Genomic DNA, 286653 nt, shown 5'->3' with positions numbered 1-286653 from the left:
CAGGCCAGGCCACCACTCTGACCCCACCTGGGCAGACTGTGCCCCCTCCCAGTGTGTGTGTGTGTGTGTGTGTGTGTGTGTGAGGGGGGCGTCCACGTGGGGGAGGGCCTGCCCCCAGCAGCAGCAGGCTGAGGAGAGGTCAAGGTCATGCCCAGACGAGCGAAGCACAGGCTCTGTTTCACACACAGTTCTTTGGAGCAACGATTACCTCTTGACTCACAGGCCTCACTGCAAACAGACACAGAAACAACTATATTAAATCTGTGGCCGAGGCACGAAGGCACCCTGACATGAAAGGGCGCTTATTATGTCCAATTTTTATGGAGAAAATGGTGGTTTTCATCATCTTACTTATTAAAGAGAGAAATCATTTTTTAACTCCTGGAACATCTCTACAGCCTCTTGGGGACCCTGGGGCGAGGACTGCCAGGTGCTTGCCAAGGAAGCTTGTGTTTCACAACACACGCCTGAGGGCTAGGAACAGGCAAAACTATTAGGGCCTTCGTGTGGTTTTCGCCCTGGCATCTGTCCTTGGCTCTTCTCACTGAGTTTAGGTGTTGTGCCCCACTGTAAGCTCTGCGGAGAGGGACCAATTCATTAGAATTGTGAAACGGTTTCCACTACAAGCTTTAATCTGAGGACACTTGAATTTTATGAATAATTCCCCTTTGGTTGAAATTTTCCATCTTCAGTTTTTATCCAAAGGTGATTTTTGTTTGTTTTGGAAAATTTGAGGATATTTAACTATTTGAGGGTCAGGGCATGAAAATATTCATTTCTTGATTGATATTGTTGAATACTTTTATAGGACTATTTCAAATGCTTTTAAACTGCCTGAATTAAAAAAAAAGAGCAAACAGAACAAAACAAAAACAGACTCATAGAAACAGAGACCAAGGGGATGGTTGTGGGTGGGGGGTGGGTGAAAAAGGTGAAGGGGAATAGAGTCAATGACACTGTGACAAGTTTGCAGGGTGACAGCCGGTTACTAGAATTAGTGGGGTGATCACACTATAAGGCATAAAAATGTCAGATCACGATGTCATACGCCTGAAATTAGTATAACATTGTATACCAACTACACTAAAATACAATAATAATTATTATTATTCTGGAAAAAAGCACGTATTCCCTACAAAAAACTAAGGGTAAACAGTTACTGGAGCCACGTCTCCCTGGGCTCTTAGAGCCAGCCTCCTGAGAAGGATGGAAGTACTTCTCCAGCACGCCCGTGTGTGTGCCCCGGGGATAGTGTAAGAATTGGACAGAAACGGGTGCTAATGAAATCCAACCCGCAGAACTAACAGTTCTGAGTGGCATTGATCAATATGTGATCTCCAGTCAGCACGATCCTTCGCATGTGTTCTCTTAGGCACAAGGTAAGTGAAGTGTTTACAACACTCACCCATTGTTGACGTTGGATAGCGGCTGACCCCTTCAGCCTCGCTCTCCTTCTTCCCACGCCCCACTTCTACACCAGCTGATAAGAATGGCGGGTGCTCTCTCCTTTGGCACCAGGGGAGAGTCAAACCCTGCCAGCCCCACCCAGGAACGTAACCCTCGCCTTGACGCCGCCCCTAATCATTACCAAACCCAAGCCAGTGTCTGTCCCTCTCTCTCAGGCCACTGTGGACCTGCCCTGCTCCCCCCACAGACCTGTGCGTCATAAACCTTTTCCCACCCAGTCGGTGTGTGTGGCAGCAACACTCTTGACACTGGAAGCAAACTTTGTGTGGGGTCTGCCTGCTTCAGAAAGTGGTGTCACACTGCTCTATCAGGAAATCTATCACTTCACCTCACGGTTATAATCTGAAACGTTTAACAGAAGCTGACATTACGGAACCGCACTCTAATGAAGATTGTGACTGATACCAATTGCTTATAAACAGTGACGAAAGCTTTATTCCTGTATGATTTGTTATCGTTGTGAGCTCAGGGATACCGGGTAGGTAGGTACCCTGCCACCTAGGAGCTTTTCTTTGTTAGATTAATAAGGGCCCCGGTTCAGGACGTGAAGGTAGACAATCAAAGCATTAAGTTCCTAGTTTCAGTTTGGAAAGTTGGAGCGTGTAAATACACTTGGGAATGAAGTTAAATTTTAGGGGAATTCAATTTGTAATTGAGTATTGAACAAAGAATAAGCAAACATGAGCACTTTGAACTCAACACAAAGTCTACTGGATTCATATGTAAAATAGGACTTGCTCATAACGTTTAGAAAAGCTGTATTTCTGAATTTACAAGCGAAGAGATTAGATATTATTTTAAGTCCAAGTGATTATGAAAAGTCTCATCTACAAACAACTCCCCACACTAAACCAAACCCAACTGACCACAAGGGAGAACCTTGAGAGGGAGGAGACAATTGCTGAGACAGTGGGAAGTCACAGGCCTGTGGGTTATGGGGAAGGTGGGGGACCCAGAGGAGCAAGAAACTCCCAAATCTAGGCGATGGCAAACATGGTGGAGAAGACTCTGCGGCAAGCTGGTGGGCAGAAGAAAGCACCGTCCTGGTAGCAATATGTGTCTGCGTAGAAGGAGACAAACCACCCCCGGGTTTCCAGGAGCCCCAGAACAGTGTATAGAAGTGTCCAAAAGCTACTCTTGTCCTTGAGAGAGACACAGATGTCACTGATAGACAATCAGACCTGAGCGGGTCTGACCTGGGGGGACAGCACCAGCCCTGTGACGTCCCCATGATAGGAGGGTGCACAAAGGCAGCGACAGCAAGAGCCGCCAACCCAAGGCCAGAGTGAAGGGGTTACATCTTAGCCGATGGCAGCAGCAGACAGAGGTCACAGGCCACTTACACAGGTGTCCCCGATGTCTTAACACCCACACGTGGCCCTGACGCCACCTTTCAGAGAAGACAAGCGGGTGAAATTCTGAGTTTCTGGAGACGTCCCTGGTGCGCCTGAGATTAGCCCAACTGGGTGAGGTCACGCAGCTGAGCACGTCAGTGCTTAGGACTCAGATGACAATTAGGTTAGTCAGACGAACATAAAGAAAGATTTTTTGACCTAGATTTTGCCCATCTGGAAAATCTATGTCAACATATAATTCTTGACTATTAGTTCCTATTGAGTAACAGTCACTTGAGGTGTAGTGATCGTAGGAGCCCACCCGCAACGTTCAGCGCTGAGACCAGTGTCCACAGAACCAGCCTCCGGAGTGTCCAGGCCCCAGAGAAGCTGTGGGCATCACCGTGACACAGCCAGCAGCTGGACGCTTTCCCAGGAGTTCGCTGAGTTGGACTTAACTCCAGTAATGACCCTCCCTGCATTGAGGACCATCCACGATGCTTTTCATCAGCTAACAAAGCGAAACACAGAATTAAACAGACCCTACCAGGCAAATATGAGAAAGGCTGTGAGAGGAAAACATCGTGTTTCCTAAGATAAAGCAAATACAGAAAACCCCTGGTGAGGACTGGCCATCAGTTAATAGAGGAACACAGAAACATCCGTCCTGGAGGCCGTGGCAGCAGACAGGAAGTGCCCCCAACCAGCACGTGGCCCCATAGCAGCCAGTCTTGTCCCTTAAGCATTCAGGAGTACTCTTCCGACGATCTTAGCATGTACCATTTTTAAGCTTCCCAAAAAAGGAATTTGGGAGCTGGCATTTCAGAACAAACCATGGGATCTGAAATACAGTTCAGAAAGCATGGTTGTGCCCTGTCTCTGTCACTGATAAAGTGTGGATTTATGCAGTTCTCTGAGTTCATGCAAACCTCAGTTTCCCCATCTGAATAACCAGAAAAAATTATAACGATACCTTCTTGGTACACATTGTTTATTGGCCCAATCTTCAGTGAACCATTCCCTCCCACCTTCCTTTGTCACTGCTCACTCCAGAGAAGAGCAAAGCAGATATTTGCTTTCCCAGACTACTCTGTCAAGAATAGCCAAAGGGTCATGGGGGAAGGGTGCCTGGGAGTCCACCAGGTGTTAGCATGGGTCCTCTTCTCCTACCTGCCTTGCCCCAAAGTGACGCCTCCATCTGAGGCAGTCACAGTGTAGGTGGGAGACACCAGCATGACCACAATGGTCACAGTGGTTTAGAAAGTGCTGGGTCCATGATGGCCTGTTGTGCAGCTGCAGCCACACTGGTAACAGCCGTTCTCTAGACTTCCTGTCTCAAATGAAAATAATCCTTATTTGTCTAAATCAGTAGGAAGCATATTTTTAATTACTTGCAGCTGAAAGCATTCCTAAACATCAAAACATTTACCAACTGTTTAAATGAATAAGTAGTACAAAGATACGGTTTCTTGTTATTATATGTGAAGATACATAACATACCATAGTATATAAATGTTGTTTGCAGTGAATAACATTAAACAACATTTATTCATGTATCATGATGCTCTCATGATGAGCACAGCGTGCTGGCTGGAGGCACCAGCGCAGTGTGTTCTTTTCAGGCCATCGCACAGCTCTTCCCTCGGTTGCACGTGAGGCGGAGCCCATTCCCTTGGCATCCCAGAATTCAGGGTGCGTCATGACGCTCCGGTGGCTGGGCTGCTCAGGTTTACTCAAGCACTAGAGAATGAAGGCCGCAATGAAGCCACGGAGGGAGCATTTGTAAGCTTTGGGCGCAGGTGTTCAAACACTTCTTCTTTTTAATTATTTTAACATGTTTCTATATAGTGTTTTTGTTTACTAGTTCTGTATACTCACTTCGCTGAATAGCGTCAATGTTTCTGTAGTCTGTGGAAGAGGAGAGAATGCTCCCGCTGACTAATCCCCAGTATTTGCACATAACGTCTCTGGATGATTCAGGAACTCTCTTTATATTTAGAAACAGCTCAGAGAGCCAGTCAGTCTTTGATGGCCAGTGGCCTTCAGGATAAACGAAAACTTGTGATTCCCTAAGGATGGTGGTTTCCATTTTTATCCCTTAGTGTTTGACTCAATACCACATGAAAATGAAGAACCTATACCAACTTTCCTAATTGACACTGTGTCTGATTAAGGAAGAGCTTAAATCACGAAGCTGGATCGCACATGGCCGCCCCTGGCACTAAGTTCAGGCACCACTTCCTGCCGTCAGCCCTGGAGCACGCGGAACCAATCCAGTGCACGGCTGCGGAGCGACCATGAAACGCCGAGTGGCAAGAACATGTTTTCAGCAGACGGCATTTCACCATACTCAGTGTCAAAGCATTTCCTGGCCATTCCACTTCAGCGTGGTCAGCATAAGCAACGTACCAGAAATCCCACAGTGTCTCTAAGGATGTGAGTGTAGGTGCACTCTCCACAGACCTGTTCACAGCAAGCTGTTGCCTCCAGCCTGAAGCGCTCCTCGTAAGGAGAAGTACATGAGTAACCAATTTCTAATTCCTAGTCTTCTAATACAGAAAGCTCGCGAGGCCAGTACAGGCTGTATTCGACTTCTCACACTTGGTTTCCCACCCACACCATTCTTGGAGAATGGGTGACTGGGCTGTTGTCAGCATGCTGACGTTCAAGAGAAATTTAAATTTTATAAAAATTACGGTTCAAGGTTTTGATTCTGATGAGGCTAATGAAGACGATTGGGAGATAATGGACTTTAGAACTCAAATGGCTTAATTTTAAATTACCCTGAGGAGGTGATTACGAGGAAAGGGCAGGGATTTCAGCCATAGTGGGGTCTATGAAACCATGTTTTCTACATGTGCCCAGTCGGAGCTCAGGCTAGGGAAGTCCTCATGGCACCTGGAAAAAGCACGCTGCCGCCGCCCCAAAAGATGCAGGCCAGCGCACCTGCGTCTCAGCCTGCGAAGGAGGAGGCAGGCTCAGTGCCCCCGAGTGACAATGACCCCTCTTCGGAGTCACCCGGATGGGTTTTAGGTGTCAGCTTTGCCGCTCACTAGCCGGAGTTTCGTGCCTCTTTTACTAACACGTGAGAAGACATTTTACTATTATCTTACTATATACCATCTTAGCGACTACACCATGTTGCAGTTTCTAAAATGGCCAATGAAACCGGGGACCGCATTTGTCTTTGGCTCAGGAGAACTTCAGCAATGTCGCCGTTTTGGAGGCCGCGGCCTCTCACCGGCTGCGAGTGGGTGGCCCGAGCTGGCGCTCAGCAGTGAGGAAACCGAGCTGCCTGTCGTGGTTCTTGCACCAGGCGGCACCTTTGTCTTCTCACCTGCTTTTTCAGCAGCAGGTCACCGGTTTCTCCACCACGATGCACAGGGGCCAGTCGAGGGACAAGTTTCATGTGCTCACATGGAAAGTCCATAGAAAGGTGATGGCCAGCTCCCGTCCTGCCACCTGATGTCACAGCAAGCTCTGCTTTGTAATTACAGTCATCCGGAAGCGAAGAGTGATGCCGATTTATGAAAAACACAGTATAAAGCCCCGTCGCAGTTTATCCATCCTCCTCCTGACTGACTTTTAGGTTTTTCCCCTTTTCCATTATTACAAACATGCTTGGGATTGGAAATGCATGTTTCAAGATACCCTCTGAAGTCACCCACTGTGCTCCTGCTACTGTGATGCACAGCACGTAGCCTGGGAAAACGGTATTTGGAAGAGAAATTGGTTTTAAATCCGCTTCCAGGCGCAGCTGCTCTCTCTGGACAGCGCCTCGCCACAGCCGCCATTTTGTCTCTGGAACCGTGTCTCTTCGCTTCAGTTCACAATATGTAAAAATGGAGAATTCAATGTGAAAACCTGGGTAGAAACAGATGGCTCCTTGTGGAAGAACCACAGAAAATCCACTTCCGTTTCCTTTCCTTCTGAAGACAAAGGCAGTGCCAGGAAAAAAAGATGTGTGATCCCTTCCAGATATAAAAGCGCTTGTTTTATTTTCCAGCCAGTGATGCGTTTGAACTTGGCGAGTCATCCAGACAGGACTGGGGGCCGAGAATGGAGCCTGGGTTCGTTTGAGTAGAAGAACACCTGGTATTAGAAGAAATCCTGTTTCCCGTAGGGCACTCAAACTTTACATTTATAAAACAATTCCCAAACTGAGTGACACCATTCTACAGTACAGTATTTTCTGGGGGTTATTATGGAACCGAACTTGAAGTGGGAAGAGTCCATCATCTGCCCTTCATCATAAGGAGGCCTTGGTGCATCGGATTAGGGCCCAAATGTCCTTGAGTCCCCTCCCTGCCATCGCTAACTACGTGGCCGCACACAGTCACGTCACACAGCTGGGCCCCGCATTCTCATCAGCAAGTGACAGAATGTCCTATGTGAGGGGCCTGGACAAGAGCTCACACACAGCGAGTGTGAGGTATCCATGTCCCTAGTGGTGTCATTATTGCTGCAATAGAGAGAAAGCTCGGGCTGCTCGCACCACGACAGTAAGTCGAGTGACAGGAAAGCGACTTTACTCACAAAGCCAGCAAGCTGAGATGGCGACTGGCGTCCTAAAGAAACTCTTGAGAAAGTACAGAGTTTAGGCTTCTTGCATGTCATGGAGGGGAACCGGGAGGGGTTGAGGTCAGGAGGTGATTCATGACTGCAGACATCTGGACGTCAGCAAGGGTCCAAGGGGGACAGTGAAACTTCTTTGCTTTTGGTCACCCAACTCTGGTTGCTGTGGCCTCAGTTACGAGGCTCCTAGAAATCTGATAAACTATCATTTTTGTATGTTCCTTTCTTATCTCCTTGGGGAGGTACTTTCAGGAGGGAGGTTGTTTCAGTAGCTCCTAGGCTACAGGTGAGATTCCTTTCATGACGAACACACCTACATGCTGGACTAGCAGAGGTCGCTGCCCGACCTGCGGTGGGGACGGGGGTCAGATGGACTGTTTACTCTCTTCCACTATTACTGTGATTACTAGTCTTCTGACTGTTATCATCAATATTACAGTTGGCATTTAAAAATTTATGTGTTGCAAAGTTGTAAACCTGGAAGTAAATGAAATCCAAGTCGGGCTAGGCAGCGGCTTCCGGTTTGTGCAGCCCCTGCCTGGAGCCGGAGACTCTGCAGATGTGGCCTGAGGGCGTCTGATGGGCAGCTGCCTGTCCCCAGGCCCGTGCATGAGGAGGCCACCTGGATAGCTGCACTCGGCAAGGGCTGCGTGCTCCTTTGTCCCTCTCTCTACTTTCGAGAGCCTTAGTTTCCAACATGCATGACACCAAGGGGCCCTGGAGGATTTGCGGACACACAGGACCTTTCGTGTCTCCATCGGTCACTTGGATGACCAAGCCCAGGACCCCTGATTCCTCTGCTGCTGTCTGCACATCCCCCATCAGCTCCTTGAGGACCTGATGGCCGATCCAGCTTCTCCTGGCTGAGCCCGTGGAAAACACATTTATATTTGGCAAATGCTGATATAATCGGGGTTTTTAAAATTCCAGGAGACTTTAATCGCAGAAAATCACTTAAGTTTAATCCCTTATTGCCTTTTTTTTGCTCTTGAAGCCGAGCAATGAAATGAGACTAAACTAGAGTTTAATAAAAACAAATTCCCACTAGAGTCTGAGCACATCCCCGAACCGCCTTCAATCTCCTGTTGGTGAAACGGTGCCCAGCAAACTGCAAGAGGTCAGCAGCCTGTTTCCAATTTGCACATCTGACTCCCTTCAGGATACAGAAGAGAGAAGACACAGAAAACAGTGTCTGCAAAGTGGCCCCAGTCCCACAGGCCCGCATGGCTGCCAGACTCTGTCCGACTTGCCGGGGAGAAGCAGGGACCCCGGTGTGACAGGAAGAGGATGTGGGTCCCTGAGGACCTCTGCAATGAAGGGAGAGCTGCCCGTGGGGCACCCTGGATGCCAGGGGCACGAGAACCGGCGGCCGCCCAGTCTGCGGCGGCTGTGACACATGTCTGTGTCGCTGTGTGACTGAGTGGAGCGGGCACGGCCCACGTGTACTAATGAGCAGTTAACATCATGTGTGACTGAGGCCAGGCTCACCCACTTTCCATATCAGAACACAGGAACTTGGTTAAATCTGAGCTTCAGATTACCGGGATGTCTCTAGGAGCCCCCAAACCTGGGGGGTGTTCAGTGCAACCGTGTCCCAAAGCGCACAGGGGATGCAGGCTAAGAGATCATCCGCCTTTGCCTGGAGTTGCACGAGAACGGGCGTCCTATGCTGTTTGCTGAATCTGGCAGGTTGACGCTGGGAGATTCCTCCTGATAAGAACCAAATGGCATTGAGCCTGTTCTGAGAACTGGGGTAGATCCAATTCAACTTTTAAAATCATAATGTGTATCTGGCAGGGTGTGAGGGGTAACGCTGCCTAACACTTTCTTTCAGGGGAATGAGACGCAAATGCAAAAGGATGGAGGGAGCAAATCAGAGCAGCAGTGGAGGGTGGAAGTGGAGGGAAAGGGAAGAGGAACAAAGAAACGAGTAAAGAGAGGACTTCCCAGCACATTTCCTGTTCAAAAGCCACAGCACTCAACTACATCAGCATTACAGACTGTTAACAAGTAATTTAACTTACAACAATAGTGAGTAACAGTGATTCTGTATAGGGGGCATCCATGTAAAATGACAACGTGCAGAGTATTCTGTTGGAAGGTTTCTATGTAAAGATACAGGTACTGCATTAAGGGAATTACAACTATTAATGCCATGTTTCTCAAATATTATCACAACCAAGCAGATCCACAATAAATTACAGTAAGCCACTAAATTATATGCAGATAAATTCAGTTTGCTTCCACTCAAAACATATCCTACGAGTCCCAACACCTCTGAAGGTTTGTGAGCACCTAAAACTTTGGCATTTTTATAGGCAAAATAATTCACTGATTAATTAAAAGGCATTTATCCAGAGGTGGTAGCCCTGCACACAGAGTTGCATTTCTCATTAATTTAAGAAGTCATGTGACCTCTCCAGGCTGCTGTGGCTGTTGTCCCCATATAATGAAGCGTGGGCCTCAGGACCCCACAGACTTCTCGCTCAAATACTTAAGGATTCTGGGAGTCAGGCTTCAAGTGGGAAACAGCAAGTAGAAGATTTAAATATTGCTTTTCTCTGCCACAAGGTGGTCAGAGAATACAAGTATACACTTATTTCATTCCTTTTTAAGCTTCCAGAAATAGAAACCATGGTATTTATACCCTGTATGCATGACTGTTGATCCCAAGTAAACACGGTGAGAGTGGTTATCTGATGTGGGGACGGGGGTCATTAAAATCTCCCCACAATATTCCCTGTTCCCTTAAGGCTCATTGAAAATACCAGGATACATTCCGATGGGAACAGAGACCTAGGAAAATAAAGCCTCCCCCAGGCGGACTTCACGACGCCTTACCTACAAATGTCCTGCTCTGTCACCATTTGAGTCCCGTCTGATGCCTCTAAGGTGCACAGGAGTGGCTGTGTGATGCCCCCACGTGCTCCTGCCCCACGGGGACATTTGTGGCTCTGGGGCCACACACATGACAAGACACGGTTCTGCCTTCAATAACATGGAAAACACGGACAGAGCCAAGTTCAACATGCTATACCTGCTTCGTAACAGCCACAATGACAGGGCTTTGGGGACAACAGAAGAGAGACCCCGCACTCCTTGGAGGGACCAGGCCAACCCTCAGAGAGACAGAAGGGTTAGAAGGACCCCACAGGCTCAGGGGCATCGCAGGTGACACTGCTGTGTACCTGGGACCTGCGGCCGTGGGCCATGCTGCTCAGTCTGGGGGCAGAGTGTTTTCAACCCACTGTGTAAATGGAAACCTGAGGTGCGTGAGGCCGACACAGCAGGGGACGAGTGCCACGGAGGGGACAGTTTGTCACTAAGGTCCCTGAGGAGAGGGCACGCTACACCACGGGGTCCACACGTGGAAGCACCTGCTCAGGGGCAGAGGGCGGGAGGACGGTGCAGACCCAGTCTCCCTCCACACTGGTCCTTTTCACCTCACACCAGCTCTGTTAACTAGATGGGCATGTTTCCCATTTGCCGGGAAGGAATTTGCGCTTCAGAGAAACAAAGGACACGCCCAGGGTCACAGACCCACTCAGCTGGAGGACTGGGGTTTGCATCTAGATCATTCTAATTTCAAAAGTCACTCGGCCACATCCGAGGCAGCTACGGGGACGTGCTGGCAGGCTGGGCTTTCCTCCTGCACAGCTCTGGAGACTCGAATGTTCTTTTCTCATTTGCACACTCCTCTTCCCAAGCCCCACAAGTTCCCAGTGAATAAGAAGGGTCCACAGACGGACGTGTGTGACCTTGGTGACCTCTGGGCAGACACCAATGTCTGGGCAGTGAGTGGCCAGTGTCTGGCCGCGTGCTTGCTGTGGCGGCCCAGTGATCTGTTGTGTGCGTTCCGGTAACCAAAGGAAAGGCACGAACTCCTAAGTCTTGTTTTGCTGCAAAGCCATGCTTGCAGCAACACCCCCCTATAGCACGAGGCATTGAAATGTGGGCTCTGGAGAGACATGTTTTCAATTGTTTTTACGGCCAAGTCATTACAAAACGTCCCTTCTCTGGATAAGATGAAGCTGGCGACTTCCTGTTGGAAATCCCTCCCCGTCCTTGACCCTGTCCCGAGGCAGAGGCTGCAGTTGGCCGGAGCCCTGGAGACATCGCGTTCCCCTTCCTATTCCACAGGCCGCCATCTATTTCTGTCCTCCAGCCCCCTCGCTTCGACCACTGTGCGTGGTACGTCCACATCTGCTCATGTCCCGGGAACGTCTCCCCTTCCCACGGCCGGGAGCATCTTCCTGGTCAACAAACCAGGTCAAGCTGCTTCCAAGCCTGAAACAAACGAAACCGAATCAAAACACTCCTGCCGGGCTTGAGGCAGCCTGTCTTCCAGCCCGGCACATGGGCCCGTGCCCTACGACCCCATCCTGTGTCCCTGTGCTCCTGCGTCCTCAGATCTGACCTCTGGTCCCTCAGCAAGCACCGCTCCCTGCTCAGCACGTCGGCCCTTCTCGGCCTGGCCTGGCCTGGCCCTCACACGGCGCCCAGGAGAACCACGTGCACGGCTCTCAGGGACCTCCCCGCTCAGATGGACGACGGGCTTTCCCACGTGTCTAGGTGCTGACCGCAGCTTCCCACAGACCACACGTGTGTGTGCCCCCCGCTGGGCCCTGAAGGGACGAAGTGCCAGGGCGCGAGGGTCAAACACGTCGATTAAAATCTGCCCCTTTTCTGATAGGCCGGCTTTGATTCTGACGGTGGGCTCTGCCTCCTACCAGCGGGACGAGATGGGGAAAGTCTCTGCAATACCAAGCCTGCCTCGTCCTCCACAGACTGGGAACAGTGACACGCTTCTCAGCGGGTTGTGGTGTGATGACGTCCGTCACCGCTGCTCACCGTGAGAGGTCAGGATGGGCTCTGGGCACAGAGCACAGCTTGTGCCAATGGGGGACTAGCCACTTAATGGCTGTGTGAACTTGGCAAGTTAAGCCCTTTGAGCCTCAGTTTCCCTGTCTGTTAAATGAGTGGGTGGCTGCACCTGCCATGGGATTGTGCCTCTTGGGTACACGGCACCTAGAAGGTGTTTGATTAGAGACTGCAGGTGAGCAGTGCCTGTCGGTACAGGGCCCCCGCCACGCGCTGTCACCCCGTCTTCACACGATCAGTGCTCAGGAGCAGTAACTCCTCACAGCACCGATCACCGCTGTCACCATCCACTGTCATCCTCATCCTCACGTTCGTCAGTGTCACTGACATCGCCGTCACCACCGTCGCCACCATCCTATCAGTGTCATCGTCGTCATTGTCACCGACATCGTCACCATCGTCATCGTCGCCTCAGGCTGTCGCCGTCTTCATCATCCTCACACACGCACACGGCCCGTCCTTCGCACACTCCGGCCTGTCATTCCCTCCTCACCTCCTTACAACCCTTTGGTCAGATGTTCACAGGCCCCTGGTGTCCAGCCGCTGTCCCTCGGGCATGAGGACAGCCTGCGAGCCTGCAGCCCACGTCCTGGCAACATTCCTTTGACTCAGGGTGGCTGGGGGTGGGGGGCTTGTCACGTGCAGCCAACTTCTCAAACCCTCCCACAACGTACTGGCCTTGCGATCCCTGAAAATTAAGGAAGAAGAATCTATCCTTTGGAAGATCGAGGAACGGCATCTTACGTCTTTCTCTTGAGACACAGCGATCCCGTTTAGCCTATTGAAGGGCTGGACACGTGCTCTGGTAAGTAAACATGTTAACTAATCACTGCATTCAAGTGAGGCAGGTCTGTTCATCTGTACAGCAACTCTTCCTGGACCTATGACCATGGCCCCTGCCCTGTGTGTGCGCACGTGTGCACGTGTGTGCAGTGCAGCAGGAAGGGCTGCGTTACATGCCGTCTGCCTCCCCGTCCTCACACGTGTGGTGTGCTCCCTGCTGTCTCCTCCAGGTGCGTGCGTGTGCGTGTGTATGCACACCCAGCGATGGGGAAGAGGGACCCTTTTCCTGAGAGTTTCTTCCACCCCAACCTTCCTCCTTTCTGAGTTTGAGGCTTTTGTCTTTTCCTAATTATTGACTCCTCTGTCGACACTTCTGGTTTTTCTGTCTCTTTCCATGTTACTCTTTTACCTTGTAAGGAAGAGGAGAGGACCAGTGGTGGGGGAGGGGAGCAGACACAGGCAGCCCCCGCTCACTGTCTGTCATTCCCTCCATTTCTACCCCGAGGGGCTGGCGGCTGCCAGTTGGGTTGCTCCTCTCACAGCAGGTCCGCCTTGCAAACCTCTGGTCCCTGAAAGTGTCCTGAAATCTTTCCCTCCACACACACTCACTCTCACACACACACTCACACTCACACACACTCACTAATGTGTCCTTAGACACTCACTTATCAGTTCCTGGGACCCCCAGTTAAGACAGAGACTTCACAAGGACAGCGGCAGTCACATGAAACCCTGAGCCCCAAGTGCTAGCTCGGGCCTGGCACAGAGTGGGTGCCCAGTAAATGCTGGAGGAATAAATGAGTCATCAGGGGTCCACTTGTCCTCAAGGCCACATGGTATGTCTCTTGGTCAGACATAGGTTCAGCTGGAAAGGTCGAACTTGTCCCAAGTGCCCCCACAGCCACGCACACTTGCTCTTAGTCCCTTTCAAACGTTGTTCTTCTCATGAATCCCTCCTGCTTTCCCTGTAAGGTAAGCCCCCATCTGGGGCGCGCGAGCACGGACGTCCAGCCATGCAGGCCGTGGGCAGGGCAGGGGCGCCTTCACCAGGAAGCACCATTTGCTTGCAGTTATGTGCTTGCCCGAGGGGAAGCTTTGAATAATTCACACAGAGAAGTGGGTGGGGGTGCTGGGAGCTTCCCAAAGGCTACATGAATCCGTGGGGTGCTTTTCTCCAAAATCTAGGTCAGAGCTGACGAGATGGATACATGTCGCCCTTTCAGTATGAGTCACTGTGTGGAGCACAGTGGGAAAACATTCTGGAAAGAAGAAGCAACAGGCACTACATTTGATTAGACTGAGTCTCCTAAGTGCTTCCCTACGTGGACCAGAGAGGTTGAGACGTGGATGAGTGAACACAGAGCCTGAGAGGATGGAAGAAGAAACCGGGAGCAGAGGTGGGGCGCCGCCATGGTGTCCGTGGCCCTGACTTCCTTCCTGACCAGGAGCCCGTGCTCTCCGCTAGTTCTTTATCTCCTAGTGACGAGTCCTGCCCTGCTGGGAAGCCCTTCCTCCCCGGAGTGGAAGTCCCCCCAAGACAGTCTCTCTGGACCTTCGCCTAAAGTGACCCCCATGGCCATAGGTGTCACCTCGTCCTGTTCACTGGCCTTTAGTCTCAAAGGAGCAGTGTCCCCTGTGACTTGCTGACCTGGAGCCTTGCTGACTGCCGTCTCACCCTCTGCCCTGGGAAGGCTCCTCTCAGACAGCACCCACCAGGAGTGCCACCATTGTTACCAGACACTGAAGTGGGCACTGCACCTGTGTGACTTCTCCACTTGTCACCACAGCCCTCTGGGAAGTTCCTCAACATCTCTCTCCCTCAGTTTCCTCTTCTATGGAGGCAAAGAAAAAGCACTGTGCTGTAGGAGTGTCCCCGTGGGCAATGTGACATGGGGCGCCTGGCCCCGCCAGCACTTGGTCCGTGAGCTGCGGCTCCTGGGCCGTGAGAGCCAGTCTCGGAGACGTAAACACACCACGCACACATCTGGGCCGCATTCAAACAACGGTGACATGTTGCTCAACGTCGGGAGATTCAGTTGAAGTGGTTTTTAGTATTCTTTCCTTGCGGCCAAGTCCTACGCGCCGGGTTAGCTTTTGAAACTTAGAACAAATTGTCATCTAGTAAGTTAAAATAATCTCGGCTCAAGTGCGTTTCCTGCTGTTAGTTCCCTTGGAATGTTCTGGGCTGTGTGTCAAATGCATTCTCACCATGCTCCTGCCCGAGGGGAAAACGGCCATTGTTTGGCTGGTGCTATTTTTATTTAAATCATGGTCCAACTTTTAGAAAGCCTTGACTGTCATAAAAGTGAAATAGTGGGTAAAGCACATTTGGAAAAACTATAGTGCTTTATTTAAATAAGGAATACATGTTCCTAGGAGCAAATTTTGGAGACAAAACCTACAAAAGAGAAAAACAATCCCACACAACCGTTTTTCAAACACAACCATTTTGGACTTTTTGCAATCCAGCCGTATAGACAGGGACGTAGATAAACAGATTAGCTAGACAGGTGTACACACCCAGAGAACATGTATTCCGTGTGTGTATGTCTGTGTGACTTGCTTTTTCATGTAATTGAAGGTATGCATAGATGTGTGTGGTCAATATGATCTGTAAGTCTGTGCTCACACTCAAATATAAACAACACAAAGACCTGACATCTGGAGATAAGTAGATACAGACATACTGATTCCATTATTGGTGAATCTGCTTTGTTAAGCCTAACATTCTAGTAAAAGCATTATTTTGTATGTTCCAGTGTTTTCCTGCTTATCATTTTAAGTATAATAATAAATGCAATGGCTGAAATGCTGTTTCATAGGTCAGGAAATCCCGGTTCTAAGGCGCTTCCCAGGAAGGGGATTGAGGTGGCTTCGCAGTCGTGTTCGTGGAGGAAGGACTGGAATGACGCCTTCTGCGCAGAGTGCATGGGTTGTGTTCTCTTTTGGACACATTTCTGGAACGTATGTTGCTGGATCAAAGAGTGTGAGCATTTGGGGGGTTCGAAGTTCATCCTAATAAACACCGTTGTATTGTTGACTCCACGGCTTCTAATGTTGTTTCATTCACATCCCCACCAGTTTATTTTCACTTTATTTCCCTGCATTCTCCCAAATGCAGCCATCACAGCCTTCCAAGGAGCATGTTTTACACTTAAAATATTAGTAATAGACGTTCAGTGGGGCTTGAAGGGCATAAACGGTAGACTCAGCAACCCAGGAGGCGAGTGGCCAGGCTGCTGTGCGCCAGCACCTTTGTGTGTGAGGAAAGACCGCCGAGGTATGTTGTGGTCACGGCCCCCTCAAGGAGACCACAGTCCTGCGAGGGTTCTGCATGGCTGCACCCCACAAAGAAAGGGGTTCCCAGGACTCATAAATATTGGAGCCTCTTCAAGTGAGGAGCATCGAGAACATGCTGAAAAAGGTTGGGCCAGGAATGGTGGGTTTTCAGAGACTGAACAATGCAACAAGAAAAGAAGTCCCCCACAGCACAGTCCATGGAGGGCAGAGCCCAGCAAATGAGGGCAGGAGGGAGGTGTGGGCAGCGTGGATGAGGGTGTCTGGCCAAGGGGCCAGCACACTCTGGAGGAAACGTGGGACTCGTGTGTGGGCCACAGGGACCTCGGAAGGGGCATGAGACGGGCATGGAAGACGCCCTGTGAGTTGTGGGGGCCTCCCAACGTGGTGCGGTGAGTGCAAGAGGGGGGACCCTTGAGGGGGAGACGTTAGGTGACTGGGAAACTAGTGTTTGTGGGACCAGCTTTAACTGAGTGTTGTGGCCACAGGAAACAGTACCCAGTGCAGAAGGTGATGGGAAAACCACTAGAAGTTGGTAGGTGATTGCCACCGTGGTGGGGGAGAGGGAGGAGAGGCAGGTTAGAGCCCGGGGGTCCCAGCCCCGCCGGGTCCCAGCATGGGGAGTGGTCAGCGTTGGAGTGGAGTCCTCAGGCAGGTGGCCTAAAGGTGTCTGCACGCCATGCAGATGTCGGTCTCCCTAACGCTATGTTTCCACACAGCCTCAGCTGCAGGGTACCCCCAGAATGTGCAGAAACCCTGGCCTCCTGCTTCCCTAATCTGACCAGTGCACTCTCTGATGTGGGGTCGATTCTATAGTTCTCCAGTTCTCCTTCAATTCTTTTCAGTAAATTCTTTTTGTTGTCTCAACAAAACACACACACACACACACACACACACACACACACACACAAAAAAAAAAAAAAAACATCTAAGGTTAAAGACATGAAATAAAAAGTAACACTGAGAGGCGTTACTGAGGAGAGGGAGCCGAGTCGGGGCCTCCACGGGGCCTGGAGGGAAAGTCAGACATTTCGAGGAGGAGCCCAGGTGAGCCTGTTCACTTCTGTTCCCTTCAGGATGCACGTCACTGATACTCCTGACAAATAAGCTGGGGGCGATGACACGAACACGCCTACACGTCCAAGTCCCTCAGCGCGTCCCGTTTAAGCCCAGGGCAGACTAGCGGTGGCTGTGACTCGTGGTGGGGTGGGGTCCCGCAGGCCAGCGTCTCAGTTCTGCTACTCTGGGTTGTGTGACGTTGGAACACCCGCCGAGCAATGCTCTGTGTAGCAAACGTTCACCTGTAAATGGGGTGGTGTCGCTTATGTCACCTGACTGTTTTGAAAACCAAACAAGACAATTAGTAGAGCTGCCCTATAAAATGTAATGATTTGGGGCAGTCGCTCAATTATGCCTATCTGATGTGTCAACATGTTTTGGCATTTATGTGTCCAGCACCATGGCAGTTATTTTTATAAGTAATCACAGCATGAAAGCCTCTGAAACACAATATCAACGTAGACAAGAAATACCGGAACAAATCATAGCGTAAGATGAAGTCTGCGTTCTCATCAAATCCCACTTCCTTGAGAAAGTCCGACGCAGCACGCTGTGGCCGGGCAGGTGTCACACAGACAGTTAGTGACAAGGCGCTTGTGTCCACGCCTGGACCTTGGACACGGGGCCAGCGTTCCCTTGAGCAGAGCCCCAGCTTTCCCTCCCGGCCCCACCCGCTGGAGGCAGATACTGAAGGTCAAGGAGGAGCCCTGAGAAAATAAACACGGCGTGGTTCCCGGGCTGTGTGCTCTGGCCAGGCGCTGGCCGTGGCCGTGGCCGTGCTGCCTCCTGGTTCTGGAAGTTCCTGGTGAGGGGGCAACAGGAAGGAGGAACAGGGTGCATGAAAGCATTTTAGCCCTGGCTCTTTCCCTCCAGTTCCTAGGAGAAATGACCCCAAATCGTGCGCTTCCAGTGGGCATGACGTCATCTAAGCGGTTGCGAGCACAGAGCCTTCCGCAGGCTGCTATCATCTCCGCTACCCCCAGAGACTGGGCCTGAGACAGAGCCCCGAGTGCCCACCCGCCTGGCAGCGCTGGTGTCAGGACCAGGCAGATGCCATTTGCTGCTGGAGCCCGGCCCTGCCCTGCCCCAGCTTGGGTTTGGTTCCTGGACTCCACCGATCGCAGCAGCCGTAAGCAACCGGTGAGGTGGCCCAGGAAAAGCGCCTGGCCCTCTGTGGTCCCTGGTGTGAGCTGTCATCCTCATGCTTGCACTGCCTGCCTCGGGAAGTGCAGCGTTGGCTGGGGAACGACGTCAGGGAAAGCGATGCCGTCCCTAACTAAGGGGTCAGTGGAGACTGAGCTCAGGACCCAGAGGCGGCATTCACACCACGGAGACACAGAAACAGGGATTGTTTTTAAAGATCATTAGCAAGGCAGTGGGGCTGGGGACACGGAAAGCCAAGAGACGGCAATTTTCGCTGTGACGCAAGACGCAGTTGAGGACCTGAGAAGACAGAGCAGCTCGATGAAAGAGAGAGTTTGGAACGCACAGGTGTCTCACGCGGGCTGGGATTATGATGGACCTTAAGGTTTCTGAGGCGTGGGGACCTCCTGACCCATGTCCCATCGGCAGTGGTCTGAGTTTCACGACAGAAGAGGGCTGTTGAGACTCTCAATTAGAGAGAAAACTACACCGACGCCTGTGGCAGGACACAGCCTGCAGTCTGGCCAGCTTCCAGCTGACTTGGGCTGTGGAAGCAGAGTGAGGCAGCTCGGCCAGCACACCCCAAATACCGTGCTGCTAAAAGAGGCCGCCCACTGCGTGCGGCTTTCACAGCAGGCAGGTGAGCTCCCCAAACTCTCGTCCAGGATCACCGCTCACCTGCTGATTTCTGGCAAGGCCTGTGTCTGACGATTGTCACATGCTTGGATGACAAAGGGGAAGGCCGGTCAGTGCAAGGACCAGATGTTTGGACAAGAACAGGCGTGATGATGAGACAGACACCTCAAGTCCCTCTTGTAATTGGGACATGGATCGAACCCACTTTATAATGTATATTCAGACAGGTAAGATATTAGGTGCACATGTGGCAGCAAAAGCGTGGGAAAGAAAAACAAACAAGCACAATCTCCAATTGAAGGTTGGACAGACCAGGGAGTCAAGTCCGGGGAGTGGGCAGCGTGGTCAGGCACGCACAGACCCCCCCACGCATGCTGCAGTTTGCGGGGACGGACACACAGCGCTCTGACCATTACGTGTACAAGTGTTAGCAATGTTTAAGTGTTCATAAATTCACTGTTCACTCCTCAATCACTACAATGACTCTGCAAGGGAGACAGTTCTCATGCCGTGAAATAACGGAGGACCTGGGGCCCAGAAGGCCGTGTGGCTTTCTCGTCTCCACGAGCACCCGGCCCTGTCAGGGCAAGAGGCTGAGTATCAGGACGTGTGAGAAGCACATGGTTTGTGTTTTACTTAGGTCAGAACTTGTGGGCAGAAGACGGGGTGGTGATGCTAAAGGGGCTGGACTTCGAGGGGGGGCACACGCCCGGTTCCAAGGGCCAGGCAGGAGGCCCTGCTGTGGCTTCCTTAACTGTGTGTGCCTGTGAGCAGAACTCATCCTGGAGAGCCTCAGTGCCCCTTCAAAAATCATCTGAGGCGGGCTAATCTCCCGCAAAGGCAGTTTGCAAAGGAAATCAGGGTCCCACAGATGCTGTGAGACCAAGCGAGGTTGCCTGGTGCTCGTTCCAGAGTGACAGTTCTGGTCACTCAGCCCGTGTGCATCCAGGGAGCTGCAGAGTCTTGGCTGAGCTAAGGCTGCACTGACGGGAGGCTCGTTGCCAAAAGATTAATGAGATACTTACACTCGTGCCACGGGGGACTTTGACGGTGACAGTTAGGCAAATGATTGATTTGCCTTTCTGGACTGCACCGTAGGACAGCACATAAAAATGCTAATTAGAGGCTAAGGGAACATGAAGAGCTCTCGAGTATCGTTAGGCTGGTTACCCCGTGGTGGCAAGACGGCTGTCACGGGGGCAGAAGATTATGCTGCCTCTTACAGAAGCCCAGGAACCGAGTCTGCAGGGCCCCTTGGTGCCGTTACCATGGCAAGTTTTCTGTGAAAGGAAATCCTTCCCGATGGACCCACCAAACTCTCCCGGGGCCTCTGTCACTATGCTGCGTTGGGGTGTGGGACATGAACGGTGCTTTCATTCTGTGTGTAAGAAACTGCCATGTACCGGATTTAACCAACAGCTGACTTTTTCTAGGCTAAACCAGCCAGGGTTTGAAGGGTACATTTCTCTTGTACGGGACCCTCACGACAGCATCTTTCCGTCACATTTGCCGACTGGAAACCCCAGCAGGATGACGCGTGGAAGAGCCAGTGAAGTTGTGTTAGGGAACGAGACACAGTCAAGACGGCGCAGTGACGACAGCTCACAGCTGTCAGCCGCGGAACTCGAGGGCACCTCGTGCTCTCAGGAGCCCACATGGCCGTAAGGCCACCACATGCATGTGACAAGAGGAAAGACGGTGTGTCTTCCTCGCAGGGAACATGCGCTCTCAGAGGCCGACAGGCCTCCCGGTGCCAGGCTCACACCCTTGGTGGTGCAGTCGGAGCCTGGAGGCCCGACGACTGGGCACCTGTGGAGATCGACCCAAGCTTCCGTTTGCTTCGCGTCACCGTCCCTGCCCTGCTGCTGTCCCTGACACTCAGCGCCCACCTGTCCCCTTGTTGGTCCCTTCCCTGACTCAGCTTCAGTGCCACCTTCCCGCCATAAGCGTCCCGTTCTCCCCGACACCTCAGAGCACCGACTGCACACAGGGGCCACGATGCAGAACAGGGGGGTTGGTTACCCACGCTGGGGAATGCCAAGACCAAGTCAAGCATGGGTCCACGTGGTCTCCACCTGACGCATAGGATATTTTTATAATTCGACCCCTGAAATTATTTCCTTGAGACGGGCGTGGCCTGTATGGGGTTGCTCTATCTGGTTTCCCATTCTGCTCAGACGAGGCTCGGTCTCCCCTTTCCTCCCTTGCCCATATGAGCACCCAGGTGAAGCCAGGATTAAGAGTTTTCATTACAGTAAACTCCCAAGACCACTCACCTCTCACCTCCATGGATTCTATTTTTCTCAGTGGTTTGGCCTCTGAGGGCTTACTGTATTTCCCCTCCTCTGCAGGCATTTAAAAACCAAGTTGGTGTGTTTTACCAGGATTTTAGAGATTCTGTGTCTCCCTGTCCCTCTCCCTCTCTCTCCCCTAGAGCGATGTTCTTTCTTATGACTTTAAATACCATCTCTGCAAAAATTTCTAAATTCAGATGGCCTACCGAAACTGCTCTAGCATTGTATATCTGTAATGTGCTAAATTGTGCCCCTCCCAATTCATACATTGAAGACCTTATAAATCTAATACTTCAAAATTTAACCATATTAACACCTGAAACTAATTTAAAAAACAAGGGATACACACATAAAAAATTTGCCCATATTAGAGACAGGGCCTGTAAAGGTGTGTGCAAGGTAAAAAGAGGCCTTAGGATGAGCCGTGATCCAATCTGACTGGGGGCCTTATAAGAGGGGCCTGGGACACACAGAGACTAGCATGCAGAGGAAAGACACAGCAAGAGCTGCCCTCTGCAAGCCAAGATCTCACAAGAAACCAAACCTGCCAGTGCCCTGATGTCAGATTTCAGCCTCAGAGCTGTGAGAAAATAAATTCCCATTGTGTAAGCCACCCAGTCCGTGGCACTTGTCGTGGCGGCCCGAGCAAACTGATACACTCTTAAGATGTCCAGCTGTCTGTAGACATCTGCCTCGGACACCCCACCGCCATGTCAACTCATACTCGTCCTAAACCTGCTCACCTTAGCCTTCTCTTCCCCCAAGTGTCCCTGTCAGCCAACTACGTGTTTCCCCGAAAACAAGACCTAACCAGACAATCAGCTCTAATGCATCTTTTGGAGCAAAAATTAATATAAGATCGGGTCTTATATAAAACCTGGGTTTATAGTATAGTATAGTATAGACCCGGTCTTACACTAAAATGAGATCGGGTCTTACATTATATTAATGAGGAACTAGGAGGAATTCTCGATTACTCACTATTCAGTACCAGCAAATCCCCACATGCTTACCTCCATTGCTAGCGCTAGGGTTCAGGCCACTATTATTTCTTGCTTTATTATTTCTAGCAAAGTAAATCCACAAGTTATCTCCCGGCCTCCATTCTTATTCCTTATAGGGACTCTCCCCCGACAGCTAAGGACTCTTGTTAAATGTTTTGTGTATCTTTCACTAGTCCTCAGAGGGGAGGTTGGTCCAAATTCCCTCTCCTGACCTCACACCCAGACGCAGCGCCCAGAAGAACGACTTCGTAACGTTCCTCTCCTCTGCGGCCTCGTCTCCACCGTCACCTTTTTTTCTTTTCAGTGATAGACTCTTCCTTGAGATCCAGTTTCCTTATTACACCAAACCCCAACCTGGTGTCTTCACCCATCCACAAGTGAACATGAGCTTTTGTACTTTCAGAAGCAATGGGTGACTCTCACCCTTGGGACAGTCTCTTCTCGAAATCTGAGTCCCACATGACTTTGAAATGTGACAAGTATGTCATTTGGTACCTCGTTAGGTGCACGAGTCTCATAAGTAAAAGGGGGGAACCTTGCTTTTCCACACCTGTTTTTCCTTTTCCGCCTTCACCTCCCTATGTTTTACCCCAGGTCACTCTCTGACGACTGCTCCTCTCTAGAACCTTCCTCCATGTTTGCCATGCCTGTCTTTCCATTACATAGGAGGCAATGGGGTGTAGATGTGTCGGTGATTATCCAGTTATCCTCAGGGCTTAGCATGGGGCACAGAACTTGGTGACCACAACAGGAACTTAATAATTCTTTGTTAATTTGAAAATAGTATTTTGGCAACATTTTGGGTTTTCTGCAAAAACTAAGATCACCTTCCTGCAGAATTGCAAGGAGCTGAGCCAGCTCACAGAGCAGCCTTCCAAGAGTGGACACACGCTCTGCTGCACACTGTGCCCACGGGAGTGTGGCTCCTCCCGTCTGTGCCTCGGGCAGATGTGAGGGGTTGGTGGTGGCACCCACCGCTCCTAGAGTGCGTGGCACACGGGGACCCCTCCCGGACATCACACAGCAGTCTCATAAGGCCTCTTGCACAGACGGAGAAGTAGAGAGAGGATGAGGAACGACGTTTCCAAACCACAGGACAAGTACAGGGCTGATGCAAGAGTCCAGCCTCGGCCCTCAGGCTCCGGCGGCTCTAGGGTTAACCGCGGTTCCAGGAGGATCTCCGAGCCCAAGAGGAGACTCGCCTGGCACTGCCGAGTGGGAAAACAGAGGTCCCAAGCGCCTCAGTCACCTAACCCAGTCCTCTGCCCCGGCATCTCGGGCTCAGAGACGGGGTGATTGTGTTATTCCCAGCTGCCAAATCCCACAAGGTCCCTGGGGCCATTTTCCCTCTATATGCCCCTTGCTGTGCTGCTCCTCATCCGGAAACGGTCGTGGGGCGGGGTCAGTAGGCAGCAAACAGGCAAGTAGACGGAATATTGTTGAAGTATTAGGGTGCTCACCTACAAGCAAAATCTAGAATATGTGGATCTAGAAAATGATTGACATGGAAAAAAAGCTGTACTAATAGCAACTCTAAAAATTACATAAAATGTTTTACTTTTCCCCAGATTGTCTGTGAAACAAGAAAGCTCAATGAGACCTAACTCTTCTTTCCAGACACCCTTGAAATCGGTTACACCCCCCCATAAAGGAGCCAGATGGCAGCAACGAGCCCGGGGCCCCCTCACAACACTCCCCGCGCTGGGTCTCCATGTCTAAATAAATCCCCAACAAGCCGTCCCATCAGCAGTAGCATCTGTTTACACAGCAATAAACCGAGTGTGCAGTTGCATTTCCACTCACATATGAACGGTACCCAGGACACAACCAACAAAATAACAAGAAGTGAACCATAAAGTTGTTGGATGTTTAAGAATCACAGGAACTTCCTAAGAAAGAACAACAATATTCTGCTTTGGAAAGCATCGCTGAGAGCTGCACTGCCCTGGTTCTGTCTGATGAATAAACGTGGTCACGTTTTACCTCCTGAAACCAGTGGCTCACACCCCAGGGAGACTCAGCTGCAAATGTTTAGGGGGCTGAGAGAGCAGTGAGATGGGACGAGTCGGGTGGGAGGGCCGCAGGCTCCTACGTGCAGGGCTCTGGCTGGAGGAGTCATCCTGACGTGGCCTCCGGTGAGTGTGGAGACCTGCCAGTCACACCTGGAGTGAACATGAGTGTGAACAGGAGGCAGAGGGAGTGCAGAGGGCTGGCACGCCCACAGCGCCCTGTCCTCCTCGTCCCCTGCTGCGGGCAAGCCCTGGAGCAGCAGGGGCTGAGTGAGGCCAAAGGCTGCCACCGGCTTGCTGCACGTGACTTTCTCAAGCTCCAAGGGACGGGCCTTTTGCACCATCTGCTAATACCTAGCGAAGGCCTGCTGGTGTTACACACCGCGCCCTGTGGAACGGCAGTCCCAGGACCTCCTAGGACCCGCCCACTGTCCCGGGCAGGTGTGGCCAATGAGGACCCAGGCCCCAGGGCAGTGGTGTCTATGGCAAGTAAAACCTAGAATCATGCAAAAAAGGCCAGTGAGAAGAAGTGCAGGAAAAGGTGCAGACAGAACTTCCAACTTTGGGGAAGAACATTAGAAACGGGCGGCAGCGGGTCTGGGAAATGGGCCACCTGGTTTTGGAGCCCGAGACTCAACACATGCACGGATAGGACACAGAGCAGCCAACCTGAGGCCGAGCCGGCCGCTCACACGGGAACTGGCAGCCGCTGGGAGCCGCAGGGCCTGTGGAACACGCTGCGCTCTGTGCCCGCGCGCTCGGAGGAGACGCCCGGCGTCAGGAATGCACCGAGCTCCGAGCTGTTTCCTTCCGCAGCTTGGAAGACGTGATGATGAATGTAAACAGTCATCACCAGATGGGGCCCACACAGGACAAACGAGAGCACAGGGTGTGCAGACAGACACTCAGGCGGGAGCTCCGCGTCTGCACTGGGCTCCTGGGGACGGGGCCACGCCAGCAGCCCCCGCCCAGCCTCGGTGAGCTCTCCGTCCCGTTAGCAGGCACTGCCTGGCGGGGCTGTCAACAGGCTTGGTGCCGAGGCATGGAGATGCCTGTGCTTCCGTAGCACCCTAGAAGCTTCTATATCTGCAGCTAGGCCACCCCCAAACTATTGGGAGAAGTCACAACCAGAGCGGAGGGATTCCCAAACGTGTTAACAGCCACAAGACACTGAACTCACTCATATTAAAAGAAAAAAACACACACATTAAAACCTTCCCAAACTATGTAAAAAGATGGGGGAAAATACAGCGTTTATTTTACCAAGGAAATGTCACTCTGAGATTGAAGTATAATAAAAATAGACCAGAAAAGAGAGTGGAACCACTCTCACAAAATAATGATTGTGATCCTAAATTAGGAGCTAATTAATAGGCTTCAAAATTCAAGAATGGGAACGAAATGGTGTCTGACTACCAGGAAGAGGAGAACTCATTTTAAAGTGGTTTACCTAATTTGGAAACATTACATAGTCTTCAGTGATACAGACAGAGAGAGAGAGAGAGAGAGAGAGAGAGAGAACCACATCGACGCATAGATTCTTTCCATGAGCACTTTAAAAGACATAAGGTTGTATAAGTAATTATTAGGTCGTGGTGCTGTGGGGCTTATAAGCACGTAGGTGTTTCCTACGTTTCTGTAGCAACAATGGGACATGGGAGGGGAGGAGAGGGAAGGCATGGAGCATCAAGGCTGCGGAGCTTTGAGAAGACAGTGACGCTGGTCATGGCCAGGGTGCCAGCACATCCTCAGGACAAGTGGCAAGAACACAGCCCCAAGCAGGAACACCACCGGGCAGGGCTCTCCCCAGGTGGGGCCAGCTCGCCCTCGTGGCAGAAATGCACGGCAGGCACTGAGTCAAGTATGGCTGAGAGGGGGGCCCTTCCTCGTGTCGGATGGGTAAGCCATTGGATGTTAGACTTACTGAGCAGCCACGGGCCTTTCGTAAGGAGAAAGCAGAGCCCTAATGTGGGAAAGTGGCATCTAGGCATAGGGTCGCCCATGGCAGCTGTCACTGTGGGGCACGGACCTGATCTGCTGCCCTTGTGGGCTGCCATGGTCTCGAGGGAGGAGGGCACGGGACTGAGCCCAGGCTGCGTGGACTGTACACACTCAAGACGTATACTCAAGACCATGGGGTCCAACTGACTTCAGTCATTTCTCTCTCTTTCCCTCTCTCTCTTGGCTTCTTAACGTCTGAAGCTAAAACTTCTGCCAGGTGATGGGTAGGCATGTGTGCCCAGAGGCTGCTGTGTGACCCCTGAAATGCAGGGCCCTGGGTAGCCTGGCCTGTGCTTGAGCCTGGCTGGGCCTCACTGGGGAGGGTCCACAGGAGCACGTCAAGGGAGACCCCAAGGCACCGCCCAGACCTGGGAGCACCAGCCTTCCCCTCTCAGCCACCCAGGTCTTGGGCTGCTCACTGGCTACTTTTCTAAACGATCAACAAAGCTGGGTTTCTCACCCAGTGAAATAGGCTTAACCGCCTCTTACCAGCAAGACATGTCATAGAGTGTATTTTCAGTTTCTGTAGGAAACCAGACACAGACATCATAAAACACATGATGTATACATGTGCCTTTGCTGAAAGACTGGTAAAAATTTAGTAATTAAAAAACTATTTGTATTCTGTTCCACTTAAAATCCACTAAAAATGATGAAACTCAAACTGCAATTGTTTCCTAATTTTATACTCGCCCAGCTCTTTTTACTTTTTAGTCCCATGGGAAACATACAAACAGATTTTCTGGTTCGGCAGGCCAGCCACCGTTGGCAGCCAGCGTGGGAAGGGGCTGTCCAGTCAGGTGTGGGAGCCGTGAGATTCCCGCGGATCTTCCGTCTCACACTGGACGTGAGCATTTGCTATGAGCGCTCACAAGCGCAAACTTAGCATAAGACAGGGGCAGAGGCTCTTATTTTTCTTTAATTGGCAAACTGAAACTTCAGATTTTTCTTTTCAGTTCCATGAGCACCGTGGCCCAAAGGTGCACCAGGTCCTGACATAGTTAGCGCCCTCGCTGCTGGGGGGACCGCTGCCTTGAGCGGGCAGCAGACAAGGGTCATGTCCATTCCCAGAGCGCAGCTGTTCATGGAAGTGTTGGGTGTTGGCAACACTCGGGTTGGAGAAATGGCCTCTGGCACGGGCAGGACCTTGACCCCGGTTGTACCAGGGCCCCACCTTCCTAACTCTGTGGTCCAGGGTCCAGAGGGCCAGCCTGGGTAGTTTTGGGACCCTGCCAGACGACCCCCAGCTCCCAAGTATGGGAACTGTTGTTACACGCGCTCTCCTGCTTGAAGAAGACAGACCATGCGACGGACCCACCGAAGGCAGCTTCCCAACCAGCCTTCTAGAAAAGAGAGACAAGGGGACTTTAGAGTGAGCAAACTCTTTATTTAGAATTTTTTAAAAAAGAAATGAGCAGCTGAATTAATGCATTTTAATGGCCACTGGTAGGTTCCCTTATATGGGGAGAGAGATAATTGGCACCATATTGTAGGAAAGTTAAAAGGCAGGATTCATGTTAATTTTCAAATATGAAAATCGCAGTTAATTTGTCAATGACATAATCCTTAGCCACTTATGAAGGGACGCAGACTGAAGCTCATACGTTTTCTGGTCATTTCATGTTAATTCAAAACCGAACCTGAGAAAATGGGACCATTTTTCTCTGATGTGCTCTGCCTCTGGGTGTGGGCTTCCAACCATTGCCCACGTAAACCTGCTGACGTGGACCCACGCACCTCACGGTCACACCGGCTTGCCCTGGGGACCTGCTTCACAAGGTCCTTCTAGAACTCAGCTAGAAAATCATGTGACGCGGTTTGCTCCATGCTTGGCATGCGTCCTGCAGGTGTCACTGAATTGCTGTGGAAAGGGGAGTAGTCACACCCCTCATGCTCCCAGAGCTCGCTGGCTGTCCTGTGGGAACCGGCCCCCATGGGTTCAGGGCCTTGCCAAGGCCACATTCGCCCCACACTCGCCTCTCTTCTCTGTGATCAGGCCTCTTGCAATGACACCACAGCTGCGCCTTCAAAAAAGTTGTTTGACAAAAGACCGAGGTGGCTGTGACCCCAATCTTTGTGCAGCTTGGAATCCCAACTAGCTTTAGTGCTAAGATAAACTCTCTTGGAAGGCAGGCGTCTGAAGGAAAAGCAAATATTTTGACCATTAAAAGAACCTCTAAACAACCAAGGTCAGAGGCCTGGTTTGTGTTCGGCTTCACTCGCCTCTGGCCCACAGGCCACTTTCCCTCAGTGCTCAAGCTTCTCACCAGTGATGGTCTCATAGGGACTTGGGATAAGATAATGGCCTGCAAAGGGTACTCTCGCAAGAGTTGCCCTCGGGTGGAGGCAACTTCCAGCCTAACGCTCACCGCAGGCTCCCAGCGCGTCCCCTCTGGCATCCTGGGTCTGGAGGGCGTGGGCAAGGCGCTGGGCGGCTCAGTGAGCACGTTGGCAGATCGTGTGCGGTGACCCTTCCTTCTGTAGCCTTCTTGATCACAGTTTCAGAGGGTTGGGCCGGTTTGTCGACACAGATTTGGGAATTTTAAAAGCATGTATATAAGTACTCAGCTTAAATGATAGAGTTTGGTCATTTGGCAAAGATATGGAGGGTTTAACACACAGCGGGAGTTGCCCGTGTTCACTCACCCCATCCGTGCTCTGCGCCCTTCTCACAGCCTGCTGTGTGGGCAGGAGTCCCTCTGTGAGCTGGGAGGTGAGGGCACCGGCCAGCGTCACCCGGCTCAGGCCTGGATCTGCCTTTAAGCTGCCTGATGACCCATCACCGTAGCTGGAAGGGGACGCTGCCACCATACTTCTCATGCTGGTGTAGAAAACACCAGTCAGGGTCATGTGTCTGTCCTCCGAGATTTGCATTAAATTGCTATGAATCCCTGCACTCTCCAAGGTTTTTGTCACTTCCTGGGAGCGTCCACTGTTTTTCCCTAACGTCCTTTTTAAACTAGACTTTGATCTCATCTCAGAGGTGGCTCTTCTCTGCTCCTACCCACTCTTGATCCCACTCCACTTCCCCTCCATAGAGAGCATTTGTGTTCCAGAGCGTAATGGCAGCCTTCAACGATGGTGGCAGACAACAGCAGCAGCAGCTCTGAGGGTGATGGGGGAGGGAAGGAGAGAGAGGGAAGGAGAGGGAGAGAGAGAACTTAACCCTGACCATTAGCCGTCTCTGTTCTGTGGGGCCTTCCCCACCCCTAAATCTTATCTTCTCACAGGCTCCTGGTTTCTGCCGGCCTTGCACCTGCTGCTCAGCCCTGTTCTGCCCATCACGCCATCGCTCCCCACCTCCGAAGCTGTATTTATTTCATATGTAGGTCAGGACATAGGTCTCTGTGTTGTCCTTTCTCCTGCTCAACCAGGTTCCATGGGCCATGCCCATCATCTTCAGGGCACAGCAAGCATTTTGTGCCTCTGTGGGCATCTACTCAAAAGTGCAAAGCATACCAGCCTGCTGAGGACAGGGCACCAGTAGTTGGTTGCACGTCAACAGCATTTGAGTTGTCCTGACCCCTGTGAGGTGCGTGTTGATCACCACCTAAGGCTCATTCTGTGTTCTTACCCACATCACAGAATGAGAAGAGGGTCCAGGCACACACCTCCCTGGACCACCCTCCTTACAGCCCCTCCCCACCAGGACGCATGAATAATGGCACCCATCCACCCAACATGTGGCAACCGAAATCAAAATGCAGTTATACTTGCTAAGAAAAATGAAACACTTAGGGATACACCTGACAAACAGGACTCATGTGCGGAAACCTACAAGAATGCAGAGAGAACCTACAGGAATGTGGACACATCCTGTGTTCATGGACTGGAGGTCAACAGAGTACAGAGGACACGTAACAAACATCTCCATAAACTGACGCACAGTTTCAACGCAGCTCCTACCAAAACCTCAGCAAGGTTGTCACAGACACAAACAGGCTCATTCCCAATGTGTGTGAAAAGGCACAGGCCCGATGGCTAAAGCGGTCTTGATGAAGAATAAAACAAGGGGGGACTCTTTCTTCCTGGCATTAAGGCTCAGTACATGGTTACTGCAGCCCAGAGCATGTGGGGTTGGCGGAGCCCTGACACACACAACACAAAGCTCATCACTCGTCTCCCTGGTTTTTCTGCTGCTTCCCAGGCCCTCAGTTTTCTGTTCGCTCCTTAAGTCTGTAACACCTGTCCCCTTCTTGCTTGGTTTGAGTCCCCTTTTTCATGCTTTCGTCCCCAAGTTAGCCTCTGAACACCAATTCATACTGACAGTTGCCCATTCTAGATTTCCACAGCAGAGATCAATACATCCTACCGCCAGTTGGACCCTCCACCCTCACACGCCCAAACGTTGTTTCCTTCCCCCACACACTTGACCTTCAGACACCCCGACTCTGAGATAGCCTTGATCCTTGCAACAAGTCCTGAGCCCCAATTGTGAGCTGAGCACGGTGATGGCACAAGATCCCTGAGAGTGGAGATAACTGTCCTTGCTCTCCAGAGTTCCCGTGCAGCAGAGCCCCAACCAGCACCCGAGCCAGGGTCCCTCCTGCCCCCATCAGCCTTTCGCTGAGTAGACTCAACTTGATGCTGCCAGTCTCTCAAATTTTCCACCCCCCAATTTCTTTCTACCCCCACACTAGCTCAAGCACACCTAAATTCTTGACCTCCATGGTGTCTGGAACGGTCATCCGTCATAGGACACACACCCTAAATGCGGTGGCCAACCTGAAATTCTAGTTTCCACAGTTAATTCCCCATTACCCTCAGGACAAATGTGAAGGCCTTTGGTACCGTGTTCGGTACTTTAGGTTGTGTCCCAGCATTGAAACCATCCCTACACGGACCCTGGGCTCCATGCACAGAGGTGCTGGAGTTTCCGTGCATACGCTTTGCTCCTGTCTCAAACCACTGCGCCTCTGTACCTCACTGTCCTCTTCCTGTGCCCCCTGCCTCCCCCCGCACTTCTGTAATCCCTACTGTTCTTTGAAACTCAGGCCGTGGTCTCTCTGGGAGCCTGTCCAACTGGGATGGTTAGAAGTCTTCTTTTCTGAAATCCCAGTCTCTCTAAAACGGACGGTCACTGGCCATATCTGTCTCTCCCACCGTGATAAGAAGCAGGGCACTGAGTCTCCAGCTTGTCGCCCAGGGCCTGGCACGTGGGCCCACAGGAAATGTGTGCTACCTGAGCAAACCAATAACTCCCATGAAAGGACTTTTAAAACCAAAGTCTTGAGTGTATGTGGAAGTGACACTGTCCTATGAGTTCCGGCTGCTGATCTAACTGGGAGATCTTTAGAATGTATTCCATCTTAGTTGCGATTGGTTTTTCCTTCTGTTTAAGGAGGTGATTCTATTTTACTGTGGTACCAAAGGTTCTTTCTGGTCAGAAAACGTTGTTCCCCTGACAGTGAGTTAGAAGAGTGGGGTGTCGTGCTAAGAATAGAGGAAAGAACGGAACGGTTCCCATCCTGGCGGCCTCGCTTGGTCCCCGACTACAGCTGCTGATGTTGTAAAACTAAATAAACACTGGAGGAGTCGAACGTTTGCTGAGGAGGTGACCTTTCCTGGACTTCAGCGACACATCCCACAGCTTTGCTTACATTTTCTAATCTGTTTGGTCTGGAGCTGGGACTGGATGGCTCCCGACTCTTGAGGACCCTTCAGGCACAGACAGGATGGGCCTCTCGTGGCTTGGCCTGGAGCCACCGTCCCCTGCAGCCATCTTTACTGGGGCGCAGGAGACGTGGCTTTCCTGCTTATGTCCTGAGGCCAAAGCTCAGTGCTCAGAGGGATAATGGCAGAGAAGATGGCTCACATGACCCAGCACCACGGGTTGGCCTCACGTCTCACCCCACGACTGGATGCGGGGTGAACCGGGTCAGAGAGGTGAGGCCAGTGTCCCAGGGACAGCATGCGGCCACAGTCAGCAGCTGGGGCCTCTGAAGGCTGTGGGCTGCAGCAGTGGGACCCTGCGAATTGCGCATAAATGCTGTTATACCAGACTCCAATCCAGGTACCGCCACCTGCCTAACTCAGTTGGACTTTCATGATGGCCCACCTTTCGTACAGGTGACACTGGGGAAGGCTCACGATGGGGGAGGGGCTTGCTGGAAGTCACTGACCCTGTGGGAGGGGCGGACAACTGGGTCTAGGGCTCACTCCCTGTGTATCCTGTCAGGACTCCACCAAATCCTAGCTGTGCAAACATTGAAACCTCTGCTTAGATTTCAGAAACATACAACCAGTCCTCACCCTAAGCCCTGTCCACACGCACACCCCGTTTTGGCTGAGACTGGAGAGATGCACAGGGTGGAAACAGAGGTGATGCAGGGTAATCCAGAATGAGGCTGGAGGGGTCAAGGGCCAGGCACCAGGCAGTGCGGGAAACAGCCAGAACACTCTGTGGGCCTCGAACAGCCCGTTTCTCATGTTTGTGTCCCCTGTGCACATGGCAGAAACAGTAAAGAATGAAAATGCTATCAAATGTTAGTGCCTCAAATTTTATGAATAAAGTTGAAACTCAGTTTGCCCTGTTCGGCTTTAAGGAGCTTAAACTGACCTCGCTGGTTCCCAGCTGCTATCAGCCCCTCTGTGCCTCAGGCTCCCAACATGGCTTACGAGGTGGCTTACTGACATGGCCTATAGAATTGTTGTGAAGACTAATGGCCGCAGTGAAGCACTCAGGACCACAGGAGATGTGTCACAGGTCTTTGTCTGTTTCCTGTCACCACCCAACTCTGTGTCAATTCCTGTCAATTAGCGTCAGGCCTTGGGGCTGGCGGTCCTGGGCGCTGCAGCCCAGAGGAAATCGTGTCTTAGATAATCAAAGTCCTCATTTAAAAAAAAAAAAAATAAATAAATAAATAAATATATATATATATATATATATATACACACACACATACATACATACATACATACATACATATATGTATATATGTGTGTGTGTGTGTGTATATATATATATATGTACATCTTGCATTAAAGAGAAAATGAAAAAACCCCAGTTTATTTATAAAACTCATTGACTCATGAAAGGAGCAGGGCAGCTGGGGGCGTAAAGGATGGAGGCCGGGGCCCTGGGAGCAGGCTGAAGCTTCAGGAGGCAGGACTGGGGTGGGGTGGGGTGGGGAGGAGGCTTCCTGGGTCCCTCAGCCAAGGCTCCGTCCTCCCACTGTGAGTTGCCCTCCTCTTCTGTGACCAGCTGCGCGGAGCTGAGGGGCCAACCTGCAGAACCTGTCCTTCTAGGGTGTCCGTCACTTCACTGCAATGGCATCCCAGGGGCCTGGCTGAAGCGGGAGCCCACCGCCCAGGCTGGGCTGAGCGCTCACACGTCACCATCTAGTGGCACGAGGTGCAAACAGCACCCACTCCCCCAACACACAGCATGAGAATTCTTTAAAGAAACGTTTTTCTCGTAATGCAAGTAAAAAAGACTTTCTCCCCTTTTAAACAAAACATAATGAAGATTGCGTTGTGTTTTGGTCCTTTGGGCTCCTAAATAAATGAAACTATGAGTGGAAATCACATCCAGGCTCTAGCCAACCAGAAGTCAGGGAGTTACCCTGATACCTCGTTTAGGGGGGCTAGCTCCACGGGTTCAAGGTGCCTCACAATGCAGGTGAACACGCCTGTCTCTCCAGGAGGCAGAGCAGGGTCACCGAAGTGGAATCGGGGCCCCTGTGTGTCCCTTAAATGCACGTCACTTTACCTCTTACTCTTCAACCTCAGAACCAATGAAATGCAGACGACAGCAGGCTGTGGATGGAGTGAGAGGGCTTTGCGCACACCTCTTGTGAGGGGGCTGCTCCCCCCACCCGGGCTCTGAGCTAACAGGTCTGAGAGGGCGGCAGTGGCGTGTGCTGTAGGAGACCCTGCTCCCTGGGAGGGCATGTCTGTCTCTGTGGCCTGACGAGCCCCCGAGTCCGTGACGGCCACTCATTTGTTTGCCTCCCCCAGAGCTCTCATCTTTTACTAAATAGTGCACCAGTGCCCACTGTCTGATGCCTTTACAAAGCAGAACCTCAGCAAACGAACAAATTAAAGTGAGCTAATTTTACAAGTTTCTATGCAAATCTTCCAAAAAAGAAATTTGTAAAGAAATACCAAAGAGTTCAGTAACAGAAACAGTGACGTAATTACGGAAAGACAGAGTTGCAAGGGGCATTAAAGGTCCTCTTTAGACTTTATACACGCAGACACTGAGGGTCTGAAAGGGGCAGTGACTCACTCAATGTCACTTAAAATCAAGGACAGCAGAACTGGGAGCGAGATCTTCTGAGCCCCTTCCAACTGTTCCCAGGAAGAGTGCAGCACTTGCAAGCTGAGACATTAGCTCATGAGCTTGTTTTGTTACACTGGAGACACCAATGAAAGGGCACCGCCCCCTGCCATCCCCATTGTGGGCAGGTGACAAAGGAGCCCCGGTGTGGGGAGAGGTGGGGTCGAGCCCCCCACGTCCTTATGCTCCTCCAGGAAGGGCAGTTATGCTCAGGAAGGCACAAGATACGAAGGGAAATACTCGGACGGGGAATCGCCCCACTTTCAGAGTTCTGCGAATCCCGGGAGGAGGCACGGTGGCCACGTCTGTGAAGGCAGCCGCAGTCCAGGCAGCACACAGCCGTCCGTTGCAATGAGTCTGAGTACCCCAGATCTCTCTCAAAAGGAGTTCTTGGAGCAAAAATCAACTTTGAAGCAAATGTGGTGATGTTCAAATTGGAGGGCTTCCCAACAACACTATAATTGCACCTTGATCCTTTGTCCCGGCTGTGACCTTTGTGACGTGGGTATTCACGTACGCGCTAAACGTAAGGACTGGTTGTTTCAAAGACCGGATACAATCCCCCCAGTATCCCCCTGCAGTGGTGTTTAAAATGAGATCAAGTTTTCGATGTTGTTTCAAGCTGTCTTGGGGAAATTCATTGTTGGTCACACTTACATGTTCCATGCTTCCATTTGTATTTTAGACTAAAGATATTTTTTCCTAACATCTCTCAAGCAAATCACAGACTTTCAAAATGTGTTTTGTGTAAAATACGTGGACAACCACTGCATAATTTGTTGTAATAATTAAAGGGCGTGACATAAAAATAACATCTCAAGATTATTTACAGAAAATGTAGATACCACCGGCTTCCTGTGATAGGGGGCCAACGACTGCATTTTAAAATTTTACTTTCATGCAGCTATTTTTAAAAGTTTAATAATCTGCCGTTTATACTTAGTTCACTGACTAAATTAACAAGACATCCTGAAAATGGAATACCCACTGCTGGCAAAGTTGGTAGACACGACACTTACGGTACTGCAGTGCAGGTGGCAGGGTACATCGGCACGAGCCATTGTGACAGTGACATGTCACCATTTAAGCAGCCCCCATAAGCCCCGGGAGTCCATCCTGAGATGGAAACGTGGGGAACACACAGGCAGAAAGATTTTGGGCCCCACGGTAGGGCTGGTGGAGACAGTGCACGCAGCCCAAAGGGACAAGTGTCTATGGTGAAAGCAACTTTAGGACCAAATGTGAAGTCATGCTCAGGCTGCTGTGAAGACTGTCTAACTGCAGGGAGTGCTCAGCCCGGCTTTGCACTCACGCAGAACCAACATGCTACAGAGGTTGCTTTGCACTTTTTCAAGGACAAGACTGCCTGTCATTTAGCCAACTTGATGTCCCTTGAGGGCTCATCTCCGATGGTCCTGGGTGCTGTGCTGTCCCTGTGGTGACAGAGAATGCTTTGTAAAACGCTCTCATTAAGAAATCTTTCTTTGCCAACGAACATGAAAATGCTTGGCTATGTTGTCTTCTAGAACCCTGTTTTTCTCATTTATATCTAGATCTTCAGTCCACCCGAAACTTATTTTTGTGTAAGATAAAAATACAGTTTCATTTTTTTCCATGGGGATATCCAATAGTATCTACGTTTTAAGGGCCCCCTCTCCCTGCTGCTTGGTGGGGTCCCATTTAAGACCACAGAGTCCTTCTGTGTGCATACACCCCCGGGTTCTCCACCTGGCCCCCAACCTTCTCTTCCATGCTTTCAGGATGCAGCCCTGTCGTGACCACTGCAACCCTGTCTTATAATCTCGACGTTCATGGAGCGAGTTCAGCGAACGGGCAGGTCCTTTTAAAGATCTGCACGGCAATTCTCAGCCCTTTGCATTTCTGTTCAGATTTTACAATCACCTTGTCAATTTCCACCCCAAACAGCTGGCTCAGTCCTAGTGCAAGTCAATTTGTGGATAACGTCACAATATTCTAACAGTTCAATCTTCAAAATACTCCAGTTCATGAAGATAGTATAGCTCTGTTATTCAGTGTGTACTAATTCATTGCAAACGTGTTTTAATGTTTTTTGTGTGTCAGTGCAGAGATGTTTATATCATTTATTAGATTTGATCCTGGGGAAGTTATGTTTTTGTTATTATGTAGGTTATCTATTCTAAATTTTAAATTTTAATTTTCTGCTGCTAGCCTATGGAAATACATTTTTTTTTCTTTGAGATTGTCAGACAGGTCATGTATAGGAGATGACGAGGCAAATCCACTGGCAAGGTTGGAGAGAACGTTCTGTACCTCAACAACTCTTTGAGACCTGCCGCCACCACCTGGGCAATAGGCAATTTTGAAGGTTGGGAAGATTTCAGTTGTGATTACCAGTTAATTAACAATTACAGATTCAGAAAACATACTTTAATTTTATGAAATCAGCATTTTCTGCCAAGTCTTTGGACATTAAAAAAGAGCAGGGATTTTGGCAGATGTCTTTAGAATCCTGCTCTACTTTTTAAGTCTCTGGTTCCTTAACTATAAAATGGGTACAAGAATACTATTTAGTCAAGTCTAGATTATTGCAATAGAATGTTATTCAGGTTTCACTCATTCACAATTTTGACATGAGTCAGGGTGAAATGAAACTTTGTACCATCCATAGGAAAAATACTTTTGAACAAACACATGACAAAGACCAGGAATTACCTCTCTAAGAGAAAAAAGCTTAGAATTTTGTTAGACTCCATTTTCAAAATATAATTGCAATAGAGTAACTACTGTGGACGGGGCTGGTGGCGTGCTGTGCTACACAGAAATTATTCTTATACCAAGGCAACCCCTCCTTAATTAATTGTGCAAAGGAAAGTTCATTTGGTTAGTTACATGAATGATCAGATTTTATTTCTTAAAAATAAATACAAGCAGACCTTATTTCTTTGTTATTCTAAGCTGGTATTCTGACAGACATTTGAGAATAAAAACCCAATTGAGGATCTTTTCAAATAAAGACAGGACCTTAAGAAAACTGGCAATGATGTGTCCACTAAATTCCTTATTCTGCTTCTGCTTATGAAGCATCAGTTAGAAAAATGGCCAAATCCAGTCCAACTGACAGGCTTTCAAAGCTGAAAGAACACCAGAGATGACCTAGTACGCTTTCCACAAACAGAAGAGGAAACAGGCTGAGAGTGACTTATCAGAGGATACAGATTAGCAGAGACAAGTCAACCTCAACTCACAAGGTAAGACTGTCACTACAGGGAGAACCAATCTTGACGCCGCGTCTCATTAAGGCAACACAGGTTGCATTAAGAAGCTCAGCTCTGGCACCCTACGCCATTCCTGGGCTTGCAGCCTGCTCTGGAACAGGAAGGTAGCTCAGGAATACTAGCCTGCGAAGGGCATGGTCTACACTAGAGCCAAAGAGCTATGGAGGCTTACTTCTTACTGTCTTTTCTTCTGGCTCAAGACTCATGCCTTTCAAGGGATGCAACAGAGCAAACTACTGGGGAGGCAGAATTGGGAACACCGTCTCTCCACAATTAAAGTAAAAGCCACACACCTGGGCCTCTGGAATGAAGGATGTTAAATTCTGATTTCCCTACCTCTTGGAATGCCTAGTTGGGCAAGTTTTTAAAAAATCACATAAAGTTACCTTCAGCAAGTAAAGCTTTCAGTACACACAAGCTAGTGGCTGAGTCTGCTTTTTCTGGCTACTAGAGGTACAGGCTGGGTCCAAGCAGCACAAGCTCTGAAACCATCATCCAAGTGTTCAGACAAGAATGAACTGCAGAAGAAAACAACTGCTGCTAATATAACATACAAACATTAACATATGCCCAACGAACAGTGTTTTAGATCATTAGATTATTTGCCAAAAGCCTGTTCCCTGGTAAATAATAGTTACTGTTGTTATACCTAAACTAGTTATACATGTCACAGCTTGCTCCTCAGAGAACATTCTATAGTCTTCCAAGAATAAAAACCTGCTTTATTTGGCATACAACAGTGATGAGGTCTTGCAACATTTGCAGAAGTAGTCAAACAGCAGTTCCTTACAAGCAATCAGAAATTTGGTCACCAACCAAACCAGAGCTAAGCTCTCAGCTCCTGTAGATTCAGAAGACTATTAACGCACTCCTTCTGCTTGTTGACTTTTGCGTCCCTTTATTTGTGTATTGAAAGAACAAGTGCCTCTGTGGGAACTCTATGCCCAGACAGTTTAATTATTTATCGTTTACTTAGGGCAAATATCGATCATTCTTTTGTGAAATGAGTTAGGTTCTTAAATTAAAAACGAACAACAAAGAGCCCTCTTCACACAGCATGGCTGCATTTTTCCCTTAATAACAAGATTCAGTGGCTCCACCGTGGTCCAACTGCTTCTTTGTCTTCTCTACGTGAAGCCTTAACCACTGTCCAACTAGAAGATGAGAGGGGCAAAGGGTGGGGTGTGCACCGGAAGGAACTCGCAAGCATCCTTCAAGAGTCATTGTGTGACCCTCACCTTGACTTTGGGCGGTTTGTGGGGACCAACTCTTCTTTTGCTGCTGCTCTTTGGTCTCGGTTTCCAGGGGCCAACAGACCTCACCCAGCCGGGCCCTCCACCAGCTGGCGCCAGCAGTTTCCCGGCTGGCCCCGGGGGCAAAGCGAGTGGGCCCTCAGTGGTTCCAGACCCGCTCCTGGAGGCCTTAGCCCACCCGCGCCTCCAGGCCGACGCTGGCAGGAGGTGCTGCACCAGGGTCCCGAGCCAGAAGCCAGCCTGGGCCGGGACCCATGCAGCCCCACCTGCCGCTCCCCGGAAACCCCCGGGAAACACAGCTGATTTTTCTATTTGACCTTGGATCCAGTGATACAAAGTTAATACTACTAAACTCACTTACTCATTCTAACTATTTACCTGAAGATTCTTTTGGGTTTTCTCTTTCCACAATGTGTCGTCTCAGAATACAGATCGCTGCCTCTCCTCCTTTCAATCCAGGCACCTACCACTTCGTTGACTTACTTGCCTGACTACAGCTGCGAGGGCCCCCGTTAAAATGCCATGTGGACAAAGCCAAAAGGCCTTGTCTCCTTCCCAGCATCTATTTCACAGGGACCTATGAAGTTTTACAGATTTCTTACATCAAAAAAAGGAAGCTGCTCTTGGTTCCTAGTTTCTCAGTCTCACCACAAACAGCTACGGAATTTACCGCGCTAACCACGTCAGCAGGCATCGGTGTTCTCTACCAACGTCTCTTCCAGAGACATCTACGTCTACAGCCTCCCCAGCCTTCTGCCCTGACTCCTCACATTTTTCCATTTCTCGTGCTGTTGGTTCACACGGTGAGCTCATGGGAACGAGGCTGTGGGCCCCAGGTGGCACAGTTTCATGAACGGGCGCTAGAAGGACGCCGTTAGCTGCCCCTGTGCTCAAGTAGAAACACACTGGCTATGACCCTCTGGGCTCGACTTGTGGGCTGGTGGGGACTGGAGGGAGGGGCGCACAGCGGGTGACACCCAGTCGTGCTAATGGGGTTGCCCCACACTATTTATGGGACAAAGTCTGAGTAATTCCCATTCGTGACTGAACTATTTTCCATGAATATTACAAGCGACCTCTTGGTCCGCCAAATTTTGTAACAGGAAGTGTAGTATCACAGCCACTCTTTCCCTGGAAATATCTGCTTGAGGTTTAGAAAATATATATTCAACTTAAAGTAGCCCAGTTTTTTTATATTCCCAAGTCTGTCCTTAAATTTTTATTAAATGACTTTTAAGAGTCATAAAGAGAGAGCAGATGGCCGTACAATTGGCTCTTACATGGTTTTGGCCTTGGAAAACCCCTAAAAGTCCCTAAAAGAAACAAATGGCATTTTTAACACAAAATCCAAAGGAGCAAAACAATGATGTTTATACACAGTGACCCCCACAAGCCAATTAAACTATTAATTGCCAGTAAATCTGTTTATTTTTCTCCTTGCATTTGAGGAGAGTATACACTGTAAGAGGTCTTTGCTCTTCTATCTGCATGAGGAGTCCTCTGAGGCTCATGGCATGAGGCGTTCCCTCTCTACCCACCCCCACCCTCGCTTTGTCTGCACGTCAGTCACCCTCCTGGCCAGGTGAAGGCTGCCCCCCAACTCCCACCCACAACCCAGGGGCTTCAGTGTCCGTGAGGGTGACACTGCCAGCACCAGGCCACACACGGATTTTCCCACCATCATGACCTTGCCCTCCTTCCCCTCCTTCCCCTCAGGCACTAGCATGGGGCAGGAATCGGTTTGAAACGTCCTGGGCCCAGAGGGGTGGGTAAGCCCCTCTGCGAGCGGCTGGTGTGGAGGGAGCAAGACCCAAGGGGCCACTGGGCCCCCAGGATGGCCACACACTCCGGCCACCTGCTGCCTACGGGAATGGAGGTCTGACTTACAAAGAAAAGAATAGGCCAGGTGTTTTTTCCACTTTGTGAGGTCAGAAGGTTGACTAGCCGTAACCTTGTTTGCAATTATAAATTAAATGACATTCTTTAAACCTTTAATCATTAAACTTGAACAATAGTTAACCTGAATAATTATTCTGAAGTCTTTGAAACTCAAATTTTCAGTAAACAAGTCCAAGAAAAGGCTCAGTGTGGATGGCCAATGCCGGAACTCCACCCAGACTGGTCAAAGCCCCAGTGACCGATGAACCTGAATTAGAACAGAACTGAAACTGCCCTGGTTCGACTCATGAACAATGAACGCAGCCCCTGACTATGGAGCTGGAGCTGCCGCCTCGAGGAAGGAGGACCGGCCGGCCGGCGCCGCCTCCACCCTGGGAAGTCAGACCCTTGGCAGGGGCCGTAGCAGCCCTGCCGCCCAGACTCTCTGCAGAGATAACAAGCAAGCAGCTATGGTGACGACCGGACTGAATAGTGAAAACATTGTTTAGAATCGCATCACATGTCACGTTCTCTGCATCACCAGCAGTGTCTTCCTTCTGTGGATGTCACTGTCCCCTTCCCCTTCTCATAAACACCCATCGCATTTGTCTCCTCATCCGAACACCATTCGGGCTTCTGCCTCAGTCAGTGCTGCCCAAATAGCTGTTCCTTTCTTTCCTTTTTTAATCACAAATAAATGCTTGTTGTCTCTCACTTTAAAAGGCCTTTTATTTTTAAGTTAACACGGTCAAAGGCGCATGTCCTTTGGAGACGCCGTAGTGTGATCGGCTCTCCATTTAAAACAATGAAAAGTTGAATCTGACTTTAAAGTCAATTTTTATTTATTATTTCAGAAACCTGATCTCTCTCTCTCTCTCTCTCCCCCCCCACTTTATTGTTTGAACAATCAGTGCAGAGAAATGGCCCTTGGATTGTTCATTTGCTGTTATCATCGTTGGTCCGTAGTTAGTTGGTTAGAAGTAAGGCAGTACTAATTGTGCAGTAAGTGCCTATATACCCAACACCTCCAATAAACCCTAGGGCCTTCTCGGGAAGAACATCTGACCCTGACCTCCGTCCTCCTTCCGTTGCAATAAGCATCACCCTACTCTCATGTGCACCATTTTCTATCCTTTTTATATAGATTCCATATTCATATAGTATTATTCCTCAGGTATATTTTAAATTTTAAGCTTTATAAAAAGAGTATTATTCCATGTTGAACATTTTAACTCTTTAAACTTGCTATGCTTCACTCAGATGGTGTATAGCTTAGCAATCCATCTTCCTCCTGCATAACATTCTGCCGTGTGAACGTGTGGGTTGATCCAGCCATCCCTAAATTGATGGGCACTTGAGTTATTTCCAGCATTACCCTGTCATTATCAGTGCTGCTGTGAATACCCCCCACACTGGACTGTGCACAGACTTTCCCTTAGGTAGGATACTTGCATGTCCTGGCCTAGAACGTAATGCCAAACAGTTTTCCAGAATGTTCCCACAATCTGTAAACCTAACAGCAACGCATAATAGGTCTTCGCAGTCCTAGGGAAGGTACACTTTCCAACTTTTGCCAATCAAATGGGTATGAAATGGGGATCATATTATGGTTTTGATTCACATTTTCTTTATCACCAATTATGTTTTTTTCTTCAGACATTTTTTTGAAAATTGGCACATACACTGCTCTGTGCTGACTACTCATTTCTTCTCCCACTTTTCTGTCATGTAGTTTGTACTTCCCTTAGTCATGTTCAGAATTTTAAAAATATGTTCTCAATACTAATTCTTCATTGATTGTGTTTATTGAGAATATGTTCTCTCAGTTTGTGATTTGTCTTTTTGTGTTTTGTTTGGTGGTACATAAAAGTTGTTACTCTTAATAGAGTCAAATGTGTTTTCTACTTACTTTTTTAATGGCATTTGTTCTTCCTTTTCTGGTTTCCTACGGTGGGAATTGAGGTCATTTGTTTGAGCCCTTCCTTCCTTTCTTGCTAATATAGGCATTTAGGGTTATAAATTTTCCATTAAGTGCTGCTTTAGCTACATCCCGCAAACTTTGATATGTTGATTTTTCACTTTTATTTGGTTAAAAATATGTTCTGTTTCCCTTTGCCTTTTTTTCACTCCTGAATTATTTAGAAATATGCTTTTAGTTCCAAATACATGGGACATTTTCCAGAAACATCTTCTTTTTAAGTTCTTTAATTAATTATATTTTAGTCAGAAATATACTTTGAATGACTTGAATCCTTCCAAACTTATCAAGACTTATGTTATAGTACAGAATAGGGTCTATCTTTGAAAACATATGCACTTGAAAATGTGCATTGTGTTGTTTTACGTGGGCTGTTCTATAAACGTCAAGAAGGTCACATTGGTTGGTAGTATTGATGGGTTCTCTTTAGCCGTACTTATTTTCTATTTGCTCTGTCAATTACTGAAAGGGGAATATTGAAATATTCTACTGTAATTGTGGACATGTCTATTTCTCCTTAAATAAGTTTTTCCCTGAAGTGTTTTGCAATTTGTATTAGGTGCATACATTTAAGATCATTATGGCCTCTTGATGAGTTAGCTGGCTCCTTCATCATTAAAAAGTGACTTTTTTATTCCTAGAAATATTCTTCTTTGCTCTGAAATTGACTTAGCCATGCCAGTTTTCTCTTTGTTAGTGTTACTTCAGCTTTTTTCTATATCTTTATATTTCAACTGTGTTTCTTCTATGCAACATATGATTGATTCTTGCTTTTTAAAGTCTAATCCAAAAATCTCTATGTATTAATTGATGTTTAGACCGTTTACATTTAGTTTGGTATTACTGTGGCCAGGCTGGAATCTACTGTGCTGCTATTATTCCTCATCCACTTCCCCCCTTTTCTGCCTTCATTTAGATTAATTGAATACTTTTATGATCCCGTTTTATCTTTTTTATTGTATCGTTAGCTACAGGTCTTTCTTTTGTTATTTTAGTGGTTCCTCTAAGGTTTATAGTATATATCTTTAAGTTACTGCTGTCTGCTTTCAAGTGTTATTATACCACTGCATGTGTAGGATATTAACTTTCCCACGATATCCTTTTGGTGTGCCCATCTAGCCTTTGTGCTTTTATTGTCATCTAGTTTACTTTTACATATGTTATAAATGCTACACTGAAGTATTATTATTTTTGCTTAGTCAGTTATATTTTAAAGAGATTTAAGTAATAAGTGAAAAACCTTACGTATTTATCCATCTAGTTCATCATTCATTTGTGTAAATCCACATTTCCTTGCAGTAGCATTTTCCTTTTTCCTGAAGGATTGCCTCTTAAGGCCTTCATGAAAATCCCAGTGTTCAAAAAACACCCAATAGTAAAAGTTAGTGTTCAAAAGCGCCTAAAGATTACACGTCAGAGGAGAATGCTTTCTTGTGGAAACAATACAAAGACAAATGAAATAAACACATGCAAGTTTTCACAATTTCTGGGTTTTTTCTTTTTAAATCCTCCTTTTTTCCCTCTGAAATCAAATCTTGTTTGTTTCGTTAAGAACCAGTCAAACACACAACGCTGTGACAAGTAAAAAGAATTCAATGTTGTTTTCCCACTGGTATGTGTTGAGTCATTACTGTTGGTAAATAGTATCTTTGCATGAAATGTCCATAAAAGATCTAGGAAATTAGGTTCTTATAAGGTTTTAATTAACAATTAAAGTAAGAATTTTTTTCCTATTATTCCATTTCTTCTTTATTAACTTCATCATATCTGACCCAGTCATTCTCAATTTTATGCCTCCAAGATAACAGATAAGGGTGCTCTGTGCTTCCCTACGGGGAAGTCAAGTGTTACAGTCTAGTATTTTATTCCTGGTGCCGTCTCAGAAATTGGATTTAAACTCCATAACGGTCTGGTGTCAGAGTCTCGCTCACACTTTATAGAGGAATAAACTGGAGGCCTCCAAACGTGGCAGCGTCACATGCCACATAGCTCAGGGGCGGAAGCCTTGGGTCTGTGTCCTGGGGGACTAATTATTCCATCTCATACTCACAACGCAGTGACTCCCTTTATTATAGTCTATTTCCTGCTATACCAGGTGTCACGGGTTGTCCCCAATATTTGTATGTTGGGGACAAATGAATGCCTACGAATGGGACCTAATTGGGAAATAGGATCTGTAAAGAGGTAATTGACTTACAATGAGGTCCTCATACGGCTGGTGTCCCTCTAAGAAGAGGAGGTGAGGACACACACATGCACAGAGGGATGGCCATGTGAGGACACAGGGGGAAGACCACCGTCTACACACCCAGGAGAGGCCTTGGGAGGAACAATTCTGCCAACACCTTCATTTTGGACGTCCAGCCTCCAGGACTGTGAGAGATCAATTTCTGTTGTTTAAGTCCCGGTTTGCGGTACTTTGCTCCTGCAGCCTTAGCAGACTAACACACTGGCTAATATCTTTCATTATATTTACTGTCACATCAGCATCCAGCCATTATGCCTTCATTAAAGTCGCTGATTGAAAATACAGAGAGTGTCAAAAAAATGTATACACATTTTAAGAAAGCAAAAAACTGTATTAAAATTGTAATACTCAATACTGATAACAAAAGATGAATACAAGTCACATTTGACTTCTGCAATTACAAGAGGTGCTCAAAGTGGTTCCCATCAGCGTAATTTTAATACAGTTTTTTCCTTTCTTAAAATGTGTATACATTTTTTTTTGCACCCTCTGTATGTACGTGCTGCATGCAACAGGGCCCTGGTGAGAGAGCCCAAGCGCCCCCAGAGACGCAGCCACCAGCTGTAGGTCTGCGCTCACATGCTCTGGGAATGACCCCTTACCGCCCATGTCTGCACGTCTGAGCCAGCTCCTTTCCTGGTTCGTGTGTCTGGAGCACAGCTAGCCACAATCTTCTCTCTAGTAGAGAAGGAAAAGTGCGTGCACCATTCCCCTCACTGGGGAGACTTGCCTGAAGGTAAGCGACCAAGACTTACTTACACCTAAAGCTCAGACAGGTACGAGCATAGCCATTAGTGGGACACAGTGCACTGATGTTCGTGAATAGTCATGGTATATTAGGGCTGGGACAATGCCTAACATTTAGTTTTTAGATAGCAAAATTGGGCCCAGTGGGAAGAAATGACATACTTGTTTAGCTATTGGCAGAGGTAAATCAGACTTCCTGTCTCCCCACTCTCTCCATCCTAGCGTCCGTCTTCCTATTCTCTCCATCTCTCCATCTCTGTCCTCCCGGCTCTCCCCCACCCCCGAGTCTCTCCATCTCTACAAGCTTAGCTGATTTGCATTAGGTCCAGTTGACTGTTATGATTCACTGGGTTTTACATTTGTTTACGGATTATAAGCTTCTCTTTTATTCCCCTTCGCCTGATTCTGTGACTTATTTTTTAAACCTGGATTGCAGCCATGGAAACTCCTAGGAAAACTGGCTCTAATTATTTCTATTTAGAATTCCATTGGCAACAGTCACCCCCACGACTGTGCTTAAAACGGCATCACGTAACAAAAGCTGTTCCATCTTCCGTGGCTGCTGAGGGAGGCTGGCAGCTTTCGGAGGCCTGCCCTTCTCTGTAACCCCCTGTAGTTTTCCCACTACTCAGTGTGCTCCCTGCTCCCCCACAAGAACAGCTGAGAAGTGCCATGAGACAGTTTTACTTACAAAAGTCATTTTTGCAATTCGAAGAATTTCCAGTTGTCGTGGATCAACATATGACACAGATGTGACCACAGCCCGGGTCCCAGGACACCTGTGGTCCTTGGGTGACGACGTTTGGTCAAGAAGGGTGAATGGGGCTAGAATGAGCAGGATTAGGAAGGCAGGGGGGAACATGGGCAGTGGGACGGAGGTGCAAAACTGCCCCCGCGCTGGGTAACACCACCGGGGGGAGGTCGGGTATCTCAGAAGCAGCCTGAGGAAGCCCCTGGCTGGAGTCTACACTGCACGGACAGGCCGCGGGAGTCAGCAGTGTCAGAGGAGAGATGTGATCAGGGCTTGTTTGTGAGCTATGGGGGGGGGTGCAGCTGAGTCACCCAAAAGAGTGAGCGCCGGGTTGGTAGAAAGACGACATAAAGGCTTTAGGGGTGATGCACATGGAAACAGGTGAGGGTTAGAAACGGGGTGGGAATGACCAAAGGAAGATAAAACAGGAGACGTGTCACGTAGAACGAGCCAGAGTTGACGGAAAGATGGGGAGGTCAGCGGGGAGGGTGTGCTGATGTCTTCAGCAGGACGGGCCCGTCAGGATGGGGAGGCCACTGCCTGCGATGTGATGGCCGGAGGACCGTGAGTCCATTGGAGGTATCGTGGGCTATCCCGCTGCAAGTGTCTTGCAGGCAGATGAACGTTCCAACCTGGTGCTCACGAGTGTTTGGGGGACAGATGTGTATCTGTTAGTGAGCAATGAAGGTGGACGTTGAAGTTAAGTGAAAGGCTGAGAGAACTTAGTCCGTTCAGGCTGTGGTAACAGCCAAGCATAGCCTGGGCGGCTTACGAACAACATTTACTGCTACAGTTCTGGAGGCTGGAAGGCCAAGACCAGGGTGCTGGCACATTCGGCGTCTGGTCAGCGCCCACTCTTGCTTCATAGGTGGCTCCTCACTGTGTCCTCACATGGCGGAGGGGTGAGGGAGGTCTCTGGGTCCCTTTTATTAGGGCACTAGTCCCTTCACGGGGGCGCACCCTCACGACACAGTCACCTCCCACAGCCCCGCCTCCTGATGTCAACACCTTGGGGGTTAGGATTCCAACACAGGGTTTTGGGGAGACACAGACATTCAGTCTATAATAACTCAGAGAAAATATACAACGTGGGAAGCGAAGTCCAAAGCTAGATAGATATCTGAGGACAGTGCTATTTAAGGGGTAAATGGAGGAAATGAAGGATGGAAGGAGGAAAACAGGTGGAAACCAAAGCCAGAGGTCCATATGCCACGGAAACCAGACTTTCACAGAGGAATGTGCAATGACGCAGGGAGCTGCATGTGAAGGGACGAGCAGCGAGTCCGCAGGCACCTAGCAGGGGCCTGCCCAGTGCACGGCTGCGGGACGGGCTGCGGAGAGCGCGCTCCGTGTGCTGAGGGCTCAGGAGGAGGCCAGCGAGGAGAGGCAGCCCCGCCAACTGCCCTTGTGGGGAGAGTGGTGGCAGCTGGGATGGAAGTGGCTGGAAACAAGTACCATCAAGGTCGGAAGCTGCAGCACCTACAGGGTCCAGCACCCGCGGGGGCCCCAGGGCCACGGGACCCGTCCACGTCAACCGTGGGACAGCGGTCCTGTTCCTTGTCTGTACGCGTTCTTCAGAAGGAAGATTCTCCTGAGTTTATTCAACTCTTCAGGTTGCATTGCAGCCTTTGGGAGTCCCTCAACTAATCAATGGCATTTTCAATGTTCGTAACACATATTTTAGGAAATTCATGATTCATACACACAAGTAATATAATAGTCTTCATTTGGGGATACACCCCTCTAGTTTCCCTTTGTTGTCCCCAAAAGTAGCATAGGAAGAGTCCCATGTTGCTTGGCTGGAACTCCTGATACAGGCCCGAGATTCCTCTCCCCAAGCGACTGGGCGTATGTGAGACCCTCCCGCCGGATCGGACTTTTCCTCCCCTGTGCCCAAACCCCTCAGGTGTGCAGGAGGCCGCGTCTGGTGAGCGCTGACACTAACCAGCCAACCAGCAGTGCTGCTCGGTTCCTAGGATACGTTCCCCACCCAAGTCATGAGGTATTTTACAACCACAGTCACACTCCTTATATAAACGAGAGCCGAGACCACAAACTATTACGTGCAACATGTCCGATAATAACTATTCAATGTCCAGTGCCAATATTTCTCACAAAGACTGTCCTTGAAATGAGCACCATGATATTTACCATGTCAGAAGCTGAAGGACGTTTCTGACTGAGCTGTGTGCTCAGGGAGCATGTGTGGACGGCACAGGCTCGGCTTAGGATGGAAGCCTGGTCTCACTCCAGTTCTACGACACAGAACAACTATATGCTTTTATTTAGCAAGTACAGGAGGTGCAGAACAGCTTAGTGCCTTTTGAGACTTTTCTTAATTAATAGTCAGTAGGAATAATTATTTCCATATTTAGCAGTATTTGTATTTCTCTTTACGTTTTTAAAAATTTGAAATTATAGAATACATTATCTCTAATGTAATAAATACATTAAAATTACTCAAAATCCCAATACCAGAGAAACACTCTTTAAACGTCGTGTATGTGATTGTCCAGATTGAGAAGAAAAGCAAAAGTAAGGATATAACGCGAAGGGATTTCTATAAAAAGTATTTAATAGCTGCATAGTGCTTTATTGCTCCGATGTGCCATCCATTATTGTAACAATACTCTATCATGGATACTTAGGTTGAGCCTATTTGTCACTATTCCCAGCAATACTGAGAACAATTTTACACATACGTGCTCACACATTCAGACATTTCCTTGGCGTACGTACCTCTTACGAATGAGATCGCGCAACGAGATTGGCGGATCAGATAATACATGGTGCCTGTGAGCACTCTACTGATAAGACACAATCCTAAATTGTATTTTCAATGTCTAAATAGAGACATTTTTCAGCCACCCACCATCTACAAGACAAAACGGAAAATAGAGTGGAAAGTCATGACCATCAGCAGTCAGGTGTCTGTCAGGGAGACAGATTTTCCTTAATGGACCCCTGTTTTCCTCCCTAAATTTTAAGACCTGTTGGCAAACCATGATGATGCAGCAAAGACTTTCTGTGGAAGAAAACATCCACATGCCCACAGCGGCTGGTTGTGGTTCCATTTTCTACCATGAGGGGCAGCTGGCAAGGACTCTTACCCAACAGCAAAATCCTCATTTCTGTGTTAGTCCACTCACACCGGGGGCTGGTGACCATAGGCAAACTCAGGACAAACCCTGAAGCATGTCCATCTTCCTTCCTCCTCTAGGCAGACGTGAGCTAAGCCAGGGCGGTGCCCTCTCACACTGGCGCTCAGGGGTAACTCTGGAGACCCGATCGCTTCATTTAGTCTTTGCAGTAACTGTGAAGCATGGGGAAGTCAAACACCATTTCCCCACTTCACCCATGAGCAGGAAAGACAGGCAGGTAAGAGTGTGGTGGGGCCGGCTAGTCAGAGCCAAAAGGGACACGCTTCCTGGAGGAGGGAACGGGATTCTGTTGGCTGGAAAAGAAGAGACACTGGGGTGAGAACCAGCAAACAGTCGCTGATCAGATGCCAGGAAGCCCGGGGATTAAGTCCAGACCGAGGTGAAGACTGAAGTTCAGACCACAGGGAAAAGTGACCAGAGGAAGAGACACTGAGGTCCCTGCCTGCCTGGCTGTTTGTGGAACGTCCACGCAGAGAATGAGCATGTGTGCTGTTCCACGGCTGTCAGCGGACGACACAACTGCCTGTCCCACCAGGGCTGCTGGGAGGGCTGCCACCCACGGTGGGAGTTTCAAGTCCAGCTGTAATGAGCTTGGGGGGATCCCTGCTGTCTGCTGAGACCTGGTGTGGGAGCAGTTGGTGGTGAGGGTGGTGACGGGAGAGGCCCACAATGCTTGTTTCAGACTAGACAGCCTCGGAGCAGCCTCCTCCTCTTCTTGTCAAGGACTCTTTGTCACTGTCACTCAAGGGAAGGTACGGGGCAAAGAGCACACAGACGGGGGGGCCCATCAGCAGATGTGGTGTTACTAGAGCTGCACACACATCTACCACTCCCCCACCACCTCCCCCCAAAACTCAGGCAGGGAAGACAGATGTCAGGCGCCTTGCAGTCTGATACCTCTCATGTAAACACACTCTTCCAGGAACACGCACGTGCACACACAGGGGCCTTTGGGGACACAGCACTGTGGTGCCTTCCCCTGGGCCTCTGCCCATCGCCATCTGCAGTTAACGGCAGGCGGGACCAGGGAGAGGATGACTCGCCTGAAGTCACCCAGGGTGATGGCTCCTCACAGCACAAACAACCAAATGACTCAGGGACAATAAGCACTGAATTTCCCTCCCACCTATGGGTCAGCCCCACAGTTGTGCCGGCCTGAGCCGGGAGGGGGCCTCACTCAGGTGTCAGCGTGGGTTGCCTGGAGCTGGGCGGGGTAGCTTTGCTGACCTGGGCTGGGCTCTCACACATCTGGGGACACGACAACTGGTAAGAGCCAGAAGCCAGAGCGGACACAGAGCTGAGGACAGCCTCTGGATGCCCGGACCCAGCGGCGACATGACATCCCCTCCTCGCAGTGTATTGTCCACAGTTATAAGGGCAGAGTCACCAGTTGCTGTGCAAACAGTTTGCACACAGGAGCCAACCTGTCCAGAATGCAGACCCCCTGCATAGGAGCCGGCACACCTGGAACCCAGGTGGCCAGGGCTAAGCCAGTGTCCCCACTTTCCCACTTTCTCTCTCTCTGCTTCAATTTCATTAAATTCTGAGTATAATTTTGCTTCACAGGCTATGATATGTTTTCATTTTAAAAAACCCAGCTAGATGACGTCCTGCAACTGTAAGGGAGGGAAATACCGTTAACTGTTGCAGCCAACTTGTGAGAACACAAATGAGAAACAACAGTGTGACCTCAGGTGGCCGCCCCATGTCCCCTCCTTTCTGTGTACACACCTGTTACCCGTACACGTGACATCTGGGTGTGGGCACCACAAAGAGCCTGAAACCCCCACTCCCAGGAGCAGCAGCAGAGGTCTTGGTACCGCCATGTTGCTGTGTCACATAACACGTCATTGTCAGCAGGGGAAGGAACACAGTTAAAGGGTTAACGGCCACTGAAACTTACATCAGGGGTGGAAAGAATTCTGCCTTCAGGAATTTAGACGTTCTTGCTCAAGTTTTATAAAATGGATAATTAAAAAAAAAACCCACAAGGTCAAAGTGTACAAATGGCAGCCAGAGTCGCTCTAGAGAACACATTTTTACAGAGTTTTACCCTATTTATGGAGTTTCCTCTATTGTCTAAAAATATGCATTGTTCTACAGACTCTGTTTCTTGAATCCCAGACATGCTCTTTGCAAAGATGTGAAGACCCCCATGTACCAGTGCGCACCCCACACGGGAGGTGGGCAGCTCCAGAGCAGGGCTTCCACACACACGGGAGAGCCGTCACCTCCCCCGTGACAACCAGGACTGCTGTCACAGAGGGGCAATGCAGGCCTGGGGATCAGGCGACTCTACGCTGCTCAGTGACATCTGCCCATCTGTGTCACCTCTTGGGTTGGGAAGAATAAAAAAATAAGCCACATGTGGCATTCAGCCAAGCGGCTGGCACCCAGTGAAAGTTCGACGCGTGTTAGCTTTGCCGTCATTGGATGAAGAGCTTGGCAGAACACGTGGGCCACCGTCGGCCCACGGAAATGAAACCCACTGTCAGCGTTACCATCTGTCTGCCCATCGCAAGTCCACGTCACTTCACCGCCCGGTGAGGAATGTCGCCCCATCCACACTTTGTGGATATTCAAACACTGCTCCCACTTACAAGGCCTTTCCACACATGTCCCAGCAATAGGAATAATGAATCATAAAAGGAAACTCAGAAACATCGTTTCTGTCTAAATCACTTTCTTCATGGCTGAATGCCTTGGACCCTCTGCTCCCTGTTCCAGGAACGGTGTGGCACGTGGGGCATTTTCATGTCCTAATCATCCAGATAACACAGCAGCCACTTTTTAAAAGTAATCAGGGAAGCACATTTCATTCCTGACGTTTCCTTCTTACCCCTTTGACATTCAAGTTAGAAGGTGGCACATTTTTGCTAAGGGGCGTGGAGTTTCTTTTTGGGGTGACAAAAATGGGATGATGGATGCACAACTCTGGAGTAAACAGAACCACTGAAAGGTTCACTTGACGTTGGGGAGGATGTGTGGATTGTCATTTAATGAACTGTGACACACAACAGACCAGCATGTGACTAGTAAAAGGGAACGTTTTTCCTTCTAATCTTGTGAGTGTCACATGGCTAAAAGTTTTCCTCACTTTAATTTTTATGACATGTAAGAAAAGAAAAGTATTTTCTAGAGGAAACAATATATTCATTCTATGCCAAGTACTCAGGGAAAAATCTGAAACGCTGATTTTGTGCTTTTTCTCTTTGACGTCAGAAGCTGCAAAATACCTGCCATGAGGACACTGACCAGAGCGTCTGTGTGCAGAAGGTGGTGGTCCTGGCGGGGTCTGCATGTGTCGCCATGGCGTGGGGCGCCCAGAGCTGAGACGGCCACCTGTGGCTTCCAGCAGCACCATGGCGGCCTGACCTGGCAGCCGGGAGCGCTCTGGGGGCTTCCAGGAAGTGACCCCCTTCTTTGGGGCCACTGAAGCAGAGCCAGAGTCAAGCACACAGCTCTCTGTGGCCGCTTTGTCCACGCAATGGCCTCCCCTCCAGCGGGTGGGCGGGTTTCCCGCCTGTTTCTGGTGTCTGAGACTGAAGACCTCGTGCCAGTGACCCGCCTTCCAAGCCCATTTCCTTCTGAGCAGCTGGGCCTTCGTCAGAATTCAGGGCAGAGGGCAATGTCCTTTGCTGTTCCCTCACTGAAAACTTTCCATCTTTCACAGTTGAAACAACTTAGCCATTCTGACAGTGTGCAGTGCCAACAGTGGACGGTGTCCTTTGCCTCTTCCTGGGGGCACGTGGAGGGCGTGGACTTGCCCCAGACACACCCCCTGGTCGTTCCGATGACTGGACCCGGTTTTGGTTCCGCTCCTGAACGTGCTCGTCTCGCCCTTCTTAAGAGTGGTGACCTCAAAGGCACAAAGTGATCTGAATGTATCCTGACATTTACTATTACACTGGAAGTAATTTACCCTAAAACACAGAAATTTTCCCTACATAGCATGGAAATGTAGCCATAATGAAGCCATGCCTAAGTTCTTTATACTAGAAAACATTAGGAATACTTGGCCTTCAAGAAAAAAGACAGCTTAAAATAGAATTGTGATATAATAAAAACGGACGTGTGTAGCCATTCAAAGTTATCCTGAATTGAGTGACCTAAATTAATTTAATTAATTAAATTGGCCATTTCTAGACTTCACTCAAGGTTTGAAGCCTTCTTCTTCCTTCCCAGCACATTTGGGCCCCTCTCCCCTAAACCCCCAAAGTCTCCTTCACAAGGGCCATCTTTCCAGCCTCACCACCTTGAGCTGTATTGTGTTTCATGTACCTGACCCCTCAGACGACTGTAAGCTCCCTGCAGTTAGGGCTATTCCGCAACTGCAGAGTGTATTCGTTTGCTAGAGTAGCCATAACAAAGGACCACAGACCAGGCGTCTTCAACAACAGACATGTCGCATCTCCGTTCCTGAGGCCAGAGGTCTGAGATCAGGCAGGGCCATGCTCCCTCGTACACAACGCACAACATTTCCAGTTTCCTTGCACACCCCAAAGGGAAGTCCTCTTTTTATAGGGGAGCATTTCTGTGGTGGCTGGTCCCCCAGATTCCTGGTCAGAGACAGCCATCTGCTGGACGGAGGAAGGCCAGAGACTAATGGTTCCTGTTTTCTTCTGCTTTGTTCTGAATTCTAAGAAACCACCCACGGAAAACATCCACAAACCAGTTTGTTTTGCAGAGGGTTCAGGTAGATAAATGTGCTCAGTCATCATCTGGTGCCCGTGGAGAGTTCCAGAAGCACCTGAGCTGTCCCATGGGCGGTGTTGTGGAGATGAGGCCGCCAGCACATGCCCAACCAAGAGCAAAGCATTAAAATGAAGATCCCAGGGCATCCCTGGGTGGTCCCTTTCAGGAGGGCTGGGGGCCTGAGACAGCATTTTGAGGGCACTCGCCAGGAAGAGGGGTCATGAAGGGGCAGGGGCTGTGGGGTCCGTCCTCGCAGGGATTCCAGCCCCTGCTCTGAGACTTGGAAGCTGAACCCCCAAGACAAGGACCACAATCCAATCCCGTAGCCCCACTGCTCTCCCGTCCGTGGTACAACGACCTCTGAACTCCTCGTGGGACATGGGGCCCCCCAGCCAATCCCCCCTCTGGCCACGGCATGTCTGCATCTCCACCAGGAAGTGCAGATGGCGGCTGATGCCCGTCCTGCCTGCGGCCCACTCACAAGGTCCACAAAGCTGTGGAAAGGGTAACGAATTGGAAGGACAGGGAAGGTCCCCGCGGCCGCATCGGCCATACCCTCCAGGGAATCGTTCCCGGGTGAGGGCGCAGATGGCCGGGCACAGGAGCACCGACGCCTGTGTCACGAGCGACAGCCTTTCGTACGTGGGAGGGCACTGCACGTGTGTCCCAGTAATTTTGTGTGGGACTCATCAAGTAAACCAACAATGGACACAGACCAGCACGGCCTGAGTGGCATCGTGAAAGTGCCCGCGTGGGGGACTGGCGGCTCTGCCTCCTAGCGGCGGCAGGTTCTGCTGGCTGCGCAGGGCGTGGCCTTGCAGTGACAGACAACGTGCTGGCACTAGGACACAGGCCCTGCGGGTCGGCGGGGTCACGGCTTCACCTGCGGCAGCTCTCCCTTCCGTCAGTTTCCCTATTGGACCGATTCGGAAACAGGCGCAGCGAGGAGGCGCAAGCACCTGCACGCTGAGCGCTCGGAGCCCCTCCTCCCACGCTCCTCGGCCTGTAGGGAAGGGCCACCTGCCCAGGGCAGGTCGCTGCGTCCACTCTCCTTCCCACACCAGCTCCCCGAGCGTCCCTACTGTGATTCACGCGAGCCTGTCCACACAAACCTTACTTATGGCTTTCAAATGTTGGCACAGGAGCTGTCTGCAGCTTGCCAGGTACTTTCTGAGAGAAAAACAGCTCAGTGGGCTCACTCCCTCCCTCCCCGCCCCCCAAAGCTGCTTCTGAGTCCGCATGGAGGCGGAGCTGGAAACCCAGAGACCAGGCCAGCAGTGCCTCCAACCACAGCCTTCCAACTCTGTGGCGAGAGAGGGACAGTTTGGGGAGGGCTGGCTCGAGGACTGGCCCTTGTTCACTCCACGCGGGCAAAGCACTGATGGCTGCCGTGCAGGTGCTGGGGCACCACTGGAGGGTGAACAGGCTTAGCCGAGTCCCTCCTTTCTTTCTCCTGGGGCACGTGCGCCCCTGTGTACGCCCGGTGTGCAGGACTGGGCAGGGCCCGGCCAGGTATGGGAGCTGTGCACTCAGCCAGTGGGAGAGGACCACCCCCCATCTCGCTGCCCAGCGCAGTCAGGGAACAGTGAGCGCCAGGGCCCCGGAGCTGTTTCGGGCTCACTGACAGGATGCCCGCAGAACTTGGATGGGAGCTGGAGGAAGTGAGGCAGGGCTGCCCCGTGGCGTCCTGCCCAGGCTGGGACTGGGGTGGGGTGGTTCCTCTGTCTCTCCAGCTTCCACCGCATTAGCAGATCACCAAAGGCCCACACAAGACCAAAGCAGAGCAGCCGCTGTTACAGCCGACAGCTGGGAACAGACCTCACTTCCCCCTTATCCAGCCACCCAGGCTCCGTCAGTGCCTGGAGACCCGGAGCCGGCTCCCAGAAGCGTCTGTGGGGTCTTCGCTCAGCCTCACTGACCTCCCCTCACACCTGCTCACACTGGTTCCTGGCCCGTTGCTCCTTTACACTCCACCCTCACTGGGCTGCTCCCTGCTGTGCTCTGTCCTCTCTGGCCTGGACTCTCCTTGCTGGGCCGGCCATGACCCGAAATGATCCTATTTGTGTGTTTCCTGGTGCACTGTCTGTTCCCGTCAGCAGGTAAACCCCGGACGCAGGACACGTTTCATCCACCACTGCAGCTCTGGCACTTAGAACGTGAACTAGTCGCAAGTGTCTGTTGAATTAAACCTGATCTTGATTTAGACCAGCTGCTATACACTGATTCCTGCTGTGTCATCAGGGAGGTGACACACCTAGCCTGGAGTTCTCAGAATGAGTCATGACGTGGGAAGAGGGCCCCCAAGCTCCTGCGATGTCACAGTTCAGGCAAAGTCATTCAAAGTGACTATGAGAGCAGAGCGCACTGCAGTCTGGGTCACCCGATGGCACGTCTATGAAGGAGCAGTGACAGTTCAGAGAACTGGTGGAGTCCCCAGGTGTCAGGTCACGAGGTGGAGTCAGGCCACAGCTCATGGCCCTTCCCAGCAAACGTCTGCTGTACCAGGCCCTGCTGCCTACACAGCTGCCTGCCCCCCCGCTGCCTCATGCCAGGTGCTGGGGGAGGACACTCGGTGACGAGGCCTGCCTCTCACCCTGAGACTCAGGGGCATCGTAGAAAGTGTCTGGAAAACTGACATCACCAGAACACAAGTCTGAACTGATGACGGTTCACACTTTGATGTTGAACTGGGAACAAATACCAACCCGGAGGAAAAGCAGAGCGAGGGAGCTGAGACGGTCACCTGAGGCCCACTGGCCCCACCCACCTCCCCACCTGCACGCTGCAGGTCCCGACAGCAACAACGGCAGTCACTGCTCTGCCCCCAGCGGCGCATGGTAACGTGGGACATGGAGACGGGGATCATGAAATGCCACCTCCAGCCATCAGGCTGGCACGATGGTAAGGGTCTGGTAGCAGGAAGTGTCGGTGCGGCTGTGGGGCCGTGGGGGTGCCATTCGCCTGGATGGGAGGGCAGCACTCAGCCACCTGGGAAATCTCTTTGACAAAATCTAGTAAACTGAGCACATACAGACTCCACGGACACTCATCGCCTCTGGGACCCACTGTGTCCACTGTTAAACGAGCACATTATTCCTGTTCTCGTGTGTCCTGACACACATGAAACTCTTCACTTTTTTCATGCACAAAACTCTGAGCTCATGCCTGCTGGGACGGGCTGTCCCTCGATGCCCTGTCACATGAACGCTTCCCTCTGGGGCGAATCCTCTGCCTCACGCCCTCCCAGGTGCCGGGTTCAGAGGCCAAGGACGACTTGTGTTGTGAGGGTCTGCACTGCGCTGGGCCTGGGCTCTCAGCCCACCGAGAATCTGTACTTCCTGGGCGTCTGCTGTCAGCCTGGTCGGCGGGCACAGCTTGTGACCAACTAGGTTTTCTGAGAGCTTGACCTTGGGGGGGTAGGTCGCCTCTCTGGCCCCATCAGACAGGGTGTCGGGCACGACCCAGGGCCCTTCCAGCTCAGTCTACTGTGACTCCATCACGTCTTTCTGCCATTTCCATCACGTTCTCTTTCTTCCTCATTACGCCCCTAGGAAGGATGCTCCGAGTGACCCAGTATCAGCAGGTACCGCACGGGAGGCTGAGCTCATCGCTCAGGAAAGCATCTGCCATTGATTTGTTTCTCAGCAGATGCCAGAGAAGAAAACTCATAAAAAGCTCATAAAGGAACTGGCAGAACAAGTAGAAAATTTAACCCAAAACATCTGTGGGTGTGCTGTACAGCCCAGCGCTCCCAACCCGAGCCCTTCCTTCCAGAAGCAGGACGGGGGCCTTGTCTAAGACTGGGGGGCCGTCCATGGGAGATATGGAGGAGAATAGCCGTAGGTACAGAGAACGAGAGACAGAGGGGGAGGTAAAGACAGGTATGGACATAGGGGACCTGGGGACACTGCAAACAGCTGCCTGCCGCCAGCTCAGGGACAATCTTCGCCCTGCAGGGAGAGCGCCACCTGACTCCCAGCAAGCTGCACACCGCCCGCATGGCCAAAATGGGGACTCGGGGTCTTGCCACAGCTAAAAGATTAGCCACCAGCACTGTGCCCGCTTTCTCAGCACACGTGAGTGAAAAGACACCAGACAGTAACCTCTACAGGGGCAGACTGCAGACCCTCTGGTTTAGCGGAATCTGCCAAGACTTCTGGGCCGTTCACACGTTCTTCAGCTCTCCTGCCGTCACTGATTTTCAAAGAGATGATGACGTCACGAGCAATGACAACAGACATGGGTGCCCCAGGTGTGGGTGTGGAGGTCTACACAGCACGGCCAACACACAAGTGTATCTCAGCACTGATTACGGTGCCTGCACTGGCTCCTGGGCCGAGCCTACATCACGTCACCAAAAGGGGACCAGTAAGCAGAGAAGTGGGGGACAGCAGCGCTAGTCATCACTGCCCCGACCTGTCAAAGTACAGGACACCTGTCAGAGCACAGGGTGGGGAGACTCGCAGCTCCCTGTGTCCACACACTCGGGCATCCCACAGGAGAGCAAGTCCCCGCTGTCTTTTCTGGCACTTCCCACAGGAACAAGGTAATTTGTCTAGTTTTTTTCATTTGGGACTTTTAATGTAGAAAGAGTAGAACATAATAGACAATGACAATGTGAAGAAATAGTTCATTCTCTCCAGTCCCATCCTCTCCCTTCCTCCCTATTTCTCTCTCTCATTCTATTTTTATAAGAATTGAACATAAAACACATGAAGTGAACTTACCTTAGTGTTGATTCGTGACATTTTACACATGTACACAAGTGTGGACACATCCACCTAGATCAGAGTTAGCACAGCACCCACCAGTTTGCCAAGCGCCTCACTCCAGGCACTGACCAACGTCCCCCACCCCACCCCCACCCCCACGCCCACAGCCAGCCATTTCTCTGGTATTTCATCATTAATTCATCCTGCCCTTTGTGGACTTCACATCACTGGAATCGTGGTGTGTACTTTCTTCTGCCTGGTTCCTTTCTCGCCGCATGAAGACTGCAGGTGCCTCCACGTGTGCGACCCGCCTACAGTATGTCCCACACCTGCACCGCGCCTACTCACCCTCTCTCCTCAAGTGGCCATCTGTGTGGTTTTTGATTTGGGGCATTATAAATATGAGTAAAGCAGCTATGAGCTTACGCACATGACTTTTGGAAGAAATATTTACTCATTTTTCTTGGGTACGTGCCAAGGCATGGGTTTCCATGCCCTTCTACGAATGAACCAGAAGTAACAGCACCCAAAGCAGCGCTGCACGCCAGGGGCCTGCCAAGACGGAGGCCGACACAGCACCTGGCAGAGCCGGTGGCCGTACCTGTCACGCCCCATTGGACTCAGCAGAGCCATGCAGGCCCTTTCTGGGAGAAGGAACATCGTGACCACTCCAGCCGCAGCAGCCCACGCACAGTGCAGATGCTGCCATGACAGCATCCACAGAGATCTCCATCACCTAATCACTTTGACTTTCCAGGAAACAACACACAGGTCCATCTCCAAGATGAAATCCACGTCTCTGCACCTCACACGCCCACCACGAAAGCAGAGGCGTAATGCAGCACGCAAACCTGGGTGAGTACTGCTAAGATGTGCATGGTGACAGCCATCCCATGAGGCTGTGGTGTGCCAGACGCCATGTGAGGTGCAGGATGGCTCTGGATTTTTACAATGGCACCTCTATTTGCCCCACTTTGTAGTTAAAACACAGATGTTCGTGGATGCTACCTTGGTTAAGGTCTCACAACTACACATTATTTCGATGGATCAGCCTGACCTCCCAGCTCTGACCTGCAACCTCTGGAAGGAGGAGGGGTGTCTAACGGTAGCTATAACAACCACCTCAATCATTTTTCTCCAAAAAAGAAAACAAGCCTTTAAACCTAACAATCATTAACTGCCTCGTGGTATTTATGCCACACTTTTCTGCACTGGATTACACTGCAGAACGCACTGCAGACCTGGACCGTCAGCCACCGTCACAGCCTGCAGTCAGTCCCGGGAGGGAGGGCACTCAACACCTCGCAGAGTATGGGGAGCAAGGCACCCGGACCCCCGAGTCGTGAAGCTTCTTGGAAGAGCAGATGCTTGCACATAGCTGTGGGGGTGCAATATTCTCTCAGTGCACACAGTAGGAGTACAGTGCGCCCACGGGGTCTGAGCACACGGCACATGTGAGCAAGGCTGTGAGGTGCAGGGGATGGTGAGCAGAAAGTGCAACTTAAAGAGAACATGGCACGTGGGGCTGGGAAGTGTTCGTGCTGGGAGTGACAAAAGGAGCAAGTACCAAGTGTCCTGGGTATCTTGCCAAGGAGTTTGTCCAATAAACAGAATGGGTCTCCATTATTCAATGAGTGCTCATGACTACACCCCCCCCTGGCATTTCCACCAACACTCGGTTAGTCAGGACAGGCTGCTGGGTGCTTGATGATAAACAAGCCCCGATACCTCTGTGGTTTTAATACAACAAAAATTCACTGACTAGTTATAGAAAAGTGTGCTGCATAGTGTGGAAGGGAGGTCCAAGATGGCGGATAAACACTGTGGCTGTGTCCTTCCGTGAACACATCAAAATTACAACTAAATTATACAACAATCAACCTGGAGAACCATCTGAAGCCTAGCTGAACAGAAGTCCTATAACTGAAAAATGTGAAGAAGTAGCCATGTTGAGACAGGTAGGAGGGACGGAGTAGTGGAACAGGCCCCACACCTGAGTGTGGTGAATGAGAATCAGGTGGGATATCTCAGCTGCAGAGGTTCCTCCCAGAGGAGCGACAGACCCCAGCCCCCCACTGGACTCCCCAGCCCAGAGCACTGGTGCCAGGAAGAGGAGCCCCCACAACAACTGGCTGTGAAAAACAGTGGGGATCCCGACCGTCCAGGTGGGACGGAGGCTGCAGGAAACCCAGACGTCCTCTTAAACGGCCGGCGCACAGACTCGCTTGCTCGCAGGCACTCACCTTGGGCTCCAGCACAGGGGCAGTGACTCGGGGGTGTCAGAGCGAGGGCTGGAGGACAGTCAGCATTTTCGCTGTGAGAGGTGCTTCTCCTGTGCAGCCGGCAGCCAGGCGCCAGCTTGCTTGTGTTGAGCCCACCCACTACACTTCCGGCCAAATCTGAATCTGATTGGTCTGTGAGCGCCCCTACTCCACTGTGCTGACGCACTGGGAGGCAGTTTATTCCGAGCAGCCAGCCCCGGCCCGGCCTGTATTGCCCTCTTTCTTGGAAAACTATCATGGCCCATAGGCTGCAGGCAGGCAGCTGCTGGCCTTGGTGCGCTCTGAGACTTTTGCTGAGTAGCTCCAGGCTCAGCACTGGCACCACACCAGAATCTACATTAACCTGGTGACACATCTCTTCCTACTCTAGTGACTCCCTGAGACCCTGCCTCACCCAACTTGCGTACCACGTGAGGCATTAAAAATGGCTGAACCTTAAGGGAGCTGGCAGGTGGCAGCTAGCCTCAGGGTGTCCTGGATTTTTGTTTTTCTTCCCCAAGCCAAGGACTGGTGGCAGATGTCCTTGGTTTGCAGCATGGCCTCTCCTACATATCTCCAAGTTTAGCACAGGTAGTGAACAATTGTGAATCACTTTGAAGCTCCTATCAGGTAGTCCCTGGACAGTCACAGGCAGTGGGTGACCTGGGCCTGCACTGGAGCCCCCCCACCCCCAAGAGGCCCCAGAACCAACATATTACGAGATTGGCTTCAGACCACAGCAGAGCACTGCCCAATTAACCCCACAAGAGGCACACAAAAAGGGTGGTCTCAACAGGCACCAGAGTCCACTGGGGCAAATCCCACTCACTGAGGTAAGCCCCCTGCACAGAAGCCCAAAAGCTGTGGATGTGGCCAAACCCCACAGCCGCAACCCTGAGGGTCAATTTCATCCACGGACCTGCCAATAGCAACCAAGGCTCAACTATAATAGGAGGGTACACACAACCCACACAAGGGACATTCCTGGAGCACCCGGAGCAATTGACCAGGGAAACTGTGCCCGTGGGCCCCACAGGGCACCTACTACATAAGGCCACCTGGCCAAGGCTGAGGGATGTAGTATATCTACGTAATACATAGAAACAAACAGAGAGGCAGCAAAATGAGGAAACAAAGAAATACATCATAAATCAGAGAACAGGAGAAAACTCCAGAAAAAGAACTAAACAAAACGGAGGCGAGCAACTCATCATATACAGAGTTCAAAACGATGGCTATAAGGATACTCAAGAAACTTAGAGAGAACTTCAACAAAGAGATAGCAAACATAAAAAAGTACATAGAAACCATAAAAAACAACCAGTCAGAAGTGAAGAATAAAATAACTGAAATGAAGAATGCACTAGAAGGAATCACCAGCAGGCTAGATGAAGGAGAGGAGGGAGTCTGCAATTTGGAAGACAAGGTAGAAGAAAACATCCAACTGGAACAGCAAAAAGAAAAAGGAATCCAAAAAAATGAGAATATAATAGTTTAAGAGACCTCTGGGAAAACATCAAGCATAACAACATTCGCATCATAGGGGTACCAGAAGGGGAAGAGAAAGCAAGGCATTGAGAAACTATTTGAAGAAATAATGACTGAAAACATTCTTAATCTGGTGAAGGAAATAGACATACAAGCCCAGGAATCACAGTCTCAAACAAGATGAACCCAAACTGGCCCACACCTAGACACTTTATAATTAAAATGGCAAAGGTTAAAGACAAAGAGAGAATCTTAAAAACAGAAAGAAAGGCAACTATTAACTTATAAGGGAGCTCCCATAAGATTGTCAGATGATTTCTCAACAAGACACTTCACAGGCCAGAAGGATTGGCACAAAATATTCAATGTGATGAAAAGCAAGGACCTACAACCAAGACTATTCTACCCAGCAAGGCTATCATTTAAAATTGAAGGACAACTAAAGAGCTTCTCAGGTAAGAAAAATCTAAAGGAGGTCATCACCAACAAACCAGTGTTACAAGGAATGTTAGAGGAACTTCTTTAAGACGGAAAAAAAAACACACATCAAAATTATGAATAAAATGGCAATAGCTACACATACATCAACAATTACTTTCAATGTAAATGGATTAAATGTTCCAATCAAAAGACATAGGAAGGTGAATAGATAAAAAAAACAAGACCCTCACATATGCTGCCTACAAGAGACTCAGATTGAAAGATATAGAGATGGATAGTAAAGGGATGGAAAAATATATTTCATGAAAATGGAAACAAACAAACAAACAAATCTGGGGTAGCAATACTTATACGAGACAAAATAGACTTTAAAACAAAGATTATAACAAGAGACAAAGAAGGACCCAGCAATCCCACTTTTGGGTATTTATCTGAAGAAAACCAAAATGTTCCTTCGAGGGGACGTGTGCATCCACATGTTCACTGCAGCATTGTTTACAATGGCCAAGATGTGGAGGCAGCCTGGGTGTCCGTTGATTGATGAATGGATAAAGAGGAGGTGGTACATATATACAATGGAATATTGCTCGGCCAGGGAAGGGAATGGGTCCTTGCCATGTGTAGCAGCATGGATGGATCTGGAGGGTACTGCGCTGAGTGGAGCATGTCAGACAGAGAAAGACAGATGCAATGTGATTTCACTTATATGTGGAATCGAAAAAACAAAATTAACAAAGAAAACAGAAACAAACTCATAGATACAGAGAACATTTTGATGGTTGCCAGATGAGAGGAGGGTTGGGGGGTGAGTGAAAGAGGGGAAGGGATTAAGAAGTACAAATTGGTTGTTACACAGCAGTCATGGGGATGTAGGGTATAGCATGAGGAATATAGTCAATAATATTGTGACAGCTGGTACGGTGTCAGGTGGTTGCTGGACTTATCATGGTGATCACTTCTTAGATATATAAATGTTGAATAACTGTGATGTATCCTCGAAACTGATATAATATTGTATGTTAGCTATATTTTAATAAAAATATTAAAAAAAATTTTTTTTAAAAGAAAAGTGTGCTGCAGGCCTGGCAGCCCCCAGAAGCTCTGTCACCCGACACAGGACTCCCTCAGTTGCCACAGCAGGTAAGAGCTCTTGGGGGCCACAGGGTGGAAGTGACACCTGGAAATTCAGGTCACACAGCCTGCCGGTTAGAAGGTGGCAGGGCACGGCCAGTGTGCAGGGCCCTGCAGGGACAGTGTCCCACGAGCCCAGCAAGGAGTGGAGAGCAGCAGATAGGGGAGGTTGGGAGTCTCCACCATGACCGCCGAGGAGTTAAAATTGTGTTCTGCTCAGTCATCGCCGACACGACTGCCTCAATGTCAAACATTTCTCTAACACTCTTTTCCTTATAATCGTGATTTGTGGTTTTGGCTTCAGAACAAATCCTGCCTTTCACATATTTTGCAATTTAATCACTGGGGCTGGAGAGGGGCCTTCATTTAATAGTCACTTGGAAGAAGAGAACTATTTCTATTCTATTTTTTCCTACTTACTTATTTCTATGTTTTGTCCTCCTGTTAAACCTCGTCTTTTCTTTCTTTTCTTTCTCTCTCTCTCTCTCTTCCCTCTCTCTTCCCTCCCTCCCTCCCTCCCTCCCTCCCTCCCTCCCTCCCTCCCTCCCTCCCTCCCTCCCTCTTTCTTCCTTCCTTCCTTCCTTTCTTTCTTTCTTTCTTTCTTTCTTTCTTTCTTTCTTTCTTTCTTTCTTTCTTTCTTTCTTTTTCTTTCCTTCTTTCCTTCTTTCCCTTTCATTGCTCCGTAATGCACCATATTTATTTTCCTCTTACTTTTTGACCCCTTATGTTGGTTTGGTAGCCACACTGTAAAGCAAAGCATTAAAATGTTCCATAAAAGGTCTTGCCATGTGGTGTGGGTCGCAGGTGGCAGCCTCCTGAGCCCAGCTGGCTGTGTACACACCCCACCTCACTGACCCAACTCACACACGCGCCTCCACCTGTCATTCAGCCCATGGCCCCGTCACAGGGCTGTTCATCTGTGCACAGACCTGAGCCCCACACCCCGCCGCTCCCTTGCTTGGCCTGGGGTTCCTGTGTCCAGAAGCCCCCCATGGGAGCCCCAATATGCACTGAGCCCCCGAGCAGTCAGTCCCGTGCCCATGGCTGCCTCTCTAGGCCTTTGGCTTGGGTTTGCTCCACCCACACTCCCCAACTTTGGAAGAATCTACCAGGCCCCAGGGTTCAACACCCCCCCCCCCGGTCTGGTCCTCTGACCCCCAGAATGAGTGCATGTGGAAGCCAGTGTGACCTGTTTCCATCAACAGACTCTGGTCAGAGTGGGAGGCTCATACTGACAGTCAGCACCGCTGGGACCTGCGGGGGAGGGGCTCGGGTGCCCATGCACGACTTGTCTCTGTTCCTCTGCAGGAGCCCAGCTCTGTGCTCCTCCTACCAAGGCTGCCAAGAATGCCCACCCCACTCCTTAGATCTCCCCGCAATCCCACGGGAGGCCCCAGATCCCCAGGGCTCACATGCTCCTGGGTGGGCGTGGGTCTCCCCGCATGACCATGGTCTTGTACAGCCCACGTGTCCTCATTCAAAGTCAGCCCCTTATCCTTGGCCAAGTGCCACTGCCTGGACAGGCGGAGAGAACAGCCAACTGGAAGCGTCGCACCACTGCCAGAGCCCCTCTGCTTAGTGCCAGATGCCATAGGAGGTCCCTGGGCGCTGCCCGTGGCAGGAGGTGGACCTCCCGGTCGGTGGAGCCGCCCTCCCCAGCCCCTTGGCTCCCACCCCCTGCCCATCAGGGGAGCCCCACACCTGCCAAGTGTCCGCCTACACCCCTCTTATCCGGAAACCGCCAAATCCTATTCTGACTGGCTCCTTACTCCCCAAAGGATCCTATAGAAAACGGGCAGTGGGGTAGCAGTTCTCACATCCCACCACTGGTGGTCACTGGGTTGCTCCTAAAGGGACAGACCATGAAAAGGTAACTGGAGTTCGCTTTCCTACCACTTTAACTTGGTGTCATCTCATCTCCTTGCCGGGGGTCAGGAAAGGAGCTCAAAACGACCAGATTCGGTGCCTGTCACTGAGCACCTTCTATGCATCAAACACATTTATCAGGCACAGCTTCTGGAATCTTCACAAATGCCCCAAAGCCAGGAATGCTGCCATTCCCATTTCACAGACAGGAAAATAGCAGCTGACCTGGTGGGAGAGTCCCCACACAGGCCCCCGAAGCAGGACCTCCATGCAGGCCTCCCCACAGCACAGGGTCTCAGTGCCCAGACACGGGGCCCACAGCCTGACGCACCGACAGAGGAAGGGCCCTCGCATGTCCGCAGTTTGCTGAGCCGCACTTTCTTTGTACACAGAATGCAGACACCTTTGTGCCAGGCGGGCTCTGCAGAAAAACAGAACCAACAGGGCGCATGTGGTAGAGAAAGGTGCATTTTAAGGGACTGGCCCATGGTTTATGGGGGCTGGCAGGTCTGGGACGTGCGGGAGGCAGTGGGCAAGAAACAGGAGGCAGGGTGTTTATCCTGCAGCCTTCAGCACAGCCGTCCTTGGGGCACATCCGTCTTTGCTCGGGAGGGTGAGGCCCACCCACATGACGGAGGGTCATTTGTGACAATCACGTGAAAGACTTTCGTGGCCACATCTTGGCTGGAGTCTGAGCACACAACGGGTGCTGTGGTCTGGCCAAGCTGACACGGGAACGTCATGGCACAGTCCCTGGGTTGGAAGTGTTTTCCTGTCCAAGATGGCCCCCAGAACACACAGGGGCGCCAGGTGCCAGGTGAAGCCTGGAGGTGGCCTGAGGTCGCCTGCTCCCACACAGGCTCCGGTCAGCTCTCCCCACTCAAGGGCGCAGCTGAGGACACGCCCCACTCGCTGGCTTTGGACTCTGGGGTTTTTTGCTTTCAATTTATTTGTTTTTGTTTCATAATCTCAAGGATATATTTATTGTTTTAAAAACACTTAAACCCTGTAACTCTGCCATGTGTTATACTGTCCATGTTTTTGATTTATGCTGTTCCCTTTTGCAGTGGTATCTTTTATCACCCATCTTCCAAATCTTCAAGCTTGTTTTTACTTCTTTCCATTTTTTAAACTATTTATTTAGGACAAGTGATCTTTCCATATTTACTAGCCTTTGTTTATAATTATTTTATATTCACTTAGCTCTTTTATGGCTCCACAGGTATTTTTCTCTTTCCTCTGTTTCCATTTTTTTTTTTTTTCTTTCATGATTGGTTTTTAGGCCAATTTTCTATTTCAGTAGCTCGAATCATCTTTCTTTGCTTTTGTGGAGATGTTTATTTAGCTGATTCTTATTTTAATTTTGTTATTTTAACTATTCTTCCTTTTCATCATTTATTTCCATGTTTCCATTTTCTCTACTCAATTTTTAAAGCTTTTAGGCTTTAATGAGTTTTTTCTCCATCTTTCATTATTTTACTGACATTTCCTTTTGCTGTTTATTTTCACGTCTGTCTTTTTCACGTGAACGTGAGCACGGGAACTGGTCGTGCCCGTGGGTAAGAATCGGGGCACACGAGCCAACATACACTGTATTCATATTTTTCTCAACTTAAATTCTCTGCATTTTGTACATTACACTCTTCTTAAATCACGGTACATGTCCTCATGGAAATCCGAAAGTGTGGCTCTGAAGACCTGCCTTCCAAAGAGACACTAACAAAAGTGGACCAGCTGAGGCCGCGTTTCTCAAAAGGGGTGCGGAACACCTGCCTCGGGGTGCCTGGGGAGGATGACAAACACGGCTGTTCCCACACCACAACCTTCTTCAAAATGTCCCCAGATGATTTGCAGGCACATAAATTTGAGCCTCGCTGATTTAGGCCCCTGGTTTGAAGTACTCTCGTTCCCTCCAGCTGGTCTGTCTTCCCATCTGTCTCCACCAAGAGGCCCCTGCCCCCTCGGTCCCCCTTGGCTCCCCTCGCCTCCCTCAGCACCTCTGCAGCCCCCCAAAAGCCCCAGTCCCCCAGCACCCCTCAGCCTCCCTGGTGCGGCTGTCCCCGAGCTTCTGAGTGCAGACACCCTCTTCCTAGGACATTGCAGGTCTTTGCCATGCTACTACCAAGTCCAGAACCAGCAAGGTGGGGAGTGAGGATGTACAGCCAACATGACCCCAGAACTTGCTGCAAACACCTGGGACGTCAGCCCTGAAGTTTCCAGAACCTGTGAGCGACCCCATGACAACTGAAGAGGTGCCTGGGCCATGCCATGGCTCCCAAGCACGTCCTGGGGCTGAGGCTGTGCTGGGTTCTGCGTGAGGAGCTGAGTCACATAAATGTGCTCAACAGACAGAAACAGGAGGCAAGACGAGCCCCAGAGAGCCTGTCCCCCTCAGCGTCTCACCTTCATAAACCCCGAAGAAGGAACGCCGTGATGCCCCCTGATCTGGCTGCCACTCCTCAGCCTCTGTCAAAGTTGACTTGCAATTGTTATTGATCTGATATTGCTGTGTTAGCTTGCTGGGGCCGCCATAGCAAACCCCACAGACTGGGCGGCTTGGACCGCAGACGTGTTCTCTCACATCCTATAGGCTGGAGTCTGAGATCCAGGTGTGGGCAGGCCTGGCTCCTCCTGAGCCCTCTCTCCTGGGCATGTGGACGGCCGTCCTCTCCCTGTGTCCTCATGTGGTCGTCCTTTTGTGTGTCTCTGTGCCCGAGTCTCCTCTTTTCATGAGGACACTAGTCACGCTGGACTGGGATCACCGCATGACCTCATTTCACCTCCCTCATCTCCGTAGGGACCCATCTCCAAATACAGCCACATTCTGAGGACCTGGGGGTTACAACTTCAACATATAAATGGGGGGGGGTAAGTCAGATGTAACAACTGCCAAACACCAAGTCACGGCATCAGTCTCTGCCAATTGACGGCAGCTCCGCGAGCCATCGAGCACGTTCCCTAAGGGGAGCCACACTCAGCCCCGAATCTCTGCCCTGAGCCCCACCCCGACCCCACCCCACCCGTGTGTCCTGGTCTCTTTGGCTCCGTTGCTTCCTTTCCTGTTGTCATTCCTGACGGCCGCCCTTTCTGCAGCGGCTCCCTCTTCTGCCCACCGTGACTATCTTAGAAGTGTTTGCGTCCTGTGTTCACATCTTTTTTAGTCTTTATATAAAATTCCAAGCTAAGAACTTAAAGGAAAAGATTGTCCCTGATCAGAAACCCTGGCATGAAAGCATCCGGCATCCAGCCGTTCTGTGATAAAGTGATCATTACATGAAAAGCAGCTTTTTTTTCAAGTAAAACATCTCACTTTGAGTTTCCCACCAATTGAACACGAATGAAAAGCTTTAAAAAATGACCAGATTCCATTTCCCAAATGAACAAAACAGTGTTGCTTTTGAGAAATTATGAACACATGTGAAGTGACACCCACAGCTCTCCTGAAGTCCATCGCAGGTACCACAGGTGGCGGCCAGAAGCGTCACGTTGACATGTCATCCTGGGACACTCTTGCCTGTGGCATTCAGAAATTCACTCCCCAGCCTCTTCCTAAGGAGACCAAGGAATGCTGCCATTTTAGAAATTCAGGGTTAGAGCTTTTTCCTAGCAGCTGCTTATTTCTGGACAGGTAGGCAATGTCTGCCATTCCTGTCCCTCCGTTATCTCCTCCCCTGTGATCTCACGGGTCCATGCTTGTCCTGACCCATGGCGGGTGTGGCCACGGGGTGCTCTGGCGGGCCCAACAGCCAGTTGGGTGGGGGGCAATGGAAGCAGGTTCTTGTGTTCCGGACTCAGGGCATCAATGCACGCGGACATTCAGGCTTGTTTCTACTTTTCCAAAACAGCAAGACTGACAGGCTGTCTGCCATCTAGGGACAACCTCTCAGGGGTCAGTCGTGACCCGAAGCCCTTGGGTCAACCGTCTTTTCTGTACAGGACACCCACACGCACCAAGGTATCTGTGGCAAAGAAGAGCTGCCACTTGCTGAGATCAAACATCTTGGAAACACTGGTAGGGATGTGAGCAGAGTGGCCGCTGTGACCAGGAAAACGCAGAAACCCTGAGGACCCAACTGGTGGAGGCAGCATTGTCCAGGTGAGGTGACCCTGTGCTCTGGTGGCAGACTCCTGGGAGGGACGTCCTTCCCGCCCTCCCTGATGTGTCACCGAGTTATGTCCTGTCTCTGGGCCTCAGTTTCCCCAAGCACGTGCTGCACGTATTCTAGGGGCGGGACCAGTATCCAGCGCAGCATCTTCACATGGCAGCTGCTCATCACCCCTCCTCTCACCGCTGATTTCCAAAGGAGCCGGTCTGGGGTAAGGAAGACGTGGTCTGTACATACCGCGGGGCCATTCAGCCTTCAGAAGCAGCCGTCCTGCCACACGCCACCACACGGATGGACGTGGAGGACGTCACACTGAGATAACGCTGACACAGAAGGACAAACACTGCTTCATACACTTGTCTGACGGACTGCAAATGGTCGATTCACAGGTTCAAAGAGCAGAGTGGTGATACCAGGGGCTGAGGAGGGGAAACGGGATCATCACTCCTCAGGCACACAGTGCCCGTCAGCGAGATGGCTGCCCCGGGAATCTGCTGCAGCAGCGTGCCTGCCTGCAGCCACCCACACTGAGCTATGCATCAAATGGGATGGGGACAGGGCTCGTGGGGAGTGTTCTTGCCACAATAAAGTAAAATTGGAGAGAGAGACAGGTGGCTGTGTGTCTCCCTCTCTGGCTTGCCTCTCCCAGGGGCTTTCTTTCTAACTAGGTCAGTCTCCTTCCTTCTTCCCACTTCTCATCTCTGTTCCTCCAGAGTTGCCACTGTCCCAGCAAGCCGAGCGCCACGCCTGGCCCAGTTACAGCACGCAGCCCTTCACTCACCTTCCTGGTTTGCAGCGCCAGCCTTGGCCCCCAGGGGCACACATCGCATAAGCATCCACTGTTGGTACGTGCCACCTCAGCTCCCCACGTGACAGTGTGCAGCCACAGTGAAGCTATTACCCCCACCCTGACATGGACATCTATGGGGCAACCTGACCACAGGCAGCTGCAACGCATCACGGTTATTTACAGCATGAAGGAAGCCTGCCCCAAAGCCATGGATTTCTAGGAACCTCGATCTTGATTCCAGGAATGCTATTTGTGGCAGACGCCATGACAGCGCCACGGTCGCTGGAAATGGCTCTGCTGTGCGGCTCCAGGCAGGGCTGAGGTTTCTGCATGCTGTCCCTGATTGGGTTCAGCCCCTTCCACCATCAGTCAATTATTTTTATGGCGAGTGTCAGAGCTTGCTGTCCTGGGGGAAAGGGCCGCTCTAGCTCTGGCTTTCCCTCCAGCACAGAAGGCGCCGAGCGGACATCTGCTGGCCTCCACACGAAGCAACACACGTTGTCCAGGGGCTGCTCCATCAGTGAGTTTCCCAACGGCCAGAAGGGAACAGAAATCGCTTGTGCTACAAGATGAAACCAAGGAAGCAGGCCATTAATTATACATTCAGTGTGATCTCAACTACGTGATAAAAAGGAGAAAAATCCTGGAGGGAACTGTGCCGTCACCTTAATAATGGGTACCTCTAGGTAGTGGGATGAGTGACCTATGCCCTACCTCATTTTCCATTTTGTGTTTTTTTAACTTTCCACAATTAGCATAACTTTCATTAATAAGCATAGGAGGACAAAACACACAAAAGCTTGATTTCCAGTGCAGAACCAATGACAAGGAAACATTGCTGCCTTTGTGTGTTTCAGTCCTGAAGGTCAGAGACATGCCTTCTCTCTGACGATAGTTGTGGAAGAGACGGCCGTGGTCTTCCTTTTGCTTCCCAATGGACAGCACTGTGCTGGTAAGAACTTGGATTTTCTTCAAGTTCTATCTAACATACTCCTCTTGTTCCACACCTATCAGATTAGTTTCTCCCCAGATCAGGAAACAACGGGCTGAAGTTTAACTTCTGAGTCTTCTCTCAAAATATTTCCACCTTCTCTGCCTTGAAAGTCTTTTTTATCTAACTGAGATATAATGCACATCCCACAAAATTCACCTTTGAAAGTGCACAGTCTGGTAACTTGGGTATATTCCCAGAGTTGGACAGCCAGACCGCTGTCTAATTCCAGAATGTCTCCATCACCCCAGAGTGAAACGCCGTGCCCACTAGCTGTTACCCCTCCCCTCCCCTCCCCAGCCCCTGGAAACCACTCACCTAATTTCTCTCTCCATGGACTTGTGTGTTCTGAATGCTTTGTATAAATGGAATCACACAAGAGTCGGCCTTGTATGCCTGCCTCCTGTTACTCAGCATAGTACTTTCAAGGTTCATGTATGTGGGAGTATATATAAGTATTTCATTCCTGTTAAGCTAAATAATACTCCACTTTATGTGTAGACCAAATTTTAACCCACTTATTAATTACAAGACAGTCCTGGTGTTTCCACTCTGGGCTGCTATGAACATCCATGATTTGTTGGATATGTGTGTTATGCCTATGTTTTCTCCTAAGAGTTTTATGATTTTACCTCTTATATTTAGGTCTTTGATCCATTTTGAGTTAATTTTTCTGTGAGGTAGAGGCCCAACTTAATTCACACAGAGAGAATTAAATGGGGCCTCTCCCTCACCCCAAAATGAACTCTCTATATATCTGTCCCTATGCCAGCACCAGTCACTCTTGGTCACTGTACTTTTGCAGTAAAATTTGAAATTGGGATGTGTGAACCCTCTAGCTTTGCTCTTCCTTTTCAGGATTGTTTTGGCAATTCTGAGTTGCTTGCATTCCCTCTGAATTTGGGATCAGCTTGTCAATTTCTGCTAAAAAAAAAAGAGGCAGCTGTGATATCACCTGACTTCAGGACCTGGTTATTACCCATTGTCCCTCTGGGAGTGACTTGCCCAAGGTAAGAAATTGTATAAACACACTCAAAACGTTTAGTCCCAGGTGGTGCGACACAGATAGCTCAGGTAGTTGTTTTGTGTGAGGTACTTGGAGGGTCAGATGGAGATATTCAGTGAGCTGTTCCTCTCGAGGGCCTGCTGGTGACCCCTGAGAGCACAGACCGGCCCCTGAGAGGACAGCTCAGGCTCAGAGTCCTCAGCTGTGCACAGCTCCTTGCTCTGCCTCTTCTCTCGCCTGGCCATCTGGGCGTCACTGCCTCCCCTGTACTCCACGTGCCCTCAGACAGCAGATGTCAGGAGACCAACTTACTGGTTTGCTGGGGGCATGGCTCAAGGGTCCCTCCAGCACCAGGGGCAGGATGAGCCATGTCACGGACTCTACTCCTGGGGTGTCAGAGAACCTCTACTTCCTCTATGCACAGTGTCCCTGGGGGCGCCCACCATTCTTCCTTACACATTAGAATCAGAGTCCTCCCAACTGGTCTGGGGCTACAGCTGAACCGTCTCCTGGCCTCGCTGCATGTCCTGCTGGGCAGTGTCACCTCCTTGGGCATCTCCAGGGGACACAGGGGTCAGCGGAAGCCTGGCACGATGCAGAACCCCAGACCATGGCTGCCCCCTGCGGGAAGGGAGGTGGGGGAAGAATGCCTACTTCCCACCAGAGGTGACACCTTGGTGCACGATCCCCACACCTACAGAGTTTTCAGGAGCTCGCTCTCATTTTCATCTCAGGGTTTGCCCACCCCCAGGGTGCTGGTAGCAGTGCCGAGGACCTGAAGCACCAGTTGTAGGGACAAATGCCATGGGCTGACCCTCAGGCCAGTCCAGTCTGTCTGGCTTCCTCTTTCCCCAGCATGATGTCCCTTCCCCACTCTGCTGCTCATCCAGAGATGGAGTCAGTCCTGAAAAGTCACAGCGGCTCTGAGCCCAGAAGAAAACAAGAGTGGGAAGCCAGCCATGGCCACTGAGCCCCTGGCCGTGTATGCTGCAGTTGCTCAACTGTCACCGGCATAAATAACCCGTACGACCCGCCCTGGCAGAGATGCTGGGCGCCACAGAGGCTCAGGCTCCAGGGAAATGGATGAGCAGGGAGTTCCCAGGTCTGGGTGCAAGCGTGACTCATCCATCCCCCAAGGACCAGCTGGGGACTGAATGCGCACCCTCCGGTGGCTGTTAGCCGCCTGAGAGCAATGGCGGGTGGCTCCCTAGGTGGCAGGGCCAGCTTGCCTGTGACAGGGAGCACAGTGTGTCTCTCGTTTCTCTGTCCCTTTTCCTCTTAGTTTTTCATCAGGTCTTCCCTTGCTGTGAGGGAGAGGTTGGAAGTCAGACAAATCAACTTAAAAGTTAAAAGTAAACAAGTTACAAGAAGGTACAACACATGGAGAATGATCCCGTGTTTGTTGAAAATACATAAGGTATATGGAAATACGACCCTTACAAAGCAAGGGAATCCTGACTTTGTCCCACACTAGGGTGAAGCCTGGGCGTTATGCTGAGTGAAACACGCCAGGCACAAAAACATGCAGAAGAGCCAGCACAAACACTGAAATAGTCCTAGTGGATATATTAGTCTGAACTCATGAGGTACTTTATCTTTAAAGAAGAAATGTATATAATTTCATAGTTCTATTCAATAAAATTTCCTAGAATAATGACCAATCCAGTAGCAACGGGCACACGTAAACCACAGCTGCAGCACTGAAATACCATTTATACTAAAATAATGAGGCTTCTTAAGATCTTGCTGATCCCATGCCTGTGGCAGGAGGGATGAGCCCTGAGCACGCCACAAAATCAGACAGCAGGGAATCCATCAAAGGGACTAGGGTGACCTTAGAGAAGCCAGCAGCCACCTGGAAGAGTCTCCCACTGGCAAAACATAGAGGTTGTGAGGTCAATAAATTAAATAATTGCCACTGGATTGAAGCCTATCATATATGTTAAATCCAAGAGTTTATTCTAATATTTTTTAAAGTAACCGATCACCTTCAGAGAATGAAAGACCTTTCTTTATCTTGAAAATCAAACACTTTTCTCCCCTTCCCTTTATGAACTAGATAACCACGGGATAAGCAAACAGTCAATGAAAGGAAAGACCTGTTTATGAAAGTCTTCCAACCAAGAAATGAAAAAAGAAGTGCTCGACTTAGAATACCCCCAGTGCATAATTCCAATGACCCGATGGATCTAGGCGTTCAGCCTCAATGTCTCGTAGCATCACAGAAGGAGATAAGCTGATACTATGAGTTTTGTGATTAAACAACAGAACACTACTTATCACCTCGCCAAAGGCCACAGACGGGAATCTGGTCATGGAGCCCCTGAGCCATTTGTAAAACAGGAACTACAAGGAGTGTTGGTCGGCACCACGAATGTGCACACATTGAAAGAGAGACCACGGGAAACGCTACAGGTCATACAACCCAGATCCTTTTACAAATACATTGAGGAATAAGAAAGGATTGGAGGGGGACCTGCATATTAGAAGGCACTTCAAATACATATTTAAAAAATTTTAAATACGTAAGACTAAACAACAGTGTCTGGGGATGCACGTTTGGGTGATAAAGCCATAACAACAGACAGTGGCCATTTTTGGGAGGAGAGGTGTGTTAAACAAAATGTAACTGAGTAAATTTGAATTGGCTTTATTAAACGGTTCATGAATTGGGCAGCCTCTCACCCAGTGAGCAGAGATACTCCCAGGCATTGCACAAGATGGAAGGCTTCACAGAAAGGAGGGTGGGACCAGGACGTCACCAGCAAGAGGAAAACGAGACTTCACTGGAGTAAAGCACAGCACATGTTAAGGTCTGCATAACACTTGTAACAACAACAACAACAACAACAAAAGCCTGCTGACTAGCAGGTGATTGTCTAAAGTCAGCTCCAAATACAGCGGTACCTCGGTTTTTTAACGTAATCCGTTCTAGAAGACCATTCCAGTTCTGAAACATTCAAAAAAACGAGGCACAGTTTCCCCATAGGAAGTAATGCAAAATGGATTAATCCGTTCCAGACCTTTAAAATCAACCCCTAAAACTGCAAATTTAGCCTGAATTTTACTCTCTCATGAAACCATAGATCCATAAAATTTACAGTGCTCGTAAACTGAAATGTTCGTCAACGGAGACGTTCGAAAACTGAGATACCACTGTACCTGTTTGGGTTCTTTCGCTGTCTCTGTAATTCTTTTGGATGTCTCCCATATTTATTTTTTTCTCTTAGAGATTGCCCAATTCTTCAGGAATGGAACAAACTGGACTCCACAGAAACCGAACGTTCTGGGACAGTGACGTCCTCCGGTGGCCCCACTCTTGTTCCAGCCCGGAGTGCACAGGAAAGATGACACCAGACTCCGCGGAAGGCAGCAGCTCGTTCAGGACGCTGCCGGATGAGGTGACGGTGCTGGTGCAGTTTGCACGGGGCCCCTCGCCTTCCCTTCACACTGACCTGGCTCTCCGCGCTAGCACAGCATGAGGGGAAGGCTTATCTTCAGAACCACTGAGGAAACCTGCACAAGTGTCATCGCGTGTGTCAGCCAGGAAGTGCCTGGTACCATGAAGAGGTCACGGGGCTGCAGGTCCAAAAGTGTGATTCATGATGGACTATGTCATAGACAAGCTACAAATGGGGAGATGCTGACTGAGCCTCTCAAACTCCAGTTTTCTCCTCTAGAAAACTGGAGCCAATCATATCCGGAAGGCAGGCAGCGGTGAGGGAGAACCAAGCCAGGACATGGGCAAAGACCGGGAAATAGCTTTGACGCTGAAGGTTATGGAAGGCAGGACTCACAGATGCCCCTTGTAACGCCCCTGTTTTGTTATGGGCCGTGGGTTGCTGTGAGGTTGATGAGAAGAAGCTGAATTAAAAAGGCAGCATCGAGTCTTGCGATGGGAGGCGGGGGTCGCTCTCTCAGAAGCTTTAGTCAAATACATCCTTCTGAGCCGTGCGTGGGGAGCCTGTACTCCGCTCCAATGCCGGCACTGTGATGTGAACAAAATTTCCCAGACTCCCTGAGGCAGACAGTCGCCTACAATTACTGCCCAATAACGACTTACTCGGGGCAGTAGGTGGGGGACAGGAGACAGAGGATCGTTCTGAGGGCAGTAACTGTAAGGCACAAAATATGTCAAACTTGGAACCTAACTGAGACCCAGAAAACTGTTCTGGTCCTGACTTATCCACGAAGGAGCTTTGCAACTCTGGGCAAAACACTTCACCTTTCAATCCAGCTCCAGTATCTTATAAACGTATGATTTCGTTTCTCTGTACCATTTATATTGATGAGTCAAAACACACATTTGTCCTCCAGAGAAAGCTCTAAATTCTCAAGAGCTGACTGTCAAGGGAACGAGAAACCCCTAAAACTCCTAAAACTTGAAGATGAGTACTGCGCTGATGAAACTGCCTGTTCACTCTCCAATCCGCATGACACTCAGCCTCGGCTGTACCAGCGGGAACCCTGAGCTGCAAGAAAAGAGCACAGTGGCCTTGACCTTCTGCTGCTTCTTCGCTCATCTCTGTCCAAAGAACAAAGCAAGAGGTGTCAAGGGAATCGGACAACACTATTTTTCCACAAACCAAGGGATTACTGTGACCTGAGGTATCAACATTTCACAAGAAGCTATATTTGCAGTATTTCCCTCCAGAATAATAAGTGCCAACTCTTGAGAAAGAGAGAAACCTGAACAGCTTCCCAGTCTTTTCCGATATATTTGAAGTTTGGATGCTCTTGGGTATATTAGGACCATTCTAGGCACAAGGTCCTTTCGGGGGTTCTCAGATGTGCATGCGATTTCTGTCACCATGTGCTGGACAGAAATTTCCTGGAAGGTTTTTCATCAACCCGTCACATATATTTATAACCAGGAGGCAACTGCCTGGAAACAAGAGCTGGGAGTCCTGGTTACAACAGACGTAAATCTGCTCACTAGAAACAAACAAACTATCAGGTGCTTGAAGAAATGAAACCAACTATGCTTTTCAGCCCGTGCCGTGTGCCACGCAAACGGTGCTGGTGCTCCACACACATTATCTAATGTAACCGTCAGGGGGGCCTGATGCTGTCAGGACATTAGTTTCACCGGATGTAGGAAGAAGCAGGGACTCAGAACAGCCCCATTGGCTCAGACGGCACATCTGATGTTAGCCTCAAACGGCTGAGATCTTGAAAAGGAAGGAATGACTGACACACTGTCTGTCACGGGCCAGATCAGACGAGGGAAAATGGTGACTGAGTACAATGTGGTCTCTTGGACTGGATTCTGGAACAACAAAAAGGGGTATTAGCAGTAAGGATACTGCACTCCAAATAATCAACTCTTCTGTGGATCTAAAATTATTCCAAAATGAACTGTTAGTAAGAAAAACTCAAAGCCAGACAGACTATATTAATATTAGGAAAGTAGACTTCGGAACAAACAAAATGACCAAGGATGAATATGGACATAACATAATGATAAAGGGTTGACTTACCAATAAGGTATAATAATCCCAACAAATCAACTGAAAACAGATGGAACTAAAACAAGACGTAGAGAAATTCACAATTAAACTTGGAGACTTTAACACTCTACTCTCAGATATCAATAAAAAAAGAGAGAGCGCAAATCAGCAAGGACATAAAAGATTTGGAAAACACTATCAACAAATGATTTAATGGACATTTATAGGACAATTTACTTCACAACAGCGACTACACATTCTAAGGACTCGTGGGACATTCATCAAGAGAGAACATATCCAGCCCTATACAAGCAACACCAACAACTGTAAAAGACTTGACTCATACAAATTATGTTCTCTAGCAAAGATGGAATTAACCTAGAAATGAAATACAAAAGTAAATCTGGAAAAATCTCCAAATATTTAGAAATTAAATAAGACACTTCTAAACAACACATGGGTCAAAACAGAAGTCTCCACGGAGATTAGAAATGATTTTGAATCAAATGAAAATAAAAATACAACCTATAAATATGTGTTGTATGTCACTAAAGCACTGTTCACAGGGAAACTTACAGCATTAAATGCTTATATTAGAAAAGAAGAAAGGTCTCAAATCAGTAATCTAAACTTCTACCTTAAAAATCTAGAACAGGAAAAGCAAAATCAATTCAAATCAAGCAGGAGGAAGGAAATAATAAGAAAAGAAGTCAAGGAAACTAAAAACAGAATAATAGAAAAAACCAGTGGAACAAAAGCTGGTTCTTTGAAAAGATCAATAAAATTCTAGCCAGACCAACTAAGACATAAAGAAGACACAAAATCCCAGTATCAGAAAAGAAAGAAGGGAATAGTCACTCCGAACACACAAATAATACAAGGAGAACAGTGGCGTCCCAGGGTCCTCTCTGCCTAGAAATTGAACAACTTAGATGAACTGAACCAATTCCTTGAAAAACAAACTACCAAAATTTACTCAAGAAGAATTAACCTGAATAGATCTACAATTCTTAAATAAATTAAAATCTTTTGTTTAAAACCTTCTAATCTATGTAGAAAATTCTAAGATGCAAGGAAAACAAAACAAAACTCTGTTAGAACCAAACTAGCTTAAGACGTGGCAGGTTGCATGGTCAATATACAAAAGTCAGTTGTTTTCAGTACATTAACAATGAACGATCTGAAAATGAATTAAGAAACTAATTCTATTTAGCACCCAAAAGAATAATATACTTAGGGATACATGCAACACTATACACTAAGAAATACAAAACACAGAACACAGTTTAATACTTAAATAACCAGAAAGACATCTCATGGCCATGGAAGACACAACATTACAGATGAAAAGTTACCCTCAGTTGGTCTGTAGCTTTGATCTGATTCTTGCCAAAATCCCAGCAGGCTCCTTTGTAGCAGCTGACAAGCTGGTCCAAACATATACGGAAATGCAGAGAATCCAGACGGTAAAGCCACCTGGACAGCTGAGATGTCACTGTCATCGTCCTGGGATTGCGTACAGACGCGATCCACCTGAATACCAGCTCCTTCTGAAAGCACTTACTCTAAACTAACAGAACTGCTCTAAACACATCCGGCTCATGTATGTTGGCAGACCGATGACAGCAAGGAATTCCAGCCCAGAAAGAACATACACGAACCCCTGCTATGTGCCACTCTGGGATTTGAAATGCAGTGCCTCTGCTGCTAGTGACGGTCTCACCCACAAGACGAGTGTGCGCCTGTAATGCAGACCCGGGGTCTGGATCCAACGCAGGTGAGAAACAGGAAAAGCTGAGGGCCAAAGCGTCAGAGCCCGGGCAAGAACGGCTGGGCTGAACCTCAATGGCCAAGATGACATGGGAACGAAAGCTTCAAGTCACGAGCAGAACAGGAATGTGGGGGATGGCTGGGGTGGGGCTAAGGGACCAAGGCTGTGTGGGTCACCCCAGCGGACACTGTGGCCCAGCGCCCTGCTGCTGTTACAGGAACAGAGACTGGAAGGGACAGTCCTGGACTGGACACTCCATGCTGACCAATCACGTCATATAAGGTCCTGAGCCCAACACTTTTAAATGCACCGAACTGTTCTTTCAATCCAGGAAAGGAGCATGCACACACACACACACACACACACTCTCTCTCTCTCTCGCACGCGTGTGGAGGAGGGCCTAGAGTCAGCCAGGTCTCAGGGTGACCCAGGGGTGGAGCCCCTAGGTAGGCGCCCCCCAAGTTGCTGTGTCGAGTGGCCTCGGGAACGACGATGTGGTAAGAAGCATAACCAGCAGCAGTGGGAGGCAGAGCGTGTGACAGGCAGGCCGCTGGGGCCTGGGGTGATGCTGGTGGCTTCCTCCCACGATGCTGCCGCTCTAACACCACCGGACTTTGTTCCCAGGGCTGCTTCCCCCACAAAGTGCCCCCGGGAGCACCGAGGCCAGTGCCTCCCAGTGCGGGTCACGTGTGAGCCCTCAGATTTCGGCTTCTCGCCCTCGTCTAACACCCGGGCCCCAGCTGCTGTACTTCTGCACCCCAGCTCTGAGGGTCCCGCTCCAAGGTCAGAACGGCTCACGGGAAACCCGATCCATTCCTTGCTTGTCCGCGCACCACGCTGGGGGGTCCTCAGCTCGGCCCTGGCAACTCAACCCGAGGTCCCACAACAGCCACCAGCAGGAGGCCATTTCCTGGACACAGGTTCCCTGAAGGAGTGGCCTGTCCCCTCAGGACGCCCCGCACGGCTCCCAGCTGAACGTCGACAGGTGCTGCCCTGTGCCTCTCCCGGCTATCGTTCCTGCAGGGCCTCCATCTGTCTCCATCCCCGCTTTCTCTTTCCCGGGGCTCACGGTGTCCCCCACTGATGCAGACGAGTCACTCTGCAGCCACTTGGGTGTCATTTATGTGACTTACACGCACTCAGCTGTGTTATCAGAACAGCAGGTGTCAGCTCATCTAAAGATTCACAACACAGGAAAGGTGTCACCTGGGGTAGGCATGTGGCCAAAGCACACAGAGTCCTACAGAGCACATGAGGCTGGCCACACGCAGTTGGTAATGCGACAACAGCACATGAGAAGGCGTGGGCAGTGACAACACAGGACCCTCAGGGCACTGCTAGGAATTCTGCACGAGTCGAGGGGGCCGGCTGGGGAGGTCAGGATGGTGTGCGTGGGCCGAGCACAGACACATGCGTCCAGGCTGAAGAGTGGGGCTGCCTCCAGGTGGTGGGAGGTCCCGCCAGAGGTCGGCAGGAAGCCACTGCGAGCTGGCCGAGGGTCTGGTCCACCCCCACCACCCTGACCTCTGCTGCCATCTCCCCATTAGCTCAGGCTGTTTCAGGTGCAGTTTCCTGCCAGACGCTGCCCACTGTTGGGGCCAGGCTTGTCTGTCCTCACAGCAGTGCCAGGAGCCCGCCCCTCCCGCCTGGGTTATATGCGGTCCGGGGCGTCCCACAGCAAGACTGGTGGGCACTGAATGTCCCCTAGTCCCTGGGGACAGGCTTGCAGTGCAAACGCATGCGTGTTCTGCTGTGTGCCGGCGGATGGGAGACAGGGTCCCAGGCTGCAGATGCTGGCAGCCCTCAGCGCTTTGGCTGTCCCGCACCCCTTTCTCTTTACGACGAATGTGCTCTCAGGGCCCCTTTTGGTCTTTTTCTGATTTATCATCTTGTCATGCAGGATTTTTATCATCATGCTCATGACAGAAAACCTCCACTTAAGCTTAAACAAGTGAGGAGTTTGCGAAACTCCAGAGGTCGATGGCTTGTGAAGGCCAAGGCCCTCTGTCCCAGCCACAGCGTCTCAGTGGGCAGCAGATGGCCACGTGTGCAATACGGCCTGGCACCTCCAGGCATCATGCCTGCTCACAGGCAGGAGGGGCAGGTGGGCAGAAGACCACAGGCGCAGGGGACAGGCAGCCCCACCAGGCACAGGCGCAGGGGACAGGCAGCCCCACCAGGCACAGGCGCAGGGGACAGGCAGCCCCACCGGGAGCCTGGACCCCACTGGCCCAGAACTGAGTGGCTCGGCACCTGCTTTCACAAGGGAGCCGAGGGGCAGCTACTCCGACCCCTCCGACCTCTGAGATGAGAGGCAAGAAGGGTGCGGGGCTGGGAAAGGTAGTGTGGGCCTGGGGACGCTCGGCTTTTGTCCCTGTGAGAACCAACCTGGGAGCACGGCCTGGGGGAGGGAAGTTCTGGTCACTGCGGCTCCCCTCCCGCAGGCCCAGGCTGACTCCTGTCCTGTTAAAACATGACTGTCTGTGCAGTGTTTCCTGTCAAGAGAACGTGTTATGGCTTCTTGCTGGGACTGTGAAGGCGGACTTGCCATTGTCCACTGCCTGGAGGAGCTAAGACCCTAAAGGAGACCTCGGTGGAGAAACGCCTGGAGGAGGGTAACGTCCTGCATGCCGTCCGCTCAGGCAGGCGTCCCCATCACAGCAGCCGGCCTCCAGGGCCCCGGGCATGGCAGGTGCCAGATCCACTGTGCTGGACTGAACTGTGTGCTGGGGTGTCCCCACAGGCATCCCTTCCTGGAGGCCAGACGCCACGGCCTCAGCATGTCACCTTCTGCCTCCCCGGTGGGGCTGCGCTCCGGGCAGGACGGGCCAGAGGCACCTGCTCTGCAGCACTTGGGTCCAAAGCTCCAGACCCGGCAGCCCTGAGCTCTGCGAAGAATTGCTTGGCTTCTTACCAGCGCCACCAGAATATAGAAACTTTCTTCCTGTGGCAGTTTCAGGAGATGCTGCTGGAAGGGGACAAACACTCTTCCTCGACTAAAAGCTGAGGCTGAAAGCTGTCATTTGGCACAAGTGAGGGCACAGGGTACCTGTGCATCTGTGTCTTTACTCATCGGTCACTTTTATGAAATGGGCTCACACAGACTATCAATCCTCTTTGTCATCTCCATGTTTTCCTTTGGTTTCTAATAGTTATTCTGAAATTGTTATTGCAATTGACCTCTTTCTGTTGATTTTCAAAGAATTCTCGTTAAAAAACAAACAAACAGACCAAAAAAAAAAAAAGTCTATGAAAGTTGCATGTGTCCCAAACTAAGATGATCTGTTATTTCCAAATTTGTTATTTGTAAATGTGGTTTTCTTCTTCTTCCTAAGCTTTTCTCTTGGGGTTACATTGTTCCAGATCTTCCCAGCATTTGGAATAGAGTTGACTTGTACACTTAACATTCTTCTTTAATTATGAGGTTGAAATAAACATCAACCTCATAATGGTGCCAGATCCAATTGTTGATGGGGACAAAAGTGCACTGGCCGGTGGGGAAGAGAGTGCCGACCCTGCTGGGATGGCTCACACATGGAAATAAAAATGATGGATAGTCCACGTTATCACCCTCTGAAGGAAGCACGGAGAGAGAGGCTCCATTTTGGCAGTTCCTTTGTTTACAAAAAAAGGAAGGTGGGAGAGGCCTGGGTTCCCACAGCACTCCGTGTTTTGTAACTTCTTTGAAAAGCTGCTAGAGAGCAAGGACTCCGCTCCAGCTGACCCTTTGCAGAGCTGGCATCCTGGCCACTGGAAGACCCAGCTCCGGGGGGCTGCCCGGCGGGAACCGCGAGTGGTCAGGTGCTGGGGAAACCACAGAGGCTTCATGCAGCCATTGGGCTGGTTGTCTTCAGAGAGCAAGCTTACCTTGTTCTGTCTCCAGTTACAACACGGGGTGTCCCCATGCTGGGATTCGGGGCCCTCCCACCTGCCAGCTTCATTCAGCCACTGTCCTGCAGCCCTGGCCTGTCCCTTCTGCTAACACCCATGGCTCCTCTACTGAAAAGATCTCTCTTCCTTCCTGCTGAGAGGTCACTGGTCTTCTCTTAGGCCACCTCCCGTAGGTCAGCTCACCTTTATGGCAGGTACCCTGTCGCTTGATAACTGTTATGCACAGATAGTGTCCCCCTAAAATGCATAGGGCAGAGTCCTAACCCCCAAAGTTGCTGTTTGGAGATGGGGTCTTTAAAGAGGTAATTAAGGTGAAATGAGGTCACTAGGGTGAGGCCCTAACCCAATGTGACTAACGTCCTCAAAAGGATATCAGGACTCAGACGCGTACAGAGGAAAGACCACATGAGGACATGGGACGATGGCTGTCTACACGCCAAGGAGAGAGGTCACCAACCCTGCGGACAGTTTGCTCTTGGACTTCCAGCCTCCATAACTGTGAGAAGAGGTTTGGCCAAGGTCACAGAGCGAGAAAGTATCCGAGTTATCATCAAATTGTCCCACATCTAAAATCTGTGGTCTTTCCACCATATTGCACTACCTTTCAAAAGACGGTCAAATCCACTCACGGAGGCTCAATGGATTTGTTTCACTGTAGTCAAGTACACGGCGTAGAGACCCAGGAGTGGGATAAGACAAGGTGAACAATTTTAACCATTTTAAGTGTACAGTTCTGTGGTATTTAGTACCTTCCCAATGTTGTGTAACTAGTTTCAGAACTTTTTCATCACTGAAAAGGGAAATCTCATGCCCACTCAGCGGTCACTCCCCACCTGCCCTCCCCTAGTCCTGGACCCATGAGTCCACTTCCTGTGTGTGGATGGGCCCCTTCTGCACGTGTCATGTAGACAGAATCTTGCAGTGATCTTCCGGGTCTGGCTTCTTTCCTAACAGTGTTTCTCAAGCTCACCCACATCAGAGCACATATCAGCAATTCCTTTTCAGGGCTGGATCGCATTCCATGACGTGAACACGCAACGTTTTCATCCGTTCATCAGTTGATGGAAATTTGAGTGGTTTCCGCCTTTTGGCAATTGTGACATCCGTGCGCAAGTTTCTGTTTGAACACCTGTTTTCGATTCCATGGAGTAGAGACCCAGGGGTGGGATTTCTGGGTCACGAGGAAAATCACAGGTGACGTCAGATGTGGTTGTGTCAATGGGTGCACACTGTGTAAACTTATGAAAAGTCACTGAACGACATTTAAATTGGCTGAATATCGTAGTTATGTATGTTAAACATCAATAAAGATACTAAAAAACTGTTAACATTGTTTTTAAAATGATCAATATTTTCAAATGATGTGCCATATTTTACTAAACAACTGTTGAACGGCTATGGAATAATGAGAGCATTTGCAAACTTTCATTATTTGAAATGCTTTGACCAATATGTGCATTCATAAAGCTTTTACTCAGATCTGTTTTTTTTTTAATGATTTAAAAATGATTGGGATGGAATCCCAGAAATGGAACATGGGATGCAGGAACTGTCCATCATCCTGGCTCTTGTGGCAGAGTTATGTGCCTTTAACATGAAAGGTTCAAGGTTACATGTAACATGCAAAGTTAAAATAGCCAGTCTAGCCATGGATGGAAACACGTGTTGACAGCTGAGGAGTTCAGAAAGGTACTGAAACAAATCAACCCGAACTTGGTCGCCCGTAGGGGAGTCTAAGGAATAAACTCATTTTGAAAACTACACAAATAAAAGAAGAGGATGAAGCATTTTTCCTGGTTTCCTGGAAAAGCTGTATTCCTGGGTCACAGAACCAGGTGGTCCCAGTGAGCAAGCAGTAATTCCAGCAGTACTACCTGCAGGGAACCAGAACCTCTCCACGCCGTGACCCCCACTCACTGCACCCCGGGTCTCCGCTTGTCCCAAGAGGAAAGCTCTCAGGTGTTTCAGGCCAGTTAACAGGACAAATCCTAGAGGGGCTGACAGCCCAGGACACTGGGTGGGGGTCTTTGGGGACAGAGCAACTCAGGGGCAGCTGGGGGAGTTCAGCAAAAGTCCCCGTGGGGAGCGCCACACCGCCAGTGGCTGCCAAAGTGGTGGGTCCTATCGGGCACCTCGCCCACGGAGCCACAGGCGGTCTGGGGAAGGACGGGACCAGAGGCAGCGCTCCTGCCTCAGGGACGCCAGGCTCACGCAGCCTGGCCCTTTCCTTACCCTGCAATGCGGGGTGTGTGTGTGTGTGTGTGTGTGTGTGTGTGTGTGTGTGTGTGTGTGTGTGTGTGTGTGTGTGTGTGGTGTTAAGCTCGCTCCTGCGCAGCGTCACATGCGGTGTCGCCTGCATGGGGACACAGCAGCCCGGCCTCACTGCACAGCCGCAGCGTCCGCACCCCCCGTGTCGCGCTCAGAGCACAGGACGCGGCGCGGCAGGAGGACCCCCGAGGTGTGCGAATTGCAGGACCGCGGCCCCTGTCCTGGGGCGGGTCTTCTCCGTGTGCCATCCCGCTCGCCCCAGGCAGCTCCGCGGGTCTGCGATGGCGCGCGCCCCCTGCCGGCCACCCGGGCCCGCGCACCCGCCTAGACGGCCGACTTCGGCGAGGTCCTTAAGACAAGGGACTTTAGCATCAAAGTGTCTTCTAGAAACCAAAAAAGGAAGAACCCAACCACTCTGCCACAACTACCGTTTTGTCACCACTTTGTGTTTTTCTCTCATCTCTCTCCACATAATGACACCCTGAGGGCTTGGTGGGGCAGGAAGGACCCCCAGCAACAGCTGGGCAGGTGCGGCCAACAGGGGGCAGTGTCTCCCCAGGAGCGGGTGGGATTTTGCACCCACCCACCTGCAAAAGCGTTGCCCACTTTATTTTCTCTAAAGCGGGTTCATGTGACTTCAGGCCCACAACCCCCGGTCTTAGTGAGGTGCAGGCTCTGCCAGCCGTTCCTGTCACCACTGCTGGGGCTGCAGGAAGGTACTGGGCCCCAGGAGCCCCTCCGGGCCTGGTCCCTGCTAGCCACCGAGGAGCTCTGTGTCCCCTGCCACTCCTGGCCCACCTGCCACTCCTGGCCCACCGCTGTCACTGACCTGCTGGGGTCAGAGGTGATAAGAAGGACCCCAGACACACAGTCGCACACGCACATGCAGAGACTCCTGCCAAGCCTCGCTACTAAACATCCTGTTTGTACCAAGAATTCATGTCCCTTGTCTCCTGCCTTGGCTTTGGGATGGGCAACCCTTCTTGCCACCTGGGCACCCTGGGAATTCTAGCCTGCTGGGTGCATCTCTCAGCCTAAGGTGATGTTGGAAAGCTAAACCTGGGACTTTAGGAGAACAGCCCCCCATTATGTGTGGGGAGGTCGGCCTGTCTCTCCCTCAGTGTCTCAGTTTCCCCTCCCATCACCTGGGTGTGTTCTGCTCCCTTCACTACAGGAGGCCTCCCGGCACGGCCATGTCACAGAGAAGGAGCCCGACACCGCAGTGACACAGGCCCATCCTCTGCAGGCACTTGATAGTCCTTGAAACCAACACCGCTAGGACAGACAGAAAGCGCACTTTCACTTGCTTCACAAGGCCTCCGAGGTGGCAGCCTTGGGTGACGTGGCAGCCACGTCTCGTCTGTGCTGTCAGGCCACACTCCCCATGCAAGGCATGTCACTGAGGACACCCGTGTTTGTCTTTGATCTTCTCCTAGATTCTTTCTGCTTACTGTTTACTGTTACAGCAGCTTTATTGAGATATAATGCTCTTCACCCACGAGGAGGCTAAGGGTCAGCAGCTTTCAGTGTATTTCCCACAAGGCACCAGCAGCAGCACCAATTTTAGAAGGTTTTCATCACCTCACAAAGGAAGTGTCTCTCGTTTGATCTGTTGGTGTTTCTGCATACCTGGCATCGCAAGGATGGCTAGCAGGTGGGTGGGGACAGAAAGGCGGCCGGTGGAGTGGGAGGTGCACAGAAAAGGGAGGAAGGGGTGTGTCTCCTTCCTGTGGGAGCTGAGACCAGCTCGGCCCTGCCAGCAACTATTCGTGCTACGACACAGAGACGACTGGACCAACGCGTGGGTCACTCTGGCCAGGGACCTTGTCCACCCAGCAGTGGGAGGGGTCCGCCAGCTGTCTCTGTTCAAACCAGTGCAACTCATCCAGCCTTCTTTGGAGAGTTTGCTGACCCCTTGGGCGGGGGGATGGGGTCGCCGCTGCAAAGGACAACTTCTCACTTGTACAACGGGTCTCAAATTTTCAGGGCTTGAAATGCTGAACACCCACCAACAAATACTGTCAATTGACCTAACAGGGACTCTGGACTCTACTAATAGTTCTTAAAGCTAACTATAGCTAGAAATTAGTCAGTGCCAATTCCTTATCAGGTGCAGTTCTGACCCCTCATTTAATTCTCACAACGACCTTGTCACGTAGCACTGTCATTGGTCCCATTTGACAAAGGAGAAAACTGGACTGGTCAAGTAACGTGTCAAAGTCACACATGAATTCACCGCAGAGCCCAGATGTGAAGCCAGACAACCCACGCCGCTAACGGCAATACAAGGTTCTCTGCGGACGGCCGCTGGCACTGCCACCGCGGTCTCCGTTTTGCACCCTGCGGCAGTAAGACGCGCCGACCACCAGGGGGCGGTGCTGCCCACGACGCTCTCAACCCCGGACCTGTGCACCAGTCCTGGCAGCCTGGACAACAGTTTAGAAGGCATCTTCCCGGGCAAATAGAGGGCAGAGGGCATAAAGCAGGCGCTCACTGTGGGGAGGTAGGGCCGGCGCAAGCGCAGGGAGGAATGTGCAACTGACTTCTCGCAGCCTCCCATGGCGCCTGGAGCAAAATCAAACCCCACACCACTGTAAAGAACTAATTCTCCGTTTTCATCCAGGCCTGTGTCCCGAATGCCCAGATTTTCTGACCCTGAGCGTCATTGGAAATGGGCAGGGGCCACCTGCCATCGCCACCTCAGCTGTTCATTTGTCAGCAGCTAAGGTCACCGAATTCGTCTGTGCCCTACATTATAGGAGCTGCCACTGCAGCTGGACAAGGTGACCAGAAGCCAGTGCCCACGACACTGGGGTGACCCATGGTGCCGGCCGAATCCTGGCTCAGACGACAGGAAGCACGCCTCCAGCCAGGCCCCTGGGTGTGCTGGGGGAGACTTCCTGGGCTCAGAGGGGGCTCGGACCCTCCTCCAGAGCCCACCGGCAAGTGCTTGTGCTTGGTCAACAGTAGGCAACCAATGTCGGCTTCATTGTCCCCACCGACTGCTGTCCTGCAGCGCCCAGGTGACCTGGCAGCCTATGACACCGTGCATCTCCCCAGAGGGGACGCACCTTTGCGGGGACCCACCTCCAGTCTACAGCTCAGAATCCAAGCCGTGTATCCTGGTGCGAGCGCCGTGGGCACTGCAGAAAGCGTGCGTTTGGCTGCGAGCGGGCTCAGCACTGGTCAGCTGGCTCCCGCCGGGTGCTGCGAGGCTCAGGTTTCCGTTCCTTCTGCCTTTGCGTCTAGTGGCTCCATCTGCTGCTGAGAAGGTCGTGTCTAGTCCCAAATGTCCACCTTTCCTCTCGCTCTGCGGCATTTCCTTCGTGCACTGAGGCTGTTTGGTGAGCACATTCGGGACGGTTACGTCTCTCCGCGGACTGATCCTCGTGTGACTGCGCCGTGTTCTCCTGCGACCAGCAATTCTCTTCGCTCTCAAGTGCACTTCACCGGCAGCAATACGGTGGTTGTTTCTCTGCGTTAACGTTGGCATGATGTATCTTTTTATATCCTAATTTCAACTTACCGATGCCACTGAATTTGAAATGTCTTATAAAAAGTATGTAATTGGGTCACGTTTTATTTTTTATTCAGTCTGCCAATCTCTGTCTTTTGATTGGCATAGCTCAAACATTTACATTTAAGGTAATTACTGATAAATTAGGGCTACAGTCAGCTGTGTTATTATTTGTTTTGCCTTGTTTTCATTTTTGTTTTCTTGCCGACCTGTTGGTTAGTCTTTAAGATTCCATTTTGATGTATTTGGGCCCATCGATAATAAACCGCTGAATGTGAACTGAGACGTGCCACCCCCACACAGCAAGGCCTGTCCAGCGACACCTGGTGGTCAGCGGATCTCCCACAGTCTTCTGGGCCATTGCGACACACCCAGACTGTGTTCCTGGAAAGCACACCCATGAAGGATGTGGAAGCAGTGCCCTGGCCACCATCACTCCCTGCCAGGACATTAGCCAGGGGTTCTGATGGCCCAGCGGGGACCTGTTGATGGAGAGGAGCCACCCAGCTCCGCCTGCCCACTCCACACTTGGCCCTACACTGGCACGTTACAAGCCCACCTTCCCAACATGTGGGCACGTCTCATTGGAGCGTCCCAGAGTGGAGGGAGGAGTGGCACAGGCTCACAGGGTGGCAGGGAAGCAAGCTAAGGGTGGAGGGGCCGCCCGCTGAGATCTGCGTGCCTGGCCACCCCAAGACGGGGCCAGGCACTGCTTGTCTTCTGGCCTGGAGCGGATACAGTCATGAGGCTTAAGCTAAATGAATGTCACACATCTGCCCTGAGCCTGGTGACAATAATGACCATGTCTATGCTGGAGCCTGCTTCGGGAGAGGAAGGCAGGCCTGTGTAGTGCAGTGACCACCCACCCATTGGGGCCTGGGTATGACAGATACATGCTGAGGCGTGTCCGGCAGCCACCCTGTGTCACAGAGGGAACAAGGGCAGTGAGGTCCTGTGCTCCCATCACCTGTCTGAGGAGGGAGGTCTCCAGGACAGGGGGTCTAGACCCAAGGGGGCAGAAAGCCCACATGATGCGCCCTCACCTAGTTGGGGGGACAAACCCCGCCAGCCCCGAGAGCCAGGAGGGCGTGCTGCACCTGCCACCTGCGCCTGCTGAAGAAATGGGGGACCACTCCATTTTCCATTCAGTCCAATGCCCAACTAGGTGACACCTGGCAAGTCCCATCAGGGGCTCAATAGCAAAACCTGCCAGCACCCAGGATCACACCACACATTACACAAGGAATTACATTCTTAAAATCTTGAATACAATGTTTCCAAAGTGTCAGGGCAGAACTCTTAAACTATGTTCTTGAAGGGAAAATACACACAAATTTATAACTGAATCCATGAGCAATCGCCTTCAAACTCCCCAGAAACACACAGACGCATGCACATGTATACACACCTGCACACACATACACTCCTGCACACAACCTTCGGGGCACATCTACCCAGCACAAAAACAGACGCCCACCACAACCACCATGGTTAATATTTTATTATACTCTGATAGAGATGATATTTAATGGACAGACAAAACGCCTATACAAAGGGCTTATAGAACATTCATATACATACTGGATATAGTCTTTACAATATAAGAAAAGTAAGAACTCCACTACTGGTTAAGGCAGAGGAGACGCGGCAGTCTCCGGTGCAGAGGGTACACGGGGAGACCGTAACGGCTGTGACTTAACATGGTTACAGGTTAACACTGGAGGACTCAGTGTGCGGTTAGTGAGGGCCAGTGGGACCCTGGCTGTGGCACTGTGGGCACAGTTCTCGGGAGCACCAAGGTCATGTGGTCTTGTTCCAGTCAACGCACATGTAACACGTAACATGGAGCGGGGCTGACATACCAGCTCCTCAGACACCAGGGGCTGGCTTCCCCGGTTCCCCCGAGAGAGCCATCTGCTTAGAGCAAGTCTGATGCCCTGGAGCCCGAGAGGACAGGTCACAGTGGGCCAGTCAGTGTGGCTCCTCAAGCGCTCTGCAGCGGGCGCGGAAGCCCCTCCTGTCCCCGTAGCCCGAGCTCCCCGTTCCACCCTTCGCTCCGATTTCTACACAAGCCCCCTTCCTTCGTCAGAAAGTAGGGGCCTGGCCTGCGGCCTTTGGGTCACACGCGGTGTCAGCCATCTCAGGGTGTCTGCACCTCAGCCATCTCAGGCGCCACGTGGGGATACCTCCAACTCCTGCGGGGACCAGGACCCCAGGCCTGGGAGGCGCCAGCAGGCTCTCCCGTCACCCATCATGTGGCAGGAAAGGTCGGCGGAGACCAGGCACTCGCTTAGAACAGAAATCAGGTGCCTGCATTTGGCGCATGGCTACGAGCTGAATGCGGGCAGCCATCTGCTTCCACATGCACTGCGCTCACTGCCACCTGCGGTGCCAGCTCTGCTCCCGCCATGTCTCTGACACACAACAGAGTGTGCACATAGCGCACGTCCAAACCCTGGCCTGGTGACGTCATGGTGATGCCCAGAGACCATGGGAGGAGAGGGTAACTTAGGATGATGGGACATGCAGGGCCATCGGCTCTTGCAAGCCTGTGACCACGGATGGACGGGCGACGGGCCCCCGCACTGCTGATCACATCAGCAGCTCCTGAGGCCTGAGGCCAGGCAGACAAGTGCCCTGAGAGGCTCGCACGTTCTCATCTCCCCTCGCTCAGGAGCCCACACACTTGGACCAACAGGATGGCGCTTTCAAACCTAAGCATACCCCATCCTTCCAGAACCTTTCTCCCCAGAAAGGACGCCACCTGTAGCCTGGAAACAACAGACCGAGGGCCAAGCGTTGGGGTGGGATGCTGGAGGCAAAGGGACCTTCTGGGGACACCTCACATGGGAGCCGGTCCACTGTGCCACCCTCGGTCCTGGTGCCCCCAACACAGGCAGGACGTGGCACTGGGGCAGAGCACAGGGCAGCAGTGACAAATCGCGACCATAAATAATTTGGCAAAAGTACAATAGGAATTCCACGGAAACGGCATGTAACTTGCGTCTTCTCCAGTTCTCCTCCCGAGGCCCAGCAGCCCCTTCAGACCCCATGCGGGGGTGGGGGCTAGGGCAGTCACCAGGCCGAGGTGGGGCTCTCCAGCCCACGGGACACCCCATCCTGACAGCCCCTCACGCTGTCCCCTCACTCATGCCGTGTTCCAGAAGGGCCTGACCTGCACGAGCCTTCATCACACAGGCATCTCCCCAGGTTAATGGCATCTGCTGGGCCGAGGACAAAAGCCACAGCAAGCAGAGAGGGCTGGGCGCCCCTTCTTCCCAGACACCAGCGTGCAAAGAGCACGGGACCCCATGTCTGCTCGCACGGTCCTTTCCAGCGGGCAACCCGAGTGGGTGATGCAGAGCCCAGAAAGCGCTGGGCTGCAGACGTGTGGGCGTGGCTCCTCTTGGAACCATGCCCAGCACACACTGCTTGCTCTTGGGGGAGGGGGTGGGAGGAGCCCCTTGGCCTGGGCCAGCAATGTCAGGGCCACAGTTGGTGACACAGCGGGGCCACCCCAGCCCTTCTGCCAACTCCAGCTGTGAGGGGCTCAGATCTTCTTAGGGGAGCCGATCATGACCTTGGACACGAAGTTGACAATGGCGCTGGCGGGCTGCTCGGGGTCATGCTCTGCAAACAGGTGGCACACGTTGTCTGTGGCACTGCCCTGCTTCCGGGCCACAAACCCAAAGACTCTGCAAAGGACAGTAGGGTCAGTGCATCAGTGTCCCAACCTGCAAGGCACGAGTGGGGACGCAAAGCCCAGCTTCCTCCTGCCACCTCCACCTGCCAGGGCCCTCGTGCCCTTCAGGACACCTGCCAGCATCCTCTGCACCTTCACCCTTCTGTGGCAGGATGCTAATGCTCCACCTTTGCACAGGTGAGGGCCGCCCATCCTGGTCTGGGACCAGAGGAGTCATAGCGGCATCTCCACGCCCAGCCCGAGGCCTATGGACACTTGTCAGGGTGAGTTGTCAAGCCCACTCCCCAGTGTCCTTGGGGAGGACCTGGCTGCCCCTGGGGGTCAGATTACTCCCCCCCCACCCCCACAGGGCAGAGTCTCCCCTAAGGCCTTGTGCGCCTGCATCACCACGACACACAGCTGAGGGCCCGTGGAAACCACAGCATGTCCAGTTATTCCTCTTAGAAGAATTGAAGCCATTATCTGAACAGGCTCCCAGGAGCCCGGACCTGACACAGTAACTGCTGTTGTCGGGGTCCCAGTCCCTGCAAAGCCTTTCTCCTCCCTCTTAGAGAGATGAAGGACTGTCTTGTTTCAGTTTAGCCGTTTCCACACCACAGGAGGGATCAGCCAAGGGCACTCAAATGGGGTGACACATCACCCTAATGGGGTCACACATTCCACTTGGCTGGGAGCATTGCTAGCCCGGCAGCCAGAGCCCAGGGCTCGGCCCCACCAGGGACCTAAGCAAGGCCTCTGGAAACTTGGTCAACGCTGAGAGAAAGGGGCGACGTGAACAGGACGCCTGTGACTCAGCCTTCCTGGTTGGCATTCGGCGTTAGGTGGTGTGGCCCACGTTCCCCTGGGGGCCTGCAGACAGCCCCACGCTGCCCAGGACGTGTGGCCACAGAGTGTGGCGCCGGAAGGCACATCCCTCTGCATCTGGGGATGCCGTGTGCCCGTGCCACCTGTGCCCACACACACAGCTCTTCCTCCGCATGCCCGACCTCACGACTGCAGCCCCACCTGCTTCTCACTACCGTGTCTCACTCCACGGACCAAGCAAATACCGCACACTGGGAGGGCAGGCACACCCACTGGCCCGGGCACCATGGGACGCTCCCGCTTTGGGAAAGCAAAGCCCAAGCCCACTGGCATCACTCAGCCCGGTCCTCACGAGGCCCTCGCGGAAGGCTGGGCCAGAATCCCGGGGGCGCTCGGCGCGCAGGCAGCTCACCTGGAGCAGAGGCCGTCCGCCATCCACCTTGCCAAACAGAGGAAACAGACAAGAGTTACGTTACCGTCTGCACAGACTCAAAGGGCGCAGGACGCGCACCGCCGCGCACGGGCCTTACTTCCGGTCGAGGGGATCCAGGGCACAGAAGATGACGCTGCTCACGGGGTAGTGTCTCCGGAAGAAGAGCCTGTGGGGACACGGGAGGGGGCGACGGTGAGGCCCGCGCGGCTCCCGCCAGGACACCGCGGGGCGGGGCCGCGTACGCTTTCCGCGGTTTGGAGGGAAGAGCAGAGCGTACACTCATCGCAAGTCCGCAGACACGCGACGCCGGGCAAGGACGTTCTGGGGAGGCTGGCACGCGGGAAGAAAACTGCCACCGGGGGAAGAGAAGCGGGGTGCGGAGGGAAATCACAGCACAGTTTGCGGGACAGGAGCAACCGCGGGGCCTGACACGCAGGCGCTGGCGGGAGAGGGGGTGAGAGGCTGCCCTGCCCACCGTCGCCAGCCTGACTTGCCTCGCTGTAGAAAGGGCAGCCATCTGCTGAGCCAGCACGGCCACTGGTGCAACCACCAGAGGACCCCTCTGTCCCCGGCCCAGGCTCACATCATGGCATCGTTAGTTTCCAGTGCCAGTGTCCCCCACCCCTGCTCCTCTGAGCACCACCTGCCCCAGGTCCACATGATTCTGAGGCCCCACACCCCTCCTGGGAGAGGTCGTGTCCGCAGACACTGTTGGCTTTGCCCCTGACACAGGAAGAAAGGTCATCAGGAGGAGAGAGAGGCCAGCGCGTGACAGAGGCACAGGCCTGGACATCTTCCGGTCGGGGGCCCTGAGCACCCCTTTAATGGGGGCTGTTGGGGAGGGTACAGCCCCCCATCCAGCACCAGCCAGTCTCAATTTGAATTCTGTGTCTCACGAGAGGACAGATTCTGAATGCTAGGGACAGGGTCCCCCCACACACACCTGCCGGGTTTCTAAGGACGTGGGAAATCAGAGCTCAGAAAAAGCACAGGTGGCTGGAGCCAGGGGACATGCTGGGAAGAAACAGCTGCACTGCCCATCGTGTCCACTCTTCAGCTATTCTGGGCTCCTGCCACCTGCTCACTTAAGTCACTAAAATCCCAAGACCATGACTTTGACGCAGAAAGATGAGGAAACGGAGGGTCACAGGGTGAAGGACCTGCCGTGGTCACCTCACTGGGGAGTGGCCGGGACAAGGCACCCAGATCTGAGGATCAAGGCCCACGGCCCCCGTCACACCCCTGTCCTGAGCTGGAGAAGGGTTATGGGTGAACCGCCCAACCCGCTTCGCCATGACAGCAGTGGATGGAAGGTTCTGGTTCAGAAACCATCCCCTTCACGGAGGAGACCTGGAGCCTCGTGAGGGGCGGGTGGGGGAGGCAGGGAAGAGCCTGGGCAGCTGGTCTGAGTGGTGCCCGGGACGCTCCCGCCATCTGTCTGTACGGTTGATGACTGGTGCCCTTATCGGTCACATCAGGCCGTTTCCTAACAAATCAGTAATAACTGTGCCTGAAATGCCTTTGATCTGGAGCTCAAAGCCTCTGCTGGTGGGAGGGACACGCCTGCCATTGTTCTGTCTGGCACCTGGCAGGGCTGCTCAGGTGAGGCCACAAAGGTGCCCTGGGCCACCTGCTCAGCAGAGCTATACATGGGCAGCTCTGATGAAAGTGGCTTGAAACTGAACTATCACCTACTATCTAGATAGTCAGATACTGTAATATACTGTCACTTGGAACGAGGTAATAATCAATACTTATTAATATTGATTAGTTTATGTGATTATGTAACAATTATATTATGTAGACACTGAAATCATATTTAGCAAGGCCACAATGTCACCAGTTAGAAGTGATGTGGATTCTATTACTCCTAGAGTATTTTTACAGAAATAACTTAAAAGATTTTGCATTTATAAATTACACAGGAGTGTGCATAATTTTTAATTTTACTGATTCCTTAGAAAAAGCATTTGGGCCCCACATTAACAGCCTACGCAAGAGGAAGCGGGACCCATCTGATGATAGGAAGGCAGATGGATCACTTCAGCCCAGGAGCCCCGCCCCCTGCAGCCCCGCCCCCTGCAGCCACGCCCCCGCAGCCCCGCCCCCCGCAGCCACGCCCCCCGCAGCCATGCCCACACTCACTTCCTCTGATTGTCTGTCAGGGTGACGCCCTGGGCTGACACCTTGAAGTGAACCACCGTGCACAGAGGTGGAGGCTGCTGGACCAGGGTGATGCTCAGTGCCTTCTGGATGGCTTGGTGGCCTGTGAGGGACTCCATGTCTACGGAGTTGAGGTACCACACATTGCAGGCTGCAGACGAGGGGAAGCAGAGGGTTAGTCACTCACGGTGGCCCTGAAGTGCACCAATGGCTTACACCTGTGGCCTGTGCCAGGTGCAGCGGAGGCAAATGCCCTTTGCCCCTAACTCTGAAGGCGTGGAGACTGAGTGACCCAGAGATACTTGCCCCAAGGCCAACGCAGAGAATAAACGTAGCACTGGAGTCCTGGGGACCCTCCTGGTGACCCCAGGACAAGTTTTCACCCTGCTGTGCCATTTGCATCTGGCGTCCTCATGTGAGGCTGTAGTCTGGGTGGGACAAGAGCCGAACCACGACTGGAGTTTAGGAAGCGTCCCAGAGGGGAGCGTGTGGTCTGCACCCATCACCGCCCTGCTTGGAGCTGAGAGTGGAGACCAGGGACTGGCCGGCCCAGAGCTCGGTGCCTGCAAAGCTGCGACAGACCAGGTGCTTCTGTGAAACCTGGTGTCAGCCAGGACAGCCGTCCTGGTTTGGGATTTGGGATGGTCAGAAGAGCCGCCTGCACCCGCTAAGCTAGAGGTCTCACTTCTGAGAGGACGGACACAGGACACACACCATGACCATGTAAGGCCACCAAGTTGGAGAAGAGGCCGAGCCACATCACATTATAGCGAGAAAAGCTGGGACAAGGTATGTCCCCAAACAGGGGAGGGGCTGAGTCAGTCCCTCAATGGAGCATCAAACAACCAGCACATGGTGACCATGGAAACTGTACAGCAACGTGGAGAACTTTCATGGCGATGGGGAAGCAGAATAAAACTGTGTCTGTGCTATGGTTCGAAGAGTAAACTGAACAGCATGCAGGACTTGGAAGGGCACTTTGATTTCAGAGAGTGAAGATTCGGTCTCTGATTTACTAGTCCCACTGTCATGCCAACGAAGCAGTTACAAAAGAGGAAGAGAGAAACTTCTGATCTAACGTCAGTGGCATCCCACCAATGGCAGTCTGCATGGGGCGCACACTTGCAGTCACCGGCGGCCTTCTGATGGGAAGCAGCAGCAGTCTGGGCAGCCATGCTGTCACTCCACACAGCATGGAAGGGGCACTGCTCTCTCCAGCAGCTGTGCTGAGCACGCAGTAGTCCCCCGAGTCCTTACTGTCCAGCAGCGGACAGGTGGGCCTGAGGGTCCCTGCTGTGTCTGTCCCGCTGGGCCAGGCCCAAGACATCCAGGTCCACAGGGCAAGTACTCTTGTGCAGGGATGTGGAGCCGTGGCGCCTGGCGTGACTCTGGATGGGACAGCACCCACAAATCCCCAGCGTGGAGCGCTGCATGGCGCTGGCTGGGCTACTCCGGGAAAGTGATTTGCCAGCTCGGAACAGAAGTCCAGGATCTAGAGGTCGTCACTCAGGCCTACCCTCTGGGAAGGTAGCATCCTAAGGCAACACTCCAGAATCTTGAAAAGAAGTAAGGAAGAGAGGAGGCCTCCTAAGCAGCATCTGGGGTTCGGGGACGCTAGTAACAAGCTAGACGAACAACCACAGGAGCTGGGGCGCACAACGGACCGTCACTTAGCCTCTGACAATGACAGATCTACAGCTGCTGACAATGACAGAGCTACAGTGTGTTTGCAAAACCACGGCTGAGCCTCTCACGCTGCGTGAGAGAAGCTATCACTCAGTGTCTGCAAATGGGTGATGGGTCTCTGAGTAATTCAGTCTCCCTCGCTTTTCTGCATCTTCTTTGTTTAACTTAAAGAACACACATCACTTTTATTAAAAAAATACACTGCAACACAGTAAGGTAAAACCACAGCCCCAAGACTTGTGGGAAGTCTGCCAGAAGTCTGGTTAAAGTGCCTTTCTTTCCAGGATTATACTGCATTCTTCTGCTTCAACAAGAACCAATTAAGAACTGGGACTAAAAACATAAACAGAATTGTTTTAGAGACTGGACACACTCACAGTCAGTTTCAAATGAAAGGCATTAACTGAAGAGCTCTGAAGTCTACGCCTCGTGCTACACGCCGTCCAGCCCTGCCCATTGTCCTGCCTGGGCCTCCCCACTTACGAGGAAGCTGGACGAGAGAGTCCCGGAGCACGGTCAAGTCCAGGGGTCCAGGGATCTCAGTGAATTAGGACAGCAGATGGAATGTACTTTAAGAAAAAAACCTCACTCAGTTTCCTTGCAGTAAGCAGAGCTCGGACCATCTGCACACCTCCCAGCCAGGGTTGCTCTGAACTTGTGTAAATGACCTTGAACCTCCCGGAAGGTGGCTGGGGCTGCCCTCCACAGCGGCCTCGCTCTTCTGGCCACCTTTCTGTGTCGTGATCTGATTCTTTATCTTGTGAGCCATGAAGGTAGCTGTACAGAAATCCCTACCTTCCGATGTGTTTTAGAACCAAGAGATTTTCAAAGGACGTAATTTAACTCATGATTTAACCCTCTATGAAAATGCCCAACTCAGATGGTTAAAAAAGACCCCAGGTTCTGACTAAAGTCCTGACACTCAGAAGGCCCACCCTTTAGAGAAACAAAACGCTTGTAGTTATTGATATGTGCTATGTATGACTTAGTAAGATCATAACGTGACTTAAAAATGAAAAGCCAGAACAGAAGACTTTAGTGTCACCTTTCTGTGGTCAACTCATCCACTGACCCATTAATTCCACATCTATTGGAAAATGTTAAATAGCAATAAAGTTGAAGGAGAAACATGAAATGCTGGTTGTGGTGATGATACTAAACCAACAAATCTGAGTGAACAGGGTTTGCAGCCCTGTCTCCTGCGTGAAGGGCATAGGTGGGTCTGCAGCAAATTCTGGTGTGCCCTGGGAACCTTGCCAGGACCCAGAGACATGCTGTTGCTTTGAAATAAGGAGGCAACAGCCTCTGGGGGCTGCAGGGACCGTCTGAAACGATTGTGGGGGCACTGAGGTCATCTCTGGCACAGGAACCACCACCTTGCAGCTGCCGGGCTGTCACCCAGGATCTGCCCTTCCAACTGGGCCCACGTGGTGAGAGGACGAGGTCACAGGGAAGGCCATTGCTCTTGGGCCAGAAAAAGTGTTTTTACATGTAAGCAGAGTGGCGGGAATATGAGAACAGTTTCTGGGACCGTGTTATACGTAGGCCCCAGCGCCTTTCTCAGTGTCCTATTCATCTGGTCTTTACACTCACGGTGTGGGGGAGAGATGATATCCCAGGCCCCCGCACGAACGTAGGTCTTTGTAAAAGGGAAGTAGCATAACACAGCCTTTGGAAAGTGGAGGTACGCTTCACTGTACACCATTTTGGCTAATGCAAGGTTTCAGAGGAACGCTCTACTCTGAGGTAGCGGGGGAACTGTATTATGCGGAGGTCTGCAGGGCTCAGCGATCTGAGTGGCAGACCTCGAACCCAGGACTGAGCACTCTTCACTTTGGAGATTCAGGTTGTAGCACACGTGGGCACACACCTGTCATCTCTGTCCTGGCCATATGTCACTTCTCCTTTAAGGAAAGTCTGAAGAGATCAACACTCCAACATTCCTCTTGCAACCAGAGAGACTGCATGTTAGCTGGTGACAAAACAGACAGACAGACAGTGGGACAGAATAGAGACCCAGGAACAGACTCCACAAATACAGTCAACTGACCTTTGACAAAGGAGCAGAGGCAAGTCAATGAGCAAAGACGGTCTTTTCAACAAATGGTCCTGGAACAACCAGTCGCCCACAAGCAAAAAATGAATCTAGACACAGACGCCACACCCTTCACAAAAATTCACTCAAAATGGACCACAGACCTAAATGTAAAATGCAAACTATAAACCTCGAGGAAACACAGGAGGAAATCCAGATGGCCATGGGTTTGGTGATAGCTTTTTAGATACAATACAAAAGGCACAATCCATGAAGGAACTAACTGATACACTGGATTTAATTAAAATGAAAAACGTCTGCTTTGCGAGAGACACAGTCAAGAGAATGAGAAGATAAGCCACAGAGTGGGAGGAAATGTCGCGAAAACACCACTGATGGGCTGTTTTCCAAAATATACAAAGCACTCTTAAAACTTAATAGTAAGAAAACAACCTGATAAAAAAAAAATGCACCAAGGCCTCACCAGACGACTCACCCAAGAAGGCACGCGGAAGGAAAATCAGCTCTGAGAAGACGCTCCCCATCACATGTCATCAGGGAAACGCAAACCAAATCAGCAATGAGGAGCCACTGCTCTCCTATCAGAAAACTGCCCACCCCACGCGGCGGCGAGGGCGTGGAGCCCCGGGTCACTCGTTTCCGGTGGGGTGCACACCAGTGCAGCCACTTGGAAGGCGGTTTGCAGCTTCTTACAAAGTTAAACACACTCTCATCATACGATCCAGCAATCTGTTCCCTGGTATTTACTGAAGGAGATGAGAACTTATGTCCACACATAAGCCTGCCCATGGATGGTCATGGCGGCTCTATTCATAATGGCCAAAGCTTGGAAGCCACCAAGATGCCCTTCTGTAGGTGACGGATACATAAACTGTCCATCCAGACAGTGGGACATGATGCAACGCTAAGAAGAAATGAGCGGTGAAGCCACGGAAACACATGGAGGAACCTTAAAAGCATGTTACTAAGTGACAGGAGCCAGTCGGAAAAGGCTGCACACTGCATGGCTCAACTCTGTGACGTTCTGGAAAAGGCAGGACTACGGAGTCAGTAAAAGGTCAGTGCTGCCAGGGGTTGGGGGAGCATGGAGGGCTTCTAGGGCAGTGACGCTGCCCTGCCCTGTGAGACACGAATGGTGGACATGTTGTTACACATCTGTCCAGCCCACAGAAGGAACAACACCAACAGTGACCCTAACGGCGCCTGCGCACTCTGGATGATAAAGACGTCAATTTGTTTCATCTTGGTGACAACGTCCCACTAGTGGGGATTGTGGACAACGGGGGAGGCTGTGCAGTGGGGGGGAGGGGCAGGGCGCACATGGGAAGTCTGTGTATGTTCACTTCAATTTTGCTGTGAAGCTCAAAGCTCTTTAAAAAGTCAAGTCTATTAATAAGAAAGAAAGAAGCACTGCGGGGCTGTGGGGGGTTGTGTCACCCTGGAGTGCTGGCAGCACGGGTCACACCATTGGCTCATTTCGATGATCGAGTCACATCTCCTGGACGTTTACACTGACGGCTGGAAGGGCAGGTCACCACATCCTGTCTGACTGTGCTTCCCCAAACCAAACACGGGACTTGATGTTCATTCCACTGACTTGGCTCTTGTTTGAGCCAGAGGGACGTTTCCAGCGTGTGGAGCCCTCCCTTACAGCTCTCACGGGAAGAAAACCTTCCGACACGCAGAAGGAAAGGGAGCCAGACACTGGTGAGGGAGGAGGCTGCCATTGGGTGCCGTGGGGACAAGGGAGCGTGACTGACCTGCCCCCTGCTTCAGCAGCTCAGCTGCGGAGTTGGCCGCTGTCTGGGGCGAGCTTTCTGCTATTTCCTCCAGCGGGTCTGCAGGAAGGAGCAAAAAAACAGAGTTGAGTGCGGCTTGTGGAAAAGCAGGTTCCTAGGAGTGTGATACACTCGTCACTGAAATCCCGGAGGGTGACAGCAGAATAGCCCGCAAAAGTGTCATCACATCCTTTGCAAAAGCTGGTATGACAGCACCCAGCAAATATTTTCCTGACCTCTGAATTAATTTATATGAACAACTAAATTCTAAGAGGGAAATCACACTGACTGCAGTGTAAATTACTCCTCTGTCTGGAGTAAAACGGTGTGAAGCCGACACTGCTGGGAGAGCTGGCCCTAAGGCCCAATCGCACTGTTACGCTGCAGGCGTTACTTGTTTTTAACGTCTTATTGCGGCTCCCTTCAATCAACCCCAGCACCCAGCCCAGCACATCAGCATTCTGTTGTCACAGAAAGTAGTGAGCGACCCGAAGGCCTCTTGCTCAGGCGTTCTACATTTTGAACTGCAGAGTCTCTGCTCCACAGAACCCTGTCAGAAAGGCCGGGCTGTGACAATGTGACATGGGCTGTGGTATGACAGGCAGCCTCCTGTGTCCTGGCCTCGATGAACCCGTCAGCACTCGGGGGTTTACCCACGGAGCACAAGGCAGGGAAAGCTGTCCTGTCTGTAACTCGCTGGACCACGAGGGACCCTGCGGCCGACCCCACTCACAGCCTGTGGCCTGAGCATGGCCGCACACGTACCTCTGTCTGGAATAAGCAGTTTGCAGGGCAGGGCCAAGGCCGTGATGGAATGCTGGCACACCAGAGCCGTCAGGCTCCCTGCAAAAGGGAACGGCAGACGAGCATTAGGACGGTGTCACACTCCGCTGGTGTCCCCTAAAGGCAGCTGCTGCAGGGTGAGCCCTGACGTCGGCAGCTAGCAAGCTCCGTTGCTGGGCCTTCATGCAAGACTTCCGTGAAGCCACAGCTCAGCGAGACAGTGAGGGGTTGGGCCAGGGAGCTGAGATGGCTCTGAGACACGCATTCTCATACTTTATAAGAAAAGTCCATCTGCTGACTTGGCGTAGTCTGTACCACCAATGCCATCTGTCAGGGGCCTCAGGGGCTGTGAGACAGTGATGCGCTCGTGTACGTGTACACAAGACTCCCCGCCCGGGAGCTCAGGGAGCGTCCCCACAAGCCTGCGAGGGCAGGATGGCCTCATTGGGTAGGAAGGACGCTGCTGGGGAGTCCTGCACCTGGGGAGGGGCCACGCCGGCTCCAGCCTCGGCCCCTCTCATCTGCCCACCCCCACCCAGGCCCAGCTCCCTGCCTGTCGTTTGTTCAGTGTGGGGAAGCTTTAAAGAACGATTTCATGTCCACTTTGTTTTAGGGACGGTGATTCAGGTGCGAGGGATCTCAGAACTGGGGATGAAAAGCACATGAGGGTGGAGGGCTCCCGAGTGATGGCCCAGGGCCACGAGCAGAGGGGACGCCGGCCCATGTCCACTGCACACCCCCAGCCACTCACCAAAGTACGGCTCATTCGAGCAGCCTTTCAACCGCACCCCCTTCGGGGTGCACTCGATCAGAAAGTGCCGGACCAGTTCGTTGGCCAAATCTCCAGCTGAGGCAAGAAATTTAAAAGAAAGAATTTTTAGAAATGAAAGCATGGAAGTTATAGGGTGGTTAGGAGCTGCCGTGGAGAAGGCCCCTGTGTGACCTGTAGGTCCCTGTTGCCACTGAGTGCATTGGTCACCAGGGGTCCTCCCAGGACAGCAGGCTGAGCACCCAGATGGATGGGCCCTGGGGACAGCCTCGCACGTCCTGCAAAAAGTTTGGCGGGGGTGGGGTGGGGGGTGGTGGGGGTGGAGGAATGAGTTAGCAGCTGGGAAAGAAAACAAGACTCCAGGGCCTTCCCCACTAAGAGCAGAGGCTGGCGGCGTCTGGATACACTGCAATGCCCAGCAGGGCGCACTGAGGAGGCTGGGAGGGTGCCCCCTGCTGGACTCAGACGGCAGCCTGCCTCCACGTCCCTGTGCTGAGCGGCACCAGCCATGAAGGGGACAGCGGTGTCACAGAAGCCACGGAGAGCAGAGTGTCTGGGGGCAGGACAGCACCGATGACAGCAACACACGAACAGCAGGTGACGGCTCCCTGCCGAGGTGGCCAGCAGACAGTCACATGGTGCTGTCGGCCCCGCTCCTGTGCGCTCCATGGGCACGTCTGCCGTGGCCTGTAGCACCCGCCATACTGGAACTCTGACGGCAGGACCCACTGCACTTGGGCTTGGTCCCCACCCCTCGCCCACAGTAGCTCGCAAATAAGGTTTATATACAACGCCATTACTGTCAGGCTTCCGCCGGGGCAGAATGGAAACGGTCAGCTCCCAGCAAAGGGCGAGGTGGATAAAAATGCCCTTTGGCTGTGGGAGGAAAGGACCCATGTCCCAGCTGAAGGGAGACAGTGGTGGTGCCAGCAGGCACAGGGCTGGACGTGGGGTTCCACCCCAAGGACGCGGCCTCACTGTTTCCTGCCACGGCTGTTCTAACGGCCTCTACTGTGTGACCTTCATCTTGACGTCCAGTCAGTTGGCCTGAGAGGCGGGACGTTTGCCCAGAAGTAGGAAGGGCCACACATCGCCCCCTGTATTTCCAAAAGTAATGCATGCAAAACACCAGTTTTTTGGCCTCGTTTTAAACTTTCAGCTGGAACCGAGGAGGTGACAGCTGCCAAGAGGTCGGTCACTGCGCTCCCACACGCTCCGTCGTCCCCACAGACCCACAGACATCCCATCCTGAGACTTGTCCTGCTGCGACCGAGCGTCACTCAGCAGGTTCCCAATTAGGACAGTCGTCTGAGGCCCTCCTCCATCAGATCCCACACAGCCCTATTTCCACTCAAAAGTGAGGCACTTGCCTGCTGGAGCTTTTCAGACTGGAATTCTGGCAGCTCTTAGACCCCACCTGCCAAGGCTCACCTGTCCTACCTGTGTGCACAAGCCTCTCCCCCTTCACTCCCAGACAAGGACAGTCCCCACAGATTTGGGCTCTGTGCTCACTCAGAGTCCCCTCCTGCCCTGCCCCGCCCCTTCCATTCACAGACACATGCGCCTCCTGAAAACCCTCAGCTCAGCCTAAGGCCCCGCCCCTGACAGGCAAACCTCACATTCCTCAAGGCTTAAGTCCCCCAATTTTCTCCAGGGAGCTTAAGCCGAGCTTTCATGAAGGATCTGGAAAAAGCCACAGGTCCAGGCACAGAATGTGAGTGAAGCCGCTGTGCACCATTTTGTTCTGTAGAAACCAGCCCTGTCTTACTCTGACGTCCCCCATCCCCGGGGACCTGATGATGGCCATCCACACTCACCACTTAGAGGAAAGAGGGTAAAAGAGTCCTGTCCCTTTCCTTAGTTTGAGGCACAGTGGCAGGAAAGGCAGGAAGGGCAGGGTGAGCCAAAAAGAAGAAGAAACTGAAAACCGAGCGTCCACCAACAGTGGACTGCATAGCCTGCAGCCCATTCATTCAGAGGATGGAAAGCTGCCAGCAACGAGGGGGACGGCAGCTACAGCCGTCAGAAGCAGAAAGAGCGCCTCTTCTGAGCCAGAGTCACCGAAGAATACACATTGCATTGGTTTTCTCACACAAGGTTGAAAATAGGCAAAACCATAGTGTTCAGGGATTCGTATTTTGGTGATTAGTATGAAAACCCTGCAGTCTACATTTCACTTGGGCTTCTTGCTGTGGGTGGCATGGTCTGCTGTGGTTGGGAACAAGCTGGTCACTGAGTGAGAGGGTGAGAAAGGACCTTGTGAGCCCACATTGGAACGGGCAGTGTCAGCAGGAGTGCATGAATTTTTAGAAATGATACCTTCCCTAGGTCTGGTCACTGCAGAGAAGCGGTGACACTCAATAGCACAGAGCACGTGGAGGGACAGGTCAGGCTTTCCTGACGCCCTTCCTGGTGAGCAGACCAGGGGTCTGGACGGACGCTGGGCAGGGAAGTGCAGAGCGAGTTTGCAACACATTCACAGTTGCAGAGGCCTGGCCGTGCTCATGGACTAACGGGGACAGCAAAAGTCATGGGCCAGCTCAAAGGCCTCACGTGGCCAAATGTGGGGTTGCTGGACCCCAGGAGTAACAGTGGGATGGCTCACGGCACACAGGAAGGGGTGTACACAGGGCTGCCTGCCAGGCACCTCCTGGGCGGTGTACATGCCGCTTCACGGTGAGGTCACCTGTGCACTAGGCGTCACCATGGCTGTACATGGTCACGGCTCATGGCGAAGGCGTTGAGAAGGGCAGGGGAAGGTCTGAATGGATCTACATGCGATTGGCTAACCTTTCCCCTGTGCAGTGTGAGGAGCAAGGGGGAGGACGGCACGGCCATTGCTGGAGAGGGGACAATGTGATGACTGCAGGCCTCACTTTATCCATCACGAGATGGGGTATGCAGCCTGCTCACCTCACGTGAGGACGGGGGGAAGGCGCATTGCTGGCACTGGGCGGACAGTCCGTGAGCAGAGCAGGAAGCGATCACGCGTGGTCTGACGGGGAGGGAAGGGGACGGAGGGGGACACGACGCATTTGTGGAGCCCTGTACTGCTGTTCTAATACCTGCACAGTGAAACGGGTCACCCATCCAAAGCAATAAAGGAATAAGGTTTACAGATAATTAACGGGCTTTCTTGAATAAAGACAGTGCTTAGTAAAATACAGCTGAAAACACCACTACCGCAGGGAAAGCCTATGAGCACTGTTTTCAGCCTCCGTCAGAGGCGGATGCATGACCGACACACAGGTGAGCACAGCACATCAGCCCCGGGACCCTACCTTTCTTGTTCAGCTGCAGGACGGAAGGCGGTGGGGTGGCCACCTTCATGGCCAGGCCGTAGGCGCCTCGGAAGGAGTGGCTGTCCCTGACGATGAACGAGCCCGGCTCTTTGTCCTTCAGCATGGCGATGGCTAGGGAGGGAACAGAGGGACATGAGTGTGTGCCGGGGACACACAGTCTGTTTCTGCTGGGACTGTCCCCTGAGCAGGGTCTCTTCTCATGCCTTCTGCAAACTGGGTCAGTGGGAGCTGGCCAGGGGACAAAGCGCGGTTCAGTGCCCTTGGGAGGTCTGTGATGACGTGCAGTTCTTGTGGGGACCTGACTGAAGCACGTGGAGGTGCAGGGCCGCCCCTCCCTGTCTCACAGATGTGGCCAGCACGCGAGGGCTCTGCTGCCCCAAGCACACGGCTCCGTCCATCCCACAGCACCCAGGAAGCCCAAACGACGACCCCCACCTACTGGCCTGGCCGGGCAGGAAGCGAGGCAGAGCTGCCCCACCGTCCCCACTGGGCCATATGGCATTTTTTTCCTTTGGGATCTTAGAGTGTGTGCGCATTCAACTTCCAATGAAAGGAAAGAACTTTCCAGTCACACTTTCTGAAGATAAACAGGATATGCCCCAAAGCTCCTCAGTACTTAATACAAATTCCAGGATTTGCCCCGGGGAATGGCAAAAACGTGGCTGTAGGTGGTCCTCCTTCGTGCAGCCAGGACAGGGCTGTACCTCCCTGTGGCCGTCACCATGACTCAGGGCCAGCTGCTGAGCCCAGAACGGACTCTTTCCATCTTTCCTAGGTGAGGTCAGAAAGTTTAGCTCATAATTACTGCTTTAAAAAACACGCCCCCCCCTTCCTGCTTGAAATCTGGCAGCCGGGGTCCTGTCAGCACAGCAGAGGAAGACAGAAGGACCACTTAGGGTGACAGTAACCTCAAGGTTGATGCCGCCCAGACACCGGCCAGAATTCTCTCTAGTAACAGGAATTCATCTCAGGATTTCTTTTATAGACTTTCAGCCTTTATTTAAAAAAAAAGACAGAAAACTAGGAATTTCGAGTACAAAGTAATACAAAATTACAGCCATAGAAACGCCCCCTTTCTGTAAAACCAAAGGCTGTCTGGAGCGAATGAGGACATAAACCAGTGAGTGGCAGGACGCCTGTGACGCCTCAGTAAATAAGTGTCCAGCCCCAACCTCCTGCTGTGGGGAAGGCGGGCTTTCCAGGCCGGCCCCGCCCCTGGCCCCGCCCATCCTGCCCCCACCCCCACCCCCGTGTAGGGCGGCAGGTCAGCTCCAACTCTTTCTCCCCCCAGGCTCATCCCCAGAAGCCTGGGCTCCTCTCCCAGTGGAGGGCAGCTTGGGGACAATGCTAGACTCTGGTTCTTTGCAAAAGAAATGAGCCAGAGAGTCCAGCCTGCTGAGGTTGTAAAAACCAGCTTGTGCAGGTCCCACAGGACACACCAACCCCACCCACGTTTCCGAAGACGGTGGACGGCAGGGCCACCCTCATCCTCCCCTCCCTGCAACGGGCTCTTTCAGGGCCAGTGGAAAGGCGGGGACAGCGGTACGGAACTTGATTTTCCTGTAGCTCTTTTCCTCCTGAGTACTTTTAAGTTTGCCCAGAAGCACCCCAAGGAATGAGCCTTCCCATAGTAACATGGACCCATCATGCTCCAGAAGAGGCCACCCAGGTGTCTCCCTCCTGCGTCTTCCTGAAACTTCACTGCAGCTTTTATAGCAAAAGGCACATCTTGACAGTTAACACAGCACGAAGACAAAGCCCAAGGGCAGCTTTCTGTCCCTTGGAGGAGCTGTCACACCCACAGGACATTCGTCCGTATAGGTGTCCTCCACGCAAAATGCTGAGAAAGTGGAGGAAGTGACGCTTTCAGAGTCCAGCTGGGAAGAGCAGCACCCAGGGCACATGGCAGCTATTCTGAGACGAGCTCCACCCAAAGGGACTTTTTAAATGTGGGGCTAAATTAGGCAGATGACAACAGTGACTGCTACCGCCTACTGTGTGCCTACCAGGTGCCAGCAACAGTGCCTCCCCCACCAGCACCGCCCAGCCACACTCAGGCTGGCTCTGTCGCCTACACTCCCTGGAGTCACCTGGCACATTCAAGCCAAGGCTGCCGGCTTCCAAAGCTGGAGCCCTGGTTGTCCCATGGAGAAGGGGGCAGCCTGGCCCCACCCAGCACCCCGGTGTAAAAGGCTGCGCCAAGGGAGGGTCCACATGGAGTGTTCTAGAATACAGTGTTCGACCAGCACTTCTCAGAGTCTGTCTGGCTGGACAAGGCGCCTGGCGCTGGAGCTAAGGACCAGTCCTGGGAATTCTTGCAACAAGAGCAGGGAGGGGACAACAGTGGAGCCTGGATCGTGGTGCCAGGCTCAGCCACAAAGGCCAATTGAGGGAATGGGACGCCTCTCCCACTGTGGCCCCCTGTGTGAAGTGACAATAGTCTCATTGAGCTCTTGGGGAGAAATGCACATTCTTACCATTTTTATTATCTGCTTAATTGAACAGAAGAATTTCAGTGAGGAAATGGGACTGTGCTGTTTGCAGCCACTTAACTCTTGGTGTCCAGGCAAGTCATCTTTGGGACAGGCTTAAGGATTTTCTTCCCCAGGTTGAGGTCACACACAGAACAGCCCGCGGGCTGTGTGGGGACCGTGGCGGGCAGTTTACTGCCACCCCTTTCCCAGCCCCGAGCCACCGTTCACAGGGGAACTTCATTTCCTGTGTCTTGGCCGTGCACCCCAGGCTCCTCGGGCAGTCACACACCGTCCTCTCTGAGGGACTTCTGGGAATTATGAGCCCCCAGGAGGCTGTGTCTCTCACAGCTGTGAGGGGGACAGCAGCTCCCTGCGAGTGGAGGGCAGCACGTCTCGGGGACAAACGAGATCTGCTGAAGGAATGGCCACTGTTTGCCCAGGAGCTGCCCCAGAGGGGCCACCGCTCTAATGGCCGGCCAGGCTCCCTCTCGGAGACCTCGTGAATCTGAGTTCCAGTGAAGAATGTCACATGACTTAGCTGCTCAAAACTGTGGGTGATTTCAAATTTTCCCAGCTGCCATGAGGCTGCAGCAGACGCAGGTGGCACACGTGCGTGCAAGGCGCCTGTTATCAGCGCTTGTCTTTCCCACAAGCAGATGCAACGGTGCTGGAGGGACGTCTGTCCTTCCTCCCGACCCTCGGTCACAATCTGCAGTTGTCACCAGCCATGACGCCATCAGGCGGCTGGCGGAAATGACTCCCTGCCCTCCGGAAAGCGCGAGGCCACCCCTGTTCCTCGGCAGCTCCCTCACGAGGACCCACTTGTCCTACAGAGACTTAGAGGTGGTGGCACTTCCGGGGTGTGTGACACAGGGCAGCCCTGCTGTAACTCGGCGTCCCGGGGAGCGGTGCCCTCATGTCCCCCTCAGGCCCCGCCGCACACAGGACTCGGAGCCCTGTCTGCCACGCACCTTGTTCTCTGGAGATGTCCGCCTTGTACCAGAACCTGGAGGTGTCCTGCACGAAGCTCACGGACACGTGCTTATCGCCTGGATTATCTGCAAAACAGAATTTAAAGCCCAGCATTGTGAAGGGCGTTTTATTGCTAGCTCTCACCTCCCAGGGAACTAGAAGGTCAAAGTGCCCACCCCGGGGTGTAGGGTCTCCGGGGAAGATGAGTGCCGGGAGCACGACAGACAGCAGGACTGTGACCAGGACCACGCAGCACGCAGCAGCGGCGCATGGTTAGAAGGCGGGAGCAAACAGAGCTGGCCGGGGCTGCTGGAGGGTGCCAGGGCCATCTTCTCATAATCTGAAATGGCTCATCATTAAATTGCGAATGAAAGCATTGCATTAAAGAACAGAAGTTATTCTGAACAAGCAGGACGCCCAGTGGAAAGAGCACCACGGCGGGAACGGTGGGGCCTGCTGTCGGAACGAGTCTCAGCTGTGGGGACAGGGACACAGAGGACGGACACGCCCCTGCTGCTCCCTCGGCGTCCCCCTCCAGGCGCCCAGCCCAGCCCCAGAGGTGGCGCTGGCTCTCAGGCCCAGGTGTGAAGCCTGGGGGTCCTTCCTTAGTGAATACGGTGGGTCCCGTGGGTCCCGCAGAGGAGGGGACACATACCTGGGGAAGGAGCTGCTGCCTCGGGCGGCTTGGGGAAGTCCGGCAGGACATTGGGGAAAGGGATGCTCATTGTGCTCCCGCTGTGGGGGCTGGAGAAGCCGCTGGATGACGGGGACACGGAGCCGAGGGAGCGGTCCCCCTCCGAGGCCCGCTTCTTCTCAGGAAGGGGCGGCTGCCCGGGCAGGGACAGGCCCTGGCCCTGCAGGACGGGGCTGTGGTGGCCGCCGTGTCCAGGCGCCACCGTGAGAAAGCTGTGGGGCAGGAAACCATTGTCGGCAGCTGCTGCTGTCCGCGGGGTGCTGGGGGGCTGGGACACTCTGTGGGAATTGGCTAGCAGGGCCCCAGGGTCCTCCCTGGGGGGCAGGCCCAGGAAGGCCTGGCCGCTTGGGGGGCCCAAGGCTTCCGGTAGCTCCACCAGGGAGGGCTCATGGCTGTGGAAAGAGGCTGTGAGCTCGGCAGGCAGGAGGTGCGGCCGGCCGGGGCCGGGGCCGTCCTTGCTGGGACCTGGGAACTCGCTGGCGCAGAGAAGGCTTCCTGGGGGCCGGCTGCTCCCCAGCAGGGCCCGTGTGGCTTTGGGGCTAGTCTCCACCCACTGGTGCTCGGCAGAGGGGGGGCTGTTCAGGAGACAAACCAAGCGTCAGAGAAGATCCCAATCCATGGAGAGGCCACAAAATGAGCCACGGGCAGCCTGTGAGCAAGCACAGCCACGCTGGCCCCAGGGCAGCCCCTCCACAGTCCCTCGTGGGTATAGTGTTCGTGTCATGAACCCCCAGCAGCCCCCCAGCCACCTTTGCTCTTCAACTAGACAAGGCCCTCCCGTTCTTTAACACGAAGCTCTGTGTGTCACCAACTTGGAGCTGCCCAGGCCATGCCCAGTACCCGGCCAGTGTCTGTGCACCTGGGGACCGGCGCTGAACCCCTGGTCCCACCACCCCGGGCACAGGGGTCAACCAAGCTGTCATCAGCTGCCACTTAGTGTCTGCTTCTTGAAGAGCCCGCGCCCCCCCCAGGTACAATTGTGTCACCCATTTTCTCCTTCTTTCCCTGACGCCTAATATGGGCACCAGGCCGTCAGTGTTCAACTAGGGCTTGCTGGACAAACCCGCTGACTGGGGGGCACGGGGGGAGAATATCGGAAACTACTCCACATTCAGGGATACAGAGAGTTGGCTGACAAACCACCCGATCGCACACGCGCGTTTAGTTCACTAGCAAACACGCGTGTGTTGTGTGTGGCGTCACACCCACACAGAAGGGAGGAGAGCCCAGGGGTTCTCCGGGGAGCACTGAACCCGCACGAGCAGCCCTGGGACCCGCCTGCTCTGAGCCACGGACTTGCTCCTTGTGAAATAGAAACAGGGTATTTCTCTCCGTCACCGCCCCTCTTTTCTGCCCTTCTCATCCCACCGAGTGTCCCTCTGCTCTCCCAACAGCGTCACAAATTCCATGAGCCCAGAGGCAGGCCTGTCCTGGCCGTCAGGCCCCCGCGCCCCTGCCCAGCCTCAGCTCAGACAGCCCTCCCCTGGCACTCCTGCTTCAGGGCACTGTCACCAGACGCCAGGTGGAGGTGGGCTCCTGTGCATCCTGCCTGTTAATAGTGATGCGCTCAGGACCTTCCTTCACAATGTACATCTGAGAGTGACAGCTGTCATTCCACAAAGGGGCCCGGGGTCATTTGCAGGACGAGCCCTGGCCGGCCTCTCCCGGGCTGGTGTGCGGGCCTGTGCCGCAGCCTGGGTCAGTACCTGTCCCGCCGCTGGCTGGGGCTGCTGTTGGACACCGTGCAGGAGGGCGTGAATGCCCGCTGGAAGGAGGGCGCTGTGGGCACATCCGCCCGGAGCACTGCGGGTTTGGCTCCCACGGGGCTCTCTGACATCCCCACGGCGTGACTGAGGACCTCAGCGCAGCCTCGTGGTTCTGTGGCAATGACACAAGAGCAGAGGGACCTGGTTACAGGACTCGGGGAGACTCAGCCTGGGCCCTTCTTCCTGTATGGTATGGTGTCACTTCTGAAGCTTCCTGCTGCCAAAGGAGCTACAATCCCACCGAGCAGGGGAGCATTTCCCAAACGTGAGTCACCCAACGTCAGTCCCTGACCACAGCTTCCAATACGGGACCGTGAGCTGTCGTCCTCACTGCGTTGCCCCTGAGGCCCTGTGACCCGGGAGGGAAGCACGATGTCACCACCTGCAGACCAGTCTACCCGGACCGACTACTGAGCGTGTAGACGACCCAGGCCGTTTGTCACTTTAGAAAGGGCCAAGCCTTCCCTCTGCAAACTGGGAACTCAGCTCGCACCTGGGTCCTTGCCTTCCGGGCACACTTCCCCCCTCCAGCACGGCCTGGCCCTGGTGTCCTCGCCCTGTGAGGTACAGTGACCACCTGCCGGGCCCGTCACGCAGGAGATGAGAAGCCCAGAGCCTTGAACACCTGCCTGTGTGACAGGATTCCACTCACGAAATGCCCACCGCGCCCACAGCCCAGCATCTCCATTATTTCTCAGGATTTTTAAAACCTTGTCTATTTTTCTAAGTAAGCTTTAAGAACTGGACAAATGTATAAACATCATACAATAATACTGTGAGAAACACAGGGCATTTTGCTTTCTGCTTGAAAGCAACGGAGGACAGGTAGGAGAAGAGAAAAGCTAAGCAACTCCGCATCACGCCTATGACTCAGTCCTGGGAAGCGATGGCGTTGAGGGGCATCACGGTCATGGCCGTTTTGCCCGACACAGACCCATTCGGGAGCATGTGGTGCAGAGGCCAAACGGAAGCCCACGGTCAAGGCCGTGGGAATCCCACAGGTCTGGGGAGACAAAAATTGGGGAGCAGAGCTCCAAGGCAGCCAGGACATGACAGGCAAAGAGCACAGAGGAAAGGGACCACAGAGGAAGGACTGGCACGCTCAGAGCCGTCTCCCCTCCAGGTATTACTGACTCCGACGCTCAGAGGCACAGGGCCAAAGCAGGGTGACCACGACAGCAGTGCTACCGAGAAACGTCAGATACGAGGGGTCTGGGCACTCTCGTGGTGGGGCTGAGAACGAGGCTCAGAGCTCAGCACCTCAGCTAGGAAGAGGGGCCACTGCAAGGACCCAGGGAGAGGCCTCAAGGCTGAAGCCTGGGAGTACAAGTTCCAGGAACAGACCAGCCCTGACCGGATCTAAACAGCCTGCCTCAAACCAAGTCCTGTCCTTTCTGAGGGATTCAACAGCCTCAGAGCCTGCCTCCATCCTTCCATCCACCCATCCATCCATCCATCCATCCATCCATCCATCCATCCATCCATCCATCCATCCAATCATCCCTCCCTCCCTCCCTCCCTCCCTCCCTCCCTCCCTCCCTCCCTCCCTCCAATCATCCATCCATCCATCCATCCATCCATCCATCCATCCATCCTTCTATCTATCCAGCTAACTAGCTATCTCTATATATCACTTATCTTCTATTTATCATCTATCTATTCATCCATCTATATCATTTTTGGACACAATATCAAATATTTAATTTAAAAAAAACTGATGAGCAATGCCAGGTAATAGCACAAAGAAATGAAAATTAAGAAAAAAAGTAAAGACAGAAAAAACACCCACCCTGATAGAAAAATTGGAATTTAAAGACACAGATTTTAAAATAACTAAAGTAGAGCTGTTTCAGAAAATAGAAGGAAAGGGGGAGAATTTCGCCAGACCACTGTAGGACATGAAGAATAATCAAATAGAAATCCTAGAACTTCAAAACACAATGAAAGTAAGCATTTGGTGACAGATTTATCAGATTGACACAGCAGAAGGAATGATGAGTGATCTGGGAGGTAAATCAGGAAAATACCGCCTGAAACACAGAAGAAAGAGTATGAAAAATACAGAAACAAGCGTAAAGACATACGGGACACGATGAAAACGTCTAACATTCGTGCAGGTGGAGCCCAAGAAGTGGGTGGAGAAATTGAATGAGGCAGAATGCTGGAAAGATGTTTACTGAGAATTTCCCCAAACAGACTAAAGAAATCAAGCTGCATGTTAAAAAAACCCAAGAAACTTAAGCAAGATAAGTAAAAACACTACATACATCCACATAATAGTAATGCTTACGAAAGTCAAAGACAAACTTTAAATACAGCACCTTGTCCAATTTGCGGGGAGGGTGGGAGTCAATTTCGGTGTTAAGTTTGTTAGACATTTGGTAAACTGTTCACTATAGAAAAGCCTCCTGCTAATGTTCCACTTGTACGAACCACACTGGAGGCCCCTGGGAGGGGCTCCGTCTCCCGAGTGCAACTGTCACCAGAATGGGCTGCCTGGGTGCCACCAGGGTGGCCGGGTGGGTGCCAGCGTGTGGACAAGCCCCCTGCGTGCCTCCTGCTGCCCTTGCCTGACAATTCCCAGCGAGACCCAGTGTTCTTACTACACACAGTGCACAACTGCCCCGCGTCCCAGGAGGACATTCCCTACTAAATGTCCTAAAGTGAATGCTTAGTTCACCAGCTGCACAGTCCAGAGCCCACCCTTCAATCCCTCCGCCCCAAGCTGGGAGACAAATGCCAAGGCTGGTTCTCAGGTGGCCCTGCACCAGCACCAGCATGTGCCATCTTGATACTAAAATAACATCTGCAGACATGGAGAGTTTATTTGCTTCGAACCTGCCAGCTGTCAGTGCAGAGCGGGGAGTGGGCGCCCTCCGGGGGTGGGGGGTGAACACTTTGTCAGAATGAGGAGATAAGGAGACAAAGAGACAGGATGTGAGGTGTAGCCTGAGCGCTTCAGATAACTGCAGGAGGAATCGTTTCTGTCTGGGGAGACCTGGAAGGCTTCCTGGAGGAAGTGGCATGTGATGGAAGCCGGGAAGGATGGGTGGGAGTCTGACAGACTAAAGGATGCGACATGGGTGCTGGGCCCCCTCTGTGGGCTCTGTGCCCACAGGGCAGGAGCTGCTCCTGGGCACTGCGGGCCCCACCACTGAGCTGGCCGCAGGTGGGGGCCCAGGTCACTCGGGCTATGAATGAATGAATGAGTGAATGAGTTAGCAGAGGCTTGGAGGTTGAAGGGAAAAGGAAAGGGCAAGCTGGGAAAACAGTGGGAGCATAGGTCAAGGGGCGGCCCGAGGTGTGGGAGGACAGAGGTGCCCACAGCCTCCAGGGCCCCACGCAGGGAGGCACAGGGGTCAAAAACGGCTCGTGCACGCATGGCACCCACTTATGGAATCACTAACTCCCAGGCCTCCCGGCTCCAGTGCCCTCCTGTGGTGCTGTGGGCTGCACACCCCGTCGGCACAGTCCCAGAGCCACCAGCACCTCGGCAATCTGTGCCACACTCTCATGGCGCCTGAGACGTCCACCAAAGGAGGTGACAACAAAGGAAACAGGACCTGCTCTGTCCTGTGGTCATGCTGCCTGTTCCCCAAAAGGGCAAGCACAGCATCTCCCACACAAGTGCCTTGCTCACAGCTCAGGGCCAGCTCTCCACTCAGTCCTGCCCCAGGCAACAGGACTCAACCCTCCATCCAGTGAAGGGCAGTCCAGGACCTTGGCCCACCTGGCCCCCAGCCTGGGACTTGGGCGCTCAGATGCATGCAGCTGGCGGCCACCACCGCCACCACCCGGCCTGCGTGCGGCCTCAGGGGGACTGGGGCACAAAGTGGGTACTGACCACTGTCCCTGCTGGGGATCGAGAGTGCGAGAACAGGGACCCCACAGGCCAGAGGACGACAGACAAACACACCAGCTCTGTGGGTTGGACCGCAGACCACAACTCCCGCTGCAAGGATTCACCTCATTCCTAGAAACGTGCTCGTCCTACGAGCAGAATGTGCTGTGCTGTGTTTTGCACACTTGCTGTTCAGCTAATTGACAGGTGAAATTTCTAAGAGGACAACTGTCCGTGTGACCCAGCTGCCTGTTCGGGTTCCGGCCTCTGTCTCAGGTCTGGACTGAGGAGGCCGGGGCAACTCGGAGGTCCCACAGGTGACATGGGAGGAAGCGGCCTCTATGTGACTGTGCCTGGCCGGCCGTCTCCGCTCCTGGCCGGACGCGGTGAGCACTCGGGTCCTACACCAAACCCACAGGGCTGCAGGGCAGGCAGACATCTTCCTGGGCCACGCCTCCCCATGGGGATGAGCATACAGGTCGGGGACAAGCCCACACCAGGGCCCCATGCACGGCACAGGCACAGCCCTGCTGCCCCCTGATCTGGGCTCCCAACACACGCCTCTTTCAGGTCCCTGTACCCTCCCCGCAAAGCTGCACTTCTGCCCTCCCTCACCATGTTCTCACTTCCACCCCTGCCTGTGATCACACAGGGGACGAAGAACCCCCTCCGTGCTTAGAAATGCAAACCCCTCACTTCTGGGATTGTCCCCAGTGCCAGCTGGTCCTGGCCTGCAGGACGAGGGCGCCCTCTCCTTCTGGGCCCTTGAACACAGCCAGGCTGTTCTCCCCTCATCCCCTTCCTGCACTTCCTTTGCCCAGAACAAGGGTCAGCGGGTCACAGGCTCTCTTCCACAAGGTCTATTTTTGTGCTGTCGCTGGAGCTGCAGCAGGAGGTCTGTGGGAAGCCGGATACCATTCACTCCCCACTGTCCTCTATTTACATCACACATAAGTTAACAGGAAGACTGGGGACCCCCTGGCTCACTGTCTTCCAAAGCCCCTGTCTGCCCGACAGAGTGAAAACTGAGGACGCACCCCAACATCAAGGTTTATCCCAGTACAGCTGGGATCTTGGGCGCAGGAAGCACAACTTACTGACAAGGTCAGGGCACGTGACATTAAAAAAAAAGATCAGCATTTCCTTGTCTTCCTGGTGACATTAAAAGTCTTACCAAGGCATAAAAATTAGTCACTTCATGTATTAATTCTGTTAACAATTACAAATTACCATTAAGCTTTTTATAAGACCTTTAAAAACAAAATAAATTTAACTGAAGTCAAGAGTACACTTGCCTATCCAGACAAAGAAACTTGAGTTTTGTTATTTAACGGCCCAAAAGTCAGCCTCGACCTTGGACGCATAATAAACAGGCAGAATCGCAGTAAGTCCATGATCCATTTTGCTTTTCTTCCTTCCATCCATCTGTTATCTCACCTTCCTCCCACAGCTACCCACCTATGACTCCCTCACGTCCGTCTGTGATGTGTGTCCCGACACGGTCTCCTCTCCCAGTTCCACCTGGGACCTTGTACTTAACTAGGAAGCTCCCTTCACCACTTGAGCGCTTTTGGCAAAATGGGATATTAGCAAATGTTTGTCTCCTCCTCGCACTGTATTTCTAGGGGTGAGACTTGGGGCTGCCAGGAGGGAGAGCGTGACCCCAGGCCCAGCCTGGCTCTCTGCCAGTCCTGGGCCGCTGGACCCAGGCCAAAGCTTGGGACCTTCAGGTCCTATCTCGACAGAACCCCACCCGGCAGGCTCAGCTCAGACGATTTCCAGGGTCCCCTCTAAGTTTCTCTCTCTACTGCTTGCGTTTGTCTACCTTGGTGGGCTGGTGGTTTTCCATGGTGATTTGCTCTGTGTCCCCTTTCCTTGTTTCTTGTCTCTGCTCTAGATTTTCGCTTTCTGGTTACCACGAGGTTTACACAAACCATTCCATAGATAAAACAGTCTTTTTCCTGCTGGTTAGCTCTAAACTTAAAGTATCGTTTTAAGAAAGCAAGACTTTATACGGGGAGTTCGATAGGTTTTTTTGTTGTTCGTTTGCGTTTTTGTTTTAAGGGGTCCTGATCTTATAATTCTTCTGTTCTTTGTCTCTGAACAACAGGCCATTTAACCAACCTTCTGGAAAGCAAAGGAAAGAAAGATGGGCGGGCAGCCAGATAGAATGAGAATTAATTACTGAAGACTGGAAAAGTACAGGCCATTATATGTGTTGTTGTTGTTGTTTTAATAAAAAGCAAAGGGCTGCGTCTCGGGCTGCACAGACACCCCCCAAACACAGAAGAAATGGTGAAGGGACCCGACGCGGTCACTTCCTCGGCCGTGAGTTCTTTCTCTTGGAACCCCTTCCGTCCAAGTCACACAACACGAATGTGTTCTATGGCATGAGGTGTCCAGGTTTAATAAGCTCCAGGGAAGTGCTCCCAGGACGAACTGGCTGTTCTAGAAGCATCCGACGTCCTCACTGCCCGACGGGGTGGGTGTGCACAGCCAGCGCTCTACTCGGGGTCCCTGTCTGTGAACAGGGTGGCCCTCCTGGGAAGTCCTTATCCACACCGGAAGGATCCCTTCAGAAACACAGGCAGTGTCCCTTTTGCCCAGTCACAGAAACAAACCAGGAACCGCAGAACAGTAGTTCACGACACTGGGGACCCTCCTTCCTCTTGTCCTTTGAAGACGCCCCCCTTCTTGGCTGAGGTTCGGATTCACACATGCTGGACTGAAAGCACATTTGCCTCACTTCGTGGGTTCCGGGGAGGGAATTCTAATGTGGAATCCCCTTCACACTGAGGGTTTGCAAAGCAGTTTCTACATTAAGATGCACCAGGCGAGGCCAGTGTCTCCAGCGGGCCCTTAGCAACCCGTGAACGCGGCGGCTGGCACAGTGGCGTCGTGAGAGCTCTCGGGGACACACTGCCGCTGGTTCAGAAGCACGGTCTGGGGCTGAGGTCCTTGGTTCCTGAGAGCGGCACGGGAGCTGTGACACCGGGGGCAGGAGTGAGGCCTGGCGCCACCAGGCCTGAGGCCAGAGCCACCCTCCGTGCTCACCTGAATTTCCCTTTCTTTCCCAGTTGTGGTGAAGTGTACGTCACATAAACTTCGCTATCTTTTTTAAGTGTACAGCCTGGTGGCACTGAGTCCAGTCACACTGGGGCAGCCATCACCACATCCACCCACAGAACTGTCATTCCGCAAAGCTGAAACCGTGTCCCCGCTGAACACTGGCTGCCCCTCCCCCCAGCCCTGGCACCGGCACCATCTGCTTTCTCCCCGATGAGTCTGACCGCTCCAGTGACCACACAGAAGTGGAACCTCATAACCTTATGTCCCCGAGGTCCATCTGTGTTAGAGCTGGTGTCAGAATTCCCTTCCTCTCTAAGGCTGGCAGCACTCCATTCTGTGTGCAGGGATCACATTCTGTTTGTCCCTTGGTCCCTGGACGGACACGTGGGTACCTCCCAGCTCTAGCGCCAGTGAACATTCCATGTCCTTTGTATTCCTTTGTCCTCTTTGAGTTGGGGCTCGTTCCTTGCAGCAGAAAGCAGCCCATGGACACAGACCTTTGCTGAAACTCTAGCCAGTGGGAAAGGAGACAGACAAGAACAGGCTCGGGGGTGAGGGGTCTGACTCCCCTGAGGCCCCCTCGTACTGAGCCACCAACCCAGAGATGGCGCTTCCCAAGCAGAGGGAAAAGCTGTGCCACTCGCTCAGAGGGTGACAGGCCGGTGAAGAGCACGACGCGAAGTGACCAAGGTTACACGGGAATGGACGCGCTGCTGGCAGAAGGCACAGACCCTGCGACGTGCTGCCCAGTCTGAGTCAGTGACGTGGCCGGACCCCGACCCCTGTGTGGGTGCAAGTCGCAGGTGCCCAGGACGACCCCCGTCCCACAGCTGGGCCTTGCTCCTTCCTTCCCCCTTCAGACAGATTCCCAGCCAATCTGGCTGCTTCAAAAGCGGGACGAGGACACACAGTAACTTTGTCACAGACCTTCTAAAGAAAGGTCACTTCAGCGCCCACACTGACATATGAAGCCTGAGGGGTGTTTTCCAGGATGACAGCTCCCTGCCATCCAGACTGCACTGTAGAGATTTACAGCTGGGACACTGCTGGACTCTCTCATTGCTCTTGTGTGGCTGGAGAACCCTATTTCCTGGAAAGATTTAATGGACATAATTCCAAGGACCTTCACCTGGGCCCTGGGGGCCCGGCCCACACAGTGGGGACCCTCAGCAGCTAGGGGGATGCATCCCCCGATTTCAGAAGCCAGAGTCTGCTGTTTGCAAGACATTTAGCGGCTGAGATTCTAGCCAGGCCCGAAGCGGGCAGCGGTGTCCTCGCCCTGTGTCCCATCTGAGCTGTGGAGAATGGCTGTGTGACAAGCTTGAGACAGAGCTCTTGAGACAGAGGGGAATGCAGTGACCTTGCATGGGACGCACGCCTCCTCACGCCTGTCAGCCTGGCCCCATCCGTCTGCCCGTCTGTCTGTCACTACAGCCCTGTCCAGAGCTGTCAAGGAACTCCAGGGCATTCCAGAGGGTCCTTTATCTGCACTCGGTCACCCAGGCGACTTTCTGTCCTAGCGAGCCCACGCCCTCTGCCCAGCTAAGTCGCAACCATAGCCCAAGCCCAGTCCGCCCTCCTCATCTCGCTCTCGCCCACTCTGGGTTTGTAAAATCCTGTCTCATTTTATGGATCTGGTCTGGCTGGTACCACCCACCTTTCCCAAGATGCCCACCTGTGGCCCCTGAGTCTACCGTGTCAAACGCCAGACCACAGGCACGGCCCCAGGCCAAGGTCACCTTGCTATGTAGTGGCCGACCTGAAGCTGAGCAGCTCTGGACTTTTCAATCCAGGCCTCTTACGCGTACATTCTGGAGGGCGGCAGGGGGACGGGCTGTGTGGGCTGTGACCGCGGTGTCTGGACGCCTGTTCTTACATAAACGGTGGTCCCGCTGCCTTGCGATCATAAGAGGATGTGTGGAGTCAGGACATGCTCAGGCGGGTCTTCTGCAGAGTGAGTGAGGAGCTCCCAAGAGGGGGCTCTGAGCTGACGGCTGGGAGCCCAGCACCGGGGGAGGGAGGAGGCCTGACACCCCTCACCACACTGCCTGCCTGCCTGTCCAGGGCCCGCTCCACCGAGCAGCTTGATACCATTGGATTATTTACCGTTTCCTTAAGATACAGGCAGAGGAAACTGAGTCAGAGAGAGAAAGGCAAGTGGGCAGCTGTCAGGCCGAGTGTCCACAGTGGTCCTTAATGAGCCCCTCTGCGTACCCAGAGCCCCCGGTCATCACACCTGAACTACATGCGGGTCTGGCTGTCGCCACACTCGGTGCAGCTCTGTGGCAGCTGCAGGAGCTGGTCGACGTCCTCGGCTTTCTAGTTCCAGGTGTCTCAAAATGCCCTACCATCCGAGCACCAACGCATGGTCGCTTTTTTTATAAAGATGATGATAACGGAAATAAGAAGAATAGCCGCTCCCGGCCAAACGCCCATTGTGTGCCTGGCACTGCGAAGCCGTGTGCACGTGTCACCTGACCTGCTCCTGGTGAAAACCTTCCCGTGGGCACGAGGACAGCGGTTCTGGAGACCAGGCTAAGAAACTTGCTCAAAGGCGGCCAGCACATCTCAACAACTGGAAAGGAGGCTACACTTTCTCCAGGAGGCATCTGTGCCACCACCAGGAAGCTCTCAAAGTCAGGGAACGAACTAAATAAAAGAACCCTGCCCTGAAGTGGCTGCCTCCTCCCGCAAACACACCCTAACGCCCCGGGCAGGACGAGAACGCACAGGAGAGGGTCGGGGCGCTGAACCTGCCCATGGCCCTGGGCCCGTGGGTTCCACTTAGAAAGCCCAGGCCGGCCGCAGGAAGCCCCTCCAAGTACAAACCAACCCAAACTCTCTTAATCTCACTTCTGGGGTGAGAAAAATAGTTCCATCCTGATCACACAATTTCTAATAAATGATACACGTGTGGGACTCATGGAAAATTGCTGTGGTGCATATAAACGTGTGCAAAACACAGGAAACATGTGAACAGACACCGTCTTCCATTCAACTGCAGAGACATGTCACCATCCTCAGGGGAGCAAACAGGGGACACTGGGCGGGAGTGACAGGGAGGCGCTGCCCGCTGGGCTTATGTTTCTTCCCGCCTTCGCACAGCCTTTCCCACAATGCAGTGTGTTGGGGTTCCCCCCTCTCCATCGTCCCCATCCTTCTAGCTAACACACACACGTGGTGTGACAGCAGAATTCGCGGCCGCACACAGATGCCCCAGCATGGCCACTATGATCTGGGCACCTGCCCTGCCCAGGCCACCCTGAGAGCTGGGCCCACGCCCGGTGACGCACCTCGGACATGTCAGGGGCAAGACTCGGGACGGACCTACACACTTCCCTCGGGAAGCTCTCTTGATGTGAGCAGGTTACTTTGGTGGCTGTAGGTCTTGGGTGACAGTAGTGACTTGTTTGGGACAATAGTAACTCTCATTCTGAAACCCCAACTTGGCTCCTGACACCTGCTTGCAGCATTTAAGAAAACTGTCTCGTTGGAGGTTGTGCGAGAGAACTTGGAGGAGACAGCCAGGGTGGAGGGGACGGGCAGGGGTGGAGGGGACAGCTATGGGTAGAGTGGACAGACCAGGGGTGGAGGGGACAGGCTGGGATGGAGGGGACATGCCAGGGTGGAGGGGACGGCCAGGGGTGGAGGGGACAGCCAGGGGTAGAGGGGACAGCCAGGGGTGGAGGGGACAGCCAGGGGTGGAGGGGACAGCCAGGGGTGGAGGGAACAGACCAGGGGTGGAGGGGACAGGCTGGGATGGAGGGACGGCCAGGGATGGAGGGGACGGCCAGGGTGGAGGGGACAGCCGAGGTGCAGGCGACAGCCCTGAAAGGAGGCAGCACATTTTCTGGTTTCAGCAGAAGAATGCTGGGCTGGAAGAGGCCTCCGGAAAGCCGCACATCTGTGAGCCAGGCTCCCTCCGCCCCGTGCGTCTCGCAGACAAAGCGGCTTTTCTTCTGGAAGGAGCCCCAGGCTCCGGAGCTGGGTGTTTGGACCCAGAGTCTCAGGGCCCTGAGGGCTGTCACCAAGTGACAGGGGCACTGGGAAGAATCTCCTTCTTCCCAATCCAGACTCGGCTCCTTTCCGGGCTGGCCTGGGGATCCCGAAGCCCACCTCACCCCAGCCTCCGTCCCCTCCCCCACCACTGGAGATCAGGTTTCAGCAGCAAAGGGACGTGGCCAGAAGACTGTGGGCCGGGACTGAGCTCCGCTTACCTGGGTGCCCTGGGGCGCTGGTCAGTCCATGGAAGGGCCTGGAACGCCGTGGGCCGGGGGAAGCGCTGTGGGCTAGTCCCCAGCAGCGGTGAGCGGTGAGGGGTGTCCCCCACCCACCGAGGCAGAGCAACTCTGCGTTCCAGTGTCCTGGGGGAGCTGGGGCGGGAAGCAGGGCGGCCACCTCCCAGGAGGCCCATTCAGAGGGTGGCCGGGAGAGCGGGCAGGAGGAGAGTCCGGACGGCTGGCGGCCTGGGCTGTGGCGGCAGCCTGCCCAGTCAGTGCCTCCCCACCGCGGTGGCCCCGCCTCACTCAGCTGCATCGTTTGCTTCCTTTGCGTTTCTACCCCCTTTTCCTCCCCCCTCCTTAATCTCTTGCAAACTCCCAGCTGAAATCCTCCTCGGATTTGTTCCAGTCCTGGGCCAGTGTCACCCAAGGGACAAGCAGCTGGCGAAGGGGAGAAGGCCACCCAACTGGGCCTAGGACAGCCTCCCACTTCAGGACCTGCCCCCCCACTGCCACCTCCCCCAAAGCAGACCCGCTTCCCTGGGATCCTATGCTCACAGAAGAGAAGCCTCTGGCAACCACTGCAGCCCCTGATCAGCTCCTACCTGCCGGGGCCCCTGGATGGGGACATCACCTGTCACCTGTCCCCGGCTACCATCCTAGAGGCTCTTCACTCCACCCCCTGCCCAGGGCAGCAGGGGACCTTCCTCCTGTCACTGCCCTGCTCAAACCCTACAGGTTTTTCTGGTTGCAGTGGATTCTGACCCGCTGCCCAGACCTCACCTGCAGAATCTCATCTCCAGCCACTCAGCCTGAGCACCTGGCTGGTGGCCCATTCCACCAACAGGCTGTTGGCAGGTCTGAACACCTCTTCTCGCTCATGGCCCTTCTATCCGAAAGGCCAAATTCTCCTAGCCAGCTGGTAAAGAACTCCTATGCATTCTTCAAAGCCCATTTCAAATGACCCCACGTTTGTACAGGACTTGGGACTCCACCCCCACCAGTCAGGTGGCAGGATGTGCTCCATTCCTGGTGGCCTGAAACCCGACAGGAACGAGTCCACACGGTAAAGAGGAGGTCTTTGTCCTGGGTGTGGCCTTCGAGACACAGGACAAAGCTCCAGGGCAGACGTGCACATCCGAGCTCTACAGCCACCAAGGGGCACAGGCCCACTCAGGCGGCAAGTCTGAGCCACCTCCCTGAAGTCCTCCTGCAGACGAGGTCCCACATCCATCCCTCCCAGGAAGTCCCTTCTTGCTCATGGGCCGGAACTGTGCCCAGCAACCTGAGATGGCGCAGGCATGAGCACACACAGGCTTCCAGGGTGGCAGCCGACCACTCGGCACAGCGGCGCCTGCCCAGCCCGGCACCACCCTCTGACCCACTCACCCACCTAGACCAGGCGGACAGGCACGTGCCCTCAGCAGGAGGCACAGGAAGGCCCGGGCCCTCCCCCAGGTCCAGCAGGGCACTTCCTGTGTTGTTTATGTGTTTACTGGCTTCAGGGCAGCAGAGGATCTGCCAGAAATGCCTGACTTCCACCCAGAGCGAGCTCCGCAGAACACGGACCGGCCTTTCCCAGGGCCCGTCACCCCCTGAACAGAGGAAGGCGACTGTCGTGCGGCCAGGCCCAGGAAGGGCAGTGCCGGATGGACGGCGCTCCTCAGGGTGGGTCCTTCCCTTGGCCCGTGGGCACACGGGGTGGGCGGGGCCCGTTTCTGAAATGCCACCTCTGTGCTCTCTGTCTAACCACCCGTGACCAGAGCAGCTGTGGCTGGGCGGTCTAGTCACTTAGGGTCCTTCTGCAGCTCTGTCTGCCGGCTCCCATCCCCTCAGCTGGGCTGGCGCCACAGGGAGGAGATGATTTCGCGGCTGTGCTGTGAGGGCCACCAATTGTGCTGATGAAAACTCACATTTGGGGGACTCGTCCCCTGAAACTCTGCTGCCCCACTTGGTACTAGGACCTGCACCACCAGAAGGAGGGCACCCACGGTGCCCACAGCACTGGGCCCTGGCAGGGTTACCACATAGCCCTGGAGGAGTCAGGGACAAGTGCAGACCCGTGTCACCTGCAGTGCCCTGTCTGCCTGGTGTTCACTCTGTGATGGCCCCAGGTCTCCCTGACCACAGGACTTAGGATGTGACAGAACAAGGGATCTGTGACGGAGGCCTCAGGTGTGCTGCGGAAGAGAAATGGGCTTCCCAGTGTGCAGGACGGTGGGTCAGGGACAGAGGAGACCCCCAGTGATTGCACGTACGGCTTCAGCAAGTGCTCTGCTCAGAAAAATGAACGGCAGAGGGATCTCAGGAAGGCCCCAGTGAGCACGCATCGGCGGGAAGCCTGGGGCCTCCCGGGAGGCCCTGCTCAGGACTTCTGAGACCCAAGTGAATGGTCTGCAGAGAAGGGGGTCACACACAAGCCTGCCTCCCATGGAGTTGGTTACACTCTCACTTCACAGCGGCCCAACCTCCGGGTCCTCATGGAAATGACACACATGCATCCATCTTTGTGACCCAGCGAGACCTGAGGGCACACAGCTGCCCACACCGCCCGTCGACTGCTTCCCGGGCCCTGGAGAGGGCCTCCTCTTATCCCAACTGTGGTTCTCATTTGCTGGCTCTTGGTTTTCCAGAAGCTTTCTCTTTCTCTACATATGCACATATGAAATGCTCAGAAAGCCGGGCGCCTCCACCAGGCATAACCACACACACACACACACACACACACACACACACACACACACACACACAACTATACACATGGCACGTGTGCGTGTGCTGTCATGTGTTCTTGAGAACACACTAAAGTGTGATAGGATTTGAACCAAACACAGATGCTTCCTTACCTAATTGGGATGTCTGTCAAGGAGGCACCCTAATTTGGGGTCACTGGGTTTCCCTGTGAACACCCTCAAAGTCTCTGACCAGCCCAGGCCACAGCCAGTTACAAAGGGCGAGAGGCAGGTGGCAGGTCTAAATCTCCATGTCCCTCAGTGACTAGGACGGCTGACCCTTCTCCAGAGTCACGATCCCAAACCTTCCCAAGTGAGTCCAGCAAAATATAGCATTTTACAGCCCAGAATGCAGCCTGAGGTGACAGCGTGACAGGCTATCTGTCCCTGCTGTCTCCCACCAGGCTGGGAGCTGCTGTCCATGTGGGGCCAGGGCTCGCAGGGCTTTTGGGAGAAAGGTAAACAGTGCGGGCGGCACTGGTGAGCGCTTCCAGAGCGAAACACCACCAGTCGGCCGCTGTGCATTTCCCCAAGTCATCCCGTAGCTAGGGGTGGCCTGGCCACCGCCTCATGCCTTCAGGGACAAGCACAGGCCTGGGCTGTGGATTCTGGGTCCCGTCTGCCAGGCCCAACCTGTGCCAGGCCCAGACTGACGGATTTTCCAATCCCAGAGCAGAGCTCATTCTGACACACAGTGTGGCTTCACCGACGAGGGGCCTGCAGCTGAAAAGCTGCATCTCGAGGTCAACTCTGGCACGTCACTGTGCATGTACGCTGACACGTCCCTTCCTGTCGGAGACCGTCCCCCAGCACCATGCCTACACAGCTGCAGTCACTTGGGCTCAAGCTGTCTCAGGAGCTGCTGCGGTGCGTGCAGGACGGTGGAGATGTGGACCCCATGTGCTGTCACCACGCCCCAGGGCCCCCTGCCTCCCACAGTAGAGCAAACACCCGCTGGCAAGTCACAGTCACGTGTCCATGCTGAGATTCGAGAACAGCCCACCAGAGGGGGTGACATGAGCTAATAAATAAATTTAGAGGAACAAAGATTCCTCTAAACCAAAAGCAAGCACACAAGACAGGGCATTCATCACGGTCGGGAAACGGCCACTCATGTGGGGACACTGCCAGGCGGCCTGCTCTGTGGACAAGGTGTCGTGCTGTGTGCCAGCATCTGGTACTTTTTGAGCTCCAGGCACTCACGTCAATAAATGTCCCTATCGTGGCCAACTGCTGAGCGCACCCACCCAGCAGGGGCGCTCAGTTTTGAACACACTTTTAGGCAGTCCCGTGCCTGCTTCCATGCTGCTAATGCGGGGTGCAGGGGCAGCAGCTGCTGTCCCTGCCAGTTATTTGGGGTCACCAGTCACCGCTGTGCACTGATCGCAGAGCAGAGCAGGACACGCATGCACAGGTGTGAATGCTCCACATGCACCCACACACGTGCGTTGAGCACACACGGAGGTGGGCGTGTTCCCAGGCTATGCCAATGCAGAGCCATCCAGGGTGTCACACACGCTGCACAAACGGGCTTTTGTCCCCACTCTAAACACTCTCATTAAAAGGTCACAAAATTTCCAAAGAAAAGCGAGTCGGCTACAGGAAGAAGGCGGAGGCCTTGTGGAAGCATTTTACAATTTGTCAAGCTTTGAAGAGTGACAACTTAAAAAAAGAACGGCAAAAATACAGCATCGCCTCCAAGTAACCCCAGGCAACCCCTCCCCCCACCGCCCCAAGGAGACCTTCCTGGATTCCTCTTTGCTTCCTCCTCTGGCAGACGCCTCCGTTCTGCCCTTTGAAGCCAGTGGCCAGGGCCAGCCCTGCACACCTGCCAGCACTGAGAGCAGGCTGAGGTGGTGGCAGCTCCCCTGTTGTTTTGCCCGGAGTTGTTGGTCATGAATGGGTGTGAATTTTGACAAACACTAGTTTGCATCCATGACGTAATCATGAAAGTTCTCTGTTAGCACCTTCAGAGGGTTCTACGCGGCCGGATTTTCAACGGTCAAACCAGCATTGCATCCCTGGAGTAAATCCCACTTGCTCACAATGCGTAACTCTGCTTGTGTGTTACTGACTTGCATTTGCTTATGTTTCCCCAGGGGTTTTCGTGCCTGTTCCTAAGGGATAAAGGTCTAGTTCTGGAGTTGTTTTTGTCGTCGCCTGATTTTGGTGTCAGGACGACATCAGCTTCATAAAACGAACTGGGCTGTGTTGTCTCCTCTTCTATTGTCTGGAAGGGACGGTATAGAACTCACACTCCCTGGTCTGTAAATGTCTGTGGAATTCTCCAGCTTTAACCGGCTTTTTCTTTTTTAATTCGTCTGGCTTGAACCACCCCTCGCTGAAGGACAACTACGGTGTTTCCCGCTTGGGGCCGTTAGAAACAAATGTGTGATGCATCTGTGTGAACCCGTCACCCACCTCCCTCTGCCGCCACAAGTGCTCCCGTGAGCCTGCCCTGGTGCTGCAGGAGCCGAGGGCTGCATGTCAGAGGGCTGGTTCTCGTCCAAACCCCAAGCACGTCCACATTAGCCATCAGTCATGGTCGACTGGGCTGGGGCGGCGCTGCAGATGGAGGCAACGACCCTATGTTTGCTCCCATCTAAATTACTAAAATATAGAAGAACAGACACATGGCTACGTCTGTTGAATCTGTGCTAACACACACGGGGACACAGACACGCCTCCTCAGGCACCGATACGTAACACACAAGCACACGCAGTCACACTGCACACAGCTCTCTGACCCACATTCCCATGACACCTGCCAAGAAAGGGGGGCAGTTTAATTGCTATGCTCTGTGTATGCTCGGTGTACAAGCACCTCTGGTCCTAAAAGCATAAAGGAAACTTTGGGAGAAAGATGGCCTTTCTGTTAAAACACACCTGCCTCTGGTTTTCTCTGGAGGAAGACAGGAAACGGAGCTCGCTGTCACCACCAGCACCACTCCTGGGTAAGCACAGGATTTAGCCGTGTCCGCGCCCCACTCCCGGACCGAGCCTCATGACCGTTAGCGGGCACACTCACTCGCCTTCAAGGCAGAAAAGCTGCAGCGTAAAGAATCTACAATTACGGAGCAGAGTGGTGTTTGAAGTACGGGGGCTCTAGCTGCATCTCCTCTCCATCTGCCGAAGGTCACACTGCCCTGGACTCTCGGGGAGAGTGGCAAATGCCCCCCAGGAAGGGTGCTGAGTAACACCACCAGCGCCTGCTTTATGCCTCCCCCAGGTGGTGCATCGCAGACACGGTGTCCAGGATGGAAAGTGCAGTGCACTTTCCGACAATACAACAGACCCATCCCAGACGTCAGCGCTCCCCTGGGGATATGCAGGGCAGTGGCCAGCATGGAGGACGTAAGGTCCATGTGACCGGGCAGCGGGCGAGGGCTGCCTGTGCCACGCAGAGCGCTCTGTGGGCTCTGCTTTCACTGTGAACGGGCAGCAGTTTCTTCTTTCAACTCCAAGTAATGCCACACGGAGCTGAAAAATACTGATGCTGACTGCTGGGCCCACCCGGACCCCACCCAGAGGACACACGGCACTGTTGGATGACAACCCAGTGGGCTGTGCCCTGCAGTTTCCCAGGTGACAGCCACCCTCACTCGTGTGGCTCTCAGATGTGACAGACATGGAAATATTTCTACACTAAGGCCACCTAGAGCAGAGGGGCGCAGGCGGGTGTCTTACCATGAGCTGCTTTGTACAGACCGCTGGCGCTGCCCATCTGCGGCTCGGGCGGGCTGAACGGCGGATAGTGTGGGGGCGTTGTCACTGGGAAAGGAAGCAGAGTGATGAGCTGCTTCAGTCCCCTCCCAGAAGGAAGGTGGGGACGCGCAGAGGGAGCTTGGTTTCTTCCTTACCGTACGGTGTTTGTGGAGACACGGGGAACGCTGGCGTGGGGGACAGGGGCTCACTGCCATTCTTGGTTGGAGAGAAGATCCTGCCATCGACCCCGTCGAGGTCTTGGGGATATGCAGCGATCGCTGTCTGAAAGCGGGGAGGGGGGGAGCCAGGTGGAGGCGCAGCTCGGAAACTGCAGCCTGGGAGCCAGTCCTGCTCCCAGGCAGGGACAGTGGGAGAAAGCGCCGCTCCAGCTAACAGGTGCAACAGGCAGAACCTGAGCACAGCGCGGGGAAAGTGAGGGTTTCTATCGTTCAGTGAGAACAGCAGGGCAGAACCATCTTTCCCCAGGCTATGGTCACAGGTACGTAAAACATGCCACAAATCGGACACGCAGGCGTAGCTACAAACCCCAAAGGTCCGCACTGTGTTGCTCGTGTGCTGAGACCGTGAGCGACTGCTCTTGTCTATTCCGGGCCCACCTTTCCTGCCTTGAGAATAAACAAAGCCTTAATTTGAAAAAACTCCTTGTTTGGGGGTTTGCCGGCCTGTCTTACTCAGTCTGCTTAAAAGCCTTAATGACGCCTCCTGGAAGATGCTCTGTGATGTCCCCACAGGGTGACATGTCCACCTTGACCCACCTGCTTCCTGCTTCCCTCGGGGACCCCAAGGGTCTGGGCAGAAAGTCTGTTTGCCCTTTACTGCTGGCGTCCACCCACTGAGCCCCCATGACCTCTAACCTCACCGCCCACCCCTGGCTTCACTGCTCATCCCCCCACTACAGGTCAGAGCACAGGCTCAGGGGCCGCGACTGCACATCTGCCTCAAGGAAAAACCGCACCTGTGAGACGGGGGCAGGGCAGTAAGGGGACCTCGATTTGGGACAGGGCTGTGGCGGGGCTCCAGGGTGGCGGTCGTACCTCTTTGGCTTCTGCTGAAGAGAGAAAAGCGGCCAGGCTCGGGGCCTGCTCTGCTCCGGTGGTGCTCACCCACCCGCACCTGGGGAAGGCTGGCTGTCCTCCAGCATTGTCATACTGCCCAAGGCTCAGCTTCCGGAACCTCCTGCCCAGGGGCTCGCCACCTGAGGAGACTATGAGGACAGACACATGAGCCGCCGACACTTTCAGCCAAATGGGGCCCCGACTTTGAAATTTCTCAAAGTCACTTTTTATTTCCAGTTCCAGAACATTCTCTTCACCCCAAAAGGAAACTCCGTCCCCATTAGCCCTCCCCCAGTCCCTGGCACCCACCAATGCACTATTTGCCTCTGGATTTGCCCGCTCTGGACATTTCCTGTGGATGCGACCATATGACACATGTCCTTGGGGTCTGCTTCTCTCACTCGGCATCATGTTTTCTCGGCTCATCCTGTTACTGTCTAAACTGATCTCTGCTCATTTCCTGTTTCATCCAGTCTTGGCTCCGTGAAGGGTTCTGTCCACCTGGCTCCCCAGTGTGTGCAACACGGCGCACAGTAAGTACTCAGGGAGCACCAGGGAGGAGGGCGCTGCCTGCACACAGTAGGTGCTCAGGGAACACCAGGGAGGGTGCTGTCTGCACAAAGTAGGTGCTCAGGGAACACCAGGAGGAGGACTCTTCCCTCATCCCTCGCCAAGGGTGCAGGAAAGATTCTTGGTGGTTACACGTGAAAGACACCAGGGTGGCCCCTGGTGGCCACGGGCACCTGGGACTTGATTATCTGAGACCTGTCACTACCCCTTGTCCATCTTCCCTTCTAAGGCACCAGTGGTCAACTTTGGGGCCAGATGCTCGCACTTTGCTTTATGACCATCAAGGAGGTGACAACGTCCTAGACACACTCTTTCTGGGTCACTAACATGTATCCACAGCCACCCGCCCAAACAAACAGTCACCTTCCCCATCTGCGGCTTTTCTTTTAACTGTATCTCTTAGCTTTTAACACCTGTACGTCATCTAGGTGCTAATCTGCCAGTTCCCAGCATATAGACAAACACACAGTGGTATCAGAACTGGTAACCTGTACGCTTTATACTGCAAAGTGACAAAAATGTGTTTTACTTCAGCACCAGCCAACGCGGGCTGCTCAGGGAGGGCTCTGCAGATGAAGTGTGGCCCAGGAGGGCTGCGCTCAGACTCGGGGGGCGGGCAGGCTGCGCCCAGACTCGGGGGGCAGGCAGGCTGTGCTCAGACTCGGGGGGCGGGCAGGCTGTGCTCAGACTCGGGGCGGGCAGGCTGCGCTCAGACTCGGGGCGGGCAGGCTGCGCTCAGACTCGGGGCGGGCAGGCTGTGCTCAGACTGGCGGCAGGCTGTGCTCAGACTGGGGCAGGCAGGCTGTGCTCAGACTCGGGGGCAGGCGGGCTGTGCTCAGACTCGGGGGGCGGGCAGGCTGCACTCAGACTCGGGGGGCGGGCAGGCTGTGCTCAGACTCGGGGGGCGAGCAGGCTGTGCTCAGACTCGGGGGGCAGGCAGGCTGCGCTCAGACTCGGGGGGCAGGCGGGCTCCCCTGCCCCCCAACCCAGTTGGGATGAAAAGTACATACACCTAACCTTTGAACTGGGAGGGCACCCGACTGCATTTCAAGGCTTCAGTTGCCCGTGTGTGAGGCCTGCCCTGGCCCGACTGTCCCTGATGAGTCCGTGGCTGTGACACACGGTCATGTGAGCACAGTGACTGGCCTAGCTGTCCCCCGGCTCCCCCAGGATGGACTTTAAGAAGCTGTGTGGAATTCAAAAGCTGCCCCGTTAGGGAAAGACAACTCAACAGCAGGAGGACACTCTGCTGCTGTGTCCAGTGACAAAGGAGCGGGATTCCTTCCAAGGTCCCATCTCCCAACCCTCTAGGTTCCCAATGGACCCCCCGTGGGCAAAGGCCAGCTGGGCACCCCCCACACCCCGCCCCATGTCACAGGCTGGTGCCTGAGCAACCAAGACCCAAACCCAGTCTCCGCGTGGCAGGGCCCCCCCAGAACTAATCTACCGTCCTGACGTCCCCCTCCTATCCCAACAGCCGGCCCCCCAGACCCGGCCTAGAGGGGAGGGCGTTAGAATGTGAGATTTGGAGGCTCGTCCACTCTCCAGCCCCATTTCATTATGTGCAAAACGAGACCAGCGCTTGCTGTCCTCTCTCCCATGGGGAGAAAAACTGGGGCAAGGATGAAGTAAAACGACATTTAATGCAACGGCACCCTGACACCCAGCGGCGAGAGCCGAGGCTGACACAGGGCCAGCCCAGGCTGGGGCACGGGGGCTCCGCGGCCCTTGGGCTGACACCTGCGGTCTGTCACAGCCGAGAAATGCAGAGGCCACGCTGCTCGGAAGCCTTTCAGAGGGACGTGGGCGGAAAGGGGCACTTCCTCTGTTCAGTGTGCATGATAAGCAATGCTGTTTGGTCCCACGTGACACAGGACAGCACAGTAATGCAGGGGGCAGCGTGAGGCCCCAGAAAGGTGCTGAGTGAGTGGCTGTGTCCTTGGAGACCTGCCCCCTGGGGGACGCAACCCAGACACAGACGTCGGTGGGCCCTGACCTCAGAACCACAGGTGGTGTCGACGTGCAAGTGACTAACGATTAACATGGATGATGAAGGGGACACAGGCTGGGAAAGAGGGACCCTTCCTCTGGACACGTGCTGTGGGGCAGCGGACACACACTCCTCAGCTCCTGCTGTCACCACGTGGACGCTTTGTGGGAATGCGCCTTCCTGCTGTGAGTGAACACGTGGGGTCCACTGGGGAACGTGGCTGCCAGCGCTTCCCAGCACATGGGGGCGACGGGCACTGACCAGGCACATTTCAAAGCCCGTCCGTTCCAAGAGCGAGAGTGTGGACCGGGGCCCTGGGCCCTGGGCTGGAGCTGTCTGTGACCCAGGCCCCGCCAGGGGCAGGAGCTCCCTGAGGCCAGCCTGCGGCCGGTGTGTAGTTTGGACATTGTATCGCAGATTGAATTCTAAAAATTAAGAAAATGTACCGAAATGTTCATAAGAGGCTCCCTCTGGGTTTGCAAATCTAGGCACTGATGGTATTTTTTGAAATAACTATATTTTCCAGTTTTCACTAATACGTACTTTTAACGTGGAGAAACAAGACACAGACCATCTTCAGGAAGCACGAGGCGTCTTCCCCTTTTGCTGTCTCTGCGCTGCCTTTACCGGGTCCCCCATACTCATTCTCACTAGTGCGTTTTCTGTGTTCAGACCCACAGCTCTCAAGTTTGCTCAACAGACTTTTCATTCTCTCTGATAACTCTACATGTCTGGTGGCCGGATCTGCTCATCAGACAGAGCGCGTCCTGGCTAAGCCTGGGACACACAATGCTCGGTCACTCAGGTGATGCGATTGGGCCGGGCAGCGTTGCCAGGAGCAGGGCAGAGGCGCCTCGGCCTGGCACAGCCAGTTGCCCAGTACGTAGACGCAACCTCACGCTGGCCACCACGAGAGGGTGGGCAGAGGTCAGGGCCGGAACGCGTGGGAGCTGAGGATGGAGCAGGAGAGCCAGTCCTCCTGCGTGGACACCCAGACGCCCCGCTGAGATCTGAGATGTGGGGGATCGGGTCATGACTGCGGGGTGCCTGTCAAGTGCTTTGCACCAGGGACTGAATTCAGCCTCCCCCGGCAGGTCAGCACCATGGTGGCCACCGTGAGGGAGGGGACCTTCTGAGACGGCTCACCAGCAGACTGTGTCCAAAAACCCAGAAGCTCCATGGCAAGTCTGCGCCTCCCCGTAAACACACAGAAGCCCAGCCATGCAAACGGGTAGAGAGAGAGCGACCACATTGTCCTTGGGACTCAGACGCACGTGTGGTCCGTGCACTGTGCAGGGCGATTCGGCTTTCTCGGGGTGACTACTGGATCCTATTTAGAGAGGAGGAACCCAGAACTGGCTGGAGTCACAGCTCCCCACCCCTGGAATAACGCCCCCCGCCGGGGCCTCTGGGGGCCTATGAGGAGTCAAAGCCCAGATTCCTGGCACAGCGGGGTCCCAGAACATCCCGGTGGGGGGGCCCTCCTGCCTCTCCCAGCGGGGGTCAGCCCTCCAGGGACACACGCCTAGGTTAGAAACATGAATATAAAACAGCGCTTCTCAAAGCCCTGTGGACTCAGGACGGCATTTAAAATCCTGATGTTAGACCTCTCCCCTCTCCTGTGACGACAGTACCTGCATTTATAAAACTCTCAGCATTTCCAACATGCAGCCACGCTGAGAGCCACAGGAGGTCACAAGGCCAGAGTCACAGTGGAGGTGCACGCGTGGGGAAAGCTTGAGATCATTCTGACGTCCCGGCCGCAAGCCCAGCCTGCCCGCCCGACAGTCCATGGCAGAGGTGGCACGGTATGGTCAGCACTGCATCTGTAAAGCTCCCAGGGGACGCCCTGTGTGGCTGGGGACAAACCCCTGCTCTGGAGACCTGGGACCTCCTAGAATATGGCTGCTTCTTCTATCTGGGCCACTGGAAGGTAAAGTGCCCTTAGCTATTTATTTATCTTCTTATGATCAGATAAGACCGAAGACCTGCGTCATATGTGCTTATGCGCTTGTACCCGGTGGGTTCTGGAAACTCCCTGCATTCCTAGGCCTGAAAACAAACAACCGCCCTGCGTTAGCTCGGGCCTCCTGACTTAAGCACATTCAGATCCACGGGGTGTCTTCTAAAGAGACGGTGGGGAGGAGCAGGGCGGCTGTGGCAGCGGACACCCCCTCGAGCTTGTGTTCCCAGAGGAGTTAAGAAGCTTTTCTGTCCCCCAAGCAACTGGCTCACTAGCCCCTTCCCCTGCAGCCTGTGTGCTTGCAGAACTGGGTGACTTTTGCTGGAAGCCCTCAGTCTGAGTGCCAATGAAGCTCAAAACCTGAGCACAGACTCCAGCAGCTGGTCCCCGGCTGCTCCAGGCCTTTGCCCCCCAAATGCCCAGGAAAGGAATTGTATTTTGGACGGCAAAAGTGAAAATCCCTTCTCTTGAGAAACACTGACAGGCTCGGCCAGGCCATGGGGAAGTAGGTCTGAAAGCCTAGGAAGTATGTCCTTCCAAAGGAGAAATGCTAGCAATACTCCCATCTATCCTCAAAATAACTGTAATTTAAAGTGCAGACGTGAGAAGCCGCATGGCAGCCAGCGTAAGACGGTTTGGCGTCCCACACGCGACCCTTCCCTCAGGACACCACCAGCTGGCGGCTGCCTGGCTGCCATTCCTTTTGCTTCTTTGAACTTATTTCCTTTTTTTTATCACCCCCCCAAATACTTGATCTTACTGGCCTTCTCTCCAAACGTGCCATCTTTTAGCAACTGTGGTGTTGACATCATGCGATGCAGGACAGTCCCCAGGGCTGTTCACCTTCAGGGCCAGGGCCAGCGCCAGAGGACGGCTGGCCACGTCCTAGCCTCAGACCCGATGGAGAGGACCCCCCCCCCCCACCACCACGATTGGACAAATCAGTTTTCATAGAGCAGACGGGACACAGCACGGGGCCTGGGGGAGCTCATCTGTGCAGACCAGCGGCGTCCACCCGCGGCACGGCTTCCGGAAACAAGACAGCACACTGGAGGCCGGGTCTCCAAAGAAGACTTGGAGACATCTGAGGGGCGGCCCTCGGAGTTCACACAGATTGCCGTGTGGCCCAGCAGCTCCACTCCTGGGGCTGCATCCAAACCAGTGCTTGTACTTAGATGCTCACAGCAGCCCAAGGTGCGCACAAGCCCCATGTTCAGCCCCAGGGGATGGGGGAGCGCAGTGGGGTCCGCCCCCACCAGGGAACACAGCTCAGCCCTAAGCAGAAGTGGCGCTCCAACACGTGCGACCACACGATGAGCCTGGAACACAGCGCTCAGTGTGAGAAGCCAGAACAGGCACATCCAGAGAAGCAGCAGACAGGCCGGGGGCCTGGGGGTGGGGCAGAGTGGCGGCTAACGGGGAGGGTGTCTTTGGGGTGATGAAGGGTTGTGGAAGTGGATGGTGGTGACGGCTGCACAGCACTGTGAAGGGACTTCGTGCCACTGGATGGCACACTTTAAAATGGTGAAAGTGGTAAATTCTATATGACGTGCACAGTGGTCCTCCTGCTCAAGCTTAGAGGGCCTGCCACTCACGGTGTCACAGCTGAGGCCACCCACTTGTAACACACAATTCACAGGTGAATACACCTGGGGTTTCAGAAAATCACACCCGTCACCAGTGCCAAATGCAAGGGGCACCGCTCTTCTCCTGACCCGGGCTGCACTGAGTGCGGGAGCTGTGGCCACTTCATGCCTCCCCACCTCCCCCGGGGCGCTTGCAGCACCCCCACCCATGCACGCCTGCTCACAGGCCACCGCCTGGCACTGAGGCGACCTGTGTTTCGCAGCCCCTCCCACGGAGACTCAGTGTGCAGTAAGTCTAGTGCTTTCTCACTCGAACATGCCCTTGAGTTCTCACCCTGACTGCCTTTGGCTGGGAGTCATAGAACTCACACTCATATAATTCGATCGACAGGTTTCCACTGTCAGTGACGAATACTTTTCGCCACTATGAATGTTTTCAGGATGATGAGGAGGAGTGTTATTGTCTGCGCCTGCGCACAAACAGCCATCGCAGGGCCTGCTCGGGCTCCCAGTTGTGGGTTGGGGGCTGATGCAACATGAATAAAATATTCTGACAACATGAAGCAAAGAGCCCTCAGGTATGAGATAAGAGAGCTGGGTCTTGCCATCAGTGGGCCCGTAACTGTCACTGAGGAGCCATTTCCTTGTCACTGGGGTGTCATCGGTGAAATCTCCCCCCACTTAAAGGATGTGATCCAAGAAACCCACTTACATGCAGGGCTGCAGAGCAGCTGGGAGACCCGGGTGAGGGGGTGTAACAAGGCCACACCAGTGCCCAGGGGCTGTGCCCGAAGCAGTGAAGTCTCAGATCAGAGCAGGGAGGCACAGAGGCACTCAGAGCCTGCAGGGAGCCAAACACCCCCACGTCACTCCATTTCACAAGGTTGCCCAAAGCTTTGAGACCCCCCACCTCTAGACAGCCTCCATTTTACCTTGTGAGTGGAGACTGTCCCTTGGTAAACCTCACTACAGTCCCTGGCCAGTTCAGCATAGCCCCAGGGGTCCCAGGACAGTCACTTGTACCCCCACTTATGCCACAGACCTTTCTGTTTATAAACATTACCATGTGCCAGAAAACAAAATGAACAAGTCACTAGGCTGCACCCGAGGGGTTTTCTGGCTAGTGGCAGAGCCTTTCATGGTGGCACAGCCATGAAATGTAGAGTCAGATGGAAAGAAACTGTCTACACGGCAAGGTAGGTGAGGTCAAAGGTGATGTAGACAAGCTTCAACATAGTACCTGGAACAGCACAGGCACTCAGAGTAGCAGTATTTACTATTATCATGGCCATTACCATCACCATCATCACTGTCAACTTCACCATCACCACCATCATCATGACCATCATCATGACCATCACCACCACCACCACCACCATCATCACCATCATCACTGTCAACTTCACCATCACCACCATCATCACCACCATCATCACCACCATCACCACCATCACCACCATCACCACCACCATGACTAAGGACTAAATTCCATCAAGTGAAAAACATTAACCTAAAGAGGCCACGGGATGGCAAACTGACCCTTTACCCCAACAGATGCCTCCAACAGCCTCCAAATCTCAAAGGAGATTTTTTAATCCTGGAGAAAAACTTCTGATTGTTACTTTTCCAAGTAATTTATTTGAAGTAGGTTTGGTGAGTCTAAAGAGAGAGGTGGTGCTAAGAGAGAGGATGTCGCGGGATTTGTTCCCACTGAGACTCTGTGAACTCCTCGTTCCCTGCAGGAGCCTGACTGCGTTCACACACCCAGGTCCTCAGAGCTGGACCAGCTGCTGCCGTCTGGTGGAGGCTCACAATCCACTGCGGGGAGCTGTAGCTTCTTCCAGCTCCCAGCTCAGGATACACAGGGACCCAGGGACCCAGGGACCCAGGGAGCTGGCAGGTCACGTGGCTCACAGTGACCCAGGTCCAGGACAGGTATATGTCGACCTGCATTTCCTGAACATCAGCCGGGTCCTGTGACAGGATGTTTTTTACCAGAAGGAGTGAACAGGAATTCAGAGATCACATCGTTTACCTGCCAAGGCCACACGACCAGCCACCGCACAGCACAGAAGCACCGAGGACACAAAGCTCACGTTCCCGGCCGTCCCGACCCGAGTGGGGCTGAAACCCACCCCATCTGACTGTACAGCGGGCAGGGCCGACTCCTGCTCTATTGCCTGCGACCTGTGTGACCTTGGGCGGGCCACTTCGCTTCCTGACACCTTCGGGAACTCAGCTGTAAGACGGGCTCTGTGTCTGCTGCCAGGGGGCCCCGGGGAGAAGGAAGCAGCACTGCCACGAACTGCACTGCTTCCCGTCAGGTCTCCTGGCTCAGCTGACAAGCGGCACTCAGGTCAGACGCAGGAATACGGACGAAGTGACAGTGCCCTTCCTTCATTACCGTCCAGTCTTGACACGTAGAGGCAGGGCCCCACAGCCTGATGCCTCCCCAATACGGAAAGCATGTCACAGACTCCCTCCCAACATGTGGCCCCCCCTTCAAGCATCCCTATACCCACAGGTCACTGCCTGTCCACTATCGCCACCCCCAGCCTTCCCAGGCCGAGCAGCTGAGCAAGAAGGCTCGGCCACGGTCCCCGCACTACCACATCCAGGGGCAAGGGCCTGTGCAGTCCTGGCCCGACTCAGCACGGGCCCCACTGCTGCAGGGGTGCAGAGGGCCCCCACTAGGCTCGCGTCCCCACCGTGCTGGGCCCTGGATGCGGCCGCACCGCTTAGCCCCGACTGTCCTGCCCCTGCCCCTCCAGGCTTCCCTCCACACACCCCCAAAATGGCCAGGCACAGCCTCCCTCCGTGCACGGCCAGCTCAGGGGCATCTGACAAGCCAGTACTATGCAGCAACCTCCCGGTTTCCCCAAGGCTGTGCCCGAGGTCCCAGCCGTCCATCCCCTCCTTCAGGCCAGCGAAGAGCCTGTGCTCGGCTCTAATCCCGACGCAGGGGAGCCTGCACCCGAAACGCCCGCTCACCTTGCTGCGCAGGGGCCCTGCTGGGGCCCCCTCCTCTGTCCTGAAGGCGGCCGCTCGCCCGGAGCCCGCATCCCACGCCGTCCGGGCCTGGGGGGCCATTTGCCTGGCTGCCTAGTGTGCTCAGGTGGGTGGGGAGGGGCTCGAAGGTGGGGTCCAGCTCCAGGATCAGCCTATTGAGCTGCTCGATGGACTGGTCGATGTCCAGGGTGGGCGAGCCCGGGGAAGGGTCAGCACTGGGCTCCGGGCCCGACCCGTTCACCACTCCAACGTCTGGAAACCTGGCTTTGAAGGCTTTGCTGGGAGGGGGCCGCTGTGTGTCGGTGGGATGTGGCCCAGGGCCTACACCCCTCTGGACGGCCACCCTGCTGCTGGCCCCCCGGGTGGGGGTGACCGGGATCCTGGGCGGGGCCTGTGCCAGGTGGGGACTGTCCCCAGGGCCGCGGCCGACGAGCCTGGCCTCTCCGTCGGCAGCGAAGCTGTACTGCTGGGCAGCCACCATCTGCTGCTGGCGCACCCAGGTCTGCGTGGAGTAGCTGCTCTGCTCGTAGACCTGCGTCGGGGCGGACACGCAGGGCGCCCCCAGCACGGGAGGCGGTAGCTTAGGCTCGCGGGTCCCAAAGGCCTGCTCCCGCCTGTATGGGGGCTCCACGCCCAGGCCCAGGTCGGGCGGGAGGGGGCCGTGCTGGTCCTCTCCAGTGCTGCTCCCAAAGCCGTCAGACAGGAGGGAGTTGTGACTGCTCTGGTGGCAGGCAAAGGGGCCCAGGGGGGCCGACGGGTGGCCCTCCGAGGAGGACAGGGTCCCAATGCTGTCCACGCTGTGCAGGTCATGGCTGGGCATCTCGTCATCCAGGATGTCGGTCTCCCGGTCCTTGGGCGTGGCGTCCCCATTCACGTGGACCTGTGCTGGGACGACGTGGCGTGTCCCACTGAACTTGCTCCCAGCATCGGTCATATCCTTGAGGGGACTTCCGGAATCTTCCAGGCCAAAGCCACTGAGCAGCTGGTCCAACTCAGCCTTCTCCTGGGGGCTCAGGCCCCTCTTGGGTCCCACGGCAGGGTGCTCCTCGGTCCTGTCTGTCCTCACCGAGGCAGTGGAGTGGCCTGAGTCGCTGCTGACAGACAGGGTGTGGTCGCCGTGGTCTGGGCTGCTGGCGGCGGGGATGGCTGGGGCCCCCCCTGGGACGCCAGGATCCGAGGCGCTCTTCTTCCGTACCTTAGCGTACAGACTGCCGTCGACAGGGCCCTGCGTGTGCAGCACTGTGAGAGAAAATGGAGAGGGGCTGTCAGTGGAGGGTGCTGGGGCTTCGGGCACTGACGGGTGTGTGCACTGGGTGAACAAACAAATGAGCTCCTAACGACAAGTGGCAGAATCAGGGACAAAACTTCCCCAGGAGCCCCAGGTTCTACACACGCGGAGGCCGACAAAACGCAATTGCACAAGCAGCGTCTGGCACGTGCACGCTCTTCCTTCTGAGGCAGAGGCGGCATCTGCAGGGTCATCTGGAGAACCTCCCGGCCCCCCACACGAGCCACTGGCCCTGAGGGCGCCCTGTTAACTTCTCCAGCAGTTTGAAGGCTGAGCTCAGCTCAGCTCTAAAATGCCCAAGAATCACGGATGCAGAAGACCAGGAGGGCTCCCTGCACCCGTCAGCACGACAGCCTCTGCTGAGGCCAGTGCCCTGGTCTCACCAGGCAGGACATCAGATCCCGAGCCTGCCATCCTCTCTACACTCTGGCATCTGCTGAAACTGAAAAGCATAACTCACTGGAGACAGGTAGTGTAAGAACTGGCCTCAGGCCTCCCGCCAGCGCAGCGTCTGGGCCACGAAGCAGCCCCACAAACGTGGGGGGGGCCTCAGAACACTGCAGCGACCCCTGTGTACTGGTCTCCACACACTGGGACGGCCACGCGAAAGTAACAGGGCCTCGGACGTGGGCAGGAGGAGCGAGGCCTCTGCTACTGCTGTTAGTTACAGGCCCGGCTGCGGCCTCCACGCCTCTCAGGCCTCAGGCTGCTGACGGGTACACACTAACACCTGGGTCCCAGAGAGCTGGGAGAAACACCCAGCAGGGCAGGCAGTTGGCCACCTGCGCCTCCTGCCTCCACCCTCCCCGGCGACACTGCAGGCAGCCACGACACTGCTGAGGGCCTGGCCCACACTCTTTGGACCCTGGGAGCCACCACATCCCAGTGGAAACTGGGCCTGGGCCGCGCCGGGGGAACCTGGCATGCTGGGTACATGGCCACGGTCAGTGGCTTCTGGCTTTTGTGGAAACGCTGGGCAACATGTCAGGACAGAGGCCTGTGGAGCACACTGGGTGCTCTGCCCAAGTTCTTATTTCAAATGTGCCTGAGGGAGCAGGGGGAGAGGCGATGGGGGTGGCAACACCAGGGTACCGGCCAGCCTGGGTCCTATCCACCCTCATCAGAGCAGAGCCTGGCAGAGGGCTGGGGGAGAGAGGACACACAGATACATCATGACAGGGGACAGGTCATTTGGTGACCAGCTGCAAAGTAAGGGGCAGGTGCTGGACTCAGCTGGGAGAAACTGAGGGTGATGGTTTCAGTGACAGCTGGTATTTACTGAGCACCTGTTAAGGGCAGGCACTTAGCACATTTTCTCTGCCTCCCGCAGAATGGCCTACCCAGGCCTCGGCTTGTCCCTCTTTACAGGTAAAGGCCTGCGGCTTTAGGACAGTCAGTGACCTGCCCAAGGCCAGGCAGCTCCTGGGGAGCCCTGAACTGTGTACCTGCTGCTCCCCACCTGCCCCCCACCTGCTCAGAGCACGGGACACATCCCAAGGCCTGTGCCCGTGGCCCTGCCCCGGAGCCAGGTGGCACGGTCACTGCTCTCTGAACGGGCACCAGTGGAAAGACCTTCCCTGGGGCACCACAAGGTAAGGCCAGGACGCCCGGAAAGGCAGCCCTGCATTACAAGGCCCATGCAAATGTCTCGACAGTGCGAAAGTGCAAAATGCCACCGGTCTGTGAGTCACTGGGTCACATGCTAAGACACTGTGGGCCCCTGCAGAACGGGGCAGGACTGGGGCCTCAGACAGGCGCCACGAGCTGGGTGCCCCCGACCTTGGACTCCCAGCTGTGAGATGAGGGTGAGTGTGAATTCTATGTGGGGTCTGACACTGCACACAGAGGAGTGTCTTCTTAGCCCAAGGAGACACCGTTTAGTCTGCCTTCTGCTGAAGCCCCTCTGTCTCCAGGAAAACCCAAGCACCCCAAGACGTGGTAGGTTAGGGCCCTGCCGTCCGCTCCCCAGGGCGTGAGAAGATGGCCCAGTGGCTTTGAGCAATGCTCTTGCTCTGAAAGAATCACAGGCCCCATATAAGGGAGGGGGCGGACCCGCCAGGCCACAGGGCCAGACAGCTGGGGCGGCGGGGAGCCCCAGAATTCTACATGCAGGTTGCAAAGCCTGTGCATCCATGCCTTCCACATCCTTCTCCCTAAATCAGAATCAAAATGGACTGACACAGAGATTTGAAACAAGAAGAACGGAAGCCAACAATGAATTGCACACAATTCTTCTCATTTAAACTGCGATGCTGGCCAAGGGGCTGTCGCCATTGTGAGGAGGGCCCTCCCTCAGGCCCCACGTTGGGACCGTCCTGCGTGACCCACATGGGTGTGAAGAGCAGCGTAGCCCCTGCCTGCAGTCAGGGGCAGCCCGGTGTCACCATTGTATCAGCAGCAGAAATCGCAAATGACAGCAGGCACACTGAACGCGGCAGTCAGCACAGAGCTGGCTGGGCACAAGCACCGAGCACAGGAGACCCGGCCCCGCTGCCCTCACTTCTCCCGGCCGCTCGGGGCTCCCCCCACAGCAGACACACGCCTGCCCCCGGGCCTTTGCACGGCCATCTCCAGCACTGTCTTGGTTACTTCTCCACGTCCTCGGCGTGGGCGTCCCTGAGGCTCCTTTCCTTGGCACCTCCATTCAGACCCTGCAGGCTTACCCAACATCCCCCCATGAGGACAGGCTCTGGGAGGGCAAGGGTGTTCGCTGCCTGTGTTCCCCCCACACTAGGGAGCAGTCCCTGGCATCGAGTGACACTCCGTAGCTGAGACACTGAGTGTTCTAGTTTGCTGTCACACAACAAAACCTGGGGAGCTGTTCTGGAAAGGCGGTGAGCAGCCTTAAGCAGACAAAAAACAATCAACCAAAAACAAACACAAAAGGCAAGGGTCTGAAAGCAGAAGTGCCGGCAGCCCTCGGCCACCTGCAGCCCCGGGGCCCCCACGCCCCGGCAGGCAGCGCCTCCCCCCTCAGCCTGCCCTTCCACAGCCAGGCTGGTCCTCCAATGCCAAAGGACAAAACCGGAGATGTGCTGGAAGTCACAGGGTCTAAGCGTCCAAAATGTCACAGAAACAAATGCTGTAAACCTGACAGTGAGCCCAAGGGCCCATGGGGCTAGCAGAGAGGACAGAGGCCCAGGGGACGTCTGCACATGCTGTCCAGACACACGGGGACGCTGGAGCTTGGGGGAGGGGGAGGAGCAAGGCAGAGGCCTGGCGTGCAGTGGGCCTGTCTCCTCTATCCTGCCGCCACCTGCGAGGGAGACGCCCCTCGCTCACGTGCACACAGCAGGGGCAGCCAGGGGCAGCCTGCAAGAGCTCTTCCTGCCTCTGAGGTACAGCAGGAAGAAAAGGGCGACCTAACGTACCTGGGTTGGCGTTTTGTTTGCTGGGACCTCGTGTGAGGTCTGTAGGTGGCAGCCATAAGGGGACCACTGCTACGATGGAAACCGAGGGGGCTGGGGGCCGCTGCCTGCCTGGGCTTGGGGGCTAGGGTTTCCAGGCGAGAATTCCCGACCGTTCTCAGAAATCCTTTTCGCTTTCCCATTCCTGAATCCCGAGAAAAGTTGGTCGGGAAATTGGGAAAATTGGCTTCTTGAACCCAGTTGGTTGGTAGTATTGGCCGTCACTTTGTGGAAACGATTCATCGTGGAGAACAGGAAACAGTTTATATCTTGGGATTCGGGAATGGGAAAGCGAAAAAAAAAAAATTCCTGAGAACGGGTGGGAATTCCCGCTTGGAAACTACTGGGGGCCGCTGGCTGCCAGACTCTCCAGGGAACAGGAAACACGAGCCCCCTGGCTGTGCAAGGCCCCCAGCTTTGGTGATCCTTAGGGACTCCTGGATCTAACGGGTGGCAGTGTGCCCCTAGGACACGGTCTGGGTTGTGAAAGCTGAGGCCCAGTCATTGCATAGACCTGACGTAGCATCTGCCTCCCCAGGTCTGTGGTCGCTGGGTGGCCGTGGCTGGGGTCCCAGGGGCAGGGAGAGGGAGGCTGGTGGGTGAAGGAGGCTGAGGGCCGCCAAGCTCCGCTCCCCTCCCCTGCGGGGTGGGTGTGGGGCGGGGACAAGAGTTCTCGAAGGTGGAGTCATGGCTTTATCTGCCCTGGTGTCTATTGTATATTTAAAAGACACATTTTAGCTGGTGCTTCCAGCTCAAAGGAAGACTGGGGTACTTTGAATGGATCTTTCTTGTGCAAAGACCCTGGTCCGCAGGCAGGAAGTGACCTTCCCAGGAGCCTTTGCATCCCAGCCCACGACACTGCCTCTGGCATTCCCTCTGCGTCCGCTTTACCTGCCCGCTGCCCCCACTGACCAGAACCGAGATCACTACCAGAGGGTCCTCGCTTGTCTGGTAATGGCTGCCCTGCGGCCAGCGCCTAGTCCACAATCACACCCAGGCACGGGCTCTGGTCACTCCCCGAGTGCACACCAGCGAGGAGGAATACACAGAGCACGTTCTTGCCTCCTTAACGGGCAGTGACCAGTGACGGCCCCATCCTCGCCATGACCACCCCCTGCCCGCCCACCCGACTTCCCAAAGGGCCTTTCTCACAAGGGCAGGAGGCGCTCAGAAAACATTTCCTAAGCAATCTAAGAAAAGGGGCAGACCGAAAAGAAAAAAGATGAAAACACTCCTTCCCATCATAGCTGAACACAGGATTAACCAACGTCACCTGTGCTCTCAGGTGTGCGCACAGTGTGTGCTCGGCTGTGTTAAGCATCTGCAAAAGGGGGGGCTCCTTCCCAGGGCCAACCACTGGGCCACAGAAAACGTGTACAATTGGCTGTAATACCTTCAGCTGTCCCCTGGGCCTGCTTCCAACCACAACAAAACGATCCAATACAAAGGACGGACAAGCCCGGGGTGTATCAAGCTCCCCGGATTCTTTCTTTCTTCAATGTACTGACCCTGTAAATCCTACGTTCTACTTTTGTGACAGGTTTGCTTAAAAAGCAACTTTTCATTTTGAAAGAGGCACAGTGCCCTCCTTGCAAGTCTTCCAGGAGGAAAACAGTCCCCCGGGCTTACTCAGCACCTGCCAGGGACAGCCCAGCCTGGGACAGGGACAGCAGAAAAGGTGAAGGGGAGGCGGGTGCATTTCCCTGGCATCGCGCAGACGGCTCAGAGGCAGAGAGAGAGCCGGATATTAGAAGAGGTGGGTCCAGAGGCCGCTGCCCTCAGGAGAGAGGGTTCCCGAGACGCCTGTCCTGCCATCAGGTTGACGGTCCAGACCCAGGCTGCTCCAGCACTGCCATGTGCCAGGACGCTGACCCCAGGGACCCCACGGCAAGGCTGTGCAGCAGGAATCGGAAAGGCCACTTCACAGGTGAGAAAACAGGTGCGAGCTTGTGCAGCTCTTTAGGGTGTAAACGCTGACTGAATGCGTCACCTGGGACCCAGGTCCTGCCTCCCACCACACCCACCGCTTCCTGTCCCTTTAAAAGGGTGGAATTCCAAACCCAACCCACTCCTCTGTGAAATGAGCAATTTAACTTGAGAAAGGAATTTGCCTGAATGTTTTCTCTGCAACTCACTCTCTCTCTCTCTCTCTCTCTCTCTCTCTCTCTCACACACACACACTCTCTCTCTCTCACACACAAACCCTGATACACACACACTGATACACACTTGAGTGCACACTCACTCATACTCACACACATAATCATGTCATTGAAACTACTGAAGCATTTTCTGTTTTCCCCCCTAACTCCTGAAGTGGTCCCTTGCCCCAGGCAGAATCCTGCGTTTGGTGGCTTTGGATGGGGACACTTTTCCATCTGTCCTGGGCTGAAGCAGACGCCATCACTGCGTTTCTATCCTTGTACTTAGAGGATCCGTGACTGCTCCGTGCATGTCCCCACATCCCTGGACGTCACGGGCCCCATGCAGGAAGGCTCTCATCTGGCCTGACCCACCACGGGACGGACCACTTCTCTGGACACTGACGGTCACCGCTGCGTCCTGCATGCACGTTCTCCAGCTCTCCCTCCAGACGACTCACTGGGCCACCCAGCTAAATTAATCAATCCACCACCTCGACGTGTGCCCATGAGTGGAGGCAGTGGGCAGTACCAGTCCCAAGTCCCCACGGACACAGAGGGTTCCTACAACCACTGCCCTCCCAGAAGTGTGGAGGACGGACAAACTGATTATCTGCCTCTGTGTCCCACGCAGAGCACAGGCCCCGATCCCCAGCCTGGCACTGGGGAGGGGTCAGGAGACGAGCAGGCTGCCAAGGGGCAGCGGGGTGACGGCTCACGAGAAGAAAGCACTCTGTGTCTTGGTTCTGCTGGGTTTCAGGACAGAACCAAAGGCTAGGACTGCACAGTAAATGAGGTGGGTTTTACTTGTGTACGTTACACCCCCACTGACGTGCTCAGGCAATCGGCACAGAAATGAAGCTCCCACTGGAAGGAGCCCGCCCTGCATGGCTCGGTCCCCTCCCTGCCTGCCTGCCTCTTCCCTCCCTTCTAGGACCTTCCTTCCCTTTCCCAGACTCCATGACAAGTGACAACTCGCTTCTCTTTGGGATGGCTATCTTGGTCCCTTGTGGCACAAAGCCTGTTGGACTTTTCTACTGCAGTGACTTACCTGTATGACTTCACTCCCCTTCTACATGTTCTGGCATAATCCATCAGGGCTGAAATCATGGCTTGATCACAGCTGTGTGACCTTGGGTGAGTTACTCGACTTCTCTGTGCTATGCTTTCCTTATCTGCAGAGAAGTCACCTGGCCAGGGTTGCCGTGGCATTAGTGTCAACTTAGGGACCCAGAGCCTGGGGAACAAGATGTCCCCTTGTGTGTGATTAATGAGTACACACAACTCAGCTCAACTGACCTCATTCTTAGGAAATCATGTTGAAGAATGACTTTTAAAAGAAATTATCCGAAGTTCAATAAGTCTTCACGGGGCTCCGACGGCCCAAGCCCACGTCTCACAAGCAGTGTCCTTTTCCACGCACGTTTATGACTATAGCGGCTAGAACCTGCTACTGTAAGATGTTTGCTTTTACTTTCCTGCAGTACGACCCCCTCTGTGCTGACTCGATAGGCCCTGCGTCTGTACCGTTTGTGCTGAGTTACCTCCCACCTCAAAATCAAGGGCGTGTGCTGGGCATTGGAGACTATTACCTTAACCGACAAAAGCAGACACTGGCTGACTGTGACATTATAGGGCTGCAAGAAATGCGCACTGTTCCTTTTTTTTTTAAAGGACAAGCAATAGATGGTGACAAACACTAAGTCCCCGAGGGCGTGCACCTCTGGACGAGATCAAGTCCGCAGGCGGAGTTCCAGAAGTGCCTCTGTGCTTGCAGGCAGCTTGTCTCCCTGCGCCAGCGTCCCTGAGAGCACTCACCTGCCAAGCCCCCAAACTCAGAGCTGCCCCCTGACCTGCAAGGCGCCTGAAGCAAGAGAAGACCTGGCAGTGACACTGGGACACCACGCCTGCCATGGGGGCTGCTGAAAAGCACTTGCTTTGGAGCCAAGTTGAGCTCCCTGCAAATGTTTTCTAGAACCAAGGAGGCAGGCTGCAAATTCTTACAGAAACACACGTTAGGAAAAAAAGTTGCGAGAGGAGCAGTGAGGCATTCCAACCAGAAGCCAACGCCTCCCTGCCCGGGAAGGGACCCAGCGTCGGGAGGCTCCAGCCGTTCCTGGCGGCCCCTGGGCGTGGCCCCGGAATGCTGCGATAAAACCACGGGCTTCAGAGTGGGGCTGTGGCCGGCGTGTCCTGGACCTGGCGACGGCCCCGACGGCCCACACAAATGTGACTGTGGCCAGGACTGCTGCCATCCGACACCCCACCCTGCCTGTCCCGTCCAGGGCACTGGTCCTGGCAGCCTCTGACTAGGCCGCCAAGGTCCTGTTCGGATATCCCTAGCTGTAACACACCTGAGCCCCAGAGAAGAAGCAGTGACATCGCCCTGAGCTGTGGACAGTGTCCTGAGGCCCGGCCGCATGGCACTCCTTGCCAGGTAGAAACGCGGTTCCGCGTGTTACACAACTCTCAACGCCGCCAGCACCACCTCCTGCCCTCCGCCTTCTGTCTGCTGAGCGGCTCTCTGAGGCCCGCTGTGTTTAGTCCTTGTGGCTTTGCAGAAGCCACACAGGCACACACACGCGCTTAAGCTCCCACTTACCTTCCTCCCACACGGCCCAGCAGATGGTTAGCGCACAGCTGTGGGACAGGCTCCTTGGGCAGAAAGCCGTCTGCCCGACAGCGTCCTGGGCTGGGCCACCTCCCACAGGGCCCGGCCCCTCCGGCGAGCAGAGGTGGAGGCCTTGTTGGCAGAGCACGGGACTTTGATTCTGGCAAAGAGGCCAGTGCAGTGTAAACACGAGGGTGGGGTCTGCCGCAGCCGGGCTCCGTGAGACCTGCACTCTGGAGGCGGGGAGACGAGCCAGCCAGCGCCAGGCCTGCCCCTGCTCACTCAGCCCTGCAGGGCGCCATCCACAGAGCAGCTCCCGTGTCCACATTCTGCAGAACAGCAGCCCGAAAACACGTCCCCGCTCCCCTCCCGGGCGCGTGTGCTGAGTGGCCGTCAGGATGCACTGCACAGAGCGTTTCCTGCACGCGCCTCCCACCTCCCTCTCTCCTTGACTGGAGGCACCTTTCCCCCCGAGGGGCCTTGGGTCTTCTGCGCTCTGCAGCCCCTTCCAAGGGAGGGTGGGCGTGATAAAGCCACATCTCTGGGACCTGGAAGGCCCCAGACTCTCATCAGGCCGGACGAGCGGGGGTGAGGGTGCGTGGGGATCGGGGGTCAAGCGTGTGCACCAGCCCTTCTTTCCCAGGCTTCTGGCTCCATTTATCAGTCAGAACTCGGTCCCATGCTGGTGACGTGACCACAGGCCTGGGCCCAACCTGGCAAAGGCACACCTCCAGGCTTCACAGGTGCAGGGACGGCCGCAGCCCTGCCTTTCCCCAGACAGACAGAACACGGTTTCCATGGATGAGACCACCTGACCCCACAAGGCTTGACCTGAGCTCCGTTCATGAGGCCAGGGTCCCTACTAGGAGACCATGAAAGGGGCCAAGGGCCTGCTGAGGGCACTACAGGGACTTCCAGGGACAGACGGGCTCAAGGCAGCTGGGTTTCATTTACGGGTGGGGTAGGGACAGGCAGAGCTGGAGGGGAGTGGAGGCTGCTGTGACACCTCCCGTCCTGTCCTGCCGTCCCTGGGAACCCGGCGCCTGAGGCTGCCGCCCCTCACGCCCCATGGCGCTCCGGCCTGGCAAGGTGGCTGGGACCCCGCCTGCTTCCTGCCCGCCTCCCTGCCAGGGTGGCCTCCTAGGGACTGGGGGCCCAGCTGTGTCCTCGTCCAGGGAGCCAAGTCAGAGACCGCTGGCTCCGGGCAGCAGCAGAGGGCACCGGGAAGGGCCTGGCAGATGGGCCTCACGGCAACGAGGGCTGGGAGGCGGGAATGCGGGAAGGAGAAGTCTTCCATCGAGCGTCTGCGGGGGTGAGAACGCAGAAACCCACACGAGCTCTGCACAAGGTCGCAAGCCTTTGGGGGACCCTCTGATGGAACAGTGTGGTGGACGAACCAGGCATTCGAGACACAAGCCGGTGCTTACACAGGGGTTACATGGGCTTACACGGGAAGGTCGGGCCAGGAGACAACGCAGGGCTGGCCCCACTGTGTGACACAATACGGAGAAACCATACCCAGGGCGCCCAGAGGAGGGCGTCATCGCTACCCAGCAGGACCGTCTGCACGCTCAACACTGCTGCCAGAAGCCCAGGAGGGACAAGGGGCCATGTGCCACCCAGAGGGCACAGTCGATGACCCCAGCGTGCACCGAGGATGTCCCCTGGCAGCCCTGTAAGCTCACGACTCACGGAGATGGACGTGGTGCCGCTGTCTCCACAACACGGGCTTCTGGCTACTTTACATCTGGACACAACTCAGTGGACAGAACCTATTTGGATTGCCTCTCCCAAATCAGGTCTGCTTCTCCGCCAGGGGCTGAAAACCATGCAATGCCTGCATTCTCACGCACCCAGGAAGTCTCCATCCCACCCTGACACAAGCCTCCAGTGGCTTCTTCCAGTAAACCCAGCAGACACTACCCTTCCCTCCGTCCCTCCTTCGTGACACTACAGTGACCCCAATTACATGTCCCATGAAAAGGGACTCAGAAACAGAGGTTATGATGCAGCCATAAAAGCAGGACAGCAGAGTGACAAGCAGACAGAAATGAAGCCCAAAGCCTGCTGCCCGGGACTTGGCCCCGAGCAGATGTCTGGCACTCCACACACAGCTGGAAGGGACAGAAGTAAGCGGGACGGTCCCGGCAACATGCACTGTGCAACGTCGGGCACGGAAGCCCTGGGGGTGACCTCACCGCCCGGCCAGCACCCGTCACAGCTGTCAAAGCCCAATTCCCAGGCCGGGTCCCCCGAGCACCCCCAACCCCACAGGGCGTGGGTGCTGCACCTCCAAGACACAGCAGGCTGTGCAGCCTCCCAGCAGCCTCCGGGGGCTCCTCTGACCCAAACGTGGAGCTGACAAGACAAGCACACGCACCTTCACCATCCGCACTGAGGTTCTCGTAGGAGTCCCAGAGGATCAGCGGGTCTGCCGTGTTGAAGTCCACACTCACGCTGGGGTCGTTGCACAGATGTTCACACCCTGTGAGGGGGGCGGGGAGGTACACAGGCATCAGTGCGGCCGAGCCAGCCCCTCAGGCACGTGCCCGGAGGTGAGGCCCCCAGAGTCTGGGGGCCGGTGCCTGGTGCAGCCCTGCACCCACAGCCTGGCGTTAAGCGGCCGGGCACGCACGGGCTCGGGCACAGCAAGCAGCAGTCAGAACTGCGTGGGGAAGGAGGGCGAGCCCGGACCCTCGGCCTGGGTGCAGCTCCTGCACCTCAGGGTCACCCACACCTTTTCCCACTCAGGACCGGCTCAGGGCGGACGCGCGCAGACGCAGGTGTGGGCCCGGCCTGGCTCACGCTGTGAAAATGTCCGAGCCTGGGCCGCGGCCGGACACCATTCAGGGCCCCAGACACGCCGGTCACCCACCCACACCAGCACGCTGCCCTCTCTCGACCCACCTTGCATCCCCTCGGGGGTGGCCGAGAACACTAACTCAACCTTCCCATGCGCAGGAAAACGGTCATCTGAAACAGAAATTGTCCTTCAGCAAACGTGGCGACCAGGAGCCAACAAAGCGGGAATGGACTGTCGTCACACTCCAAGCAGGAGAGCACCGGTCCCAAGCCACCACGGCTCACTGATGGCACAGGAATGCCAGGGGTGTCCTGGTTTCTCCAGTATTTTCTTTGCTGGATCAACTGTCAGCCTTTCCTGAGATTGGTCATAATTTTGTCAACCGGCTAATTAGTGGGAGGAGGCAGGGAGAATAGAGAGTGAAACACACAACCAGGCGGCAGGTGGCCCAACCCCCTGCACCAGCGGGGTGCCCGCGAGGCCTCACCTTTGCTGGCGCTGTCCAAATCCTCCTTTGCAAATACAAGCCCGTAGCCCTGGACGGCCCCCGTGTGAAACTGCAGGCGGAAAATGACGTCACGGGTGGCCGAGCGGTACTTCTTGTGGTAGCATTTCACCTGTGCCAAGAAACACAAGACAGCTGCAGGGGACAGTCCGCTCCTCAGGGGTGACACGTGGGGTGTGCACCAGCGGGTCCCCCAGCAGGACCTGGCCCTGGTGACGGGTGGCACGACGTCCCTGCTGCCTGGCCCTTCCCCAGGACGCCTGCGCTGCCCCGCGGGACCAGGGCCCAACATGCCATAGTCCTCAGTTCTCAGACGGCCACACCCGCCCTCAGACCCACCAACATGCTCTCCTCCTTCGGGAAACATCGGAAATGAGATTCCACGGCCTCTTTTTATGAAATTCTAACGATCGTGAGGAAGTTTTTCTTTCATCTCAACGCCCCATGTTTCCACTTGACGCCTTTCTGTTTTCACCAAGGCAGCAGGACGTCCTTACCACCTGTAATATGCTAAACGCTTACGTGTGCAGTGAGACCAGGAGAGACAGAGACGGGGCGGGGGAGACAGAGACAAAGGCCTGGCCGGACACCCCGCAGCGGTCACTAGAGACCTGATGTGAACACAGGCTCCTCCCAGGGCCCGAGCGTCCCCAGGGTCCTCAGGGTCCCCAGGGTCTCGGGCCAGGAGAGGCAGAACTCGGCTCAGACAGACGGAGTGAAGGGGAGGTGGGTACGCCCTCCCGTTCACATGCCCGGTGGGGAGGGGAGGCGGGGGCCCCAAGGGACAGCTGTGTTCCTGAAAGAGGCTTTTCCTGGAAAAAGATGTGTTTGGAATACTCCGCTTCACAAACGTGGGTGACAAGTACCCACACTGCACTGTCCAGAGCAGCAAGGCTCCATGTCACCAACTGCAGCTGTCACCCAAAAGGAGCAGTACAGCCTGGGAGGCGACCGAGGTTGTTTACCTCTGAGCCATCGGCCAGGACAGTCTGACAAATGTAAGTACGCCATTCGGGGGTGTTTCATGTTGACACACTCGTGCTGAGTGGTCCCCACCAGATCCAGGCCCTGGCCAGCCCCCATCTGGGGCGTCTGCAGCCAGCGAACAAGAATTCTGGAGAACGTGACAACTCCCGTCGGCTTGCCTCCCGCCTGTGTGTGGGGTCTGACGCCACAGCAGGACCAACCAAAGGGCCGGCCGTCCTCCGGAACCTTCTGGAACGTGCTACATGCCCCTCACATGGCACTGCCCACGCCTCCTGCAGCCAGACCCCACCCCACACTGCAGAGGACACTCCGCAGAGCAGTCCCCACCTGCCCCCGTCTCCATGGGACGAAGGGACCCAGCCTCCCTGTCTGCCCCTCCCCAGAGAGGCATCTTGGACGTGGAGAAAGGGGAGGTCCAGACTCATACCATCCCTCAAAGCTTTATAATACTGACAAAAACAAGCTTCAAAAACACAACCAATCTCCAGAAGCTGACAGCCTGAGGGGGAGGTGGCTCCAGGGTGGCCCTCATGATGGACAGCAGACAGCAGGGACCTTGGTGTGGCTCTGGGGCACAGACGGCCCCAGCACTCCTGTCTCTGGGGAGCCCTGCTCCTGCTCTGGGTTTTTCCTGCTGCCAGCCCCCCACGTGGAGCCCCAAGGCCTCCCCCACCTCCCGTGCTCACTGGCTCCCTTCTCTGCCCCTCCCAGGGCTCAGCAGAGCTGCACACACAGCCTGACTCACGACAGGGTCCCCTGTGCACCAGACATGGCAGACGCAGAGGTCAACACACACGGCAGGGTGGAGACAGGAGAAGGGGTGGCCGTCCCCCGGCTGAGAGCAAGTTGAAGACGCCCAGCTTTTCACAGGACAACGGCTCAGAGAGTCCAGGCCCCCTTCTCCTGGGGGCACCATGTGGCTCTGACAAGCCGTGCTGGTGGGGACCGGAAGCCCTGCCCACACCGCCTCTCGTCGTTTCAGCTCAACTTCTGTCCCCACTGGACAGGCAGCCGCCACCCCTCCAGTCTCCTGACAACCTCAGGAGTGACCACTGCTGTATCCTGCAGGCAAGGAAACCACAGGTGCCTCCATCACATGGGGTCCCGTTCACGGCCAGGACAGAAGGCGACACCCACCCACCAGCAGGAGCCCTGCCGTCAGGACACCCCGAGCAGCCGTGCTCATCACGCTCACAGGTGTCATCGTGGTGACAAGAGAGCCAGGTCCTGCTCCTGACACTTGGGAGGAAGAGCCAGGTGCCCCTTTCGGGTTAAAGTAAGGATCACATTTCAGGGCGGTCAGAGGGACTCCCCTCATCCATAGGTGTGGGTGGTGTTTGCTCAGGTTTTGGAACATCTGCGTTTGAAACAATTAGAAGGCTTGCAGTGTCCACTTTGCAGTACTGAAACGAAGTAGGACACAGCGACAGCTGCATCGGGTGACGTCATCCGTCAAAGGCTGTCGCCACAGCCCACCCAAGGGCACCTGGTGCGTGGGCCACGTCACAACTCTCTGGGAACGTTCAGGTGTCAGGGAAGATCCTCACCTGGACGCAGCTTTCCTGACCATGCCGTGGACGTGACAACACCGGCCTCATGACGTGTCACAAGGATTAGGTCGGCAGTGTACGGACAGTAACCCTGTGTGTGAGCACACGCTTTCTGCTGCATTCGGACCAGCTCCGAGCCTCCTGAAAGACGGCCGTGCGCGGTGAGGCGCGCTGCGTGGTTGATGCAGCATCTGGCACAGCCTGGCCCCGCCTCGCCTTCCAACGGCCGCATAAAACCGGGGTCCCCCAGATCGGACTCTGAGCTGTCCGTGACTGTGACCCAGCAGCACCTGAGCCTCAGTTTCCCCAGAGTGAACATCACACACACGCACACGCGCCAGGCGCTGTCCTTGGTGATGAATCCTGACTCCGAGGACAAACTGCCTGGTGTCAGGCAGCTGGTAAACTAACAGCCCTCGTGCTCCCAGGCCCTGTGGGGTCTGCTTGCTTCAAATCTCCACCAAGAGAGAAAAGCACCTGGATGAAGGGGTCAAGGTTCAGGGCCAGTCCCAGAGCACCAGCCCAGGTCAAGGTCAAGGCCAGCCTCGAGTGTCCCCAGTTCCTGCTCCCACCTCAGCCTTGTCCAAAGCAGCTCCTACTCAGACCGACCTTCCCCTAAATCCTCTAAGCTTCTGTGGGGAACATAGTTCACAAGAAATGCAGGACCCTCTACACACACCCAACTGGAAAAGGGAGTCACCCATTTCACCCGACGTTGCTAGTGGCCCAGTGGCTGTCTAGACGGCCCTCTTCAGAGAAAGCGCTCCCCCCCCACACACACACACATACACACTTGAAGGTCTAGAGAGTGGCTAGCCCCGGTCGTCAGGGTGCCGCCTCACGCAAGCCAGCAGTAGCCATGATGTCACCAGAGCTGGAAATGACTCCAGAGGGTGTCGGTACTGAAATTCATTTCCAAACCCACTGAAGACTCACTCGCCACTGGTGGTCCATGACAACACATGAAGTCCCCTGTGCTAAGGCCACAGGACAGAGACCCAGCCATGTTGGGGAGACTCACGGGACAGTAAGGGGTTGGGTTCTGATGCATACAGAGAAGGGCAGCAAATACCTGGGCGAGGGTGGGGGACCCAGGAAGGTCCCAGTACAGCAGAGCGAGGAGGGCACCGTGAGCCCGCTGCCTCCCCTGACCTTGCACAAACACCGGGCAAGAACTGACTACAGGGCTCTCTATGCAAAGGCTCCTTGAGGATGCAGCCCCTCTGTTCAGAAGTCGGGCTGAGCCCTGAACCACAGACACAAATCGCAGTGGCCACAGGGTCTGCAGAGCAGAGGCAGCAAGACCAGGCACGTGGACGGGCGTGTCCGTGAGGCCCTGGACCCCTGCCAGGCTCCCGCCCACATGCATTCCTGGCCGGGTTACATAACGATAACAGCGGCATTCACCAGCACCTTCCTGGGTGGGACTTGGGACTCTGACCTCCAGCCTGAGCACGCCCAGAGCCGGGCGGGCCCCTGTAGTGGGGGCGCGTGGGGAGGGCTGTTCAAACAGTGGCCACTGTCAGCTTTGCCTCACCAGTAACAGTGCCACCACCAGCTCGCAAGTCAAAGCAGTGACAATAGCAGTCCACTCTCCCAAGTAGTTTTCCCAACCCCGTCAAGTAGACAGCCTGACTCCCTGTACGAGGTCGGACAGTTAAGTTCTCGAACTCACCCTACAAAAAGTGCTACATGCCTCATTGCAGAATATCACTAATGTCACCTTCAAAGCACTCCCCTTGGGAAGCTATGCACCGACGCCAGCGCCTAGTCCACCCTTGAGAGCAATTTTGGAACTCTTTTTCTGGAATAGCCATCAGAGCTGTCATCATATTACCCTTGATGTCCTGAATGTCATCACAATGTCTTCCTTTCAATATTTCCTTCATCTTCGGGTAAAGGAAGAAGTCATTGGGGGCCAGACCAGGTGAGTAGGGAGGATGTTCCAATACAGTTATTTGTTTACTGACTAAAAACCCCCTCACAGACAGTGCCGTGTGAGCTGGTGCATTGTCGTGATGCAAGAGCCATGAATTGTTGGCAAAAAGCTCAGGTCGTCTAACTTGTTCACGCAGCCTTTTCAGCACTTCCAAATAGTAAACTTGGTTAACTGTTTGTGCAGTTGGTACAAATTCATAATGAATAATTCCTCTGATATAAAAAAAGGTTAGCAACATTGTTGCAACAAGTTCACGAACTTAATTGTCAGACCTAAACTGGACCCACGGAATCCCTCATGAGGAAACAGGCAAATTTATCTGCACGCAAGACTGACACCAAAACCACACAGAGGAAAAATCAAGGAGGACGAGATGCCGTCTCACGGGAGGGCGACCAAGGATGAACGGCAGCCTGGCAGCGACCTTCTATCTCCCCGAGCACAGAGGTGGCTGGGCAGAGAGGCCGTGAGACGGCAGCTGTCGGGAGCGAAGCTGTAAGTGTCCTGTGCACTCAGGGTCCCTTCTGAGTCCCGACTGTTGCCAGACTCTCAGTGTGGAACAAAGTGCTGACTATGTGACCCTTCACAGAAAAGGCCCCGAACCTCACGCCCCACCTGCCACTTTCCCAACTTGAGAAACGCCCAGTGGTTTGCAGAGGTACACCGAGCAGTGCCCCCCACAACATGGGGCCCGGCCAGCACGGCCGTGCACGTGTGTCCTGCAGGTCGGGGGGGACAGGCTGGAGACGAGGGACTGTGCACCTGTCCTGCCTCTGAGCCAGCAAACAGGCCGAGCAGCACAGTGGGGGAGGGCATGGCCGCCTTGTCCAGGGACGCTGTGCCAACATGGAGGGACACGCTGGTCTTTGTCCTGCCGTGTTGTCCCCTGAAGTCATGCTCAGGAGCCGCAGCCTGGGACTTCGAGCTGCAGCACTCTGTGGACCCCATCGGTCACGACCGGCGTCAGCGTCACCCTGGCGGTGCCTGGGCTCCGCGGACCCTGGGACGGGCCTGTCTCGCCAGCCTGTGCACCTGCAGCTCCCTCCTGAGTGCGTGCAGACCCCACGTCCCCGGGCCCCACAGTCTCCCACCTGCTCTAGTCATACAACCCCCCACTCAGAACCCCTGGGAGCTGTGTCTGCGTGTGACTTACCTTCACGGCCACTGCCCTGCCTGGCGCAGCAGCCGCTGTGTGGACAGATTAATGAGTGAGGAATGAGTGAGGGAATGAATGAGGGAATGAATGAATGAGGGAATGAATGAATGAGGGAATGAATGAATGAGGGAATGAATGAATGAGGGAATGAATGAATGAATGCTGGAGACAAATCACGGCCACTGGTACTGGGTGACCAGTGGCACCTGATTTCACTAATCTTGCTAGATGGGCTTCATTTGATGAACACAGGGGTTATGGGCTGAACTGTGTCCCCAAAAGTTCCTATGTAGGGGTGCTAACCCTACTATCTCAGGACGTGACTGTACTTAGAGGTGGGGTCTTAAAAAAGGTGAGGAAGGGGACATGAGGTCCTAGGGGCAGCCCTGATCCAACGTGACTGGTGTCCTTGACAGAAGGACATGAGGACACAGACGTGCACAGAGGGACGACCACATGAGAACACGGGGAGCAGATGCCATCTCACACCCCGGAGCGGCCTCGGGAGGGACCAGCCTGCGACGCCCCCATCTCGGATGACCCGCTTCCAGCACCGGGAGAGATGAATGTCTGCTGGTTAAGGCCCAGCCTGTGGTACTTTGTGCTACAACAGCCATGGGACAAGAGGTTGCAACTATTTTTAGGATTCTTAGAGACGAGTAAGTGAACTAAACCTCTTAGTAACTCTTTTCTGTGATGGAAAAATTCCCCTTCTCAGCTGTAACTCACGTCCCCTCCTCCCACCTGATAACATTGCAGGAAGTCAGTGGAGAACACAAAAATGCGTTGTCAACACAGGAAGTACAAACCTGGAGGCGATACAGCCCTAAGACCACTGTCGGCAATGCACGCGGGCAGGAGAGCTGTTTGGTCACAGTGACAGCGCCCATGGAAGGGTCTGGGCATCCTATTTGCTGGCATTTCTAACGGGAACCAAAACTCAGACAGGAGCTCCATGACACGAAATGTTCACCCCAAATTTCCCCCCAGCTACAGCCACAGAGGCCTGAATGCCAGAAGGTTCCCTCAGCTGCAGCAGTCTTCACACACCTTCGCTATCCCTGCAATGTGACAGGCCTGGAATACACATGGCTGCGCGTGGCCCTCGGCTCCCCCACTGGGCTGTCACCACTCACCCAGCAGCAGGCTCGCGGGCCGCTGTCAGTGGAGACCCTGCTCGGCCAGCACTGGTGTGTGGCCCTGCCCAGGGACTGTCACCTCAGCCACAGGGCCTGAAGTGTAAGTTGGGGACAATGCTGACACACTGGGCACCGTGCCTGCCTCATCAGCTCGTGGCAAGGTGCTGACAAGCAGGTGACCGCTCTGCAGAGGCTACAAGTACATGGCCGTGCTGCAGGCTGGCAGGCAGCTGAGACGACGCATTGCTGACATGGCATGAGGGAGGGAGTGGCCAGTCATGGCAGCACAGACACCCCTGGTGACTTCGGGCCATGTTCAGAATATGAGAGATAACAGTGTCCCCACGGTAAATGACTGAGGGGAGGGAAGGAGGGGGTCGTATGTGACATAAGGGAGCTTGGATTTCCTCCCTCCCCCGGGGGGAGGACACAGGCTGAACGGATGGGAGCCTGTGTCACACGGCGTGGAGCATGGCTGGGAACACACAGCAGCAGCCCTGGGAGGAGGGAAGGCTCGCGTGTCTGTCACCGGGTTCAGATGCAGAATTCATGAGATAATGAAGACTTAGCTCACATTTGGAGTCTGGGGTGTGGGGTGGGGTCTAGAAACCAGCATGATGGATGCCAGTGGGCTGGGGACACCAAGCTGTGAGCCTGGGGCCCGAGGGCTGGTGGCAGAAGCGAGCAGAGGCAGGGGACCAAGAGCCCAGGGCACAGCAGCTCAGGACGGCCCCCGGGTGGCGAGGCTTGGGGACGACTAGGAGAGCAGGGGCTTCGAGCCGGCAGCTGGGGCACAGGAAGCAGCAGAGGGAGTGACGGCCATGCCACGGACACGGCTGAAATGCCGCGGTCTGGACCATGCAGGGATGAGGGATGGGGGGGGCGGCAGGGAAGCAGGAGAACACGCTGCTTTGCCCAAGGATGGGAGCCCCCGCGCTGAGCCCCACTCTGAAAGCCCCACGCCTGCCCATCTTGTCAGCCTCCTCCTGGGGCTGCTGCACCCCACCTGCCTGTTCCCCCTTGACTGTGGGGTCTCCTCTCCCTGGACGTCCCTTCGGCCGGCCATGCTACACAGAGACTCAAGGCCTATGGCCCGGCCAGGACACCATGAGCTGCCCAGTGCTGCCAGAGGTCCCGACGGCCCGAGACATTCAGCCCCCAGGCCCGTCTGGAGGGCGACGGCAGGCGCACCCCGAACGCCTCCGTCTGCGGCTCATGCTTCTGGACGTCTTGCTCAACACTAAGCAGGCTGGCGAGTGTCAGCTAGAAATGACATTTTCTGGGAGGAGCCAAGTGACCACCCGTTCGGACTTCCTGCCGCAGCAAAGCGGGTGCAGGGGCGTCTGATGCCACAGCCAGTCCCTGTGTGGCCTCTGGATCAAATGCTCTCGTGCAAACAGCTTTCTAGTGGCTCAGGCTACCGAAGTGGTCATCTGTCATCTGCGGACAATGCAGGCAGCAGCGCCCATCCCTATGGGACCCTGCCTCCCGGCTGGAGTGGCAAACGGCCTCACTGAGCTCCCGCGTGCCCAGGGCTGGCTGGTGGCACTGCCACACAGGAACCAAGTCCAAGCACGTCAGTCAGGCAGCACCTCCTCCGCCTGCCCCACCCCATTCCAGGACCTGCCTCCCAGCTATTCAGCCAAACCTCGACCCCTACCTACCCAGTCTCCTCCCAGTGACCCCAGGCCACCTGCTTAGACCACATTCCAGCTGAGCAGCACCTGTGACGTTTACTCAGCCCCCATTCTCAGGCTGCCTACAGGTGGGACAACTGAGAGGTGGAGGGTGGGGCCTGCCCAGTCTTCTTCCAGAGCTGGAGGCGGTGGCCAGGGAGTGAGTGTGCCCAGGGGTAAGTGTGCTCACGGTGTGAATGTGTTCAAGGTGTGAGTGTGCCCAAGATGTGTGTCCAGGGAGTGAGTGTGCCCAGGGAGTGAGTGTGCCCAGGGGTGTGTCCAGGGTACGGGTGTGCCCAGGGGTGAGTGTGCCCAGGGTGTGTGTCCAGGATATGGGTGTGCCCAGGGGTGTGTGTCTTCCTGAACCCCACCAACCTGATTTGAAAAGATCCGGGTGGGGCCAGGTGGGAGTTCACCAACCACTAAGGAAGAGTTTTAAACCCAAATTTTTAGGGAAAGCTAACAAGAACCTTCAAAAACCCTGAATGAACCATTTATAATAAAACAAAAAGCCAACTCTTGAACCATGTTCCTTTCTTGTCACAGCGTATCGTCCTAGGCCACGCGGAGACCCCGTGGAGGCTTTGCTACACAGAAGTGTCCCCGAGAATTACTTTAAATGTATGAAATGTGCTGTATTCAAGGCACATAAAAGGCAGACCTGGAACAGCTCGTGCCACTCGGGAACCAGCACACCACAAGTGAAACGCACCGCCAGCTGTGCGGTTGCCCGCAAATAAACACCTTATTACACCCACCCTTCCCTGGAGGTTCCAACACGTCTGGGTCAGACATGGCCGGCAGGGAACGTGGCCCCTCGGAAGCACTGTGGCTGAGTCAGGACTTTGACTGCAGGTGCATGTCAAGGGCTCCAAGGATTTGTTCTGTCCCTTTCATTAAAACACTCACAGGATTAATTAATCAACTGCCTAAGGTAAAAGCTGTTTTTCACCCTTCGTGCAGGTGTGGGGGCAGGAGGGCTCGATTGTTTGAAGACAACAGCCTTCCCCTTCAGGGTGATGATGGGCGAGCAGGGCCACGGGGCCAAGGGAGCACTCACCATGACGTCCCCTTTCAGGAGCTGGGCAGGTGCGATGGCGATGGCGATCCGGCTGGGGTTCTCTGGGCCCACGTTGCTTTGGAACAAACGAGAAGGGAGTCACTGTGCCGCCTCATGAGTTAACGGGAAGAACACTTTGAGAAAACGAAGCCCACAGCTGACAACTCAGAAATCACACAAAATAGCCCATGCGGCCAGGAATCTAAGTCCTGAGAATGAGTCCAAAAGGGGCAGAAAGCTGCCAGGCCAGGGACATGGGGTCGGGGACCTCACGTTCACCCCAGGGCATGTGCCTGGGGCCATGTGGCATGGGGTGCACACAACTGCCAAAGCATCGCCCCTGTGTGGGTCCCCCGTGAGTCCAGAAACACGAAAGCAGCTTGTTTTGCCTGATGACACAGTGGTGAGAACATTTTTCACCTTTACCCATTTTCCATTAATGTTCATAAAATGCTTATCCCAACACACAAAAAGCCCAGCAATTTGTACAAATTCTGAGGATGTGTGCCTGCCCTTTGTCTGAAATGCAAAGGGGCAGAAAGGCTCACAGTAATGGCCCAGTCACAGGACTCTGATGCACTTGCAGGAGAGCATGCTTTGCGGAGCGGGTGCCCCTCGCCCGTGCTGAGTGGGGGAGGGGCACCAGCCACCAGAGGAGCCCCGCCCACCTCTCTGCTTTGCCCCGCCCACCTCTCTGCTTTGCCCCGCCCCTGCAGGGCGCCAGTGGGCCCATTTCCCGCACGCAGCACACTTACTAGATCCCCGACGTGTACACGGGCCGCATGGCCTGGTAGACCTTCAGGAAGGGCCGGCACACTGAAAGGGAGGCGGGACCCTCGGTGAGCGGAAGGGCAGCGTTTGGCAAACAGGGACAAAGGTGCCCTGAGGCGACGAGCCCACGGGCCGCCTGCCACGTTGGGGAAGCAGGGCTGGAGTGGAGGGCAGTGTGAGGAGCACCGGGGTTCCTGGGGACAGGCCCTGCTCCCCTCACTGGCCGCCTGTCCTTCCCTGACAAGCCAGTTGGCCCTGCCACACACGGATGGCTTTGTCCAGTCAGTGACCAGGAGGGCACAGATCTCAGGACGGACGGGAGCCCTGCTTGTGCAGGGGCAGGACCAGCCGGCAAGTCCAGACCCCTCCGTGCGGGCGGCACTCACCTCCGCCCGTGTCGAAGTTGGGGGTGCCGTGCAGGATGACGAAATGCAGGAACAGGGGCGAGGCGTTCATCTTCACCGTCCCCGACAGGAGCCCGCTGAGAAACTGGACGTACCTGCAAAGCAAGGCCGGCTTAGCGTCCCCAGGATGCGCCGCCAGTGGTCCCGGAGCCCAAGTGGGGCCCGAGGGAGGCAGGGACACCCGCTGCTTCTCCTGGGGTCTCCACACCCAAGTCTCGAGCCCACGTCCCCGAGAGCCACTGTCGCGGTGCGACCCCAAAGACATCCGGCGAGCCCCTCTGAGCGCCGCCAGCCCCGTGTGCTGTGCGGCCCCACGTCTGACTGGCCGCGCGCGTCTGTGTCGCCTGCGCAGAGCCAGGGACGGGCAGTCACCGAGCCTCCCGGCTGCCATGGCACCAGGCCCTCCACGCCAGCGGGGCTGCCCAGTCCACCACCCAGGGGCAGCGGTCCCCTCTCCGCCCCGCACGCCAGGACCGCGCGGCCCAGCAGGCTCAGCCTCGCGAAGGTTTCATGCCTGCAGTTCACACACTCTGGTCCATCACTGCCGCTGAACGTGCACACACAACAAAATGAACTGTCGGACATGTCCGGTAAATGCTAAACACAAAGTTTAAAACCCTGTGATAGTCGGTGCTCCTTGGAAAATGTTAGAGATAAACATCTGCTTCAGCTTAGGTTCCTTTCACAGTGTCTCCACTGTCCTGGTGACAGAAAAGGACCCAGAGCGGCGGAGGCCACAGCCAGGGCCTGGCCACCAGAGGGCGCCGCACACCCCGTTTAATTCTGGTGTGTGTGTGTGTGTGTGTGTGTGTGTGTGTGTGTGTGTGTGTGTGTGTGTGTGGCAGGACACCCGGTGACCTGTCCAAGCACTTGATCAGCTAAGTGAGGCACACTGCAGGTTTCTGGGTTCTCAGCTCTGTGGCTCCCAGAAAGGAGGAGTGAAGGATATTAGGGGGCCCCGAGTTATCCCCTGCTCTGGACAGCAGCTCCTTCCCCTCCAGTGTGGGAGGCCCTGGTCGCCTCAGCTGGCTGTCCGGCTTGTGTAGCCTGTGGGCACCTGGCCATTTGTTCAGGCGTGTGCAGCAGCCACTGAGCAAGGGGCCCTTTGCTCTCAATGTCGTGGGCCCAGTAAGCACACGGACCAGTTTCCGTCTCACATTTTCATGCACATGGAGAGTCCTGCCACCCCTGGTTGAGAGCAGCATGAGGAGGCTGATGGCAGCCAAGCCCTCATCACCCAGCTTGGGCGGTGCGTGGTGACCCCAGATACGCCTGGCTGCAATGTCACTGGTCACCGCAGGGGGCTCCCCACTCTCCACACGTGGGGGCTCCTAGCACATCTCCTGTTCCTGGCTGGCCAGGGGCCTCTTGTGTCTGTACATTTCTAAATGTGAGCTGTCATGCGCCTTTCCACGGCGGCCCGGGACGTACGTACCGTTTCTGGGAAGGCTGCATTAAAGCTGACACTTTGTCATCATAATACTTCTTCATTGCGAATCTGTCGAGGGCCTGGTCAGCGCTGGGGAAGCAGAGAGAGCTTGTTAACACCGTGGACGCCGAGTGTGGCTGGTGGCAGGGGACAAGTGCAGGGGCTACTCTGGGCCACCGGCGCCCATGCGGACGGAGCTCAACACGCTGCACTGCACACCCACCTACGTCTTCTTAACCCCAGTCCCTGCAGACATATGCTCAGCCCAAAGTGGCAGCCAGGTCACAGGGCCTACGTCCTGTTGGAAACAGCAGCCCCAGTCCCAGGTGGTGGCACTGAGCTGTGCCACACACACAGCGCCCAGGACAGTCACTGCCAGCCCCACCCCCTAAACGTCCCATGGCACAAGGCTCCAATCAAGGGAGGTGGCTTTCAGTGGGCTCTATACAAGACCAGAGGGCAGACCCAAGCGTCGGTGTCACAGGGTACCAGGCACCCCACCAAGCATTTGGGACCCACAGGGGACAGCCTGAGTGCTGCCTCAGGGAGTCACATCTATGCACAGGTTCAAGAGGCATCACTGCGGCTGGTGGGGAGGAGAGCTGACGGAGGCCACAGGGCTGCATAACTATGTTTCTGAAGTGACTACCACCGGCTTTCCACCCTGTCTGACACTGAACTCTGGCTGCACAAGCCCACAGGTGTTCCATGTCCACCTTTCATGTTTAGCATTCCTGTGTCTGGAATTCACCGGTTCTGTTAAATGCTATAATGCATTTGGCCGACGCTTATGCCCAGTATCTGACGTCACGAGGATGAGAGGCATTACCACTGCTCTACCTTCCCGAACGCTTATCTTTACGATGCTGGCCTGGGAATATTCTTCCTACTTCACGCCTTGAGATTTCTGTTCGGATCTGGAGCACAGTTTGCAACAAAGGCTTGAAAACTGTCTGCCCTGTGATTACCTCTGGGAATGACACCTGAGGAACAGTAGCAGAAATGATCACAGGTGTACACAAGTCTGTGATCAGAGCTGCTTTCGCAGATAGAATCAGCACAAGAAACTAAAATTCTCAAGCCAAACTGGAGGCAACCTGGATAGCCAACATCACCAAATGCTGAAATATGTCATCTATTCATCGACCGAGCGAGAGCTGTGCAGCCACTTAAACAACATCACGGAAGACATTCAGGAAAGAGTGCTAATTCAGAAAAGCAGGTCACAAAAGCACTGTGGTGTCTGTCACCTCACGTCCCTAAAAAGTACCCACTCCTATTGCTCCTATGGCAGGAGCAGCATCAACAGCAGCTGATACTCGAGTACTGGGGCTAAGTGCCTTCCGTGCAATGACACAGGGAAGTGTCACAAGAGCTCGTGAGGCATACCTGTCACCCCGCTTCACAAGGAAGGACCGTGAGGCTCAGAGGTGCATGTAAACTGCCTGACACACAGAGGAAATATGGACTGACTACTAGGGAAAGCAGCTTTTAGAAGCGGCTCAGTGATGGGCCTTCCATGAATAAAGCTCTCAGTCTGTTTCTAGCTGCCGGGACACCCACAGTGCACAGGACGCTGGTCTAGACAGAGCTGCGTTGTTGCGGGCAGGGACGCAGAAATGTGAGGGGCCCTGTCGAGAATCGCCAGGGAAGCCTGGTCTCCGCCCAGACGCCTTTGCTGCACTGAGGGACTCATGTGAGCACGGTCTGCACAGACACAAACGCTCATTATCACCAAGAAGGGGTCTGATTTTCACCGGGGGGTTGGGTTTCCTCCCTGGCAGGCACAAGCTCCCCAATTTGTTTGCAGAGAAAACATTCGGAAAGTCAAATTTCATCCCTGCTGCTAGAAAGGAACGGTTTATCGGCCAGTATGAACAGGCTTGTGTTTCCTCAGTGGGGCAGCTCGCTGCACAAAGTGGCCATTGAAACATGAGGGCGATGGTAGACGCCAGAGGACGTTCTGACAACCAGGCTGGTCCAGGCTTCCTGCCCACGGGCACACTGTCAATACCACCCAGCCTCAGTTTCCTTCTGCAAAGCGGGAGCCACGACAGCTGCCTCCTCACGACTGCGAAGGCCTGAGGGACAAAAGGAAACCAAGCGGAGCGCTTCTCTCCGCCCAGAGCAGCACAGACACCTCCTCCTACCTGGCCGAGACGTTGGTGAAGTGCATATAGGATGATACGACCACGCCGATGCGTCCCTTTCCGCCCTGTGGAAGACAAAGGAGGACTTAGTTTTCTCTCGAGCCCATGGCAGAGATGGAGTTACAACAGGAACAGTTACTTGTCACAGGATGACAAAGAGCTCACTTGGAGGGAGACAGCATTCCCCTCTCTGGTCGCTGTTTTGGGGACAGCAGCACCCAGGGCAACAGGGTGCCCACAGCAGGAGTGGGTGCTGTCGGGGTGTCTGTGCCAACCCCCAGAGCAAATCTGCACAGGGGCAGCCAGCCACTTCAGCAATTCCCAGTGAGGCCGGAAAAACTGGGCCGGGACAAAGGCAAGTAGCACGACTCCATGACCCAGGCGACAGGGACCTGGAAGCTCCCTGCACAGGATGAGGGTTTTGAGGCTGCACACACAGCTTGGACAAGTCCAGATCGGTAGGACAGCACATTCCAGTGAGCTGGCCACACCACAATGTCACTGGCACAGCCTCCCCAGCCATGCCTGGTCACATACACAGGAGACCACTGTCGAAAACTGCATGGCTCAATCCATAACCACACGCCTGTATATTCCAGACTTGGCGGCCTGGCTGGAACCACCGGCCAACATACCAACAGGAAGAGACGTCTGGAAGTACCACAGCTACGTGTCAGGCCACCCTCACCCAGAACCATGGACTGCCACCCTCTACAACATGCCGCCATGACCCAGGACAGCAGTAGGCAAGCCACTTCTGTCCACAACCTGGGTCCTCACAACCTGTGAGCTAAGAGTTGTTTTGTTTTTAAACAATTGAAGAAAAATCAAAAGAATAATATCTCATGACACACGAGAACTATATGAACTGGAAATGTCAGTATCCATAAATAAAGTGTGACTGGAACACGACCACACCCGTGTAGGTACATCAATGGCTATTTCCACACAGCAACAGCAAGTTGTAGTAGTTACAGCTAATCAGTGAGAAACCATTAGCCCAAAGTAATGTTAGACCAAACAGAGTTCAGATATTTATAGAACATTCCATCCAAAAGCAACAGAAAACACATTCCTCAAGGGTACATGGAACATTTTTTCAAGATAGATCACATGTTAAGCCACAAGACAAGTCTTAATAAATTTAAGATTGAAATCATATCAACCATCTTTTCTGACCACAACATGACACTAGAAATTAATTACAAGAAAACTGTAAAATTCACAATTATGTGGAAATTAAACAACATGCTACTGAATAGCCAATGGGTCAAAGAAAAACTAAAAAGAGAAACAAAAAAAAAATACCTTGAGACAAATGAAAATGGAAATATACCAGAATTTGTGGGATGCAACAAAAATAGTTCTAAGAGGAATGTTCAGAGCGATAAATGCTTACCTCCAGAAACAAACAAAATCCCAAATAAACAATCTAACTTTATGCCTCAAGGAACTAGAAAAAGAAGAACAAACAAAGTCCAAAGTTAGTAGAGGAAGGAAATGACAAATATTTAAAGAAGAAATAAATGTAATACAAACTTAAAAGACAATAGAGGTCAAAGAAACTACGATCTGGTTCTCTGAAAAGATGAACTTGACAAACCCTTAGCTAGACTCAACAAGAAAAAAGACAGAGAACTCAAATAAATAAAATCAGAAATGAAAGAGGAGGTGTTACAACTGATGTCCCAGAAATACACTGGATTATAAGTGACTACGATGAACAATTATACACCAACAAATTGGACAACCTAGGATAAATGGATAAATTCCTAGAAACATACAACCTACCAAGAATCTGATGAAACAGAAAATCTGAGCCGACCACTTACTAGTAAGGAGATCGAGTCAGTAATCAAAAATCTCACAACAATGAAAAGCCCAGGACCAGACTGCTTCACTGGTGAATTCCACCAAACATGCAAAGAAAAATCCTCCAACTTGTCCAAAAATTAGAAGAGGAGGGAACACTTCCAAACTCATTATACGAGGTTAGCATTACCTTGATAACAAAACGAGACAAGCTTGCCACAAAAAAAAAAAAAGAAAAGAAAAAGAAATTACAGGCCAATATCCTTGAAGCGCATAGTTGTAAAAATCCTCAACAAAATACAAAAAAACAAAAACAAAAACAAAAAACAACAACAAATTCCATGAAACATTAAAAGGGTAACATACCAGGATCAAGTAGGACTTACTCCAGTGATGCAAGGATGGTTCAACATCCACAAGTCAATCAACGTGATACACCACATGAGCAAAATGAAGGGTAAAAATCATACGGTCATATCAACAGATGCAGAAAAAGCATTTGACAAAATTCAGCATCCATTTATGATAAAAGCTCTCAGCACAGTGGGTACAAAAGGAATGCACCTCAACATAATAAAGGCCATATTTGACAAACCCTCAGCTAAAATCACCCTCAATGGGGAAAAGCTGAAAGCCTTTCCTCTCAGATCAGGAACAAGGTAAGGACGCCCACTCTCACCACTTTTATTAAACACAGCACTGGAGTCCTCGCCAAAGAAATGAAGCAAGAAAAGAAATAACAGGCATCCAAATCGGAAAGGAAGAAGTAAAACTGTGTCTATTTGCAGAGGACATGATATTATGTAGAAAAACCCTAAAGACTCCATCAAAAAAACTGTTAGAACTAATAAATGAATTCAGTAAAAGTTGCATTAAATCATATAATCAATACAGAAAAATCTCTTGTATTTTCTACACTAAGACCAACTATTAGAAAGAGAAATTAAGAAAAAAATCCCATTTACAATTGTATCAAAAAAATCTAGGGATAAATTTAACCAGAGGAGATGAAAGATCTACATATTAAAAACTATAAGACTATAAAGAAATAAGTTGAAGAAGACACAAATAAATGGAAAGATAGTCCATGATCACAGATTGCAAGAATTAGTATTATTAAAATGTCCGTATTACCCAAAGCAATCTACAGATTCAGTGCAATCCCTATCAAAATTCCAGTGGCATTTTTCAAAGAAAAATAATTATAAAATTTGTATGGAATCACAAAAAAACCCTGAATAGCCAAAGTGATCTTCAGAAAGAATAAAGTTGAAGGCAATATGCTCCCTGATTTTAAACTATATTACAGAGCTACAGTCATTAAGACAACATGGCACTGGCATAAAAACAGACACATAGATCAATGGAAGAAAATAGAGAGTCCAGAATTAAACCCACACATATATGGTCAATTAATTTATGACATAGGAGCCAAGAACACATAATGGAGAAAGAACAGGTTTTTCAATAAATGGTGTTGGGAAAATTGGATAGATACACGTTAAAGAATAAAAGCAGACACCATCTTACACCATGCAAACAAATTAACCCAAAATGGACCAAAGGCTTGAATGTAAGACCTGAAACCATAAAACTCCTAGAAGAAAACATAGGGGAATGGTGGGAATGTGGGTGGGATTGAGAGCCCGGGTAGGGAACGCTGCTCAGAAAGGCTATGACAGGACCTCAGGCAACGACGACCATCAGTATTATCTGCACGATGTCAAAACCGTCCGTCCAAGCCTCATGGAAAATATGAATTTGTTTTAATTGAGAATATTTTTTTTAAAAGAGCCTCTCTGTCTGTTTTTCTAAGTTTGCACCAAAACACAAATTTGGAGAGAAGCTCCTAATGTCACTGAAAAGCCCCGGTTAGCGGAAACAATCTGGTAAGAGAAAGGAGTGCCTGGCTGTCGGCGGGAGAACGTATTCAAGTCAGGTGTGGGCAAAGGTGAGAAAGCAGAGAAGTTAACGTCATCTGAGCGCCCCGTGGGTTTGTCCTCGGGGGCGAGTGGTCACCACATGGCCTGAGTTGGCCGCCTGAACCATGGGCAGCCAACTCTTACATCCGCTGTGTGGGAACAGACCCCAGCGCCCTGGGAAGTGCCCGCAGTCACTGACCACTCGGGCGGCACGAAGCCCGACGCCACGTACCCTAACGGTGCCCTTCTCTTGAAAGGGGGCTTTCCTTGAGAAACAGAAATGCACACAGTGAAATGTTTCACTCCCACGGTGGCCTTCATGAGTTTCAAAATGCCCAGCAGCATGTCAGGAGCCTCTGTCCTGAAAACTCTGAAGGCCATCTCGTGCAGCAGGGGGAATGGCTCTGCCCAGGACAAGTACGGAGCCCTGACCCCCACCCCGCAAGCCGCTGGGCCCTGGCAGTGCCGGGAAGGACGCTCACCCTGCAGTGGATGACGACCACGTGCTGGGGGTCGCTGTGCAGCCAGGACTCCTGCGCCTTGCAGATGGTGCACACCTTGTCCAGGGGTGGCGCGTGCAGCTCGGGCCAGCCCACGTCCAGAATCTGCAACGACAGAGCAGCCTCAGCTCCCGCCTCTGGGCCCTTGGAGGCCACGTCCATGCTGTTTGTTTTACCAGCATTTTCCACTCAAGGGCACAGAACCAGCCATGTGCTGCTTTTCAAACCCTCAGTGGGAACTGCGACCAGGAAAGAAAAAGCAAGGGATTAAGTTGCCCCATGAGACATCGGTTCCTGGGTCTTATCTGCTCTTCCAAGCTGGAATGATGATTCTAGAAAGGGCTCCCAGGAGCCGCTAATGGTGCAAGGCTGGGGGGCAGGGGGGCCGGCAGGATCTGAGATGGGAGTTCTTGGCCGAGCCGCTGCTCAGATTCCTCCGCTCGACTACAATCGAGCTTGGGAGACTGCAGTGAGCCAGTCCCAGGACCCCGGGGATAACATCTCAGACGGAAGCCCAAGGCACCTGCTGGGGACACAGGTACTCCCCAAGAGGGGACAAATGTGCCCCAAGGCAGGAAAGGCCTCTGCAGCACTCTGGCACCAGAGCCACCGCCTTGGGAACCTGCAGCTGGGCCCTGGGTCCCTCCTTTCCTGTTCCTTCCTTCAGTGGGGGAGGGGAGGCAGAGCTCTGCCTTATCATGGAAGCAATAGAAATAGTGCAAACTGATGGAAAAATCCAGAAAACGGCCAGGAAGCAGGAAGCCACACAACTGCTCAGAAGTGACAGCTCTGACATTTCGGGGAATCCCTTAGACCTCTACACAAATGTGACAGAGTGGAGATGGTGAGGCATAAGCCCCATGCTCCGCCTTTGTCACCTCGCACCCAGCCTGCCAATTCACCATCTCCCTATCTTTGTTATTCTAATGGCCGCAAAATATCCCAACGTATGAAACACATATATCATATATACCATAACTGACACTTCATCTTAAACGTTTCCCCTTAAATCTTTGCTGTTAAAAGAAGTGTGGATGGAGCGGGGGTGGGGGAGTGTGACTGCACAGAGGTGGCAGAAGGGACACCCTTGCGGTAGCAACGTCCTGTGTGAATGGCAGGGGGATGACACAGGTCTGCACAGGATGAGACAGCAGAGAAACACACACTCACACGTGCACAACATACGCCTGCACACACTCACGTGGGCACACTCATACATGCACACACGTGCACACCCACGCACACACCCACGTGCACACTCGTGCACGCACACACTCACACGTGCTCTCACGCACACATACTCCTATGTGCACACTCACATGTGCACACACGTGCACATGCATGCACAAGCACATGAACACACACGTGTACACACATGCCCACACATGTGCACACACACGTGCACACACTCATGTGTGCACACACAACCACACGTGCACACACACATGCTGCCTGTAAACCCAGTGGGGGCTGAACGCAGTCTGTGGATTGTACCAACGTCAAAGCCCTGGCTTTCACATTCTACGGGCACTGATGTATCGTGCTGCTGGTGGTGGCGACAGGACCAGAGCCACATGGGATCTCTCCGTGTTGTTTCTGTAATTTCTTCTGTGTGTATAATTATCTCAAATTTTAAAAAATTTTAATTGAAAAAAGTAGCCCATGGATACAAACGGTTCCTAATAATCCTTATCAAGTCAAGTCCCACAAACACTTGAAACAATTTTGCACAGCAGGGTAAGCCTCACTGACATTTTACACACTCAGGATACAAAGGACAAAGGGCCATACCTTTGGGTTCAGCTTTGTGAGGTCGTATCTCTTTTCTGAAAGGTTTAATACCTACGAAGAAAAGATAAGAAGCTATTGGACAAATCACTGTCCTGGGGAATCCAAGGAAAAAACACAATTTCACTTTTACATGCAGTTTACCTTTACCAAATATAAAAGATTGAAATGTACACATATGTCATTGTCACAGAACACAAAAGAAACAAAATAAAGCCAGTGTACTACAAGGATAGCCCGCAGAATCCCATGGGACTGGCCTCGGGAGGAAGAGGACACAGCCTGAGGAGGGCGGCCCTGCTGCGGCATGAGGCCAGGCCTGCGAGGAGCGGACGCCAGCATTCGGGACCAGCGGGAACCGGGTGTGCCCTCACGGAGAGGCAGGGCTGTTGGGGGAAGCTGACCACGTGTCCAGCAGAGGACAATGTTGGAACAACACGGGGCCTGGGAAATGCGTTTCCGTCTGTGTCACTTCTGAGAGTGGACATCCAGAATGTCCAGGAGAGCCGAGAGGAGGGCTGGTCCTGGAAGCGGGGGGCCTGTCTGCTGGGTGGGGGCTGCCTTAGGCACGGCCTGGACGCTCGCTGTTTGCTCCGTGGAACAGACTGCCTCCCGGACCCTGGGACATGGGCCCCATTAGAATGACACGGCCTGACAAAGCGTGTCCCACTGGACGGCCTGGGCCATGGTCTGTGGGTCCCAGAGCTGTTCTGTGTCCACGTCCAGCTGTCAGGACACCACCGGGACGTATGTGGGGAGAGATGGGCTCACCGGGCTCTCAACTTGGCTCTTACAGGCACCCACAGTGTCTTCCCTCAGAGTTCTCAAAGAGGTCCTGGTCCCCACAAAGGCAGGGACCCCACCCCAGCCATTTGGCAGGGGTGCTCTGACCCAGCGAGGCCCCACCCGAGGTGAAGGGAGGGACTCCCAGATCCCATCCCTGTCGCCCAGGCCATGGGCCTTCCTGAGGCGGAGGGGGCGTCCTGCCCTCCATCTGGGCATGTGCCAGGAGGAGGCCTACGGTCTCCGAGAGGAAGGAAAACATCCCGGAGAGGCTGAGGCGGGCGTGACGGTCCCAGGGACCTGCACTCGGCTCTCCCTGCCTGGAGCCAGGCGGTGCTGAGGACGGGCATCGGGAGACAGCAGCAGGTCTTTGGGGACCAGGAGCCAGGGGAGCACTAACTGTTCCGAGTCAGAGGGTCCACTCCCGGCTGCCCTCCCTCTGGGGCCCTGTCCCAGCTACTCTGTGATCTGAGGGGCCTCAGGGATGACAATCACGGCAGATAAAAAGGCCTCCCGGGTGGGGCAGAGGCTGTGGGTAGATTTCACTCAGGAGTAATGGCACCTGGGACAGAGCAGCAGGGCCACGCTATGTGGTGGGCGGGGGAGGCACGTCGAGACAGAACCGGGAGACACTGGGGACCCTCCCCCTCTAACCTGGGCTCCAGGTGCACGTGTGGCTCCAACCACATGTCCTGGCTTCCAGACACCCGCCCTCGTCCTCCTGGTCACTTCAGGAGGAAGGACTGCCCCACTGAGCCTGTGCTGGGTGCTGGGACAGCCATCCCTCCCCCTGGTGTCCCCTCAGTGCACACGGGGCAGCGGCTGGCAGCTGGGGACTGTGGACATGGGACCCTCCACAGCACTGAGGGGACGGCAGGAGGGACAAACACTCCCCCAGCAGCTGCTCCTCAGAACCAGGAACCGACCTCCGCCCCCCCCCCCCCCCCCGCAGCTCACGGGTCCCCAAGATGCTGGCGCACCCTTCCCGTCTCAGCAACTCAGCGTCCACCCTGCCCCCAGCCGTTTGCTCACCAGGTAGTTGTCCCCATGCTTGGATCTCAGCATGCGTGTCACTTCCTGCAGGCTGTGCAGGTAGGAGTCCTCCGAGCAGCCTGCGGGGAACGACACGGCGATGATCCGCTCGGTGATGTAGGTGAGCTCCAGCTCGCGGCCGTCCTCCATGCTGGGGCCGCGCAGCGCCGGCCTAGGAGAGAGCGGCGTGTCTGCAGGGCGGCCACACACGGGCCTCAGGAACCTGGGGATGCGTACTGGGTTTTTACCGTCCCCTCATCCTAAGTGTGCTGTCACCACAGGATGGCACCATCTAAACGCCCTTAACGGTCACAACTGGGGACTACAAGCCACGAGCAACGAATAACCAGGAGACAGGTGTGTGGCCCGAGGACCTGCAGAGGGAGCATGGCTCGGACACCAGGGCCTTGCTCTGGTGTCAGGTCAGCTCTGGGCAGCTGAGAAGTGCCCGGGGCGGGGTGGTGGGAGCAGAAGCTAAGGCTGGGAGGGGCCTGCAAGGCCGTCTCAGGCAGCATCGGGGGCAGTGGGGGCCCGTGTCCCAGGGAGGAGGCCGCTGAACCTGCAGAGGGGAGGACCTGAGACAGACCCCAGCGGCTGCAAACTGAAGGGCACTTCCCCTTGGGGGAGGGCCGGCTGGTGACTGGGAGACACACTGTGTGCGGGCTCTGCCCAGACTGCACCTGGGGTAGCCCAGGGCGTGCGGCACAAGGCACAGGTGTCAGGTACTTTTTCCTCCACCTCACGCACCAGACATGGATGCGTAAGAGTGGTGATTCCTTTTAAAAATCAAGTCAAAATTCTGTGAATACTGATCTAAAAATACACAATGTGCCTCTAGAGCAATCACGGACCATCCACGTGCCGTGGGCTGTGCCGTTCCTCGGAGGCACAGACAGAGCTCGTTCCCCCGAGAGGCTCCAGCGTGGGACCTCCCCAAGCCACACCCCCCACGACCAGGCCCCGGCTCTGTAATTATTTACTGAGAGCCAATCGCACGTTTCCGGATGGAGCTTCTCATGCCAGGACGTCTCACCCAGAAACAGAGAGGTAACACGATGTGCATGCAGCGCCTTTGGACATTTATTTTTTAAATCAGAAAAGAAATGAAGATTACGGCAGAATAAACTGCACCACGCCCAAGCCTCCTCTGAGGTCTGACCCAAGGCCGGGGACACTCACCTGGATGATCTGTCACAGCAGAGAGAAGCGGACGCTGAGGCGCCTCCCGGAGCCTGCAAATGACAAGACACGTGTCACTCTGCAGTCACCCGCCCTGCCAGTCCCCACGTCACAAACTCCAGAGGATGGAGACCGACAGCTGTTCCGTGGTTTGATCATAAATGGACAGTCACACTCTATAGCTGTTAGCTCATCTTATCACCGGGAGGGTGCCCAGCCCTCGGACTGCGGAGTCCAGGTGGCACAATCCCATGAACCAAGAGTGGACAGGCTCCATGTGGGGCAGGGAGACAACCCCCAGGCTTGTGCCTCATGCAGCAGGTGCTCTACCAACACGGGCAGCTGTTGCCATCGGTACTGTTAGATCTACTTGAAAAACCAATTACAACGCTGAGAGAGGTCTATTATCTACTCCTGTTTCCAAAGCCAACCCAACAGGAAGAAAAGCTGCAGGTTCTCATTCCGTCAGAGTTTGCATAGCCTTCTGTGTGTGCACACGTGTGTGCGTGTGATACACTAAGGCTGTATATACGTTATTTCAGGAGATGCCCCCAGCATCCCAGGTGGGAAATATGTCCGTGGGGAAACTGAGGCTCAGAGAGGTTCAGGGAGCTATCAGGACGGCAGGGGCAGGGGGACGGGATGGCCCCACAGCTCCCCCAAACGCCCTTCCTCCCCAGACCCTGCTGTGTGGACCAGCGCGGGCCAGCACACACCCCCAGGCGGGTGACACTGGGTGACGTGTGCATCAGGACACCCTGAGCCTGCCTCGGTGGACAGAGCCCCCTTCTCAGACTGGACCTGACACCTGACTGCACCTGGTGACCCCCTCGGGCTCCGGGCTCACCTTGGCTCCCACAGAAGGGACAGCAAATGACGACCAGGACTATTTGGGGATTAGCAAGACAGACGTTTCCCTGAAATCTCAGCACCACGATGCCTCAGCCAACTCCAAGTCACAGGGTCGTGGCCTCACCCTCAAACAAGGCAGGACCTGGACCACACGTTCCTCCCCGGAGACCGTGTCGGGCGCTCACCCTGGGGCGTCACACTGGCCGAGACACTTGTCTCTAGCTTGTCTTGTCCTCTCACAGGTGTGTGGGCACTGACTGAGATGGCGCCATCAGCGGTCAGAGCCCTGCTCAGCCAGCATAGGATGGGCTTGCAGACTGGGCAGACCTGGGCCAGGGGCAGCCGTGCAGCCCAGGGCTCCCACGTCCGAGACTAGCCTCCCTGCAGCCACAGGCCGGGGGCTCACAGACTCGGTGGCTCTTTCCAAAGCCTTAACGGCTCAGGCTGGACGAACGCTGAGCCGTGAGATGGTTGTTTGCCTGTTAGAACGGCAAAGACTGAAACGTACAAAAGAGCTTTTTTAAAGTATTGGTGAAATGTAGACTGATTCAACATTGTAGCGGTCAGCTCATCAGTTTGTAGGAAAAGCAGTAACGGAAGTGACGCACATGACATAGCAACATAAGGATGTGTCCTCGGAACGACCAGAAGGTGCCAAACCTGTACGTGCAAGACAGCGGCCCAAGGGCTCAGCCACGTGCAGGTGAGGTGTCCACAGGAAGCTGAGTGGCTGTGCACATGGAGACGGACTTGTGGGCAGGAGACACGCGTGACGTGGGACAGCAGACACCCCCCAGGTCCCGACGACCACGGTGCTGCTCCACCTCACGTGATGCGTGTATGACACACATACGCACATAGCAGGTTAACGGTCTGGCCAGACTGCAGGCTGATCGGACCATTCTTTGTTTCTGGAATGTTCTATTCCATTTTGTTTCTTCTGTGTGATTTTTCCCTTTCCACTTAGAACATAGTTTATCCTGTAACTGGAGGGAGAGGGCGTCCTGCCTCCTGGGTCAGCTCAGATGGACTCTCAGCTCCCGGGGTGGCAGCCAGGCCTCCCCCCCACCCTGCAGAAGGGCCCTTCCTGCCACCGAACTCAGTGGCCCTCCTGGACGGCAGGCAGCGAGGGAGCCACCAAGGGTGGACACTGAGCACTGGGGACAGGAATGTTTCTGGCCCCTACAAGCGCTGACCAGTCACCATGCAGGGCCTGAGAGTGGCCCACAGCCTCGCCGTGGCCACGTCCCTGCCACTGGGGCCACCTGACCACCATGTCGGTGAGGCCACCCAGTCCGCCCTCCCTCCTAGTGGCCACATCTCCCTTAGGACTCGATAACCGGTCACAACACATCCTCAAAACCTTGCCGTGAAGGCTGGCCCTGCGGCTTTTCAGCTGACCGGGTGAGCCCAGCCACCACTGTGCTTGAGAACCACGGCCCGTGGGGGGGGGGGGGGGGCGCTGTCTACTGCCTTTCAGTTCCCCCCCTTCACAATTTCATGGCTGTATCATACAAGAACGCACACACTGTGTTAGCAACTACATACATAATTCATGAGGTATTAAAGCTCACGACATAATTTATAAAGAACGTGACACTGTGTTCCATCACACTACACTTACAACTGAACACAAGTAGGTCTGAGCCACAAGAGACGTGTGATCAAAGCTGTCTGCAGATCAGCGCCCTCAACGACGACCCAGCACAGACGGAGCTGGTTCCGGTCTCATGTCTGTGCATTTCTACCGACAGGCGGCACACTCCGCTCCCCCAGGTGTGTAAACGCTCGGTGGTGAAAGAGCAGGGCAGCACATGCCGACGCCAAGGCAGGGAAGCGTTGGGGGTCCTGCAGCCAAGCCCTCCTGCTGATGTCCACGCACTGTTGTGACCAGGCCAAGCTGCCTGCGACGGGCACCCCAGGAATGTGCACTGTGGCCCACAGGGGGGTCCCCATCACCTCTCTGGACGTGACACACAGAGGCTGAGTTTCGAGGAGCCAGCAGGGCCTCTTCCAAAAGCCTCGTCTTTCCACACCCTCTGCTCTCCTGGCTTCCAGGTCCACAGGGACTGTTTTACATTTGCTCTGTAATTTCCCCCCAGAATTAGCACAGGGGCACGTGACACTTCCTGATCCAGAGGGCACAGCCCTGGGCAGCTTCTGGGCCCTGGGAAAGGCTGGCCTCCAGGAGGGTAGAGAGGCTGCACCGAAAGGGACAGCCCTCCCCCTGTAGCAGCTTCACCGAGGGGCCTAACCAACTCTCACCCCAAAAGGTCCTGGGCTCCATCACTCTTTGCACGGATGGATGTAAGAGAGACACAGAGATGATAGATAGATAGATAGACAGACAGAGAGATACATAGACATGGAAATAGACAGACGATAGATACATAGTTACATAGACAGGTACACAGATACGTGGATAGATGACATAAAGAGTCATAGGTATGTACGTAGATAAATATAGATAATTAAACAAACGCATACACACACAAAGCTATAATGAGCAGGCCCGGCCTCTGCCTGCCCTCCCATCATTTCTCCATTTCACCTGCAGGGTCAGACTGAAGTGCTGTGCACTGATTTGGAACAATCAGACACGATCCATTCCTGTAAGTTTGTCAATAAAGAGCGAGCTCCTTGAAGCAGATCCTGTATGCATTCCAGCCCTGCCTTCCACCCCCACTACCTAACCAGTGCTGGGGCTGGAACCGCCACACACCGCCTGCCCGCCCCACTGAGGGCAGGGAGGTGGGCTGAGGCCCTGGGAGAGGCATTACGTGCACGTGGATGGAGCCTGCCTCGGGGGAGCTCAGAGGTGCCGAGGCCTGGGACGGGCCATCTGCAGCTGGGAAACATGGAGGGGACCAGTGTGGCCAGAACACATGAGAGAAGGGGAAGAGACAGGAGGGAGGGTCCTCAGGATGAATAAGGGAGGCCCTCCCCCCAGTCCAGGGGCCCCCAAGAGGCTGCAGAGAAAGCCCTGGCCCCCGACCTTCGCCCTCCTGCCACTCACCCCTACAGGCCGCAGGGGGGCTGGGCCTGGGTCCATCTGATCACGCACGCTCCAGGGCTCAGGACGGAAGGCACCCTCTGTGTGCCTTTACTCGGGGTACAGAATACGCCTACGTTTGGGGTCCAAAAGCCAGAGCCCTCCTTATACATCACAGCACGTTCCATGGCTCAAGAATGATGGAGAAACCATCGTAGTTTATGGAAGACGCTCCCTAACTCACGAGACTGCATCCCGAGCTGGTACAAGAAGTTTAAGAAAATCTCTGATTCTGGGCCCTGGGACCCTAGATGTGTGCTGCAAAGCCCTTTTCTCCCACCTCCTCGGAAGGCCTCGTGCTGTGGGCTCAGGACAACAGCTGTCCTGAAGGACGGACACCGGCGTCCCAGGAGACAGCAGTGCCGGTGTCCTGTGTCCTGTCCTGGTGTCTGGAACCATGCAACCCCGTCTCTCTGCCCGGCCCAGCCTCCTTCCCCTCAGCACTTTGCACGCTCTTATCACCACCTGCAACTTCTAAAGGCGCTAAAAAAAGAAGCGAAAGGGACGCTGCCCAGGCACTGTGCTGATGGTTAACCTGGGCAGGTGAACACAGACCCACACAGCGCAGGCCACACTTCTGCTGAGCGGTCCAGCTGCCCGGCCCAGGGCTGATCTGGCTGCTCCAGGCCGTCCTGGCTCCCGATGGGACCCAGTCAGCAGAGGCCTTCGAACAGAATGACAGCTGTGGCTCCAGCGCTTAGAAGGCGGCTGGTCCTGGAGTCCACGTGTCCCCAGGTCAGAAGCAGAGGGTGTGTTCACTCCCCTAGATAAAGAACCAGGTGAGCTGCCCAGAAGTGCTTGTGACTCAATGTATGCTTGAAATTATTTCTTTAGTTAATGGGTTATTTTTTTATTTGCAACAGACACAGCAACAGCAATTTTGGAGCCATGGGATGTAAGCCCAGGTGGCCATCTTTCCAGCGAGGACAGTGAGCCCCTGAGGTTTACCTGCCGACACAACATGCTTTTATTAACAGAGACAGAACCCCTAGTGCTGCCCATGGGGTGGGGGTGGGGGAGGCTGGCTGGATGGCATGGGGCCAAGCCATCGTTTAGGGAGGAGAAACTGGCCCAGATTTTGACAAAGAGCCTGGCGCCTCTTTAGATTGTCTGGTCCACACTCAGGCTCGGCCACTCCACACCCTGTGGGCCTCGTCTTTCCAGGCCAGGACCACAGACCCTGTGTCACCTGGGGTTACAGACCACACAGGGCAGGCAGGGAGGGCCAGCTGTTCATGCGGAGATTCTGCAGCGTCCTGTCGGGTAGGCAGCATGTCACCCACACAGCACACCCTGTTCCACAGCGTCCTGTCGGGTAGGCAGCATGTCACCCACACAGCACACCCTGTTCCACAGCGTCCTGTCGGGTAGGCAGCATGTCACCCACACAGCACGCCCTGTCCCACAGCGTCCTGTTGGGTAGGCAGCATGTCACCCACACAGCACGCCCTGTCCCACAGCGTCCCGTGATGCAGCTCGTCACCTTACAGGGACCCGTCCTACCACGGGCCAGCCCACAGCACCCTGTCCCACAGGCACCATTTGCCAAGACCACTGGGCAGCTCGAGAGCACTTGGGACACTGGGCCCAGCATCCCTGAAGGAAATACTTTCCCAACATCGACTACGCCGTTTCAGAGAGGCAGGCGCTCTGCCGAGTTGGGGACCGAATGACGTGCAGCCAGGATGCTCTCCTGGCAGCACCAGCCCCACCCCTTCAGAGGACGGCCTCTCTGTAAGTCTGACTAGTGAGAACTCTGCGCATGCCAGCTGTGGGGCCTCAGCTCCTCGTCCATGAAATGGGCTAGGAAGGTGGCAGCCTTCTCTGCGAGGTCATCGGGTCAGAGCAGGGAGGCCTGTCAGGGAACAGGACTCACACGTGAAAAATGCCTCGTGTCGACAGCGACACTCTCAGGGAGCTCCGGGAGCAGGAGGTGGGCCACGGGAAGTGAGGACGGAGGAGGGAGTGCCTCACGAGGTCACTCAGTGGGCAGTGTCACATCCGCAGGGGACAGAGGGCTGCTTCATCCAGAAGACACAACAGCAACGAGCCCCCACCCCTGACACACACACACAGTGGGCCTGGCACAGCTGTGCGTCCTGCAGGCAGAAGGCAGTCGGGCAGGGGGCTGGCCGGGCCCATGCGGCCCTGGGCGAGCCGGCCCCTGCCCCACAGCGCACCTTCACTCTCCAGCCCTGCCTCTCAGCCCTCCTTTCAGTTCCCCCAACACAGTCCACTCCCTCCTGCCCCGGGGCCTTTGCACAGGCCACACAGGGCCCCCCACTTGTGCAAGCCTCACCTGTTGGCTCTTACTGACCCTAGACCTCCCAGCTCAGACAGCAGCTCCGCACAAAGGGCCCTGATCTCCCTCCCCGCTTGCATATTCCGTCTACCTCCACGACGCAGAAATCATTAGCTCTGGGAATTCCTGTCTGAGCTGTGCGTCCCCCCATGAGGACACCTGCCTGCCCCCAGCAGCTCAGCACTTGAGCATCGTCCTGCACAGAACTCAGGTCTGCAGGATGAAGGAATAAACCACCTGCGGATGCCCAGGAATCGCTCAGAGGGACGGGGTGGCCTGTTTAAGAGGCACGGGATACGGCGTATATGTTTCAGTAACAAACACCTAGTGAGCTTTATTTTTAGGGTAACAGCAATAAGTGTACCCAAGAGGCTTAAACAGAATTGTCATCTAACAGGAGAATGAAACGCAGTAAGTCTGGCCTTGGCCAGGTTGCTGTAACACATGGAATCAGTGAGGAGTGGGGGGCTTACTCAGGAAGAACAGATCACTGGGTAGCCATGTGGTGAAGCGCCAACATCAGACACGTCGGTAAGCGCCACACGTGGGCTCAGCCGCACCCCGGGGACCGCCGACTGGGTGGGACTCGGCTACAGTACCACGTGCCCTCCCTAATGCTTTCTCCTGGAACCCCCACCACCACCACAGACGGGGGGCTGAAGCCGGGCAGAAGTGCTATGCCCGGGCACACCACTGACCTCCACCAGGGGGCTGGTGGCAACTGTCACCAGGCCACCCCTTGCTCCTGCTCACCGGGGGAAGGGCAGCAGCAGGATGCCTGAGCCGGAGAGATGGAAGCCTGGCCCTGCTGTCCCCTTCCTCTTGCCCGCTCCGGCTTTCAGGTGAGGAGCAAAGAGAGGAAGACCTTCCGTGGGTGCCGTGCCAGGAACCTCGGCAAGGTCTGGCAGCGCAGTGAGGACACCAGCTTTGCCGGAGTCACCGGGGCTGCGTGGGGCACCCAGCCGGCTGGCCACCCTGATCCGCCTCTGAACAGTTCCGTAAAAAGGAACAAAAGAGACATTGCGCAACGGGAGCCAGATTCACAAGGAAGCAAGGCTGCATGTGGCCTGGTGGCAGGTGCACAGTGCACGGCTGGGCTGGACTCAGGGAGAGACCGGCTGATACACCTCTGCACGTTTTTAGTTTCCCCAGGCAAGTGGAGAGAAAACAGATGGAAAACGTTTTTCAAAGGCAACAACCAGCCACACTCAGTTGACACACCTGAAGGCATTTATTCGTTCATTCACTCACTCACTCACCACCGGGCAGGTGGGGTGTCACACACACGCACCGTGGAATCCTAAGACCTGGGGCTGAAGCTGTCTCCACCGCTTTCCGTGACGTGTGACTCTGGGAATTCACTCGACCTCCCTGTGACTCAGTTTCCTCACCGGGAAGTGGGGTGTTGCAGGATTAGAGAAGGAAACTCGTGTACGAGGCTAAGAACAGCACCTGGCCAGGAATTTGTGCTAAACAAATATCAGCTATGAATTCAGTCATTGTATGTGGGTACCAGGCAGGGACGGGCCCGAGCTGCAAGTGCCCCACAAGCCTCCCTAAACACAGGAAGCAGCTGAAGCTGCAGCACCACCGTTCTGCGGCCAGAGAATAAAGACTTGGAGGAGGGAAGTGCTTCTCCAAAGTCAGATTCCAACGAGACGTCTTTCCCTCCAGATGAGAACCCAGGAGCAAACTCACGACCACGACTGCACACCCCCTTGAACTGTCTTCTTGGCCCTCAACGTGAGCGTGATTCCCATGAACGGCCAGAAAAACACACCCGGCTAAAGTTAGGAAACGGAAATAACACCATTTTGCCCCCAAGCTCAACTGGAAGCTAGGTTTGCTCCGACTGTGGCTATTTGTTACCCAAGCCTCCGAACCCTGAGCTGTGTCGGCTGGTCTGAACCATATGGGATGAGGGGCTGATGAAGGCAAAGAGGAAGGAGGTGTCCCCACAGCTTTCACATCAAGTCTGATGCCCCCAGAGAGGCTGGCGGGCAGTGGCCGCCCCCGGGACGCAGCAGGCGGGGCCAGCTCCCTTGCGGCGCTCAGGGGAACTTTTACTGCGGGTTTGCTGCAGAGCACGACGTGAGCAAACAGAGCAGGGGCGGCAGGACAGACCCAGGGCCAAGCGCACGTGTCACCCACAGCCGCTGCTGATCCCTCGGGGGCTGGAACTTACTGCGCTGGGCGGGGGCCGTGGCCAGGGCGGCTCCTTCCAGAAGCGGATCCCTCCGACCGCCTTGCTCCTTCCCTGCCTTTAGTCCAGCACCCTTTCCCTGTCACTGGCCTGACGTGGCCACAGGAGCCGTCCAGCAGGTGGGACAGCCCGCCCCAAGTTGGGAGGTCCCCAGGCAGTGGCACGCCCGGCTCACAGCGCAGTACGCATGCCTGTACATAGGGCAGGAGCCTGCAGACCAGGAAGGGTTGCACAGAGCAGGGGCCGAGCCCCGCCTCTCTGGGGCACAGAAATGGGGTACAGCGGCGGTCTCCTGTCCCCCAAAGCCCCCAGGAGAGAAATCTGCTATGGGTTCCTGGGGGCAGGTGCTCAGCCTGTGCCCCGGAACCTGACAGGTGCCTGGTGACCATCTGCCTGCTTTCCTCCTCTGTCCTTTTTAATTAACAGCACACCAGGAAACAAACACAAAAGCAAGGTCAGCATGAGGAGCCCGACAAGGGAGAAGGGCAGGGCCCAGGGAGGGGACTCAGAGGGCTGCTCTCTCCTGAAACCACGTGCTCCCTGGGCTCCCAGGTTCAAGGAGACAGTGGCTGTACATGCATCAAGTCCTGGGGACAACGGTGACTTCACAGGTCTCCTGACCTGTGTGAGACTGATGTAATTCGGTTACTTGACACCCAGAGGTGAAGCGAAGAGGGAAAGGACAGCAGAACCAGAGCCCTGTCCCCACCAGACCAGAAGCTGCGAAGGGGACCTGGGCTGACGACAGCTGGGTGCTATGCCTTAGGGGTCTTGGCTCCCGAGGGATGGTAGGGGCTTCCTGCAGGGGACATGGGGACAAGGGTCGCATCAGCAGCCTGGGAGCCCGAGCAGGACTTTTCACCCTCCGAGCATCAGTCACGGCTGTGCAGCAGGTTGATAATGGAGCCTCACGGACTCACGAGGACGGGAGGGACTGGGAGCTCGGAGCCAGCACCTGTGACTGTCACCAGCCCCTCAGGGAAAGAGGGCACCTGCGCAGCTGCTGAACTTTACAAGTGCAGTGTGGCTGACTGCAGACTAGCGGCCTGACCCTGAGTGGGTCTGCCGGTCAGTCCGGGCCCTCGGCCAGGTGCTGGGAGCGAGCGCACCCTCCCAGAGCAAGTCCACGCCGGCCTGCTGGCCGGAGACAGAGGCTGCGGGATGGGGGACAGCTGCGGAAATCGGCAAATGCTACCGGTCGGGGCTTTTCTCCCTGCAGACCTCTGTTAAACACTGACCACACGCCTGCCTGTGTGACCTCCGGAAGCTTCCGTTTCCCCAGGGGCACGATGGGGTGAGGACTGCACACAACCCAGAGCACGGAGGTAAGGCACACGGAGCATGGCACGCAGCACGGCCTGGTGACGCTTGTTCTGCTCTGACTTCCGAGGCCATCGACACAGCAAGGAGGGCAGGCGAGACCTGGCAATGAAGGACAGAGACAGCCAGAGCTGGTCCCCACGATGAGGACATAAGTGGTCCTGAGACAGAAATGGGGTCCACAAACCAGCACTATGGGCGCAAGTGGGCAAGCATGTCACAAAATGACCCAGGGGACACGGCCGGCGGCCGTCCTGCTCCCCTCTGACCCCTCCCCAGGTCTGGAGCCCACGAGCGAGCAGCTTCCTGGCAGTTCCGGTCAGAGCGCCTCCAGGACTGTCATCTGTCCTCGGGTGACAGACCGTCCACAAACCTACGCAGTCTTCCCAGGGCCTCCGCCATGTTGGACAATTTAATACAGTCACTTCCTCTCTCTTCCCCTGCCCTTTCTTCTAAGGAAACGACAGTCACATCTCCCTGTGAGTATATCCTTCAAAACAGGCCGTCTCCAAGGGCCATTCTGATGGTATGCTGTCAATGTTTAACAAGAGGCTCTCCAGGAAAGAAACAGAAAAAAAAGGAAAAGAAACCTGACTTGTAGCATTTGGCCATTCCTGTGGCATAAATCCCCCCCCAGCACCACGGTCCCTCCAGGTTTCCTGCATCACTGAACAGGGACGGCCCCCCAAGGACAGGCTCCCGTCACCCCGACCAAGCTCCACAGCCCTGCCACCCCCCCCTTTCCCCCTATTTTCCCGCCTAGAGTAACTGCTTCAGCGCCGCCCAAACCACGCTTTCAAGAAACGCCTCTCACCACCACGCTTTTGTGCCGCCAGGACCTGAAAACACGCCTGATGTCCACGGAACTTCAAATTCACCCAGTGACCAGGGTTTACTGCTCCCCCAAGCACCACCCAGAGCAGCACCTCCTGACACTTCTGTCACCGTCCTGACGGCCATTTGAGAGAGGGGACAAGCGGGGCTCAAGTCCCGTCTGTGTTCCACAGACAGGACGCTCCTGCTCAAGCAGGCAAACCTGTCACTCACGTCCTTGCCCACGAAACGGGGAATGACATCCACCCGGGGTGTTGTGAGTGGCGCCCCCACGTGCTGCAGGCAGCCAACAAACAGAGAAGCCTGTCCCCGAAAGATCCTGCTGGTTTTCCAGCTAATACCCACGTCTGTACCAAGGAAAATTTCATCTCCGAGACATCCTGCCAGGTTAGAGCCAATCCAACGACTCTGAGATGTCACAGGCCTGGGCACAAAGAAGCCTGATAAACACCCACAAATGAGTCTTCTCGGACCCACCCCATCCCACACGAGTCCCGTCCCAAAATGATGTCCATCTACTGTGTCTGGGACGTGACAGGCTGCACCGGAATCATGCACGATCCTCACTGACACGTGCTTCTGTCTTCACAGGTGATGAGAGAAAGTCCCCAGGTACCTAACCTCCGTGTCCAAGGTCACCTGTCTACTCAGTGCAAGCCACAGCCACCCCAGGTCGGTGTCCTGGGCCCACGGCCCGGCTGTCCCTCCCCACAGGCCCCACAGCTGTGTAGACAGACAGGACAGTCACCCAGGTCTCTTTCAAGTAACCGGCTCACGGCACAGCACGGCCTCCCACTTCACCCAAACAGTGGTGACAGCATCAAGCTTTCAGAGGCCTCCTCCACACTCTGGGGCTTCATCCGGGGCTGCCTCATGGGTTTAGAACAGCAATGCCTCTCGGATGCACAAACCTCCCCCCATGGCCCACCCCCACTCAGGGCGGTCAGGTGTCCAGTACAAACTGGATCTGGAAATAATAAAACAAAATAAAATAAAGGTTTGGAAAATAGAGTGAAGTCAAATCAGTCTGCAGGGAGATAGATGGTAGCCAGCGGGAGGCTGGCGAAGAAGCCGCCCTCTGCAGCAGGAGCGACTGGTCTGCCTGCCCCCCTTCGGGCACACGGGCTGGGGTCAGACCCTCACGGGGCACAGCACCCTTCCAGCCGCTCACAGCTGCAGACCAGGGTCCCACCTCCTCGTGGGAGGCCAGCTCCGGGAACCTGCGGGGGCTTTTCACAAATAAAAAGTACTCGCTTTCTTTCTTACTATAAAAGCAAGTTATTTTATTGTAGAAAATTTAGAACATGTAGACACACAAAAAGAAGAGGGACTCATCCTCCCACAACTGCCTTCTCTCACCCCAAGACAAGCACAGGTAGCCACACAGGAAAGCACCTCCCTGACCCTCTCACACACCCGTGTTTCACACAGAACAGCCCCGTGTGTCCACACCACCCACTGCCCAGCACGGCCGTGGCTTCCCCTCGACCTGAATGCTGTTTGGGCCCAGTCCTCAGTGCTGCTGAGGACAAACACCTACACGTGCAGTCTGCTTCAGGGCTCCTGTCGCAAGCACCTCACGGGGCCCGTCCCTGGAAAGCGGAGCCTGTATTCCCAGGACCGTGCACCAGACTGGAGCAAAGGTCCCAAGATAAGGAGCTCACTCGAGCCTCTGCGTTCGAGAATATTTGATCCCCTTTCTCAAGAAGGAATTGCCTTAGCAGAGTTAAAGAGGGATTTGAGGTGTGGGGGTGGGCATGAAACCAGTGTCCCAAAGACCAGGGGCAGGGAGGACAGGATGGGCCTCAGAGCATCTCTGCGCGCACCCCCCCCCCCCCCGGGTCAGTGCTGGACCAATGATGGGCTGTGTTCCTAGGATGCGAAGCCCATAACAGGAGAAACCACACCCCTCCCGGCCCCCAGAACCTGCGCTCCAGAGGCCTCAGGGGATAGGTGTTTGTCGTCAGAGGTGCTCGCCCACCCCCCCACCAGCCCCACCAGTTGCCCTGCTCGCTCTCTCTCCAGGAAGTAAGGGCTGACTGTGTGCGGCTCGGACACAGTGTGGGGGAGGGGGCACACACAGGTGTGGAATGAAAAAGGCCCGGCTCAGAGCGGCACCAGGAGCCCCATATGAGAAGTTGTTTAACAAAAAGTCCGGGGAGAACCACCCTGAGGTGGAAATGGGTGACATAATCAGAAAGATCTGATGGAAACTACGACACGTCAGAGGGGGAGGAGAAGCAGCCGCTAGCCGGCCTCTGTGCAGCTCCTCATCAGGCTGGGTCCAGCTCCACTGCAGCTGATCCAGCATCGCTGAACAGGAGGCCTTCGGTACAAACCTGAATATCGGGTAATCCACAGATTACACCCGACACTACAGGTGCGTCCGCGGGAAAGCTGATTTATTGCACGATTAAAGTTAGCAGTTGTTTTTCCCAGCACTTACTGTGTATGCAGACCCACTGTGGGTGTCGGAAGCAAAAGAACGAACAGCAGATTCCCCACATTTGGGAAACTTGCAATGAGAGAGGCGGGAAGGAGAGGACCGTGAGTGTGGAACTAATGCAATGCTGCCTGGCAAGGGATGGCATTCAAGAAAAGACAGACACATGCAGAACGGACGGAGGACGGTGCCTGTTGTGGGAGCGGCTGCGACGGCCACAGTGAGGCCCAGCCCTGGCCGCCTGCTGACGGGCTCAGCTCCATCTTGCCTTGCTTCTCACCAAACAAACGTGGTCTCTGTGACGCTGCCCGGTCACTGATCAGCTGGCCATTTCCACCCGTTCTGGGAGACAGGCCCACGGCCGAGCCCCACTCACTGGAGGCCGGGGCCGGCGGCCACGCTCCACAATCCTCTGCCGCCTCCTCCATGAACCTGGGGGCCCCCAAGACCCCAAACCTGTCTACACCAGATGCACTGGCTACTGTCAGAGTTAAACGAAATTCTGTGCAAACCAACGACGTGCAAGCTAAAAACAAAGAGCTCTGTCGTTGCCGTGGACAGAGACACCCACCCACTTGAGAGCTGCAGGAGGGCTCGGTCGCCAGAGCTCTGGACAGGAGTGTCAGACGTGGGCAAATCAGGGCTGATGCAGTCGGATTGTCCCACAAGCCGCCGGCAGCTTTCCTAACAGTTCGAGGAAGCCCAGACAGAGAATTTTGGAGGACTCATCATGTGTACATTGTGCAAAATGGCACGGGGAACCCCTGCCCCCGGACTGAACTCAAAGGCAGGGCTGATCGGAGCTCATAGGTAGACAGTGACTGCTGTCTGTTTTCAGACACAATTAAATGCTCAAGTTTAACGTTACAAGAACATGTCAGGATTCCACAAGTTAACTGATGTCCCAGCTCACCAACCCCCTACTGACTCTGATCATTTTAAGGGACAGGCTTGACTGAATGGGAAAGCAAATAAATGGCAAGTGACACGCAAGCCACAGTCCTTATCAGTGTTGTCACCACAGGGAGAACAGTGATGCTTAGAGCAACATGCTCCTGTCACTTCAGCCCTGAGCAGCGCTCAGTGTCCCTGAACCCTCTTGGGATTCTTACAGCCGCACCACCAGCTGGGACCCTAACCATCCCCACTTTGCCAAAAGGGAGCTGAGGACCAGGCCTGGCAAAGTGAGGTGACACCGCAAAGCCACACGGCCGGTGAGCGGCAGGCCTGGGACTCAGGGTCCGAGCTCCTACTCCAGCAGGGTGAACCTCCACGTCAATGTCCCGACTTCCCTCGGGGCCAAAAGCCTGGACGTCCGTCTGTCTGTCCGTCAGCGCTCCAGCACAACCCCTCCAGGCCTGGCCCCTCCTGCTCCCTGCTTCTAGGGTCTAAAGCTGAGTCGCCACCAGAGTCACAGGGAGGCAACGGGAAAGTGGGCTGGGGTCTGTCCTCTCCGACAGGCAGGTCAGGGAAAAAGTTCTTGGGTGGTCAGCTGACCCTAATCAACAGCCAACCAATCCCTAATCAATTCCTAATCAACAGCCAACCAATCCCTAATCAATTCCTAATCAACAGTCAACCAACCCGACTGTTATCCAGTCAACACCTAGTCACCGGCCATGGATTCACCACCACAGTCACGCCGTCACCGTGCTCTAAAACGTCACCGTGAACACAGGACAGCCTTGTCACACTTACGAGCACCACACAGCACCTCAGCTCTATAGCTGGGGCCATTTTCACCCACGAGATCACCAGGAAAAAGCACAAAAATGCAGAAAATGCAGCACTAAATAACTTGAACAGTGGACACTTGTTCACTGTCGGGGCTGAAACAAGAAGGCACAGTCGCCTGCTTGACCTCATCTGGTGGCCTGAGTGGCGAGCAGCTCACGTTTTCCGCCGTCCTGCGCAGTCTGTGACTGACCGGGAAAGCACAGTGAGTGCCAGTGTGGGGATTAAACACATCACAGCAAGTCAGCGAATCTGCAAATGCAAAGCCCACAAACTGTGGCTCGGCTGTGACGTAACCTATATAATCCTGAGGATCATTCCATCTTTGACTCACTGAAGAAAACATCCCATTTCTAACGTCCCCCACAAATCTGTCCCGATAACATGAAGCGTTCGAGGCTGTGGTTAGGTTCTTCATGCCCGGACGGGAGCTGAGCCTTGGCAGACTGAGGCCCGGGCCACAAACGACACTTCCTTCTAAGGACATGCACCCTCCCCAGAGCTCCACTTCCTCCTGAGAGTCCCCCGATTTGCCCACGCCCTGCACGGAGAAGCATGGAGGGTTTCCGAGACAAAGACAGAAGGACTAGCTCACATTCTAGAGCGTGGACAAGAGGAGCACACGGTTGTCTGTGCAGGAGGCAGACGAGAGAAGCACCAGGAAATGAGGATGGGCCCAGAGGCCGGGGTCTGAGGGAGGCACCCCAAACCCGGGCGGCTGCAGCATCCTCAGTCGTCCCTACGCCCCCAGGACAGGGCCCCACCCAGGAAGACAACTGCTACAACAGGTGTGCACACTTCAGCCTGCATCACAGGCACCTACAAGGCTATGGGAAGGGAGACCTGGGGCGCCCGGGATTTCTGAGTCAACAGTCTGGGATGGGGCCAGGGAATCTGTGTCCGAGTTCTCAGGTTTACACGGACACTGCTGGTCCCAGACCACACTGAGAACCACTGACCTCAACTATTTGTCCACTGCTTGGTTTGTGCTAAAAACTGTGCCACGATGCACGACGCTAGTCTCGTTAAAACATCCCTCACTGTCACTTTCACTCAGTCCCCCATCTCCCAGCCACCTTCAGAAAAGACCACTGCCGTGACATTGTCAGCCTCTACTTGAATCGCCCCAAGGACAGGCAGCTCAGTACCTCATTTATGTCCAATCTTTTTCAGCTCCTAGTTCTTCGAAGCTCTTTGTTACACTGACTCAGAATGTGTGTATGCGACTTGGCCCAATTTCTACCCACGAGCAATCAGTCAAATTAATCCGTCTGGGGAGGGGGGTGATTTCCCCAAGGAAGAGTAAGAATGCGCTTGGCCAGTGTGAAACAGCCCTCTAAGCAGAAGGACTTTGAAAACGGGCTCCATGGAGCAAATGTTGCTGTTTTAGAAAACAAGGTATCAGCGCTGTCATGTGCTGATGAACTCAGCAGGTTTCCAGCGAAACACTTCATCAGGCAGACACGTCTTTCCAGATGTCAGTGTCTGGAACGCCCACTCACAGGCCAGCCCCGAGCCACTGAGTAATGGAAGACAACTGCAGACGTGCGCCTGTCTGTTCTGGCTGGTGTGGTGCTTTTACAGTCCACTTATCTGCATCAGAATCCAAGTAAAGGCGGACATGTCTCCAGTGCCTGAACCGTGCAGGCTTTTCCTGCTCCTCTTGCAGTTTATTTTCAAACGACCAGCGTTCTTTTTTCAAATGACCAGTAGAATTTCCACATTCTGGGATGTGCTGACCCTCGAAATTATTTGAGCTCACTCAGGGCCTGCACTTCCTGTAAGCGGTGGCTGGGTCTGGTCTTGGTGTCATTCTGGTCGATTTCTGCAACGGGCTCGGCCGGCGGGTGGCCTGTGCTTCCGGGGAGGCCCCATGACCCCCCCATGGAGGTTACAGAGGGTCACAGCCTCGAGCCAGCCCTTTCGTTATCAGCCATCTGAAACACGGCATATCCTAACTATCACTTTCTCAACATCTGTCAGCTGGAACTCCCCATTACATAAAACGGAGGTACTATAGTACAAGAAAAGAAGGTGAAACGCCTCATTGCTTCTCCTTCTTCACCAGTTTTCAGGATGAGCACTTTCCCCAGCATCTCCCAAAGGTAACTAAGGAAGCTCTGCATTTACTTTTAACATCTATTGTATAGATCAGAAAACAATGTCTCAGCCCAAAGTCACAAAGGGGACACTGCTGCACCTGCATGCAGGCCACGTCTGCACTCGGAGGGTCACCCTGGCTCCCACCTACTCCTGAGACCCAGGGGGACAGGCCACCACACTCCCCACACTCCTGGGCACCCAGGAGGGGCCGGTGGGGAATGTTCTTGATCCCATTTCAAGGAAACAAAGCGTGAGCTGGTGGAAAAGCCTGTCCACAGAAATGGGCGAGGCCCAGGCAACCACACACAGTTTTTCATTCTTTCTGTACAGATGAGTCTCCAAATGGGACAAAACTTGCTTTTTTTACAGCAGTGTTCCCTCATCCTCTAGGGAAAGTAAATATTGCAGACAAACCTGCTGTAAATGCACTAGCAGAATAAATAACGGTGGGGCAGCAGCCGTGTGGCCCTGAGCTGCTGGGGTGCCTGGTTTTCAGAAGGGAGGTACCCTGTGGCCTGGCATCCACCACAGAGGAAGGGGAGACCTCCCGAAAAGCTCACAGGCACTTTTGATGACCTGACAAATGAAACTGCAACAGGCCCCTGGTTTTCTGACAGAAACTTTTCCATCAGGGCTAGGAGACTGCAGACCTCACACCAGCTGAGAAAGGAGAAGGCTGGAGACCTAGGCCATGTGGAACCCGGGAGGGACCTGGCTCCAGAACCCTGGGCCCCAAACTCAGAGCCGGGGCCACTCCGGCCACCGTGGCTCCCAGCAGAGACTTCTTCTGTGGGGGTGGTGCTGCTGTGTGGGTCTCTTAATGAGGGGCCCTCTTGCAGGTAAAATGCACTCAGGTAATTTCAGTGCTGTGCCGATCTGATGCCTGACCTCTGTCTGGACTGTTATGCCTCCTCGTCATGGGATGGCTTTGTCTAGATGACGGGTATTAAAAAATAAGCACTCGATTTTCCCCTCCAGTAGTTACTGCTATTTCCAGTACGGTAGCACGTAACCACTGCCTTCCAGGGCCTCATGTCACACGTGGGAGGCTGCAGACTCGGTGCCATGGAAGAAAACCCTCAACCCCTTTCTCAGCCCCTGCAGACTTCCTTCCTGGGGACAGTCAATCACTGCAAAACACCTCCGAAAGCCTTTCCCTGGGACAAGCGGGCTGCAGTCACCTCAGAGGGCCTGGGCGTGGTGGCCCGAGGACAAGGGCTGGCCCCAAGCCCACAGAAGGTGGGGGAGCTCTAGCCAGGTGCACCACACACCTGGCCATGGGGGGGGGGGGGGCAGGGGACTGACGTCTGACCCAAGGACGGGGACAGAGCAGGCAGGTCAGCGTGTGCCGCCTGCAGCAGTGAGGGCTCCCCATCAGCCAGGCTCCCAGCTCCCATGCCGCAGCTGGCACGGTTCCCTCGGTGCTCCCCTCACAGGCCCTCTGCCTGGGGCAGATGGAGTCCAGGCCACAAAGAGCGGCTGGCTGGGGGGGAGGGGTTCACCAGAGTGGGTTTTCTCCTCGATTTGTGGAGGGTTTCCCGTCTTCCTCAGCAGGTCAGTGAACTCAGACGTAAGGAAAGGTGACCAGGAGTTCCTGAGAAGGAGATACCAATGCTGCCAGGGCCTCTTAACACGCAGCCTCTCCCAGAAACCCGGGCCACCTTCCCGCGACGCTGACAAAAGCCAAAGGCCGGATGTTATTTCAGGCGTGGGAGGAGATGGTGAAACCAAAGCAGAGTGTGGACCAAAGTTTGGCCTCTGGTTAGAAAGGGAAAGGGCAGGTGCCCAATTTCCTGGGAAACCTGGGCCCAGGGCAGGCGCACGGGGACCTCTGGCAGCAGCTGCAAGCAGAGGCTGGGGGCAGAGGTCAGGGCCCCCCCTGTAACCTGGGGACCAGGAGCCACCTCCAAGAACTGGCCGGGGCCCTACCCTGCCCATTCCGGGGAGGCCAGAGGGGTTCACTGACTTAACACCAGCCCAGGGCCCATCTGTCGGCACCGAGCACTTTGCAGGCCTGTCCCTGGGGAGCTCAGGGATGCTGGTGACCTCCCGAGCCCAGCCACATGCCACAGGCTTCTCTTCCAAACACTCCACGAACACTCTCCCGTCGCCTGCACGCTCACAAGCCCCTCACACCCGTCGTCTGTGAGCTCGGCCACCGCGCCCGTCCTGCTGGCACATCCTCTGGAGTGGTCAGGACGGGGCTCCGGAATTGTCCATATCCAAGCTCCTTTCCACTGTGCATCTTTCTCTCACGAAAGCCAGTTGTGCATCTGTGAAAGCGGTCAGGGCCTGCCCTCCTCCTCCAAACGTATTCTGCTCCACTCAAGAGACAGTCACGAGTACAGGGAGACTTAGAACAGGAATGTTCAGAGGGGCGAAATGCAGAGCTACAGAAAGGCACAGCTGAGCTAGCTCAGGACTGTGGCTTTACGTTCCTCCCCACTGGGGCCCATATAACTTTACGGGGATCCCCAACCTCACGGAGGACTCTGAGAAGGAACAAAAATATAAGTGAGCAGCTGAGAAATGGAGCTAAGTAATGAACTGCGTCAGCCCAGCCAGGAGCGCGGCCAGCTCTGAGCTGTGCCTGAGGGGCTGGTGTGCTCTGGGTCACAGGTGCGAGAGAACCTTGGGGACAGGGGCCTGGTCCACCTCTCCCTCATCTTAAGCTTTTCCCAAACGCCTCCATGCTTCCCCCAAGTTGTAAAGCGCGGACGTTCCTGTCAGTGTGTGTGTGCCATGCAGACGCACACCAGCCAGTGTGGGTGCTCCTCCCCCCGCAAACAGGGACCTGCCAGTGTCACACGGGGCTGGAAGGGCAGGCTGTCCAGCAGAGACGACTCCACAGCTCTGTCCCCTTTCTAGTTGTGCGACCTGGGCGTGTCTCTGCCCTGCCCTCCGTCCTAACCGAGCCTCTCGGCGTCCCGGCTCCACCCTCTCCATGAGCCCCCTGTACACAGAGGTCCTCCATGGGACCCTGGGCATGCACACGCCTGCACCAACACCAGGCCTGTGCACAGAGACAAAGGTGCAGCTAACAGATCTCAGTTTGGAAACTCCAGCCTCGGACTCTGTAACCTGACGCCTACTGTCACCTTCCACAGAAACCACCACTGTCTTCACTCTAAGTAAACAGACGTGAAGCCATAGGGAGTTCAGGAAACGCCGACTCAAATTTCAGAGATGGGTGTTAGACAACCTCTCCTCCAGCACGAAACCACAGCAGCCCAGCAAAGAGTCACATGTGCGGCCGCCAGTGAGGCTTGCCCCTGTGTCCTAGGCTGAGTGGCGCAGCCCTGCCCCCCGGAAGACAGGGACTCTTTCAAGGACAGAGGCCACTTTGAAAAGAGCCGACTTCTGAGACAGTGCTCCAGCCAGGCCGGCCGCTCCCAGGCCCTGGGCCGAGGCTGTGTGGGTGGTTCATACCAGTGGACTCCATGGAGTCCCAGCCAAAGCCACACCTGCCCCCAGGCAGGAATTTCCTCTGGCTGATAGGAGCCAGCTCCCCTGGAAAGTGCATGGGAGTTAAAGACGGGAAACAACCATGCGGCTGCTTTGCAGGTCCACACAGCAGCCGGCCTCCCGCAGACCTGTGTGTCCTGAAAGACCCTGCCGTCAGCCCTGTGATCGCCCAGCAACCACGGTCTGTCCATTGGCTTCTGACACCCGCCATGCCTCCCGACAAGGGGTGAGGAGAACCGAGGTCCCCTAAGTGGCTGTCACGGGGCCATGTCCTCGCGCAGCAGATGGCGTCCTCCAGAACCGACCGGACTGGTTCCCTCACAGCAGCTGGTGAGACAACAGTGATGAAGAAACCAGGAGAGGCCCCGACTGCCCTCCTGGGCTCACGGCACAATGCAGGCTCTTCCCGCTCGTGGGTTTTCTGTGCCGTAACCAGAACCAGGCACGTTCAGGGCTGCTTCATTCGGTCCTTACAGAGACCCGCAAGGAGCCCAGAAGTGAGAGGACTCGGGGCCAGGCCCCACGGCTCAACTAGCGTCATGGTCAGGTCCACCCTCAGCTAAGTGAACACAGATAAAGGGCGCTCGGCCTCCCAGGCCTTTGTCTCGGCCTCTCTGCCTGCCCTTTCTTTAGTCTGTGTACTAATCGAACCTCAGACCTCTTCTTAAGTCATCACAACAAACAGAAGCATCTGCCACCAGAAACTCATAGGCAAAGGGCACCACAGGCGAACAGCGAGGGCTGAGGCACGGCCACTGAGTACGGCTTTCCTCCCTGGTGCATCCCAGCCACCCAGGTGTCACCAAGGTGCCCTGCCCGGCAGACAAGGACCCTCACAGAGCATAGCACCATCGAGGCACAGGGAGGGCCCTGCAGTCAGTCAGGGACGTCCACGGGTCCTGCTGGTACCACCATTAGCCACCTGTCCTCTCCAGCTGGGACCAGGGTTTAAGGATACTTGGGGCCCACGTGCTGCCATGGGATTTAGGGAGACCAGGAGCTCAGTCAGAGCGAGCCGACAGGACACTGTTCTGGAAGCTGTCGGAAGGGCTCAGGGCACTCAGGTGACATCTGCAGAGCAGGTGACTGGCACATGGAGGAGGGTCCTTGGCACAGGATGTAGACGAACGGCAGTGGGTCACAGAGCAGGACACAGCAGCGCCGAAGGGGCGTCACACCCCAAGCCCATCACCAAGTGCAGCCTCAGTGGGCAAGGACGCAGGCCACCTGCTCCCAAACCTGGACAACGGCCACCGATGACACAAAAGGACAGAATGAGAGGACGGGAGCAGGAGCCAGGTATGGACCGTGTGTTGGCTCAGGCAGCGCTGGGGCTAGGCTGAGTGGCCTGGCCAAGGCCCCCGGTCGTTTCCTCCATCAGGGACAATGCCTCCTTGGGGAAGGTGCCCCCTGCTCGGACCCCTGACGCCCACCTCACTGAGACGTTCTGAGAATGAACGAGGCACCGAGGCCCAGCAATACCGAGCAGGGTCTAAAACACGGGGCACTAAGTGCCCCAATTTGCTGCCATGCTCCACTGGCAGGAGGGTTTTCCTGCACAAGTCACTCCCGACTTAGAAACACGGCAGGTGAAAAATTGAGGAGCAGCACCAACAAAGCCGTCTTACCACGAACACCAGCGCGTGCAGGGCCGTGGACACCCAGCGCGGCCATGGCGGCTTGTGTTGAGTGACCTGGCAAGTCACCTCACTTTCTCAGCCCCAGGCTCTTCACGTTCAGCTAAGGTGACCTTCTGGGCAAATGTCCCCCCGAGCGTCTGACACACAGCAGACACTCCATGAAGGGAACAGAGGCAGAAATGGGATCCCAGGTGTCCTGGCCAGGACCCACGCAGGTTGGTCAGTCCCAAGGTCACGTCTGGAGTGTGGGTGTCACGTGGAGCTCCGGCCAAACCGTCCAAAGTGCCAGGCCCAGGGTGCTGGAAGGTTCTTGGCCGACGGAGGGCCAGGGGAGAAAAAGGCTTCTGTGCTTTCCACCCTGAGAAGTGATGGCGTGTAGGGGGAGGCCTTCCCCCGAAAGCTCCACTGGGCACAGGCAGGTCCATTTACACCAGGCTGTCCAGTCTGCGGGGGGGCTGGGGGGCACGAGCCGGCTGGCCGCCACATCTGTCCTACTCCTCTCCTCCAGCAGCCAGAGGGAGGCGACACCCCCCAGTGTAGGGAGAAAGCCACACACAGGACAGCCTCCATGCAGCCACCGTGGGAAAAGCGGCCCTGGGTCAGGGGGCTACCGGGCTCAGGCAATAGACACACGGGGACCAGGGAGGCAGGCAAAATGCCCCCCAAAAGCCTGGATCCTGCGTCCATGAAACCAGGGCCACGAGCTAGGTGATGCTCCAGTGTGGGGAGGGTTTAGAACACAACTGAGAGACACCTTGAAGGAGGCAGTGGGCACACCTGTTTGCTGCCCACAGGGGTGGGGCCAGGGACGGCACCCCACACACACACACACACACAGCGAGTCACTTCCCATTGCTACGGGAGAAAACGGCGGTCAGTGTCCTGTTGTCCAGGAAGTACATGCAGCCAGAGGGTGTCCTGCCAGCTACTAAGTCACTAAAACGAGGCTTATCCCGTCATCTCCAGTGGGGGTGGCAAAGCAAATACCCAGAGGGACCATGACATTCAAGTGACATTTTCATTTAAAAAGCAGCCGGCAATTTATATTTACCTAATAGCAAGCCAAAGAGAAAGTGCTATCACTACGTTTACCTTCAGTCCATAGGAAGACGGCATTTGCCCAGCTTCCTGTTCCAAAGCCACCACTTCCTGCTCCCGCACGGACACCCTGGACAGCTACCTGCCCCACAGTTTTATGTCTGAGAAAACGGACATGTGGCATCTGCACTTTACAGAGAAGGGAGCTCAGGCTCAGGGAACGGATTCCCTCATAGGAACTGACCCAAACGGCAATTCTTACACAGTCGTGCGTGACTGTCCTCTGAAGGGACGCATGTGGGTGGCCTGTGAGCACTCTGCGAGAAAAAGCTGTGGCTCCAGCAGGGAGAGGACCCAAGGACCCCGGAGGACCCCAAAGCGGGCACAGCATAAAGAAAGACCTCGCCTTCTGTGACGAAGGTCCGTGGCCCCAAGGAGATGCCGGGGACTTACCTGTTCCAGGTGGCCTTGTGCACAGAGGGGTAGCGCCACCTATAGGAGAAGAAACATGGTGAGCAGGTGGGCTCTTAAACCCAAGCGTCCCTGACCACGTTCTCGGTCACCAAGTTCAGTCTCTCAAGAGATGACCTAGAGTAACAGAGTCCACGTTCTTTGCCATTTTGTAAAGTCCCAGTCTTTGCAGACAATGTAATGACACCACGGAGACCCAAGAGAAATGCCCACTGTTCGTATGTGTGGAACTTGATCTCCAGTTTCCAGGAACCAGGGGGCTCCCAGGCCTGAAAGCCTGAGCCAGTGCAAGCCCTCCCAGCACCGCGGGGGCCACAGCCAGAAGGGCGCTCTGCCCAGGCTCTTCAGGGCTGGGGTCCTCTGTAAGATGGACCACTGCTTCTAGATGTTTCCACAGCAGACGCGAATGGCAAGTCTAACTGTGGCCAGGCGTGCAGTCGTCTTGTCCCAGACGTGGCTCCGTGCAGGACTCCACCATGGTCCTCTGAGGAACTAAGGGCAACCCAAGAAAGCCTGCGCCAAGGTCACGAGGCCACCAAGGTCACAAGGCCACCACCATCACTGAGCCACAGGAGACACGGTTACAGGCCCCATTGAGGGACCCAACAACGACCCAGGCCCCAGCTTGGGAGTGTGTCTCAGGTGGGACCTCAGCACGGGGCCGTAGCTTTAATCCTTCTGGGCCCCGCTTTCCTCATCTGAGAACTGGGGGTCACGAGGGCTCGTGGTACTCAGAACAGAGGCTGGCACAGGGCGGGCTCTCCACATCTGGGACACCGGCTGTCCCCAAGCAGAAAGGGCTACCAGCGGGTGAGGGACCCAACTTGCTCTGTGTGGTCCTGGCGCCTGCAAGTGGGACACACCTCCCCGTGAGCTGCCTCCCGGCTGTCCCCCGCCCAGGACCCTGTACCCCATCCTCAGAGTTCTTGGAAATGTACATAAGACGGGGAAACCCCAGGGACCTGAGCAGCTGTCCTTGTGGGTTGGAGAGGCTGGCAGCATGACCTTGGTTCTTGCCAGGGCGACTATTTATAACTCTCTTGCTTATCTTACTAAGCTTCTAAGGCACATGACAGGCGGCCTGAGAAGTGTTATTACTGCACTGGGTTCTGACTCACGATCTCGTCTGGGGCAGGGGCCCTCTCTCCTGGCACCCCGTCCCCCCCACACACACACACACAGAGCAGCCCCTCTGGCTGCCCAGCACTGCTGACCTCCTGCTGGCTCCCCCCACAGTAGACTTCCTGGAAAGCAGGACACCTCTTTTTCATCTGTGTATCCTCAGATCCACATTATGTATTAAAGTTTGATGAACAGATGAGGGAAGTGAACAAATAAATGTAAAACAGAAAACAAGACAAAACAAATGGCTTTGAAAATACAGGGAGCCACAGACATAGGCTAACTGGCTGGTGGCTGCCAGACGCGGACGCCGTGGTGGATGGAGCACCGCAATGAACTCCGTCTCTTGTACAGTCTCTACTTGGCCCATTCATCCTGGTGCTTCACGAAACGTTTGACACACTGGCAAGAAACATGCAAGGAATCAGAGCCCCTGCCTTTAACAATCGTTGTCTGTATTCCACGCAGCGGAGTATTATTCAGCCACAAAAAGAAATGAGCTATCGAGCCATGAAAAGACAGAGGAACCTTAGCTGCATATTACTAGGTGACAGAAGCCACTCTGACAAGGCTACACACTGTGTGATTCCAACTCTGTGACATTCTGGAAAAGGCCAAACTACAGCGACAGTAAAAGGGTCAGTGTTTCCAGGGGTTGGGGGAGGGATGAACGGGAGCCCAGGACGTTCAGGGCAGTGAACACACTTGGTAGGATACCGCAGTGATGATACCTCATCTGTGCAAACCCAGACGGTACAGGGGCAGGAGCTAAGGCTGATGTAAACCACGGGCTCGGGTTAGTAACAATGTATCAACGCTGGCTCATGGGGCAGAAGGGAACAAATGCGCGGCACTAACACAAGATGTTTCTAATGGGAGTGGGAGGCATGTGGGCATCCCGGACTAGGGTTTCCGGGCCGGAATTCCCGCCCGTTCTCAGGAATTATTTTCGCTTTTCCATTCCCGAATCCCGAACAGTTGGTCGGGAAATCGGGAAAATCGGCTCCTTGAACCCAGGTGGATGGTAGTATCGGCCATCACTTTGTGGAAACGATTCATTGTGGAGAACAGAAAACAGTTTATATCTCGGGATTCGGGAACGGGAAAGCGAAAAACATTCCTGAGAACCGGCGGGAATTCCCGCCTGGAAACCCTATCCAGGACTGTACTATCTGTTCAATTTTTCTGTAAATCTAAAACTGCCCTAAAAATAAAGTCTATCAGTTATTGTTCAAGTTCGCTGTCTGGCAGCACACGTTTGTTGAGTCTGTGGAAAAGCTCCACGCAGTATCAGAACTTGAGTTTTCAAAGGTCAACCAGGCGCACGCAGTGTAGGAACCAGTGCTCTTCCCACGTCCCCCTGCACCTGGGGGGCCTGGCCCCAGCGTGTGCCCCAGAGACCGAGCGCGCTCATGGGGGCCCGTGAATCACACCACGCCCAGTCGTCACACAGGTCCCGACCGACCGGGAGCGACATCTCTGGAGAGCTCTGACATCTGCACGCCGACCTCGCCCGACCCCCGCCTTGCTCACACGCTGGCAGGGAGCACCTTCTCAGGCCAGCCACCTGTTCCTCACGGCGCCCAGTAACCAACCAACAAGTCCTTCAGGAGGGGACCTGCGCGGGCACAAACTGCAGGGACTGCGGTTCATCAGACAGTGAGCAGGGCCTGGGGGGGACGCGGGTTCCCCCACTCAGCGACTGCCCCTCCACGTCCGTCCGCACTCCTGCAGAAAGAGCCCTGTCCAGGGACCCATTACAACCCCCGTCTGTCTGCACACACCCTGTGACAGTGCAGACAGATGCCTGAGGACAGGCTTCCAGTGAGAACACACGACAATGCACAAGAACAGCCACTTAGAGAAAAGGGGACAGTCTGGGGGACAAGCCACCTGTGTGTCAGCCAGGAGGAAACTAAGTTACATCAGGAACCCCTGACTTATAAAGACCAGGAACTGCACATGCCAGGTGTGGATTCCTGCTGTGTGGGTCACCAGGTCCCAGGACAGGAACTCCGTGAAAAGGGACCGGATTTTCATGTCCCATTTCCAGCCTTCGAAGAATAAAGAAGGAGGCGACTGGCCACAGTCTGACAGAAGCATGGGGGGAGGGTCAGGACACACCCATGACCTCACAGGCCACCCTGCTGGGCATTAGGAACTCAGGTGGCCATGCACCTGCCCCCGGGGGCAACGAGTCCTTAGGATGGAGGCCAGGCAGGTCCCAGGGCAGAGCGAGCTCACCTGCTGCGCCCCCTACAGCCGACCTCTGATCACAGGCTCAGTGCCGTGGGCTCTTCCTCTGCTTTCACTGGACAAGAGGAAAGGCTGTGGCCCTCAACAACTCCGGCCGGCCTTTGTCCCGGGTGTGAAGGATGGGGCTTCTGCAGCAGGCAGGTCCTACAGGCGAGTCCTGGCTCCCGGGACCCTAGGACCACTGAGCAGGCAGCCACCATGTGCTTGGGACTGCTTCCCTTGCCACCGTGCTACTCACACTGCTGCCCAGGAACCCACGTGCATGGCCAGTGTGTTAGAGGGGGCGGCCACCCCCTGGCCAAGTCCCTCCCCTGCTCTGTAAGCAGGAGAACAGAAGACAGGCCCTGCTGCCAGTGGGCCACCCCTGAGTGCTCACGTCACAGCAGGGCCACCCCCAGTGCTCACATCACGGCAGGACCAAGTGCTGGGGCTACAGGTCTTCCCTGGCCCTCACCTCAACCCCAAAGTCACCCCGAGCTTGGGGCGCTGAGTCCCACAGAGGCCCACCACGCCCATGATCCAGGAAGGAGAGAAGACGCCGCTGGGTCCAAACTCCAGGTGGCTCACCTGATAGGAACAGCTCCCTCTCAGCAAAAAAAGCCCCTGGGAGAGGGGGTGAGGAGAGGTGACAATGGGGATGAGGCAGGGACGCACAGCCAGTGCCCACTAGTGACTGGTAAAGCCCCCGAGCCCCAAAGGGCCAGGTCCACATCACTTTATGGCTTTGTCACGGCTCCACGTGGGGCCCCATCATGGTTACCAAGGACAACCAAACAAACAAGCTGCGCCTGCCTACGTGGCACCTGCAGCCACTGCTATCAGTAACCTGTCCCCAAACCAGCAAGCGACAGGTTACCAGGACGGAGGGGGCCTCACACCCTGGAGTGACTGTGCCCCGGGAATGTGTGTGTGTGTGCGCGTGTGTGTATGCCAGACTGTGTGTCCATGTGACTGAAAGTGTGAGTTTATGAGTCTGAGGTAGGGGTGTGCATGTGAGGCTGGGAGTGTGTTTCTATGTGGCTGAGGGAGTGTGCCCTGCCCTGCCCTTCACCCCCTGGGGACAGCCCAGGGCTGAGCCCGGTTCTGACTGAGGCTCTCTGTCCAGCAGAGAGGTCTCCCACAGCCTGACGGGGTCCCCTGCTTACTTCTGAGATGGAAGTGCTGGGAGAGAGGCCACAGCTCCATTCTCCACACGCGTTAGACACGGCTTCCTTTTTCTCAGTACAGGCAGGCAACCCCCCCATATGCGCAGGGACATGTTCCAGGACCCCCAGTGGCCACCTGACACCACAGACAGTACTGAACCCTGTATATACTATGCTTTTCCAATATGTACACACCTTGTCACTTACAGGAAGCACCTTAGGGCTTCTCGTTGGCGGCTCTGACCCGCCAGCATCACGGCTCTTGCACTTTGGGGCCATTATTCAGTAAAGCCGTGAACACAAGCACCGTGACAGTCGATCTGATCACCGAGACGGCTGCCAAGTGACTGCTGGGCAGGGAGCGTGCAGTGTGGAGATGCTGGACAAAGGGACGATTCACAGACAGGAGGGACGGGGAAGGACGGCTCGAGATTTCATCATGCTGCTGAGAATGGCGCACGATTTAAAAATTATAAATCATTTCTTTCTGAAATTTTCCATTTAATATTTTGGACCACAGTTGACCACGGGCAACTGAAACCTCGGAAAGCAAAATCACAGATAAGGGGGGGACAACTGCACCACCAAACAAGAAACTCAGCTTTTGTGATCGGCCTTTTTTATTCAATGTCACTTTGGACAAAGCTGTGCAAAGGGTCCCACTTCCCAAGCAAGTTCTCTGGAAGCGTGTGTGTGTAACTAACGCCCTGCACACCACGTAGGATCGCGTGAAGCAGCGCCACAGAGCCCCACAGACGCGCGTAGTGACAGCGACGCTCAAGGTCACACTTGTGCACGTGTGCACATGAGCAGTGGCTGCAACCAAAGCCGGCAGCTTGGTCTGTCCCACGCATGGTGCCCATAGGTTTTCCAGGCAACGCTGCCCACAGGCCCGCCCTCCCCAGCCTGGCGGCCGGCTGCAGGAGCAGGTCTCATTCACGCCAGGGTCCTGGGAGGACAGTCACCTCAATGGCAGCAGCCAACAGCTCCTAAGGTGCGTTAGAGGACTGCACACATGTCCCAAATCAACCCCGACCCCCCAGGGGGCCAAACCAGCACAGACGGGGACAGAAGCAGGCTGAGCTCGACTCACCTTGCCCAGGGCTCTGAAGGCAATTCAACACCAAGCCGAGCACAGAGGCAGCGCCTGCCGCAGGCGGTGCCCCTTCCTAACGCCACAGCAGTGCTCAGCGGGAACCGACAGAGGAAATAAAATTTGTCGTTCGCCACCTTGGCTCTGTCTTCACAGAGGGGACCCTTTATGAAGGAAAGTCAGTGAAATCGAGACTGCAGCAGCTTCTGTCCCAAACTGCGCCACCCGCACAAGCCACCTTCTCTCACGCTCTGCACCACGCACTGCAGAGAACGCAGATGTGACGTCCACAGGGTACAGGGGCTTCACAGCACAGTGGGGGTGACGCTTCCCTCACCCCTACACAGCGGCTGTGTGTTGGGAAGGAGGGCAGGGACTTTCCTGAAGGAGCAGAACCTTTAGTGTCACCTCGATTTTATTATTTTACGGCCTTTGCTTCCTGTGTGGTACGTTACCAATCGACTGGCATGTTTGTACACGGCCATTCCACAAGATGGAAGAAAGATGCAGGCTCAGTCATCTTCACCACCATTATTACCACTTATTATCAACGGGGTGCAGAACAATGAGAAGAGGAAAGTCCCCTCGCCGGCACCGACATTCTGAGAGAGGAGCAGACGGCCGAGATTCCGACTGTCTCATCAGCTTGGCCGTCGTAACAGGCAGCACAGATGGACCTTAAACAGACTCTCACATCCTGGAGGCCGGACGTCCGAGATCCACATGTGGACAGGCGGGTCCCACCCGAGGTCTGTCGCCTGGGTGTGCAGACGCCTTCTTCTCCCCGTGTCCTCACGTGGACGTCCCTCTGGATGTCTGTGTCCTCATCTCTTCTTATAGGGACACCAGTCATACTGGATTAGGACCCACCAGCCTAATGGCCTCATTTTACTTCCATCACCTCTGTAAAGGCCTAGTCTCCAAATACAGTCACAGGTGCCGGCAGGTAGGACTTCACATGGACTTGGGGGGGACACACTCAGACACAGCACCCCCATCAGAGGTCTGACAGGGCCAGCAGAGAACCCAGTCAACACAGGACGTTGTCACCAGGCCAGCGGGAGCAGGTCCTGCAGACAGAGCACGGGAGGGCTGCTCACGGCCAGGTGGCGTGGCTCCTCTTTCTAGGCTGTCGCCGCTGCTCCTGGGGTGCGGGGTGGCCACACACTGTGCTGGGCTTTGGGACCTCACTACCTCATCTGCGTCCTTCACGAGCTTCCTGCTGACCGTACTCTGAGCCCCTCTGTCAGGCGTGGCCCAGAACCCCTGCTGAGGGATCCACTGCCCGTCCTCCCACAGACGCCATCGCACAGTGTGGCCGCCGAACCCCCATGGGAAGACGCGTGCCCCACAAACGCAGGGCAGCCCTCTGGGTCCTGCCCACCCGCACGGGGCAGCCGCAGAGAGAAGGAGCCACTGGGATCATCTGATCGCACTTTCCTGAAAGCGACCGAGCCACTTGTGAGGATGCCACCCGCCCCGTGCTTCCCGCAGGGAGGACGCGCCAGCCCCAGGTCTCAGCCGCAGCCCTGCTCTCCTCCACGCCAGCTTCTTCCCCGCGGCTGTGCTTCAGGGGTCTTTAGAGATGACAGCACAGTGTGCGCTGTGCAGACGGAGACCTAAGCCTGCCCTGCGCTCCCCTCAGACCCCCTCTTCACACACGTGCTCTGGTTCTGTGACAGCCGGACGAGGCCTCTGTCACCTCACTGAGGTGCGAGGCCCTCCAGGCCAGGGCCACGGCGTCCTCGGGTCACTGATCGCGGTGAGGGTAACAGGATTAAGACAGTACAACACTTTCCTGCACCCACACGTTCACCGGTGTTGGTCACCCAACCGGTGGCCTTAAGCGAGTGAAGAGCACATTCTGCTTTGGTTCCCTCATGTTTAAAATAAAAGTAAAATCCTGGACTGACGAAAAGGCGCATGGGGACATCTGGATGGGGACGGCGAGGCCCTGGGCCTGAGCCCCCCACACACACCCAGCCTCTGTGTACCCTCCATGGGGTGCTCCCACCACTGGCCAGTACGCCACGTCTATCACTGCTGCAAGGGACAAGTGCACGGTCGTTCTCGGGGGGCTGCTCCCCCCCTCAGGAAGGCACAGGTCCTGCCCGTCACACAGGTACCCGTGGAGGATGCAGCCCCAGGCCAGGGCGCTTGGTGGCTAGCGGTGGGCAGGCTGGACTTGGCACCTCAGCCTTCCTGGAGCTTGCAGACTACGGCCCAGTGTCGAAGGCTGGCACCACCACTCACGGCTCTCCACCCTCCCCTCCCCTTCCCTGGGGCACCCGGCCAGCAGTGGCCAGCGTCAGCCTCTTCCTGAGCCCTCAGGCTGCCTCCCTGCCCCGAAAGCCCACCTCTCGCACCTGCTCTGCAGTAGCCACACTTCAAGGTCAGACCAGAGGGCTCCTTCCTCAGGGGCACACAGTAAGACATGCTCTCCCCACCTCCAGGCCCCCCCAGGCCCCCCCACAAGGACAGCTGTCAGGGGGCAGCTCTGCAGAGGAGGAGACGAGGTAAGAATGCCCTCCCTCAGGCCTGAGCATTAGGGATGTGTATGCTGTTGTTTTTCTTTAAGAGCTTAAAAACGGAATGACGCCCACACATGACTGACTTTTTAACAAATCCTTTCTTGTTAGGAAGAGAACGGAAGAAAAGGCACAAACATCACAACAGTTATTTCAGGAAAACTATGGTAAATCCCACAAAGGGGGATACTGGAGGAAATTTCCCCAGAAATGTTGTCAAAAGTGTCTAAGAAAAGTGAACAGTCTGGTTTCCACAACTGTCCTCTGATCCAGGGAGGAGCAGACAAGAAAAGGAGAAAAGGAGAAATTTTAATAGTTCACAACTTATCATGAAATCTTAAAATAAAAAATAATGTAGCGTTAGGCTGCATCTGGCCTGCTCACTGACCCCCCACTAAACCCCGTTAGTTTGTCCTGGACGGAACCAAACGCCCATCCACGTCCACAAATCCTGCCAGTAGCGTCACTGTCCACCCAGAATGCCACCTGAAAGCGCGAGGACGGCTGGCACCCCTGCCCCACCAGGACGAGTCCAGCAGGCAGGCCGGAATCTCCAGGATGAGTCCCTGTCCTGTGTCCCCTCCGTGGGAACAGGCGCTCGGCTCTCATGGGACAGCACTGAGCTGTGCACAGGCCTCCAACAGCCCCGCCAACCTCCCGCAAACGCTTGTAAAGTAAGGAAGTCTCTAGAAGAACCCAAGGTTTTAGGTGAAAAATCAGAAGTCCTGGTTTCGTAGCATGTCTTCAGTCATTCAGATTTCTACCCCCACCCCCACCCCCAGGACAAGCACTGAGTTTATTACTGTGAAGCACGCAGCAGGGCTGGGAGTCCACAGCTAGAGTTTTGTGAAGGAACAGCGGGCGTCTGTGGCTCTGGAGACTTCCGGGGGAATTAGGAGCGAAAAGGCAGAGACACGTGGCGTACGAGAGGGCTGGAGCCACAATTGCCTGGGGCTCACCGAGGGCCTGTAGGGCCGCACCCGGGGAGCAGCGCCCCTGAGTGTGTCTGTGCATGAAGGAGGGCGGGAGGTGGCACTGCCTGAGTCCCCCGCCCCGAGGACACAGCTTCACTGGAGAGAAAACAGTGCACAGGGTCCAACTGGAGTTCAGTCTCACACTGAAATCTGGACGTGGGACTCCCACGTGTGGTTAACTGCTCATCCTGCTGCTACAAATGTAGCCAGAAGCGGAGAAATGGGGCGATGCGTCCTCCAGAAGCCGCCAGCCCAAAACAGAACCAGGAACGTGGTAAGAAATACCCTTCTCCATGAGCGGTGAGCATTTCAGACGGAGGCAGGAAGACACCCCCACGGACTCCCAGAAACACGCCCAAGGGCATACAGTGCTGACCTCAGGGCTGGCCCTCTGGCCCAAGTGGCGCAGTCCAAAACGCGTGCTCTCGCCCAGATGAGACGGCCGTCCCAAACGTGTGCTCTGGGGGGACTGCCCCAAGGCAGAGGGTGCCTGCAGGTGCGATGCCCCGAGGACGAGCCTGCAAGGTCCCTCCAGCCCACCAGCATGTTCTCACTGGGGGGGCAAGGAGACAGGAAGTCAGCGTGGGGTCTGAGGACCTCTGCCAGCCTGAACACGGGGCCTGGAAGACAGCGGAGGAACGAGCAGAACCTCCTTTCCCGCCAGAGACGGAGCACACCCCCAAGACTACCAGGAAAGTCCCTGTCACGTGGCTCTGCAGAGGTCACACAGTGAGGCACCAGAGCGGGTCACATCAACGCAAAAGGAGGTGTTTGTCTGTCCCAGGAGGATCTGTCTGGTGACCTCAGGAAGAAACACCGTGTGGGTCTAGAGTGCGTGCAAAGACCCCGGACAGGAACCAGGGGCCTTTACTGCTTCTGCAGAGGAAGAGGCCGAGGCCCACGGTCATGTGGCCACTTCAGGGCCAGAATTCAGACCCAGGTCTGCTTGCTCCTCTGCGTGGGTCCCTGGCTGCAGGGCTGACCACAAATGGGATTCTGTTTTCTACTCGTGGCCATGCTAAGCACCCTGAGACAGTGTGAGGGGCGGTGCTGACGACGGTGCTGTCCAGTGGACGTGCAGTGGCTGTACTAGTCCAGTGGACGTCCAGTGGCCACCTCCAAGTCCCCAAATGCTCCAAGACCCCACAGGCAATTCCCCTGTTCAGGACCAAGATTATTTTGGGTGTAAAACATTAATTCCTGTCCAAAGGAAACCACATTGCTTACAGAAAATGGCCCTCTCCTAGGACAAAAGGTTTGCCGGCTCTCAGAGACAGCCCAGGCTCCACGCTGCAGCTTCCGCTGTGGGGCCACGGCCCACGCTCGGAGACTCAAACTAACAGTTCCTGATGGGAAAATGGCCACCGCTGTCAGCGTACCTTTAACGAGGTGACATGTGCGAAGTGATTTCTTCTCAGTGGATTGAGTCAGAAGAGATTGCTGAGGACAGTCAACCAGGAAAAGGGTCTTACGGAAAGAGAAACAAAAGTGCCCCTAAGAAGGCAAAACTGAAAAATGCTCCACAGCTCTTCTGACAGCAGTGACGGCAACGTGCAGAAATAAAACACAAGACATGGAAGCCACCAGGACGTCCTTCAGCAGGTGGATGACAAACTGCGTCCATCCAGACAGTGGGACATGATGCAACACTGAGAAGAAATGAGCGGTGAAGCCACGGGAAGACACGGAGGAACCTTAAATGCATGTTACTAAGTGACAGGAGCCAGTCGGAAAAGGCTGCACACTGCATGGCTCAACTCTGTGACGTTCTGGAAAAGGCAAGACTACGAGATAGTGAAAAGGTCAGTGTCTGGGGGTGGGAGGGTGAGCGGGGGCCGCACAGAGGACTTCAGGGCAGTGACACCGCTGTGTGACGCTGACAGTGCACATGTCATCACTATTTGTCCACCACCAGGAGTGAGCCCGGAGGCAAACGACAGATGTGCGCTATTAAAAGGCTTCCGAGTTGGCTCATCGACTAAGAAACGCATGTGTCGGAGGGAGAAGCCCAATGAGTGTGGAGTCTGTGCCCCTCCCCCCCCATTTTACCGTGAACTTGAAACTGCTCTGAAAAATAACCCCCATTAATTAACAACAAATCACCTGTCAGACATTAAACATGGGCACACACGTGTCTGACACAGGTGGGTAAATGGAACTTCTGGCCAAAATGGACCAGCAGGAAGCAAGTTACAGCTGGGCACCCAGCTCGGTGCCGGCCTAGAGCAAAACCAGGACACACTTGCTGAATTGGCCGGTTTAAAAATTAACCTTGGCCTCCCTTAGTGCAGGGAGTGGGGAGGGGAGAAGGAAGGAAGGAGTAAACATGGAGACCGGTAGGGCCCAGGGTTTACAGATCGGTCTGGGGTGAGACACAGGGCCTGGGGGGGACACAGCACCTGGGGGGGGGACACAGGGCCTGGGATGGGACACAGCACCTGGGGGGCACAGTGCCTGGGGGGACACAGGGCCTGGGATGGGACACAGCACCTGGGGGGGGACACAGGGCCTGGGGGGACACAGGGCCTGGGGGGACACAGCACCTGGGGGGTGGACGGGACACAGGGCCTGGGGCAGGACACAGCACCTGGGGGGACACAGGGCCTGGGGCAGGACACAGCACCTGGGGGGACACAGGGCCTGGGATGGGACACAGCACCTGGGGGGACACAGGGCCTGGGGCAGGACACAGCACCTGGGGGGACACAGGGCCTGGGGCAGGACACAGCACCTGGGGGGACACAGGGCCTGGGATGGGACACAGCACCTGGGGGACACAGGGCCTGGGGCAGGACACAGCACCTGGGGGGACACAGGGCCTGGGGCAGGACACAGCACCTGGGGGGACACAGGGCCTGGGGGACACAGCAGGGACACAGCACCTGGGGGGGGGACACAGGGCCTGGGGCAGGACACAGCACCTGGGGGGGGGACACAGGGCCTGAGGGGGGGACACAGAGTCTGGGGGGGACACAGCACCTGGGGGGACAGCACGCAGGTCGTGGCCCTGTCCCCCCGTCCCCTGGGCAGGCAGTACCACTCCTTCAGATCCCAGCTGACACCTGGGACTGGGGCAAGAGCTGCAGTGCATCCTCCAAGGGAGGCCGTGACTTTGAAGGGACAGAAGAGCAAAGACTGAGCAGGAGGCTGATAACCCTCCACAATGGAGCCAGTGGCTGCTTCTCCTGAGCCGGGAACACCAGCCGGCCGCTGGGCCAGATTTCGAGGTGCGATCTTGCGTTACCCCAAACCTCCTGTCGGATTGGGTTGTGCCCCGTGTTTCAGATCTCACTGTCCTCTGCCCAAGGCAACAGGGCGTGTACGTGGGAGTGGGAGCGATGACCCGCCCCTCAGATGCCCTGGGCTCACGGAGCCAGTGGTTTTCTGCAGGAAACTTCTCAGGCCTTCCTTTTTACTGACAAACCCAGGTCATCAGTCCCCAAGAGATCTGGGTCCCACTCATGAGTGCCACCACCGACATCCGTGGAGAGATAAGGGCTCCCGTCCACCCTGAACGCCGAGCGTGCACACATCCATTCTTCACCCCACCTCTGATGGCGCAGAGCAGCAGGAAGGGGGCGGGAAGTGGCAGAGAGAAAGTGTCCCAATGGAAGGTGAGTGGCACCTTGGGGCAAAGCAGGGACCTGAGCGAAGCCATGGGGAGGGGGCATCCTTCAGGGGGAGAAGGGAGCCGCAGTGCAGGGAGGGCACTGCCCAACCCCCGGCCAAGGCCAGCAAAGGTGCCGGGGGCTCTGCGGGCACCAGCACAAGTGCACCGGGCGCCCACAGGCCCGTGTCTGCTCATGGCTGACAAGTGAGGCCCAAACCACAGAGGCCACAAAGACAGCAAAACTGAGCTGGAAAACCAACTCCCCTCAAGGCCAGAACCAGAAGCTGTGGGACAGTGGGGAAGTCACCGCACCGTCCCCATGTCTCAGCGTCATCTGCCTTCCTAAAACGGCTTCATTTCTCCTACTTCCTTTTCTCTCTTTGCAATGAGTCAACTAGAGGTCAGGAAAAAACCCAAGTCACAAGGTCCAAGCAGCTAGCATGGGTCCAGTGGACAAGCACAGCCTCCCAGGAGGCCAAGTCTCTGGAACCCCAAACTTTCCAGCTGTCACAAATTATCTGACTTCCCTAAAACTTAAATAATTAACATCCTCGTAATTCACAGCTAAAAGTCAGTCGTTTTTGGTGGGTCACAGAGTGTCATTCACAACTTGGCGCAAAGCAGCTGGGGCTCTGGCTGCTGCACTGGCCCCAGAAGCCCCCGCTGGGGTTAAACCTCGTCTCTGCCTATGTGCCTGGGGCCACAGCCTCGCCTGAGGGGACATACTACCCCACGGCCAGCAAGTGACCTCAGTTCATGCTCCAGCATCCGGCCTATGGCCTGGCTTCCCTGCCTAGCCACCAGTGCTGGCCTGGCCGCGTTGCTGCAGGGTGGCTCTCTCCGTGACTTCTGTGGACAGTGGTCCTGGTGGCAACAGGGCGATGGCAGTGGGGTTCACAGAACACGAACGGGCCCTGGGGTATGTGGGGCACCCTCAGGCACTGTTAGTCCTTCTGAGTCCCCAGCAGGGCTGTGGACCATCACAGGGGGACCCGCAGGACACGTCAGCCCCAAGTCGGAAGCAGCTGGAACGGGTGCAGCGTGCGGCCAAAGCTGTGCTCTTAACTAAACTTTGCAGTCTCCTGACAAGCCTGTGTTTAGGGAGCCCACACACGTGGTCACCAGGGACCCAGCCGCTTGGGCCAGCCTCACCTCAGCTCCCAGAGGACCAGCTGTCCCTGCTTGTCTCCTGAATTTATGGCCAGCCCTGTGTCCCCCCCCAGCCATGGATTCATGGTTTTGGAATAAGAAGGGGCTTTGTTATTGCTGGTGGCATTCTCTCCTGCCCTTCAAAGCTGCGTTATCAAGAAGAAGAAAAAAGAAAAGAAAGAAAAAGAAAATGAATACGGATACATTTCCCCTGCTGTGATCCAGTAAGAGGAAAGGCTTATCTACCGCTCAGCAAACTGCCAATTTCTGCAGCTAGAAATGCCATAATCAGTGATAGTTAAGACTTCTGGAAAATTCTTTGAACCGAAGAATTCAATCTGCTAAGTAGCTGGCTGGGCCCCTTCAAGAAATGGAGCCAAGAGCAGCAGGCTCGGCGCTGCATGTGCAGGTGGCACGGAGGTGGCGGGACCAGCAACACGGTCACAGGCGGTGCACACGCACACAAGCAGGGATGACACAGGACAGGCGGGGCCCCGGGGGTGGCTCCCCCCTGCCCGCCCCCTGGTGATGACACATAAGTGAGGGTGGACAAGGCTCACAACTCAGGACAGGACAGCCTCAGGCTGGGAATGTGTCCAAACCCTCACAAGGGGGTGGGAAATACCCCTCTGAAATCTGAAACATTCCCCAAGGTGGCAGTTACCCCGCCCCACCGCACGCGGAACCTCTGCTCCCACACAGTGTCTGAGACTACAAGTGCAGGGCACACGTGGGTAAAGAGCCCCGGTGTGGGTACAGAGGGATAAACTAAGCCGGGGTCCGACACCAGTCCTGCCTGTGAGTGTGCAAGAGCAGGGACCGCCTGTCCTCGGCCGGAAAGGGCCAGCTGTCCCCACAGCAAGACCGGAAGCGACAGCAGAAATGCCCCAAAGCCCCACCACAGATGCCTGTGTTTGAAAAGGCACAAAACGAAAATCACGTGACATCTTGGAAGAGGAAGGGGTTTAGAGAGGGCAGGAGGGGCTGCTGGCATGGGGGCTGGGTAACAGTATAGCACGGAGGTCTGTACCGTTCTCTCTACTTTGCATGCATCCCAAATTCTCCATAGTGAAAAGTTTAGAAAGAAGTCATTGAATCTCTTTCCTGAACAAAAAAAACTAGGCTGGACTGTAGTTCTTCCAACTTTGTGTGTGAGGGCGGGAGGGGAGGTGTGCATGCACATACATGTACACTGTGTTTGTGCATATGTGTGCATGTCTGAGTGTGTGTGCACGTATGGAGTGTGCATTGTGTGTGCATGTGTGCGTGCACACATGCATACATGTACAGTATGTGCATATGTGTGGATGTCTGTGTGTGCACATGTGAATTGTGCATGTGTGTGCACGCATGCATGTATGTACTGTGTGTGCATATGTATGCATGTCTGAGTATGTGTGCACATGTGGGTGTGTTGTGTGTGCACGTGTGTGGGTGTGTGTGGCAGGAGGGCGAAGGGAACCAGGACCCGATCTTCATGTGCAGAGCACACACGTGAAGCCTTCCCACAGTACACGCAGCCTCCCCCAGCCCGAGGTCCAGCTGGAGATTCTCAGGAACAGTGGGTCCACAGCAGCTGCAAATGCCAGGACACTCTAAAGCCCCATTTTCCTGGACCGCCAGCCATGGGAGCAGCCTGAGGGACATCTGACGGCCCCCACAAAAGTGGGGCCAGCCAGTCGGCAGGGCCCCCATGTTCTCTGGCCTCGCAGAGGCTAACACTGTTTCTAGAAAACGTGGGAGGTGCACACACTGTGACCCAGGTACAAAACCTGGGCCCCTCCCCACATGGGAAGGCTGCAGCTTCCCACATGCCATTTTCAGGCCACCCCATTTCCCAACTAATCAAAGTCCTAAACCCAGCCAAGCACACCAGGCCTCCAGCACTTGGTGGGGGCATCCGGCAATTTAACCCCTGCAGGACAACGACCCCCAATTCAGGGTCCCCCAGAGTTCCACGACAGTCTGAAAACCCCAATCTATGAACAACTACCCTAGAAAGAAGCCAGAAAACTCCTCACGGCCAGCGGTGTGCCCTGGGGCCTGCTGCCACCCCCTCTCTGCCCTGAAAGCAGCATGTCGGTGTAATCAGAAAGAAGGGATCGTTTGTTACAGAGAAAGGCCTGTGGCATGATCAGGGCAAAATGATCAAATTCTTATCTGAAACCAGATTCTTAAGCGTTATTTTTCTATAATTCAAAACATGGATTTCATAGCTCTTCAGTTTATTCTTGAGATGAAAAGTATACACCCTATTGGAAAGCACCCAGTAGCCCTTTCTGAAGTTTCACGGCTGTGGCCGAGGTCCAAAGTGGCCCCCGACGTATCAGCTATGGGAGGGGAGGCCGACTGGCGGGGGGGCCCCGGGGGAGCAGCCCCAGCTTACCTGGGCTTCACATTTCCTGGGGTAGGAACGCTTGCAGGCTGGAAGAGAAAGACAAAGCACACGTGAGCTGAGTGGGCTCTCTCTGCACAGGACTTTCTGCACCAAACTCTCTCAATCCTCGAGAAACCCATTTCCAGGGAGGCTTTCCGCGCACGACACGGCGCGTGGTGCTTTGGCAGCGGGCGGGGTGCACGTGTATGAAAGGACCTGCCACCACGTGCTGACGGCCACAGTTCAGACCCTGTGGGGCTCTCTGGAGCAGTCACAGGCTTTCCCAGGGGTGCATGTGGCCAGTGGAGCCCTGAAGAAGGAGGGGGTGACTGTGTAGCAAAAAGCACTACTGTTTGCCTGGAAATTATAGCTCCCCACTGAAGAAGGGAAACTGGAAAATGCCCCCAAAGAATCAGGACTGGGGCCGTAAGTTAGGGAGAGTCGTACATTTCAGCCGCACACTCCTTCTACTTCCTACGGCCAAGAACTGACCATCAGGCTAAATCCATGTCTCAATTCCTAGGGGGAGCCTTCCAGGGAGGCACTGTGTGAACCCCAGAGGGGCGTGGCAATACAGATTTCCAGCGGAACCAATGTGATTTCACAGGCCCACCCTCCAGAGGCAGCAGCTGTGCTGACACCTCCCCCCACGCAGTGTGGGGGGGGGGAGGAGACATGCAGACCCTGCCCCCTCCCCCGATGTTTCCAGGCAGAGAGGGCAGGACAGGGAGAGGCTGAGGGATGGAGCAGCTGCACACATTAAGCCCATCACAGGCTCCCATGTGGACTCCAAGAGGGCACCCCCTTCCTGCACGTGAAGCCTGCAGGCAGGGGCTGGGTGTGGGGGGCACGTGAGCTGGGCTTCCCTCCCTTCTGCCTCTGGGCCACTCTGGTCAAGAAGAGTGAACTCTCCAGGCCTCTGTCCCCTCTCCCATGGTTACTGCGATGCCAAAAGGCATTACCATTCAAGGGACCCTGCTTTGAAAGGACAGAAAGTATGTGGGGTCCTGGAAGGACGAGGCCTCAGCAGTCAGCACCCCCAATCCTGGCTCAGCGCTTCAACACCCAAGCATTTCATCCCACCTTCCGTCCCCTCCGAGGAACTGGGGACAGAAATGCTGACCTCACACAGGCCTGTATAGATTCAATGAGGATACAACAAAGTAATGGAGTCAGTGGCTGGTGATTCCGGAACTCGGTCGAGAGCAGCCACGGTTGTTATCTTTGCAAGATCTATTTTTTAAACTGTCTATGTATGTCTGTGCACCCCTCCGAGGAGAGCCAGGTGCCCCGTGGTGAGGGCCTGGGGAGCCCTGTGGAGGCACTGAGGCCTCCACCAACAGCCCGCAACACCTCGTCCGCCGCGAGGGAGTCAGTCCCCTGGGCAGGTCCTCGGCCTCCGCTGAACCTTCACATGATGCAGCCCCTGACAAGACCCGGAACCAGCACTGCCCAGCCAGTGACGCCCCAAGTCCTGATGCACAGAAGCAGTGAGAAATAACAGGTGCTGCTGTCGAGTGATGGCTCTAACTGTTGCGGTGACCTGTTAGCAGGAGCAGATAACCAACACAACAGGCCAACTCAACCCAAAAGGGCTCTGTCAGTGGAAGCACGGTGACAGTGGTGTGACATTCATGGAGAATGGCCGACTCAGCAACAAGAGAGCCACGGACCACTTAGAGCAAAATCTTTACATTCATAAAAGTGAACCAGTCACAGTGAAATCGCAGACTCCACTCAAGTGCTAAGGCGGAGATCCCAGAGGCAGACCCACAGTTTATGGTGTGTCGGCAGGTGACCCTCATAGTTTCACGGACTTTACACCCCAACACCAACAGCACGGATGCCATTCAGCTGCCAGGGTGGAGGAGCCGTGTGGGGCCCTTACAAGATGCCGCCCCGAGTGTTAGGGCGTTCGTCCTCATAACCACCCCACAGGGAGGAAGGGAGAGGGTCACCAGGCCAAGCCGTGGCCAGTGCAGGCTGGAATTCCAGCCCGCTGCCACCCCAGGCCACAGCTCTCACCCAGCCGCACGCAGCTTTCAACTGTATGAACAGTTCTGAATTACTGAGGGTTAAGAAAAAATCATTTTTTTAAAATCCAGCAGTCCCTCTAAGGGGCAGGATCTGCGCAGGTTCTATAACAAAGAGACTATGCTCCAGTCACAGATAAAAACCAGCATGTTAACGTCCCTGCTTCTGGGCCAATCACTACGTAGCTCTTCTCAAGTTGTGCTTCTTCCTCCTAAAACCATTGGCGATGGTTTTAAATTAGTTGGTATAAAATTTATGCATTATATAAATATGTTCGTTGTAATTTCTCCAGCATCTCATTACTTTTACTTCCTTACCTGAAAAGAATCCCACTCATTATAACGGCAAATATGTCCCTTTCATTTAAAAAAAAAAAAAAAAATTGCCTCATTACCCCATTCCCTTTGGCTCTTAGGAACTTTGTGCAAATTCTTCCTGCTAAAATCATCAACACATCCTCTGAGCTTAAGCACAGAGGCCACACTAGGGGGCTCAGCTTCCTCATCTGTGAAATGGGTCTTTGAGAGGATGGCATAAAATGCAGCACCTGCACAGTGTGTAGGGCACGTGCTCCGTGGATGCACCTATCGCTACCACTTCCGCTATTTTCCAGTCAGTTTCTCAGGATAGCACAGATCAATTCCGCTCTTTCAACTCCTCCTCTTGTGGGTTTGTCTCCATTACAACTTCTGTCATTTCCAGGTGCTGAGCACCCATTAACTCTCAATGCCAGGCTCATGGGTCACTGTCACGTTCTTTCTGTTTCCACAGACCTGTCTCCACGCAACCCTCATGCAACTCTGTGTACACGCACCCTGCTCTCCTCCCACAACGGCCCAAACTACCCCCGGAATGTAGCTTGAGTCACTTCTCATCTATGTTTTCCACCGCTTCGTGCCTCTTACTTCACCAGCTGGCTCACACACCTCTTGGCACGTCCACACCGCAGCATGATTACCCAGGAGACAACAGGCGGACGTGGTCTGGCATCTTGAGAAGCAGCAGAGCGGGCCTCGGAAGTACTGCTCTCTGCTGAGCACTGCAGCGCACTCTGTCCCCTACCTCACAGTCACCTGGCATGTTTCTGCCGTTCTTGGGACCAAATGGGACAAGCACACAGAACTGCCATCTGCTCAGGGAAGCACGGCGGAGTGGGGGGTGGGAACGCACCTGTGCGCGTGGAGTTGACAGCTAAACTAGCCACTTCCTCAGGAACAGTGTTTACCTGAAAGAACTCTTGACAGACAACAGACAGTTATCAGACTTGAGTGCTCATCGGTCTCAAGTTAACCAAGTACGGCTGTCACAGGAAAACAACTGCTAGCATCTGGTCAATGATGAAATGTGAGCTATCACGGGGGAATTAGAATTTTGGAAGATGTGTCCATCACCATGAGATCAACCACTCTTAAGACTTTTCAGATAAAATTGGCAGCAACATGAACAAATGTGGTGGTTTTCTTGATGTTGTATAATAAACGTGTCAACATTGGGAAGATCCAGTTAACTGAGTGAACCAGTATTTTCAGACGCCCATGGCGTGATGTCACACGGTCAGGTCACGCAGGGAGCAGATCCACTCAAAGTGCCAGACAGGACAATAGAACAGAGTAGGAAAAGCTCATTATACAGTTCAATACTCCATATTGAAACTAAACTTTAAGAAGCTATCACTTGAGTTTGAGTATAGTATCAAAAAAGAATATCCACAATAATCTGAAAAGGATATAAAAAAAAAATCCCCCCCCAAATACCTATCTGTATGGGGCTGGATTTTCTTCAAATACTTCAACCAAATCAACACGTTTGTGATGACTAATTTTATGTGTCGACTTGACTGGGCCACAAGATGCCCAGATATTTAGTTACTCATTATTCTGGGTGTATCTGGGGTGGGGGTGGGGGTGTTTCTGGAAGAGATTGACACTTGAATCCCTGGACTGAGGAAAGCAAATGGTCCTCCCCAGTGTCGGTTGGCCTCATCCACTCCATTTTGGGCCTGAACAGAATAAAAGGTGGAATAAGAACTCTTTCTCTCTGCTTGACTGTGTTCAAGCTGGGACATCCATCTTCTCCTGCTATAGACTCGGCTGGAACTATACACATCGGCTCTCCTGGGTATCCAGCGTGCCCACTGCTGTCAGCCTCCATAACCGTGTGAGCAAATTTCTTAGAATAAACCTCTGTCTCCATGTGCATCTTATTGGTTCTGTCTGTCTGGAGAACCCTGCTGAGTACCATGTTGAAACAGACCGAATGCAGAAGCAGACAGGAAGATCCAGCCTCTGTATTGTCATACGTAACAGAAGTGCAAAAAGTATATATACAGCAATGCCACTGCTCTCATTGTATGTAACGAGGAGTAGAACAAAGTGATAACACAGATTCCTTTCTGCCACGAAAAAATCAGTTACCAAAGCAATAAAAAAAGAAAAGAATTGTAGATCCACAAATAAAATATTGGGTAGCTATGGAAAAATCATGTACAAATCCCGTATGTGGCAATGCTTATACTAGGCGAGGAGAAAGATATAAAACTACGTACGGCACAAAACAAACTAAAAACAGGCGTGTGCCATGGGCTCATCCACCCACTTGTGAGACTCAGCACAGGACAGAGATGTCATCACAACTCATGGAAGAAAGGGTGAGCCATACAATAAATAATGCTGGGAAAACCGGCTCACTTATGAAAAACAACAGAAATAACATGAATTCCAAATAAATCAGCCATGAAATTGGACCAGAATGGGTAAAGCAGACATGAATATTAGAATCAAATAGTGTGCAATATCTTTATGACCATGGAGAAGGGAAGATATCCTTAAATAAGAAACGAAAACAGAAACTAAATGAAACAATGGCTAAATTTGAATAAGTTTAAAACTTTTACATGATAAACAGCCCACAAACAGAATTACACAAGGAACTGCCCAGAATGTTGCAATATATAAGATGGGGTAATAAGAAATTAACAATTCTGTAGATCAAATCCATCAAAAATTGGCACAGGTTCTGCCTAATATAACAGATAAAAGTTTAATATTTATAGTATAATGAATTCTTAGAAATGCAGGGGGAAATTCTACTTTTGTAAATAAGCAAAGGATTTGAAAGGCTAACTAACGAAAACATTACAGACATCTTTTCTGTACCTTTTAGATGCTCAGCCTTAATAATAACCAGATGCATGAAAAATACAGTAAAGGGAGATAGTGTTTTTCATCCATCGTTTCACAAAAATGAAAAGCTGAGAAACGTCAAATGAGAGCTGGTGGAGTTCCGTGTGCTCAGCTTCCCGAAGCACTGCCGGCCAGCGCCGGCTTCCTGAGCCCCACATGTGAGAGGCTGCATGGGGTGAGCGCGGTCGGCTTCCCACACAGCGGCGTCCTTGTCACACAGGGGTCTCCAGAGTCATTGGTAAGAATTCTGGCTCCCACAGCAGTAGTGAGGCCCACAGCACATGGCTCTGAAACGCTGACATTTTTCCACGTTGTCCTGGAACTGCTATTCTTCACGACGTCTCCAGGAGCCTTGGGAACCCAGGCCACGGTCTCACAGGCTTGTCAGAGCCTTTATTCAACACTCTACACATATTTACCGAGGGAGAGATGAGCCCTGGGCGTCACCTCTGCTTCTCCCACATCACTGTCAAGTTTGCCAGCCTCTCTGTGTCCCAGTAACTGGCTACCTGCGATGGGAGGGGACCAGACGCCCTCAGAGGAGGGCAGACTGCCCAACACCATAGTCTGCTTACCCACCATGCTCCCTTCATTGCCTCTTTGGTCCTAGCAGCCACCACGTCCTGGGGTCTTAACACAGCACCTGGCACAAAGCTGGCAGTGAATTACATAGACCTATCCATCTGCCAACCTACCTCAGCCTTGAACTACAATCACTCAGTATACTATAGACTGTGAGCACCTCACACACAGGACTCTGGCACTCAGCTTTGTGGCTGCTGTGATGACTATTTCAGCTGAAAGCCCACGAGTGAATGTGCCATGGTGCTTCCCACTGGGACACCTGTGTCTGGGCTCGCTGCTGTGCACACGTGTAGACCGTGAACATAGGCGGAGGTGGCTTGGCTGTCACTCTCTGAACGAGTTCCACAGACACATGGCTGTTTCCCAATGTTAACAACGGCCCGCATTGCGATTCCTGTTTGCGGAGTAACTTTACCTTGTCTCTCTGTGTAAACGAAGCTGGGGCTCCCCAGGAGCAATCCCACACACCATTTTAGTGCCTCCATATTTCCGCCCTCACAACCTGAGAGCAGCGCTTCCATCTCTGCCACAGGAGACGGGGTGCAGCCCGACAGGCTGGCAATCGCTGTGCCTGGGCACTGGCTCTGCCGCCCACCAGGGCCTCCCGCCTCTGCTCCCACCAGGCACGTGGAGACGCTCGTGGGCCCTCTTGTCCTGCAGTTCACAGGCTCGGGGCCATGGAGGGTCCCCAGATGTATCTGCTTTGTGGCATTTTTGGATGCAGTGGTGAGATGGGGGGAGGGCCAAGGGGCCTGTGACAGCTGTGGGGTAGCATGTGCTTGTACATGCGTGTCCTGGCGTGAGCACACGCACACCCCGTCCTGAGGGTACTGGTGAGAGCTTCGCACTGCTTGGGCACCCCGTGCACTTGGCAGCTGTACGACACCTGTGCTCTCTCATCTTTAGAGAGACAGCGCGAGTGCTTTACTTGAGAAAGAACAGACGACCGTGCTCAAGGTGGACAGGAGGCTCCAATGCTTATCGTGCTGTGTGTCACCCAGTGTCATTAGGGGAGATGCACACCATGCTGTTGAGTGCACACGCGTGCGGTGCCCAGGCAGATGTGGGAGCAGGCCCAGCGTGTAGCCCTCTGGGCCATCAGTGGGCACGGGTGGCTACCAACGTCGGCCTGCCTTCCCTGCCAACTCGAGCGCTCCGACTGGGAGGCGAGCCATCGTCCGCGCCCAGCACGGCCCCCGTGTGTGCTCCGCAGAGGTGAGCAGAGGGGCGGGAGCAGCAGCCTGTGCCGCACAACCTGAGCCTGTTTGCCCGATGCCCCTCTGTGTGCAGAACCCCTCATGGGAGAGACACGGCCCAGTCCCACGCAGGTAACTTTCTGACCCGCCTGCTTTTCCCCTGCAGGAGATCATTCAAGCAACCACCGCACAGAAGCCCTCTCCCTCAGCTGTGTCTCATCCGCCACGTCTCGTCTCTCCCGCAGGGACACATTCCCACCCCGTGCAGGGCGAGCCAGGGCGACACTGTGGTACCGAGTGTGACACCTGTGTGTCGCCCCGGCACGTGGCCGTGATGGTTGGATGGACGGAGGAAACCTTGGAGGTAGGAAGAGATCAGCAGGCAGACTGAAGTCCTGGTTCTGCCGCCCGTGCCCTGCGCAACCGGAACGTGCCAGCCCCTTCACAGGGCTCGTTCAGCGCCTCTGGGGGGACGAGTGGCCCCGTGGGCGCTGACGGAGAGCCCTGGGTGGCATGTGCGTCCCGCAGTGGCCCTTCCCTCACACTCCCCTTGCCAGCACATGTGCACATCAGTGGCTACGCGGACATTCCTCGTCCACTCCTCACCGCTCCTTGCGTCCTCGTCAGGCCATATTCTTCTGCTCTAAGTCTCCCAGCCTGGAGGACACTTATGGACTGTCCCTTCGGGGTACTGGGTCCATTCTTTGTGGCCTGAAGGTCATGCATGCTTTTTGCTAAGAGTGCTTGCTGGCAGAGGCCACGACTGGGGCCAGCTCAGGAAGGCCCACAGGTGACCCCAGGATGCAGGGCAAATTCTAGGAGAAGGGGACCCCCGAGGCTCTGTCACACAGGCTGCTTCCGGGGAGAAAGTGAGAGGGTCCAATGTACTCTGAGAAGCCCGTGAAAGCCCTAAGGAGCATCAATTCCAACCCCCTACCTGGGGGTTCAGGTAGGGAGGGGACTTCTCTTGGGCCCCTAGGAGGCAGCAACTGGGAACAAAGTAGCAGGAATTGATGGCGTCAGGACCTTTACTTCTGAAAGAGACCCTGAGAGACCCCAGGTCACATCCTTACCCCACTGAAACCTGACAGGCCTGCGTCTTCCCCACACGGCCGCCCTACCCTAGAGCAGCCATCACGGTTGTCTGCCAGGGGGTCCACAGGGAGGAAAGGGGAGTCAAGAGGCTCTCCCAACACAAGAGAAGCTCACCAGCAAGACACTGCAAATGTTCTAGGGGGGAAAATCCCAAAGCCCATCATTCTCCAGGACCCGGTTCCCCAGCTCACCTCTGCTCTGTGACACAGACCACGGCCCCCAGCCCCCATTCTAGGGTTCAAGGGAAACAAGAGATGCCATTCTCAGTGTCCATTTACAGGCTTATCAATATGCAAGCACAGTAAGAACAGCAAGTCCCACTGATCACCTGGTGTTTAAGCATCAAATGGTGAGGCTGGTGGCTTTGTTTACTGACGGAAATCATGCCTGACAACAGGCTAAAAGGCAGTAGCACAGTGAAGCCTGACTCTGAAGAACAGAAACATCTGTAAACTTGATAAGAGATTAGAAAGTAAAAATGAATAACCTGAGTTACTGACACTACAGGACGGACAAACAAATCCTGTTGTCCCCTCTCCCACATGGGTAGCTTTGCTCTTTCTGGGAAAATTTGGTCATGAGCACTTATCTTTATAAATACGGTCGGTCCTGCCCAGTACCAGGGGGGAATCAACAAGCTAAGAAGGGGAATTCCAAGATTTAACTTTTGGAAACTCCCAAAAGATTTTCATTTTGTTTTTTGTTTGTTGCTCACTTTGCTTCGGTTTAATCAGCAACAGAATGAAGAATGTGGACTCACCTCGGCACGAAATCCCTTGGCCGTCAATAATTTGTTTGCAAACCCCACAGACTTTGGCTTTTTTGAAGACTTTGTTCTTAAAACTGTGCAGACTCGCAGTTAATTCTTCTGGCTGAAAAAGGTAAAGGAAGAAATTGTCAGCTCTTCAGTTTATAACTGTTGGCTTTTCCTTTTCCCTTTCAGGGGATAATAAATCTAGCAGCATTTGTAAAGAGCTAACAGAGGAACTTTTACCAGGCAAACAGAACAAGGAGACACCCTGCCAACGCTGGGGTCCCCAGGGGGCTTTGGACACCCTGTCAGCATCCGCGATGGCAGCGTCCCAGACAGAGGTGCATACCCGCCCAGCTGGTCAGTCCCCAGTAGGTAAAGTGTGGCAGGCGTACCACACGCATCACCATGGCTCATGCAATCATGTTTTAGCTGCCAGGCTGGAGGCTTACAACCACCTGCTCCTATGACCAAGTCTCCACATGCACTCCCACGGCCTGCACGCTTTCTTCTGGAAGAAATGATTAACAAACAGCACAACTATGTCCAGAGGAAGCCACCTAACTGACGTTCCTGGCCCCGTGGCCTCTTTGCGTTAATGTGAGCCTCTGTGTATGGCAGGCCGTATTAAGACCAGAGTGATAAAAGATAGGCGGTTCCCCCTTGAGCCTGGGAGGGCCTCAAGTCTGCCACACGCACTGTTACTAGGAGGAAATGGACCACCTGTCAGCCACCAAATCTGTGTTTGTAGACTCAAGGCTCACAGCTGGGTGATGACCTTATGAAAGTTCAGCTGGCCTTGGAAACCCAACCCCAATCCTTGTACCGCTTTGCGGATAAGTGATGGTGTATTCTATCAATCACTAATACCACACAGACTCGCTGAGGCCATTGCTCGCCACCGGAATGGCTAACACTCACTGAGAAGAGGAACTGTGATCGAGAATGTGAAACAAATGGTACAACTATGTTGGAAAACTGTTTGACAATTTCTTATAAATATTTTTAAATCTATACCAATGCTATGACTCAGCAATTCCACTGCTATGGACACTAGAAAGAAACAAATGCAAATGTCCACAAAAAGACAGGCAAAGAATGGTCCTAGCCACCTGATTTAAAAGTGCCCCAAACAAGAAGTAACCCAAACGTCATCAGAAGGAGCCTAGATAAGCCAGTCACGGTGCAGCCACAGTGCAACAAGAGCAAACTACTAACACACGGCATCAGGGTGAACATCGAAAGCAGTGTTACGCAGTGTGAAAGAAGCCAGACAAAAGGGCACACAGTGAATGGCTCTATTTATAGGATGTTCACACACAGGCAAACTAATCTATCTAGTTCCTCTGAGACAGAAAAAAACGAGGTGAGCTCTACGATTGCCCCAGATTCCTGCATCAAGAAAGGCTCCAGGATGCGGAGAAGGAAGGGGAACCAGCAACTCCGTGGGTCGCGGAGGAGGAGCTAAGAGTTCAGGCAGAACAGGACAGGATGCGGAGAAGAGAGAGCTGCACAGGACTCTCACGGTCTTCCTGAGGTACTCTGAAGCATTCAGCCGAGCACTGAGGAGCACATGCATGTGTGCATGCGTGTGTGTGCGTGCGTGCATGTGTGCACACACATGTATGAGGGAGCTACCCAAGGCTGGGGAAAGAATCACCAGAAAGGATGAGAGGAAACTGTGCTCAGTATTCACACAGAGCTGGGAGTGGTGCCTGTTCCCACAACCAGACCAGAACATGTCAAGATTCACACAGTACTGCACAGAGAGCATAGAAGGATCTGGCCTTAATGGTAGAGAATGATTAACTCTAGACTGGGCACTGCTCCTGTTCTGCCTGCTTCATCTGAAAAGCAGCACCCAAAAGGCTCAAACTATCTCTAAGTAACTTAATCGAATTTCAGATCAAGAATATCTATAGGAGTGAAAAATACCCAGCACCCAATAAGGTAAAATGTGCAATGTCTGCTATCCAATCAAAAATTATCAGGCATGCAAAGCAACAGGAAAACACAGCCCCTGATGACAATAATCAATCAAATGAATATGACCCTGAACTGACAGAATTAGCACAGAAGCTATTAAGAGGCATTATAACTGTATTCCGTATGTTCAAGAAGGTAAGTAGGGACCTTGATGGTATAAAAAGATCCAAATCAAATATCTATGGAAGAAAATGTGAAAATACACTGGATGGGATTAAGGTGAGATTAGATGCTGCAGAAAGCAGAATGGAGAACATGAAGAAATCTTAGTACAAACTTCCCAAATAAGCACAGAAAACACAACCTAAGTAAGTGAATAAATAGATAAACAAACAGAGCATCAGCGGGACAGCGCTTCGGGACCACCTTAAGCAGCTTACCATGCATGTAATTGGAGTCTCTGAAAAGGCAGGGGATGGGTGGGCATTCAAAGAAATAATGGCTGAAACTTTTCCAAAACATGAGGAAAACTATGAACCCATAGATCCAAGCAAGTCAACAAATCTAAAGTGTAAGTTTGGTGACGGGCAGCACACCAAGACACACGATACTCAAACTGCTCAAACTGCTCAAACCCAGTGACAAAGAAAAATCTTAAAAGCACCCAGATGGGGGAACAATAAACACATTATATACAGGGGACCAACCATTAGCAAAACAGCGGATCTGTCCATTTTTTAAAAAAGCGAGTGAGAAGAGTGTGGAGCAACATGAAGGACCGAAAGAAAAGCTGCCAACCTAGAATTCCATACCCAGCAATAAATGAAAGTGAATTCAAAACTCCTTAAGCTATACCAATGCTTCAGCCATTCCAAGCTCACAGAGCATGCGTTGGACAGCCAGCCATCTTTCCCCTGCTACTCAAGCTCTCTGGAATGCTGGCAACAGTTTTCTCCGGGGACCACTCCAATCCCCACCCCCAGTCCTTAGCAGTCCGGCAGCACTCTGGGCACTTATCTCCTGGTGTTTGGGTTGATCTTGTCGAGATTATCAAATGAGAGAAAGTGTCCTGCACCAAGCAGAAGCTGTGTCACCACTTCTGCCACCCACAGTACAAGCTTTGTGACCCTGGCAAGTCACCACCTTTCTTGAAGAGGAAAGATACCCTCTGCCTCCTGCCTGTTAACAGAGCTACTGTAAATGACCAAGGGCTAACCCAGGTGCCAGCTGTGAGCACTGGAAGCCTATGGTAATTGCTATGGCAGAGTTTTTAAAACAGCTCTCCCTCAGCTTCACCCCAGACTGAGGTGGGGCAAGAATGCGAATTCTTTGAAAGCTCCCCAGAAACTCCACCGTGCAAGTGGGACTGAGAGCCAGCACTACCCATGGACTAGACCCTGAAGATGTGTTTACAGCCCGTAAGGCACTGTTACTCCGTGTGTCTTCATATGTGTGTCTGGGTTTGTAAGAGGTTAAACACTTTCTGAGAACCTTCCTTCCATGGAGGAACGACAGTGCCGCCATCATGAAGTTCATGGCACTGGCAGGACCCTTCTGTGCCATAACCACAGTCGTCACTGTTCCAGCAACAGGGCTGTAGGATGCCAGACGGAGACCACACAGCCAGTGGGTAAGGGACATGGGCTGGGACCGGTGTCCAGCCCAGCCTCATGCTCAGACAGGAGGAAGCATTCACGCATGTGACACACACAGCCCTCCTTCATAAGCCCAGTTTGTCACATCCATTCCTCCCATTGTTTCTATGCCTTTGGTCCTGTGCTTCACTGTCATTTCCCAGACGCAGGACGACGGGCTCTTATCCTTTGTCCTGCGAGCCCTGCATGGCACCTGCAGACACTGAACTGTGGACCCTCCATTAATATTTGTTGACCAAATGAATTGGCCAGTCTGTGGGCCAAGGAGGAAACACTGTGACCTTTTATTCCTTACAAATACCTTTATTCCAACCAGGGAGAAAGAGCCACTGTGTTCCTGAGGTTTTTTCCGTGGCCGCTGGGCCACAGCTGGGAGAGGAAGAAGGAAACAGCAGAGGTGCTGTTGGGAGGCTGGACCCATTTCAGTGGCTGGATGCCTGAGGATTCATTTCAGATAGTGTAATGACATCTGCTGACATGGCATCTGCACAAAACATCTCCACTGTGCAAGGAGCCCAAAGGCGGATTAGACAGCCTTTGTTCTCACCTGAGAGGTGCTTTCATTTCTCCCAAAGAGGTGGGGCCCAGGAGCACAGGGGGAGGGGAGGCCTCAGTACTGCAGTATTGAGCAGGCTCAGTTCAGGAATCTAAATGGCATTCAATTGTTTGGAGCAGGCGGTTGGGAAGGGACAGGGCAAGGCTGGGGGTTCCACCCTGAGGGGTGCACGGTGGTCAGTACTGGTCTTGACTGTGAGTTTTAGAAAGAAAAATCTGTACATTTGGGGAAGGAAGTGCACCCTGTGAGTGCAGAAGGGGAGCCCCCCCCCCCCCCGCCCCACTCTGCTTTGTGGTGAGGCAGAGCTTCCCAGACTTCTCTCCCAGGGGTTCCCACACAAAGCTGCACTCGCAAAACCCAAGTTCTGTCTTCCTCTCTGGAACGAGGATCCAGGGTGCACTTGGGGACCTGGGGAAACCTCAGCAGTCCAGGAAGGCAGACAGAGTGACAACACAATTCAGCTGGGCTCCGAAGTTAAACGGCCACGAAACTTCCCACCGGGACAGTGTGTGCCCCAAACTGGGGGGTGACTGACCCTGCCTGGAGATGTGTCCATCCACTGGCAGCCACAGGACCCGGGGCATAGGACTCAGGACCCTCCCCACACCACACCTCGTCCTCAATCTTCCCAGCAACACTCTCTGGCTGGTGAGTTGAAAATGAGGACACTGCACAACTCAGAAGGATGGAAAGGAGCTGACATTTTGACAACCTCTCACTCCTCAGAACATTACCAAAGTTTCCAGGAAACTGAATGCCATCAAGGCCCAATTATTGGACTCAAAGAAAGGGCTGCGGGTCCCGTCGGAGGTTCGCTCTGTTTAAATTAAGCCTCTGGAGGCCCCACCGCGGACCAGGGACTCTGATGCAGCCTCCAGGAACTTGTACTACTGCAACAGGCCAGTACACCCAGCGTCTGCACAGAGCTGAGCGCCCTTCCTTTGCAAGATACACGGGCTGCGCTGGGAGTCTGCGTAATGCCCCATGTCCTACTTCCATTCCCTGAACGGAGTCCAAGGAAGCCTGTTCGAGAGGTGGTTGGATTAGAAAGTTAATCCTGAACTGTCTCCCACTCTGTGGCCTCAGCCGGGCACCCGCCTCCCACCAGGCAAGGCCCCCTTTCCATCTCTCCTCCTCTCCTGCGCCCACACGCAAGGGTACACAAGCGCACACGCTGGGGCACAGACAAGGACACACGCGCACTCGTGGGCATATGAGCACACCTGGGCACGCGCACCAAGGGCACGAGCGTGCACGTGCACACGCAGACAAGGGTGCAAGTACAGACTTGCACGAGCGTGCACGGACGAGAGTATGAGCGCACACAGGACGCGCGCGCTACAGCCCGAAAGCATTCATTTCTGAGCGCCCCGCACCCTGGCGCCCCCTCCTCCCGGAGCCCCGCAACCCCCGCGCCCCCAGCGACCGGGTTCCCCGGCTCCGAGCATCCTGCACCCACTCACTTGGCGCCGGTGCCGGCGCGCCCGGGCCCCGCGCGCGCATCCTCCAGGCGGCCCCCGAGTCAGGGCGCGCAGCCGCATGGCGGCTCCCGGCGCCGGGGAAGAGCCCAGCCGGGCCAAGTGAGGACGTCGGCGGGCGCCAACTCTCCGGGCAGCGGCGGTGCCCCACAGGGGTGCCTTCTGGGCCGCTGCGTCTGGGAGTCCCAGGAAAATTTCGACGCCCGGAGGCCCGAACGGACACGGCCGCCACCTCCACTTCCACTCCGCACTCAGAAGTCAGATGCAGGGAACAAAAGCCAGGCGAGCAAGCGCACGGTCCCCCGGCGCCCCTCCATCTGACACGAATTAGCCCTCCCTCCCCCACCTCAGACCGCAGCTCCAGAAAGGAGGCGAAGGCTTCTCAGCCAAACCCAGGGCGAGTGGAGCAGAAACGCCCCCGGGCAGGCGTGGGGGGCGAGGCTTCTGCCGCCTCCGACTGGATTACCTTCGCCTTCGGCTAGGGTGCCGCCTGACTGGGATTTCAGAGCTCTCCAGTAACGCTGACCACGGTGTAAAATCAGAACCCGCAGGCTCTTTGGCTCCAGGGCTTTAAGTCATGAATGCGTCTAGTCACCCAGTGCGTGGGTAATGGCCAGTATCACTAGTAATTCACGCTGCCACCCAAAAGCGGGTTTAGTGGAAAGAAGGACAAGCGTCAGGCAGAAAGAAAGGCTTTCTTTCCGAGTTGCCTCTTCAACTAAGAAAAACAAGGAGCAGCCTTGCTCCAGAGGGATGAGGTGGGGACTCGGGCGCGCTGAAAGCAAGTGATGAGGGGCCTTCCTCTGGGGCAGGGACCCCCAGCCTCCTGCCCCCCCACCATCCCTCGTGCCACCCAGCTCCCCACATCACATCCGGTTTCCAGTCCCAGTTTGCTCGTGGGGGCTGCAGTTTCAGAAGGAAATGTGAAGCCTGGAGTTTGGGAGGTGAAGGTGGGCTGTACAGTGGAGACGGGGTATCAGGAAGAAGGCAGACACCTGGAGAGCGGAAAGGCAGCGGGGAAGGGAGGGAGGGCTTCTCCATGGCCTGCCAGACCCCGCAGAATGGAGTCCTCGTGGGCTGCCCACACGAGCAGTGGGGCTTAATTCCACCAGGAGCTCCCGCATCTGTGGGTGGAAGAGACGGGAGGGCCACCTTGGCCATGGCCCTGTCCGGCTGGGGCCACCTCCTCCCTCCGGTGGGGCACGGAGGAGGCCCCTGCACGGGAGCAGATGGCGCTGGGGAACCCTCTGGCCTCAGGCTGGCCCCCGGTGTACCCCCAGCAGTGGCCCCAGTGACCTGACCTGACCTGCCCGGAGGCCCAGGCGTGTGCGGGTCTAGTGACCTGCGATGCGTCCACAGCTCAGAGCTGTGTTGGTCTAACGCCCGACTTCAGATCCTCACCTCTGCTCGCAACTCCCGATGCCTTAGCTCTGCAGTCGTCTGGGTGGGCTGGACCAGGGCCTTTATGGTTAACACATGTGCGAATTCCAGCCCAGCGAGGACTCCGGCTGCTTAACCTCTCAGGCGCTGGCGCTGGATATCCATCCGCCTTTCTGCGGTGAACAGCAGAGCTGCTCTCCGACCTTCAACCACGAGAAGGCCAGGCGGGTGCCATTCTGGGTTCCTGGCCCACCAGACACCCAGCCCTACTCGTTGCCCCCGTCGTCATTATTCACATGTTGAGACTTTCTTTTCTGCAGACACAGCCCTCTCCCCCGTGACTGCAGGAGCCTGCGCACACCCGGCCGCGTTCATGTCTGCTTCTCCAGGACCTAACACAGGCCGGGCACAGACCAGGACACACACTGTAGTGCTGTCCAGGGCGGTGCAAACGCCTGGCCCAGAAGCCACAGGGCACAGCAGCGCCTCACCCACGGACCAGCAGAGGGACCCTGATCCCAGCAGACAGCAGGTGAACCCTAACATGGTAAAGCTCCCGTGGACCTGGGGACAAGGCTCTCTGGGGGGACCCCGGCCCCTGGAAATGTTTGTGCTGAACGCCAGTGCTCATGGCCAGGCCTGCACGATTGGAAAACAATGGTGGTTCTTCTCCTGGGGACTCCCTGGGTCTCCTACTTATTTGAAAGGTGCACCATTCAGAAAACTCCCACACTTTACTACATGCACGTGATACACCCCATGGGGTTGCCACAAGCAGTCAGCAGTCAGGACGTGGTCTCTGCCCCGAAACCCAAGCTACTTCCCCAAATGCAAAACTGGGAGCCTGCAGTGATTCCCCACTGTGCTAGCGGCCCCCTCTCCCCAGCCAGCTTACACCTGAGCTCTGTGTCCTGGAGGTTGCGGGCCCCACTCTGGAGTCTCCTTTCTCCTTTCTGCCTGGAAACTGCTGCCTTTCTGGGCTCCGCTGCAGACCCGCCTCCTGTCCCACCGCCCTGACCAGTTAATTGCCCTCTACCCCACCGACCTCATCCTTGGGGCACAGCCCTGGAGTGTGGTCATGTCTTGTGCCTCCAGGCTGCAGTCCTAGCCTTTGTCTGGGGTTTTCCACACACAAAACAGAGCGGGAGCAATAAATGCTGGGGCAGGAAGGAAAAAGTCAGCGTTCCGCCCTGTCCTTGCCGTCAATGTCAGCGTTTCACCCGACCCCCTCAGAAGCAAGCTGAAGCAGAAGGGTTTGGGGTCAGTCAGTCTGGGGACCCTGGGGACCAGAAACCAGGGCAGGACTGGAGCCCACTCACCCAGGCGCAAGCAGCCCTGGCCTCGCCGGCCTCACCCTGCAACTGGGCTGCCCCTCGTCAGGCTGCAGCCCACCATGCTCCTCTCGGACCCAACGCCCGGCTCTGGCTGCTCGCTGCACTGAGTGCCCAGAACCAAAGCGAGGTTCTGCCTGCAGAAGACGGACTTCAGAGCACTGGGGTCCAGACCACGAGGACAAGCCCCAGCTCAGGGCCTCGGGTGCATCACCCACCTGGGGCTGGACACCAGGTTGCACTGTGGCAGGAGCCCCTGGATGAGGCCGGCTCTGCCATGGATACAAGGATGGCTGGTGACGGCCGCTGAGAGCGGTACTACTGGATTATAAACCACTGGACACAAGGATGGCTGGTGACGGCCACTGAGAGCGATACTACTGGGTTATAAACCACTGGATACAAGGATGGCTGGTGACGGCCGCTGAGAGCGATACTACTGGGTTATAAACCACTGGATACAAGGATGGCTGGTGACGGCCGCTGAGAGCGATACTACTGGGTTATAAACCACTGGACACAAGGACGGCTGGTGACGGCCACTGAGAGCGATACTACTGGATTATAAACCACTGGACACAAGGATGGCTGGTGACGGCCGCTGAGAGCGATACTACTGGGTTATAAACCACTGGATACAAGGATGGCTGGTGACGGCCGCTGAGAGCGATACTACTGGGTTATAAACCACTGGACACAAGGACGGCTGGTGACGGCCGCTGAGAGCGATACTACTGGATTATAAACCACTGGACACAAGGATGGCTGGTGACGGCCGCTGAGAGCGATACTACTGGGTTATAAACCACTGGATACAAGGATGGCTGGTGACGGCCGCTGAGAGCGATACTACTGGGTTATAAACCACTGGATACAAGGATGGCTGGTGACGGCCGCTGAGAGCGATACTACTGGGTTATAAACCACTGGACACAAGGATGGCTGGTGACGGCCGCTGAGAGCGGTACTACTGGATTATAAACCACTGGACACAAGGATGGCTGGTGACGGCCGCTGAGAGCGATACTACTGGATTATAAACCACTGGACACAAGGATGGCTGGTGACGGCCGCTGAGAGCGGTACTACTGGGTTATAAACCACTGGACACAGTAGTAATCCATGAGGCCATGGGTCCTACTGACAGAAATAAGGAAACACAGTGAAGGTCTGAGGAGAAACAGACGTCGGCGTGGCCTCAAGGCTCCTCCCACCCCGGGGACAGAGAGGATGGTGGCAGGAGGCTCAGCAGTAAGTGGGGATGAGGGTATGAGGAAGGGGAAAAGTTTTAGTTCCCACTTGTCCTGGGACCTCGCAGAGGAGAGCCACAGTCTACCATCTGTCACTCTGGAGAAGCTCTGCACAGTCTCCATCCCCCTTCCCTTTGTTGTAAAAGGGGACAGTAAGTCTACAACAGAGCAGGCCCCCCACGCCTCCTCAGTCAGGGGCCCGGACCCTGGCCTTGCCAGGACGCACGGGTGGTGACAGCACAACTCTCCTGCCGATGTTCCTGCTCGGAGACAATACCTGAACCTAACGGTGACCAGGCCCTGCACGCGGACCTCAGAGGCGCCCGCACCCACTGGCCCCGCCCCAGCTCCCAGCCTGGGGTCTGCGGTGGGGTCACCAAACATTCTGGGCACACGCCAATGTCTGCACCCTCCAGCCCTGGCACACGCAGCATCTGTCACAGGCCAGTACACTCCTCTGTGCTGTGAACTGGAGAGGCAAGGAGTCCCCACCAGACACCTAAAGCGTCTTAGAAGCAGGTTACCTCCGACAATGAAGAAGACCTTCAGTTTACAGAGCTCCTGCCCAGACAGCTGTCTGGGGCCTGCTCTCGCGCCCCCGGCTCTGAGCTGGCCCTCCCTCCCCGTCCAGCGGTGCTGGTGGCGGGCACACCTGGGCCACCTTGGGCGCAGACCTCGGGCAAATCCTGGCTCTCAGGACATCCCTCACCCTCCTCCCCTGCTCAGCAAGCATCTGCTCCCCACTACCACCCAGGCGCACAGACCACTGTCTAGTACTTCCTGATGGGGAACATTGAACACAGGGGAAACTGAGGCCCGGGGCGCCTAGGGGTGAGAGGGGGGCCTGGGAGATGGAGAGCCAGGGAGCACAGGCACATCACCTAACCCAGCACCCCCTCGGGGCCACAGGGGCCACCTCGCAGGGTGTATTAGGACCAGGACAGTAAGGCCTTGCCACCTCAGCTTCCGTCTTTCACAGCCACTGCTCCTCCAAGTCCCAGCAGGTGCTCAAAGACGTGATGAACGCAGGAGCCCCTGGCCCCAAGGGGGTCTTTTAGTCCCATCAACATAACCCACATGTCTTGGTCGGTGGCTACAGAATTCAGGGCAACCCCCAGCCTGAGCTCCCAGCACCCTCCCACAGCTCATGGCTTCTTTTAAGGAACAAAGTGGTAACTTCTGACATACTTAGCAGAATGTTTTTTGCCGATGCTCGGAAAATAGGCATTTCACGCCTCTCTCCCCTTTCATCATTTCCTTTCCTCTGCCTTCAAAAAGTACAGAAAAAATGCTTTCCTTACAAAATCAACTTCCAATATGTGTTTTTACCCCTTCCTTGCTCAAAAAAAAAAAAAAAGCAACTGTTTTGTTCAAGAACTTGCAGAGCAAAGCAAAAGGGTTAAGGGCCACCCTCCCACCCCCAGGCAGTGTCATCTCTTTTCCAGACTTGGGGTCTACCGCACTTTCCTCCTCTGTCTCCTGGCCACCCCAGGGGGAGAAGTAAGGGAATGATGGGAACTGGGCTGCGAGAGAAGCATCTTTGGGCCCTCACCTGCCCCGTGGGGGAGGCTGGGGTGCAGCAAGAGAGGGTGAGGGCAGGGAGGAAGGGCTGTAGTGTGCAGGCTTCTGCCTGAGTGGACATCAAGTGAAACCTCAAAGAGGAAAAAGGACCCTCCCACAGCCTCTCACACCCCATGTTCCTGCCTGCTGCCCCCTCACAGACACAGAGAGGGGTTCATTGGGGTAAGAAGGGCCCCCAAACTCTTGGCCTCACCCTCCCATAGGGAAAAGGGGTGGAGATGCAACAATACATATCAGACTAGTAAATGGAAACAAGGTTTTTCTCTGCACGCTGACCTGACCCAGGGGAAGGGGACTGCAAGCGTGGAGGGCCCTCGGCCAGTCTTCCTGCCTCTTACACTCAGACACCGGCCCGACGGCTCACAGCTTTCCATCCTCCGGTCCGTTCTCAGACCTCTGGGGCTCCTGAGTGCCAAGCCACCGCCAGTGATAAACCTGGAGGTGCCTGGGGCTCTGCACCAGCACTGGACTCCAAGCACAACCCCCGAATCAGTTAGACGGCGAGACCCACAATGGGGGGACAGATTCTGCTGCTCTCGGCACCGGAACACCCGAAGTAGAGAGGGGAGTGTCCACTTCCTGCTGGACGCTGAAGGAAATGGACACGGCTGCTGGGACTCACCTGGCCCCAACTCTCCCCACTGATACCGAATTGAGCTATTTCTGGTGGGTTTTGTTTAACACAAAGGAAAATCTGCATCGCTGTCCATGCCTGGTGACGGGCCTCAAAATGCCCACATGGGCCAGGTGTCGCCCCACCCCAACCCGAAATCCTGGTTCCCTGCAGACAAGCAGAGGGTCAGGGAAGTCAGCCTGCTTGGTGACACTCCACGGCCACAGCTGAGGGTGGCTACAGTGAGTGGCCCCAAAGTCATGCCGTTACCCCAGGTGGGCGTGAGGACACGGCCCACGCCCGTCTGCCCATCACCTAGAGCGTCCCTGCACAAGGCCCTATACACCCTCTGCCCAGGGGAGGACGAATGGAGACAGGTGAGGCTGACAGAGCCCTGAGTCACCCAGCCTCGGCTCAAAGCCCCCTGAATTCACCCTACTCCTTCCACTCCCGAGTTCTCCAGACCCAGGGTCTGGCTTGGACAAAACTGGGTAACAGCGGGACCACCTCTGGAACTCTGGGTGGAGATTCTGCCCCTGAGAACCCAGCACCACCCTCCATGTCCCACCTGGAACGAACCGTTCTCAGCCCACAGCCTTTGGGGGGCACCGGACGCCTGGAATCTCTTCAAAATCTCCCCTGGGGCCTCTGGTCTGCAGCTGGGTTAAGAAGCACGGGGCACGGAGACTTGGGGACCAAGCACGTGGCCTGGTGCATCATCCCCCAGGAGGCGGGACCGACCTCAGGCAGGCAACACCAGGGGCACAGGGGCAGCTCTGTCACCCGCCGACTGTCTGCAGGTTTAGAAGTGGTCACTCTGGGCCACCACTTCCTCCTCTGCTAATGCGGATGACAACTCACTCCCGATCCCACAAAGTTCCGGTGAGGTTTCCACCAGGCCATGCACAGAGGGGCTCTGGAAGACACCAGTGGTAGCCCTCTTCCCCAGCTACGGCCCCTGCGGGCTGGGGGGCGGGGGGGGCTAGTAGGCATGGAAACAGCATCACAGGCTGAGGCAGTTGGGCTGTTTTCATCGCTACGAGCAAGTCTAGCTACTTATTCCTGAAGTTTTTTAAAAAGCAAGTTACTGCGTTTCTCATTGCCACTGCAAGTCAGCATTTTTATTCCCGGGCGGGCATGTGGCGCTTATAATTTTAAAACCCGAGTTAATAAAACTTTTATAATTTTAAAAAGTTAAAGGTTTCTTTTTTGATTATCAAATGAGTGTGTTTTCAGTCACAACACTTATAAAATAAATTTCTTTTCATTGTAAAGTTACCAGATTTTAAAACCAACAACATTTTCTCATTTTTACAGCTAAGCTATATAAATTCTTAAATGTCAAAATTTTTGTTCAAGTGCTTTGTCACTCAACTTACAGATCTAGAACATGATTAATCTACAAGTAAGTCCTCATGGTTAGATGAATTTTAGGCTGGGTCCTTAATGATCTAGAAGCAATCATTCACAAAAATGCCACCGAAGCATTTTAATGAAATCATTTCATTTAATGCCACCAAGCATGGGAACAATATCTCACAACTAAACCCAGCAGATACATGTCAAACAGCTTTGACTGGAATGGGTGGTTGGGTGGTGATGGACGGTGACGGGTCACAATGTGCACAAATACCAACTCATGTTGTACCCGAGTCTGACAGAATGTTATACGTCCATTACACCTGCATAACATATTTTAAATAAAATAAATAAAATGAAGGTCCGGGAAGCGTTTTTATGGGTTCCGTTTGGGAAGACACAAGATCTCACGGCAAAGCCAGAAGCCTACTAGGGAAGGGCACGTAGAAATTACTGCAAACTGTTTTATCTGCATTCTCCTGTGATTATCTGAAAGACCTACACGAAGGAAGACTAAATAGAAGCATTATAAATAAGGAGGCCATACACAGGGTTTGGGTTTGGGTTTAAAAAAAAAGCTAAAGATTGTGAGTTTAAAAAGCACAGAATTGACAGTCCTCTGAATCCTACCTTTTTTTTTTCCAAGTTATTCCAGTTCCAGTCCCACTTCAGCACTGGGGCTTCTCATGTGGTGTCTGGAACCCTGCAGACACTGTCCCTGCAGGTCAGACAGAGGGGGGGACACAGCTGGGCCACCGCCCCTCGCTGCCCTCTGCGTCCTGCACACGGTGACCCCCCACGAGGACGCCACACGGGGCCAGGACTGCAGGCTCCGGTCTCTGCGTGTCCACTGGGGACAGGCTGTGCTGGCACATCACTGAGGGAATGAGCACTGTAAGTCAGTAAGACAGACGCCAGGTCATTGGGGCCACTCCCTGGGGCCACACCCGGGCTGGGCCTTGGAACCTGGGGCCTGTATCTGCTGCCCTTTGATTTCTGATAGCTGATTGACATGACTCACCGCCCATCTATTCACACGCGTGGGAGGGACCAGAAGACAGAGCCTGAAGGGGAAGATGGTCCTGATGATGAAACAGGGAAGGGCTGGGTGCCAGGCTGGAGGTCTGACTTGACTCTGGTCAAAAGGGGGAGTCAGAGCTCACAAGCAGGGGTGGAGGGGCGAGAGGGGAGGCGGGAGGCCGGCAGAGGGGAGGCCTGTGCTGATGGTGGCGATGAAAAGATGGCAGCAGTGGCAAGATGGAAGCTGGCCCCAAGGTCAGGATGACCTTAACTGAGCTCGGAATTCAGGAGCAAGAACAGGTTTGATGAGAGAAGGGCCTGGCTGGGGCCAGAGCTCCAGAGGTTGTCAGTCCCAACAGCACTGGGGTTTGGGTCCAGATGTGTGACAGGCTTTTGCTGAAATCCAGGGTCGGGGAAGGCAACACACACCGGACATGAGGTCCCAGTAAGTGTGGGTGCAGGAGTGGCTCTCCCAGCTCTTGGGGCCCCTGCCACTACAAGCACAGGGTCCCGGGGGCCATGTATTGTCTGGTCAGCTGGCCAGTTCACACTGCACCTGATGTGTAAGAGATCGGCAAGGCGAAGGTCAGGGGCATCAGCCAAGGTCACAGCCCACAAGACAAAGTCCCTGTCCTCACCCAGTCTACTGTTTTCCTGAGAGAGCCAGCCCTCCGGGAAACCCACAGAACAGATGTGTGAGCTGCCCCAGAGGAAAACAGAGGAAAGGACAGAAATTGCACCAGAGATGGGGGAGGGGCATAGCAAGGGCAATCTGATGTTTTCTTTGATGTTTTATACGTGGGACTGAGGAGGTGACATCAGAGCAGACACGTGAAGAACACTGGGGCCAAGGGTGGGGACAAGCCACTGCAGGTCACATCCTAGTGGGGGACAGTGGCAGCTGTGGGGTGGGACGGGGCCCAGGCTTGTGGCTAATGTAAGGAGTTGGTCTGTGGAAATGGTGGGAGGGTCTGGCACCGTGACGTGGCTCCAATGCTGCCCTGTGACAGAGGCTGGGGTGGAGGCGGGTGCAGAAGTGACAGAAAGTCCAGTCAACATCTTGTACCCACGATGTGCCCCTGGCAAGGGACAACGGTGGCTGGTGGCTGGCACCAGGTGGTTGCAGGTGCCAAGGCAAGGCGGCTCCACCCTGGACCCATCCGGAGGAGGAGGCTGGCGGGGCTGGGTGACAAGGTGGCTGTCTTGCTGGGGTGTGAACTTCAGTGGACGGGAGACCGTAGAGCCAGTGTGCATGAAGCGCTGTGTGGGTGGCCTGGGTGAGGACATCAGGAGGGGAGGGAGGCAGGGCTGGGCTCAGGCAGAGACACAGGGCAGCGGGGAGCTTTGGCCTGGTCAGTGTCTGAAACTACGGTGGGAGACATGCTATGAGAGAAGGTCAATAACTGGCGGAGCACTTAGGAAAGTGACTGGACCACATGTATCACAAACCACAATCCAATGATGGAGGCACTGGACACGAGGGGTGAGCAGGTGGGCATGAGGGTAAGCATGCCATCGTCATTAGCAGTGGCAGGGAGACAAAGTCCACCAACAGGGGAGGTCACATAGACGGACAGAGGGACTCGGTGCCCCCAGCACCTGGCACAGGGGATACATCCCACACATGTGAAAGGAGCACGTGCGCAAACCCCTACCTGGAAACAGGTAAGATAATCCTCCCAGCACAGAGACCATGTAATAACGAAGACTGATTTCTGCTAAAGCACCGTCCTTGAGGGGAAAACAAACTACGTGGCAGTTATGCAAAGGTCCAACAATGTATCTGTGAGGAGGGCGAGTAGCACGGTAGGGGGCCTGGAGCCGCCTACCCCGCCCCAAGGTGTTGCAGGTGCCCCGAGACCCACAAGGGGCCCCTGAGGGGCAGGGGAACAGGAGCCACAGGCTGGCTTATTTGCATACGCCCCCTTGCACATTTTTCGGACACACCCAATTCATCTTTTTTTCATTATTTTCCCCCTGAGGCTATTTTGGCTGCAAGATAGATTCGACAAAATAACAGGGATTTGACAAATAAAAGGACTGCTTAAAGATGCCTTCCATTAATCTCAGGAGCCAGGAAGCAGTCTGGAGTTCAGCACCGAGAGCGTGAGAAACGATTTGCCTTGGGAAACAAAGACGCAGCAGCAACAACGGAATCGCTGCTGTCTCTGCCTCCATCTCAGAAATCAGTGACACATGTACACATACACACACGTGCACACTTGTACGCAGCTGTGTGTATACCCACCCACACACACGCACACATACTGACACGAATACACATGTGTATGTATAATACACGCATGCACACGGGGCTGTGCCTACAGAGGCCCATGACACGTGCGTTAACACACGTGCACAGTGCGGGCAGGGCAAGGCGAGCAGGCAGGGCTCTGTGTGAAGTGTGTGCTTGGAGCTTCCTGAATTCCAGTTCCCTCTTTTATAAAATAAACCCCACTGACTGTTGGGCAGAGAGGTTTGCTCAGAACACCATCGACTGCAGGCAATTCTGGAGAAACGTTTCATCAAAATGTGATCTTTTCAAAATTCTCTCTATTTAATAACACAGGAGGCGGCTTCCCTGAGAAGGTCCCCCTCAGGCTGTCCTGAGACCCGAGGTCTTACACCCTGGACAGTGTCTCTCCTGGTGTCTGCAGCGGCCCTGCTTGTCCCACGACGTGGGGGTCCTGCATCGGAGCTTGTCACAGGATGCCAGTACAACTCACAAGGGCACAATTATCGTGTAGTGTCTTTCAATTTCTTTTTTTTAACCCAATAATTGGGCCCTGCTATGAAGCAGTTTCTCTTATCAGCAGGTAAACCTCTAAGTCACACATCCTGACCAGAGAGAAGTGAAGCCACAGCCTCCTCCCCAGACAGAACCAGAGGGGACAGGTGAGATGTCCGAGGGGCGTGACTGCAGACACCTCTCTGTGGGCCTGGGCTGAAGGCCCCCCATTCAGACCCAAAGGCAGGGTCCCTCCCACAGCTGCTCAGTGTGAGGCTCGACTCCCAGGGCAGGAGGGGCACCTGTGGGTTTCAGGGCAGAGGGTGACAGGGGCAGGCCACAGCTCAGCGGATGTGTTGTCCCCATGCAGCCCCCTACCCTCAGGAAGGTTACAGAAGCACAGGAGACTGAGCAGACAGCTGGGGAGAGCCAAGGTGGACCCCCGATCCACGCGACCCAGACCCTCCTGAGAGCACCGGCAGTCGGCCGATACTTAGCTCCAGTGTGTGTACTCGTAGAATACACTGGTATTTTTTTCATTCTGGTTCATTTTTCTAAGCACTGACTGATTTCTCTGCCAACTAATAAATGGAGACATTGGGGGCATTTGGAAATATACGGAATTTCCTTCAGTGGGAGAGGGCGGGACACCATGCAATCCCAGGCAAATCCTCCCACAAGGAATTATTCCACCCAAAATGCTAGGAAGTGTGCACCAAGGGATCACAGCCACTGCTCAAAGACGTGTGCCATGCAATTTTCCAGAGACAGTCTATGGACTGGAAGGATGCCCAATTTTCGGGAGATGGGGTGGGAGACGGCAGTGAATGGGCCGCAGGACATCTCCATGTCTGTCTGTCTGTCTGTGGCCTGGAGCCCCTGGACCACTCGTCCCCATCACTGAGGCCCCAGCAAGCAGGCCTGGGCCGGGCCAGAACCTCCACTGTCCTCCGCCCTGCACAGGCGCTCCATCCAGGGCTCTGACATGAAAGGAGAAGGGGGGACAAGCCACAGCAAGCCAGGGCACCAGGATCAAAGCTGGGGCCACTCCAGGTAGTCCCCAGCAGGAATGCTTCCTCTGCTCAGATTCCCTTTTCTTAGCCAAGGGCAAACAGCAAAGCCCCCTCCCCCGCCATCTGTACCCCTCCTTTCAGGCTGACTTGACACTTGGCAGAGGCCCCCACGCCCTCACCTGGAGGTGCCCCCAGACTTTAGGTGCCCCTGCCTCAGGCAGTGTCCCTCAGCCCAACTTCAAAGAACCCGGGCGGGGCCCCTCCCTCAGCAGCCCTGGGGGAGGGGGTTTCACTCCAGGAAGTGGGTTGAAGGCTTGCTGGCAACTTCCCACTGGCTCTGGTTCCCTGGCTGGGGGTTCCCTGGCTGGGGGCTGGGATCAAGCCCCAGCCTCTCAGCAGGCTTCCGACGCCTGCTGAGAAGTCAGGGCAGTGGCCATGCAGAGGTCCTGGCCTCTGCCCCTCAGTGCCCACCTGGGCGTCCTATATGGGGCATCACCCTCCATACACCAGCAGGAACCCAGCTCGGGCACCAGGCTGGGCCTTCTTACAGGGTCAGCTTATGTCCCAGGACAGGGAGCAGGAGGGGACTTTGCAGGAGTCCACGGACCGAAACATGGGAAAATCAGCCTGACTCCTCCCAGAGCCGATCGTCCTGTGGGGTCCCCAGGGGAGGCGACGTGGCAGAAGCCAAGGGAAAACTTCATGCGTCAGAGCTTCGTGCACCCTTGAACAGTACGCGGCCATTGGAAGCACGTTCAGATTTCAATAATGGGGGCTGATGTCCTCGGGGCCCACAGAGGCAGCATCAGGACAAAGGCCACCGTTGAGCCCAAGGGCTTTCTGGTGCAGATCCCAGGGCTGTGCTCCGAGAAGCAGGGACCAGGAGGACAGAGTCCCACCAGCTGGACGCGGCATGAGGGGCGCCCCAGCAAGGGAGCACAGCCTCCCTGCTCTCCTGACCTCAGGCCTCAGTTAAGGTCAAGGGCATGACCCCTGACCTGCCCCAACATCTCATCACTTGGGCTGTGAAGGCTGCTCCCTCCATCTCTGTCCCCCTCCGCCCATGCCACCCAGCGCTAGCGACAGAGACAAGGGAGCTGCAGGGTGACAGAGGCCAGTGCAGCCTGGTGCCTTGTTAGCTCCCCACACATGGGCATTTTGGGCAATCAGGGAACTGTGAAGACGGTGCAGCGAGTGGGTGGTGATGGCAGCGCTGAGTTGCCGCCAGGGACGATACTGCGGATTCGTCAGCCAGTGTCTGGCTTCCAGGCACATCTAAGCGTGCAGGGTGACGAGACACCGGCTTCGATTATCTCAGGGAGAAGAGGTGGCAGGTGGTGGGCAACAGGGGAGGGAGACCTAAAGCAAGGAGAGCAAACCTTGAAAAGCACTGAATCGGCTGACGGGTTGCACGATCAGTTTCCTTTAATTGGGGGAAAGCTTGACATTTTCATCCTAAAGATGTGAGAAGGAAGTGAGCCCCCCCACAAGCACGGACACCCTCAGCCTCAGGTCTGCAGGAGCTCCACCTCAGAAGTCCCCTTTCCACAGCTCACAGCCGGGTCACCACACCCTGTACTACAACAGCACTACTGACAGGCGCCCACTGCATGGGGAAAGCAAGGCTCGGCTGGCCAGCAGGAGAGCACACGGCCGACACACTCGCCAAGAGCACAGCTGACCCTAAGGCCAATGGCCTCCCACGGGGGCAGGCGTGCTGAGGAGAAGACCTGCTGCCCAGGGCAGGTGCAGCAGGTGACAGGGCTCAGTAATGTCTGCTGGCCCAGGACCAGGCCTCTGCCATTGCTGCTGGCCCGCTGGTTCTCTGGCCGCCACTGCCCGCTGCTGCCCAGCCCTGGAACCTCTGGCCTGGGGCTGCCACCTGGGCCAGCAGGCGGGGTCGAGACGGGCACGTGAGAAGCGAGGACAGCAGCGGGCAGTGCCAGGGGCTCTGAGGAGGCTGCAGAGAAGGTGCAGGTGTCGGCCGCAGAGCAGCGCAGTCTAGAAATGCCTTTGCCACGCGCAGGCCGAGAGAGTGGGCCAGCAACTGGATCCTGACAGTGCCGCCTTCTCCAGAGTCTGAGGGTGGACACACTAGGACGCAGGCGGCACTCACACGTCAGCTGCACAAAAGCAATGAGTGAACAAGGTACAAACAAAGGAATCGCTCTCCAACAGGGCCTCACACGCATCTGTAAGTAAAGCACGCCCCTCCACCTGCGGCAGCCACCCCAGGTAGCGCCTTTTACCCTCAGCCACAAGCCTGACGCTTGTGAACGGACGCCCAACCGCGGCTCGTCCCTTATGGAAAGTGGAGGCAGGTGGTGGAGGTCCTGTCCCCCAGGGCCAGAGGCCACTGGTCACACCACGGCCCGGACGTGGCTGCTGTCTCTCTGGAGGACACGGGTCTGCCAATGGAGAGAGGCTGTGCGGGGCTGGGACTGTGGCCGAGAATAAAGCCACACTCTTGCGGGCACCTCATCGGGACCGCGAGCTGCAGGCCCCAAGCACGACACACTGCAGACGAAAGGTCTCTCAAAATGTGGCCAGTTCTGTAAATGCGTTCAGTCCCAAAGAAAGGACTTGTGAACATAAGCCGGGCAGCCTCAGCAGAGAGCAGATCAGGAGAGAGGAGACAAATCTGCTGGGAGCCAGCATTTTTACAGGCACAAACCCTCATTTATATGCTGCACAGGAGCCTCCACATCGCTAGTGGGTCTGTACTCAGACTGGAACCCATTCTGAGCACAAGACAAAGGATATGATTCTCGTCATCCTACAGTGTGGATTTGCAAGGAAACCCCACAGCACACTCCGTCCAAAAAGAACATTCTTTTATGCTACAAGAACAGCAAAGTAAGGGCTTTGTACTCACGAGTCCTGTTAGGGACCCTACCGGATTCCTAGCAGGCATTTGCTACCAACTTTCAATAATATGACAACTTGAAATGTGGCTACTTTCCAAAAAGTAACAGTGGGCTAGATTTTCAAGTCTGTAAGATAAGTGTTAAGGGCCGCCTCTGAAAGTTGGTGGAGTGTATTGCAAAGCAAGGGGCCAAGAAAGCAGAATGGCGGCCCTGAGGAAATTAAAATAGAGACCCGGAGAAAATGCACAAGCACCTCCCTCTCTTCTAGGAAAGAATCGGCTTTGGAAGGTTTCCATTTGGGTATGGAATTGTCTCCTCCCGTTGAAAGGGCTGGGGAAGCGCCAGTGACGTAACTAAGGCTGTCCCCAAGGTCACGCAGCTATCGCTAAGCTGTTCAAAGCTGTTATCACGTAGAAATGCCAAGCAGCCTTGGTTCTCTGGTCCTTGGAAGAGCTCAGACCTTACGGATGACAGATGGGAACGAAACGTACACCACCCAACCTCAGAGTGTGTCAGGAGATGCGGGACGGGCTAACTGGGGCCATGATGGTCAAGGTCTTTCCCGAGCCCTGGGGAGCTCCGGGCCCCACAGGCCGCTCAGCCCAAGCTCTGCGTGGGAAGGGGCTAGCACGGAGGGAAATGCTTCTTTTGGACTTAGCTCCTGGAAAGGGTTAATAACTACCCTGGGGGATGAAAGAAAAGGAATGACAATGACACCGGTATGTAGTACCCCTAGGACCCACTGGTGCTCAGCAACACCTCAGAGAAGCTGGGTGACAGTCCCTGGGCCATGCTGGTGACTGCAGAGCCCGCTACCTTCCCAGCTGGGACCCTCAAATCTGCTCCAGAGCAGCAGGCACCATGGGACACAGAGAGACTTATGTCCCCGAAAGCACTGGGGTCTGAGGAAGGAGACAGAGCAGGGAGGGACGGGAGGAACCAGGAAGCACAGGGATCCCCGGCAGCGACTAGAGAGACCGCCTGCCAGCAGCTGCCCATTCGTCCAGCTCACTGGGGGCTCAAACCAGAAGCTGAGCAAAGGTCAGCGTCACAGTAGCTCCCCTGCACAGGGCCCCACCAGCACACAGCAGCCACAGGCCCTGCCATGGTGGCCTGGGGAGCTGCTGTAGACACACAAGCTGGACAAGTTTGTGAGGCCCTACATTGGCCAAAGCCACACACACGTCCACTGCTGTCACCCCGCTGGTCCTGGCCACAGGCCTTCGGACCAGGGCGTGGACGGTCGGCCTCCACAGAGGGGCCAGGCGTGAGGATGCACTGGCCTCCCATGGGCCACACACAAAATCAGAGGCCACGAGACAGCCAACAAGCCAGAGTCACAGTGGGCCGTCACTTTCTGAAAGGAGCCGTGCTGACCAGGATCGCCCACCACAAATGGCCAGCCTGCGGCCAGGTGCTCGTCCGGCAGCGTCCAGCCCCACTCCAGGGGGCTGGAAGGCATCCCTGTGGCTGGAACCGTGAGGACGACACAGAGACATGATGCGTTGTGTGGGACCCAGGTCAGGGACCCACCAGCATGAGCTCCACACACATCACACTTCTCAGGCTGACCCGTTACAAAGCCCTAGCCAGGAAGAGGAAGGCGACCCTGGGTGACAGTGTGACAAGGGGAACCTCAACACGCGTGCAGACACCAGTCAGGTGGCGATGATTTTGGTTACACGTCAGCAGTGAACGAAACGCGGCAGAAGTGCACTGCCCCCTTAAAGGTGTCCTGAGTGTGGGGTCATTCGGATTCTAATGGGGCTGCGCAGGGTGAAAGGCAAGGTAAACCACCCCTGCTGTGGCCACTCAGCTCACCCAGGTTTTCATCAGCCTGAGGTGGTTAAAGTCGCAACCTTGCAGGTGGCGGTGACAAAGGTCCCTGAGGGGCACCTGACCCAGAAATGGGAGTGCACGTGCTGTCCCAGCTCTTGGAGAACAGGGCTCAGGCGCCGCCAGCATTTCTCCATGTGGTCCCAGCCCCTCGCTGCCCCAGGGACAGGGCCTGGGGACAGGGTGCACACTGGCTCCTGCAGCGGAGCCTGCGCCCCCTGCCCCCAGGTGTGCGTCGCTCCGTCGTCTCAGGGTTCTCAGCCCCACAGCAGAGGGCTGCAGTACCTCCTTGCCCACACACGGTCCTCCCCTGCAGGCTGCACTCGGGGACACAGAGAGGCCGGCGCTGCCCCTCAAGTCCCCTGCCCTCCTGCACCCCGTCACTGCTCCAGGAACACAGCTGGGGCCTGTGCCCTGGCCTCCCTCCCCTGGGGACCCTCCAGGACTTCCTCCCTCAGCTCATTCAGCCAATACCTCCTTTGAAGAAGACACACACCACCTTGTACAGAGACCTGTGCCCACCTGGCCTGAAGCCTGCCTGGCCCCAGGAGCCTCCGCGACAAGGACGCACAAAAGGATGCCCCCCCTCCTGGTCCTCCACACGTGACCACTCCTGCTAATGCCCACGCAGGAACCGATGCCAGGAATCCTGGCCCAGCGTGTTGGGGGCGGGGCAGGACTGCGCGCTAGCATTCCTGATGGGCTGGGAACACACTGACGCCGGGTAAAAATTAACCAGTGTCCACCAGGTCGGCCGGGCCCCCTCCTCTTGGGCCGCCTGCCCCCGCAGGCTACAGTCAGAGGGGCTGCCTCTCTCCCAAGGCCCAGCACCTCCACCGCCAGGTCACGGGCCGAACAGAGCAGGCCCGGTCTGTGTTGTCCCCTCAGAGAAGCAGCAGAGGGACCCTGAGCCATTGCTCTCACAGATCACAGGCTCTGGCAGCGGCTCCCAGACTGAACCATTTATCCAAATTAAAACCAGTCTCCAGAAACAAAATCAGACCCTTCTAATTGAAAATAAAACCAAGCAACCCTGAAGGCTCTTTTTTTTTTCAAATGAAAGACATTCTTCCTGCTTTCTCATTCCATTAATCACTGAGTTTACACAATCTGTCAGAATAGCTGGGTAAGACGGCTCCCTCTTCCTTTTCCTGCAGGCCTGGTTTATACCCCACGGGTGCTTACGGACACTGGGTGGACACACAGAGGCTCCAATGACCATGCTGTTTGTCAGCTGCAATCTGACCATAAGATCAAGGGACTTGAAAAGTCTGCCCACTTCTGGGTATAAACTCAAAACAAGGGGACACAGGGCCTCAGAGAGGTGTGTGCCCCCTGTGCTCCCAGCAGCCAACGGCGGAAGCAGCCGCTGTCCCCAGACATGTGAGTGGAGAAGCTGTGTGTCCATGTGGTGGAACAGCACGCAGCCTGGGACGGGAAGGAGCCCTGACACCTGCTGCTGGACGGATGGACCCACAGGGCCGCACGCAGAGGGAACCGGCCAGACACACAGGACAAACAGCAGGGCCCCACTTACACGCGCGACCCTGCGTAGCCACTTCCCAGACACAGACAGGAGATGGCAGGGCCAGGCCTGGGGGAGGGGAGGGGCAGTCAGTGCTTCACAAACTCTGCTTCATTGGTGCAAGATGAAGGGTTCTGGGGGCGGACGGACATGGTGAAGGCTGCACACACTGGGAATGTACTTAGTGCCACAGGACTGTACTTTTAAAAATGATTAAGATGGCCTAGATTATGTTATATGTATTTTACCACTGTCAAAAGAAGTTTGTGTTCTCTGACCTTGAACAGCCTCAGAAGTCCTTCCAAGGACACGATTAGCCAGGATGTTCCCCAACGAGGCACACAGGCTGGGGGTGACCTGAGGACAGATGGTCACCACGCACCACCGCACGGCCACTTACTGTGCCGTCACCAACACATGGTTGTTTGCAGGTGGAGAAACGCTTTTCCTGCCACGTTGATGCTAAAATGCACAACACGAAATAATACCTATGATCTCAGCACGACCAACTCAAAAGGAGAGTGCACCCCGCACACCAGCAGGTAGGAGGTCGCCTCTGGGGCTGGTGAGATCACGAGGATACTTTTGCTGTGTCCTCTACCTCTTTTCCAAGTCTACAGGGAGTACATGTAAGTTACGAATTACCTTATAGAAAAAGAATCAAAAAACAATTTAGAAGCAAAACCATGTCCACGACCTGAGAATCTTCTCCTGCCCGAGCAAGACAGCCGACAAATGGCCCTGGCCTCCTGGGACCAGTAGAGAAGTGGTCCCCTGACCCACCGAGAGCCCCTCCCAGCCCCAGCCGACTGCCCAGTGGAGACAAGCACAGTTTAGCGCCCTCTCCTGCACCCCCAGCTTCAGACCTTTCCCGGGGAGATGAAGGGGAAACACACCTGTCCTGGATCACCACAAACTCACCTAGGACCTCCTCCTGCCGTGGGGGATGGGTCGCCCCTCCAAGAATGGGGAAGTGCGGCTCCCGCAGGAGCAGCCAGGCTATGGAATTCAGTGTGACCCAGGAGCCACAGCAGGACGGACAGCCCAGTCACAGGAACGCACACCCCCTCCCCGGGGAGTGCCACTGAGTTCCAGGCAGGGGTCTCCAGGACAGTCATGGTGACAAAGGGTGGCTTTAACACAGTTTTGCGGCTGCCAGAACCTGGCTGTTCCTTCCCAGTCCTCTGCCTGCACCGAACCTTTGATCTGTGTCCAAAATCACCAGTGGTGAGGGGCTGAGCTCTCAGGAGGCCTGGGAGACAGGCATAGGGGGCACCAGGGAGAGTGGACGGGGCCCTTTTGTTCCCCTGGCTCCAGAAAGAATGTATGTAGAACGCAGGCACCCCACTAATGGCCCAGCCTGGCCCCAGGGCGACGCGCGGCCAGATGTGGGCCTGCACCGTGAGTGACAGGCAACACACCACAGCTGTGTCCAGGGTGACGGGACAGCGGATTCCTGAGCCCTGGCTCCCCAGGGCCTCCCTGCAGCACGAAGGCCAAGGCGGCCGCACGGCCTCCTCGGGAGCATTTGCTTTTTCTCCTGCATGTTGGAGCAATTCCACTCTGTCTTTTTCAAACCTCGGGCTGGGAGCCATCGTTCATGACCAGTTTCAGAAATTCTACACTCATGGGCAACAACACAATGAAAGGAGGTGTGAGCCTTTTGCCTACCTGGAGGGTCCCCTGCTGCCTGGGGCACAGCCTGGCTGGGAGTGACGCCAACTGTTTGCCACTTGGGCAGCTGAAATGAGAATTCCCACAGATGTCTTCGCAACCTTAAAAACAAAGCTGGCTGCTAAGGATGTATGCGTGGAGGGCTATTACCTCTCCAGGGAGGAGAGGAAGGGGAAGGCAGGCAATGCACACGATGAGCCATAATTAGCGCTGAGGGAGGAAGGAAAGGGGACAGAAAGGCGCAGGCTCCCCGTGAGGAAGCAGCTGCAGCCAGCGGGGCTCCCTGAGACTTTATCTGCCCGTCAGGATAGAGGCAAGGTGGGCAGGGGACTGTGGAGACCCGTGGTCTTAGGAAGAAGTCCTAGCATTACAGAGGGACCTGGGTTCCAATCGGGGACCCCACCCGGCACCACACCCACACCCTCTCAGAGGCTCAGCCCCTAAAGGTTTAGGGGCCCTCACCTTCTGTGGACTGTTTCCAGGCACAGGCTCTGTCCCTGGACACACCTGGGTTCCAACCCAGCCTGGACCCACCAGCCCCATGACGGTGCCAAGTTATCCAGGCTTGCTGAGTCTTGGTGACCAGTTCAGAGAAAGGAGATGAAGCCATGTCTTGAAAAGTTGAGGGATGATCAGATCATGGAGAGCGCAAACACCCGGGTCCATGTGGTTCAAAAGAAGGCGCTATTCTTACAAGGTTACTGGGTTGGGAGCAAGAGAGGTTTTGCTGCTTAGCCCAGGGACATATTAGCAGAGGTGTATCTCCTGGAGGTGGTGACTGAGGAGCATGTCCCTGGCCTGCCTGGGGAAGGCTCCACTAGAAGGAATTTTCATGATCACTGACAAAGACACCCTAAAAATAAATTTTTCATTAATTTAGCCCATTTGGGACAAAACATATTAATTCCAGATCACTGCCTTCTTTTTAAAATGAACATAACTCTTTTTAAACATGTAGGGGACACCATGATGACCATCAACCCTTCAGTGACATTGCAGACATTCTGACAGCTCCTAACTGGAGGCTCAGGTGGCAGCCATCCTGCCTTCAGCGGCCGCACCCCTCCTATCCAGCAGGGGCAGCCCCCAGTGGGGTCTGGGACACCAGGTAGGGTCACTGAGTGAAGCTGCGCCAGGGATGTCCCCACAGCAGGGCCCGCCTCCTGGACACGCAGCCAGCAAGTGCCCCCACCCCATGGTGGGCACTCAGGGACACACTTGATCTGCAGAGAGCAATCGGGAGTCCCTAAGCTGCAGATTCGAGTTTTCTGTTTGTACAGGAAGCGGACAGACATGAAGGAAATCACCATTCCTTCCCTGAGCACACAGGACTCAGCACACCAAAAGATGCAAAGCTTTTTCTGAACCTGAGTGAAGTTCACGCAGGTTCAGCCACATTTGGTGACAGTGATTTTTAATATCTTGCTGTTTTAAAAGCAGTGGGGCAGCGTGGAAACTGTGCAGTGGGACAGCCAGGGTTTAAATGCCAGTTCCATGTGGCCATCCCTGGGACGATCGGCCACCTGCCACACCCCCCAAAATGCACCCTGCTGAGCTGTGAGGTTAACACAAGTGACTGTCCTTCAGCAGCTGAGACAGCACATGGAATGGACACCACACTTCCGACAGGGATGGCTTTAACACGCTCTGCCAGGAATAAGTGGCACTCGCAGAGCTACCCAACACCGACTCCTTATTCTGAGTCAACAGAGACGACTACAAAGGACTCTGGATGGACAGGGCTGGCTCTAGGTTGCCGGTGACACCTCTCTGCTTACCAAGTCTGCAGGAAAGGGTCTGGGGTCCAGGGTCGGCTCACCTCCTGGACCCCTCCCCACCACAGCTCCTGCTGCCTGGAGCAGACCTTCAGGTTCAGCCACAAAGAGAGGCCTCTCCCCAAGAAGGGAGCATTGTAAGGGAGCCCCACTGCCCAGGGGCCAGCAAGGACATTGCAGGAGCTTCCTGCAGGCTCCGGGAGGGGAGCCCGCACCTCCCCCACACAGGAGCTCCTGAGGAGGGAACGAGAGGCCCTGCCCCAGACCCTGGTGGTTTATGCCAGGCTGATGTTTGAGGGTCTCAGGGCAGGCAGAGAGCCAGAGGACTGCTCTGATCCCAGCCTCACCATTTCACTCTGTACAATGGGCCTTTGCTGGCCACTGGGTCAGAAGCCCTCCCCTCTGGGCCTCTCTCCTCACCTTTTTTGCCTTTCTGCCTCCTTCTCAGGCCATTTGTATCCCCCTCAGCAACAACTCCTACAGCCAGGAAGAGACTTTGACCCAGTGACCTTTAGCTCCCAGGGTCACATTTGCAAGGGGCTCCATTTAAAAGCATGAGATGCCTAAGCTACACTGGGTCACAGCCAGTCCGGTTGCATCAAGGAGCGCGGTTCCCTGAGGCACTGCTTTTCCGCTCTGTTCCATGGTTGGCAAAGAAAGAATGCATCTGCGGCTGCAGACTAGCTGTCAGGACACGCATGCACTCAGCCAGACATGCAATCAGACGTCACCACAGGCCGGCCCAAACCCTGGGAGCACCGCCCATGTTCCATCCACTCTGGCAAGCTACCTTGCCGTTCTTTGCCTCAGTTTGCACATCTGTAAAATGGGGCATAGTGCCAACTCCCTCCCAGGGTTATTTGGGTGAAATGAGAAGACTACACAAGCAAACACTCAACAAGCACAGCTATGACCAGGCTTTTACGTCTCTGAGGCCACGATTTGTAATATTACAAAGGAAGGTTACCATTACTTTGTCTTCCAGGTCAGGAGTCTGGCTTCCTGCCAGTTCCCAGTCAGGTCGGTCCAGAGGCCCCTCCACTCCCACAAGAGGCCCTTCCACTCCCGTTTGGGATGCCTGCCCCTCACAGAAATGCCTTTCTTAATACTTGTTGATTGATTTGCAAATATAACCACCCAGGTCCCAAAGAGGGAAGAGAAACCACAAGGACAAGCAAATCTGGCTCAAATGGCAGGGAGGACAGCACTTCAAGGAGAGTATTCAGACCAAAGCGTCCAGGAAATACACCGAAATGTCACACAAGCCTGTTCTAAAGGTGTGGGGGCTTCTAAGTGGGCACTGACACCCTCATTGGTGCCCTCGGTGGCCCCACACGCCCGCGGCGCCTTTATTATGTTTCAACCACGTTGGAGAGGGGGTCGCTAGCTTGCCCTGTCTTGGCAACACGAAGGGAGCTCTCGTGCTTCCCGCCGCACAGACTTTCAAATCACTTCAAGCAAAAGATCAGGCTCACTGTCAGGCTGAGGGCCGCGCGGGGACCCCGTAGAGACCTGGCGGCCCCGCACCCCTCCTCCCGCTCGTCAGCGGCGCGCCCCGCGCCTGAGGCACAAGCCACAGGTGGCCCGGCCGCCCCCGCCCGCTCCCTCAGCAGGACGGACGGCTGCACCAGCGACCCCTGCCTCCCTCCCGCCACAGCGAAAGGGAAGGACGGAGGCACCGCAGAGCCTGCTGGCACCGGCAGGGAAGAGCGCCCGGAACTTCCCATGGCCGGTCGCAGTTCGGCTCGCCACCCTGCAGCCTCGGGACGGTCCTGGAGAGTGAAGTTCATCCGGAGCGCCCCGACAGCGCCTCTCCGGCCCGCGTCCCCGACCCGGAGCCTGTCCTCCGACCCTGGCTGAGCTGGCCCGCGCCCCAGCTGCGTCCCCGCGCCCTCAGACCCCGTCTCCGTTCCCCTCCCTGGTCCCCGGCCGAGCCCAGTCCCTGCGCGTCCCATCCCCCTCCGCGCGCCCAGGGCGCAGACGCCGAGCTCGAAACAAAGAGGGCTGCGCGGCCCCTCCAGTACCTGGGCGAGAGCGGCGTGGTCCCGCGGGGTGATGGCGCAGCAGGCTGGGTGCCGAGCAGTCGAGCAGCGCGCGGCCGGGCCGTCCTCCTGGCTCGCGGCCGCCGCAGGGCCCCCTCGAGGCAGCGCGGGCAATCGCTGCCGCCCGCGCGGGGCCGGCGGTCACCTGGCCTCGCCGCCCTAACAATGCGGCCGTTCCAGGCGGGCGGCCGCCCCGTGCGCCCCTGGGGCCTCTCCCCACTGGCCAAGTGGACCTGGATGATCAGACTCTTGGAGCAGCCGGGCCCGAGTGTTCACGGGGCTTTCGGGCCGGGGTGGGCGGGCCGAGTCCTGGTTCCTGCACAACTGGGTTGTTCCTTCATTCATTCATTCGGACATACAGTAACTTCTCTCGGGAGCAAAACCTCCCTGCCGCCTGTAGCTTACAGTCTAGTCGAGGTCTTGCATACACAAAGCAAGAGAGAAGGACAGGGAAAGCCCTAGAGGCTTCAAAAGCCCTTTGAAGGTCAAAGGCCCGGCCAACGGAGGGAGGGGATCAGGGAAGACTTTATGGGTCACGTGACTTCTTAAAATGAGTAGAAATGTGCAGTCAGGAAAGACGCTCCCAGGTAGGGGGATGCTCAGAGGAGGAAAGGCAGGAGATGCCAGCATCCTGGAGACCCAGAGGCCCCCCTCACTCAGTCTCCCAGCCTCAGTTTCCCCATAGGTACTGCATGCTCTTAAAGATCCTTCTTTTGCCCTCCTATGCAAAAGAGCAGTTTCACCAACACTTTATCGTGTGGAACACGGAACCCCTAGTATGAGGAAGGCATCGGCAGGACCTACTTCCTGCAGGCCAGGGACAGAGATTGTGTCCGCCACCTGAACCAAATGCTCTGAGCCACACCTGCAGGACGGCTGGGGGCTTGGAGCATATGACCGGGAACCGCCCTGACTCAGGAATGCAACAGCCAAACCCACCATTGCCCTCAGGTGGCCCTCCTCATCACTGCCCACGCAGGGAGCAGGGAAAACCACCCTGAAAGCGCTTGTTTATGAGCGGTCTTCAGAAACCGTGAGGCCCCCAATGCAAGGGCAGCCCAGGGAGGGGACACGCGGACCCCTCAGCTCACTGTGAGGACTGAGAACCCGCCCTGCTCAGACTCACTCCCACCTGACAATTCCTTGTGAAGATGAACTCCCCCTGCAGTGCTCCAGGGGGAGCGTTCTTTCTCAAGAAGCCCCAAGCCGGGGTGACTCATCCTCGAGGAGCTGGACATTCATTCCCTGAGGCAAACACTTCCTGAGCACTGGGCCCACAGACGTTTTTCCTGCCCTCTGGGAGACCTCTGCCCAAGAGGCCACTGCAGGAGGCTGGGGGTCCCTGGAAAGGAGCCTGAGGGGAGAACGGCGGTCACAACCAGCTGACCCCTAACTGGGTAAAGCTGGTACTCTTACTGTTCCAGCTTTAATGATAGGGAAACAGGCTAAAATCTGAGGTAACTGGCCAGAAGTCCCCCAGCTGGTCGGCGACAGAACCTAAGGACCCAGGACCACAGGCCAACAAGCTCCCCTCACCTTCTCCGGAGCTGCCAGACCCCACCCGTCCTGCACAACTGTCCTGACTCATCTTTGTGCTGAAGCATCTCTCCCACTAGACGATGGGAACTCCAGTCCCAGAGCCAACCTTGCCCACCTATCCGGCTGGCACTGAAGAACCCATCACAACGTTAAGGTCCGCATTGGTTGAATGACTAAGTGAACTTGAATTTCACCAGGTATTAGACTCATAAGTTTGCCCAAGATCTCACAGCTAGGAAGCTGGGGCTCTCGTCCCTGTCGGGGCAGCTGCTCCTAAAATCTCCGCCCTCCCGTTGCCCTGTGTGGCCTGCTGCCCCCTGCCGGGCTGGCTGGGCCCCACCACACCGCTGTGCCTGGGACCACAGCGTCTCTGATGTGCCATGTCCCCAAAAGGGAAGGCAGTGGCCCAGTGTTTGTCGTGCGTCCTCTGTTAGCCCCATCCGGCTGCTTCCCGGATTCCCCACCCAGAGGGCCCAGGGCCTCCCCACTTCACAAGCCGCACTATGAGTTTCCAAGAGTTTAAACAAAAACAGGGCACACGGCAATTATTTGGAAAAGGGAGAGCACATTTTTTCCATCCCTACCCACCCCAAAATACCTCAAATCTGAAAACAAAAGGCTCAAACCAATTTAGCTGAGGGAAAGCAGCCATACGTCCCAGCACTCCAGGCGAGAGGGGGGACTGGGCAGGAAGTACCTGCGTCTCCACCCCCACACACAGCCTCTCTCTGCAGCCTCACTCCTGCTCCTCTCTTCCAGCAGTTATGAGAGAACTTTCTGGAAGCTTGTCATTGCCATAAATATGGTCTTGGCGGTGGCCAACGTCTGGTAATTTTATATCCTTAGATCAAAGGAAGTATGTGGGCAATGACTTGGGTGTTTTTCTTACTTTTTACTTTCTTGCACTGAAAAATTATTTTCCAAAGAGCCGCTGAAAGGGCAGCAGGAAACATGATCCGAGATGTCGTTTCCTGGCCCCACGACGCTGCAAGCAGCCTGTGAAGTGGAAGGCGTATGAACCCATGCCGGCGTTGTCCCTTAAGACACCGAGTCCCTTGACATCTCCCAGGGACCCTCTCCTCTGTGTCTTCTCTCCCCAAATACTCAAATCCTTACCCACAACCAACAGTTCACTCTCTGTACCCCAGAACCTTTCAGGAATCAGTGAGACCTTGGCTCCCTCTCCCCCAAAACGCACATCAACCTCTGCAGAGTGAGCCTGGGGGCCCACTGCTGGACGCAGGTGACCTCGGGGCCACTGGTGAGGTCCTGGGAAGTGGCTGCTGGGGAAGGGAAGGAAGGTTGGAGAGGTTGAATGCCAGAGCTGGCCTGGGGCCTCAGCACCATTCCTACCTTCACACCCTGTCCTTTACACAATCTGCCGGCTTCTAAGAGTTAGACCCAAGTTTCCCAGCGTTCTGAGCAGGGACAGCATTTTCTGCTGTCAAAGGGGTCCTAGAGGGAGGAGGGGCGCACTTATCTCTGTCCTGCTTCTGAGCTGGCAGCCGCCGGCCCTGTGCCCAGGTCCACTGCAAGCACCGCGGTAATAAACATGATACTACCCTCAGCTACACATCTGAGCAGGTTTTCTTCATAAACAGCAGTAACTGAAAACGTGAATCAAAGTAAACATTGTCACCTTACTCTGTCCAGGTTTGATCCTTCAGGAATCATCAGAAGAAATTAGGAAGACCCAACTCTGGGTTCCCCGGGCAGAGAAGGTGGCCTAGCCCAGAGCAAGCTCTGGTGTGCTGTTCTGAGCTCAGCACCCGGCTGACTCCCTCCCTCAGCTGGGACCACGCTGCTGCCAAAGCCAGTCTGAGAGCAGAAAACTAAGACCATGAGGCATCTGTGAACTGCTGCATGTTTCCTCTCTCTCTCTCCTCTCTCTCCACACACACACAGGTTCCAGGAATTATTTATAAAATCACACTAGTGTACAAAGGGTGAGTCAACAAACGATTCCTTCTAAACATATCTTCCTCTGGAAGTGAAACATAGGGCTGATTTTTACGAAAAGCACCTGCAGCCTCGCAGGAACGCACCTGCCGCTGGTTGGACGGCTTGCCCACCCAGGGCTGACCTCCAGCTGCAGGACACCACAGGTGGGTCAGGGCCTGGAGAGGCAGCGCTGGGAGCTGGGACTGGCTCACAGGTTGCTGGTGAGATTGCCTGACCTCAGGCCCTGTGCTAGGCGAGCGGCCGACCTACAACGAAGGTCAGGTGATCTCGCCCTGCCTTGGCCCAGGGGTCTCTCTGCAAAGCTGCAGGCCCTGCACCCCTAACTGGCCACCGCATGTTTTCATGCTCATGGGCCCGTGTCTTCTCCTGGAGCCTGGATTTGAAATCCAAGAGTGGCCAGTTGTTTGCTGTGTGACTTTGGCTAATTAATCAACTCCTCTGTGCCTCTGTTTCTTTTCCTAAAAAAATTGGAGATGAGAATAGAACCAACCCCATGGGGCCGTTGTGAGCGCCCAGCCAGTCAGCCAACGCGAGCTCCCTGCTCTGTTTACAGCAGTGCCCGCACTCAGTGGGGTGGCGGCTCCCCAGGGCTGACCAGACCTGGAATACACACCCCTCAGTTAGGGGAGCCAAGAGAGCTCGGCAGCAGAGGCAATTCCGGCAGCCTCCATCTGCAGCAAAGGAAGCGGCCTGACATCGTGTGGACTGAACCTCCTCCCCGCGGCCCCTCCTCGCAGATGCCAGAAAAGCCTCCAGCCGGAGTTGCGGATTCCAGACCTGCCGCTGTCAAAGTCGCCCTGGGGGAGGGGTGGCTGAGCGGGCAGATTCCTGAGCCCAGAGCTCTGAATTCCAGGGCTAGGTCCAGGAATGCGCTTAAAAAAGGTCTGCCTGTTTTTGTCATTACTGCCTCCAAAAGGGTGTGCACACACTGGAGGGCAGAGCTTTTCACCTGGAGCCTTATGAAGCAGCCCCCCTTTCTACTGCATCGGGGGAAAGCCGGTCGGCTGTAAACTGGTTCAAGAGTTTATACGGGTGTGTTTCCAGCAGTTGGAAGGAAGAGCTTCGGCCTGGCCTGCGGGCTTCTGGGCTGAGCTCACCGCTGCCCGGCAGAGCCGGTTGCCTCATTCACGGAGACGCTGGAGGGTAGGAGCGATCCCCTGGCCACCACAGGCTGTTTTACAGTCTGAGATGCAAGCTGGACGCTGAACGAAAGACACTGTGTTGGTTTCCAGAAAAGAGGTTTTGGAGGAGCTGCACTAAACACCGGCTCGCCCCCCCCCCCCCAGTGTGCCCCTCACCAGCCCTCCAGGAACTGGGCTCTGATGTCCAGGTTGCCCCATGCTCACCCGTGGGTTACTCCCCTCACTCCCACGTCTCTGCAGCTGCCGGCAGCGCCCTGAGGGAATCACTGGGCCGGCTTGCTCCGAGTGCAGAACATCACCCTGAAAACCCCAGGGCCCCCAGGGTGGTACTTCAAGAATCCCCAGCTGTTGTCCTCATTTCACATGTGGCAAAACTGCAGCTCAGAGAAGGTGGGTTGGCACCCAACCCCCAGGGCATCATGACCTGCCTGTGACTGAAACTGGACGCAGCCACTGAACGCGATGGCTTCACAGAATTTCCTCAGTAGGAGGTTTTGCTCAAACTATCTAAAGCTATGCAGGAAAGGCATGCTCACATCTATAAACATTTATATGCTTAGGAGGGACCGTGGAGGAAGGCAAGACCCTCGCTGTGGTAACCAGGCTGTCTCCCGGTGGTAGGAGACTGACCGCTGCTAACCTCACGTTACACTCCCTTTAGTTTTCCAGTGGTCCACCATGGATGGGTTTGTAGTGCTTTCACAGTGTGAAGAAAAGAAGAGACAAAAACGTGGCATTTGCAGTATTTCCAAAGGTTGTGTGCTGGCAGCTTTAGTCCCCACTCATTTCTGGGGCCTCTCTGTGAGTTCAGAGAGGGTGGGTCTGGGTTTTGCTGTCCGTCCCCCAACCACTGGACTACCTGTGGACACTGTTTCTAGGAAAAGCAGAGTTCACGTCTCCGAAAAGTGTGACATGCAGCAGCTTCTTCCCCCAGGTCAGCCCGTGGTTGGGAGGCCAAAATTCCTCCAAACAGCATGGGGAGTCCAACCTCCAACCTAGACGTAGCCTCCACAGAAGCGCTGGCCAGCATTCCTTACGGGACGAACCTTCCAACTTGTTCGCACCATTCAGTCTACAAGCTCTGCAGTCAACTGAGAGCCTTCTCTGTGTAATTAAGGAAGTCGGGGGACGGACCCCCTAGTGTGGGGTCACCATGATTTGAGAAGTGCCATTTGTCACAATAAGAACTGCTGCAGATGACAGTGACTTACATAGACAGTGAGGAAAAGGGCACAGTCCTGTTGGAGGAAGTGACATTCTAACAGCTGGCCGCACTGACCCCGCAGGCTGAGCACTGGGCCCCACTTCGCACCAGGGGCAGCACACTCGGCCGCCTGCCGCAGAGTGACCAACGGGTGACAGAGACCAGCTTCATTTTCGATCACGTGTGCTTGCGGAGGCAGCCTGGTGGCACAGGCGGGTCGCAGACAGTGGCCCCTCAGCACTTTGGGAAAAGTTCAAGTTCACGTGAGGACTCCCACCACCAGGATGGTCATGGCCGTGCGCTGCCCAGTAAGAGCCTGTTCTGGTCACTCACAGGCCTGCCGCAGCCCCAGGCTTTACCCCTCACCCAACAATGGCCACAGGCCAGAGAAGGGCAGGAGCCGTGTCTCACGTTTGGTCACACGCTTGGTCACACAGAATGAGGAATCATCCCCAGAGCCCCAGAGCAAACCAACGGCCTCCTCCTCCTGGCCAGGGTCCTGCTCCAGCCCCTCCTGCAGCGACCACTGCCAGCGCCAGGCGCCATGATCGAGGTCACCCAGAGTCCTTGCTAGGGCAGAGACAGCCCCACTCGCCCCAAGGCTTTTGGCCACACATTCCTGAACAAAACCAGCATCCTTGGAGGAAGGAGGGCAGGGCTGGGAGCCCAGGGGACAGTGGAGCCAGCCAGGGCTGTGGGGCCAGTTGGGCACTGCAGGGAGCCGTCCCCTCCACCTGGCAAGCCGGCCAGTACCCCAAGGAGGCAAAGATGGAGAAGCAGGACTTGAAGGGAAAGACACATTTATTTCCTACTGGCTGAGCAGTTGGGGGGCAGTGGGTCAAGAGGACACAGGGCTGCACAGACAAAGGTTATTGGGGTGGGAGGCCCATAGGCAGGACCCCAAACTGCGTGGTGCCGACCCAGTTCAGTTTAGTGCTACCAGCAGAAGCTCCTTTCTCTTTCTTTCTCTCCCTTCCTTTCTTCCTCTCCTTCTCCCTTCCTCTCTCCTCTTTTTCAAAATCTTTCAGTTCAACTGTTGTACGGGTGCCAACCATCCGCTGGAGGAAAGTTATGCTACTCTTTTCAGCCCTGGGAATTCATCAGCCCGAGACCCGTTAGCTCTCTCTCTCTCAGACTTTTAGTGTTTTAGTTGTTGCTGTTGTTTTTTGTGTCCGGTTTTTTAACAGATGAGGTCAGGAAGCGCCTGAGAGCAGATCTAAGGGCATTAATATGCATCGCTCCGTTGCTGCAGAAACAGGAAGTGCAGGGCTATATGAGAACGGGCAGCAGGCTGCCGCGAATGTGCGCCTGGCTGTGTGGAAAGACCCGCGTGGCTGCAGCTTCACGACCAGCTCTGCTCAGTGTGGCTGTGTCGGCCGGGTGGGGAATGCTTTGAAAGGAAGGGCAGCTGTTTCTTCTTCCTTGGCTGTGAGGCTGTCACGCAGACTCCCCGCAGGAACCCCAGAGCCCTGAGACCTGGCTCGGGGGCCATCACAGAGTAAGCCGGGATCCTCAGGGCAGCGGCTCTGAGTTTGCCGAGCACCCCAAGTCCTCAGGGGACAGAGCCTCCGTCATTCACCCGAGCTTTCTAAGGACATGTTACTGCGTGAACACTGGTACACACGGGCACCACGTGTCTCCCAAGTGACACTGGGAGGATAAGGGGCATGCCTCACGGGGACCCTTCAGGACACGCTTCTGGCTCACACTGAGGTTTAGAGCCAAGGCTTCTTGTAAACTGTTCTGATTGAACTGTTGTAAAAGCAGAGAGTGCACACAAGTCAAAATGTCACAGAAGGGATGTAAAGTGAGGGCTGCAAGTGTTCTCTTACACTCGAGTTCACAGTCTCTCCTCAGAACTTACAGCCCCAAACTGTACCAGGTGGACCATTCCAGAATTTTCTGAGCATGTGTGTGTGCATGTGTGTCCAGCACATATGTGTGTGGACGTGTGCACACACACACCATACACACACGTATGCATTCAGGACACATGCACACGCCTACAGAGTGCAGCAGTGGGCACGTGCCTCTGGTGAGAAGCTTTGGGTTCCAGGGAGCCAGGTCTGCCTTAGGGACAGGGACACGGGGAGGCAGAGGGTGTGCCTGTGAGCCTCGGAGGGCAGTGGCCTGGCTCCAAGTCTGGCCTCCCTCTTGAAGCAGCTCTGACCTACCGCCTTCAACCTCGGCTGGCATCTCCCCTGGGAGGTAGGGGTGCAGCCAGAGGGTTAACTGAGGGGACACCACTCAGCTCTGGGCCCCGGCGCAGCTACGTGCACTGGCTGTCTGAGCCGAGGCACCGAGTGACATCATGAAGCTGCCCCACTCCGCACATGCTCCAACGTGTCCCTGAGTGTGGTGACATCCCAGGACTGGTGTCCAGGTGCAGTCCGCTGTGCTGAGTGACGTCCCCAAAGCCTGTTGCGTCACGACCTGCTCAGAGGGCGCCTTCTCTGTGGTCTGCCCACAACACCCTCCCCGGCGGCCACCTCCTCCTGCTCCTGGACACCTGCGTGTCACTCTGTGAGTCTGTGGGTCCCAGGCACACCCCACATGGCGCCCACTCCTTCTGTGTCCAGAATCTTGTGTTACGACACATAGGTTATACTTGTCGACAAATTAATTATAAATAAGTCCTCCCTTGTTTTTAACCCGAACCTTCAACCATGGCCGTCCCAAAGCCTCTGCCACTTCTGGAGCTCGTGACTCTGGAGGAGGTGTGAGCAAGAGCCACACAGGCCAAGGTGGCGAGGAGGCCGAGCAGCCTGATACGGCAGGAGACGTGATGGCGGTCCCACGTCGCACAGACTGGAGTTCAGAAATGACCATGTATTCCTCCCAAGTGGCCGGAGGAAGCGCAGGGACCCTGACGTCAGGGCTGTGACATGCCGTCCCTGCCCTGTCTCCTGTCTTCCCCAAGGGACACACAGTGTGGGGCCGACCCAGCTCAGGGGCAATGGAGGTGAGGAACCCCTCCCCCAGGGTGACAGAAGAGCAGCTCCTGAGCCCACGGGGAAAGGCTGGCGCCCGGCGGCCCGGGCCCTGAAAGCCACAGCCGCCTCTGTGAAAGGCGCCCTGTAGGAGCCTGGCCACATTCATGTGTGAGGAGACATACTGGGGTCCAGGGAGGCTCTGAGCAGAGTGTGGGGCCCACGGGAAAGGCCCTGGGGCCAGACTTGGGCCCCACACTCCAGACTTGCCTCAGTTGCTGTGGCCTGAGGAGGTGGTGCCGTTTTCTCAGGTGAACAATCAGGTGAAAGTGGCAGGCGTGGCTGTGGGCTGTGGTCACCAGCCTGTGAGGAGGGAGTGACCATGTGGCTGCCAGAGTCCCCTGGACGCTGCCTCCACGGCCTGTGTCTGAGGGGAAGTGCGCTTTAATAAAGTCACTCATCCAATAAAAGCAACGCAAAGGACTTCAGAGCCCAAAGCAGCTGACTTCTCCCGTCCTACTCGGTCCTTTAACTCTCAGGATGGTTCATTATTTTTTCACCGAAATGTCAGGCAGGAGCATTTTCCAAGTTGCTGGCAGCCGCAGCCTGGAATGCATCCTTCCTCCCACTTTGGCATTAGTGGTGGCTGTCGCTGAAAGGGAGAGCAGGGCCTCCTGCTGCCTCCGCTGTCTGATTGCCTCCAAGCGCTGGCTCTGTCTGTGAGAGAAGATTTCAGGCCGGCAGTTTGGGCAGTCTTAGGAAAACTCGTCTGAAAATGAATGCTTTCATGTTCAAAAGTTTCAACAGGAGACAGAGCCAAGTTCCAAGGAGGGAATGCCACTGAGCTGCCACAAGCTCTGTGTGGTGTCCTCCAAACAGATGGGGACAAGCCCTGTTGCGTCCCCACGCCCACGGCCACTCAGCCTCCTCCCTCCCTCCACCTCGTCCCATTTTCTCCATTGCCACCTGCATTCCTAAAGAGCTTCTACAATTACTCATGAAGGAAACTGGTAAACAATTTCAGAGACCTGACTCTGTGCAGGAAGGCAAACAGCGTCCTTTTAATTCTCCACCCTCATTCTGTGCTGCTGCAGTCTTGTCACTTCTCCTCCCTGGTTCTGTTATGACAAACTTCCATATGTAGAAAACTTGCAAGAATGGTACCACACGTGCCATGTTCCCCGCCTGGAACCCTTCATGGGATGTTTTGCCATATTTCCCTTCTCTACTTTTCATTTTTTTTGAAAAATCTTGATTCAAAAGAGTACAGAACTTAAAAGTTTTACAGAACTGAAGTAATTTGATACATTTTGGAATCATATATTCAATCCAATTTTTTAAAAGTGAATATTTTCCTTTTTTTCTGAACCACTCGAAACTAAACCAAAACAAAATGCCACTTTCTGGTTGCAATCACATAGAGCTAACAGATAAGACATTGTGACAAATAAAGTTTTATAACCAAGTGCCAAAAAATAAAGGCCCATTTCTTTGCGATGGAAGCAAAGTAAAACAGTAAAGCCAGAGCTGTAGGAGGAATCTGCCCTCGGGGTGGCCCCAGGAGCAGGTGACAGAGATTAAGATGCTCAGGAGGACAGTGGTCGTGATCCAGCCCTCGACAGGACAGAGGACCAACAACCACTCTGCATGAAGCCTGGACACTCAGTGTCCCCTGTCCTCACAAACTACAAAGAGATGGAGAAGCTGGCAGCCTTTCTGTGGCGTTTAGTCGGAAAGAAACTTACCCTTGTTTTTGTGATTTCCTTTTTAGATAGTTTATCATTAGTGTATGAAAACACACTTGATTGTTGTGTATTGATTTTATACCCTGTAACTTTGCTGAATCAATTACTAGTTCTAACAGTTTTCCTGTGGAATCTGTAGAATTTTCTACGTATGAAATTTTGTTATCTGCAAACAGAGATAATTTTATTTCTTCCTCTCCAATTTGGATACTTTTCTTCTTATCTAATTGCTATGGCTAGACCTTCCAATATTATATTGAGCAGAAGAGACAAAAGTGGGCATTTTTGTCTTGGTCCTGATCTCAGAGGAAAAGCTTTCAGTCTTTCCTCATTGAGAATCATGTTTGCTGTTTTTTTTTTCTCCCATCATATGGTATTTCTTATGTTAAGGTGGTTTCTTTTTATTCCTAGTTTACTGAGTTGTTTTTCTTAATCATGAACGAATGTTGACTTGTCAAACGCTTTTCTGATCCATTGAGATGGTCCTGTTGTATTTTTTTCTTCATCTGGTTAATGTATTTGTACGTCCATATCTTTCATCAAATTTGGGAAGTTTTCAACCATTATTTCTTTAAATAATCATTCTGCCCCCTTCTCTCTCTCCTCTCCTCTGGGACTCCCAAAATGCATATATTTGTCTACTCAATGGTGTCCCATAAGTTCCTTAGACTCTGTGTACTTTTCTTTGTTCTTTTGGGTCCTCAGACCCAATGATTTCAAATTACCTGTTACAAGTTCATTGATTCTTTCTTCTGCCTGTTCTAGAATGCTGTTCAACACCTCAGTGAATTATTTTTAATTCAGTTATTTTATTTTTTGGTTCCAGAACTTCTCTTTTTTTTTGTTTGTTTGTTTGTTTGTTTAAATAATTTTTATCTCTTTTTAATACTTTAATTTTGTTCGTATATTGTTTTTCTAATGTCCTTTAGTTTTTTCCCTCTTTGAGCATGTTTAAGACAGTTGTTTTACAGTTTTCGCCCACAAGTCCAATGGGTGTTTTTCCTCAGGGATAATTTATGCACTTTATTTTCTTCCTCTGAATGGGCCTATTTGTTTGCATGCCTTGTAATTTTGTTGTTATTGTGAAAATTGGACCTCTTTCAGTCTGAAAAACTAGGGATCTCTTTCAGTCTTTGCAGATGGGCTCCGTGATGGGAAAGGGTGCCACTAATTAAGCGAGTGTGTTCTGAGCTTTGGGGTCAGCCTGCAGGGAAGGCTCGTGGTCACCTCAGGCCTTTCCTGGCACACTTCTCCCTTGGGCCTGTGTGTGTGCTTTTTCTCCTGTATAAACAGCTGCTTTTAAATGTAGTCATTTCCCAAAGAGTCTTACACCAGCTTCTTGGGGTTTTAGATGATCTATTGTACTCCTGTACTTGTAACGTTTTCTCCGCAGTCCCCCTGAAACTTTCATGGGCAGGGTCCACTGCTTCCTGGGCTTTTCCCAGACTGAGGTCCTAGCTAGGCCACTCTCTCCCTTCTGAGCTCCCAGTTTGGTAAGACAGAGGCCTGTCTTTCAGGCAGCTCCTGGGCATGTTAGCACACTGCCCATCAGGCCACTCTGCTGCCTCTGATTTCAGGGATCTTTGGAAGCTGGGCCTCTGCTCTCTCCTGACTGCAGTGTGCTGAGGAGGGGGTGGAACAAGGGCAAGTAAAAGCATGGCAAGATTTCCTACCATTTTGAATGTGGCTTTTTCTTGTTTGGGTATTTGGTTGATTGCTGTAGACTTTTAAATGTTTTCCAGAGCTCCTATAAAGTTATTTTAGCTAGTCTGTAGTTTTTTCAGTGTTTCCACAGGGGAACTAGCCCACCACCCTGCTATGTCACTCCATGTTTATGCCTCTTTGAGTTTTGGTTTTGTTGTTGCAGCTGAAAGAGCCCTGGTGAATGCCTTCATTATACAGCTGAGCAAATTCAATCTCAGAGAGGTTAGTGTCCAATATTCATAGCGACAACGTGATGACCTGAGACTCAAGCTCTGACTCTCTGAGTCCTCCAAAGCAGAGCTTCTAGAACTTTACATACACACAAAGTACCGGGGGCAGGAGGTCTGGTTAAAATGCAGATTCTGACTCATGAGGTCTGGGCTGGGACCTGGCACTGGTTTCTAACATCACCAACGTGAAGCTCACGCTGCTGGTCTGTGGACCACCAACTGAGCACGTGGTGATGAAGATAAGAGAGGCCTAGAGGGGATGGCGGCTCAAAGTTATCTCTAGTTAGTCTCTTCTGGATGTGAAGCGGTGAGTTGTTTTGCTGTATTACATGGCTGACTGAGATGGAGAACAAATGACCTAGGGTGGAATAGAAAAAAGAGTAGAGGCACACGTTTCCAGGCCCTCCTCCCTTGGCAGTGAACGTATCCTGAGTTCAAATGCAAGTCCCGTGCTTTCCCAAGCATTCCAGAAGCCCAGGCCAAGCCTTGGAAGACCCAGGCGGCCCCCATTGGCAGGGAGTCTAAGTGTTTTGAATAACAAATGTTGAAGTCTCCACTCTGGACCTGTCCTCCTCAGCTCCCTGAAGGTGGCATTCTGCAGTGGCTATGAAAGAAGTCCCCTCCCCATGTGACAACCTTAGGAGAGCAGGACACTGCCTCCCACAGGAAGGCCAGTCCCTCTGTAAGTCTATCCATCAAGTGAGGCTGACGTGGTACCACAGGCGGAAGGCTGCTGCAGCGGGTGTCACACAGAGGCCGTTGGGGAGCCTCCATGCCCATGAGAGGCACCTGTGCTGTGTTCACGCGAGTCAGCCAGCCAGGGCGCAGACCGTCTGGGTCCTACGGGGAGAGGAGTAGGAAGGTGGGCTGCAGAGGCTGGGCACAGAGTCTTGGCTGCCTGCTGAGCCAAACGGCACCTTTCCTCTGTTGGCCACAGGCCTGTGGATTCAGCCACATGATCCGAAACCACCCACAGTGCACGGAGCTGCCAGCAAGGCATACAGGGCCTGTCCCCAGGGGAGTGCTAGCCAGTGGTGGCTTTGATTTGGGCAAAAGTTAAATTATCTCCTTCCTCTAGACCAGCTAAGCTCATGAATGTGCAAAAGGGGGTGGTAGAAAAATGAGGGCTGACAGTGAAGCAGTTCTCATTCCCACCCTGCTGGCCCGGGCCCCACGGCTCTGGTCAGCAACAGACAGAAAGGCCAGGGCCCGGGACCACAGGCCTGCCCGCTGCTTCCTCCCAACTGGCCTTGCTGGGGGCCCTGCACTCTCTCACCTCCGGTTTCTTCATGTGGCACTGCCAGCTCCTCAGGAGTGCCCTGTCTAAATAGAGTCCTGTTATCTGGAGGAATTTGGAAATATGGTGTTAAGACAGCTTCGTTAAAAACCAGCGCGGCAGTGGAGAGAGGACCCGGTTATGGGAGAGTCTATGACTAACGTGCGCTCACACTGTGTCATCAGGCGGCCCCAGGGCCAGACTCTCCTGGCGGTGGAACCGTTCGTTCAGTTCTTGATTCCGTCCACGTTTACTGAGCACAGCTCTGGTAGTAGTTCTGCAAGGCACTTACAGCCCCGGAAGAGAAAGCAAAATAGGCAAAAAAGAACGAAAGCAAGCCACCCCTCCTGCTGCTCTGGGGGAGCTCATAGCTGGACCCCCAAACCGACGCCATTGATTCACAGCTGACTTTTGATTTTTATGCCGCCTTCCATGCTTCATGACCAATCTCCGGGGAGCTGTCCTTTCCTTGTAGTCAGGAGAGAAGCTGCTCCAGAAAGGTCCTGAGTGGGCAGCACCCCCTTGCCATGCCTGGGAGTGCTGGGCCTCAGGGGAGGGGGCGACGTCCTGCTCCGACGGCCTTCCTTCGTGCATTCCATGGAGGCTTCACAATTAGAGGTCCCCGCACCCATTTTCTGGACAATGCCGCACTAACAGACAGTAGCTGGCATGGTTCTGGATTATGAAATCAGCACTGAAAGCAGACATGACTACAAATCTGTAATTTCCCAGGCAGACCCATGGAGACCAGGGTTATGGGAAAGTCTCGGACTGCTGGGGGGCCCCAGTTCTGTGCAACTCCCTTCGCCCAAGACGGATGTGTGGGTTTGCTGTCTCGGCAAGACTTTCATCAGACCAAACCGCAGGAGACAGATAGCTTCCATTCCAAGATTTTGCTCTTGTTTTTGTTGAGAAAGCTGCATTGACATTTTAAAATGTATCTGTGTCCTTATCTGAAGATTGTCACCTAACTCAGGAATACATTTAGGATAGTTTGAGAGGATGAGAAATTTGGGTTTTGAAAGAAAGTATAAACTATCCACTTCTTTCACCACCCCAGAAAATCCTTAAAAAGAAGATTATCTATGGACAGAAAACTTTTTGAAATGCTGACTCGAGGCTCTGGCAGAAGACGCCCACACTGGGGCTGTTTGTAACCTTGTGGGGTTTCTGACCCTCTGAAAGGCCCAGAGGGAAGCCTGCCACACGCCCCCTCCCCCGTAGGAGTCCTCCCTGCTGGAGTGAACTCCTAACGACATGCACGAGAATCATGGATTCTGCATCTCCTCTGGACCTTCCGATTAGAGCTTCGGAGCAGAGCCCAGAAATGTGCATTTTAGTGGTCCTCACGGCGACTGTCCTAGCCCAGCACTCAGCACTGTCCCCGTACATGCTGTCCAGGACTTCGGTGAGGGGGCTGGGCCGCACCGACTGTCCTCGAATTCTCATTCCCCACGACGCAGCACCAAGACGCCTGCGGCCGGGCTCATGCGTGTTCTGGAACATCTGGTGTTCCCAGGAAAACGAGGCTCTCCAGACGGCTAGCGGAGGGTCAGAGGTGGGAACCCCAACCTGAGGCTTCCAATAGCCAAAGATGGAACAGTTTGAGCATCAAGATGAAAAAAGACCTCTGGACCAGATACATCAGTCACTTTAAAATCCGGGAGCTCATCGTGGCAAGAAGCAAAGACGCTGTCACCTGAAAGATGCCAGGGAACCAACACCTTATAAGTAGCAATCGCGCACCTGTCCCGCTTTCCCCTCTGGTGACAGGAAGCTGCACTTGTGCCCCTGAGGGAAGGGCCACGTTCCACGCGTCTCTGCAGCCACCTCGAGCCTCGCAGTATGTGGTTTGATTAAATCAGGAGTATGAGGCATTTCTCCACCAGAAAGCCTTCCCTCCATCACCATAACGATCTCAACTGAGGGAGGGAGGGCTCGCGCCCAGCTCTCACTAGGACACCGGCTGCTGTGTGTCCTGACTTTGGGGACAACTGGAGTCCCTCATGTCCCATCTCGGGTGACTGGGGATGTTGTCAGCTTCCCAACTTCCTAAGTAGCCCCCACGTGCTGCGATTTTCAGCCTACAACTACCCCATCCTGTGAAGTCCGCCGCAGGCCCTTTGTCTGGCTTTGCTAAACTGGCTTTGTCCCAAGAGCGTCCCCAGTTACACCTTGTTCCGTGAGGAAGTAACTATGCCTGAGCCTAGAATGGCCCTGGAAAGCCCAGTGAGCTTCCTGTCGGGGCTATGTGACTGGCCAATGTCATGGGAAGCCCACAGACACACAGCGTCTAGGGTGACCCCTGCCTGCCCTTACCAGTCCCCTCCAAACAGCCCTACAGACAGCAGGCTCCACGGTGTCCTATCAGATGGTCACAGCATTTCTCAGGAGAACTCCAGTCATAATGTAATTGTTTCAACACAAAGCCGCACAACAGTCCCATATGAATTAGGGACTAAATACCCAAGTCACAAGAATTTTGTAAAACAAATCACGAGTTATATACAATACCGCAGGCAAATATAAAGTTAGCCCAGTCCTGTCCCCAGACGGCTCAGTAATCAGGGGTCCTCTAGGGGAAATGCTTGAGAACCAGACAAGCTAAAGGGACAGGAAGAGGTGGGGGCCCTGTGTACGACTTGCTGCCAGAGGCCTGGCTTCCCTCCCAGCTCCATCCCTCAGGAGGCTACAGAGAATCCCAGGGGTTCAATTTTCTCAGCCAGAAAATGGAGGAATAGGACTTTTTTCAAAGGATGCTTGTGAGATTTCAGTTTTTAAAAAGAACCCAACAGCCCTACATGCATACTGACTTTCCTCTTTTTCTAAAATAGGCGGCTTCACATCTTTTCCTGCCTTTTGCCTTGTTACTGAGCTTTAAGAAGACGAAACTGAGATTTGACATAAAATGTACAGTCAGTTTTTCCGTCTATAATTTCCGATGCCCCTGGAGGTCACTGTGGGCGTCCTAGGACTTGGGGCCGGCTATGTCTGTGGTCTCACCATCCGGTGAGACCAGTTCCAGGCCAAACTGTGGCTTATGATGCAGCCTTTGCTCTGATTGCCTAACTGCGTATTTCTTACTTCGGTTTTCATACCGTCCAACCCCACATTGACACCATGCTGTGTGTCTGGACTCCGGGATGGGGCCACAGCTGACCACTCCAGCCCTCCAGCCCCCAGCCCCACCTGGACACGCCCACTTCTTACCTGGTGCTGTTCTTACTTGAAGCAGCTCTCCAGAGGCTCTAGCTCATTCCAGACGCACAGCTTCAGGTCACCTTTGAGTCCCAAGGGCTCCAGGAACCTTCCTTCTTCTGGCTCATTCGGGATCCTAGCCGTACCTGCATAGGGCCCACCTCACCTGGACAACAGGAGCTGAGGCTCCCCAGGTGTGATCTGCCCAAGCTGGCTGCAGTCACAGGCCTGGGGCTCCCTGCGGGGACACTGTCCTGCAGGGTCCACAAGGAACGCTTCACACAAGTCTGATTTCACACGAATTGTGCTTATATGACCAGGTCTCGCGAGGTGAATTAGAGCAGCATGTTGATTGCATTACGTCACCTGGGTTGACTAAAAAGAGAGCATATTAACATATTACAACTTCTCAGTCTGGGGGAGGGGTCAGGCATCCCTATGACATGATACAGACGCCGAATCTTGCCTAAAACCACGATGCTCCTTTCACGCTGAGTATTGAAATGATTTCTCCTTCCTTCTCACAGAGCCCACAAGCTGTTAGGAAGCACATATTTTTTGGTTTTATTTTGGTGCAAAAATTAGTGGAAACAAATGTGAAGGCACAGGATTGTTATTAACGCTGGTAACAACTTTTCAATAAGCCAGAAATTTGCCCCAGACCCAGTGTGCCACCCCGCCCACTCGCCCTGTCTGTCGCAGCAAGACCTTGGGAAAACGGCAACATTGTAGAACAGTTGCATCTTGTTCTGAGCACAGGTCTCTAAAATAGACCCAGGGACGGAAAATTACAGGATGTCAGTGTGATTTCAGGGCTGCTCAGGTTCCCACAGGCCAAGCCCTCGCCTGTGTAACAGATGGCTCTGAGCCACGTCCAGCGCACCTCACTTTCAGGAGAGTCGCTGGGTTGCCCAGTCCTGCGCCCCTGAAAGCAAGGGGGGAGGAGGCACCGCTCACCTGAGGCTGCAGAAGGCTGTTGTCCCCCATCATTGGTGTCCAGCCCCGAGGAGGGCCACCCAGGGACCCTGAGCAAAACCCACACTGTGTGCCCGCCAGACCCTGTCTCGGGGTTCGGGGTTGGGGTGTGGTGTAGGCTGTGTGCCCAAGCCTCACACCCTTCTCAATTCTTGCGCTTGGCAGGAGGTGGCCGAGGGCAGCTGGATGGCAGGGTGCTGACAAAGTCAACAGACAAAGGCGGCTCTGGGAGTTGGCCCTCGTGGTCTGAAGGGTGGTTATTTGTGGGCACAGGGAGGGCCGGGCCCTGGGTGGCCCTGGGGTGGTCTGGACTCCTGGACCTCAGTTCACGTTCTCTTCCGGGCCTGGGAGGCGGTTCCAGGGTGTGTCCACTTCCTGATAATTCATTAGGACTTTCTGTGTGTGTCTGTTGTCCATTAAGGTTTGAAAAAAATCCCAGGGCTCTGCTCTCCCAGGAAACACCCCACGGAGGGAGGAGAAAGACGGTAAACCAATTAACAGTGATGACATTGCTATCAATTTCATTGGACATTTCCTCGTGGCAAGCCAGAAAATAATTTTTTAAATTAACTTTTAAAAAATGCATCAACAAGTTTTCCCAGTTTTATTGCGATATAATTGACACACGACTGTACAGGGTGTACGTGTAAGGTATGCAGCATAGAAACCTGACTTGACATGGATTGTGAAATGGTCACCATGAGAGGTTTGTTAGCGTCCATCACCCCATAGACACACAATGAGGAAAAAGAAATTCTTTCCTCGTGGTGGGCGTGCTCACGGTGTGCTCTCCCAGCCACGTGAGCGTGGACCACACGGCAGTGCTGGCCGTGGCTGCGTGGGCATCACGGCTCTGGGACGTTCTCATCTTCTACCCGGAAGCATGCACCTTCTGACCCCTTCACCCACACCCCACCCCCACCTGTCGCCTGCTGTTCTCTGTATATGAGTTTAGTTTGTTTTCATGTTTTTTTTAAGGTTCCATATTAAGAGGGATCGCGTGGTGTTCGTCTCTCTCTCTCTCACTTACTTCACTTAGCATAATGTCCTGGGGTCCATCCATGTTGTCGCGAAAGGCGAGCTTTCATTCTTTTCTATGGCCAAGTACTATTCATATACACATATACATATGTAATTTCTCTATCCAGTCACCCGTTGATGGACACTTAGGCTGCTCCCATCTCTTGGCTGTTGTGAATAGTGCTGCAATTGGGGAACACTTTTTTGAATTGGTGTTTTGCATTTCTTTGGATAAATACCCGGAAGTGGAATTGCTGGGTCATAAGGAACTTCTAGTCCTAATTTTTGAGGAGCCGCTATACTGTTTTCCATGGTAGCTGCACCCATTTACATCCCACCGACAGTGACAGGGTGTGTAAGGTGCGGTCACACTTATTCATTTCTGGAGTGTCCGTCGTGTTTCTGCACTACAGGGCAGAGGTCAGTGTTCAGCTGTATGGCCCACAGAGTGTTAAATAGGTGCTACCTGGCCCCTTATAGAAAAGTTGGTGACGCTGTTTTGGAAGCTAGCTCTCCTTTCTTACCTGTACACACTTTAGCTTCTGTTACATTTGAGCCAGCAACACTCCCAAAGTTTCTTTTCCCGCTTGTGCCCAAAGCAGATTGGGTGCATTTTGAGAATCTGTGCGAGCAGAGAGAGGGTTTGGCGAGCTGGTCAGAATGCTGACAGAGCTGCAGCCAAGGCCGGAATGGCAGCTGGGCCTGCCGCCTGCCCTGCTCCCTCGTCCACCTGCGGCCAAGTTTGTGGCCTCCAGCTTCTGGTTTCGTGATTTCATTTTCGGTGTTCACGTTATTCTTAGCCTGAGTGTGACACTTTCTGTCAGCAACATGCAAATTGAAGGCTGGCACAGGTGTCTGGAAGGTTACAACCCCGAGTGTCAGCAGTGAGGGTAGGATTGCCGAGGGGTTGATTTTTTAACTTTCTTGACTATATTTTTTGAGTTTTCCTTGACAAGCTGGCATTGTCTTGTAAAGAAGAAAATCCTTTGCAGCATGTTTGCAAGAAATGCAGGCATCCACCAGCTCCCTCATCTTAGAGTGGGGCCAAGTAGTGCTCCTTTGTCACCAGCTGTCACAGGCTTAGCTTACAAATGGTTACATTTGTAAGTACCTTCTGCAGCCTGGAGGCTGGGATGTGGGGGGTCGGTTGTGGGCCCTGCATCTGAGGCTCTAGTGGGGAAGAGAGAGGTTTCCATATGCAACCAACAATCAAAATGGCGCAGGCAATGATGGAGTGACGTGCCCGGTTCTGGGGACAGGTGGAGGGGGTGGTGGCAGACCTCTGGGGGGCCATGGACGCACTTCTCCAGGCAATGGTGGGTGAGCTGGAGTCTGCCAGAGCGGGGGCCGGGAGGGCACGGGGGGTATGCAGAGGGGCTACTGGTTTATTGGCCGGGCTGGATTACGGATACTTTCAACAGGACTGGCTTGAAGGATCTGTGTTATGGAATGAAAGCTGGAAATACTGAAGTCAGTGAAAAGTCAGCCCCACCGTGGAGGCCCCATTTCCCGTGTCCACCAGCAGTGTGAAGGGGCGTGGTGTCTTTGCGCCCTCACAGTGTGTGGGGTCATCACGGTTTTTGTTTCAGCCGCTCTGATAAGTGTGTAGAGCTGTGTCTCGTGGCCGTAATTTGCACTTCCCTGGTGGCCAATGTAGGGGCCGGCTCTGCATGGCTAACGTGTCGCCCTTGTGTCTTCTGTGCTGAGATGTCCCTGGGGGCACAGTATTCCTTTTGCTTGCTTTCCCGTGACACCTGGAGAACACATTCATGGTCAGATGTGAGGGGAGGACGGGCAGCCAGGGAGACATCTGTGGTGAAGGGACAGCTCTGTGTCTAATTGCTGTGGTGGCAAAGCAAATATTCCCATGGGAGTAAGGACACAGAACTACACCCATTGAACCAAGGCCGGGCTCCTGGCTTAGACACTGAACTAGTCATGGAAGACGGGAAACTGGGAGGGCGTACACGCACCGCTGCAGGAGCTCCACAGGCTCGGTGGGTCTGTCACTGCCTCCAGTTACGAAGTTCAAAGCCAAGCCAGCACCGACCACTCTGATTGTAGGACCATCAAACCCACAGTCAGCGTTTTACCTCTTCCCCCAATTAGTGATCTGCTCATCGTCAAACAGCCACATCTCTTCACTTGACATTAGGGCTCCGTGTTCCCTGAGGAAAACACATAAAACCAGAATGTGGAAACACTGTCATGTCACACCTAAGGAATGTGAAGATGGAAATAGGAGCCCCCACCAGGACACTGAGAAGTGCGGGAGCCAGAGGGGCAGCCCCCCACCCCCTTATCCCAGTCCCTGTGGCCACATCTATGCTAAGTGACAATCTGTCCTAATGAGAAGTAATAAAGGACAATTGTCCCCGGAGTTTGACAGGTGTTTCTCACACTTGTGCATAAACAAGGGGGGCCACCCAGCTGGCCTCTGGGCACAGACGAGAATCCCGCTGTTGAAACAGGAGAGGGCGCATGACAGGGGCCAGGGGAAGACCAGGGACCTGGAGTGGCCTGTCCCCCATGGAAAGGCCACTGAAGAGAGGCCACAGGTAAAGGGGCTGTGAGGGGCAGTGTGTGCCCACATGGATAACACCTCCTGGTGACATCAAGCAGAGCCAGGGTGACAGAGGCACTCCATGGACACCGACACGTTTCTGCGTGGTGCAGGCCCGAGTGCAGGATCCCTGGGCAGAGCCAGGCACCCCAGTGTCCGTCCAGCCAAATTCAGGGCTAGAGCCTTAGGGGCCGTCCTTCCTGCTGGGTCGCTGTCACTGAAGGGGCCCTGCTCATGGGGCCTGGAGTTGGCCCCGTAACAGGCCTGGGTGCAGGGGACACACATTAGAAAGTGGGGGGGGGGCAGGTGGAGCAGAGGGACACACATGCTCATACACAGTCACACAATGGTGGTGGCCGCTCACGGCAACGACGCCGGGAGGCCGTGTTAGGGACGGGGGTCCGGTTGTGGGGTTCCCACTCAGAAGGTAGAGGCCCCAAGCCAGAGCAGAGAGACCAGGCCCCAAGGGACCACGGAGCTTCTGGCCGAGCCCAGGGGCCTTCACATTTCCTTGGAAAGCCCTCCCAGGCCACTGGGACACTGTCGGGGTTGCTTAAGCAGCCCCCGATGTGGGGCCATCACAGCAGCCGGCTGAGGACACTGATCACAGCGAGAGTGGGAAGGAAGCTGGTGGTCACAAGGGCCGCCAACAGGTGCTTTCGTGCCTCGGACGACGTTCCTCCCGCCGACGCTCCCCCCCCCCCCCAACACTGGCTTGTTTTAAGGACTCAAGAATGGGTGTAAAGGAGGAGCTTAAGCTGGAGAGAAAGGCACACAGGACAGGGAGTGGGGCCCCGCCCCCACCTCAGGAAGTGACAGGTGGAAGGACCGGGAGGAGTGTCAAGTCCTAAGTTAAGGACGGCAGCAGGCGGCTTTGGGTCCAGCGGCGCCTGGAAGGGTCCCAGACAGTGTGAGATGGGGAGGCGGCCGGCAGGGCATCCGCAGGTGGGCAGGAGCACGGGGTGGCTGTCAGGTCGTCAGCACAAGGCGCATTGCTCAGGGCCCCCACAGGTGGCCGCAGAGTCTGGCAGAGCTATAACCCCCCCCCCCCCCAGTGCTGGCCTGCCCCTCCCCCCAGGGCCCAGCCTGACGGGACTGGCAGGCAACTCCAAGGACAGCTTGTTTCCATCATGTTTGGAGATGACTTTTCCGTTCACTGTCCTATTTATTAACTAACTGTTCATTGTGGAAAACTTGGGAAGTACTGAACTCCAGGAACAGAAAGTTGAAAGCCGTATGTGATATCTACACCACGATGCACATGTATCTGACACGTGGGGATGTTTAGTGACGCACAGTTAGTGGACCAGACAGGCGTCCGTAGGGCTCTCGGAGCCCTGCTTGCTGCGAACGTGAGCAGTCACAGTCCCTGCTCCTTACCTGAGTGGGCTCTGCATAGTAACTGAGCAAACACACATGCGTGTTTAGGTACATGCACTCTACTGCTACTGGCTGCAGGCTCAGTCAGCTACCCCTCCTGCCTGTAGCATTAATTAGTACAGGCAGGGCAGCTTGCTTTAACTCTCTGGGCACAGCTTTTCATTTGCAAACTGAGTTGTGAGCATGAAGCGAGCGAGCAGACAGATCCTGGACAGCAGACGAATTAAGGAACACTTATTTCGCTGCTCCTTTTCTCCCCTAGTAACCACTGCAGAACTCCCCCGGACACCTGCTGTCCGTCCGAGTTTGCTGACGACTGAAATACCAAGTAAGGGCCGTCCTATCCTTCCTGGTTCCAACCACCATGACCTAGGGGATTGTACAATCTAATCAAACCCGATTTTTATTTAAGAAAACGGTATTAACCTCGCTGTTATTCTAGTTTCAAAACTACCTTTCTTTTTATTAACAGATAACCCCCAAATCATTAGTCCTTTCTTACACTGAGCATTTGCAGAGACAGGTTTTTTAAATGTGCGAATACTCCAGGCTCATGACACCCAGGAATTCCTAACCGTGAGGCTGGCAGCCCCACGAGCGAGCGCGCGCTTGGTCTCTCCTGTGCTGTCTTCACAAGCTGGGGGCTTAGCTGGCTCGGCTTAAACAGAGCTGCTACATGAAATATTTTAAAGACACACGATACAGTTATTTACTTGTATCTTTGATATATAATTCTGAACATTTAAATATGAATTTTTTGGATCTTATTTTAAAAGGCTGATTTATATTAGATACATGCAGAAAATTCAGCTTTTTCCAAAAGCAACCCATAAATTTTTAAATCGTATTTCACTCATATTAAACATGTGGTTATTGTATTACTTAAAAATATCAAAAAAGTTTATGACTTTTAGAAAGGCCAAAATGCTGGTCCTTATTTAAACAAAAGCAGGGTGAGGGTTGCTGGGTGAGCGTTCCTTCCGTTATTTTTCTTGGGTGTTTTCCGTTTGCTTCATTGTAGAAAGCCCACACGAGGAAAAGCACAACTTTGTCTTCGAGTCATAGAACACGATTTTCTCTCTCATTTCCAATTGTGACGATTTTTAACATTGGGTAGTTTTATTTCTTAAACGACTCATTTAAAAATAAAGCTGTCAGTGTTTTGAATGAGCCATTCCAAAGAGCTGGTGGTTTAACATAACCTCTGCCTCTCAGCTGGCCTGTTCTCGCCCCACAGCCGAGTGAGTGTCAGGAAGACGGAAGAGGAAGCCTGGGCAGACGGACAGAAGCAACGATTGGGAGGCGCCGGGCGAGGCCACGGCTGGAAGACATGGCCGCAGAGGAGCCGACTGAGCAGACCTGGGCATCTGTGCAGGTGGGGGCCCCCGCAGCTGCAGCTCTCATTTGGACCATCTGGACCGCGCCTCTTCCCTCCGGGCATGCCAAGCTGCGTGATGACTGACTGGCCAGTAGCACCCCTGGGTCACGCCTGCTTTTCTGGTCACTTGTCTGCTGCCTCTCACTCCACTGCCCAAGGCTGTCCCCCTCCCGGGCTGTCCTCACTTGTCACACTCACCAGGATAATCTCCTCTACTCTCAGGGCTGCAGTCGTGTGAACCCCAAACTTCACTCCCAGCCCCGTCTCTTCCTAACCTCAGCCCCAAGGCACCTTCACATTGCACCGTCCATCAGTGGGCCAGCCACGCAGCTCGCTGTATGTGACACTCCTCGTGCATTCTATGTCATTTGGAGGCCGTACTCTTCCCCCGCGGGCTAGTCTAGAATAATTAGTCTGTTCACTTGGTCTGTGCCAGTGACTCATCCAGTTAGTCATGAGTTTTGTTGTGCTGATTTTATTTCCTAGGTGCCCCTCACAACCATCCACTCTTCTCTATTCCAACCGTATACCTTGTACAGACCATTCTCGAATCTCGCACCTCACCTTTAAAAGAGCTGCTTAGCTGGTTTCACCTCCTCCGCCCCTAATTAACAATTGACAGCACAGCCAGAGGTCCTCCTGGAACACAAGTCGGGTCCTATCTCTTCTCTCATTAAAATGGTTCAGTGGCACTCCCTGTCATTTAAGGAAAGCCCACACTTCTTAGGTGATGATCACAGAAAGTGCCGTCAATGGCCTTGGGCCTTTCCCATTGGGCGGGGGCTGGATTGATGCTAAAGTGGGAGGGGCATGTATCTGCCGCAGCTCTGGGCCTGAGACTTATCCCCAGGGTCGGAATTCCCAGAGAAGATTCACAGGCAGAATGCTGTGCAGTTGAGTTTCCAGGCACACCTCTGCCGTATGGCGTTTTGTGCTAAGTTCGATGGGGTTTCCTGTAAACCGTGGTGGAATGCATTCCCGCTATGAGGAGTGACAGAGTCCCGTGTGGGTTCCATTCCCAGAAATCCTTAGTCGCCACCACTGGAGGCATCTGTTTTCTGTTGTCAAGAATTAAATCTGCGTGACCTGGGGTCTCCTCTGGCTTTAAGTGCCAGAAAACTTGGAGCAGATATACCGGCCAGGAATTGTAACGCGCTCAGCTCTGCTGTTAGACACGGCAAGCGCATTTGCTTCCTTCAGCCGACTCTTCGCTGACCCCACAAGACATTCCCGCCTTGTTTGCTCTCTAACAACCTAGGAGGCACCTTGTGGGGGGAGACTCAGAACATGGACACTCGGACACTCGGCCTCCTGACTCGTTACGTCCTGGTTAGTACCTTCTAGTCCTTACCCACGTGTTGTTGTTGTTTTTACACAGTTACGATTTTCACCCAACAAGATCAATAAATCCTGTCCCTCTGCCTTCTCCCTGGACCTCTGTTCCTGTTAGTTCTGTCTTGCTCAGATCCCCACACTCTGAGGCCAGGATGACTGCATTCTTCCTTTTTGTGCCCTGTGCCAACCAGCTTCCAAATCCCCACCAGAGCCACCTTTCCAGGGGTCGTGTGGAGGGTCAGCTGTGTGACGAGAGAGGGCTTTTCTTCATGCACATGTGCACATGTATGTTACTCACGGAAGAGAACTATCATATTAAGCCTGGAATTTGCTGATGGAGGAGATGCAGGTGGTGACAGTACTGAAAGATTCAAATGTAGACAGAGATTCTAGAATATCTTGGAAGAGAGGGATTGAGGATCTCAGTCACTTCTGTCTGAAATTCTAAGCGTAATAGGATTTTAAATGAATTTGCCCTATTGCCTTGGTGTCACATAGAGGCCCCTGGAGGCTGAGCAGAGTAGGTAAAGCACGGCAGGTACTGTGTCACCTGCTGTAGGACTCAGCTCGTCACCTTCTTCCAGAACCTGTGAGAAAGGCAGGAGAGGTTATTTTGGAGAGAATTGCTGGTGTACTGTCTCCCTCCATGTGGGACTGAGGGGTACGGCTCCACTGCCTCCACCTGCCCACTGAGTGAGGGGCCATTCATTCAGGAGAATCACCGGGGGAGCTGGACATGTCACCAGGAGTTGAGAGCCATTGAGATCTCATACCCGATTCTCACCAGGAACGTCTCACGGGGAGCGGTGGCTGGAGCAGCGACAAGCGGGAGGGAGCAGGAAGGGCCCCATTCCCCCGGACGGAGGGGTGAGGCTGTGGGTTTCCATGGGCTCGGTCACCCTGACCGGGATCCGGCGCTCACCTGCGTCCCTTCTTACGGGCACTGGGGACGTTGCACTGCCCCCAGGCCGCCTGGGGTTGGATGTGGCCACGTGACCTGCTTTGGCTCTTAGAAGAAGTGATGGGAGTCACTTGCAGGTGGAAGTTTTCAGAGCCGATGGTTGATTCGCTTCTTTCTGTCTATTACGATGACCATGGATGAGTCCTTGGTGGCTTCTCCTTCAGCCTGGGGCCCGGCGTGTGGATGACGCACAACAGAGCCCCCTGCCAACCCACAAGGGTCAGGGAGCAAGACCCTGCTTTTGTTACTGCAGCAACCCGGCCCATCCTGACTGATACGGCCCAGAGGATCAAGGTCACCCCACAGACAAGGGGTCTGAAGACGCAAGGCTGAGCCAATGTTGGGGGACACAATTCAGGGTGAGGAGATGCTGTCCCCTCAGGAAATGGCTGCTCTGACGAATCCACAAACGCGTCTCCTGAGAGAGGGATGACGTGGCCACCTGCCATAGCCAAAGGGCATGGGTTTCTGCTGTGTCACATAAGTAAGACCTTTCAACCTTTGTTTTCTCCTCCTTCCTGTCTCCCTGGAGAAACCTGCTGCAAGAGTGAGAAATGGTGCAGGAAGAGGGGCAACTCAGTGTCACAGTCTGCTGGCCATAACAAGGGCAGCTTAAACCAGTCATTTATTCTCTCACATCCTGGAGGCTGGACATGTGAGATCCAGGTGTGGACAGGCTGGTCCCTCCCGACGCCTCTCCTGGGGGTGCAGACGGCATCTTCTCCCTGTGTCCTCACACGGCCATCCCTTTGAGCGTGTCTGTGTCCTGTCTCCTCTTTTTATAAGGACAGCAGTCAGCCTGGATTAGACCTCATTTAACCTGAATCACCTCCCTACAGGCCCATCTCTAAGCACCCTGAGGGTTCGGGCTTCGACATGTGAGTATTAGGGACGCGATTCAGTCCACAGCAGTGGCTACAGATGGGTTATGTTGACCCCGCCCATCTTCTCAGCCAGACTCAGACCTGGAGGAGAGAGGACACCCTGAGAGGAGACCAGACCAGGCGTGTTCATACCTGGAAGTAGCATGTGTTTTACTCTCGGTGCTGCTTGAACCAGGTGGTGAGTTAGCCGTCTTGTTTAAAGGGCACTACTGAGAAAACACACTGCTTCCTGCTGTGACGGACTGAATGCCGCCTGTTCCATGGGTTGGAATAGATTTCACAGAAGACTTTGAATCTGAATGAGATGAACCATGGAGCTTCCACCCAGCTTAGTGTCTGGCCCACGTGAGGCTAAGACAGAGTCCAGATCAAAGTGCTGCCTGGCAGGGGGCGGGGGGGGCACCACTGGAGGTGCCCGCGATCCCTGCTCGCTCTTCAGAGGGCCAGGCGGAGTGAACCTGGGAGCCCACATTCCATGAGCAGCTCCCTCGGCCAAATGCCCTTGATTTCCTTTGTTTCCAGAAACAGTGAGCTATATCAGCAGCTAAACACTGACTCTGAGTCACTCTGGGGCTTCATTTGGGGACGGTCCTTTGCAGGTGCTGATTCACTTGACAGACAAGTAAAAACGAACTGGGGAGAACGTTTACGTATGCCTGTTCCCTGAGGATTTAGATCAACATAAAAAGTGAATAATTATACTTCACATGGCGTTTCGGACAATCGAACGTCTTCTTATTAAATGGAACAGCTTGGCCCTAATGGGGGTGGGATTCTTGCAGGTGCGTCCTCAGTGCTGCCCGGTTCTGCTCTGCGGGACACGGACTTCACCTACTCAGAACCCAGGAGCCCGAAGCAGCCCAAAACCCCTCAGCTACAGAGAGCTGGTTCTCCCCTAAAGAAATCCTTCCCTAGCAGCCCAGCTCACAGCTGAGAGGGTGCACTCGGTGCAGAATTCCCGCCGGCTGTAGGGAAAACCATGCCTTGTCTCTACTGCCCACTCACGGTGGTTTGGCTGCAAAGCTTTAACTTTCTTCTCTCAGGCACATAAAGGGAGGGCTAAGGAGCTGAAATGCTGAACAAACACAACAGCTCTGCCAAAACCAGAGGTAGCCACACCAAGAGCAGAAGGGGAGGCAATGTGGGCCCGGTGACACAGGCGGCTCCATGCTACCCCATGAGGTTTTCTGACCGCAGTTCTCGTGGCCATAAAGTGGGCAATGCCGGGCACTGCAGACTGTCCCGAAAACTGGTGGTGCTCAAGCGTGGTGGGGTGTTAGGTGATCCTCACAGAACAGCAGGAACCCCAAACCTTCCCCAGCCTTTGGGGTGCTCTCCACTGGGGACTCAAACATAACTGTTCTACCAACTCGAGGACCGACCTGGGGGAGGCTGCCTACGCCCTCTGATGGCGGATGCTCGGGTTTCTCTCTCAGAGTCCTTTCTTCACCACCAGGCAAACCGACATCCGACATCACCAGGGCAAGCCTAAACCTTTGGCTAAAGTGAGGCCCTTCGCTTTCACTGGACCGCCACCGTACAAGCCCCACCCCAAGCAGACACATGGTGACTGACACAGTAGCCAGAGGTCGGGGACAGCGACTTGGCCCAAGCAGCAGGGGTGGCCCTTCCCTCCAGGAAGGGGCTGCACGGGACAGGTTCCGTGTCAGTATACATTTCCGAAAGTGTTGGATCAGATATTCCACTTGGCGGTCACTGCCATCCAATCAGCCCCCCCACCACACCACACGGCTGAGGCCCCACCTGCTTCATCTCTGCCAGGTTGTGACAACCTGGGGCCTGACGCCTCTGGTGCCAAAGTGATAAATGCACAGCACAGCCACCTCTGTAGAAGGACACACCTCTGGGTGCCACCTCAGGGACAAGGAGGCGGAGCTTGTGTAGAAGAAACGCATTTATAGCCAGGGGCTCTGGCCCATACCTACTGTGTTTCCCCGAAAATAGGACCAGGTCTTATATTAAGTTTTGCTCCAAAAGACACATTAGGGCTTATGCTCAGGGGATGTCATCCTGAAAAATCATGTTGGGGCTTATTTTCCAGTCAGGTCTTATTTTCAGGAAAACATAGTAGCTCTCCATCTGGATCTGCCCCAGCCCTGAAGGAGGGGAGGGGAGGGGAGGGCACGGAGGGGGAGGGGAGTTTGCATCAGCCCACCTTTCTGTGAGGAGACCCCTCCTCAGGCCCTGACTTCATGTTAACGCCTCAGGTCACCACGGTCCACTTCCCCGAACACCAGGCCATTCCCTGCCTCTCACGGCTGCCCACACGGCCTCCTGGCTAGCCCTTGAACTTGCTGTGAACTTCACAGCGCTGGCCCTGCTCCCCCGTGGCCGGGAATTGTAACTACTCAGGATGATGACGGTAAAAAGGACCATCCGGCTGTGGCAGGAGGCCGACCAGACCCTAGGGCTCTGGGGAATGAGGGCTGTCACGTCCAGGGGATGGCTCTATGTACTTTGTGTTCGTAAATCATGATAATTAAATACTGGCCCAAGTTATTTGAAATCCTTGTCTTCCATTGCACACAGCGTTTGTGGGAAGATGGGGACGAGGGCCAAGCCCGCTTACTACGGAGCTCGGGGCTGGCAGGGCTGGCACAGGGCTGGGCTCGCTGCCTCCTCCCGGCTGCCCCTCTCCGGACCCCTTTTGCACTGTGAGCTCTCTCCGTCTTTCCTCCCTGCTCAGGACGGTAACGGTGGCCTGTGGGCCAGCCAGGGGCCGCCTGATGATAGCTCCCAGTGCTGGGGCTGGAAATAGCAGCTAATGTGTGTGTTGCACCTGGGTCAGGCGTCATGCTGAGCCCCCCAACAGCTGAGGTGACACACATCCCCGAGACCGCACTGGTTTACCTGCAGACGCTGGTCTTCGTGCATGCAGGACTTGTGTGGCCCGTGACGGCAGGCAGCTGTCCCCAGCAGTCTCCGCAGCTGCTGCTGTGTCCTGGCTCTGCCGTCTCCGTGGGAGGTCACCTGTGCTTGCACCGCAGGGCGGACCAGCCCCTGGAGATCCTACACAGCCATGCGCCTGCCCAGAAGTGACACTGCTCTTCCGCTCACAGCTCAGGACCCCAGCAGCCGTGTGTCCCATTGCACTGCGAGGGGCCTGGGGGCGCATGTTTCCTGAGCCCTGGAGAAGAGAGTAGGGTGTGCGGAGCATTAGTGAAGGCTCCACCTGGGCCTTGCTGACATGGGGGCTGGGTGAGTCTTTGCTGCAGACTGTCCTGTCCACTGTGAAATGTTTAGCAGCATCTCTGGCCTCTATCCACGAGGTGCCAGTAGCAATGCCCAGTCACGACAACCCAGAATGGCTCCAGACCCTTGGGGGCAAAAGCGCCAGCAGCTGGGAAGCCCTGGTGCACCCGCTGTGTGTCTGTGGGCAAGTGACTCGGCCTTCCTCCTATGTGTCCCCACTACACACAGGGCCTCAGACCCCCGTGCAGCTGGGA

At 54.3% G+C, this 286653-nt stretch overlaps 1 protein-coding gene and 2 long non-coding RNA genes across 8 annotated transcripts; 1 reads left to right on the top strand and 2 right to left on the bottom strand.

Moving 5' to 3' along the window:
• Window positions 1-91907: 91907 nt before the first annotated feature.
• TNS3 (tensin 3) lies at window positions 91908-259164 on the bottom strand. Of its 5 annotated transcripts, none has more exons than XM_019731607.2 (31): window positions 258944-259164; window positions 226161-226272; window positions 217318-217355; window positions 201037-201075; window positions 177598-177650; window positions 176419-176590; window positions 174607-174657; window positions 172798-172920; window positions 168582-168646; window positions 166438-166521; window positions 164985-165097; window positions 164583-164643; window positions 163828-163903; window positions 154303-154432; window positions 153920-153985; window positions 153393-153497; window positions 141548-142804; window positions 132427-132596; window positions 131527-131653; window positions 131354-131437; window positions 113745-113916; window positions 112000-112613; window positions 111344-111430; window positions 107878-108009; window positions 104579-104674; window positions 103810-103887; window positions 103027-103104; window positions 97507-97675; window positions 95459-95527; window positions 95341-95367; window positions 91908-94116 (listed from the first exon to the last, which is right to left on the bottom strand). In XM_019731607.2, exons 1-31 carry the CDS (start codon window positions 258971-258973, stop codon window positions 93972-93974), a joined length of 4623 nt encoding a protein of 1540 aa, XP_019587166.2. In that variant the 5' UTR covers window positions 258974-259164; the 3' UTR covers window positions 91908-93971. The 5 variants fall into 5 exon arrangements, with proteins under 5 accessions (XP_019587166.2, XP_019587170.2, XP_019587164.2 ...); XM_019731611.2 differs by lacking the exon at window positions 258944-259164 and adding an exon at window positions 255743-256444; XM_019731605.2 differs by lacking the exon at window positions 258944-259164 and adding an exon at window positions 231752-232046.
• LOC141573230 (uncharacterized) lies at window positions 119846-125062 on the bottom strand. The gene is made up of 2 exons (XR_012498942.1): window positions 124932-125062; window positions 119846-120628 (listed from the first exon to the last, which is right to left on the bottom strand). It is a non-coding gene; the product is annotated as an uncharacterized LOC141573230 (long non-coding RNA).
• Window positions 187200-188888, top strand: LOC141573229 (uncharacterized). Of its 2 annotated transcripts, none has more exons than XR_012498940.1 (3): window positions 187200-187331; window positions 187606-188547; window positions 188752-188888. It is a non-coding gene; the product is annotated as an uncharacterized LOC141573229 (long non-coding RNA). The 2 variants fall into 2 exon arrangements; XR_012498941.1 differs by lacking the exon at window positions 187200-187331 and having other exon boundaries at window positions 187551-187805; window positions 188163-188547.
• Window positions 259165-286653: the final 27489 nt, after the last annotated feature.

Source organism: Rhinolophus sinicus, linkage group LG09 (genome assembly GCF_036562045.2).
Source record: "Rhinolophus sinicus isolate RSC01 linkage group LG09, ASM3656204v1, whole genome shotgun sequence".
Lineage (NCBI taxonomy): Eukaryota > Metazoa > Chordata > Mammalia > Chiroptera > Rhinolophidae > Rhinolophus > Rhinolophus sinicus.
This window is presented reverse-complemented; position numbering and strand designations above follow the sequence as displayed.

Excerpts from the sequence above, each read along its gene's own strand:
- TNS3 (XM_019731605.2), bottom strand. The coding sequence starts at position 231,829 with ATGCGGCTGCGCGCCCTGACTCGGGGGCCGCCTGGAGGATGCGCGCGC. Across the intron at positions 174,658-176,418 it reads AGCATGGGGACAACTACCTG|GTATTAAACCTTTCAGAAAA; the intron begins GTGAGCAAACGG and ends TTTTCTTCGTAG. Across the intron at positions 111,431-111,999 it reads GGCAGCAGCTCCTTCCCCAG|ATAATCCAGGCGATAAGCAC; the intron begins GTATGTGTCCCC and ends TCTGTTTTGCAG.